The 284,439-nt window shown below is 50.5% G+C and overlaps 4 protein-coding genes and 2 long non-coding RNA genes across 16 annotated transcripts; 1 reads left to right on the top strand and 5 right to left on the bottom strand.

Annotated features, from left to right (window-relative positions):
* Nucleotides 1–6,609: 6,609 nt before the first annotated feature.
* On the bottom strand, nucleotides 6,610–62,211 carry BCAS4 (breast carcinoma amplified sequence 4). 3 transcript variants are annotated; one of them, XM_028125247.1, is made up of 5 exons: nucleotides 62,032–62,211; nucleotides 46,895–46,966; nucleotides 37,414–37,515; nucleotides 32,692–32,826; nucleotides 6,610–7,152 (listed from the first exon to the last, which is right to left on the bottom strand). In XM_028125247.1, exons 1-5 carry the CDS (start codon nucleotides 62,209–62,211, stop codon nucleotides 7,033–7,035), a joined length of 609 nt encoding a protein of 202 aa, XP_027981048.1. In that variant the 3' UTR covers nucleotides 6,610–7,032. The 3 variants fall into 3 exon arrangements, with proteins under 3 accessions (XP_027981048.1, XP_027981049.1, XP_027981047.1); XM_028125246.2 differs by lacking the exon at nucleotides 6,610–7,152 and adding an exon at nucleotides 18,868–19,088; XM_028125248.1 differs by lacking the exon at nucleotides 32,692–32,826.
* Nucleotides 62,212–83,828: 21,617 nt separating this feature from the next.
* On the bottom strand, nucleotides 83,829–99,820 carry PARD6B (par-6 family cell polarity regulator beta). The gene is made up of 3 exons (XM_028125182.2): nucleotides 99,520–99,820; nucleotides 95,009–95,231; nucleotides 83,829–86,806 (listed from the first exon to the last, which is right to left on the bottom strand). The coding sequence occupies exons 1-3, from the start codon at nucleotides 99,583–99,585 to the stop codon at nucleotides 85,983–85,985; spliced, it is 1,113 nt and encodes a 370-aa protein (XP_027980983.1). The 5' UTR covers nucleotides 99,586–99,820; the 3' UTR covers nucleotides 83,829–85,982.
* A 28,111-nt stretch (nucleotides 99,821–127,931) lies between these two features.
* Nucleotides 127,932–202,597, top strand: RIPOR3 (RIPOR family member 3). Of its 5 annotated transcripts, none has more exons than XM_028125199.2 (23): nucleotides 127,932–128,131; nucleotides 171,830–171,950; nucleotides 179,439–179,585; nucleotides 182,689–182,767; nucleotides 184,276–184,299; nucleotides 184,592–184,645; nucleotides 185,309–185,458; nucleotides 185,631–185,694; nucleotides 186,034–186,077; nucleotides 186,274–186,399; nucleotides 186,482–186,627; nucleotides 188,232–188,361; nucleotides 189,739–190,311; nucleotides 192,190–192,320; nucleotides 193,308–193,422; nucleotides 194,078–194,213; nucleotides 194,865–195,026; nucleotides 195,246–195,305; nucleotides 195,643–195,804; nucleotides 196,289–196,491; nucleotides 197,535–197,618; nucleotides 199,056–199,146; nucleotides 199,596–202,597. In XM_028125199.2, the coding sequence occupies exons 2-23, from the start codon at nucleotides 171,841–171,843 to the stop codon at nucleotides 199,697–199,699; spliced, it is 2,895 nt and encodes a 964-aa protein (XP_027981000.2). In that variant the 5' UTR covers nucleotides 127,932–128,131; nucleotides 171,830–171,840; the 3' UTR covers nucleotides 199,700–202,597. The 5 variants fall into 5 exon arrangements, with proteins under 5 accessions (XP_027981000.2, XP_027981002.2, XP_027981004.2 ...); XM_028125200.2 differs by having other exon boundaries at nucleotides 128,048–128,131; nucleotides 186,559–186,627; nucleotides 188,194–188,361; XM_028125201.2 differs by lacking the exon at nucleotides 195,246–195,305.
* Nucleotides 166,447–170,435, bottom strand: LOC114225511 (uncharacterized). Its single transcript, XR_003612582.2, has 3 exons — nucleotides 169,806–170,435; nucleotides 169,166–169,329; nucleotides 166,447–168,826 (listed from the first exon to the last, which is right to left on the bottom strand). It is a non-coding gene; the product is annotated as an uncharacterized LOC114225511 (long non-coding RNA).
* On the bottom strand, nucleotides 170,528–176,823 carry LOC114225512 (uncharacterized). Of its 2 annotated transcripts, none has more exons than XR_015769037.1 (4): nucleotides 176,307–176,823; nucleotides 173,059–173,254; nucleotides 171,787–172,808; nucleotides 170,528–170,868 (listed from the first exon to the last, which is right to left on the bottom strand). It is a non-coding gene; the product is annotated as an uncharacterized LOC114225512 (long non-coding RNA). The 2 variants fall into 2 exon arrangements; XR_003612583.2 differs by lacking the exon at nucleotides 176,307–176,823 and adding an exon at nucleotides 174,263–175,616.
* Nucleotides 201,678–264,721, bottom strand: PTPN1 (protein tyrosine phosphatase non-receptor type 1). 4 transcript variants are annotated; one of them, XM_028125206.2, is made up of 10 exons: nucleotides 264,504–264,721; nucleotides 223,953–224,043; nucleotides 220,874–220,974; nucleotides 217,774–217,872; nucleotides 212,115–212,252; nucleotides 208,814–209,023; nucleotides 208,241–208,402; nucleotides 207,654–207,877; nucleotides 205,043–205,214; nucleotides 201,678–202,538 (listed from the first exon to the last, which is right to left on the bottom strand). In XM_028125206.2, the coding sequence occupies exons 1-10, from the start codon at nucleotides 264,564–264,566 to the stop codon at nucleotides 202,425–202,427; spliced, it is 1,374 nt and encodes a 457-aa protein (XP_027981007.1). In that variant the 5' UTR covers nucleotides 264,567–264,721; the 3' UTR covers nucleotides 201,678–202,424. The 4 variants fall into 4 exon arrangements, with proteins under 4 accessions (XP_027981007.1, XP_027981009.1, XP_087882923.1 ...); XM_028125208.2 differs by having other exon boundaries at nucleotides 223,973–224,043; nucleotides 264,504–264,614; XM_088026797.1 differs by lacking the exon at nucleotides 264,504–264,721 and having other exon boundaries at nucleotides 223,973–224,035.
* Between the last annotated feature and the right edge of the window lie 19,718 nt (nucleotides 264,722–284,439).

Genomic DNA, 284,439 nt, shown 5'->3' with positions numbered 1-284,439 from the left:
GCATTCACCTTCCCGCTCTAGTGAGCAAGAGTCCTGACCTTGGAGCCGACTGGATCATTCCAGAGCTAGTCTCTGTGGCTGGAGGGCTTAGGTCAGAGCTATCTCAGTGAATCCCTGGGAGCTCGGATGACCCTGATCGGCTTAGATCAGTCCGCACCCATCTCTGGAGCTGGGGTGAAATCAGTTCAACACAAACCAGAAACCAACTCAAACCCAATCCCACACCACACTCAGGAAGGTGGGAGGTGGACGTTGAGGTCCCTGCACCCTTCAAAGGAAAGCAAGCTCGTGCAGAATGTAAAACAGAAGAAGGTGTGGTTGCTGCAAGGCAGGTAGCCAATCGCTGAAAATCTCCTGACTGCCAGTCTCCCAAAGCTCCAAGGCTGGGCGCCTGCAGACTGAAATGCCCTGGGGAGTTCTACCGAGGCCCCTCCCCCACCCCCAGGGCTTCTGATGCAGTTGATCGGGCGCCCGGCTGATTCCTCCGTGCCTCCAAGACCCAGAAGCCCTGTTTTAAAGACACACATGAGAGCGTGGCCTTCAACCCAAGCCCTCCCCTGAGTAACACCCTTGCTGCCTGGGGCTTCCTATGTAAGACCATCTGTTCTCCCCATTCAACAAACACTGGTTGGACAGCCTAAGAAGCCCCACCCCACACTCAGAGAGGCGGCCTGTGTGTAGAAACCAATTTTTTTTCTTTATCTCTACAGCCAGTGTGGGGCTCAAACTCACAACCCTGAGATCAAGAATCACATGCTCCACAGATTCAGCCAACCAGACGCCCCCCCCCCTTTTTTTTAAGATTTTATTTATTTATTTGACAGAGAGACAGCGAGAGAGGGAACACAAGCAGGGGGGGTGGGAGAGGGAGAAGCAGGCTTCCCGCCGAGCAGGGAGCCCGATGCGGGGCTCGATCCCAGGACCCTGGGATCATGACCCGAGCCCAAGGCAGACGCTTAACGACTGAGCCACCCAGGTGCCCCCCCCCTTTTTTAAGTAATGGCCACACCCAACGTGGGGCTCGAACTCATGACCCTGAGATCAACAGCCAGACACTCCACTGACTGAGCCAGCCGGTGCCCCTTAGAAACCGATTTCACACGAGCAAGCGAATACCCAAGCATCCCCTGGGTTCATGGTGGGGGACAATGAGGAGACCATGGGCCCCCCAGGTGGCGCTCTGTCTGCGCCCCACCCCAAGGAAGAAACACACAAACCTTGTCCTCCAGCACGCGTCCGGGTCTGTTCCCTCTCCCCTGCCTGGGGCCTGGCTCTCCAGAACAGTGGTGGGGACTGAAGGCCGCGCTCCACTGAGCGGGGAGCAGCCCCCGGGAACCCCAGGAGCAAGTCCTTCCGGTGGGGGGGGCCCACCTGCCGCGCTCAGGCGTGGCTCCCCGGGGGCGCCCTGGGGCCGCCGCCACACCGGCCCCACGTGCAGCCTGCAAGCGCCCTGGCCCCAGGCCCAGCCAGGAGGCAGACGCAGCCTCCACCGCGCCCAGCTGACCATCCCTGAGAAGAACTTGGATGCTTTTGAGGCCACAGCAGGCCCACAGGCCTCACAGAGGAAATTCTGTAAAAGCGCCCCGAGTCAGAATTGCTTTGAGTTCTTCCAAAGCCAAAGACGGCTGTGCTCTTGAGCAAAAGACGAAGCGGGCCAAGCACATCTAGGAGCCTCCCAGAGCCCAGCCGCCTTTGAGCGCCCCTCTGCCACCCCCTGGTATCAGAGCTTCTGCCTGAGCCTCTCTCTACCTCCACTAGGCAGCTTTCTAAGTAACTTCTACACCCAACATGGGGCTTGAACTCACGACCCCAAGATCAAGAGTGGCATGCTTTACCAAATGAGTCAGCCAGGTGCCCCCACCAGGCAGCTCTTTAAGCAATTTTTTCAGCCCTCATTCAAGCTGTGAACCAATTGGAAACAATAAAGCTCTCTGCAGAAGGAGAAAAAAAAAAAATTAAGTGGGATTTTGCTTTAAGATGGGGAGGAAAATGCCCTGCTGCCTCCAGCTTCCTGGGTCAACAAATCATCTCCAGAGAGTTGGTAATCCTATCAGTAAACACCTTTGGGGGTATCTACTCAGCCTCTAACCCTGCTCTTTGAGAACTCCCCTTTATGCCCCAAGAAGGAGAGCTTTTATCACAAATAGATGTTTGATTTTGGCAGATGCTTTGCATCTGTGGAAATGATTGTGTGGTTTTTGACCTTTATTAATACAGTGTGTTACACTGATTGATTTTCAGATGTTAAACCGACCTTGCATTCCTAGGAGAGATCCCACTTGGTCATGGAGTATAATCCATTTTCTACGTTGCTGGATTCAGTCTGCTAGTATTTTGCTGAGAACTTTCGCATCTGTATTCGCGAGGGATACTGGTCGCTAGTTTTCTTAGGTCTTCATCTGACTTGGAATCAGTCACTTCCAAAAGGAGGGCCATGGGAAGCACACACTTCTGTAGTAAGACCGAACCCCCTTGTCCCCAGGGAATTTGGAATCGGGGCACAGAGATGCTTGCGGGCAGGCCAGTTGCTAACTACACATAATGGCCAGGCAGCCGTCGCTTACCCCCAGCTGCATTTCTTCACATACCCCATATCCTTGGAATAAATTCTCCATGGTCTAAGGGCCTCTGGTTCTAAGGCTCTCAAATGCCAAATGCCCACAGGGGCCAGGCAGATAAATAAATTAGCAAAACAGCTGGGGTACAAGAGAAACCTGGAAGAGCACGGCCCTCTAAAGCAACTCGGCTTTAGCTCATCGTTCCCGGCCACAATGTGAGCCCAGTAGTAGTACCTGATGTTCCAGTTTTTGAAGAGAAGCTGGAAATCCAGTTCTTTCTGTGGACTGCCCTCATTTTTAATGGCTGGCAACTGGTTTTGGTTACTTTTTTTGAAGAGGTAAACACCAAAATACCAAAAAGTATAAAAAAAAAAACCTGAAACATGAACAGTCGACTTCTCACCCAAGACAGGGATTCACCGTGCTCGAATTTTCGTGTATCCTTCCATGGAGTGTTAATTCCTTTCTCACACAGATGGTAGGATATTGTGTGCATTTCTCCGCACCTTGGCTTTTTCATATGCTAGTGACATTTCCATACCAGCTCATAAGGAACTCCTAATCCATTTTTACAACTTCATAGGATTCCATCCACCTTTGTGTGTGTGTGTGGACATACTAGAACTGAACCAATCCCATCACTGATGGACATTTAGGTGCCTTCCAGTCTTGGGTTATTTCAACATGTGGAGAATCACCGTTTGCATTTATCATTTCCCTCCTGTGTCTATTGGGAGGCGAGATCCCTAGAGGTAGAATTACTAGGTCCAAAGGCATAAACATTTCCAATTCGGATAGGTACTGCCCACGGGCCTCCACAAGCATGGTACCCCACTAGCAATGCATGAGAACATTTGTTTCAGAACTTCACTGACAGTGTCATCAAAAACATTTCATGTTTGCCAGCCTCACATAGTGAAAAGAGAGGAATTTCGAGATTCTTTCATACTTAACTGGTAGAGATCTTTTCATGTGTTTAAAATGCCTTTTACATTTTCTTTTCTGTGAGATGCCTGTTCATATCCTTTGCCCATTTTTCTACTTTGTCTCTTATTTATTGTAGGAGCTGTTCATATATTAGGGAGATTATCCCTTTGTAAAATGGGCTGCACATAGATCTTCCCCAGTTTATCACTTGTCTTTTTGGTCATTTGTCTTTCGAATTTGCCTAGGATTTCTTGTTTTGTTTGGATTTTTTTTTTTTTTTTTTTGGTTGAGTTTTCGGTTTGTTTTTGCCATTCGGAGGATTTAACTTTTTTATATATAATCAAATGTATCTTTAAGGCTTCTGGATGTTGAATGATTCTCCAATGTTTCTGCCTTCTTATATGAATTCATTTTATACATCTAACTCGTCCTTAATCCATTTGGAATTTTGGAAATGTTCCTGGTGTACAGAGTGAGGTATGGAACTCACTTTATTTTTTCCAGATGGTTACCCAGTTGTCTCAACATGAAAACATTTTTAAACAGTTCAGGGTAAACCACACATTTCTGCCAACGCGTGGGCCACCTTCTTGAAACCTCTTGCTTTGACAGACATGAAGTTCACATCCACTGGGAAAGCAGGGAGGTGGTTGCCTGAAGAAGAGCCTAGCTCTCCTGAAAATCTGCAATGCCCTTTATACCGGCGTCCCACAAAAGAACCTTTTCCTGGGCAGCAAAGTGACCCTGGCCAGGGCTATGGGGCCTGCTCGAGTCAGCAGTCAAGGCTCTCCTTTACCCGACAGGCCGTCAGCTCACCTAGCACAAGGGCAGTGCCTCCAGAACACCAGCAAAGGACCGAGGTCAGAATCGCTGGCAGGGTCTGTGTCCTGGCTTTCCCTCCCCCCCAGGTGTCCCCAAATGTCCCTCAAAGTTCACTGTTTGGCCTCAGGACTCCCAGCAAACTTGGAATGGCCACGAGTCAGCTTTCCCACGGATATTCTCATGCAATCTCTTCCCTCCTCGCTGACCTGGGGGAAAGCAGGTGTCCCTGAAAGGATCCAAGGACAGAGAAACACAGCGAGGGCCAGTGCATGCTTCCATCTGTTCTTACTCCGAAATTTAAGGGCAGTCCCTAAGTCACTCGCTGTTGACGCTCCTGGATGCCACCCATCAACTGAGAAACAGCACAAAAGTTGGCCCGTTTCCGGCCAGGCCAATCACCACAGTAACGCCACCCACTGCAGTGCCCGTTGCCGGCCCTGAGGTCAGCGTTCACACGGGTCCCCTCCTATCATCCACACAAACAGCCCCCCAGTGGGCAGGTGCCCTCGTTCACTGCATTCTCACTGAGAAGGAAGCTGGCCTCAGAGAGGGTAAGCAACTAGCCCAGGGCCACAGGGCTGAGGTGTGCCGGAGATGTTGGCGCCACCCAGGCAGGCTGACCTCAGAGCCTAGGAGCTCTTAGCCACAGTCCTGTGGGTCTCTATTTTAGGACAGTCATGATGCTGTGGCTTGATCACATGACGTTCCCTTTCACCTCCCCCTGGCCCCTGCTTCGGGCCCCGAAAGGGAAAGAGGCCTGGGCGTCGCCAGCGAGCCACATGTACTCGGCCTTTGGGAAACTGGTCTCCTCACCGCTTGTCTGAAAAATGAACTTTCCCTCTCCCTGAGCGGACACAATGGGGCCCAGGGAGTATCTGAGCTTCCTTCAATCAATACGGCACGACCACGAGGATGAACAATCTGCCGCTTACATGTAGCGACAGGCGCCGTGTCAGCCAGGGAAGCCGACACACAGACGGCACCACGTGGGCCCCGCGCTACATGAAGTACAGACGCCCACGACGGCGTCTGCGCGGACAGATGTCAGCGTGCTGGGAGCCTGGGCCGGGGTTTGTGAGAAGTCACTGGACCTTCCACCTAGGTGGACCTTTCTGTATGTAAATTATACCTCGATTTAAATAATGTATACAACGGGCGCCTGGGTGGCTCAGTCGTTAAGCGTCTGCCTTCGCTCAGGTCGTGATCCCACGGTCCTGGGATCGAGCCCCACATCGGGCTCCCTGCTCCGCGGGAAGCCTGCTTCTCCCTCTCCCGCTCCCCCTGCTCATGCTTTCTCTCTCTCTCTCTCTTTCTCTCTCTCAGATAAATAAGTAATCTTTTTGGGCGCCTGGGTGGCTCAGTTGGTTAAGCGACTGCCTTCGGCTCAGGTCATGATCCTGGAGTTCCGGGATCGAGTCCCGCCTCGGGCTCCCTGCTCAGCGGGGAGTCTGCTTCTCCCTCTGACCCTCTTCCCTCTCGTGCTATCTCTCATTCTCTCTCTCTCAAATAAATAAACTCTTAAAAAAAATAAGTAATCTTTTTAAAAAGATCAAAAAAATAAAATACAAGTCTAGTACAAGTTTTTTACTAAAAAAAATAATCTCCACAGGAAAATGCTGGCTTCTCTTGAAACAAGGCGTCCACCTATATCTTTTTTTTTAAGATTTACTTATTGATTTTAGAGAAAGAGAGAGAATGTGAGAGCAGAGGGAGGGGCGGAGGGAGAGAGAGAATTCCAAGCAGGCTCAATCCCATGACCCATGAGATCACGACCTGAACGGAAACCGAGAGTTGGATGCTCAACCAAGTGAGCGACCCAGGAGCCTCTGGCCTGTATCTTTAATTCTAAAAGTGTGTCCTAAAGTTGTCAAGATCCAGCTTTATTCCTTGTTTTTCTACTGCTCTCTCTCGATTCATTATGTTAGATTTCCTTGGAATTCCAGCGCAGGTCTGCAATTCAGTTGTGCGTGTGCGTGTGCGTGTGTGTGTGTTTTCTTGGCTCTGTGAGGAACTCCAAAACAAACAAACAAAAAAACACAAAAAAAACTCACAAAACCCAGAATTATTCATCACCAAGTTGAGAAATCTGGAATTCCAGGACAAGAGCAGGAAACTCATTGGCATGGAATGAAATGAAGGCCAACCCACCTTTGAAGGACCCTGGAAATCCTAATGATCTCTCCATTCTTGCTGGGACTCTAAAGTCCCGGTGAGGGGCTTCCCGATGAGCAGATTCGGAGGGTCAGGCTTGCCTCGGTGGCAGGAGCTCCCTCCGAGAACGCATTTGCACCCAGACCACACGTGACCTCTTGACACCTTTATTGAGATGATTCACAGGCCGGCGGGCACTGGGGTTCGCAGACAAGTCAACCACCGCAGGTGAACCGGGAGCCGTGCGCCTGGGGGCACCGAGCGGGCCCCGCATGATTCCCACGCAGAGCCCTTCACAGAGAGACCGGGAGGGCGGGGTGGGCTGGGGGTGGGGGGGCTCCGAGTCCCGGGGCCTGGAACCACGGAGGCTGCTCGGACCCGCCCGCCCGCGGCCCAGAACCCCGGGCAGGCCCAGCCCCGGCGGGAAGCCCCTGGTCCAGGTGGGCGCTCGGGCCCCGCCCGGCGTGGGCCCCACACGCGTCTCCGAACCGCGTGGCTTCCCGTGCAGCGAGGGAGGGGATTCAAAGCGGAAAGGGACAGCAGCAGGACAGGCCGACCCCGCGGCTGCGGAGGCTCACACGCGCCGGCGCCGGGGGCCGGGGGTGCGCAGAGCGGCCTGGCCGGCGGCCGCGGGGAAGTAGTCCTCCGTCCGGTACAGCGCGGGCAGCTCGAAGGGCAGGGGCGCCGGCGGGTTCTGCAACGACAGAAAGCGAGGTGCCCCGTGAGCCTCTGGAATTCCCTCGCTCTGTGACCCAGGATTTCCAGTCGTAGGAATGACTTCAGCCCGCGGGGAGTGGTGCCCCTGTGACAACGAGGCCACGGTCCTCTGGTGGCACTGCCCGGCAGGGCCAAGGCCACCCCCCTCCCCCCCACGCGAGGGCGTCGGGCCACCAGCGCCGGTCCCCGTCCAGGGCGGAGCGCTGTCGGCGTGGGGACGCACAGGTCTAATAGAGAGGGACCGAGAAGGCAACTGGGGGGCCGGCTGAGCGCTCTTTCACCGGGTCCCCATCGGTGCCGCATCGAGTCGGTGCCATCTGAATGTGTTACTTTTTCCAAAAAAATCAAAAACCATTTTTAAGAAGTGCTCGCTTCTACCTGGTGCGGATCTTTGTTGAGAAGGCTGGGAAGAAGAGATTTGCCATCAAGCATCCCTCCCCAAGCTCCGGTTGCTGAGACCCCTTCTGGGGGAGAAACCAGTTTCACAGAGGACCATGGCAAGCAGGGCTTCTCAAACGTGGCTGCACGGTGCCCGTCCTCCCCCGCCCCGGGAGAGCTAGGAAACGCCTCGGAGCCCCACCGAGCGTCTGAGGACACTGATCAGGGGTGTGGCCCGGCACCGGGGTATTTCGAAATCCTCACATGGTTCTCCTGCAGAGCCACGGCTGATCCCAATGACTATGGCCCTCTGGGAGGAAGGACTAGGCCCTGCCGGGAGATGGGCAGGTATGTGGGGCTCAGGGGTGCAGAGGGACGAGGTCCTTCGGCAGGTCTCCACTCGGCGTCCCTCTCGCCACCCTCCTCTCCCCCCCCCACTCCCTTGACTCCTCTCCCTTGACTGTCCCACCTCCTGGCCCCCTCCGGCTGGGACCCACTCTGAGGGGCCTGCAGGTGCAGGTGCAGATGCCGGGGCAGGGGTGGGGTGGGGGCTCTGGCCCGTGGCCAGCAACGGCTCCCCCAAAGCCCAGCACCTCTGTGTGCCCCGCACCACGCTGCGTGCATACTTGGCTTCCCCAAATACTTGTTTCCCCCAGCGACGCCCTGACCACCATCCCCATGGTGGAGGTGGAGAAACCAAGGCTCAGCGGGGGTGCCTGACCCACGCCCCACGTCCTCCAAGCCTCCGCCCACTCCACCACCAGGCCCTGAGAGCCAGCGCCAGCCAGGGCCCGTCTGCGCACAGGACGGCAGCCCCAGACAACCCGGGCTCGCTGGCGGGAGAGACAAAGGAACCAACAGAACTGCTATGTGAGGGCCAATGGTGGGGAGGTGCAAGGACCTGTGGAAACTGGAGGAGGCCCAACTCCCCCGGGGGGGCGGGTCAGGGGGAGGTTTCCCAGGGCTAGAGCAGGCAGGGCGGGCTTCCAGACTGAGGGAATGGCATGTCACAGTGCTGTGGCGGGGGAGGGAGGGGCACCTGGGGACTCCAGCGGCTCCGTCTGGACTGGGGCCAGGTCACTGTGTGGACAGAGATGAGGCTGTAAACCAGGGCCAGATCACATGGGCTCTCAGAGGCCGTGCTTAAGAGCTTCATCCCAACGGACCAGAGAGCCACTGAAGTCACTAATCGGGGGTGTGTGTGTGGCATTAGGTGTTTTAGAAAGAGCAGAATTGAGGGGAAAGAGGGGAGCAGGGAGGAGGCTGTGGCCAGGATCCCCTAAAGGGAAGCAGCCAGGTTTAGGGTGGGAGTGCACAGATTCTCATGTCTGAGCCCCAAAGCCCTGAACTTTGCCCCACAGAAGGAAACCATCAAAGTATTTCAAGTAAGACAGAATGTGCTCAGGTGTCTGAGGACTACGTACCTCCCTGTGTCACCATCCCACAGCTGGAAAACCAGGATGAGCCATTCATCCTGGAGAAGGGCCAGCCTCCTGAAAGGGCGACAGAACATTCCATCTGTCAACCCTGGGTCAGCCCATTCTTGGCTCAGCCTACCTGGGGGTACTTGGGGCCCAGGCCTACCACCTGCCCCCTTCTTCTAGCACCTTCCTGGGCTGCTCTCTGCCACCATGGATGGGATGCAAGGCCTCCAGTAGCTCCATGACCAGAGCACAACTGAAAAATGAGCCACAAGACACATCCCATAGCCTAAGGGATGCAATCTGTGGGTAGCCCGTAGGCTTAGGATCTCTTCACCCCATTTCTCCTGAAACTTGGTCATTGTAGTAATCTAGAAAATGTAACTTTCAAGCAAATAACGACAGCCTGAAGACCAGTTCCCTGGTCCTGACACATGGGGGTCAAAGAACATTTTGTGATTCTGAAATGACAGGTCCCTTCTGACCCTCAGGTCCCAGACAAGGGAAGGGCCCATGAAGGGCCAGAGTGGTGTCATCCGGACCCCCTTTTCTTTTTGAAATAGTTCCACCATTCAAAAGGCGGTGCCTCTGAATGGGTAAGACACCCCTCCCAGGGACGGGGCTTCTGGTTCCTCCTTCAAGGAGAGAGACTTCCAAAAAAAGGGAGAAAATCAATATAATTAGAACCAAGAAGTCATCCTAAGAGCCTCCTAGTGGCCCTGGACCAAACCCCCGCCAACATCTTAGAGCACGGGGGGGGGGGGGGGGGGGATGTGGGATGGTGACTCACAGCTGGTTGGAGAACTGAGCCTGAAGTCAGCCAGAAAGGGGTGACCTATGATGAGCCAGGGGGCTCCAAATATGGCCTCAAGGGTACACATGCTGCTCTTAGAGAGTGGGCAGGTGTGAGGTGGACACGGGCCTGTCTAGCCACCACCGCCCTCTGGTATCGGCATCCTGATCTTGAAAGATCACTTGTGCCTGTGCCGGACCTGGCCGCCCTCCCCACCCCCTGTGGCTCAGGTGGGGGCTGCGGGGGGTGGGAGGCCTGACCCACCAGAGCTGTGACCCGGGGGCATGGGGGAGGATGGGCCATGACCACCTCTGCCACCACAGTGCAGGCCCTGCCTGGGATTGAAGCCGACACAGGGACGCAGAGCTGGGAGACGGAGTGAGACAAAGTCCTGAGGATATCATTTGAGCGGCCGAAACCATTACTGCCTGAGGTCGGGAGTTGCCCTGGGCCGGCTCCTGTCCATGAGCCCTGGACTTCTCTTGTTTGCTTCAGCCAAGTTGACCTGGGTTGCTGTCACTTGCGACCAGGTGTCCTAAAACAATAAACCCACAGTGCAGCCACTGAGTACTTGCAAACCAGAGCCTTGAATCAGCAGGTAAGGGCTGGTGTGCGAGGCTGAAAAACAGCCAGATGCCCCAGCTGTTGCTGGGAAGAACAGAGCACATCCTGGAAGCCAGGCCCCAGTCACAGGCACGTCAGGACACCATGGAAACCCAGTCCCCCACACCCGTTTTCCCCTGGATTCTCCAGGCAACCTACAAAACTGGAGTCTTCCTTGGGTCTTTGAAGGGGCAGAAGCCAGGCGACAAGGACGCTGGAGTCCACCAGGCCTGTCCAGCTCGAAGCCCAGCCTTTGCCCATCCCCAGACAGGCCCAAGTCTTTGGGGACAGAACAGCAAACCCAAACCCTTGGGAATCTCTGAGGGGACTTCAGAGATCTCTACCTCCCATCCCTCCTTCTACAGATTCCCCTGGGGGTGGGGGGGGGTGGGGCGGGCTGCCAGGTAAGCAAGGAGGAGTGTCCAACTGCAGGCTCCCAGCCCCCAGCCTGCAGGCAGGAATGTTCCACCAGCCTGGGTGGGACTGGTTGGAAGACACGGCAATCTGACCCTGCAGGTGCTGGACTCTGCCACGCGCCCTCTCTCAGAGTCTCCCTTCACTGTCCCCTCTCCCCCTCTGCCCCCAGCCCAGAGCTCGCCTGCCGGCTTACTGCGCTGGGCCTGGTCTGCTCTTCCCTGTCTACCCACATCCGCGCATCCTCACTCCCACCCTGGACACCCGAGTTCTCAAACCTGTAGCCCACACACCAGACGGATGTGCTCCGTCTGCTTCATAATGTCTAAAAAATGGAATTAATTGCAAACATGCAAAAAATCAGGAGATTTCTCATGAACACCAGACTGCCAGCTTCCCTTGGAAAATCAGACGATCTGGCAGCTCCAGGCCCACAGCATCTCGTGGGCTCCAGGTGGCCGAGCTGGGGAGCAGGGATTGCTCTCGTGGGGCTCCAGATCCCTCCCAGCCACTTCGCCATTTCGACGGCCTGCTGCTGCCAGGAGACCCCTCACGGTTGGCCTCCCTGGTCATCTGCGCCACCAGGAAGCTTTCGCACAAGCCCCCACGAGGCCGCCACAGGACTGCGTTCGGGGCGGATCACTGTCTCCTAAGGCGAAGCTCACCCACCTCAGGGTCTTGGCTTTGCCCTGTGCCACCTGCCCACTTGTTTCCAGAAATCCCCACCCCCTCCTTGGAAGTCCTGGCCCGCCTCGTGTCTCCCTCTTGGGAAGCCCTAAGCGCACATCCTGAACCCTGGTCCGCTCTCAGCTCAGGCCAGGGTCTGCAAACTTGCTCTGTGAAGAGCCAGACAGTAAACACGTTAGGCTTTACAAGCCACAGGTCTCTGTCGCAACAACTCAACTCTGCCCTTGAAGGCCCACAGCAGCCACAGATAAATATGCAAACCAGCAGCTCGGCCGTGTGCCAGGAAAACTTCACAGAACAGTGGTAGGCCAGATTTGGACCCCCGGCCATGGTTTGCCCCTGAATGAAATCTGTCTTCCTAAAGAGATCAGGACAAAATTCCTTCCCTGTATCTCCCATATAATGGGCGCTGGGTGATAGGTCACCAGACCCGGGCTGGAGGATTCCGGGCCAGGCCCACTATGCAGACTGTCCCGGCCCGAGTGCTATTTGGTTGGCTGCCCTTGGGCCATCACTCCAGCTCCAGCCCGTCCTACCTCACCCAGCAGGCCATGCAGCAGCCCCACTCCTGGGCTGGCTTCTGAGGTCCACAGGGTCAGCCCCAGATCCTGGTCAACCCCTGGCGGACTGAGGCCCCAGGCTGACCTTGTGCGGGGGAGCTCGGGTGCCCAGAGGCCCACACTCCTCCGCTAGGTCACCAAGCACTCCCAGCTCTCTGGGGCTTGGGAGAGGCTCCCCCCAACTTCAATCACTATACCTACTGTGCCCTAGGCTCAATGCAGTGTGTGTGAGCCTCCCAGCCCTCTCCAAGGTCGGGTTTTCTCTGCCTCTTGAGCCTCACCGGAACTTAGCTGCCCCTCCCCTTGATAGGGCTGCACTTGGCAAGTGGCCTCCAAAGAGCAGAATATGAAAAGGAAAAGGAACTGCTCAGGAGGAACCTGGCGAACACTACCTGAGTCAGGTGGTCAAGGTCAACACCATCAGCGCTACATCTTGTTGACAGCCTTTGCCCTGGATGTGACGAAGGCACTTCACCTCTGCGGTCTTCCTCCCCAAGCCCATGGCCCGGTCTAACCACGAGGAAAACATCAGATCGGCCCTAATAGAGGGGTATTGTACAAAATACCTAACCAATATTCCTCAAAGCTGTCAAGATCATCAAAATCCAGGAAAGTCTGAGAAGCCATCCTAGACCAGAGGCGGCTAAAGAGGCATGAACTAAACAACGTGGTTGGTATCTTGGATGCAATCCTGGAACAGAGAAGGACATTAGGGAAAAACTAGCAGAATCCGAACAAACTGTGGGGTTTTGTTACTAGCAATCCATCGAGGATGGTCCCCCAGCTGGGACAACGCACCACAGTAAATAGGGTCATAACAGTGAGGGAAACCGGGTGAGCGGTCCATGGGATCCCTCTGTATTATCACAGCAACCTGCCTCTAATTCTAAAATTTAAAAAGCATAGCTTGGGGTGCGGGAGTGGGGGGAGAAAAGCAGCAGACAGAAGAAACAGCTCTATCTGCACAGACCGAGCCCCCAGCTTCTCCACAACCACAGTGACCGAGTACTGAGCACTTTCTGAGCACCCAGGTCTGGATGGGCCCTGAAGGTTCACAGCCCATCTGCTCTCACAGCCACTGAGAGAGGCAGGTATCCTTAATCCAATTTTGCAGAAGAGGAAACTGAGGGTCAGAGAGGTACTTGCCCAAGATCAGCCGGTTGGGAAATAGAGCTGGATTGGAAACCAGGTCCACCCAGCCCCAGCCCCGGCCTCCAGCCAGGACCCAGGAAGCCCCGGGGCTGAGCGGGACTGGGGGTGCGCTCTCAGTGCGGGGTTCGGGATGTCCCTTCATTGCTGGCTTTCCAACCTTAGGGACATCAGGAGCTCCCCCCCACCCCCCGCCCCACCTTCCAGCCGACTCAGAGATGGCAAACTGGTAGCCTTTGGTTAGCATCTGGCCCGCAGACATGACTGGTTTGGCTCATGCAAATTTAAACATGAGTTAGCTGCCAACATGGAAGAACTGGGGTGTTTCAAATAAATACGGAGTTCCTATTTCTCCTGAAAGGAGCGATCTGGCCACGCTGGGCCCTGCGTTCCTGTGGGGTGCAGGGAGCTGGCCCCTCTACACAGGGCATGTGCTGCCCGCTTGCCGCCATCCCCGCCCGGCCTGACTCACTCGTCCGCAGGACCTGCCGAGCCCCGTGGGCATCGGAGCCGGCAGTGGACCCAGGCTCACGTCACATCGCTCAGACACGGGGCTCCCGAGGAGCTGGATGGAGAAGGCGTTGCTTCCCGTCCCTGGCCCTGGGCCCCATGGGCTGGGAACCGCCAGCCTGGGGCTCCCGCCAAGCCCAGCGGCTGCCTCCCTTACCCCCTGGCTCCCCTGCGCACAAGAGCCCGGGAGGCAGGCACTGAGACCGTGGAGGACAAGGCAGGCTGGGAGAGGAGAGGGTAGGTCACATGCCCAGGGTCACCCAGCTGGGAAAAGGCCGAGCTAGGAATCAAAGTGGGCTCTCATGAGCTTTGGACCCTGTCCCCTGCCACCACCGGCCCACGGGACCTTCCCCTCGGTCCCAGCCTCCCTGCTCCGTCCCGGCCCAGGGCTTTCTGCACCTCAGGCCACGCCTGGCTATTCTGCCTGCAACGTTGTGTGTCTGCTCCAGGGCCCCAAGTCTTCCAGAATGCTCTGACAGCTGTGAGCAGAGCTCCTCCCATCTCTCTGTAAGCAGCCCCTGCATGTCCAATCCTGCCTGAAGGGCCGGACTGGCCAGGCTCGCCGTGCCTGCACGAAAGCTGTCCCCCTTCCTCTCCGAACGCTCCCACCCAGCTGGGCCACCAGCCCCAACCTCCGCCAGCCCAGGGACCGGAGCAGCTGGGGCAGGCTGCTGAGGCTCTGGTGACAGAGGAACGGGGCTGGGGGCTCCCACAGTGCACGGCCCCTGCCCAGAAGGATCCTAGCATCAGGGACAAGCTGGTGCAGCCTCGCTATGGGTGGATGCTGACCCCAGGCAGCAGCTCTAGAAGGTTCGTGGATCCCCAAGGATTCTGCTTTTAGCTGGAGGAAAAGCGTTAACATGGAAACTAGCAGAGGAGGAGCCCCGGGAAGTCCTGCCAAGATATGGCTACTAAGTCCAAACTCGCACACGGTCTGGGAGGGAAGACAGGACGGCCAGGTGGGAGGAGTCCTATCATGGCCTCCTCCAGAACTAGACCCGGGGCCCCCGCTCCAGACCCATAGTCTGATCTCTCCACCCTTGACCCCGACTCTGCTGTTGCAAGCCGGGCCCCTCCTCCCTCAGGGCCCCTCTTCCCGGAGCCCTGGCTCCCCCTCCAGCTGATGCTTTGCACTGGAGTCCTCCTGTCTGAACTCCGAGGGCCCTGGGCTTTGCTTCTCATGCCATGGCCACTCGTGGAATTGTCTGACTGCCATGTTCTTCCATGTGTATTTTAAAATATTCTGTTTTTTTTTTTTAATTTTATTTATTTGAAAGAGTGAGCGAGCAAGAGAGTGAGCACAAGCAGGGGGAGAGGCAGAAGGAGAAGCGGGCTTCCCACCGAGCAGGGAGCCCGATGCAGGGCTTGATCCCGGGACCCTGGGATCACGACCTGAGCCGAAGGCAGACACTTAACTGACTGAGCCACCCAGGCGCCCCTACGTGTGTATTTTTAATTGAGCACCCGCTATGTTCCAGAAACCCAAATCTGCACAGGTATCACAAAGCCCTTCTACGGATGGGCAAACTGAGGCTTTCAATAGTTATGTGACTCAAAGTGAGGCCCACCCACCGCCCAAACTGGACGCCCGCATCCCCCCCGTCCTCAATCCCTTCTGCTAACTCTTCCCAGATCCCTCTCCCCGTCACCGCTGTCGTCCCATCGCCCCCAGCTGAGGCTCTTGCCCTTAACCCGTTCTCCACATGGCAGCCCGAGGGATTGTCCTAAGAAACAAATCTGATCCTCTGGCCAATACAACACTTAGAAGATAATGCGACCCTTCACCGTCGCCTACAGGCCCTGCCACTGAGGTCACTGACGGGTACTCGTCCGGCCAGACCCAGACCGCAGCTGTGTCCCGCGTGGCCTCCACTGGGCTGAGTGTCTTTACTAGTATTGTTGCTTCTGTTCGGTCGTTTGCATCCTCCTGTTTTTGAATGAAATGCCACTTCGCTCGAAAAGATAGATCTCCAGCTTCTTGTTTAAAAAATCCGGAGCTCTGGTGCACAGAGTGGTGATGACAAGCTGGTGCTGAGCTCTGCCAGCCCCTTTCGGAGGGGACCCGTGCTCTCACCTCAGCCACCTGCCTGGCCCATAGAGCAGGGGTTTGTGACCCCAGAACCCTATGATCCAGCCTGACTCTAAACTCAGTCTGTCACCTCCCAGCACTCATAACCCTCCAGCCTGGAAATCTGTTCCTGGACTTCCCCAGGGTCCGTCTTGACTCGGACCCTTGCACCTGCTCGTCCCCCTCAAGGCTTTGCCCCTAGGGTCTTCTCATGCTGGTGTCTTCCTTCTGACCCTCCTAAGGGGACCCCCCATTTCACCGGTCACCCTCCCTCCCCCACTGCACCACGAAGGAGCGTATCCTGCCTACCTCTTTCCTCAGTCTCCCCACCAGGCTGAGCTCCACGGGGATGGGACCTGTGTCAGTCTTCAGGGCCACAGCCCCAGGGAGGCGAGACTCAGGCGAGAAGTGAATGAACTTGAATGTGCTCAACACCTGAGGCAGAGCAGGAAGGGCCGGCCTCTTGCCAAGTCAGGGCTCAGAAGCCCGAGGACAGTGGTGACAAGCATCATCTCCAGATGGGGACACCTGAAGGGGCCCCGTTCTGGAGTCTCCAGGTGTCTCGAGGCTGGCATCCCTGCCCTGCCAGGTCCGTGCCCCACTACTGGAGACACCAGGTCCTTAAAAATAAAACAGACTCAAAGCAATGTGCTGGCCTGGAGGGGAGCCTGGGGCGGAAAACGGTTGTCTACGAAAATTCTGGTGAAATCCAAGCCAGGCCAGAAGTTGAGTGAATAGGACGGTGTGTTGGTGTTGAGGACGGTGCCTTCGTGCTGGAAGATGACAGTGAAGGAAAGTGATTAAGGGGCCGACCAGAACTCTGTATTGCCTTTATGAGCTTTCTGCAAATCTATAATCATCCAAAAGAGAAACGTCATTGAAAAATAAATAAATAAAGTGCGCCCACAGCAGCATCTGCAAAGCCCTGGGCCAACGACACATATAAGAGCTACTGAATAGTAACACCCACGTCGTGACAATAACAGCTGCTAAACCTTACGTTACTTAAAATCACGGCTCACGACGACCCCGTGCAGAGGTTCTAACTGTAAATCCCACTACACAGATATGGGGACTGAGACTCAGCAGGCTCAGGACCTCAGTCAGGGTGTGACACTTGCAGGTGACAGACAGGGCCGGCCGCATCGGTGTGCCCCCCTCCCCGGGCAGTCACCCGGGCCCTGCTCTCCCTCAGTGCTCTGCTGTCACTACCTGGGAATTCTTAATAAGCTCTAACAAAGGGGACCTGCGAATTCTGCAGCCTGTCCTCGGGTCTCTGGGCTCCCAGGGTAGGTGTTCACGCCTCAGAAGGGTCGCTCACGGGTGGCTCCATGGGGAGCGTGGGGCCAGCACCCTTGGCCGAGGAAACATCACAGGGCAAAGGGTAGTCACCGGAGCAGTGGTGAATTAGAGGGGGGCCATCGGTGGATGGATGTGGGTGGAGCCAGGACTGACCCACTCTCGGCACAGAGCAAGGAAAGGGAGTTTCTTTCCCAGCCCAGAGCATCAAACCAGCCACCCCCTCCCAGGGGTCTGCTCAGTTCAGCAACCGCCTTGTCAGATTCTCCGCGGCCCGACAGGAGGCACGCTTATGCCCAGAGTCCAGCCAGCGGTGGTCCACCTCCAGACGAGTGTCTGTGGCCTCTATCAACAGTTGGCCAAGGTCCCCAGCCGGCTACTGTCATGTGCGAGCCGTACAGTTCTCGCTCTGATGCTGGTTATCAATAGAATCCTTGGAGGTTTTGTTGGCCGGCCTCAAAGGTGGTTGGCTCCACAAAAGAATGTTGAAAATAGCACCAATTAGTTCTGGGAAGCAGAAAGCAAACACAGACTCGATCAACCATTCTGTCAGGGTCCCTAACGTGGGTAGTGGTTCTCCATCAAATAAACAAGCCATTAGGGCAAGAACAGAGGCGTCCACCAGAACCAGCAGCTGTTGAGAAGCCGCCTCCATGCCGGCCCCATGTCCCTGCCCAGCGTGGAGAAAGACTCTTGCCCCCGGGCTGAGCAGCCATCTCCCGAGAGCTGACGGAGCCTGCCTCAGAGTCGCGACAGACTGTCGCCTGTCCCGGGCGTCCAGGCAGCCTTGGGAGCCTCCTCTCAATCCACCCTTTCTTCAGACCCAGCTGCCCTCAGAGCTCCCGTCTGGGCTTACAAACCTCGGCCGGGCTTGCCTCCTCCGAGCAGGCGGCCTGGGCTGCGGCCACTGCATCGATGCCATCCCCGAAGCCCCGGCACTCGCCTTGGGAAGCCCTTTTCCAGGAGCTTGCCCCCCATGCTGTCCCGGTCTGATCAAGACATTTTATCCACTGGGCCCCCTGAGAGTGACAAGGGATGATTTTCAAGGTCTGGAAAATAATATCTGAGAGTGAGAAAAAGAAAGTGGGCTCGAGATGGGCAGAGCAGGAGGTAACTGGAGACAGGGAAAGAGACACAGACAAAGAGGGAGAGCCGGAGGGGGGACAGAGACACACCCGAGAAAGAGGGAGAAGTTGAGGAAACAAGATAGGGGAGACTGAAAAAAAGCAGAAATAGACGGAAGGCAGGAGGGGAAGTGGGAGAAATGGAGAGAGAGGGATGACAGCAGGCAGACAGAAGAGGAGAGGGAAGGATGGGGGCCAGGAAAGGGGTGACTGGGGCAGGTTGGGGACAAGGACCCGGAGGGGAGGAGGTGGGGACAGGAGGGCATTCAGGACCTCTCCAGACCCCAGCCAGGTCACTGAGCCAGGGGCCATGAGAAAACACTGGCCAACCGCCAGCCCCCACCAGCCCCCATCAGCCCCCACCTGCCCCCACCTGCCCCCACCTGCCCCCACCTGCCCCCACCTGCCGGCCCCACCCCTTTGTCAAAGAAATAATATTCCCAAAGGACAGAGGCCGTCTCAGAAGACAGGTTAGTCTTTGTGGAAGGGACTCCATCTCATCTTAGAGGCACTTTGCTCTTTTCCCATGTGGCTCAGGACTCCTGAAAACCCTGGTCTGAACCCTGCATCTCGGAGCCCAGCCAGTGGGGCCCAGCAAAGAGAGAAGGGTAGGGGGATGGAAAGATCCTGAACGCGCTCCCCCTCTCACACCCACCCCAGACACCCAGCCCGGGGGCAGCCCCACCCCACCTGCCGGGACCTCGTCTGTCTGTCTGTCTGTCCAGGGCTGGCCATATTCCTGTGCCTGGTGCACTTCAACGCTGAATCAACTTGCACTCAGTCATCGACCTGGTGCCCCTCTGCCTCCCTGGGTGGCCTCATTCAGCCTCGGGGCCAAAGCCACTGGCTCCATGCTGGACACCTCCACACCTGAACCCCATACTCGCATCTCCAACTGGGGCTCCACCTGCAAACACAAGCACACCGACTCTTGAGTCACATGGCAACTTGGATGAATCTCCAGGGAATGATGCTGAGTGAGAAAAGCCAATCCTGAAAGGTTACCCAGTGTAGGATTCCATTTATAGAACATTTTTGAAATAGCAAAATTTGAGAAACGGAGGGCAGATTAGTGGCTGCCGGGGATGGAGCAGGGGTGAAGGTGGTCATGAAAGGATAGCCAGAGATCCCTGGAATGTTGGAGATGTTTAGCTCTTACAGAACCCATACAACCGTAGAGAACCAACTGTTTCAATGTTAATACCTGGCCAGGATACTGTACTACAGTTTTGCAAAATGTTACCACTGGGGGAAAATGGGCCAACTGTACAAGGGATTTCTCTGTATTATTTCTTAACTGTGTGTGAATCTACAATTTTCTCCATAAGGAATTTCAATTAAACACCGTGCTCCCCGCCCCCCCCCACACACAGAATGGACCCTGTGTCCACAGCCCCACACTGCTCCACCCTGGTCCAGGCCATCAGCAACTCTCCCTGGACCATCCCAGCGGCTCAGAACTCCTAGCTTCCACTTGGACCTACAGGCCAGACGCAGGCCATCTTGAATCCTGTAGACCTGAGTCCCAGCCCTGGGCCCAGGTCTGCTTCCCTCCGCTCCCTCCACCTTCCCCTCCCGCTCCCGAGGGCTGCCTGCTCAGGTCTCACTGCTCCCGCAGCTGCCCAAGACACCTGCACACCCCCTTCCCCACCTCTTTCAGTGCATCCCCTTCTCAGGGAGGCCTTCCCTGACCACCTCCTGCCCTCACCCAACTCCCTGCATGCTTCTTCTTTGCTTTTCTCTGTCCCCTGGGGCACCAGACTGTCAAGCTGCGGGAGGGCAGGAATAGTTTCTGTCCTCCTTGGGTTCTGAGGATCTGAAAGACCGAACAGCTCATACAGGTGGGTGGCTAAGTATGTGCTGAATGAACGAATAAAGAAACGAATGTATGAATGAACAGAAGAACAAAGGGGAGGTCCGTGGAAATTTGGCATCAAAGGAGTTAAGTCTGGCCCAGGGGCTGGGGAAGGAGGGGGTGAAGGGCTGGGGTCTGGAGCAGCCCAGGAGGACTTACAGGGGAATGCGGGGGGGGGGGGGGGGGGGGGGGAAGAGGCCACTGTGTGCCTCAGCACAGGGGGGTGGGGTGGGCGGGGCCAGCTCCAGGAGCAAAAGCCCAGGGCACAGAGAATACCCTGCAGGCCAGCCACGTGCCCACACCCCCAACCCCACACACCCCAACAGTCTTTCAAGAAAACCAGACACAGGGTTTGGGTGGAGGCTGAGCTCACTTTCTGGGGCCTCCTGAGGATCTAGGGGCCAAGTCTAAGGGGCTTCCTATCTAATGTGCCTATTTCCTCCAAAGAGGCTCACTGCTCGGGGAATGAGGATGTGCGTGAAGGCGGGAGTCGTGGGGGGCCGGGGGTCACAGAGGGCCTTGGATTTGCTCTGACACGCTCTCCAAAGCCCCACATGGAGCCGCCAGTGCTGAGAGCTGGTCCCTTCATCCAGCACAGGAAACTTCCCACTCCCACATCCCTCGGACAGCAGTGGTCCCCCTGCCTAGCTGTGCGATCTTGGCCAAGTTACTTACCCTCTCTGTGCCTCTGTTTCCTCACCTGGTAACAGGGCTAATAGTAGTTTCTACTTTGCAGGGTGTTATGCCCATAGAACTGCAAAGTGCTTAGGAAGCACTAAGTGCCCGATGTTGCCGACTATTTCATTACTATTATGGCCCCCTGAATTCATATTCTTTTTAAATACCATCAGTAGCTCAGAAAGAGCCCGAGCGTACAATTTTATAACATTGCGTTTTTAGTGTTAAATGCATTCAGTTTCAAAACATGAACATTTAAACTAAACCACAGTTGTGGGAGCCCGTGCTGGTACTGCTTTCATTTTTAATAACAAGGGGCCTCAAAACTTGTAAGTGTGGGGACATCCCCCAGCCACTAAAAGGCATGGCTCATCTATCAATCAAGGCAGCCAGCTCGCAGTAGATACTCAATAAACACCTGCTGATCAGTGACGAGTTACAGGAGGCCGCACTAGGCACAAACACACTGGCAGCCAGCCCCAGGCGCAGCCCCTGGCCTGTGGATTCCCATTGCTCTCAAACCAATGACTGATGCCATCTGAGCCACTCCTGCCCACCCTTCCCCTGCCTCCCACCACACTCCTCGGGGTATCGCCTGAGGCCTCTGGAGCCAGGTCCAAGCCAGCTAAGAGCTGCCAGTCACAGGAGGGGAAGAGGGGGTGCCGGGGCCACAGTGCTGAGACCCCCAACCCAGGCCCCAGTGGGCACCTCCCCACCAGTGCTCAGCAACATCCAGGCCTGGAAACAGCCCCTCCCTGCTCCGGCTCCTCACTACATTTAAAAGGCAGCATTACCCCCTTCTGACTGAGGTTCCCAGGTTAATTATTAGGACTCTCCAAGTAACGGGAAATTTGGCCTCGACTTTAGGTCTGGCAACAAGACCAGGTGTGATGGTATCAGCCAGAACAGGCACCTGGACGAATTTACTGCTTAATGAGACGTGGTTTATTTTCCCAGAAGAAAGCTGACCATGAACAGAGCCAAGTTCAAGAGCTTCCCAGGCTCCTCAGGCATCACAGGGATCGCACTTCCTCCAGAAGCCCCAACCCCAGCTTCAGGCATCACGCAAGTACCTGCGCTGACGAAGGGCTCACCTGCACGCGTCACATCCCTCAGAACCAGGACGGCCGATGGCAGCTGGCCACCCTCCGTGATGCCAAGCCAGTCCTCCCTCTCCCTTGGCAGCCACTGCCCTGACCTCTCTCTCCTTCTCTGTCATGCGTCGGAGGCATGCAACCCTCTTCAGATTCAGCTGCTAATAGCACCTGTCCGGGAGCGTTACTTCCTGGGGAGACCTGAGCCTAGGCGGGAACCTGGTTTCATCATTCCGTCACCCTTTGGTGCTCAGTTCACAGCTGGTATTACTAGTGGCTCCCACGTCCCCAAGGATACCAGAGCTCTGAGAGGGGCGGTGGGTGTGCACGGCGCAGCCCAGCCAGTGCACGTAGGACCAGATTCAGACCTGGGGGCCCCTCCACTCCACCCCTCTATCTGAGGAGGGAGGGGTCCTGGTGAGACCCCTGAGGGGAGGGAGAGGGAGGGGGGCCGGGGGGCACAGTGAGGCTTTGTGTGGTGTGTGTGACACAAGGAGACACAAGGAGACAGAAGCCCAGAGACACATGGAGAGAGGCATTAGACGGGCAGATGAACGCTTCAGAGATGGGGATCCAGATGGACACAAAGCCTGACAGGGGCTGACCTCCCCACGTGGTGGCCAGCTTGGCCCCCAATGTGTTGACAGCGGTGGGGACTCAGAGGCGGACCCCAGATGCCCCTGGTGCCTGTCCCCCAATGACCCAGCCTCACCTGGGACAAGTCCTCGGCCAGGCGGTGAGCCACAGTCCTGGCATGAGCAAGGGGGAGTCCGGCCCAGGGGCGACAGTGGCTCGGGGAAGAGGGGGCTGCCCCATTCAACTCCCACTGGTGGGATGGGCGGCAGCTCTGTACCAGCTCTTGGGGGTGCAGGTGGAACCCCCAGTCGCTCAAAAGGAAGTTTTTACAAAACGGATCCTAGCAGCCTACACTCAGAGCAGGTGCGGGGTGCCGGCCCCGTGCTGAGTGCTGCACACACGAATCCCGGTCCCCAGAGGCAGTGTGCAACCCTGCAGATGCTCTGGAGCCAGGCAGCTGGGGGCATCTGGGCTGCTTCTCTTCCCTCCTCTGGCTGATTGCAGGCAAGCAGCTCTACCTCTCCCTGCCTCGGTTGACCTTCTACAAAATGGGCCAGTGATGGCTGCCCATCTCACTACAGCAAGCAGGAACTGAGGCCCGAGTTCAGTCCGGGGCACCCAGCACAGCGCCTGCCATGCAGGACGTCCTCACCTGGCTCCCCCACCTAGTGATTTATGGGCCTCAGCACCCAAACAGTGTTCACGTCTGAGCATGTGCCCGACAGGAGTTTGCCAAGTAAAGAGGGAATCCTGCATGCTGAAACCCTCAACCCGATTCCATGAGGTTTGAGCACTGCTCTCCCATTTCATAGAGGGGAAAGGTGAGACCCTGTTCCAAGGCCACAGGGCTGGTGAGCAACTCTGCCAAGGCACAAACCCAGGGCTGTTGGGCTCTAGAACCCGTGCTTTCATGTTTTTAAACTCCTATTTTGGGGGGCGCCAGGGTGGCTCAGTTGGTTAAGCATCTGCCTTCAGCTCTGGTCATGATCCCAGGGTCCTGGGAATTAGGCTCCCTGCTCAGCGGGGAGTCGGCTTCTCCCTCTGCCTCTGCCCCTCCCCCCAGCTCATGCTCTTGTGCCCTCTCTTGCTCTATCTCAAATAAATAAATAATCCTTAAAAAAATAAACTCCTTATTTTGGAAATTTTCCATATTTACCGGAAACACAAGAAAGCAAAGAGGGGACGATGATGAGCCCCACATACCACCGTCCGGTTCTGAGAACCGTCATTCATCTCGGTCAGCGATTCCTAACCCAGGGCAATTTTGCCTCCAGGGACTTTTGCAATTTCTGGACTTTTATGATGGTCATAAATGGAGGCATCTGTTGGGCAGAGAGACCAGGAACGCTGCTAACATCATACGATGTGCAGGACAGCCCCGCAGCAGAGAACGATCTGGCCCCAAGTGTCAGTAGTGCCGAGGTTGTGGAACCCTGGGCTGAACCATGCTTTCAGCTACCCCCGCTCCCAGTACCACAGGAGTTTGGTATACACTTGTGGGGGGGAGCAGTGCATTATAACATGGGAACAGGGAGAGCAGAATCTATGAAGGGTGACCCTGAGGGGGACACTCCCACTCCCTCAGTAACCAGGCATTGACCCCACACCTGGCCAGGCTCCGTAGGAGGCCTGGGAGCCAACAGGTCTCTTGAGATTTCTTTGAGCCTCAGATTTCTTTTCAAAATCAATCGATTTCACATAAAAACCTGCACTCCCAACCTCTCTTTTTTTAAAAGAAGGCCAACGTCAGGCCACTCAGAGCCTTAGTTCCGGGCTGGTGCTGAGGGCACCTGCCTCTGCAGTCCGCAGTCCCTGCCCGGCCCCTGGGCCGCATTTAGGGCCACCTGACCCCAGTGTTTTGACCCCTGGAGCATAAAGAACATGGCGCTCTAGAACCAAAGGAACCAGTCCCTGGTGAAGTCCAAATGTTCTAACTCTCCTGAGCCTCAGTTTCCTCATCTGTATGCGGAAAGGGTAACAGCACTTGTGTAACAGGTGGGCATGAGGACGAACCCAGGTACAGGGCTGGCTCCCGCTGGTCCAAAGAAGAGCCCGGAGCGCTCCGGCTGCTTACCATTAAGTCAAAGATAAGACGGTCCCCACCCTTGAGAAACTCAGTCTGGGGGAACAACAGGTGAAGATCCAGATGACAACCTGAGGTGCTAGGACACCAGGGGATGGACAGGAAATGGGGAGCCCAGAGGAATACTGCCCCAGGGGTACACGGGCAGCTTCCCAGAGGTGGTAACATTCCACTTGGCCTTCAGCAATGAATCAACATCACCAGGCAGGGTGCAGGGAGGGTATCCTAGGCAGGGAGGGGACCAGCATGTGCAAAGGGCACGGTGTCCACCAGCCCCAGGGATGCTGCGGGCACAGCAACGCCAATGGTGGACGCCAAAGCTGATGGTTGCAGCGCTGGAGAGGGCGCACCGCGCACCACCCCCCAGGGAGAAGTTGGAATGCTCCCACATGGGCTTCAACGAGCAGCCCCCGTGAAATAGAAACCCATCCTTGTTGAAAGGAACTTTCTTCTCAGTCACCCTCAAAATCTCAACAAGAATGCAATGCTTTAAAGAAAAAAAAAAAAAAAAAAGAATCTGGTTCGCAAACCAGCCTGCCAGGAGCCCCGGTCCCTCCCCAGCACACATGCCACCAAGTATCTGGAGTCAAATAGATCCATGACCGTGTGAGTATGTAGCTCACGGAGGGCCAGTTTGGTGGGGGGGGGAGGGGGGAGTGGCTAGTGAGTAGGGGGGCTGGGGACCAAGCGCCACTCAGCCCTCCATTGTTGCGTTAATATTTGCCATCTGCTCATGTTGCATTTCCACCGCAAGGGATGATGGGACAGAGGAGAAGAGGCCAGTTCAGGGCCGGGGAGAAGGAGCCTTGGAGTCTCCTCTGCCTTCTTTGTGCTGGTGCCTGGCTCGGCCTCCACCGCTAGATAAAGCCCCAGCCAAGCCATGCCTCCTTCCGGGAGTCACCCCTCCAGGGGGATTGGGCAGACGGAGGGGGAGGCGTCCCCAGCCAGCCAGAGGCTCCCTCCCTCCCTCCCTCCCTTCCTCCTTTCCTCTGCTGGGCTGGGTGGGGAGGGAGCTGGGGGTGCACAGAGCAAGGGAGCTGGAGGGGAGGAGACACTGAGCCTGGCACTGCTGACTCCTAGAGGCTAGCCTGGGCAGGGCTGCTCCGCCCACAGCCTCCATTACCTCCAGGAAAACCCAAGAGGCGGCCCCAGGATGCAGGGGAGAGGGGCAGGCCAGGACACTCATCCCAGCTCTGCACGGCCTGGAGACCGCCTCCTGAGAAATCCGGGGAGGCCATCAAGGGCCATGGAAGCCTGAAGAGCATCCACTGATTAATATTTACTGAACACCTACTACGTGCTCCACCTGGGTGGGAACCTCAAAGGCCCAGAGGCAGGTACCCAGCATGGGCGACTTGGGCCAGATGGTGGCGCGACAGGGATGCTGCTCAGGAGCCCAGACCTCTGTTTTTTTAAGAGAAGACGAGTACAGATGCTTATGTGAAATACGGTTTTTAAATGCTGGCAACTCATTCAGATTAAACACACACACACACACACCCCCAAGCTGGGCAAAGAACATATGATGGTAGGGCAGATTTGACCTAAGGATCTCCCGTGTACGACTGCAACCACTGAGGCTGTGGTCCCGGGCCTTAGAAAGAGCGCAGAGGGAGGGAACAGACACACCGAACAAGGTCAAAGCTGGGTCAAACCCTGGCTTTGCCACTTATGCCCGGTGACCCTGGGCAAGTATATAGACCCCTCTGAACCTCAGGTTCCTCCCCAGTGAACAGGGATAACAACAGCTCCCTCTGGGGTTGTTATGGGAAGCGGAGACAGGGCACAGAAAGCCCTTCGTATATGTGCTCGATAGAACTGCAATCGTTGGAGCCATAGTAGATGCTCACAAAAACTACAGGCCGGTGGTCACGCTGCTACCGAGGGGCTGAAGCGCCCCCACTGCGGCCGGCGCAGAGGGAGAAAGAAGATGCCTCTTCACTCTTCCCTGCCTCCAAAAACCTCGGAGGAGGTATGGGCCATCAGCCTAAAATCCAGAGCTGGGGAGTATGCGAGACACAAGCCACAGGGGCCACAGATTTTTCCCACAGCGCTTACCATTTAGAAACATTCATTGCTGACTTTTGGACACCAGAAGGTTCGTAGAAGACTCTCGAGGTCCAGCTCTGTCTCCAAAATAGGAAAATCGGGTCATACTTGGCCACCACCTCATTTCCAGTGAGGATGCCGGTGAGCTGCCGGACAATCTGTTCCCCCCCCACCTTTTTTTTTTTTTTAAGATTTTTATTTATTTGTCAGAGAGCGAGAGAGAGAGAGAGAGAGAGAGAGAGAGAGAGAGAGAGAGAGAGAACAAGCAGGGGGAGCAGCAGAGGGAGAGGGAGAAGCAGGCTCCTCACTGAGCAGGGAGCCCGATGTGGGACTTGATCCCAGGACCCTGGGATCATGACCTGAGCCGAAGGCAGACACTTAACGACTGAGCCACCCAGGCGCCCCAATCTGCCCCCTTTTGAGGAGGTGTGGGCTCCGCAGTCGCCACAGGTCCCACTAGTCCTCACGGTGTCTCGGCGGCAGACGCGCTCCTGCACGCTGCCAGGCTGCCCACGGGCCTTTGCCGGCCAAGGAGGAGGCCGGGGGGCCGGGCCGGGCTGCAGTCCACCCGGGCAGCCTGGCTCTGTGTGGGTGTCACCACTTGGCCCCGAGTGGTTTTGCCGTTAGCCAAAGAGATTTCCTTGGAAAGCATCATACTCTTATCCACCAGAAAATTAATCAAAATGACACCTCCTGAACAAGAAGTTTTGGCTCGAGGGAAAACAAACCAAACAAATTAGAGAAGCTGCTCTGGCCTCCGGGCATGGGTGCAGGCAGGAAGGCCTGGTCAGCAGGACATGGGGGGGGGGCGGGGGGGGATTGGCCACGGGGCTGTGACGGGGCCTGGGCCAAGGGGACATCTGACATGGTCTACCATGCCATTCCGAGGCCCAAGGCCCCGTGGCTCCCGCTCACACTTCCAGTTCCACACACGCCTAGAAAGATCTCCAGGTGTGAGGGGTCCTCTGTGTTGACCCGGGCCGACAGCCACCTGCTCAGGTGGGGTCTCTGGAACCCCACAAGGCCCAGGGAGGTGAGGATTCCAGTGAGCTCAGGGCACACCGCATGGGACATTTGTAGGCTGAGGACTCTCACTCCTACCAACTGCACCCGGGAGCTTGGAGGGTACCACTCACCCCACTCGGTTCTCACACGACACTGTTCAGGTCTCAACACGGCGCAGCCGACCCTGGATGCCAGCCAAAGCTCAGGGAAGAGAAGGAGCCTGGCGGTTCTCCAAGCGAAACGGACTTACCACGTCACTCCCCTGCTATGAACCCTTCCATGGCTCCCCATTGCCCTCAAAATTGTGTTAAACACCTGTGTGTGGCCCGAGACCCTGCCTAACCTGGCCGTGACCCCATGTCCTCCAACTCTCCCCTTTGTTCACTAGGCCAAGCCACACTGCACATCCTGTCATTGCTCCGCCGCGCGTGCCGTCCCCCATCCCCCCTCAGGGCCTCTGTGCACCCTTTATCCTAACTTCACACTGACTTCCTCATCATCCAGGCCCCAGCTAACCGGGCCCTTCCTCAGAGGCCATCTTTGGCTCCCTCAGAGCAAGCCAGGGTCCCCTTTTGAAATGACTATGTACTGAATTTTCTTAGGATTTGGTCACTGCCTGTATTCTTCCACTAGACACAAGCTTCCTGGGGGAAGAGATCACAGCTCTCTCCCAAGGCAATGGAGGACAGAGTTGAGAAAGCAGGTTCATATCCTGATGCCCAGCTGTGTAACCCTGGGTAAGTTACTTAACCTCTCTGTGCCTTAGTTTGCTCGCCTGTGCAAAGGGGATAAAAGCGGCAGCCCTCCCCCCACCGTCTGGGGCGTTGACCAGCTGCGAACGGTGCGTGCCGCCGCAGGGCTGGCTCTGTGTCACCATCGCCACGATACCTGCGGACCACTGAACGAATGGACAGTCTGTCCTGGGTCACTCCGTTCATTTCCAGGCAAAGCTGGCTTTTCGGATCTGCCGAAGCTCATCAGAACCGTCCTTCGGAGAGTTCTGGAGTCTATCTCTCCTCACCACTATTCCTCGTCACTTTGCATCAAACCCCAAACCCGTTTCCCGTCAAGCTGAGCTTCCCTGGTCGTGCTGCTGCCCGTGAACCAACAGCTGAGCGGCGTGAGGCCCACAGAGGCTAAGGGACCTGCCCACGGACACACAGCTAAAACATGCCGGAGACGGGGCCCAGCTACAGTGAGAGAGAAGTCTAATGCTTAAAGCCTCAAGTTAAAAATCTTGGAACACCGTAAAAAGCAATATAAAAGTATAACGGGAAACTTTTACATGGTACAGCATGGAGAGAGAGACCACTGTCCCATAAATACACATGCATCAGCATTAAACTCATGGCACGGACCACGTACATTCTTGTACCTGGGCACAGAGGGCCGGGGGGTACCAGGCCAGCCCTCATCTCAGCCTGTGGACCGACTGACTGCCTGCTTCTCTGGCAGCTCAGATCAGAGGAAAAGGCCTGGGTTTCAGGGGAGCTCGTGAGGAGGTCGTATATCCTCGGGCTGGCACCCCCAGGCCCTGTGAGGTCAGCTCAGGCCACAACCGGCACCGCCACATGGGCAGGCGCCGGTCCGGGCCCCTGGTGCTGGGCGCAGGGGTGGACGGACTACTTCCTGGCCCTGTTCCTGGGGTGCGGGGAGACCCCGGCCCAGCTGCCCTGCACCCTCCCTGGACCTCCCACCACCTCTGCAAAGTGAGGGAGGAGGGAGGAGGAGGAGGGCAGGAAGGAGGGAAGGGGGGCCGGCCAAGTTAATAAAAACAAGGACCAGTTTTCTCTCCGTGCCCCACCCCCCGCCCTCCCCAGGAACTCCTGCTTCAGCTCATGGGCTAGCAGGAAGGGGGAAAAACATACCCCAAAAGGCCCCTGCCCAGCTCCAGGGGTGAAAGCTGAGGGCCCTCCCTCCTGGGCCCCACAAGGGGGCCCCCAGCCCTCCCCTGACTGTGGAAGGGTCACGGGGGCACAGGGATGGGTGGTGGGCTCTCAGGGGAGCGCTACAGCTCACCCTACAGGGACAAGACCCCTTGCCGGCATTCCCACGGGGCCAAGGGAGCCCGGAAACCCCTGCCCCACCCTTCACTCCATGGGGACCTCGGGGACCCTCGGAGGGAGTCTGAAGAGGGTGGGTAAGGGCAGGAGATGGAATCTGGGGCTGGGGGTGGGGGCTTCGCACTGTTGGAGGGGAGGAAGGCCTATTGTGGACTCACCGAGAGGAACTGGCTGGAGCCAGTGTGGAATCCTGGCTTTGGGGGAATCTACCCCTGCACTCTAGGAGACCCCCCATCTCCCAGATAGTGGTCCCAGGGGCAGAACTAGGCACAGCGAGGGCGCAGGGCCAAGTGGTGCAGTTACCGGCCCTGAACCCAGGCCTCACTCACAGATCTGAATCCCGGCTTCACGATTTTTTGGGTAGACAAGCAATTCGACTCTGTGGTGCCTCAGTTTCCTCCTCTGTAAAATCAGGACAATGACTGGACCTACCTCACAGGGTGGGGATGTCTGGTGCCTGCAGAGTCAGGGCCCCACCACAAGCTGTGACGATCATTATTCTAGAAGGGCTCCTCCAGCTCACACCCTCAGTGCAGGTACAGCCCTGGACATCTTTGGGTCTGCACACACGCGCGTGCACACACTGACGGGCACCACTTGCCCCAGACAAAGCCCTCCTGGGGCCAAGTTTAACATGCTGGGTTGCTGAATGACTCACCACCCCTGGCTGGAATGCACTTCCTGGAACAAGTCACCACAGGTGGGCCTGGGGGGGGCCCTACCTCCTGCAGTCTGGTAGAAATGAGAGAGTGCAGGTCCCAGCATGCCCAGCCACACCCATGTGGGATCCCGCTCCAGGAGTGGGCAGGGGAACCCCAGTTTCAGAGGCCTGCAGGCCTGAGTTCCAAACCCAGCACTGAAACTGGAACCCCAGTTTCAGAGGCCTGCAGGCCTGAGTTCCAAACCCAGCACTGAGCTCAGATACATCTCTCTGTCTCTCAGCTTTAGTAGTCTCTGCCTCTAAATGGGGACACTAGTGCCAACCACATGGGGGCAACTGCAGATCGCAGAAAAAGATTGGAAAGTGCAAAGACCAAGGGCCCAACAGGCCCCCGTGTTAGGAGACCTGCTGGAGGCCATGGGCAGCCAAGGTCCTCTGATTTTCCTCCCGATGTGCTTCTAAACCATCAGCACTGTGTGACTGGTGGTGGGGGGAGGGGGGAGGGTTTCCTGTTTACCAAGGAACGGTCACCATAGCTCAAGGGAGAGGAGGACAGAGAAGCAGCTCCTGACTTCATCATTGTTGGAAGGCAGAGAGATTGCATTTGTCCGGAGATGGGGCGATCCCCGAGGGCTTCTCAGAGGCGGCGGCATTAACTTCGGTTCTGAAGGATCAATAGAAGTTTCGAGACCATGAGATGTGTAAGGCCACTGTCTAGCTGTTACTGGCCTTGGGCAAGGGACTCACCAGGTGGCAGGTAAGTGAGCAGCACATGCCTCGGGCAGGTGTAAGACAAGACGGAGCAACGGGGTCCTGGCAGGGACTGGACAGGGAAGCCCAGTCAGGCATCCCAAGTCACACCGTTGAAATAACATTGCCTGACCAAATAGAACGAGTTCACCAGCTAAATGCTGTCCGTGGGCTGCAAGACCACAACCACCGAAACCTTCCAAACTTCCATTGCGTCTCCTACCAAATAGGAATCATGCTGATGCCCAGCACACATGACTGCTGGGAAAGGTAAATGAGTCCACACACACCAAGTGCCTGGTGTAGCGCCTGGAACACAGTCAACCAAGTGGAGATGCGCGGGCAGGCAGAGGGTTGGAGGAGCAGAGGGGGGACCCCAGGCAGACCCCAAGAACAATGAGAGACCCTGCTGAGGGGCAGGACAGGGCAGCCGGCTAAGCTGTGAAGGGTCCAACCCTGCCTTATCACACCAGGCTGTGTGGCCTCCCACAAGTCCCTTTACCTCCCAGAGCCTCAGTCTCCCCATCTGTAAAGTGGGGGCGATGATAAAGATCCTTCCTCCAGAGATTGGTGTGAGAACAAGGTACCACAGAAACCAGCAGACGGAGCGCTTGGCAACAGACCTGACAGGAACCACTGTTAAATGACCGAACGCAGCCTTGGGCGGGGCCTCTCAGCCTCGGAACGACTCGTGTGCAGAGCTAAAGAATCCTCTGTCGTGGGGGGCTGTCCTGTACATTGCAGAGTGTGTAACAGCACCCCTGCTTTCTTTTTTTAAAAAGACTGATTGATTGATTGATTGATTGATTGATTTGAGAGAGAGTGAGAGTGTGCATATAGGGAGAAGCAGACTCCCTGCTGAGCAGGGAGCCAGACGCAGGACTGGATCCCGGGACCCTGAGATCATGGCCTGAGCTGAAGGCAGACGCTTAACTGACTTGAGCCACCGAGGGGCCCCATCACCCCTGGTCTCTACCCACTAGATGCCAACAGCCCCCCTCACATCCAGCGCACAACCAAAATATCTCGACATTGCCCAGTGTCCCCTGGGCTAGGGGACCAGCAGATAACAAGCAGCAAAGACAGATGTGCCTTAAACATTGAAGGTCTCCACTGCAGAATCAGTCTGGCCTCAGTCTTCCCATCAGCAAAACGGATACAATGATGGTTTCTTTGGGGTTGTAGGGAGGATCCCAGGGAAGCAGCGATGTGGAGGGAAGAGGCCTTTGCAAGTTAAAAAGGGCCACGTGCAGGCTGGCCCTGCACCCTCCCCAGCCCCTCCGGTCGGCTGGAGGCTGACGTGTGCCTTCAGAAGGAGGACCCACCCTGAGTTCTGAATGTCGCCCTGAGCACGTCCTTAGGTGGTATAGGGACAGGACAGGAGGGCAGTGGCTGTCCCTGCTCACTGCGGTAACCCCGGAAGGACCATAGTGCTCAGCATGCAGCAGGCACTCAATAAATGGTGGATGAATAAGCAGGCGGTCACAGCACTGAAGCTCAAAGCTCAGGGCAAGAAGAGGCGCCCAAGGGAGGGACGGAGACACTCCAGCCCCCCTGGGCCAGCAGTCCCTCAGCCGGCCAGCCAGACGCCATTTCCTGTCTGTGGAAGTGAGACATGCCCTTTGAACTCTCACTTCCTGAGCCCCTCTCCCCACTCTGGGGTCTGGGAGGAGGCAGGCGGTGGGGAGATACTCACATTCCTGAAGGAGGGAAGCCCCGCGGAGCCCAGCCACCTCCGCAGAGCCTGCGGGAAGGCCCCGTGGTCCCGCTCGGCCTGAAGCACGTGGGCCTCCAGGAAGGAGACGTGGTGCCCAACCATCTTGACGAAGGCCTGGCGGAGAGAAGGGAGAGCCGGGGATGCCACATCTGCCCTGGACTGGAGCACAGTCCTGGCTGCGCTGCTCCAGCCTGCGGAGAGGGGTTGGCCTCGGTGTGTGCTCCCAGGGAGGTCACACGGGGCCTGCTCAGCAGGGACATCCTCAGACACCCTGACCGTAACAGTAATGGCTCCCCAGGGGGCCTGGCCAGATGTCTCCCGTGTCCTCTCACCTTCTCCCCATGGGGACCCTAGTTTTAGCCTCTATTTTACAGAGGAGGGACACTGAGGCTCAGAGGGGTCGAGTCGCCTGACCAAAGTCATTCAGCCAGCAAGTGGCCGTGAGAGGAGTCAGGTGCATATCCATCAGACTGCAGAGCCTTCTTTATTAAAAATGAGCTCTTTAGAAATTGCCAAAATGCTCACTTTCATGGTTGACGGGGATAGCGGAGAGTCTCAAACTCAGAGGCTGCTAAGGGGCAGGCAGGTGACCAGCAGGTGAAGGAGGGCTGAGTGGAGGCCAGGATGGCCCAGAAAGCTGGGTCCAAGCCTACGGGGGCCACTCCGCTCCAGGCCTCTGATACAAAATTCCCAGGTGCAAAAAAAGAGAGAGAGAGAGAGAGAGAGAGAGAGAGAGAGAGAGAGAGAGAGAGAGGAGAGGGAGAGAATACTCTGGGGTCTCAGACTCTGTGGATTAGAATCCAGGTTCCGTCACTTACTAGTTGTGTGCTTTCTGGCAACTTACTTAATTTCCACAAGCCTCAATTTTCTTACCCATTAGATGATAATAATGATGATACTACTATACTGAATGCAAATAATACCAACCTCGCTAAGCAGTTAAGTGCTTAGCACATATCGACATCGATAAATGTCAGGTATCATTTTGAAAAAAAAAAAACAAACCAACCTGTAGATGTTATGAAAAGTCTCCGGTTTTTATCAATGTTAGCAATACATTCACAATTAAAAAAAAATAACACTGTGTAGGCCCAGAAAAATTCAGCCCACCCATCTGCCTCCTTTTTGCGGTATCTCTTCATGCCTTCTCCTACAGTGAGCACACGTGAGTGCCTGTGTTCATGCATGTACGTGTTCATGCGTGTGTTCGTGTGTGTCTGCGTGCGCATGTATTTAAGTGTGTGCGCATGGTCACGTGTGTGAACGTGTTTGTATGTTGCATGCGTACATGGCTAAGGCCACTGAAGGTGGCGACGCCAGAGCCATATCACAAAAGCCTCACCTCTGTGGACCTGCCTTGTTCCCACAGTGGACTGGAAGAGAGCTTCTCTCACCAGGAAGAGGAAGGAGGACATCTCAGGGCTGCGCCCTACGAGGGAGCCTCCCTTCACTAGAAGGAAGCTCATGGCCACCCCCACCCCCGCCGAGGCCCTACAAGGAGCCCACCATCCCCAGCCCTGCCCTCTCATCCTCCCACACCGGCCTCCCTTGGGTTCCCTGAAAACGCAGGCCCCACTCACCACAGGGCCCTTCCCCCTGCTCTCTCCAGGCCGGGTCCTGCTCTGTCCTTGACGGGGTGCACGCTGCCCATCTCTCAGGCCCTCCACAGACAGGCCTTCCCTCACTGCCTCGTCGACCACAGCCCCCGGCACTGTGGCGACCCCCGGTTTCCCTGTCTTCTTTAGCCCTCCTCAGCCTCCGAACCTCCCGTCTGCTTATTCACAATCCGTCTGCCTCCAGAATGTAGGTCCTAAAAGATGAGGTGCGGAGTCCGTGGTGGTCACGAAGCCAACAGCAGAGCCCGGCCGGCCCGCAGGGGCTCCGCTGGATGGAGGGCGCGGACGCGAGCATGCGAACGAGTGCAGCCCGAGCAAAAAGATGCGGTTGCACCGCTGCCGCCCCAGGATTCTGGCAGGGGCAGAGCTGAAAGGTCCAATGAGCCACACGAGATTTGGGGGGACGGGAGACAAGAGGCCACGGGGCCAGGGAGCTGCCCCCCAGCAGAGGCACATCTGCTTGTGAAATGCAGCAGAGGGTCCCACGGTCTCCGCCCTCCCCGCGCTAGCACCAGTCTGCTGGGGGGACAGCGGGAGGGCCACCTCCTCTGTCGCGCTGGTGGCCGCGCCTTGGGAGTAGGGGGGACTCCTACCTACCTCATCTTTTCTACGATGAAACTGTGCGACTTTTATTACCCAGGAGGGAGGGAAGGAAGACAGGGAGGAGAGAGGAGAGCCCCCTTGTTCCCAAACATACTGGTAAGTACTGACGGGTGTGAACACTTCTGGCAAAAGGCCCCCCACTTCAGACCAGGGCGCTGTCCAGGCAGGAGAGCCAACACTGGGCACTGAGGAGCGGTCAGGAGCAGACGTCCGCCACCCCAGCTCTACCACCACCCAGCTGTGTGGCCGTGGGCAAGTCACCTCACCTCTCCGTGCCTCCCTGCTTCCTCTGCCAAAGGGGACCCAAAGCGGGACCTTCCTCCCGGGGCTGTGGCGGGTGGAGCGCCTTCTTATCAGGAAAGCACTTCGAGTCCCTGGCTCATAGCAGCTGCCCTGTATGGATTCGTTTTTAATACTAAAACTGAGAAAGGCCCAAGTGCCTGCCCGAGTGGTCACCCTGTGGTCCCCAAGCCCCTCCTGGCAGGTGGCACTGACCTGAGGGTGGTCCTGAGCTCCCTGGAAGGGCCCGGGGTCCACAGCCAGCTGGGCAGAGCGGCGAGCAGCCATCCCGGCCAGACTCACCTCTCGGCCTGTGGCAGCAACGACCAGAAGAGTAGTGGTCCTCACCGAGCACCTAAATGTGCCCCCACAGAGGTCCATGTCCTCACTCCCAGAACCTATGAACGTATTACCTTCTAGGGCCAGAGGGACTTTGAGGATGGGATTAAAGATCCTGAAATGGATTATCCAGGTGGGCCCCATGTCATCACAGGGTCCTTGTCAGAGGGAAGCAGGAGGGGCAGAGTAAAAGAGAGTCCGGAAGAAGCTACGCGTGGGGTGGCAGCCATGAGCCGAGGAATGCAGGCAGCCTCTGGAAAGTGGACAAGGCCCGGACCCAGAGGCTCCCCAGAGCCTCCCGAAGGAACCAGCCCTGCTGACAGCTCAATGTTAGCCTGTAAGACACATCTTGGACTTCCAACCTCAGGAGGGTTGTAAGATACAGATCCGTGTTGTGTTAAGCCCCTAAGTCTGTGCCTATTTGTTACGGTTATAGGAATGCTTTGTGGCCGGGTCTCTCCGGCTGGAACACGGCCACGGACAGCCCCGGTCTCTCTCACTGTGAGAGCCCCGCAGCGGCACACAGTAGGCCCTCAGCATTAGCAGACTGACTGCCACGGGAAGGGCTGGGCCAACTCAACGAGGCGAGAACCGGGGCTTCAAATCCTCACATTTTCTTTCCTCTGTCAAACGTGTGGAATAAAATTCAAATGAATCAGCTATTCCAAGGGCAAAGTTTTAATTATACTCCTGCCTCATTCTCTCCTGACAAGAATGTTAACTCTCTGCCTACTCCAGTGTGGACTGCCACGCTCCTTTCCTCCACGGCTCGGAGGGGCTCACATCCCCTCTGTCCAGGCAACCGCGATTAAATGGCAAGCTCCTCCCAGCCTCCCGGGCTCTTCACTGTGTAAGGAGCCAGGACCCCAGGCTGAGGGCCCCAGAAACGATGAAGAGCTTGGGCTCCAGCAGATGCCAGCCGAAGTCCCAGCTTCGAGGCATGAGTGGTGGGACCCCGGGAAAGTGGCTTCCCTCCTTGAGTTTATGCTCCTCCTGTGGGAGATGGGACAGTGAGGTGTCGACATTGTAGTGCAACAAGGACAAAAATGAGATACCCTGGGCTTAGCCTGGGGCCCCCACAAGTAAGATGTGGGTGAAGTAAGTCAACAATGAGGCAACAGGGCATGGTGGGGATTGTGGTAAGCTGCAGGACATGGGCCCCATCTGGGGGGCAGCTGCCATTGGCTCTACAAAAACACAGCCCAGGGCTTGGAAATGTTCTACTTCTCAATTTGGGTCATCCTCATATGGGAGTTGATGTGTGTAAAAATTCACTGAGCCATACACTTACGATGTGTATACTTCATGTATTTATACCTTGAGAAATAAACCTTGGGATTAAAGTATTTAAAGAAATGTGGGCTAAGTGCTGTTAAAGCTTCTGAATTTCCAAAAGCAGCTTAAAAGTCAGATTCTTATAAAAAAAAAAAGTACCCTAATTTTTAAGTGGGGTACTTTATATAAATTCGTGTTTGTCATATTTTTAAAAATACCACGTAAGGGGCGCCTGGGTGGCTCGGTCGGTTAAGTGGCTGCCTTCGGCTCAGGTCATAATACCAGGGTCCTGGGATCGAGCCCCCGCATCAGGCTCCCTGCTCAGTGGGGAGCCTGCTTCTCCCTCTCCCTCTGCCTGCCTCTCTGCCTACTTGTGCTCTCTATCTCTCTGCCAAATAAATAAATAGAATCTTAAAAAAATAATAAAATAAAATACCATGTAAGCGCAGCCCCTCTTTGGCCACCAACCCCCTGCACTGGGTCTAACGCCTGATGTGCTTGAGACCAGACTGGCATTTCAGAAGAGAGGATGAAAGACCCAGAACAAGCCCACGGATCTCGCAAAGAAAGCTCACGATCCCGGACACACCTCTAGCTGGTCCACTTTGGCATAGATGCCACGCATTTCTGTCACTTTGGCCTGAAGGAGCGGGATGCTTTCCTCCAAGATCTGTGAAGTGTCGCTCCTGATCTGCAAGAAACAAAACAGCTCATCAGGCTCTCTGCCCTGGTACCCCAGGCTTCGGCTGGCCTCTCGGGTCGCCCAGGGTCTGCAGAGAACTCGCGGAGAGCCAAGAGGCCGAGCGGCATCCTGCACAGGGATAGCCCACCGCCTCTCGGGCCCCAGACCTACTCAGGTGTTACTTACTGAACCGCCGATTGTTTCCCCCACAAACACCTGACAACACCAGTCCCAAACGAAAGAGCCCCATTTTCCAAACCGCTCAACTGGAGCAAATGGAAAGAAATCAAAACCTCCTCTCTAAACCCAAGCTGAGGTAAGTTTTCACTGCCCTGAAATTAATGATACTAATAAGTCGTTAATAATTACTAACATTCATTAATAATGTGAATGAAAACCACAGCTTTCCTGTATCCGAGCGCGCCCTTCTCTGTCGACACTGGGCTAAGCATCCCCCCCACACAGCATCTCTTTTAAGTTTCCACTGCTTCTGCTTGGAAGGGCTCCAAAAGTGGCTATGACCTTTATGAAGCCACATCCTTCCCTTGGGCACTGAAATCGGACGTCTATGCCTCGATTTTCTTTAAGAGCCAAAGGACCAAGCCTAAGCCCTCGGTGTGTGGGAGACAGAGATTCCATCTCCACGTTAGCATCTCCTTACGGTGCAGAGAGGCGGCGAATGTTGCTCTCAGATGCTAGGGAGCATCGGGACCCCCCGAGGGAGACCTTTCCAATGCTGATTCCCAGGCCCCTCTATGTCTGGGGTCGGCTGGGAATCTGTGTTTTCAGCTAAGCTCCAAAGCCATGCTGGAGTGGGGGTGTGGGGACAGTCACAGAACACCAGTGGGAACACCAGGAGCTGGGCGCAGGGCTCAGCCTGGTGTCTGAGTTCGGGTCTACCCACTGTGAGCTGTGTGACCTTGGGCAAGTCACCGCACTCCTCTGAGCCTGCCTTTGCTTCTTGCTTCCTTGGCATGCAGGTGAGGAATGTCTGGCAGAAGTGTTTGGCACAGCTCCTGACATGGTCCCCAGTGACCACTGCCTCCTGGTGGTGGTCCACTCTCCCTGGGCACCTGGCTCCAAGTCACTGTCCTGGGTACACTCTTGTCTCACGCCCTGGCCCCACAAGGGCACAGACAGGTCCTGAGAGGGTGGCATCTGGCATCATGCTGCCTGGCCTCCGTCTCTGCCCTGACCTCCCCGCGCCTCGGTTTCCTCGTCTATAAGATGGGGACCATACAGTACTTCTCTTGAAAGAATGCTTTGGAGGGAGTAAGGGAGTGTTTGTTGGTTGTTTGTTTTTAAACATTTTTTTTTCCTTAGGTAATCTCTATGCCTGGTATTCACACCTGCTGTATTCACACCTGCTGTATTCATACCCACTGTATTCATGCCTGCTGTGGGATCCCCTCCCCTGGACTTGAACCGGCCCTGGCGATTTGCTTCTAACAGAGACAACTCAGCCAAAAGGAGAGCAGTCAGTCTGGAGACAGGGTTCCAGAGGACTGTCCCCCCAGCTTGCTGGCCTTCTCTCTCTCTCTCTCTCTCTCTCTCTCTCTCTCTCTCTCCGCCCCCCGCTCATGCTCGCTCCCTCTCCCCCCCCATCTTCTTTCTCACTGGGCCTCTCCATCACCAGCCCATGGCCATGGCAGAGAGGCCCGCTAGGGACAGAGGAACTGAGGCACACAACGGCTGGCTTCGCTGGATGCGGTCCTGCCCCAGCTGAAGCAACACCTTGCCGGGGGAACCACAGGGACCACCCAGCGCGGCCGCACGGACGCCTGACCCACAGGCGCTGCCAAGTAGTGAGGACCGAAAGTTTTGGGACAGTGTGTTAACCAACAATAGATAACTAACGCAGTGACAACTCAGCACAAAATTTTAATTTCAAAAATGCCTGCAAAACTATCTGTTTTTCCTCCTTTTTCTGCCTAATACATGAGGCTTCTGGTGGTTCTCCTGGAATTCTGCTCCCATTGTCCTTCAGGGTGTGCCCTGGGTCTCAGAAGCGACCCCATTCCCTGAGTGTCCAAAACCAAACTCTTTCCTCCTGGTCCCCCTCCCTGGTCACGGTGCTGCCATCTCTCTGGGCACCTGGCTCCAAGTCACTGTCCTGGGTACACTCTTGTCTCACACCCTGGCCCCACAAGGGCACAGACAGGTCCTGAGAGGGTGGCATCTGGCATCGTGCTGCCTGGCCTCCGTCTCTGCCCTGACCTCCCCGTGCCTCGGTTTCCTCGTCTATAAGATGGGGACCATACAGTACTTCTCTTGAAAGAATGCTTTGGGGGTTAAACAAGACCACCTCTCACTGGATGGGGCCCGCACATGCACCTCGTGTGGTTCGCAAAGTGTCTTGAGTTTTTTAATGTGACTTAATTTCCAACTTTAAGATTCAAGCAAGGTTCTTAGGAGAATGGCTGATTCTAGAGGTGGGGCAGGGAAAACAAGCCCCTGGAGAATCTTCTAGGTCCAGAACATAAGGGAGTGTTTGTTGGTTGTTTGTTTTTAAACATTTTTTTTCCCTTAGGTAATCTCTATGCCCAGCGTGGGGCTCGAACTCACGACCCTGAGACTGAGAGTTGCCTGCTCCAGCGATGGGGCCAGCCAAGCGCTCTGTAAGGGAGTGTTTACACAGAGGCCAGCCGGAAAGAGCCAAATGGCCGTAGCAGGAATAATCTGGACAACAGAATGCGTAAGGCGATACGGGATCGTAACTCGAAGGACAAGAGCAATCCATGAGAGTCCCTCGGGAAGAGATGACAGGACACAATCTACAGGAAGGGGACCATGGGAGCCAAGTGCCCCTGACATGATGCCACCTCTGTGGATTCTCTCCAGAAACCGCCACCCCCCGTCCCACCACCAGAAAACCATCAGACAAACCCAAGCGGCGGGACCCCCTACAAAATACCTGACCAGAGCTCCGCAAAACTGCCAAGGTCACGAAAAGCCAGGAAAGACTAAAACGTCACAGAGGAGAAGACCAAGTGGACGGGACAACCGAATGCACCGTGGGACCTTGGCCCAGAAAGAGGACATTAGTAGGGAGCCCGCGAAAGGAGAATCAAATGTGGAGCTTAGTGAGCAACACACCGGGCTGGCTTCTCAGTTCCGGCGAAGGTACTGTGGCCACGGCAGACGCTCGCCCCGGGGGGACACCGGCTGAGGGGCGTGGGGGAACCCTCTGTACCGTCCTTGCCCTCTTCCTGTAAATCTAAAACTATTGCAAAACAACACATATAAACATGGCTTTAAAATACTCAAGTGATTAAGTAGGGCTTTACAAGGTGTCTTAAAAGTCAGCCCCTCGGGCAACACTGGGCCTAAGCCTCCCTGGCGCGCGGTAGGCTGGGCTGAGCAGGGGCTGCAGCCTCCAGGTGGGGCATGAGCCCCCTGGTGACACAGTCACCACCCTTCCCTAATGCCTCACCCCCCCCCCCCCCCCGCCCCCTTCACTCAGGTCCAGATCCTGCCTGGCTCCGGTAGGCACCTGCATTTTTGCGGCGACCCCCCCCTCAGGAAAAAGCCCTCGATATTTTCCCTTTCTTCCCCCAAGGCCAAACCTCTAGAGACATACCCATCCCCTCCCCCCAACAAGGCTAAACTGGAGAAATCACCAAGGTTCCGTGACTCAACGAAGAGCAGATAACTCACAGCAGGGTCGGAACACAGTGGATCAAACGCAAATCTTTTCTCTCTGCTAATTTAAAAAAAAAAACAAAAACGAATAGGTTAACAATAAAAAATTATTAAAAATAAATAAGTAAATAAATAAATAAAATCTTTAAACAAACAAAAACAAACAAAAAACTAATGATGTAAAAAAACTAAAAAAAGTAAAAAAATAAAAAAACGAATAGGGTCAGAACAAAGAAAATCAGGAGGCCCTGGTCCTAGTGACCCACACATCGGAGAGAAGGGAAGGCCGCAGAGACGAGAGTCATGGAGCACGCCCTTCCCTTCCTCTAGCTCCGAAGGACACCAAGGAAGAGAGCATCTGGGGCGGGGCAAGAAGGCCCCTCTCTGAAGACTCCTCTCCACTTACTGGAGTTGCGGGCCATGGGAAGCTAGCTATAGTTGCCCGGATGGCAGGCTGCACGTGCGTGGGGGGGAGGTAGAGAGTAATCCTGGGGGTCTGAGAAGGCCCCCAAACCTTTTGGTGGTTCCCCATGAGCTGGGAACTGGAAGGCAGAAAATAAGGGTGGGCGGGGCACAAGGCCAGCACCCCACGAACCTTCGCCCCACGCTGAGAACGGGCCCTGTGAATCAGAAACCATTTTATCTTCAACCTCTCGTGGCTGAGGACAATGCGCAAGGACAGGAAAACGAAATGGAGCCGGCCCAAGGTCACAAGGCTACCAAGTGGCAGATGGAAGGTTCCTATCCAGGTTGGTCTGAGGTCACCGGTGACACCAGAGGTCTGCACGCGTGTTCTGCCAGGCCTTGCAGAGTCAGCCTGCGTCACGTCTGAATAAAAACCAAAGCACACCCACACCAGGTGCCACGATCTGAAACGAAGGATATTTCCCTGAGAAGCCCAGATTTCTAGCTTCTTGTGAAAAAGCAGAGGACCTGGCCGCCCTGAGTCCGTGTCCCCTGTGACAGCAATCGGCTGGAGCTGGGTACCGCTGCCCCCGTTGGTTAACCATAGTCCCTACTACTCCCTAGAGTCTCCCCAGCATGGCATCCGTGGCAGCCCTGGGCAATTCTCTTCTTACAGGGAAGTCAAAGGAAAGCAACACATTTCTTTCCTCACACCCACTTCACACCATCACGTCGCACGCATCTGGGCAAAGAGAGGTCAGTGAAGAATCAGTGCTGGCTGAGCCTCTGCCAGGACGAATGCCCAGCCAGCTTTATTGGCCTGAGGACCTGGCAGACCCTTCCCCAGCCTGGTCACCCACCTCCCCGGAGCTGGCCTCCAGAGCCCAGAAGTCTGGGTAGCGGATGTGGGGGTTATCACTGAGCAAAGACGGCTGTCCCGGATGATTCAGGGCCTCCAGGAAGGAGAGCCAAATGCACTTGACCCAAGAACACACACCAATGCCAAATGCAAGTGCTGGACCAAGGCCAACAAAGAATTTTCTCCATCCATGTGAGCGAAGTAAGAGTCTGCTCCCTGCCAGGGGTGGGGTTCTGAGGGCTCGGACAAGGTGCCCAAACTCCAGAGGGCACTGAGCTGGAGGCCGTACAAATCCCTACTGGTGTCACGACCTTCTGGTGCTTTCATAATGACGAGCCACCATGCATGGGTCACCTCCTACAGAGCCGGCACCCTGCTAAGCAATCATTTTTATTTGAATGTAGGAAATGACAGACGGTGAAGGGCTCGGGCCTTAAGTGGGCAGCTGGATGAATGTGTACGTGTGTCCACATCTGCGTCAACACCACCCCAGCCACCACGTAGAACATCCCATCAGCCCAGAAGGCTCCGGTCACAACCGCCCTCCCAGAGCGAACCACGATCCGGCTTCCACCACTGTGCAATCTGTGTCTGACGGCACTCGTGATGTTCGGGGCACTTTATTCTTTTGCATTCCGGTTGCTTCTGGTTTGGGGCATCGTGAATGAAGCTGCTCCGGAACATTTGTGTACGGGTCTTTGTGGACTCTCATTTTCATCTCTCTTGGGTAACTACCTCACTTTGCAATTGCTGGGGTGTAGGGTCAGTGCATGTGTGACTCTGTAAGAACCTGCCACACTGTTTCCAAAGGCAGCTGTGCCATTTGGCATTTCCGCCAGCACGTGAACAAGTGTTTCTGTTGCTCCACGCTTGTCCACACTTGCTACTGTCGGTCTTTTCATCGGGCTCAGTCTAGAGGACGTAACGAGCACTTCCCCGCCTCATCAAGTCTGCACCCTAACTCTTAGGAGAAGGACACCGTTTGCAGTAGATTAAAGAGGGCCACAAATTCCTTCCATGGACACATGGGGTCTGTGTCCTCTCCCCTTGGATCTGGGTGTGCAGACTGTGGTGACCGGTAACATATGACAGAAGCGACACTGTCAGTTTCCATACCCAACCCTCCAGAGACCTGGCGGCTTCTACTTCCCCTCTGTTGGAATGCTTGCTTCGGGAGGCCAGACGCCACGCTACGGAAGCCAAGCCAGCCCCGAGGAGAGGCCGCATGGGGGAGAAGTTACACCAACCAGTCCCCGGCCGCCCAGCGCTCCCAGCCCAGACGTCAGACAAGGGGGAGAAGGAGCCACCCTGGACATCCCTGCCCCAGTGGGTGGCACGCGGCTCAGATGAACCGTCCCCTCCGGGCCCTGCCCTGGCCCACATAACACACACCTCTACGTTCTGGGGTAGTTTGATGCAGCCATAGACAATCAGGACCATTAGGTCCATTTTACAGAAGAGAAAAGAAAGGTACAGAGAGAGGACATGCTGTGCTCAAGGCCCCCCAGCAGGAAGAGTCAGAGCTCACAGTGGCAGCTACCAGCATTATATCTAAGGTCTAAACAGGAGGCAGGCGCAGGGTCGTGAATTCCAGTCACATAGAGCGATCAAGGACAGGCTGGCCGTGGAGTTAATGCATCAGACAGGAAGCCGGACTCTCGTTTCTCACAGCCTGATTTGATCGGAAATGGAGCGGCTTCTCTCTGGACTGTGTACCAGGGAGCCTGGCCTCTCTCAGACCTCTAACTTGATCAGTGTTTCCAAAGGCCAACGCAGGGACCCAGGGGACAGTGTCCATGGTGTGACATCACCTGCTCCCCAGAGGTCCCCATTCATCCGTAGCTTGGATCTAGCGAGAAAAGGAGGTTCCAAGCCAAGGCTGAGAGCTGGACGCCTCTCTCTGTGCCACGTGCACAGACACACCAGGTAAACTGAGCCTCAGCTGTTGGGGCAGGAGGACTTCCAGAATCTAAACGGCGTCAGCACTGAGCACTGTTGCAGGGGCCACAAAAGCATCGTACCAGACACATTCTCATTTACATACACACTCATGAAATGGTCTTCTCCCCCATGGGAAACCCACTCTGTTCCCTTTCTTGAAACACAGGACCCTCTTGGTCTCGGTTCATTTGCCTGCTTTCAGTAGGGCCCAAAGTACAGAGAAACACACTCTGCCATAAAACACACGCGCACGTGACGGATGTACCTGGCAGGTGGCCCTGGAGTCGGGGAGCCCCCACAGGAGCAGTGGACGGCGACCGCTGGAGAGCTCACGCGCTGTCCACAGTGGGGTGACCACGACACCACTCTGGCCGATGCTGGCCAGGTGGGCCCATGCACCCCAGGGGAGCCAGATCTTTGCTCTTCCAAAAGAAGCCAGAAATCCTGATTTTTTTGCATGACATTCTATAAATGTCAGCAGCAAATTCCTTTTTCTTTTCCTTCCAAAAACATCCAACATATCTGCAGGCGGGACTGGGTCCATGGGTCATGTGCGTGATCTCAGTCTTAAAATCTTTGTATAAATGCATCGCCAGGCTTCTGGTTCGGGGAGGGCCTTGTCAGCACTGCCTGACCCCTTGGACTCCAGGTGACACACACACAGGCTCCCCACCCCGGGAAGCCTTGGCAATTTCTAAGGCAGGGTGGCCGGGCACCTCTCCCCGATCTAGGCTGACTCCTGCCCCAAGCTCTCCCCTCAGGCAGATAATGGGTCTCCTTTTAAGGAGGAGGATGGCTGAACTTGAGAACAGAGTGTCCCTGGGTCACCAGTCCACCCATCTTCCAAATCCGCCCCCTGCCTGTGGGCCCCCAGGGTCCACACTGTGCCCAGCACACCATACCCATGGGTTGGTGCCTCTGTCTGGACGCTCATCCTCCCCAGCGGCTGAATTATTTCTGTTCCTTCTTCAAGCCCCAAATTAATCACCACCTGTTCTGCAAAGCTTTCCCAATTTCCCAGGCAGAATTTAACGCCTCTGCTCTTCATTTTTTTTTTTTTTTAAGCAAATGAAGACTTAGGATCATGGGCCCAGTTCCTTCCAGACCCTCTCTCCCTCTTCAAAACCTTTGCAGTCTCCCTTTGCACATTGAATACACCTTCAGGCTGGTGCTTCAACACTGGATGACAGCCCTGGTCACACACATTGGGCTCCCGCAGCAGGGGGAACGGAGACAAAGCTGACTCTCTTTGCACCCTCAGGCTCACCATGGCGCCCAGTCAGGGAAGGTGCCCAATGGCTGGTGATGAAGAAAGGACTATCCGGGCTGTTCAAAGTCTGTCTCATTCCCAGCTCCCACCTGGACCCACAACCAAACTAGAAAATTGGTTCTCAAGAGAAAAACATATACATGTCCTCTTGGGGACATTTCTGTCTTGTTCACTGTTGTGTCCCCAGCGGATGGCACGAGGTAGGTCTGTTGAATGAGTGGGGATGACACGGTGCCCATCGCTTTGTGCTGCTTCAAGGAGAAATGGGGTGATACGGACATCACACTTCACACCGTGTCTGGCACCAAGTAGGTGTTCAACAAACGTCCAGTCTGCTGTTTGTGTTTTACCCTGGGGCTCTCACAAACACTTCTCCAGACACGTGCTTCACAGGGGCACAAATCTACCCCACTGGGTCCAGCGGGCTTCCTCTGCTCCAGGGAGAGGCAGGGCCTGATCACAATATGGAGCTCTACCCTTTGGGTCTTCGGGCAGAAGCCTTAAACCCAGGCTGCTGGGAGCTTCCAGAAAATTCTATCATGGCTCCTCAGGGCCCCACACCTGGCTGGCTACAGTCCTGGGGACACAAGGATCTAGAAGAGATTTTTTTTTTTTTTTTACAGAATTTGGAGTGGAGACCTTATCTTTTGGGCCTAAGGCACCATCTTCCATCTTCTTCACCCAGCCAAAGGGATTTGATCCAACAGAACAGAGTGGGAGGCAAAAGCTGAGAGAACAAAAGGATTCGGCAAGGAATCTGACGCCCAACCCTGCCTCGGGCTACAGCCCGGGCCAGAGGCTCCTCTAGGCCTTGCAGGCCTGAAGCCTATTTCCTGGCCGTCTCCATGTTTGCCTGGCGGACCGCGCAGAGCCGAGGGAAGTTAAATATAGTCTTAGCATCCCCGCTGAACGGCTCCCCGCATCGGTGCCCGAGAGTGCCACCTGGTGGCCCACTCCGGGCTCCTCGGTGGAATAAGAGCCATGGGGGGGGGATGGGCGTTATCAAGATGGCCGCCTCAGGCAGCCTTGGTGTTGAGAAAGCGCGCGCGTGAGCGCGCGCGCAAGAGAGAAAGAGAAAGAGAGAGAGAGTGAGAGACAGTGTGAGAGAGAGTGTGAGAGAGAGTGTGCGCGTGGTTTCCCCCTCACTGCTGGCCGCTGCCCCATTCCTTCTGGTTGCTAAATCACCACCAAAATGGCTTCCCCAGAAAACTCCAGGAAGGGCCTGGAGTCTGGCCTGGGCCTAAATCCACGCCTCCCAGGCGGACACTCACCATGTCAGTCAGGCTGCAGAACTCTTCCAGCCTGAGGAGCATCCCCTCAATGGTCTCCTCCACCTCCTTCGCCTGAAAAGAGACAATATCCTGGAGATTAGCAAGTGGTTTCCAGGGAGACAAACGCCCTTCACTGGTTTTTTTTTGTGTTTTTTTTTTTAAAGCAAACTAAATCTTAGGATTATCTGCCCAGTTCCCTTCAGACCTCCTTTACCTTTTCAAAACCTCTCCTAGCCTCATTTAAAATCGTGATAAGCTGTCCACGATCTTGACGCCTGTGGACAGAGGCCTGGTTAAAGCCACCATGGCCCATCCACTCCGTGCAGATTTCACAAGCGAGGAGATGAATGAAAACTAGCAGGAAACAGGACAAAGCTATCCTTATCATCCCATTGTTCGGATGAGGAAACTGAGGCTCAGGGGTGAGGTAAACCTGCTCGAGGTCACACAGCTAGCAAGTGGTGGGGCCAGGATTCCCACTGGGCTTGAGTCCATAGCCTCAAAGCTCTTACAAACCGTGAGAAACACCCCCTAACAAACACCACGGAGAGTTAACACAAGATGCGGAAGAGGCAGAAATAGAAACCCATCCTTGTACCAACACATGAAGGACGTACGTGGTTTACCAGAAAGGCCTGGAACCATACAGACCAAACTGCTAATAGTTAGGGGATGTACTTACACTAAATGATCACTCAATCTGAAATTCAAATTGAACTGGGCATCCTGTAGTTTATCTGGCAACCTATTAATGGTGCTTCCTTGGCCCTGGGGAGTAGGAATTGGGGAACAGGGTCTGACAAGGGGGACTCGAGTGCTTTATGTTATCTGAAGGGTTCAAACCTCGAGGTACCAGGGCTGGGCAGTGACGTCATGAGTGACATCAAGGAGTAAAGCAGGCTGCCGGGGCTTTGCGGCGATCTGAGAAGTGCTTGCCCAAATCTAGAACATCTAGCAGCCATCAGTAAACACAGACCCGGGGCTGCCAGAGCCTTCCATTTTTCAAGAGAAGCCAGAAATTGTAATGTTATGGAAAATGTCCCAATTTTTAAATGGTAGCATGGACTCATGTCCTGCCAAGCACGGGCCAAGCCAAACATGACCGTGCAAGGGTCTGCCAGTTTACAACCCCATTTAAATCACTTGTGCAAAAACTAGTTTGAACCTTTTTCTCCCCCCTCTCAAGTATGTACTGTGTGCATGACTTCTAAAATACCCCTTTTTGGTTTGGTTTTGTTTCTGTAATGACCAGGCATCGAGCAAGAAAGTTGCCGAGAACATGAGCCACTTGCTCGGGCTTCCCCAGGCCAGACGGTTCTGCTCCAGGGAGGCAACACCAGACATTTCTGGGCAGGCCTGGTACCTGCGCCCCGATACCTGATGCCTCCGCTTATTGCCTGCTTGTCCGGGACAGAGGGTGATGCCCTCGTTGCTAACACCACAAAATCAACGGCTGTGCAAAAAAAAAAAAAAAAATCTTTCTGGCTGGAGTAAAAATAGTACCGAGTTGCAATTTTAAACTCTGGAACCTTCATCTCGCAGCTGGGACTATTTCTGTGCCTGCACGGGGGAGGCTTGACAAGGAAGGGGACCACAGCGGAGGGAGGACTGAGAGACACACAGGAAGTTCTCTCCGCCCCCCAAAAAGATCACAGGAAAAGAAGCCCTTAATGCGCTAAGGAGAGAAGGAGACAAGAGGCCAGAGAGATGGAAGACAGGAAGGTTGGTCGCTTCCTTCTGCTCGCAGAGGTGGGGGATGAAGCGGGAGAAGGGCACAGATGGGCGGGGGAGGCTCCCCCCCCCCCCCAGAGTGCAGGTGCAGACACCCCAGACCCCAGACCCGGCCGAGGAAGGCAACACCTGCAGAGGGACACGGATGCCCTCGCCCCAGCTGGACAGGCCGCCTCCTTCCCCGGCGGGGCCTGAAGCTCTTTGCTCAGAAGCAGCACATCTCCCCCTACCCTGGCGGGTTCAAGAAGGAGGCTAGTCAGTCCCAGGTTCAAATCCCATCCTCTCTTTTGCCAACCATGGGACCTTCATTCAAGGGTCTGAATTTCAGTCGGCTCCCCTGTGACAGTGTCGCCACACCGGTCTGGCAGGTTGTTAGAAGGTTAACCTCACATAATGAATGCGGTCAAATCAGTGGACAGAGGGCTGACACAGAGTAGGTGCATAATAGGTGGTTGCTTTATGTATCTCTCTCCCTAGATAATAAAAACAATGGCTAATCACTAATAAAGGGATTATTTCATTTGATTCTCACAAGACCTCTACATAGTAGGGGCTATAATTTCCCCCTTTTTATGAATTGAGAAACAGAGGGCCAGAGAGCTTAAGTCACTCGCTCAAGGTCAGCCAGCTAATAAACTCGGAAGCCAGATTTGACCCTGTGCACTCTGAAGAGCTGAAGTTTATAACTACGAAGAGGCTCTTTGGGGGGGGGGGATGTGTCCCCTTTATTGCTGCCTGTCAGCTACAGTCTCCGTCCCCCACCTCCTCCCCCATCCTGGGGCAGGGCCCCAGTGCAGTAGAGAGCCGAGAAAGCACTTGCTGACTGGCCGGCTAAGGAGAAACGAGCCCGGAGACATTCCCAACCAACAGGAAGGAGCTCAGGATTAGCCAACCCATCATGCCCACAAATCATTCACAGGACAATTTTCTCTGAAGATAATCCCCTAAGTGGCCTCAGAAATGAGAGTCCTGCAGGCAGCAGCCCACACACCTTGTTCACCAGCCCATCAGCAAAATGAATGCCCTTGCCCTCCTGTGCACCTCCCTGGGCATAAACTGTCCCCCTCCGAGGGGAAGGCAAATGGCTCTCCTGGAGTGACATTCAGAGCACGGCTGGCCGGTGGGCATTTTTAACACACATGAATCATGGCATCTCCTTTCTTACATCAATCTCCCCAAGTGCCAATCCCAGCTTCCCAGCTGGGCATGCCAGAGAGCCAAAACGGGGCTGGCCCCGGCCCACCAGTGACAGGCACCCAAAACCCCACAAACAGACCCTCCACCATGGGCTTCTCCAATTCAGGAAGGGGAAACCCCATTGTCCGTTGCTCAGTCCAGACACCTGGGCGCATCCTTTTTTTTTTTTTTTTTAAGATTTTATTTATTTATTTGACACAGAGAAAGAGAGAGAGAGAGAGAGAGAGAGAGAGCACAAGCGGGGGAGTGGCAGGCAGGCAGAGGGAGAGGGAGAAGCAGGCTCTCTGCCGAGCAGGGAGCCCGATGCAGGGCTCGATCCCAGGGTCCTGGGATCGTGACCTGAGCCGAAGGCAGCTGCTAAACCGACTGAGCCACCCAGGCGCCCACACCTAGGAGCATCCTTGATGCACCTTCCTTCCTCAGCCCGGCCCATCCAGTGTGTTTGCAAATCCTCTCCGGGCCGCCTTCGGACCATGGCCTGAAGCCCACCGCTTCTGTCCACCCTCCTCGCCGCCACCCTGGCACCGGGCACAGTCCTTGCTCACTGGCCCCTGCTTCTGCTTACTCCTCTGTCGAAACCAAAGCCCTCGTCGGCGGGAAATCTTCCGCCATCCGGGCTCACGGCCACTGGGGCCCCTACAACCGCAAACTGGATGGTGACAAATGCAGCTGAGTGTTGGGAGACCCTGGAACCCTCGCATGCTGCTGGGGGCAGTGTGACCCGGCGCCACTGCTGTGGAACCCAGTCTGGCACTCTTTGAGAAGGTGAAACGCAGTTACCCTATGACCCAGCAACATAGCCCAGGGAACTGGAAACACGATGTTCTTACAAAAACGTGTGCATTATTCATGAGAGCCGAAAAGTGGAACCAACTCAAGGTCCATCAAGTGATGAATGAACAAACAAATTGTGCCGCGTCCACACTATGGAAATACTATGTGGCAGGGGCACCTGAGTGGCTCAGTCAGTGAAGTGTCTGCCTTCAGCTCAGGTCATGATCCCAGGGTCCTGGGATCGAGCCCTGCATCGGGCTCCCTGCTCAGTGGGGAGCCTGCTTCTCCCTCTGCCTCTGCCTGCTGCTCCCTCCGTTTGTGCTTGTGCTCTCTCTCTGTCAAACAAATAAATAAAATCTTAAAAAAAAAAAAGAAAAGAAATATTATGTGGCAATAAAAAGGAATGTCGACCTGATACATGTTAGAGCATGGATAATCCTCGAAAACATGAAGCTGAGTGAAAGAAGCCAGACACAGGGCGCCTGGGTGGCTCAGTTGGTTAAGCGACTGCCTTCGGCTCAGGTCAGGTCATGATCCTGAAGTCCCTGGATCGGGTCCCGCATCGGGCTCCCTGCTCAGCAGGGAGTCTGCTTCTCCCTCTGACCCTCCCCCCTCTCATGAGCTCTCTCTCAAATAAATAAATAAAATCTTAAAAAAAAAAAAAAAGCCAGACACAAAAGGCCAAGTATCACATGATTCCTTTTAGGTGAAATGTTCAGAAGAGGCAAATCCACAGAGACAGAAAAGCAGATCACTGGTTGGGGGGTAATGGGAAGCGGGAGAATGAGGGAAGAAGTGCTAATGGTCATGGGGTTCCTTTCTTGCGGGATGAAAATGCTCCGGAACGAGGTCATGGTGACGTTTGCACAACATGGTGAATGTACTAAAACCCACTGAACTGTATACTTTAAAATGGTAAATGTTTTGTTACATGAATTATAGCTTAATTGGAAAAAAAAAACAGGGCACCTGGGTGGCTCAGTCAGTTAAGCGACTGCCTTCGGCTCAGGTCATGATCCCGGAGTCCTGGGATCGAGTCCCGCATCGGGCTCCCGGCTCAGCGGGGAGCCTGCTTCTCCCTCTGACCCTCCCCCCTCTCATGCTGTTTCTCCCTCTCTCTCTCTCAAATAAATAAATAAAATTAAAAAAAAAAAGAAAAAAAAAACGAAAAAAGTCCTCCCCTGTCCTCCACCTCCCTCAGCAAACACCTAATAGATGCCTCGCCAGCCCCATGCCATCTGGACCCTCCATCTGCTCTCTGACCTCACTGTCCACCGCTCACTCCCCATCAACTACACCAACCACATCCTCACCCCAGGGCCTTTGCACCCGCTGTTCCCATTGTTGACAAAGCTCACTGCACACTTCCGTTCAGCCTTTGCTCAACCGTCTCTCCTCAGTGAGGCCTTCCCCGGCCTTGTAGTCCCCACCACTCCCTGTCCTGCACCAATTTATTTCTCTCTTCAGCCTCCATCACTGTCTAACATCTTATACATTTTGCCTGTTTCGTGTCATCTTCCTCCACCCAAATAAAAGCCCATACAGGGCAGGGGTCTTAGTGCCTTTCATTCACCTTTGCATTCCCAGGGCCTAGAGCAATGCCTGACAGCTAGTAGGTGGCTCATGCTTGCGGAGAAGTCTCTCTGACTCTCTCCCGTCTGCATACGTTTGTGCAATCTGATTCTGCCACCCTGCCCAGGAAGAGGTGGGATCCACTCTTCCCTCCCCCCGAATCTGGCCTGGTCCGTGACTTGCTCTGACCAATAAAACGGCTGCAAGCATGCTTTGTGACATCAAGAGACCTTGCAGCATCTGAGTCACCCTCTCGGAAGACAACGGCCACGTGAATTAGCGTAGGTAATGCTGCTGGGGAGACCACAGGATGAGAGTGGCCGCGTGGAGGCCTGAGGCGCCCCAGCCAGCACCAACTGCCTGACATGAGTGAGGCCATGCTGCATACAGCCAGCGCTCCCGCAGAATGCAGCCCCCCGAGCCCAGCCAGCACTATGGGTGCAGAACCGCTCCGGGGAGCCCCACAGACCTGCAGAATCACGTACCATGATATGGTGGCTGTTTTCAGCCACGAAGACTTGGGGTACTTTGTTACCTGGCAATTGGTAACCAATACAGTGCCCAGAGAACACCTGTTGCAGGAAAGGAGGAAAGAAGGGAGCAGGGAAGAAAGAAAAATGGAGCAAGGGAAGGAGGAAGAAACAAGCCTTCCTGGCGGGGTACAGCCTGAGAACTGCAGCCCAGACTGCGCTCTAGCGCCCCCCCCCCCTTGCATGTTATGCTGTGTGTGGTCTTAACTATACTCTGAAATCTCTGTGCCCTGGTTTCCCATTTGGAAGTTGGGGGAAAACAATCCTCAGACTCTGTCTTGAGATGGAAGCTGAGAAGGGTCAATGAAGTAATTTCTCTGGGTTACTCTGGGTGAGATGCCATACCCATACAAAAGACGGTTGTAACTGGGACCCCACTGCCTTCCAATGTGGTGGACACAGAAGCCAGGCAGGAAATGACTACAAGGGAATGTGCTTTCTGCACACTGCTTATTTTCAGTTTCTCACTTTTGAAAGAGACCTTCTACTTTTCTCTAAGAAACACAGGGCAAACGCAGGAGAGTGAGTGGCAGCTAATACCCAGTTTCCAGGCAGAGAGACAACAGGGAGGGGTGGGGATTGTGGCTAACAGGAGACCCCTTCCCCATCTAAAGAGGGCGGCTGCTCCTTGACCCCAGAGAGTGAACCAGGTGGGAATGTGCCAAACCTGTTTCGTTCAAGACAGACAGTGACCCAGGAATTTATGCAACCTTTCCCAGTTTGAGAATTCAAAACCCCCCAAATTAAAACACCGTATGACAGCCAAACAAACCTGTCTGCAGGCTGAGTGTGGCCTTTAAACCTCTGGCCTGTGTCTTTAAAACACAAGGATATATGGGGCACCTGGGTGGCTCAGTTGGTTGAGCGTCTGACTCTTGGTTTCAGCTCAGGTCATGATCTCAGGGTCGTAGGATCGAGCCCTGCATGGAGCCCTGCATCTCAAAGAGCTCTGCGCTCAGCGGAGAGTCTGCTTCTCTCTCTCCCTCTGCCCTTCCCCCTGCTCGTGCTCTCTCAAATAAATAAGTAAATCTTTAAATAAATAAATAAATAAATAAATAAATAGCAAGCATATATGAATTGTCCAGAATAGCCAAATCGAGAGAGACAGAAAGTAGACCAATGAGGGTCAGAGGGTTTCTTCTGGGGGTAATGACAATGTTCTAAAATTGATTTGGGTTGATGGCTGCACAAAAAGCCATTAAGTTGTACACTTTAACGGTGTGGTATATGTATTATATCGCAACAATGCAGTTTACACACGCACGCACGCACACGCATACACATGCCCTTGAGAACCCTCCTAGGAAAGCACAAGGTCCATTCAGCCAGGCCAGGAAGAGGGCCACTGAAGACCTCTTCTGTTGCAATATTTCAGAGAAGACAGACATTGGATTTTTTATGAGAAAACTCCTCTTTTTTAGAATTTGGCAACTACTTAGCATTTTTCAAATCAAATCACGGTGCCAGCCAGAGGACACCCACCTGCAGCCGCGTCGAGTTCCAGGGCGGGTTTTTCGGCTTCTGCCGACACCACGCCTGCTGCCTGCCCCGCCCCCCCGCCACCCTGGTTTCCTCTGGCCAAGCGGGCCCGGGGTCCCCGAGGACATGACCGACCGGGGCCAAAATGAAGGACCGTGGGGCCTGCCCTCACCCTGGGCACACAAACAGGAATGTCACCTCTTCTCCCAAAGCGGTCATGGGGGCCCCTTCAGATGACAGCAAAGTGAAGGCCTTGTTAATGTCGGCGTCCACTCTTCCACCAGCCCCACAGGAGGCAGAAAGAACAGCCTTGTCTCTGTGTGCAGGATGGAAGGGCCCCCAGGAGCTGGGGCCTGGACGGACCCAACGTGTCCGGAGACAACCCACTTCCCAAAGAGGGACACGGGAACTCCTTCCTCTTGGGCCCCAAAACGGGGCAAACAAGAGTTCCCATCCAGGGGCACCTGGGTGGCTCAGTTGTTGGGCATCTGCCTTCGGCTCAGGTCATGGTCCCAGGGTCCTGGGATCGAGCCCCACATTGGGCTCCCTGCTCCGCGGGAAGCCTGCTTCTCCCTCTCCCGTTCCCCCTGCTTGTGTTCCCTCTCTCGCTGTGTCTCTCTCTGTCAAATAAATAAATAAAACCTTAAAAAAAAAGAGTTCCCATCTAGGCCTTGAGGGACCCTTGACCTCAAGGTTTGAGCCACTCTACTACGCTTGCCCTGACCCTGGTTTCTAAAAGGGTTTATTTGGCAACAGCAACCAAAATTTAAAATGCAGGTACCATTGGACCCAGGAATTCCCCCACGAGGTATTTATCCAACAGACATATTTGCACAAACGCAAAATGATGTGCGGACAGAGCTCCTCTTGCAACAGGTTTTGTGGGAGTGAAGAATCCACGTAACCTAATCACCCATCAGTAGAGAAATGGCTGCCTGCACTGAAATCCAGACAATGAAATTCTGTTGAGCAGCTAAAAATAATCGGGCAGCTCTCTATGTGCTCATATGGGAAGATCTCCAAGACATACTGAGCGAAAGAAGCAGGATACACCAATGGGAGGCTACAGGTGGGGTTGGGGAAGGACCTGTGATGCCTGCGGGAAGGGGACACAGACAGGAACGGCGGTGGCCTCCGCTTGAGCAGCAAGGGGCCGGGGAACTGGGTGGGAGGAAGCTCCCTAGCCACTCCTTGGCCACTTGGACCTTGGAATTTTGTGATGTATGCATACACATTTTATTTTTTATTTTTATTTTATTTTTTTAAAGATTTTATTTATTTGACAGAGAGAGACACAGCGAGAGAGGGAACACAGCAGGGGGAGTGGGAGAGGGAGAAGCAGGCTTCCCCGCTGAGCAGGGAGCCCGATGCGGGGCTCGATCCCAGGACCCTGGGACCATGACCTGAGCCGAAGGCAGACGCTTAATGACTGGGCCACCCAGGCACCCCACGTTTTATTTTTTAAAACAAAAATTTTAAGAGCAAAACGAACTCTAGTTCACTTTAAAAGAACACTGAGGCCACATTTCTGTCACACTTGCACCAAGGAATTAACTCAGAACCCAAGGCAGCTTTAGGCAAACTTGTGGCTCATGTGGACCGTGGGCTCAGCAACCTCGTTTTGCAAACCCAACACTGGAATCTAAGGGTGGCCTCACGTACGCAGGGTAAAGAGTGAACACCGGGTTTCCAGGCCTCCACGAGGCCGTGCTGGTGAGTGAAAACTCACGATCTTCAGCACCAGTGAAGCGCTCGAAGGGGCCAACATCCCCACTGCCCAACACTGTACCGAACAATTTTTGTGCATCAACCCCCACACCTGCTGTCCCTAAAGACAAAAGTATCTCTCACGTATTCTCCCTCCCAGCACCTGGGAAGGTGTCTGCACCCAGCACCTGCAGAATGAGTGAATGAACAATTGCAGCTGATGTGCCCGGCCTACTGACCACGGGCCAGACCCCGCGCCACATGTTGCCTGTGGATTCGCTCATCCAACCCCCCAACTGCCCTATGAGATAAGCCTTTGAGGCGCAGAGGGGCACTGAGCACAGGGCCGAGGTCCGACCCCAGGCCCGGTGGCTTCAGAGCCCGCGCCCCCCCACCACGAGGCCTGGGCAGGAGCAGGATTGGGAGGGGGGGTCCACATAGCCATAAAGGATGTTTCTTTAACTGATATGGACGAAGTCACTCGGTGCTGTGGACAAAGCAGCAGGCAGGACAGGCGGGCTCCCTCGTGGCGCTGCCACTGGAAGCAGGCTGGCCATCAGAATCCCCAGGGGAGTGTTTACCAGCCCAGCCCCCCAGCCCTGGGCCTTGTTCACAGGTGGCCCCCCATAATCAGCAACCACACTGATTTTTCCAACACACCCATCAGTCTAGGTCACTCCAGGCTTAAAACCCTGCTGGAGAGCTTTCAGAATGCCAGTGTCCAGGTTGCACTCATACCAATAAAATTAGACTACCTGGGGTTGGGGGGAGGGGTTGCTGGGGGTGGTACACGTGGCAAGCACCAGAATGATTTTTTTGAAGATCCCCAGATGACTCCAACCTTCCACAAAGTTTGGGTACCATGCCCTATATCAGCGCTCTCGACCTTGGCTATGCCCTGCCCCACCCCTGGAGACTGCTTTGACTTCATCTTCTATTTATAGATGCATGAAATAGGTGTGGGTTTTTTGCTGTTTAAGTTGTTGTATACACCACGCATACCTCCGTGCACCTCGCCTTTCTCCTGGGGAGCCGGGCACTGCCACCCAGAGCTGATTCCCTCCGCAGGATGTTCAGACCCAGGGATGACCCCTTCTACCAGGTAGAAAGACAGGAACTTCCTTCTGAGAGAGGCTGCCCCCTTCAAGTACCCGCCTTGGCTTTGGCCCCTCACACCCCCAAAGGTTCTGATTCAGGGAACGTGGCCAGCTCAGGCCACGCGCCCTTGGACGGCCGCAACTGTGGTTCCCTTGCTCCCGCTCCAGCCTCTGCAAACACATTGCAGCCCTGCAGCCGTGAGGCCAGGCACCTGATCACGGCTTTCCCCTGCTGAGGGCCAGCACCCTAGGATCGAATCCAGAGCCCTCCCCATGGCCCTAGGCCCTGGTCTCACCCTGCCCATTCTCGCCCTTGGCCGCCGAGGTCCACCCACTCCCCATTCCTCACGTTTGCCCCTCAGCCATGCACGTGCTGCTGGAGGTTTGCCTGGTGGTTCCCTCCAACCCTCCCTGTGCGTCTGTCATCGTCCCTCCGCTGTCTCCTTCATGGCACTGAGCACCATTTAATGACTCTGCTTGATCATGACTGTCTGCTCATCTCCCTCACTGCAACACCAGTCCTCGAGGGCAGGCACCCCCTCGGCCTCGCAGGCCTCTCCCTGGTACCCCACCCAGCACAGGGCCTGGCACACAACGGGCTCACCATAAAGATCCGAGGAATAAATGAATACAGAACTACATCTGGAGAAAGGGCATCTGAACATCCCCCACTTGAACTCGGAAAGTAGACCAGCAGGTTACAAGGGCAGGACACGTTGCGGGGGGGGGGGGCATAAGCACATGGTGTTTGCAGGACGGGCGTAATAGAATATCCTTTGCTTTCGCAAAGAAACAGCCTCTTTGATGTCTTTTTTCATGAAACTCCAGGGCATCTTTGGCTAGTTTATGTTTTCCTACTTTAGTCCAAACACATGGTTTGGAGAAGTCGTTCCGTTTTTTCCCCTACGAGATGACAGAAAAATCAAAAGTTCAAGCACCAGGGTAAATGGTAACTGATGCTAGCTTCCATACAGGGAAGACAACAGGGAGGAGGGTGGACTGTGGCAAACGGGGACCCAGACCTACCAGACCGGCTCATGTTCTGTCTTATTTCATTTTTTTAAGTAGACTCTGTGCCCAACGTGGGGCTTGAGCTCATGACCTTGAGATCAAGAGTCACCTGCTCTACTGACTGAGGGGCACCTGGCTGGCTCGGTTGGTGGAGCATGTGACTCTTAACTCGGGGTGGTGAGTTCAAGCCCCACATTGGGCATAGAGCTTACTTAAAAACAAAACAATAGACTGCCTAGTATTTTAAATAAACCAGAAACTCAGTTTTTCATGAGAATCCCCCATTTAAGAAACCCTACATTGACAGAGCTAATCACATCAGAGTGCCGGATTCGGCACTGGGGGCCACCAGTTTGTAACCACTGATCTAGTCCACATGCGGTTAAACGACCCAGGTGTTTTCTCCACCATCATCCTCTGCTCACTCAAGCAGAGACCCTGGGCCTGAGAAAGTGCTGGCTTGACTTCCTTCCATCCAGGCCATGAACCTCACAAGCCTGTCCTGTGTCCCAACAGAGGAACCAAATAGGATTTTGAAAGAGCCTGGCCAGGAATTCACCCGTGGGTGGGTATCAGCGCTCAGCCATTCGGGGGTGCCCTGAGCGACCTGACCCATAAATCAGAGCGCAGCCAAGAGGCAAACGTCTCTCTCTCTCTCTCTCTCTCTCTCTCTCTGCCATCTGGAGACTGCCCTGAAACTCCCCCCTGAAAGAGGAAGTTCAAACCAGAAAAAGAGAGAAAGTAAAACACACAAAAAAACTGGTTGAACAGAATACCCTAAAGGCACCGGAAACAGTAAAACACTCACCTGCCCACGGATGTCGGCATGCTACCTTGCAGCAGCGCCTGGATCCTGGGAGACAGACTGCAGTCCTGGGCACGGCTTCTGCCCTCCTCGCTAGCCACACCTCCCATGGCTCCCCCTCCTACCTGCTCTCCTGTCCCGAAGGGCACCCTGCCTCGTCCTACCCCAGGGCCTCTGCAGGTTTTGTTCCCTCTGCCTGGGTGATTTTTCTCCTCCTAGCCTGGCCAGGTCTCATTCACACTTTAGGGCTCAGCCTAAAATGCTGCCGCCTCAAGGAAGCCCTCCCTGACTGCACCCCAACAAAGTCAGGTCCCTGGGCTTCCTCTTTCTTGCACATTCCTCAGTGGGTACCACTCAGGTCTCCGCTTCCCTGGAGAGACCTTGCCCGCCCCCCGTCTTGCCGTCTCACACTGTTACCCTCTACCACACCACCGCGTCACCATCTAGAGCTTTTGTGTGTGACGTGTCTACGGTCCGACGGTGTCCTGAGAGCAGGGGCCCTGCGTGTTTCACTGCTGTCCCCAGCTCCTGGCACATACGTAGTAGAGGTTCAAGGTGTTGAACGCAGCAGGCCCATTCACTGGGAACCCCCAGGACACCCCTAGGACTGGAGTCGGCTGGTATGAGATCCATTTAAAAACCAGAAGTGGCCCTGGGAGAAGGGCCCAGCTGTCCAGGCCTGTTCCCAAACCAGATCTCCCTTTTCTAGCTCATTGACCCATCTGCAAACAGCCTCAGCACGGGGACCCACTCATGAATTAAACTTTAAGTAGACGTTGCAAGTGACTCTACTCCAGCAGTTTCTGCTTCTTCTGGTAAATAAACATCAGACAGTGCTCTAAGTGGGTTTATTGCTGCACGGTGCTACAGGGAGCTGGGCTCTTCATTACATCCCTCACAAATGAGTGTGAGCGAGCCCGTGTCTGAGTTAAAGAGAGCCCCGAGTGAGAAAATGAAGTTAATACACGCAGCTTCTCTTGAAGGCTGTCCCTAATAGAGACAAAATGAAGCTGAGGTTCAGCCGCTGGGCACAATGACATCTCTCTGCTGAGAGCAAGGGAGAGAAGGAATGAGAAAGACGCTCACGTTCCTTAAACCAGTGAAAAACTGTAGACAGGCTGCCTGGGTGGCTCAGTTGGTTAAGCGACTGCCTTCGGCTCAGGTCATGATCCTGGAGTCCCGGGATCGAGTCCCGCATCAGGCTCCCTGCTCAGCGGGGAGTCTGCTTCTCCCTCTGACCTTCCTCCTTCTCATGCTCTCTCTCTACCATTCTCTCTCTCTCTCAATAAATAAATAAAAATCTTAAAAAAAAAAAAAAAGAAAAACTGTAGACAACCTGAACGCCCGTCCCTGGGGGCAGAGGTCATAAATTATAGTCCCTCCAGCGGATGGCCCTGATTCTGTGAGGGCCTCCGTTTCCTCAGCTATAAAATCGACCTAAAAACCTCCTGACCACTGGGTCACTGGGAATAGGGCTTGGCACACTTGCTAGGACATAGTATGTGCTCAGGAAACAGGAGTAATTATTACTTCTTTGTTGGATACTAGGAAGATAAAGAATGATAGAGACCTGCACTCTCCCACACGGAAGCCACCAGCCTCACAGGACTATTGAACACTTAGAATGTGGCCGGTCCAAACGGAAATGTGTTGTAAGTTCAATATAAAAGCCTGATTTGGGGGTGCCTGGGTGGCTCAGTCCGTTAAGTGTCCAACTCTTGATTTCGGCTCAGGTCATGATCTTGGGATCGTGAGATCAAGCCCCAAGACGGGCTCTGGGCTGGGAGTGGAGTCTACTTAAGATTCTCTCTCCTTCGCCCTCTGCCCTTCCCCCTCCCCATCTCTCTCACTTTCAAAAATAAAAAAATAAAAAGCCTGATTTTGAAAACCTAGTACCAAAAAAAGGTAAAAATCTCGTTAAAATTTTTTTACATTGATTACATGTTAAAATGATTGACATTTTGGAGGCACGGTTACTTTAAGTATGTTGAGACTAATTTCACCTGTTTCTTTTTCCTTTTTTATGTGGCTCCCAGAACATTTCAAATTACGTGAATCGCTCAGATTATATTTCTATTGGACAGCTCTTATGGATACATTCTGACATGAAAATATGTCCATGCTATTTTGTAAAATTGAGATGTAATTCACATATCATAAAATTCACCCTTTAAAAGTGTACAGTCCTGTGGTTTTCAGTATATTCACAAAGTTGTGCAACCATCACCACTAATTCCAGAACATTTTCATCACCCTGAAGAGCCCTGTACCTCATCATCAGCAGTCACTCCCCATTTGTCCATGCTATTTTGAGTGGAAAAAAGCAACTTGCAGAACAGTATTACAGTATCAAGTGGGGTTTTACAAAAAATAACACAGTATTATTAATATATATGCATACCCACGTTTGGAAATGCATTTTTTTAAGTGTCTGTAATGAGGTACACCACATTGTTGGTGATGGTTATCTCTGGGGACTGGAGTTGGAGACGCAGAGAAAGAGAGGGTGCTCACCCTTTATTGGCTGTACTTCCGTCCTGCTTTTGAGATTTAAAAAGAGAATGAGTTGAATTCAAGCCTTAAATAACTCCTGGCGGACTTGGATAAATAACTTTTTTTCACGGCACTGTTAACAGACTGGCTTCAGCTGGAAGATGAAGGGCCTAGTTTCAGATCCACTTTTTATTCTGTGCTTTTAAAATAGCAAGTACGGATAGAGACGAGGTATTTTCCCTCTTAGCAACAGCAGGACCAAGGCCCGGGGCTTCCCCGCACAGACGCAGCCTGCCCGCCTACTCCCGGGCCTCTGGCACCCGGCTCGGAGCGGAGAGGGCTGAGCGCCCGGCCGGGGCAAGACCCGGGGCCGGCCTCCCCAGGGCCCCGCCTGACAAAGGGCAGCAGCTCCGAGCGCGCCTCGCTCCCCCGTCCCCGCTGATGCTGGGGGCCCCGGTCGGGGTGCGACGCGAGTCTGGGTCCCCGGGGGCCTTGTCGGCTGGAGGAGGGAGAGGCGCGACCTGCCGCGTATCTCTGGGTGGCGCCAGGCATCACCTCTCCGCAAAGGAGGCGGCCCTCGGTCCCCTGCGCCGGGTGCGAGAGGATGAGGCGCGGACGCCAAGGGTTCGGGTCCCGGAGCTCCGGAGGCCGCACCCACCCTTTCCTGCCCCGGGGTGCGAGGGCCCAGACCCCCCCAACCCCGAGACCCGGCTTCCCCTACTGCCATCCCCGGTCCCCTACCTCGGCCCCGGGCTCGGGGGTCAGGAAGAGCGCGAGCTCGCGCGCCCCGCTGCGCACGGGCTCCGGCCGGCCGGCGTCCACGAGCAGCATCAGGAGCGCGACGGGGTCCAGCTGGCGGAGGCTGCCGGGGAGCCCGGGGCCGCATCCCGGCCTCGGAGCCCCGCCCCCGACCGGCTGCATGCCCCGTGGCCCGCCTGGAGGAGGCGGGGCAGGTGCGCACCCGGCCACGGCCTCGCGCGCCTCCCCGAGCGCCGGGCCGAGTGGGCAGCGCCACCCAGTGGCGCGCGGCGCTCACTGCGCCCGGCCCTCGCACCACCTGGTAAAGCAAAGCTTCTCAAACTCGCCTGCAGATTGCAATCACCTGGGACCCTTAAACCCTCCAAAGTCCCGCTCACGCACAGTCTCTAGGGTTGGGACCTGGGCACCAGTATTTTCTGAAGTTCGCCTGGTAATTCCAACACACAGCCGAGTTTGAGAACCGCCAGTATAGACCACCCCTTTTCATTGGAATCCGGGCGGAGCCACGGTTCCCAGCCCCCACAGCACTTCAGAATGCCCCGGGGAGCTTTCAAAAGCCCGGAAGCCAGGCCTCACCCCGGCCGATTCAGCCGGAATCCCGGGGGTGGGGCTTGGGCATCAGTAGGTGTTAAAGCTCCGCGGGTGATTCCAGCGTCCAGGATAGAGAACGGCCGTCCAGGGGATCCTTTCGTTTAAAGACCAAAGCGCCCGCCCCCAAGGCCGCCCTAATTCCAGCGTCTTGTTTGCGCCAGGAGGAGAGTCCTGGGAATTAGGGAAACCGGGTGTAGTGGTCCTTTTCCTCCCAGGAGCAGCTTTTAAAATAAACTCCCCAGGGAATTCGTAAATGCTCTAAATTTGACCCACCTCCCCCCCCCATACACACATACCCTGGGAGGCTTGTGTAGACCCAATGAGGAAATCCGAATGAGGAAAATCCTAAAAATGGTGAAGAGGTATAGGGAAGTCTAGAGTTCTAATTCTTCCTATGACGTCTTTTTTTTTTTTTTTTAATGTTGCATTCGTGGAGCAAAATCAGGCTGGGCTTAGGGTTGTAAATAAATATACGCCACGCCCCGCGTTCCTCGCTCCCCTCCCCCGCCCCCCCCCGGCCCCCGGTTAAATCTAAATGTAGAGTTTATCTGACAGCCCTCGGTAGGGGGCGTAAGCACATGCTCGATCCGTCTTGTGGGTGAGCTGTCACCGTACGATTTGTACAATTCCCACTTCCACATCTGCTTCCCGCTCAGTTCTCCATATCTCTGCCCAAACATTCGGGCCCTCAGGTCAGGGTCGCTTTCTGGAAAAATCTTGTCAAAAGATTTGGGCCACAGGTGGTTCGTTAAAGGACTTGATAGGAACTCACGGAACCTGAATTTGGCCGTTCATTACCGTCGTGGTTTTCCTGATGCTCAGAGCCCGCCTCTCATCACACAGACACCCAGGATCCAAGCCCAGACCCTCACCCCTGCAGGTGGGCTGGGACCCTCTCTCAGAAAAGCCCAGAACTGAGTTCAGATGACTTCAACAAACTTCCCCTGGTGGATGAGACTCACTCACAAACATAATGCTAAGAAGAAGGAAAAAAAAAAAAAAAAAGACAAGTTGCAGAAGGCTCCGTAGGGCACGCTGCCATTAACATAAAGTTTTAAAAACATGCAAAACCACACTGTATATTGTGTATGGATGCGGCCATATGGAGTACAAGTGTAAGGCGGCGCCTGGGAACCATGCGGGCCACATTCAGGAAAGCGGTGGGGGGAGGGGATGGAGAGGGCTTACGAACGGGGTTTCGATTATATTTGTAACGTTTTCTCTCTGCTGCTGATGTTTGCTGTCAGAGTTAAACCTACTGAATGCCCAAAATGACTCATTAAAAGCAAGGCAAATAGGGGCGCCTGGGTGGCTGAGTCGGTTAAGCATCTGCCTTTGGCTCAGGTCATGATCCCAGAGTCCCGGGATTGAGTCCCACATTGGGCTCCTTGCTCAGCAGGGAGCCTACTTCTCCCTCTCTCTCCCTCTGCTTGTGCTCTGTCAAATAAATAAGATCTTTTTAAAAATAAATAAATAAATAAAAGCAAGGCAAATAAAAGGCCTGGGATATTATCTAAAAGTGCCGATTGCTCAGACCCCCTTGCCCAGGAGCTAGGGTATCTGGGGAAGTATCTGTGCTCTCACCAGCCTCTCAGGGATTTCTACCCTGGGCTGAGTTGGCTAGCCAACAGTCATTTTGCTGTCAGGATTTTTTTTCTTCCCCCTAAATGTGTGATTATGCCTTAGAAACATTTTGCTAAAAATACAGATGCCCGGAGCCCTCCCCCAACTTTCTGAATCAGAATCTCTGGGGAGCTAGGCATCTGCCTCTTAACAGCTCTACGGTTGATTCTGATGCACGCCAAAGTCTGGGAATGACCCCTATTTAGGGGCTCCCTCTTGCTGTGGGCATTACCCAGGGGACCCCTGTGGGAGGCCACATCAATGGTTTTCAACAAAGGGGACCGACTGTAAAACTCTCCGGGCCTCTCAGTGGTCCTTGGCTGTGCCCCAGCACCCTGTCCCCGGTCCCCAGCTCTTGGGGAGACCCAGGGACAGGCAGCAAGCCTGAGGCCTGGCATGCAGCCTGCCAGGGCCGCACCCTGCCCAAACCAGTTTGAACCAGCTGCAGGGATGGAGCCGTGGCGTGTCCCCACGAGCTCCCTCTGGCGCCCAAGCCCGGCTCAGAGCTGCGCCTCTGGTCTCCTGCTTGGGAGTCCTCCGCGGGTGCAGGCAGCGGGCTCTCTCCCAGCCTGGGTGTGGGGGTGTCAGTGGCTGCCAGGCCGGCAAGGCCCCCTGGAGCCATATTAGGAGTCCCTTAGCTGGGCCCCAGGGTCACACACCCTGCCACCTCCCCCCACCCCCATCCGGCTTCACCTCCAGCTGCAAAATGGTTGCCTGTTTGTGTCTTTTCAAGGTCAATTCTCCCAGTTCAGGCCTCAGGCGTACAAGGTTCTAGATAAGCAATGGTTCCCAAGCTTGGCCACACGTTGGAAACTCCTGGAAAGGTTCCAGAAAATACGGATGCCCAGTCCCCACCCCAGAGATTGTGATTTAATTGGTCTGGGGTGTGGCTTTGGTTTGGGGACATTTAAAAAATCCCCCCCAAGTGACTCTGATCTGTCCTATTCCAGTGCTTGCTTAACTATGGGGTGCTGGTGACCCTAGGGTCCCTCCGTGTCTACAACAGTCCTCGCGGCTACTGTGTCCTGAGGCGCTGTTCACAGAGGTGGCACCACTGAATCTCCACCACACCCTGAGAGGTAGGTGGGCCTTGCTGTGAGCCCATTTTACAGATGAAGAAACTGTGACAGAGAGGTTAAACCGCTTGCCCAACATCATAACTAGTATAAGCAAGATCCAGGATTTAAACTCGGACAATCTGATTCCAGAACCCAACTCCCAACCTGCTTCTCACACCATACTGCCTCCTGCAAGATAACCCCTTTGGGTTCCTGTTGCTGCCTCCCTACTCATAGCCTGGACTGTTAGGAAAGCCTTGCTGCCCTGCCCCTGTGCCAACCCACCCTCTTCACTGCCCTCCCTCTACAGCACATTCTAGCCATCTCCCTTCTTGCTCTTAAACCTTCAGTCGCTCCCCAGTGCCCACCGAGTGAAGTTCAAAGACCACACCCCTGGCCCTGCCTTGCCAATCTGTATTCACTGCTATTCTCTTTGGACCCTAAATGACAAATGGGGTCCCACGGAGCAGGGCCAGGACTCGGGGGAGGCAAGAGAGGCATGTGGAGTACAAACTATAAGGGGATCTCGCTCTCGGGGTCTCCTCACATTCCGTGCCCTGGGTGTCTTGTTTGCCTTACCTGAGTCCCGTCCCTCCCTAGATTCCTTCGTTGAACCTAATCCCCAAGGTTAGGAGGTAGGGCCTGTGGGAGGTGATCGGGTCATGAGACTAGAGCCCTTGTGAATGGGATTAGTGCCCTTATAAAGGAAGCCCCAGAGAGCTCCCCTGCCCCAACCCTTCCACCACATGAGGACACATTGAGAAGTCCACAACCCAGAAGCAGACTCTCACCGGACACTGAATCTGCTCATGCCTTGATCTTTCCAGCCTCTGGAACCACTAGAAGTAACTGTTGTTTATAAGTCACAGTCTGTGGGATTTTGTTAAAGCAGCCTGAATGGACTAAGATGTCTGCAAACGTGTTTGGTGTGGACAACATCATGTTTAAAGATGTGTATTTTCTTAAGATGTATTTATTTATTTTAGAGAGAGCTCGTGGGGGGGAGGGGCAGAGGGAGAGGGAGAGAGAATCTCTGGCCGATTCTGCGCTGAGCACGGAGCCCACGCGGAGCTTGATCTCACCACCCCGAGATCACGACCCGAGCCCAAACCACGAGTTGGGACGCCTAACGCCCCGCGCCACCCCGGCGCTCGGACAGGGTAGTCTTTCACAGTTCATGTGGACATTCAGATTCCTGGCTTCTCCTCCTGAGAAGAGGGGAGAGATCAGGAAACCAAGAGCCTGCACTGGGGCAGGCCAGTACTTGGCCAGTGAAGGAGCTGCCCCAGTCTGCCAGTCTTCCGCGCCCGGCCCCCGTCCCTAACTGACCTGTTGGCCCCTGAAGGTGTCCGAGTTTCGGACCCCGGGGTCCCCTGGACGTGGCCCCCCATCTGCATCCAGCATTTCCAGTCTGCAACACCCTACCTTCCCCGGAGCAGCCTCCGTCAGCCTGCAAGGACCCGTGTTCCGACCCACAAGCAGATGTGCCCCTTGGGCTTGCTTCCAGAGACCTTCCACCTTCTAAACTGTAAATCTGCCCCCAGAGAGCAAGTTCCTGGAGGACAGAGAACATGTTTCATGCAGTTTTTTTTTTTTTTTTCTGTTTCGCTGTGGGGGTCCAGCAGGCTGCCTTTGCACTTTGGAAGACCTCGATAAACACATACATGTAAAATTTGAACTCACTCTCCTGCTTAGCGTCTCTATTGCCCACTAGCAGACTAATTTAGAACACAACCCCTCTTCAAAGAAGCACATGGAAAAACCAGGTTTTGAAATTGTCATTCCAGAGGGGCGGGACACAGCAAGAACACGGTCCCATTCCTTCCCTGCAAAGGAAAGCTTCGAATTCTCTGCAGTCATTCGATAGGGTTTTGTTTGTTTTTTTCTTTTTCCTACCTCTTTCCTTTCCAGAACAGAGCTACACAAAGGGTCTCACAGCCTGGGAGGCAAGGGTCAAGGTTCAAACTGCTCTGTGCATGTCCACATTTAGCTCTACCGCGAGAGCCAGCCTGGATTTGTGAAGCGAGAGGAGAATCACAGGTTTGGAGGAATGAGGGATTCTCCCCCTTCTAGCTACTGAGATGGGGGGTCCCGGGTCATTTTCTGTGGCTCCATCCCCACAGGAGTGGGTGGAAGATGCTGCCAGATGCAAGGAGGTCCAAAGTGCAGGACTTGGGTTACTGAGGCGTGAGCTGAGTGCTTCCGGTGACTTCTCATCTAGAGCTCACAGCCGCCCCGAACATTCCAGCTATTTGAGCTCCACCGGCTGGAGGCTAAAGCTCTAGGGACAGCCGGGTCTCAGGAGGAGAGCTTGGTGGGTTTCAGGATGTTAACACCCAGCACATCCAACATCCCGGGTAGCAACTCTAGGGCGAGCTGAGGCAGCACCCAGTTATCACCCTTGGCATTCCCAGCAAAATGTGTGAATATTCACCTCAAGTGAGCTGAATAAAGGCCTTAAATAAACCTCATGTCGGTTCAGCCCAGGCTTTGCTGGCCAATGAATGTCTGCTGACCTGATGGGGAGGGGAGGGGACTGATGGTTTTTAGAGTTTCCTGGCTTTTGGGCGCCTGGGTGGCTCAGTTGGTTAAGCGACTGCCTTCGGCTCAGGTCATGATCCTGGAGTCCCGGGACCGAGTCCCACATCGGGCTCCCTGCTCAGCGGGGAGTCTGCTTCTCCCTCTGACCCTCCCCGCTCTCATGCTCTCTCTCTCTCATTCTCTCTCTTAAATAAATAAGTAAATCTTTAAAAAAAAAATAGAGTTTCCTGGCTTTCAAAATTACAAAAAAGGAACTGTGGACTCATTTTCCTATTTCACTTTTTTTTTAAAAGATTTTATTCATTTATTTTGACAGAGAGAGACAGCGAGAGAGGGAACACAAGCAGGGGGAGTGGGAGAGGGTTTCACATCTGAGGCTCTGTGGCCCAAGCCCATGCCTGTAAGGGTGAAGCCGAGTCGAGGTTTGGACCCACAGGCTTCCTAGGATCACACATGGAGATGGATCAGAACACATCAGAAGATGTTAGAAAGTTAAGTGCCCTAGCAAAAACAGTATTCTTTACACTATTTGGGACATCTGAATATATTTGCTTTTCTGATTCAGGAATGTGTATCTCTGCACTAGGATTCAAAGGTCCCTTTCTGTGCTTGGAATAGGTGGTGTAGTGTCATGCATGCACTAGGTGCTCCATAAAGGATTTAACTGCTCTATATGAAACCTGCAGTCATTTCAGCAGCAAACAGAAAAGCTGAGAGGGGCCTCAGGTTATAACAATGGCCAAAAATAAACACAACGAAATTTCGGGGGGAAAAAAAGGCATTTCCTTTAATGATGATGGGGGAAACTCTGTCTTCAGCAGTTCAACTGACAAACATAGGGAATTTTAAAATTAACTTGGAGTTTAACTTAAGACAGTGAAATAATTCACCTGCTAAAAGGTAAATGAGAAAGAGGATGCTTTTCTGAAAAATGCAGAGCAAAGAGCTAAAAGCGGAATATTCTCCGCCCGACCCCCCCCCCCCCCCCCGTGGCCGCTGCTGGGTACAGAGGGTAACTTTGAGAGGGAGCAATGCACAGTGGCTAACCGCACAGACTTCAGAGTCAAACTGTCCGGTTTCAAATCCTGGTCCCCACCTAAAAGCTGTGTGACCCCGGCGGCGTTTCTTAACTTCTCTGTGCCTGAGTTTTCTAATCAGTAGAACAGCATGCTACCACTTCCTATTGCTGAAAAGATTCAACGAGCTAATCTATGCAAACTGCTTCAGTGTCTGGAATCCAGCTAACGCTTAATAAATGCTACATTATAAGTGGAATATTGACAAAATAGAGGGTTTCCAAGGGAGGGCAAAGAAAATGGCCAGATAACTAATAGGTGAAACCGCCAAGCAAGGTATTTGTCACCGAGGAGGCACTTGATAAATCTCTGTTGAGACAAACCGAATATAATTAGAGTCCTGTCATGTGATGCCAGTTTGAAGGAGCCGGTGCTGTTTTGCACGCACAAGGCCTGGATTAGCGAAAGGAAGATCACGAGGAAGGAGTCAGTGAATTGGGCCAGAGAGACAAAAAGCCAGAGAAACCCCACCCGCCGGGCTGCGCCGGCCGGGTCTTTGCAAAGCGCTGGAACGCCACTGCGTGAAGGGCGCCCTCTGGTGTTGGCACTGCGCAGCAGCTGAGGGAGGCCGAGTACTAAGCTGGCCCCAAGACTCCTGGCCGCTGGTGTCTGCACCCTGTGTAGCCCCCGCGTGGGCGTGGGATCAGTGGACATGACGGGATATCACCCCTGTGATTAGGCCACTGATTAGTCGGCCTTCAGTTAATCAAAGGAGATGATCCTGGGTGGGCCTGGCCTAATCAGGCGGGTCCTGAAGGGGCGTTTGGAGGTCAGAGATGAGAGAAGTTCCAGGGAGAGACAGCTAGAACAGGAACCCAAGGGGGCCACGGGGCGGGGGGCTGCGGGTGCCCCCAGGAGTCCCGCACTTCGGACCTACACCTGCCGGAACTACAGCCTGTATGCGTTCGGACGCCTCCCCAAGCTGCCGAGAGCCCCGCCGAGTCAAGGACCCGGGTAACCCGTCGTGAGGCCGACTCCCGACCCACGGCGGGTGAGATAACAGATGCATGTTGTTTCAAGCCTCTCAGATTGTGGGAATGTGTTATGTAGCAGGAGGAGACGGGTGCGGGGGCGTGAGGGGTGCCCGGAAGTGAGGGGAGAATTTTCCCAAAGGTGAGGCTTACTAAGTGAGCGGCTGGTTCTCCAAGTAGTGAGTCCCCGCTGATGGGACCATTCAAACCGTCGGGCTGCCACGTCCCTGTCCCTGTCCCTGGCACATAGGGATAGTATAGATGGCGTTTCTGCTGGGGGTAGAAGGTTGACATGGTGGTGGTGTAGACGATGTTTCTGCTTACAACGACATAGGGTCGACGTGCAGATCAGTGCTTGTCAAACTGGAATGTACCAGGTGAATGACACACCCCCTGTGGATTTTGTGAAAGAGCAGATTGTGATCAGGGGTCTGTTCAGTGACCCAGAGACTGCTACTCTTCAAGCGATGTGAACTAGAAGCCCGCAGGATTTCTGATGGTCTCGAAGTGTTTCCTCTTTCAAGCATTTGCCTTTTATTTTCTTTCCAAGGATGTAGTGTGATATCGAGTCCACTAGAATATGAGCTCCAGGAGGACAGGAACCGCGTTTTCTTGTTCCCTGCTATGACCCCACCACCTGCCACAAAGTCCGCCTTGCAGACGGGTGATACCTTTTGAATGAATGAGGTTTGTGAATCACTTTTTAATAGCTTTATTGAACTACAATTTGCATACCATTCAACTTATGTATTTAGAGTGTACAATTCAATGGTATATATACCAAAGTGTATTTACAGAGTTGTGCAACAGTCGATTTTAGGATATTTTTGTCACCCAAAAAAGAAACCCCACACTCCTTAGCGGCCATTGGCCAGTCCTCCCTTCTCTCCCCTTCCCCCCAGCCCGTGGCAACCACCAGTCTGCTTTCTGTCTCTCTGGATTTGTCTCTTCTGGACTTTCCATAGAAATGTAGCATGAAGTATGTGGCCTTTTGTGTCTGAGTGCTTCCAGGTGGCATAATGTCTTCAGATACGCTTCCCGTCGTGGCATATATCCATTCTTCATGCCTTTATGTCCCACTCCATTATATGGATGTTCCACGGGTTGCTTATTCATTCCTCAGTTGATGGCCATTTGGGCTGGCTATGGATGACTTTTTTTTATTTCTTTTCTTTTCTTTTTTTTTATGGATCCCTTTTTAATGGCGCCGACGATTACCACTTTCAGTAGACCATCTCTGTATTCATGTTTTCTTCATTCTCACCTGTTCTTGGCTATTGTTACTCATCAAAATGTCACCATATTAAAGGTGTTTGTTTTTTAAAAAACAAACTTATAAAAGATTTCACACACTTATAAAAGATTGAGAAAGGATGCTGTCTGGTGTTGACCGGAAGACGGAGAAGGACCTGGACTGCCCAGCAGAATATAAACTCAGAACAACTTCCCCGGAGGGAAATCTGAAGATCCGTATAAAATACTCATTTTATAATTTGCGCACAACCCTAGATCCAGAAATTCCAATTGTAAGACCTTTCCTAAGAAACTAATCGTGGTTGTGTGCAAATCCTTGAGGAGTTACAATAAGAGAAAATTAGAAATAATGTACATGGTGACCGACAGGGGAACTGAGAAGATAAATCAGGCAATGTCCTGTAAAAATACAGACCTTGTGTGGCCATAAAAGAGGAGTTGTAGATGAAGATTTAAAGAGGTGAAGAACTGTTCACGATATCTTGAGTAAAAAAAGCAAGTTATAGGACTGTGCAGTTGGATCTCACTTTTGTAAAAAAGAAAACTATGTATGCACACACAACACGATGCTGACAGTGGCTAACTTCAAGGGGTGGTAATGCAGTGATTTTAATTTTCTTCTTCTAGATTTTGCCTGCAGTGAACATAGATTAAACCTGCAATGAGAAAAACAAATGTTTTATTTAAAAAAGTTATACTTGGGGCGCCTGACTGGCTCAGTCAGAGGAGCGTTCAACTCCTGATCTGGGGGTCGTGAGTTCGAGCCCCATGTTGTGTGCAGAGATGACTTAAATAAATAAAGTTTAAATAAAATTAAAAAAAAATAAAGAAGTTATTCTTAACCATGAAATACTGGTGACATTTTTCTAAAAGGAAGCATCGTCATTGAATTATCCTTCTGGAAGGATTATCCAATTAGAAATAGTGACCAAGCTATTTACTAAATAGCTTTATACCAAAACAACCTCCAAAGATAACTAGTTAGAAAATATAATGGTTGTGGTGCGCTTAGGTGCTCAGGATGGCTCAGTCCATTAAGCGTTTGCCTTCGGCTCCGGTCGTGATCCCAGGGTCCTGGGATCAAACCCCATGTTAGATCAATGGGGAGTCTGCTCCTCTCTCTCCTCCCCACTTGTGCTCCCTCTCGATATCTCTGTTTCTCTCTAATAAATAAATAAAATCTTAAAAAAAAAGAAAATATAGTGGTTGCAGTAACTCCTTCCTAAGAGAACAAAGAACACTACGTAGGAAGATACTTAAGAGAAAATGTGCACAAACCTGAAGAAGGAAACTGTGAATCTCTAGTAAGGAATATGGAAGAGGAAGCAAATGAGTGGACAGACACCGTCTTCACCAAAGAGGAGAATCCACATCATAAAGCTGTTCTCCTGTAAAATAATCTACACATTTAACAAAATCCTGATCTAGGCCTGCAGTGGAATTTTTCTTTTGAAATATAAGAAAAAGTTCCCAATGTCCACCTGCGAGAATAAACATATAATATTTTATCGATCCTCAAACACACTTTTCTTTCACATTTTAACATTTTTGAGACCAAGACGCATCTTAGATCGAGTGAACTAAGGTGTCAAAATTAACTAGAAAAGTTTTGAATAAGAGTAATTGAAATTACAAAATTATAATAATTACCCTTCTCGTTCCACGGCTGATCAAGTAGACAGAAATAAGAAGGCAGAAGGATGTAAAAGATCAAAGCCCCCCAAATTTTGCTCACATTTGACATTTAAAATGTGAAAACTTGGGTACAAATGGACAGTTTCCTAGGAAAATATAACTTGGAAAAATACAAAAAAAAATCTAAACAGACCAATTTCCCCAGGGGAAACAGAGATATTTGTCAGAGATTTATGCCCCAAGAGCACCAGGTATAAATGGTTTCAAAAGGGAATCCTACAAGATCTTTAAGGAATAAAAAAATTCCAACATTATTTGAACTTATTGAGAGCACATAAAAATTCCTTTTCCTTCAAATTATCTTCAAAAGTAAGCATAACACTGACGCCAAAGTTGGATAAAAGTTACACAGAAAGGAAATGAAAATTTTCTCTTATGAATATTTATGCAAAAATATTATATTAGGAAACAGAATCCAGTAGCACATTAACAAATAATAATATAGCATAACCCAGTGAAGCTTATTCCAGGAAGACTAGTTAAATGTTAGAAAATCTGTTAGATAATTAATCATATTAATAGATCCAAAGAGAAAACCCATTTTTTTTTAAAGCTGAAAAGACATTTGACAAGATTTGGCATCTTTGTTTGATGAAAACTCACCCCAAAGACCCAAACATACACAAATACACACACACACACACACACACACACACTATAGTAGGAATTGATGGATTTTTTAAAAACTTTTTATTATGGATAATTTCCAACATAAATAAAAGTATTTCAAAAGTAAGAAAAAAGTTCTAAAAATTGCCAGTTCATGGTCAAGCTTGTTTCATCTATACCCACACACGCTTTCTCTCGTGTCCGGAAATACAACGGTTTTCTTTTTTTTTTTTTTTAAAGATTTTATTTATTTGAGAGGGAGAGAATGAGAGAGAGCACGAGAGGGAAGAGGGTCGGAGGGAGAAGCAGACTCCCTGCTGAGCAAGGAGCCTGATGTGGGACTCGATCCCGGGACTCCAGGATCATGACCTGAGCCGAAGGCAGTCGCTTAACCAACTGAGCCACCCAGGCGCCCACAACGGTTTTCTTATATGCAAACAACAACCGGCGAGAAGACACAGTGGAAGATAAAAATACCGAGGAACAAACCTAACCAGTGAGGAGCAAGACGTCATGAGGACAATTGCACGCTCTGGAGGACAGGAGTCTACAACAGAAAATGCTTATCCCATCTTGGCTTGGACAACTCAGGATCCAGAAGATGCCAGTCTCTCTAAATTAACGTGGAGATATCATGCAAACCCAGTGACAATCTCAACAGCTTTTTGTTTCTGCTTTTAACTAGACAAAGTGATTCTCACATTCATATGAAAATCTAATGCGCAAAAAGAGGAAAACCCGGAGGCAGGAGGACCAATGAGGGGGGTGTGGTCGGCAGAATGATCCCCCCAAAGATGTCTGGGTCCTAATCCCCAGAACCTGTGAACGGGTTGTTAACCTGACAAGAGGAAATTAAGGTTGCAGTTGGAAGGTTGCTAATCAGTTGATGTTGATGTGGGGATATTATCCTAGATGACCCAGTAGGGCCCAACCTAACCACCAGGGTCCTGAAGAGTGAAAGGGGGAGGGAGGGGGGTCAGTGTCAGCAGGATGCGCTGTGAGAAATCTGCTGGCTCTGGAAATGAGGCATGTGCGTGGCCTCCAGGAGCTGGAACCTTCCAGAAAGGTCTCCAGAAAGGAACATAGCCCCACCAGCACCTTGATGGTTGCCCCATGAGACCCATTTCAAATTTCTGACCTCCGGAACTATAAAATAATAAACCTGTGTTGTTTTCAGCCACCAAGTTGGTGGTAATTTGTTACAGAAACAATAGGAAACTAAGGCAAGGGACTAGGGCTCCCAAATATTAAAACCTGCAGTAAATCCTCAATAATTAAAATGGTACGGAAATAAAATCTTTAAAAAAAAGAGAAAAATTAGAAGTTTCTGTATGGGGCGCCTGGGTGGCTCAGTTGGTTAAGCGACTGCCTTCGGCTCAGGTCATGATCCTGGAGTCCCGGGATCGAGTCCCGCATCGGGCTCCCTGCTCAGCGGGGAGTCTGCTTCTCCCTCTGACCCTCTTCCCTCTTGTGCTCTCTGTCTCTCATTCTCTCTCTCTCAAATAAATAAATAAAATCTTTAAAAAAAAAAGAAGTTTCTGTATGTCAAAACAACTATGAGCATATTCTGAAATAATATAAGGGCCTTAGAAATATCCTATATCTCCACTTAGTGGGGGTTATATGGATGTATTACATCTGTTGCAAATCATTGAACTGTATGTTCAAAGTACATTTTATTGAAATACATTATACCTCAATGAAGTTGGTTGTTAGGAAAAGTAATATGACCAGCTGGGAAAAATTATTTGTCCCTACCACATATCATAGTCGAAGGGTACTCTCCATCATCTACAAAGGGCTTCTGGAAATTGATAAGAAAAACACCAAATGGGCAAAGTATAAGAACAGATAGTTGCAAGAAAAGTTAATTCAAGAATTTCATAATCCTATGAAAATCTCATTCATAAATAAGATACATTCTTCAACCATCAGATTGGTGAAAATGCACAGGATTAGCAAGGCTCTGGGAAAACCAGGCGCTGATACCCTTTGTTGACTGGAGTATGAATTGACGCATCCCCAAGGAGGACAAACCAGCTGTACCTCTCAAAATTACAAGTGCACGTGCCTTTTCCCTCCGTAATTCCTTTTCTAGGAATTTACCTTATCAATATATTTCCATCTATGCGAAATGACCTATGAGTACAATTATTGATTGCCACGTAGCTGCCGTGGCAAAAGAATTGATATAAATGAAAGGCCCATCATCCCTAGGGGATTGTTTAATATATGAAACTGGTTACATATCATGGAGCTGTAAAAGTGGGTGGGGGTTAAATGCAAGGTGGTATCCCAGATTAGATCCTGGAACAGGAAAACAGACATTCGTGGAAAACTGGTACAGTCCAAATAAAGTCTATTGAAGACCTAACCCCTCACCGGGTGGGGCTCTGAGCCCGTAAGAGTAGTGTATTTAGTGTCCTGATAAGAAGAGATGCCAGAGATGGGGATGACCATTGGGTGAACTGGGGACAAAAAAAGGAGAAAGTGTTTTCACTGTGTACTTTCTAAAGCTTTTTTTGTTGTTTGAGCCACGTGAATTTCTTTACCATTCCAACAATGAATTAGATGAATTACGTAAGAAGTAAAGAATAGTTGGGAGGGAGGAGGGGATTTGCCTTGTAGATGCTAAAGTGTATTTTAAAGCTTCAGGAATCAAAACAGCATGAAATGTTTCCAAAGGAGACAAAGAGATCAGTAAAGCAGAATGATCTGGCCCAAAAAAAGCCCATTCAGAACATTGAAGAAGTGAGTCCATGATCAAGGTGAAATTTCAATTCAGTGAGAAAGTAGGGTCTTATTCGATACATTATGTTAGAATAACTGAAGGAACATTGAAAAACCAGACCTCTTTTTTCACCTGACCATCAGATCACTTTCAAGTGGATTAAATATTTAAATGTTAAAAAAAAAAATCATAAAAGTACTATAACACTTGGGATACAATCTGGGTAAATATTTATATAATTTGAGAGTGAAATTGTAAGAGGAAAGAATAAAGGATTTTACTATAGGAAATAAAAGATTCCTATGCAATAAATACAAAAACCAAGGATAGACACGGTAAGAAGCAAATGACTAATTAGGAAAAAATGAGAGCCAAAACGTTGACTTCCTGAACATAGAAAACACTTGTATATATGAAGAAAAGGCCAGGGGTGCCTGGCTGGCTCAGTCAGTAGAGTACGTGACTCTTGAGCTCAGGGTCATGAGTTCAAGCCCCATGCTGGGCATGGAGCCTACTTAAAAAAAAAAAAAAAAGGCCAGTACCTCAAATTGTTAAATGTCATGCAACGGACCCAAATAAAGAAGATAATAAATGAAACACAAATAAACAATTAAAAAAAAAAACAACCCTTGTCCTAATAATCAAAGATCTGCAAAGTAAAATAACGAAATGCTTTTTTCCCCTACTAAATAGGCAGCGCATAGGGGCTCCTGGGTGGCTCAGTCGTTAAGCATCTGCCTTCGACTCAGGTCAGGATCCCAGGGTCCTGGGATCGAGCCCCGCATCGATACCCGCATCGAGCCCCGCATCGAGTTCCGCGTCCCATCGAGCCCCACATCGCATTGAGCCCCGCATTGAGCCCGCATCGGGCTCCCTGCTCAGCGGGAAGCCTGCTTCTCCCTCTCCCACTCCCCCTGCTTGTGTCCCTCTCGCTGTCTCTCTCTCTGTCAAATAAATAAGTAAAAATCTTTAAAAAAAATAGGCAGTGCATAAAAACAATAAATCCGGTGTTTTGGAGGGGAAAAGACTCACACGTGTACCCTGGGTAAGGATGTAAAGGAGAACAGCCTTTCTGAAAGAAAAGTGGATATTTTCTTGAGACAAATCCTCTCCTTTTCCAAAAAACACGTGTGATTTGACTTGATGATTCCTCTTCTGGGAATTTATCCTAAGGAGATAATCAAACAAAGAACAAAAAGATGTATTTGAAAAGCTGTTCACCACAGCCCTGTTTATAATTGAGAAAAAATGGGGGCACCTGGATGGCTCAGTCTGTTGGGTGGCTGACTCTTGTTTTCGCTCAGGTCATGATCCCAGGGTTCTGGGATCCAGCCTGGTTCTGGCTCCGCGCTCAGTGGGGAGTCTGCTTGTCCCTCTGCCCTCTGCACTTCCCCCTGCGTGCACTCTCCCTTAAATAAATACATAAATAAAATCTTTATAATCAAGAAAAAATGAAAGCAGCTAACGATAGGGAATTGGTTTTACCAAATGATGGATCATCTATACAATGAAATACGATGAAGCCATTATAAATGACGCAGAGCTATTTTGACAAAGCAGAGACATTCACAATATATTGTCCTCTGAAGAAAGCAAACTACAGAATAATTTATATGTTGCTATGATCCTGTTTTTGTCAAAATACATACCAGGTAATATATATATATATATATATATATTGATGTACATATGTACCAAAAAACTTGAGAGGTTATCTCTGAAAACTGGTTTTGGGGGGAGGTGACTTTTTTCTTTTATATATGCACCTTTTTTCTACAATTTCTCCTGAAATCTTCTATCGCTTCGGTGGACACTCGGCTTCCTTAAACAGTCTACGTTTCAGAAGCAAAGTTACATACACAAATACATGTTTCTCCTTCCTGGGTAGGAGAAGCTCTGAGCCCAGAAATGAATATTCAAAAAACACCTTGCCTACAGTTTTTACTTTTGTTTCTGGTTGATGGGAACAACATCTAGGAATGAGTCCTTCAACAAGAAAAATGCAAAAACAATTAGCCTTAGGAAGAAAGGAGTAAAAATAAGCAAAATGTCTATTTGCCAAGGAGACAGTGGTTTGATGTTCTGGGAAGCCCTAATTGAGAGCCAGCCACTGGGCTGGAAATGAGCATCCACTCAGGAATAAATTATGCATGGCCACTGTTAAATATTTCATCCGTCCTTAGCCATTATTTGTCTTTGCATGGCTAAAAGAGGAAAGACAACATAAGCATTATCAGTCCGGCCATTCCTCCTCCATCCTAGAATGGCCACCAACATTCAAACACAAGCCCTTCTAAAGAGGAAAAGCTCTGACCATGATTAAAAGAAGAGATGACTCGGCAGGTCCAACGGGACTGCATGGTGTGGTTAAGGGATGTCAACGTGATCTCACGTCCTGCGTTGTCGTCTCTCCAAACCATGAACGTTCTGCTCAACTTAACATACTGTTTGAAGGGTGAACATTTATGAGCTCTTGGCGGTGGCCATGTGAAGGGGTTTTGTGTTCCTCTGTGTCCACGCAGCCAGTGGAAAGGGACAAGAAAGATTCGAGGGGGTGTCAGGAGCTGATGGAACCCATTCAGCCCTTGGCGATTTGGCCAGCTTCCCCAGCAGTTCTGCCTCCTCTCCTGGCTCTCTCCCTTCACCGTTCCCTCCCTGTCCTCTGGGCCTGGCTGCTTGGCTGCTCGAGGCCCATGCCAGCCCCACTGGGCAAGGGCCCGAGAACTCCAGCCAAGACACCCTGGGGGTGCGGGAAGGACAGCCAGGCCGGCTCCCTAGAAAAACCCTCTGGTGTCGCAACTGAATGGCCAAGGTTTCACCGCTGCCTTCCTCGGGGGTGTGCTGAAAGATTATGACGATCACCATCTGGGGATGAGGCTTATTTGGAAACCCTTCTCAAGTCTTGCCTGGCATTTTGTGTATGTGTGTGCCAGAAGTTTAATTTCACCTTCAGACAGACCAGATGTGTGTGTGTGTGTCTCTGTGTGTGTGCGTGTGTGTGTGTGTGTGTGTGTGTGTGTGGACATGCATCTACCCGATTTAAAATCGAGTCAAAAGTTGTCTGTGTTTTTAAGTCACGAAGGCTTTTGCACATTTTTCTGCTTTACCAGATAGGAACTGAAACAAATGGAGTCAACATTTCTGTGGGTCCGTTCTGTAATCTTCGTGAGTTGTCGCTCCTCGGAGGGACTGACTGGAGATTCTTTCTGACTCCAGTGGATTGGGGGGTTAGTCCCTGGCCCACCCGAGAGGCAGCGTGGTTCGGCATCACTGTTCCCATGCGGCCATCCTCGTTGGCATTACTGGAAGACCCACATTCTCAAGCCCTCTCCAGGCTCCCTGTACCCATGCTCTGCAGGCATTTCCCAAGTTAATGATTTCATTTCTGAATCACTGAGCATACAGAGTTTTGCCTGAGTCACCGCGGGCATGTACCTGAGACAGCAGCTGAAGGCCTCTGGGAATGTTGGAGAAAACCTGATTTGTAACTCACTAGCTCCCATAAATGGAAGGCTAGCCCGGCTGGCAGGGCCGAAGGCTCAGGAACAGAACCCCTGTGTTCTTTAAGAACAGCACCGTGTTTCCTTGGAGTGTAACCTGCTCTTAGAAACAATGGGTGAATGCCATTTCCTTGTGGTTGGCGCGTTGCTGGAGACCAAACGGGCGAGGCATGCTGCACAGATAGAATCAGTGGGTTGCACCACAAGTCAAATTCCGGCCTTTCTCGTCCTTTCTTTCAGCAGATAACCCAGCACAGAAATCCAGCCTGGAGTTTTCAGAGGCTTATTCTCGGCACACCTGTAAGGATCTGTGTGGGGCATTAACTGCATTCGATCACACTGCAGTGCTGCTAAGCAGGACGGAGAGAGAGACAGAGGGAATGAGCGGGATTTCAGAGCTCCCCAGACGTTAACGTGCTCAGGAAGCACTTGGGGGGATCGGGTTGAAATGCCAAGGCTGGGCCCCACCAGCGCAGCTTCTAGTCAGTAGACGTGAGGTGGGCCCGAGCACCTGCGTTTCTAACTCGCGCCCCGGGGATGACGATGATGCTGTTCCAGGGGCCACGCTCTGGAGTCACGATGAACTAGGAGACTGCCTTGGGCCACTCACAACCCCTCTGGGCCTCGGCCAGCGCCCTGAGAAATGGACAGAACCGCTAACATTGGCGGAGTGCTTCTTAACCCTCAGGTACCGTTCCAGACCCTTGGTACACATCACCTTGTTCCCCCCTCACAGGGACCTTCGAGGGAAGGGGGAGACAGCAGAGGGAACAGAGCCGTTGGTAGGTCTGCGGTCGCTGAGGGTTCTGAGACAGGACTGGCGAACGGGCAGCCTGTCTCATGACAGTGTGAAAAATCAGACTGTCTCATGTGAAATTCTGGGTTTCTGGCATCTTCTGCAAAGTTCAACGAGCTGGCGACACTGGGGCCACACATACCCACATGGCAATTACGGAGTGTTACACACACACACACACACACACACACACACACACACACACACACAGACACACACACGTAAAAGGGAACTGTGTTTTACCAGCCCACTGGCGCTGCCCCACCCTGGCCCCTTGGGCATTTGAATTTACCCATTGCTCTAAGACCATGATTCTCTCGTTTCTATATTTCAAAAATAATCAACTTTGAACTTTCTGCCGTTTCAGATTGAAGTTTCTATTGGATTTATGTATTCTTTATATGTTAGATTAATATCAGATTTAAATCAAATCAAAGTAAACAACAGTACCAAAAACACAAGTCTAGATGATGTCATTATTAGATTTAAACTTGTCCTTCAAATTCACAACACTGCCATTAGACCCCAAATAGAATTTCACCTTTACCGTTCCCTTTGATAGAGGACTGCTCTGTCCCCGTTTACCTTCGCAAAGTACTTTATGCTTTTGACTCTCTCCCTTATTAAACCCAGATGCCCAAATACTTTTTTTTTTTAAGGTTCTTTTTATTTATTTGAGAGAAAGAGAGAGATAAAGAGAGCATGGGTGGGCGGGCAGGGAGAGGGAGAAGCAGGCTCCGCACCGAGCAGGGAGCCCGATGTGGGGCTCAATCCCAGGACCCCGGGATCATGACCTGAGCTGAAGGCAGACACTTAACTGACTGAGCCACCCAGGCGCCCCAACCCAAATATTTTATAAACAAAGCTGCAAGGGGTAATCACTGTGCTCACTTCCTGTGGCCTTTCCTCTTTTGTGAGGTGGCAGCACCCTGGTTCCTTCCCTGAGGAACCACCACCACCAACCCAGGTCAGATTTGGGCCCATGACCCAGCCAGGGCCGGTGAAAGTCGGCTCCGAGGCTTTGGTTGTCATCAGTGGGGAGGAGAGGCTCCCTCCCGGGTGAGCTGCTCCTATGATGGAATGTACACTGGAGATACTGGAGGCCACTTTTGCCACGACAAGTGGGTCATTTGCCTGGGAAAAGAGCAGAGGGAAGCAGACCAAGAAATGGAGAGAGATTCTAGCGGGTGCTGTAAAATCCAGTACCCACGAGCTCCATGTGGCTACATGTAAATCACGTGAACCTAAAAATTCAGCTTCTCAGCTGCCCTGGGCACATCTCAAGTATGCAGCAGCCAAGTGTAGGCTAGTGATGACTGGAATGAGCAAATATAGGACATTGCCATCACTGCAGAGTTCTACCGGACAGCACTGCAAGATTGTACCTGTGCCCTAGTTCTAGCCTTGGTTTTTCAGCTATGTAGCCAATAAAGCTTTGTATTTCAGCAACTGGAGTTGGGTTTATTCATAATCCACAGAATCCAAAGGCAGAAGCCTCCAATTAGCACTCTCCAGACATGACCGTGCACATGCTTTAGGTTTCATTGGGGTGTTTTCCTTCCCTGGAGTCGGTGCCAGAAAAAATCCTCCCTGGGTCCAGAAGCGTGGTTAGGCAGATGACACCCAGGAATACTCCTGCCGGTTCACCGTTCCCAACACTTCTTCAGTTAGAAGACAAGCAAAGATACAGAACGGACGGATGTTGGACACAGGTGTCTTTTCTAAGCACCCGTCCGTGTTTATCAGCCTAAGAATAATTAGAAGCATGGACAACTTAGAACGAAAGCAGTTGCCCCCACTAGCGAGTGTTACAGGGCACCTGGCTAGCTCAGTCGGAAGAGCATGAGACTCAATCTGGGGGTCATGAGTTCGAGCTCCATGTCGGGTGGAGATTACTAAAAAAAAAAAAAATCAACTTAAGAAAAAATGTGCGGGGCGTCTGGGTGGCTCACTCGGTTAAGTGTCTGCCTTTGGCTCAGGTTATGATCCCAGGGTCATCCCTGATCAGCGGGGAGCCTGCTTCTCCCTCTGCCCTCTGCCCCCATCCCGTGTTCTCTCCTACTTGCTCTGCTCTCCCAAAAAAAAAAAAAAAAAAATCTTCTTTAAAAAGTGTTTTGGGGAGCCTGAGTGGCTCAGTTAAGGGTCCAACTCTTGATTTTGGCTCAGGTCGTGATCTCGGGGTCGTGGGATCGAGCCCCGCATCAGGCTGTGTGCTCAGCATCGAGTCTGCTTCTTCCTCTCCCTCTGCTCCCCTCTCCCCCTGCTTGCTCTCTCGAGCTAATAAAAACAAACTTAAAAAAAACTTTTTTGAAGTGTTTTTACATCAGCGGTGTTGAAATAAACCAACATGCTGTGCCCCCTGACATGGTACAAGGAAGATCTAACATCATATATGTGGTATTCTTGCCCAAACGCGTTAACTTGAATCTGAACAGATAAACCCCATTGAGGGGTGAATGGAATGTTTTAGTTCCATACCATTGTTTCATGGATCCTGAAACCTAGAGGTAAGTATCAGGTACTGAATGCAACATAATCTGTACCAATCAGTGATGTGAGGAGTTCTATGTGGGTGACGTTGAATTTTTACTCTGAGGATTTTCAATGTTTTTAAACTTGAGGAAGGCATCAGGATTATCCTCCACCCTGGTTGACAGAGTTAGTGCAGAGATCAGCTAAGCCAATGACAGTGATGAATTTGGGATTAGAAATAGCTCAGTAGGAGCGTCTGATCTATCTCAGGGCTTTTCCTTCGTCCAGTATAAACTGAACCCAATCTGTACAGCCAATGCCACACAGGGTGGTAATAAAGAGGACTAAGTGAATTTGAATCTCAGAAGATAAATGGTGCCATTACAAACTACTGTCGTGTTGCAAATCATTTTACTGCAAATGAACTCTGCATGAGTATCACACATAACCTCTCACACGATCAGAATGACTACATTTAAATGCTATCTTCCTGTACATAATCATATGCTCATACAGAGTTGCAGTCAATGCATACAGAATTTGGTGTTTATCTTTTAAAAATTAAAAAGTTAAGGAAGCCAGGATATTGTTATAACTTAGCAATTTTCTTCCTACTCATTTTGTATCATGGGTGATTGGTAAATATTTGTCGGGTGACTTTTCATATACTTGCAAACAAGAAAGTAGCCTTTATACAAGTCTATCTTTATTTGTAAAAAATAATATACAACTAAAGCTAATTTGATTTTTAAAATCGAAGTTCATTTAGTGATAATGTACATTTTATAATAAAATTGTAGTAAAATACTGACATTTGATAGTTTAAACAAAGTATCATTCATGTAAAAATCATGTTGTCACATGTAAAATTTAATTAGAAAATTCATAGTTCACAAACGTACATGTATTTTGTTGATAGCTCATGAGAACATTATCGTAAATTTACTCAAGATACAGAACAAAATTCACAGTTAGGCTTGACATTTAGTACTATAAAATTTTATGCTGAATCCACTGATATTTCTTTTAATAAGGTACACTTGGAATAACTGCGTCAGACTACCAATGAACTGACATTTTATTGTATAACCAAGATCTATTGGTTTTACAATACGTCTAGTAATCAATTATTTCACCAATAATTTAAATGAGAAATCTAGTTTTAACACCACTGACATATACCCTTAGCAGGATAATTAAAATAAAAAGCACTAGCAGCTTTGATGCCCATTTTTATGAGTACATACAAGACAATCTGTACTTTATAGTTAAAATTTGTACAAAAAGTCAAGCCCTGAAGTATTTTTCCCCCAAGAGAAAATTTCGGATGTTAAAACTTTGTTAAAAAAGAGGGAGAGAGAGAGAGGTAGTGCGTGAAAGGATTTTTACTTAAAATGTTGAACCCCTGCACCACTTATAATATAAATGATATTTAACCTACATGTTAACATTTTGCCATCCTAGAGTCAAATCTCTACCTCACAGAAGGTTAAAGCTGGAATGCCATTTAACAAATAGTGGTATAGAAGTGGAAGAACTTGGGTGAATTCAACAAAAAAGTACATTGCATTACATAATGTTGTGCAGTTAATAGTTCAGTGATAATCTGTTTAGTGGTAAAGTGAGCAAAATACGTTAAGTATTCTGAGTCAAGTGACCTTCCTTCAGTCCAAGACTTCTTCATATATCTTTACCATAGAGCGAAAATATCCTTCAAAACGGAGTCACTTAATTCTTCATTGTTTCTATAGCACACAAGTGTTACAAAGGTACCCATTCTAGCCCTACCATAAAATTAATAAATAACTCTGAGAGAAATAGCCATAAGCCACAGGGAACTTATGTGCTTCACGCGATCCTGGGTTTCTATATACAGGCCTACTACAGTGCCCGTGCACGTTGTACAGGGAAATCAGGCGAGGAATGGAAGTCAGCAGCCTTACCCTTCACTTGTTCTAAGTGGATGCATTGGAAAGTAATAAATAGCCTCATAAAATTTATAGCAATAAACTCTACCTGTCCAAGGTGAATACTCTATATTTTTTCATAAAGTGTAGGCAGTGTTCCTAGAAATCCCATTAAGGAAAAACCAAATTACCTCATGTAAAAAAGTGCACAAGTTTGTCCTGTGTGTAAAAATCTCTTAATTTGGGTGCATTTTTTAATCCAAAATGACTCCTACTACTCAAATATAATAGCAGAATATAAAAGCACACCAACAAAACGCAAACCAACAACAAAAGGAATGATTTCCAATGAGATGGGAGTGCGGGTGAGAGATTAAGGGAGTCTCACGCATTACGAACTGATGGAACTGCCTTTTGCAACATTAAGTTACATGCGTATGGAATGAGTCTGTAAATGTGAAAGCTATAGGATGAACAAGCTTTGAACTTGAACAACTGTTACAGTTTCTTAATTCAGGAACATGGTCTCAATGCTTTAGGACACAGGAAGCAACTCCCCAAAACAGGCAATTGATTTCTTAGATATTAGAGGGGAAAAAAAGCATCTGAAAAAATTACCTGTAACAATTAGCAACAGAGGAACATTAAAAAATCAAAATAAAATATAGGGAACATAGGAGCTGAGGTCCCCAAGGTTACCAAAGGACAGATGAGACTTCTTCACATTAGAATTTAAAAAAATATAGTTAAAGGAAAAGCTAACTGGGCTCTGCACAGCAGGTTAAATATGCAACCACTTCGAACAGAAATGATCTGGTCCTCTCATAGCTCTGAGAATGTGCGCTAACATCCAGTTCTTTAGAGACAAAATAGCAAGCGCCATAATTTCATTAGCAAAGGCCCCTTTTAGACTTAAACTCACCTCTGACAAACCGAAGTTTATATTAACAATTATCAAACTACTATTTTAATAACATTTTAAGCTTGCAATATTATTTTTCTCATGCCTACTCCAGGTCACTGGTTCAGAGGTATATATGCTTTAATAAACTAGTCAAATTTACAAGTCCCAATGGCATCCTCACTCCAAAGACATTCAGACAAAGGTTTCATAGTGTTATGATCGTTCCATCTTCTTCTAAGAGTTTTTGATCCGGAGCATGTGTTTCTGTATTTGTGCCACTTGCTACAGGTGCTAAGCTCACTTCATTAGAAGGAATAAAACCGTTCTGTCCAGACTCAAAACTGAGTTCTATTTGTGTTAATGATTCAAGGCTCTCGGTATTAGGAACAGCTTTAGGAATCTGCTGCGGCACTCCGTTATCTTCAATAATAATGTCATCTTCATCACTGTCTTCGTCCTCTGGCTCAAAGCTCGGTTCTACCTGCTGGGGATAGCCCAGGAGGCTGTTATCTGTGGACTGGCCAGAGCTGCCAGAAGTCCGACTGTTCCGAACAACATTATTCCTCTGGTTTGCTGGTCTCACTGTTATAATGAGGTTGCGGCTGTTGGCGATCATCATGTCTGTTACTTGATCAAGACTCTTCCCTGAAACTTCTATGCCATTAACTTCTAAAACTTCATCATTAACAGCTAATAGTCCTGTGCTTTGAGCCAGGCCTCCTGGGACAAGTCTGGATATAAAGATCCCTGGGACCTTCTCTAAGCCATGTGGTGTGACCCTGACACTGGAGCCATCCCGGATGTAGAACCCTAAGGGTTTCTCAGTGCCGTATTTGTAAAGACGAACCCTACGATGTGTTTCTGGGAGAATATCCACGTCTATAATAGAAGACACAGGTCTGAAGTCTTGGGGCATACTAATGACTATATGTGGCTTTTTTCTATGGTTGTCAGGACGCAATACATTGGTTAAAACATTCTTCTTCTTTATTAGTGTGTCTGTACCAAAGGCACTGTAGTCTGCTTCTTCTGTTTAAAAACAAAATAATTATAGAAATTACGTAAAAACACCCATTTTATCTACAGTTGAATCTATACAGAAGAGGTAACTCACATGTATTTGGTACATAAACAATTTAAATATTAGCTTATTCTAATCAGATCAAAATGTAGCGCAGTAATAAGAGCTGCTGTACCAGAAGGAAACCACTAGGTGGCCCTCTCAAGCACACATCGTAAAATCCCAAATGTCGAATCTGGGGAAGCTCAAGGACTATTTAACAACAGTTAAGAGGGGAAAATGAAATTCTGATAAGCTTACACACACATTTTTAAACATCATTTCAAATGAGTTACTTAAAACGTATCTTTCCTTCATTTGTTAAGAAACTCCAGGTTGCCTATTTCTTAACTCAACTCAATGATATAAAATGGGACACTTTTGATTCCCAAGGTAAATCAAGGGAACGAACCTGTACTACAGGCTGGTGAGGCAGATAATGCAATTAAATGAAACAGACAGCATGCATGAAATGATAATGTAAATTAGATGAATGTGTATCTACAACTTAGGAATTCTGGTCTTCTGCGAATGAACATTCTCCCTCAGTTTTCCGGGGGAGTTCTTAATCTTCCATTTCCCCACTTTTGAAAAGACGCTGACGTCTAAGATTTCACTTCTTCCTTCACTGTGTGAAAAACAAAGAAGTGCAGAGGGCCCTTTCTCGGCGGTGGTACCGCAGACAACACGGTAGTGGGAGGACTGGCCAACTGGCGTGCTCAGGCCTCACGTAATGGCACCGCGGGCCATGCTCCGGGCAGTCTTCCTTCCACTATAGGAATCTGTGTGGCCAAATCCCATTGGCCACGGAGCCCTGTTTTTTAAGTAAAAATTTTCTCGTTTTTAAATGCTGACTCCTAATTAAATAACAACAAAAACCAGTTTGGGTCAAACAACAAGCGAGGGTTGCATACACGCTTCCAGCCAGCAATCTATAATCTCTGATGTAAACTAAGGGAAAACAGGGCACCCAAAACCAGATCCACCTTCTGAAATCATACTGCTGAAGGAAAATACCTACAAACAGAACACCTCATTAGAGAATGAGGTTAAAAAAAAAAAAAAGAAAAGAAATGAAATTAACATCAGGTGCAAAACTTGAAATCATGTTTCAAAAATAACAAAAGAGGAGAAACTAAAAAGTCAGAATCTTCAAGGATAAAAATATATTTTCTAAGAACAAAGGAGACAAAACCCCCTCCTCCCTCAAAGAACTGGTTCAAAATCCTAGTCTCTGCTACTGCTCCAGAATAACTACGATGACCATACTGTGATTGTACAGAGTTCAGTTTATATTCTTTTCCTTGACTCTCACACTCTATTAATAGATATTATCATCTTTACTCTATAAAAACCAGGAAATTAAGGGTACAAAATAATGATTAAGAGTACAAAATACAGAGAAAAGACTGGACCTTAATTTTCTTACTAGGCCAATACCTTACACCTTCACAGAATGAGTATTAAGTGTCAGGTGTGTGTCTGAGTACGGAGAACTTTTTCTTCTCGTGCTGCTTCAACATTCTTCAAAAGCTAGTTGCAGAGAAATGTACAAGACTAGGGGTACCTTAATTTTTGGCATTTTTCCCCCTCCTGGGTATAATTCTTTCTTCATTTATAAAGTATGTATATATACCCAGTTCTTACAGAGACAAATTTATTTATAATTTGGCTTTGGAAATTAACTCACTGATACAAGAATCTTTTTTGGCAACATTTGACCAAAAGCCTATCAACGATAGTCTTCTACTGAATGTGTTTTCTCAGAAGTATGTATTTTCCTTTTGAATCAATCAATTAAGAAAACCCACATAAGATTTATAAGGAAAATTCCAGACCATACACACTTGAGAACAAAATTAAGTTGCCTACATGGGAAACCTGACCAAAACAACAACAACAACAACAACAAACCCAAATCTGCATAATTTGGCATCGCATCCAGACTGTTTGAATGCTCTCTGCTAAATTCTCAAAAGCCATATGCCCCAGCACAAAGGCACCTTTGTTCTCCCATCTAGCTAATCAGTTTCCAGCCACTGGGAAAAGAAATATTTTGGCAGAAAGCCAGGGTGCAGAGTGTTAAAGTGTAAAGGTGACTGTCCACAGGGAACTGGGAGTTCACTTTCTACCTGAGTCTGTGTGTCGAAGTCCTAAATTCAGAATAAGGTGAAAAGTTTCCAAACCTGGTTCACAGCAACGTCCCCAGCTGTAAAAACCCAGGCTTATGCAACAGTACATGATATAGGCTTAGACAGCAATCCCTCCCTTATCCCAAGCCTGTCCCTCAGCCACAATCTCGGCTGACTGCAATCAACAAGGATCCACTCGGAATGCCTCTGAGGAGCCAAACTGCTTGTCTCAATTCCTTACAAGCAGAAAGCTCCTGTGTTTTACTTACAGAGGAGCCTCGCAGCCACTCCCTCTGGACCTTACTCTTTCAACAGTTAATTCCGAAAAGCCTGGTTATCTCATTCCTTAACTCACAGACACACGGAGTCGCAAGTCACAGATTCAGAGCAGGGGATAAGGGTCCACTAGTGAGTGGCAGGCACAGACACATGAAGTAAAAGCCTACAGTGTTAAAGCAAATCTGGGGGGGGGGGGAAAGACACCAAAAACCCAACCCTCATAGAAACCCCATCGTCATCCCTGTACAGTAACAAAACAGTAACAGTTCATGGTAGGGTCATCAAGAAAGTTCAAGATTATGACCCATTTGAAGTTCAGCGAGAAGACAGGGAAGAATGAAATAATTTTTGAAATTATTCTATTCAGGGTTGACAACCTTCTCCCCGAAGAGCTGTATGGTAAGTACTCTGGGTACAGCAGGTCATCCAGCCGATAGGTGATACAGAAAGGAACGAGCAGGGCTGTGTTCCAAGAAAACTTTATTTACAAAAACAGCCAGCAAGCCTTGTTTGCAAACCCGTTCTAATCCAAAATGGTTAAATGAACTAAATCTGGCAACTTCAAAGAGGATTAAACATCACCTAAAGCAATATTCAAAGTATGCAAATCCCTTTACTTCCTAATATAAGAAAAACCAACCACCAAACATTTCAGAAGCACTGCAACTGGGCCAGGCCTTGTGTCCTGTGCTGCGGATGCAGTGAAGAGAGATAAGCAGGGTGCTTGCTTTCATGGTGCTTACAGTCTACAAGAGGAGATGGCAATTAACACTTGCAATCAAATTATTACACAAAGGGGCCAAGGAAGCGTGGTGTAGATACACTGCACTGTGGGAGCCTAGCCGCTTGCAGGGTAAGGCAAGGCTTTTCCAGGGGAAGTGAGGTTTGTGCTGACTGGAAAAGAAGCCAGTAGCTAATCAGGTAGAAGGGAGGGAAGAATGTTCCCGGCACAGGATCCAACAAATACAGAGGAGGGCAGGTTGGGGTAGACGAAGAAATCCACTAGGGAGAGAGGGAGGGGAGAGGGGAGGAGGAGCCAAGAGCCTAGTTAGAGGCAGCCAGGGGCCACGCAGACAAACAGGGCCTGGGGGGGTGGGGGTGCTAGGGATTATGGACTTTAGCCTAAGGGCAATGCGAAGAAAACTAAAGATTTGGGTTTTTCTATTAAGCTCACCCTGACTGTAAGCTGGAGAGTGACCCTGAGGGAGATGATTGGGGGTTACTGAGGTCATTCTGGATGGTGCCTGGCCTGGAGAAAAGGCAGTGCTGATGGGGAAACAAATCCAAAAAATAATTAGAACTGTTCCAAGAGGCTGGTGATTGAACAACAGGTATGTGTCACAGGTGACACCCAGGTTTCTGTCGTGAGCGACTGGGTATCATATGCTCTTCTTCAAAATTCAACTGACAATTACGATGCATCTCATAGAGCAGTTTTTTTTTTTTTTTTTAGATTTTATTTATTTGGCAGAGAGAGACACAGCGAGAGAGGGAACACAAGCAGTGGGAGAGGGAGAAGCAGGCTTCCTGTGGAGCAGGGAGCCGGATGTGGGGCTCGATCCAAGAACCCTGGGATCATGACCTGAGCCGAAGGCAGACGCTTAACAACTGAGCCACCCAGGCGCCCCTCTTAGAGCATTTCTAAATCAAACCCGGATTCATTAAAAAGTAATCTTCAAGTACACCTACAAACTAATGTCCACTGCCCAGTTCCAAGGACTGAGGTGCCTGCCGAGTGTCTGGGCCACAGGCCGTGTCTCAAGTACAACAATGTGTAAAGCAAGCAAGGCCCTTCCAGGGTTTCCAACAAACTCTTTCTAATAAATCCAAGATGTGAATGCATTTGTCTGATGTCATACAGAAAGAGATGGTAGGTAACACAACAAGAAGTTGTGGTGCGGGTATTCTGATCAGATCTGGTGAGGAGTCCGTGCACCTCCACGGATCCCAGACTTGGCTGCCCTTCACGACTGGCTGGGAAGCCTCTAAACTCCAAGAGGGGATGGGGGTTGGCAAAAGATCTGGGAATCCTCTTTGTGAACCTAACTTTTCAGATAGCAGGGATTTTGTTTTCTTTGGTTTCTGCTTCTGTGATAATAGCCCTTGAGTATGGGGTTTTTCTTCTAACAATAAATTACTGTAAGACATAAAACCTTTCAAGATATGCAATGATACAATCTTTGAGTTCACACTATATAATTTATGCATTCAACTGTGAACTTTCACTTCAAAGAAACTTCTATTAGACGTATCAGATTTTTAAAAGACCATAAGATTTTAAAATTTAAAATGATTTTAAAGTTTTGTTTTTTTTAAAATCACTTGGTACCATATAAGATTAATTGCTGCCCTGATTCCTAAACTGGAATCAACAAGCCAAGAAAACAAAGTGTATTGTAATTAAACAGTAAAATGTTACTATAATGTCATGCTTTATATTACTTTCCTGAATTTAACGTCCACTAAAGTTTACCTAAAATCAGCTTTCTGCTCAAGCATCAGTTGAGCTTTAAAAGTATCACTGTGAATCACAGGGCACCACGTAAGTCTGTTAAGAGAGACAATAAACAAGATAACTCATACTTACATAAGGTAATTCCAGGGCTGATAAAGGTGGAAGGGTCAAAGGGCTTTGGCTAGGGTGGTCCAAAGAGACCCCTTCTGAGGAAGTTATTTCTGTGTGATAAGATCTGAAGGATGAGGAGGGAGCTGGGGGGAGGATCGAGAAGAAAGACAGCAACATTTTCCAAGTCTGAAGACAGAAAGCAAGCCAGCGTGGTAGACTGTGATGAGGGAGTGGGGGAACAGAGAAGGATGGGGTTGTGAAGTCCAAAGCAGGAAGGATTTTATTCTGGATCGGGGGGGGGGGGCATTAAACAGCAATGACCTGACCAGCTTACTTTTACGCTTTCCTTAAGTCATATTTGTATTACATTTATATTTTTATTTTTTTATAAAAGATTTTACTTATTTGTTAGAGAGCGAGAGAGCGTGGGCGAGAGAGAGTGAGCAAGGGTACAAGCAGGGGGAGCTGCAGGCAGAGGGAAAAGCAGGCTCCCTGATGAGCAAGGAGCCTGATGCGGGACTCGATCCCAGGGTACTGGGATCATGACCTGAGCCGAAGGCAGATGCTTAATCGACTGAGCCACCCAGGCGTCCCTATTTTTATTTTTTTAAAAGATTTTAGGGCACCTAGATGGCTCAGTCGGTTAAGCATCTGCCTTCCGCTCAGGTCATGATCCTAGTTTCTTGAGACTGAGCCCCAAGTTAGGCTCCCTGCGAGCAGGGAGTCTGCTGCTCCCTCTCCCTGCCTCGTGCTCTCTCTCATAAATAAAATCTTAAAGAAAAGCAGGGGAAGGAGCAGAGGGAGAGGGAAAAGCAGACTCCCTGCTGAGCAGGGAGCCCAACGTGGGACTCGATCCCAGGACCCCAAGATCATGACCCAAGCCAAGGCAGATGCTCAACTGACTGAGCCACCCAGGCGCCTATATTTTTATATATATTTTTAAAGATTTTATTCACTTATTTGAGAGAAAGACACACACACACACACACACACACACACACACACACACGCACGCGGGGGGGGGGGGGAAGGGCAGAGGGAGAGGGAGAAGCAGGTTCCCTGCTGAGCAGGGAGCCCTTTGTGGGCTTGATCCCAGGGCCCCGAGATCATGACCTGAGCTGAAGGCAGACGTTTAACCGACAGCCACCCAGGTGCCCCTACATTTGTATTTGTAAAAACAGAAATGTTCTGTTGAATGTACTGCCTATTTCTAAATAAAACTTTTTTTTTTAAGATAGGGGGAGGGGCAGGGGAGAGAGAATCCTAAGCAGGCTCACCACGCCCTGTGCGGAGCTGACCCAGGGCTAGGGCCTGATCTCACAACCGTGAGGTCATGACCTGAACAAAAACCAAGAATTGGACACTTAACTGAACCACCCAGGTACCCCTTTCTAAATCAAATTCTAAGGGCTGTTTACTATATTGGATATTTATTTTCTAGGACATAGAAAACTTCTGTTCACATATAAACATATTCAAAAGCAAAGAACAGAATATAACCACCCTTAACAGATGTGAGGGTTAATCCCACAATCATGAAGTGTTATAACGCCAGTAATAAATAAAAACATGTAGTGGTATAATCAACTTCTATCATCTAACAAAAAAGATAATCCAACAACAGTAGTTTAAAAATAGTCACTCCACACTTGAATACACATTCCAAACAGCAACAAAGTTTTTAATGAAAATTACAACTGCTAAGAAAGGCCTACTCATCAATAATTATTGATATTATATGCTTAAAGTGACAAGTTCCACATGAATGCTTTGTCTTCTCTCCTCTACCAATGTTCTTTTGTCTCCAAAAGTCTGTACACAGCTTCCCAAGGGTCCATCCCTGGTCTTCATCCCTACGAGGTCTCCTCCAGAGAATTTCTCAACTATTCACTATTCCACAGACTTTCAATCTTCTCTGACTGGGCCTCTAGATTTTGATCCAAAGTTCCTGTCTACCATTTCTAATTTCCTAGGTGGCATGGTTAAAACTCACCAGCCAAATATCCTAAAACCAAACCCATTTTCTTTCCAAGCTAATGTCCCTCTTCCAAATTCTGCTTGTTTATGGCACTGTCCCAGCCATCAGACTCGAACCCAGAAAGTTGTTCTCTGTTGGAGTCCCTCTTCAACTCCCCACCATCCAGAGGGGAGCACAGTGAGTCTCAAATATCAGATATGCCCTCTCTATCTAACACTGCCACTTTCGTCACCTGCCTCCTCCACTGGGGCAGCTTCCCCTCACCGCCGGGTCCTGGCCCTCTCCTCTAAGACCACTGCTCACTCCAACTCATCCCCAACAGCCAAATTAATCTCCCCAGATTAACACTCTCATTGTACCACACCACTGTTACGTACCTATGAAATCCACCTCAGGGGTCTCTGGGAAAATCAATTTGTGTGTTTCTAAGTATTCTATGAATAATCAAGTGATATGGACATGTTACCCTTGGAGGTTTATTTTTGTTGGTGGACTTTAGTTCCTCCAAACCCAGAAAAGCAAAGCTATATAATCAGTGGAATTTCAAAGCTCTGGGAGTGGTCTAAGGTTTATCAACCGACTGGAAATAAAGTTTCACCTTCAAGGGTAATCCCTACCCACTCTCAAAATTGCTTTTTGGGTTGGTTTATAAATGTAGTTAAGGCTTTCATTATCCCACCAATACTGAGCTTGCTGCCCTCATGCTGGCTTTCTAAACCTCTTCATTTACCAAAGACAAAGAAATAAATGGCACACATTAGGCCCATGTGCAGACAGGCAACACGGAGGAGGCCACAAAGTTTAAAAAAAAAAAAAAGTTTTAAAATTCAAAACACATTTGAAAATGCTTGCCATATAGGATGGTTATTTCAAATGTTCTTTTGCAAGACTAATATCAGTGTTTAAATTCCTCCACAATAATGACTTGCTATCTAATCTTCCAGATAATTAACTATTTTTATTTCTGTGAAACATTCTAAATAAGTTAACTCTCCTTCAGGTAGTTATTAAGTAGTAAATATGGCACTTGAAAGTCAGTTGCCACCAAAAAAACGAGAATCTTAGTCTCTGATTCCAAAGTCACAGTCTTTCTGTCCTATATTTCTGATGGACAAAACTCTATTCAGCAAAGTGAGGATTCAATGCATAATCTTAGCAATGAGGAAAATAAACTACTTTTATTTCTAAAACAATTTTTCCACATAGTAGTACTTACCCTTTTTTTGTATAAAAATCCTAAGCAGTGGATTGGCCGTTGAAACAGCTTTGTGGTAATTATCATCATTATTTATAGGGAGTAAGTCTCCATGGATGTCTGCATAGCCTACTAAAACGTCAACATTGGGTATCTTATGAACATGTTGCAATAATCCATAGAACTCCTCAAATTTTCCAGGTTTTGATCTTTCCAGGGAAAACCGACGAAATTCAGCTCCAAACTACAAATACAATGAACATATTAATTAAAAACAAAACAAAAGTAACAGGACCCAATCTGAAAATGCACTCCACAGGAAAATTAACAGGCGTAGTACTTCCCTTAATAAAAAAGACAGTTGCAGTGACACAGTCTATTGTCGGAAATCTCATTATCGGAGATAAAACAGCGTAAGAGAGACACAGGAATGTGCCTTCTCACTGCTACATCTCGGAAGGGCATTCCCTTCAAGGGATGCAGGCTCCACTCAATCCCTGGGGTTCCCAGGCCTCACTGGGGACTGCCCTGCAGTGACTCAGCTCAAACCCTGTCTGGAGCCCAGATCCTGACAGCAGTCCTCTGCCACCTCAGGCCATGGGGTAAAAAAGATGTGCCCAAGTCTTTATTTTGGCCAACAGCAAAAAGCACCTGAGTTTCTTCCCCCATAAAAGGAATTATGATTTCACAGAAGTGGCAAGAATTAATAGCAACATATAAAAAAGGGACTCTGAGCTTCTTTGCATTAAGGCACACTACAAATGGGAGGTAGATCATCTAAGAAATAGGTCTAGAGATAAGGAGCATCTTCCCTATGAATGCTGGAAAACAGCTTTGTTAATACATTAAAATATACATCCTACAACCATCCAATTAATGCAAGAAGTGTTTGTGTGCTTGGCACAGTGCCTGAGCCCTACAGACGGAAAGGCTCAGGCCCACAGCAGGAGCTCACCCATGAGTAGGTGAAGAGGACAAAGACATCAGAGAGGCATTAAGGGGCCACAGAAACACCTCTATCATGCCCCATTCTGATTCCTCCTCTAGAATCACACCTCTGCTCTCCAAATGTCAGATTATTAAAGTGGCACTCAGGACTGGCTTCATCTGGTCCCTGATAAACAGGATCTATGACTTACTATGGGCCCAGCGTGGCATTTCCTCCAGGTGGAAACCTAGGTAAGGTTAATCAACCTTCCTCAGAAAGTGTCCCAGCCACATTTAGGAAATGCTACAAAACTATAATCACATTCTTAGGAATCACTGTGAGACCAGATATTAAAGACTCAGTTCAGTCCTCCGGTTGATTTTTTTTTTTAATTTTAAACAAATGTTTGCCCAATGTGCTCAACCACTGAACTCATTTTTCCTCTAAATATCTACTATTAACAAGAAATACTAATGTATTCTAATGTAATACTAACACAGCCTTAAGCATCAAGCAGACAAAGTCCCCACCAGAGTAATTTGAGCAGGTTACAAATGTGTCAGTTTCTCTTCCCAAGGACCTACGAATATCTGGAGTCACTGCATCTGTTACACAGCAGAAGTTCATCTGCCTTACTGATACCCACACTACTCATCAGTATTAAATTAAAAATTCACTAAAACCACCTCAATAGGAGTTTCCCGTAACCCATTCCTGAAACATAAACAACAACACTTGTCAAGAATATAAGGTGACTCATACCTAAAACTCTCAAAAAAGTTTAGTCACACCTTCACGTTTCAAAGTAAATAAAAACTCGGCAACACCCTTCACATCAGAGCTAATCTTATGATGTTATCAAAAGTCACAGCTTCTCCTCCATGTTCTTCATTCTGGTATCACAACCTGAAGCTCCTAGTGCTTGGATTCCCGCCAGGGTTTACCACTTCTCCAGGTATGTCAATCAGAGTACCATCTAACACTGGAACATTTTAGGGCTCCAACGTGACTGCTAAAGCTTTTGGGTGAAAATCCTTTGCTCAACATGTTTTTCTCTTCCTTAAGTGTTATGATAAAAACAATGAAAAACTGTGTGGCCTCACAGCAGATGTGCCCTTTTGCAAATGTTAGCAGAAAACAAAATCAAACAAGAGAAACTGTTATGCTTCTTGCAGAAAAACAATAGGATTAAGAGAACGTTTTACTACACGTGAAGAAAAATACTAAGAGATAAAACTAAGACCCAGTCAACAACTATTCACTACGTGAACCATTTATAACTCTTACGAAGGCCAGTTTAGTTGTCTTGGGCACCCAGGATGTGTCCGTTCTCCCAGGATCTGCTGGTACATTCAAGAAACCGCAAAGTTAATTTTACTACTGTAATGCCCATGAATAATAATTAGAAAATGTACAGCCCAAAGACTGTTCCAAGGTTATTAAAGGATACCACCTTCATTATTAAGAACTTTCCCAGCTCTGCTCAGATAATACAGCTGACCCTGTTTTCTATGCAGAAGAAAAAGAGATCCTGAAATGTGGATCTGCATTATCACCTGCTTGTGGTTACAACCTCTTGACCATCAGTTTTGTAAAAAGCTGTGATATTTCCAAGGCAGCTGACAAAGGGAAATATTGTTTGAAACATCTGTCCAAGTACTTTTTAAATGATAAAGATGACAAGTGTTTTCTTTAATCCACTAAAAATAAATGTTGTCAACAATATCTATTTAAAACACAAGGGTGTCACAGACACAAAAAACAGTACCTAATATTGGGTCTATTCACCAACATCGAGAACAGAGGAACCACACTTCCTTCAGTGCAGGTTCTCAGAATGCCTTGATTCTATTTACAACTGCAGCACGGCAGCTCAAATATATAACATGTAGTATCAGCTGACAGAAGAGAAGGGGCAGAAAGCCTGAAATTCCAGTCCCAGAGTGCTCGAGGTTTCTAGTTCAGGAGATAAATTACTGTTTGACTGTATTTAACAGCGCACCTAGAATCTCTACGCATGTTTTCCTATGATGACTTAAAGACTTGCTACCAAGATTAGGGCCACAAACTGAATTTTAAGATTATGCAATATCCTAAGTGTTTTTCTTTTCTTAACCTCAACCCCCACAGACGCAAACTAGATTTATGACAGAGATGCCTGAGAAAGTTCAACCACTGGGCACAGAACCACTACCGCCGCTATACCGCTCGAGGGAAAACCCTGTATATTTGGAGTCATCTTAACCCTCAGCTCAAGCACATCTCTTCCGTCTGCTCTGGCAGTTCCATGGAGGACACAGGGAAGAGCACATTCCTTAAATTGCTACAATTACAATTCTATTCTTATTAAAACAGAACGGCTTCTGTGGAACTACTCCCTACCCTGATGCGAAGTCACAAACCATTTAAATGATGCTTCCCAAAATGAATGTAGATATTCCTGAGCCGAAGACCTCAGCTACAGCAGCTTACAGAACTTTGCTTATCAAGTCTAGATAATAAAGCCATTCCACCCACAGGCTCCAGGGAGCTCTCCTTACTCTACTTCACTCAAAACCACTCCCTGATTTGGATTTGCCCTAAATAGTCTTATATTCAATGATGTTTCATCATTTTTGAAGTTGATATGCTCGTACTGTTCTCCCATTCTTGCATGTGTTTTGGTTTTCTTAACTATGTTAAGTGTTCTCAAAAACAGTTTTATTCTATAGAGTCTAGACGTTATTCTGTAAGAAGGCTTCCAGGTTTTGTCATAAAAGCAGAGCCTGGCGAGCCCTTTCTGATCCCTCCATTTTCCAGAGAAGCAAATTAGATCTAAACTCCTTTGGCTCTTCAACTCACGAAATGCTTGCTGAAAATGTTGCCGTGGTTGCCGATCACCTTCAAATTCCACTCAAAACCCCCTTCCGAAAACATTCTTTACCTAATCCCTATAGACTACCCTGCTCAGGGAGCCTTGCAATTTAGGAATTCCGCGGATACGGCCAGAATTCGGCAGACTGGCATACCGTCGGTGAAGAAGGAAAACACTTGACGTGAAAAGGTAGCACGATGGAATGAAAAGAGCATCCAGCCTCAAACTGTAAAGGGCTACTCAAACGAAGGGTGATAGTGTTAATTTTACAGATTAAACGCATACCAAAGTTAGTGCCGAAGAAATCCCCAGCAGGAAGCAAAGCTAACTTTAAAAGGGCTCTTTAGTGCACTGGCCTCTCCCTTTCACCACTCGATGCACCCTTGAACCACAGAAAGGGGTAACATTTTGTGACCACGCGTGTTCCAAATACCTTTTACTCATAGACCAGGAGCTAGAATTTCCCCCAAAGCTTTCGTACCACACTGCGCTCAGACACCTCCCATCCCTGAACAGCAATGAAGATTCAAGGAGATTAAGTGCTCCACTGGTCTTCCCACCTGGGCCAGGAACAAACACAAGGCCCCTCCTTCGCCCCCTTCTCGGCCAGTTTACTATCCACCGCCTCCTGTCTCCAAACCCCACTGCCGAACCCCCCCGCCGCGTTGCAGACACCCGGGCAGCCCCCCGGCCTCCCCCAGGCCCGGCCCCCAGCAGCCGGCCGCTCCGCCCAGCACCGGCCCCGCGCACCTTGCTCTTCACTTCCATGGTGCCCAGGCAGCCGCTGCCCGCCCCGTGCCGGTGGCTGCGGTTCATGCTGAGGCCGGGCCCCGCAGCGGCCTCCTCCGGCCGGGCCGCCCCTTGGGAGCGCAGGGAGCGAGTGCGCCGCCGGCGGGTTGGAGACGCGGCTGCAGCCCGGGCGCCTCCTCACAGGCACCTGCAGAGGGGCTCGGCCGGGGCTCGGGGTTCCGCGCAGAGCTCCGCTCGGCTGACTCCTCACGCAGCGGGACCGAGGGTCGGACTGGCTGCGCGGCGGGCGGGGACGCGACTCCCTCCCTCCGGGCCTCGGCGGCGGCCGCGACGGCGGAGGAGGAGGAGGGGGCGGAGCAGAAGCGACAGGCGCCGCAATCTCGCTCTCGGCCGCCTCCCCCGCAAGCCCGCGCGCGCGCACCCGAGCCGGGGGGGAGCCGCGGCGCGCGCGCGCGCTCACCTGCAGCCTCCGCCGAAGCCTCGGCGGCTCGCGCCCCGCCCCACCCAATAGGAAGCGCGCACCTGCGCCAGCGTCGCCAACCAATCGATACACGCTTCGCGAAGCGCGTGGGCGGATCGCCTTCTCAAAAATCCCGCCCACCGCCGTGCGATTGGCTCCGCGCTGCGAGGGAGGGGTGGGATCACCTGAAGCCTTGGGCCCCCTCCCTGGATCTAGCAGGAGAGCTGGAAAGCGCATGCGCGGGCTCTGGTGTTTCCGCCTTGGAAAGGCCGGCCGGAAGCGCGAGCGCACCTGGAGAGGAGCTGGGGCGGGTGCCTTTTGCGCAAGCGCAGGCACGCGCCTGACGGCCCGTCCCGGCGAGAACGCGCCCGGCTGGGGTTGGATCGCGCAGTCCCGCTGGTCGTAGAAGCGCGGTGGTTATGTTCGGTTCCCGGCGCCCCCCACCCCACGTTCACTTTGGGGTGCTGCAGCGTGCAGCAACGCCCCTCCACCACCCAGTTGGGTCGTTTAGGCGTCCGGCTGCAACTCTGTTTGCAAAATAAAAGTTTTCCCGCCTCTGCAGCAGTTACTAGGGGAGAACATCAGGGCTCTTCAGGCTCGGTTTTGTCCGTGGAGATTTTTCTGCAATCCGTCAGGTCCTGGGAGGTCGAGAGGGCGCCGCAAGTGGGGAGGGAAAGTGAGCTGAGGCCCAGGATGGCTCCCCTCAGCTCCGGCTTCCCTGAGGACTTCTAGACCGGCCCGCCCGGGCTTTCTTTCTTCTTTGCTTATTTTGTATTTATTTTTAACCTCTGGAGTCTTCCTCTCCCTCCTCTAGCCATTTCTTGGCTGATTGCTGTTTCCACCAACAGCAGCCTCTGGATAACGTTCTCCGAGTGTAGTGATAAGAGTTGTGTCCTTGATTTATCAAGACTGAGCCCTTTGCTCTAAATGCCCCAGAGTCAGGTTTCTCCTAACGGGGAAGCTGTTTAGCATTGGCCATGCCGGGGTTGGGGGGGTGGAGTGGGGAGGAGACCCTCAAGTCCCCCCACCCACCTAGAAGGACCCTCTTGACCCCTCCTCTGAGCTGACCTGGGTTTGAGGGGGCTGGAGGGATGTCTGAGATGGCCGGGAGGAATTGGTTAGGGCGCTTCATTCCACCTGAATCCTCAGAGCCTTCCTTCCCCTCATCCGCCTACCTCAAATCCCTCCTGACGCCTTGTACATCCTTCCCAGCACTTGTGCGACAAGTTTCAGTTTTGTCATTTTTTTGGAGTCATCTGCCCTCCACCCTAGAACGAAAGCACTGAGGACGCAGGGACTACAACTCACTTCTGAGCGGGTAGCGTGGTACCTGACTCCTAGCAGGTACTCAGATACGGCTTTGCCCGGTGCTCGTGCTGAGGGAGTGTGGTTTCTTCATGTTAACTTTGCCCGACCTGGGCTCAAACGTGAGAAGTCCATCTTTCCCCGGGGTGGGTGGGTGGAGGGAGGGTTTCAGTTCACTAAGTGTTTGTGGGGGAATTTAAGGTTTTTCTGGCCATTTTGGGTGGAAGTACAGATGGAAAGGACTCCATCCCAAGCTGAATAAGGCTGTGGCCTCCACCCCCTGTTCAAAAGCGCCTGCTATGTGACTCAAGCTCTGCTGGACATGAAGTGTGGTGTTGTGATGGGGTAGCTCCACAGTTTGGTCTCAAGACCACTTAAGGCCCTTAAAAATTATGGAGGGCCCCCAAGTATTTTGTTTATGTGTTGTCTTTTAACATTCAGTGTAGGAGAATTAAAACTGAGAATGTTTTTTCCTTGTTTTTGTCTTTTTTTAAAATTTTTTTATTGTTATGTTAATCACCATACATTACATCATTAGTTTTTGATGTAGTGTTCCATGATTCATTGTTGGTGTGTAACACCCAGTGCTCCACGCAGAACGTGCCCTCCTTGATACCCATCACCGGGCTAGCCCATCCCCCCACCCCCTCCCCTCTAGAACCCTCAGTTTGTTTTTCAGAGTCCATTGTCTCTCATGGTTCGTCTCCCCCTCCGATTTCCCCCCCTTCATTCTTCCTGCTATCTTTTTTTTTTCTTAACATATATTGCATTATTTCAAACTGAGAATGTTTAAACACAAGAACACACAAGCACACATTCCAGGAGTCATCAGGGTGACTTCATCACATGTCATGCCCCTTCTGGAAAACACCACTGGATACCTGTGAGACAACGAGGGTGAGAAGAACAAGTGACATGTCAATACTGTGAAATGGTTTTAGCTTTGAGAATCCCCTCAAAAGGTCTCAGGGACACCCAGGGCCCCCACTTGAAGAACCGCTGAGGAGAAAACATGTCACAGCCTTTGGGAATCTTTATTCTCAGCGGTGACCCTCCACTCCCCAACTGCCGGGGCCATGCCCTGGAAGCCGGGGCCCCGGTTCAGTGGGAGCAAGTATGGTGTGGTTGAGCTTTATTACTGTTATCCATACCAGGCCCTTTTCAAGAGGAAGTGCATGGGTGCCAACATACCTGCGTGGGCCCTGCATTCCTGGAGGTATTGTCATGTCCTCTCTCCCCTCCTCCGGGTGTGGTATCCCTCTTGGACTTTCCTTTCTAGAAGGGAGGGCCAGGCCGGAGCTTCCTGGATCTCCTGAGTGGAATTTGCCCTGAGCCCTGCGTCACAGGTGCGCCTGAGCTGGGTAAGGAAGGAATGTGGAAAATAGTTTGAATTTGATAAAGGTGTTGTGGGGGAGGGGAACCTTTTCATTCAGAGAGCTGTCGTGGCCTCAGGTTTGTTGGAAGGGCCTGAATCTCAGCCGTGCTTGAGAAGCAGGAAGCCCAGAGCCACCCCAGAGGAGGGTTTATATTTCTGTTTCTTTAGTTCCCAGGCTGAACCCTAATCTCATTTCTCTCAGTCATCCCTCCCCACCCCCAAATCCTCAAGCCAAAGCTGATCAAGGCCTTAGTGTGGAATGAAAAGCTAGTCCTATGCCCGGGAGAATTAGTCCCCCGGGCCTCAGTGAGATAAGGAAGGTGAGTATGACACGGACTCGATAAATTATAGGTTCTCAAAATCATTAGTTGGGAATGGGCTACCACTGATTATCACACCCACACACTGTCAGGTTCTTCCAGCCTGTTTCCACCCTCTGAAAAAGCCAGTGAGGGTTACCTCTGTGCTGCATCCCCCTTTCCAATGCTTCTGTCTTCAAGTTCTACAACTTAACATGACTGTTACGTTCATTTGGAATCCATCTTGTGAGGTGGAAAGGGACTGTAATTTTCCACGATTAGTTTTATTGATTCATGTCTTATACAATAATACCTCTTTCTTTCCTTCCCCCTCGAACTTGTAGAAAGAAAAAAAAAGAGGTGCCAAGAAGTCATATATACTGGTGGCGAGATTTTATTCAAGATGTTTCTCTTGCCAGCTCTTTTTCTCCATGATTGCTCAAGTTCCAGTTTTGATGGAGCTGGTTAATAATTCTTTGAGAAAGAGTTGAAGTGTATATTTATGAATCTCAGACTACTCACCAAAGCATTTTAAGCAGAGGTGGAATTAAGTCACATGACCGGTTTTCTGGTTAATATCTTATAACACTTTGGTACTTTGTGTGGGGGAGGGGTGGGAGCGCTCAAAGCTCAGAAACTAATGAATTATCTCCTGTAGCTTTTAAAAAGCTAGATGCCCTTTAGGTAACGGCCCACCTTCGTGGGGTGGGGGGCAGTATGTGCCAGGCACAGTGCAGGAGCCCTACCCTGGAGAAGTTTGCCCTCTGACCTCTTCCCTCTCTAGGACTCAATTTCTCCATCTGTGAATGCAGGAGCCGGATGAGCTCATCTCCACAACCCTTTCCAGCTCTTAGCATTCTATGGTTCCCCAGGGATAATGGAGATTGATCATTATTTCAACATTACCAGGGATGAACTAGAATGAAAAGGGTAATCTTTCCATCAGGCTCAACAGAACGGCTGCAGTCATCTGCTTAAAATATTCCAGTTCCTAGGAGGTGTTGATGAAGATGATGATAATTCACATTTATGAGGGTCCTACCTGGTTCCACGCACTGTGCCGAGTGCTTTTCCGTGGATTAGCTTACTTACTTTTAAGTGACATGGAAGAGTCTTATGTTTGAAAACACTCAGATCTTAATTTTTTTCAAGTGATAGATGTTAACTTGAGCCCTTGCTCTGCTCCTCACTGGGTGGGTGACCTTGACCTTGTTCGTTTAACCGCTCAGAGAGCCTCAGATTCCTCTTCTATGAGATGAGACTGAAGTGGCCACCTCATCACATTGTTGCAGGGGTCAGATGAGAAACAGTGCATGAAGCCGCTCTGCCAACCATCAAGTGCAATATGCATACTAGTGGTTATTATTTAGCAAGTAGTACTGCCTACCAAAGCCTTTGGCGGAATTTCAAGAAGTCCCTTGAAATAAAACAGAAATGTGTAATAAACCAATCTTCTTGTCTTCACACAGGGTGGCCTTGTAATGGACATCGCCTAGCTGAGATGCAGCCCAGAGTAGTTACGAACGTGACTCTCAGGTGCCTACATGCAAATCCTGCCTCTGCTATTTCCTAGCTGCGTGACCTCAGGCAAGCTCTTAACCTGAGCTTCCATTTCATCATCTGTAAAATGAGGATAGTAAGAGAGTTGATCGTCTTCATTCGTGTACAAAGCATTCAGGAAAGGGCCCAGCACAGAGTCAGGACTTTGTAAATGTTACCTATTATTGTCATGATTGATAATTATTTTTATTACCTACTGCCATAACAGAATTTGTTAACGTAGTATTTAAAGGCTCGACTATGTCTTTAACACTTTTTTTAGCATGGAGATAAAGGATAAAAAGTGAAGACAGGATTTCTACCATCTAGCATTTCACAGTTCGCATCTAGATTGGTTTGGCAAATATCCTTGAGCCCCTACCATGGATCACGCAAGGAAACAGAAATCTGAATACAATTGAGTTCTTGCTTCCAAGGACCCCACGTCCAGCTGAGATGTCAGAGCCAGGGAGAGATGTCTTCAGGAAGTACTACCCACTGTAGTTAAGGGTGGTGGTGGGTTGTTGGGAGTTAACCATCCAGAGATCACGTTTGACTCTACCACCAACCACCTGTGGAACGCATCTTAATCTCTCTCCAGACAACTTACTTTGGGGGTAAACTGGAGATGTAATAATACCTATCCTCATTGAATTAATAAATATTTATTGTCTACTATGTGCCAGGTGCTATTCTAGATAGTACACAGACAGTAGTAAAGAAAGCATGACAACATCCCTGCCCTCCTGGAGCTGACATTCCACAGGGTAGAGACTGAATACACAAATTAATCAAATGTATAGTCTGTTAGTGATATGAGTCATGGAATAAAAAAAAGCAGGTAGGGGAGATGGGGAGGCCTGGGGGGTAGGACAAGGCATGGAAGGAGAAAGAAAATTCAACATAGAGTGGCAGGGGTGGCCTCTCAGGGAAGCTGGAGGTGAGAAAGTGATCCTCCTGCATCTCTGTGTGTTGGGGTAGGGGGGGGGGCCTGAAGGGGGAAGGCTTCCTTCCAGGCAGGGGCTCAGCACGAGTGTGAGGATTAAAGACGATAAAGCTCACTCTGTGCCTGGCACACGGCAAGTACTCAGAAGACACCAGCTGCTATTTTGAGCCATTACTCAGTGCTGAGGCTGCGGTATGAAAGGGGAGGGGGTGGGAATAGAAAAGAGAGAATGACTAAGTCAGCCTGGGGAGGCGGTCTGGAGTGTTTCACAGTGAAGTGACTCTGGTTAGCGCTAGGGCAGAAGAATGAGTAGGAGTTTGCTAGAGGCATGGCAGGGTGTGTGTGTTGGGGGGGGGGAGGCATTCCAGGGAAAGGGAGCTTTGCAGCAGAGGTGTGGGGGCGGGGAAAGAACATGGTGTGTTCCCTAAGCCATCGTGTGGGGCGTGGGTGTGCCGGGTGGGGGGCTCTCTCTGGAGGTGGGGGCTGGAGAAGTAAGTGGAAACCAGAGCTTGAAGGGCCTCAGATGCCTTCGTGACGAGTTTATGCTTTCTCCAGTTGGGTGCTGGGAGACTCCTCAAATGTTTACAACTGGGCAATGAAAGGATCAGATTTGTATTTTCATAAGCTCTACGGGGGAGGGAGGCACTGGGGGCAGCAAATTAATGAGTGTTGCGGGGAAGGGTGTAATTAAAAGGCAAAATGAATGGTATGGCTTATGGGACACAGGGAGGAGGCAAGACATCCATCCATCCATTCATCCACTCATTCAGCTCATGTTTAGCGAGGTCCAGCTCTGTGCCCAGCACAGGCGAGATGCTGGGGTTGCACTGGGGACCAAGACCATCTCTCTCCATGAGGCAGACAGATGATAAGTGAACCCAACTTGGAAGGGGGAAGGGGAGTGTCCCAAACACAGCTGTTTATGGCCCAGGCAGGTAAGGGAAGGGAGTGAGAGGCTGGGTGGGGCCTGCACAGGACTCCTGTTCCAGGCCAGGGCTCACCTCCCACCTGGGTGGCTGTGGGAGAACGCCGGCTTTGTAGTGGCAGGTCTGGCTGGACATTTTTATGTGATACTTCCTGATTTTTAAATGTTGGCAATTGATCAAACAGAGTGTGGTGACTGAGTATAAGTGGAGTGTGTGTGTGTGAGAGAGTGTGTGTGTGCGCGCGCGTGCGCGTTCTACTTAGGATAGGTTGTAGGAAAAGCGCTGAGGACATGATATTTAAGTATTATAAGGTATTGGTGGTGGGGAGAGAGAAGAGCTTGTGCCAAGGATCCAGGCAGGGAAAAACGCAGTGTGTTTGGGGAATTAAAGGAAAGCCCATGCCTGGAACTTCGAGACCGAAGGAGAATGTTTCCAAAAGAGGCTGAGTGCGAGAGGTAGGCAGGGCCAGGCCATGCTGGGTCTTTGCAGGCCGGGGTGTGGGGTTTGGTTTTTATTCCAAGTTCACTGAAAGGCTGTCTCTGAGTCATCAGAGACAACTTTAAGGTCTGTGGCATCATTCAGATTCTGGATTCTAGATTTAGAAGAAGGAGGAAAGGAAGAGCAGTTCTAGGGAGGAAAATGGCAAGACCAGGGTGGTTCTCAAAGTACGTAAGCATCTTTGGGCAGAGGATGAGCAAACTGAAGGACTGCAAGGCAGGCAGCACAGTGGGATGAAGTCCGAGGCCCTGGAAAACCTGGGGAAGTGACGTTCGAATAGGAGGTTGGTGGCATGGTATGGAAATCACTGAACCAAGATCCTTGGTCTCTTCTGGATTTCCTCTTGTGGGCCAGAGTGCCCCAAATGTGCCTGAGGTTAAGAATCATTTTGGGTGCTCATTAAAAACGCAGATTCCAAGGCTCCCCTTCTACAAGCCCATTTCTGGAGGTCTGGAACTGGGCCAGGGAACCTGTAATTTTAACCATCATCTGTGGGATTCTCACCCTCAGATAAGTTTGGGAAGTGCTGATGTAGGCGCGCTGGGCATCATGGGTGTCTCTGACCTGGGAGTCAGAAGCTGGTATTTTCAGACAGACATGAGGAGAGACAGAGAGCAGGCAGGGAGAGCAGTGAAGAGGCCCTTGCATTTGTCAGGATGCAAGACTGTGAAGGTCTGGACTTGGGTCATGAAGGGGGTTGTCCTTGGTTTCTTAGGGCCGCTGTAACAAAGTGCCACCAACCAGGGGGCTTAAACTGACAGAAATCTGTCCTCTCATGATCCTGGAGGCCAGAAGTCTGAAATCAAGGTGTCGCCAAGATTGGTTCCTTTTGGAGGCTGTGAGGGAGAAGGTTCCAGGCCTCTCTCCTTAGCTTCTGGGGGTTGCCGGCCATCACGGGCATTCCTTGCATGTGGACACGTCAGTCTGGCATCACACGGCATTTTCTCTATTTTAACCTTCAAGTTAGATGCTGCCTGAAGGTTGAGGAGATAAAGAGGGAAAAGACCACAAGATTTGTTGAAGCTGTTTGCCTGGCATATAGTAGGTTCTCTGGAAGCTTGTTCTGTGAACAGCGAGAAACACTTCCTGAGGGCTTTGGGGGTGTCAGATCAGTGGCATTGTAGGGATAAGGCCCCTACAGAGTGGACAATAAATAAACGAGGACCATGGCCACCAAAGGCAAGGAGGTAGCTGTGAATAATAGCAGCTAAGACTACGGAGCAGTAAAATGTGCAGAGACTGTTCCTAAAGCATTTACGCTTAGGGTGGGTTTGCCTGGGCCTTTCCCAGTTGTATCCCTGAGCGTTCTGGGACAATCCTTCACTGTCTGGCAAACCCACTTTTGACTTCACAAAAATATATGGATTCAGGTACTGTTATCACTTGCATTTTCCAGGAGGAAACTGAGGCACAGACACATTAAGCAACTTGCCCAGGGCCACACAATAACGGTAGAGCTGGTGCCCAAGCCCAAGTAGTCAGGTTCCAGGGCTCTCGCCCTTCTGTTGCCTTTTATAGGGTCAAGTGAATTTCAGTTGTCGGTTTAAAAAGATTTCTCCCTGGGGCGCCTGGGTGGCTCAGATAGTAAGCGTCTGCCTTCGGTTCAGGTCAGGGTCCCAGGGTCCTGGGATCGAGCCCCACATCAGGCTCCCCACTCAGCGGGGAGTCTGCTTCTCCCTCTCCCACTCCCCCTGCTTGTGCGCCTGCTCTCGCTGTCTCTTTCTCTGTCAAATAAATAAATAAAATCTAAAAAAAAAAAAAAAAGATTTCTTCCTTTACAAAATACATAGTTTTGTTTGGACACAGAAAGCATGCTTATGTCGTTTTCTCCTTTTGCCCTGAGACAATCCAACAGGTAAGAAGTCAGTTAAGAGTCAGGTTGCAAGACTTGTTGCCTTCTAGGAGCCTTCTAGAAACATGATAGCCTCCAGGGGATCTGCCCCACAGCCCCGGCATCTGATCAGAATTCCTCATGGAATTTTTTTCAGCAGAGAGAGGGTGGTTCACTATGGAGAGGAGTTTCCAAAATGAAAACAAACCAACAAACAACCCAACTTGTGAGTGGAGATCCAGTAACTTAGCCTTATTAAATTCAACATTAAGGAGAAGAAAACGAAATCATTTATAGAAACCTTCCTTTTCCCCCCTCAGGAGACATTTAAGGACCGAACTTTTTTTTTTTTTTTTAATTTAAGGGCATGCCACCACATCTTTGTAAAATCATACCAATGAGGAAGGCTTGAGAACAACAAAGCCAGCCAAAGCCAATGCTCTGATGCCCACGATCTCATGCTTTGTCTTGGGAAACACAGAAGAAAGCAAGACCCAGGAAGCCAAGAGGGCGAGAGGTGGGTGATGATGGGGAGCACAAGAGGGGAGTCTGGTTCAGTTCCTTGACCCCAGCTGCCTCGAGCTGGCCCAGCTGGGATAGGGGACCTCACCTCTTCAAGTGCTGTCTGAGTAGCTACCTCAGAGGTTGTACCAAGAATCCCACCAGATTACAAATGTGTCACTGAACGCTACTTCTGGCACATGCCACATGTTGAATTAATGGTACCTGTCACTGCTCAAGACTCCTTTGGGCTTCCACTTTGGTCTGTGATTAGAAAGAGCCCTGAGCTAGCATGTGTGGAAGGCTCACGCTGCGTCAGGCCTGAGCTAAGTGTGCTACACACATTCTCCTATTTACTCCTCACATGAACTCGGGTCCTGTTATCATTCCATTTGCAGATCTGGGGGACTGAGGATAAATGGCCTAATGATTCACACACAGGGGAAGGGCTTAGGACTCAGGTCCATTCTGACCCTGCTTTCTATGGCACAGCTTTACAGGGATGCTTAAAAACAAAAAGAGCAGTCATTTTTCTCGTTTCCGGTCTCTCTAAGTATTAGGAAGATCTATTTGCCTCTGCAAAGCGCCTCTGGGAAATTTCAAAATGGAGCAAAGGTAGGCCCAGCCGCCTTCCGGAGTGGCAAGTTTTTGCCTGTGTTCTGAGGCAAAACCTTTCAGGCTGAAGTTGTTTCCCTCACGGATGAACCTGGACCCCAGGGTGGGACCCTGCCCGGGTGGGACCCTGCCCCCTCCTCACTTTCTTCACCCTGAGGTAAATGGTCCGAAAGCTTCCTCTTAAACAGTAGTGCTTCAAATAAGTGCTTTGTGCGCGGGGCCTGTGTTTCCTGTTCCTTGTTCAGGCTGGTAAGGAGAATGTTTATCTTAGTCTGCTAACTTCGTCTGATTTTGTAATCATGAGCAGTGAGTGTTGCTTTTTATTTGTCTGTGGCCCTTGCCTCACTTTTCCCTGGTGGGCATCTCCACGACTTGGGGGAAAAGGTCTCTCAGCTCCATCTTTAAGATCAGGAGAGTGAGCATTTAGTGATGCTCCTATCAAGTCTGGCCGTGACCCTGAAGTCCTAAGCTCTCACCCTTTGCATGGCCCTGAATGCGAAACCAAGGTGCTGGGCATTTTCCGCCCCCACTGTGCCTTACTCTTGCTCATTCACACAGTCAGCCATTCAGCGATGCGCTCGTTCAGACTCCAAACGTGGAGTGCCTGCCGCGGTGTGGATGACTCTTTACTCTCCAGCCTCCCGGTGCTTCTCGGCGATCCCCCCGAAGCACCAGTTTTTAAAGAATTTTCCAGTCATCACAGATGCATATTTTTGTAAAATATAATAAAAAATGAATGGCCAGGAAAAAATGAAATTTAAAAATCCCAAGGACCTATCAAATGCAAGCCGTGATTTTTTAGCTAAGGTTCAGCAGAGGCCCCACTTTGAACAGCACTGTGCTGGAACCCGCGCTTACAATACAGCGTGCTAAGTGTCCCCATAGAGATGAGCTCCCAAAAGATAGGAACAGAAATAGGTTTGTAGGAATCCAAAGGAGGCAATACTGTGTGTAGTAGAAATAGCTTTGAAAAACCAGTTTGGGGCCTCCATTTCCCACCTGCCAAATAGTCCACCCCACAGGCTGGTGGGTGTAGCTGATGCATAAAGCACTAGACATACCGAATCCGAGGAACACTGCAAATCTCAAATCATCAGGTTCGTTTGGTAGTTCAAGAACTCCAAACTGCTTAGATGAGATTCATATAGATTTACCTTATATTACTCTACACGTTAAAATATTTTAAAGTAATTTTTATTATAAAAGTAAAACATTCTGGGGGCACCTGGGCGGCTCAGTCGTTAGGTGTCTACCTTCGAATCAGGTCATGATCCCAGGGTCCTGGGATCCAGCCTCACATCGGGCTCCCTTTCCACGGGGAAACCTGCTTCTCCCTCTCCCACTCCCCCTGCTTGTGTTCCCTCTCTCGCTGTCTCTTTGTCAAAAAATAAATAAAACCTTAAAAAAAAAAAGTAAAACATTCTGTAGAAGACTTTCCCCTTCACCTTTCCTTCTTTATATTCATTATACAAATACAGCAATGTGTGCATACCATACATGTTTTTTATTGGACAAATCTTGTTTCACTCGAGTATATCATGGTGGGGGCGCAAGGGTGGCTCAGTGGGTCAAGCATCTAACTCTTGATTTCAGCTCAGGTCATGATCTCAGGGTCATAAGATTCAAGCCCGGCGTCAGGCTCTGTGCTGGGCATGGAGCCTGCTTAAGATTTTCTCTCTCCCTCTCCCTCTGCCTCACGTGCACTAAGAAAAAAAAAATACACCATAGTGATGCTTCCACTTTACTACTTACATTCCTTCTTCATTCGTTTCTCCAGGCTACATTGCTCTCCAAGGTATGCTGTAACTTATCTAGACAGTCTCGTGATGGTGGACATTCAAGTCATCATTACTCAGTGTTTCAGTGAACATCCTGTGCATCTGTCTTGTGCAGTTCTGTGTGTATTCCTCTAGTCATATTCCAAGAAATCAGTGGGTGTGCACATTTAAATGTGCAGGTACTGCCAAAGCTGTCTTCCTGAGGGATGGTGCCAGTCATCAGCAGAGTTGAAAGTTGGAAAATGCGCTGTTGAACTTAACGCCTCTTTTTGCTGATCAACAGGCGGAACGGGGGAAGAACTGGATGGAAGTCACATGTGAGTTCAAGACACAGCCAAAAACACGGCCTCCTGACTCTGTCCGGGGAGCTCCTTGTGTTTTTATCAACTTCTAGCAGCGCTATGGTCATTTACCTTGACTGGTCTCGTGCCCTGCCCAGAACCAGGAGTAAAGGCTTTGAATGAGCATATTCGTGTCACCTTTCAACCTCGGTCCTTAGCCGTGTCTTAAGCTGCTTAAGAAAGGGACTCTGACTTGGGTGCCTTGGCAGTCCCTTTGGGGGAGAACATCTGGTCCCTTTTGACCAAGTCATTCTTGTCACGTCCAGGGACAGCTGAGTCTAGTGAGTGAAGCATGGAACATGGCCTCCAAACTTAGTTCCACTCCGACTGGGATTTGGGGTGTGGTGCTCAGCGTCTCTGTGCCTCAGTGTCCCCACCTTGGAAACAGGAGCCTCTCACAGAACGATCGTGAAAGTAAAACGGTAATTGTATGGGAAGGGTTGGGAGGCCCTTGGGATGTTTGTTTACCTTCTCTTATGGAGTTTAAGGACTGGGATGTGGGGCTGAGTCTCCAACAGAGGGCAGTCTGAGCTGGAAGCATGGTTCTTCACACTGAGGAGCATCTGTAAGACGCTCCCTGGTGCTAATTTGTTCTCAGAGTTGAGATTTAATTGAGGTCAGAGTCATTTGCTCTTATCGCTGGTGAGCTGCTCTGAAGAGGTGATTTAAGGACAAGAAGTGGCCACATCCCAAAATTCCTCGGACACTCCCTGCTCTCATTTCTCTCTGAACTCTTCATCTTCTAAATATTATCATCTGTCTTCACTTCTCTATCTTCAGCGCGCTCCATTTCCGTTCGTGGCATCACTGCCTCTCTGGTCTTCCAGGACTGTAACTCTACTGTGAACCCTGGACCCCTCACTCCCCATATGCACGCAGCTGCCTCATCCAGGACGAGCAGCAAGTCGTGCCCTGGTCCTTCCCTGTGGCCTGGCAGCAGCACACCCAGGGCAGACCTTCCTGACAGCCGGCCAGCACGAAGCACCACATCCAGGCAGGTCTGGGAAGGCTCAGTCGGAGCTTTGGGCCTGGAGTAATCTGATCTCCTGCTCCAGAGCGGAGCCGGCTGCCTGGGTGACATGCCTCCCCCTCCTTCACAGGACACCAGGGCTCTCCCATGCCTGGCCCAACCCTCTACTCTCCCTTCCCACTGTAATGGTGGCCCTTTAGGGAGAGGTGACTGTGCAAAGCCAAGGCCTTCACAGGTCTGATGTCATATACTTCTCAGGAGATGACAGATAGGAACCGTTAGTGTCTCCTGCTTCTGGATGGGGAAACTGAGAGCTGGCTGAGTGCAGTGACTTGCTTACAGTCATGCAGCTGGGAAGCGGTGACACTGCGATCTGATGCCCAATGTGTCTTAACTGTTTCCCAAACAGCGGCCCTCAACCCGCCTAGGGGTGTGTTAAGAGGGTCCCATGAAATGTCAAAAACGCTAATGGCTTCTGTCTCAGTTTCTATTTTAAAAAGATAAGTAACTGGGGCGCCTGGGTGGCTCAGTCGTTAAGCGTCTGCCTTCGGCTCAGGTCATGATCCCGCGGTCCTGGGATGGAGCCCTACATCGGGCTCCCTGCTCTGCGGGAGGCCTGCTTCTCCCTCTCCCACTCCCCCTGCTTGTGTTCCCTCTCGCTGTGTCTCTCTGTCAAATAAAAAAATAAAATCTTTAAAAAAAAAATGAGTAATTATGTTTGGGTTTCCCTTAAAAAAAACAGTCGGCGTGGGAGCCTCCACTTGCCCAGTGAGCACAGAAGCGATGAGCGTGTGCGTGGCCCAACCTCCTGCTGGGTCTCGGATGCTGGGTCTCGGGGGGCACCAGCACCATGTGGTTGTGCGGTATTAACCGGTCTTCACTCTTTTTTTTTTTTTTTTAAGATTTTATTTATTTATTTGAGAGAGAGAGAGAATGAGAGATAGAGAGCACAAGAGGGAAGAGGGTCAGAGGGAGAAGCAGACTCCCCGCCGAGCAGGGAGCCCGATGTGGGACTCGATCCCGGGACTCCAGGATCATGACCTGAGCCGAAGGCAGTCGCTTAAACAACTGAGCCACCCAGGCGCCCAACCGGTCTTCACTCTTACACCTATCTTGCTTCATTTCCACCACAGCTAAACACTGCCATTGTCGTGTGACTAGTTCACGAGGGTCCTGTGTCACTGAAAAATCCACATTACAAAGAAAAACATAGCGATGATTCTCTCCGTGCCTGTACTCTTGTCAAATAAAAATCTGGAATGATCTCTTCTCACTTCTTAGAAACAGACACAAAAATTGAGAAAATAAACTTTTAGAAGAAACAAATGCCAGGAATCCAAGAGAAGTAAGACTTATAAAAGGTGGCAGTTAGTTCAGTGGTCCCTTTGCTAAGAAAGAGGCTCCCTGAAGCCAGGGACTGTGTCTACTTTTACCGTCCGTAACCAGTGCCTGGCACACAGGAGACGCTCGGGAAATGTTTGTTGAATGAATGAACGTCAATGATACGGTCTGACACAGGATCAATGTCGATTTTTGGACTTGGCCCTCTAGGAAGGATGACCAAGGATGACTAAGTGATGACCAAGATTTTCTGCCCTCTGTGGTTTGTGGCCCTCTCCCATCCTCATCTCAATGGATCCTTCCCTCCCCTCATGCTGTGGCCGGGGAAGGTCAGGAGAGGGGAAATGTGGTGCTGGGGGTCCCACAGGAGAAGGTTCAGATTCCACATCTGCCGAGTGAGGCTGTGACTGGCCCCCATTTCTAAAGGCTGAGACCCCCAGGCCTGGGGCTCGGACCTCTTCTATGACTCCTTCTCCAGGTTACAGTCTTCAACGTCATGGCTTTAAACACCACCTACGTGCTGATGGCCGTCACACTATCTCGGGCCCCAATCTCTCCTCTGAACCCAGACATACATTAACTTGCCTACTCGGCCCCCTCATTATTTCTACCTACTAGACATCTCTCACTTAATGCAGTCCAAACTGAACCCCTGATCTCTCCACCCACAGTCTCATCAAGCTTTTTCCATCCATGCGTTGTCGCTTCCAGGAGACTACTGCCGGAGTCATCCTTGACGCCTCTGCTTCTCTCACACCCACATCCGATCCGATTGGCTTGACCTCCAAAATATCTCCAGAATCCAACTCCTTCTCACCGCTTCCACGTCTTCTACCCTGGACCAAGTCACTGCCATCTCTTGTGTGCCCTGTTGCAGAGGCCTCCTCCCTGGTTTCTCTCCTATTCCTTCCCCTCTCCAGTCTAACCCCGACTCCAAGCCAGAAGGCTCCTAGTGAAACCTAAGTGAGAGATCAGGTCCCTCCTCTGGTTGGAGCCCTCTGAAAGCTCTTATCTCACTTAGAGTCAATGCAAACCCCTTTCAATAGCCAACAGTCTCTATCTTTCCTGCTTTCCCTAACCTTACCTACCACCACCCTTCCCCTCACTCGGGGCCTTTGAGGTTCCCTTTGGCACTCCCGTACTGCTCCAGCTCTGCTTCCAGGAAGAAAGGATGAAATTCTGGACATACTTACCTGCCTTCTTTATTATTTGCATCCCCTGTGACAACGTGAGCTCCACATAGGCACGGACCTTGTTTTTCCCACTTGATTTCCAGAAACTAGAACTGTTCTGGCCCAGAGCAGTGCCCACGAGTAAATGAGGGTGATCAATCAAAATCTATGTACGGCTGACCCTTGAACAGCTCAGGAGTTGGGAGCCGTGGCCCGACCCAGTTGAAAATCCATGGATAGCTCTGACTCTCAAAAACTGAGCTACAAATAACCTCCCGTTGACTGGAAGCCTTACCGATAACATAAACAGTAAATTAACACAATAGCAACAGTAGATTTTCACATGTTATATGTATTATATATTGTATTCTCACAATGAAATAAGCTAGAGAAAAGAAACTGGTATTAAGAAAATCATGAAGAGGAGAAATACATTTGTAGTACTGTGCTGCATTTATCGAAAAAAATCCACGTAAAAGTGGACCCACACATGTTGGACCTCCATGTTGCTGAAGGGCCAGCTCCAGTTCTAAGAGGCAGTGACCATCTTAGACTGAACCCAAGGCCAGTGCACCTCTACTCACTCCGGTGAAGGGTGAGCCAGCATGACAGCACAGGGGATGTCACCCAAACACAACAGGTGCGGTATATTACCTGAGGCTGGATCAAGATGCAGACAGGCTCTACAGAGATTATGACCAGTGGCCCCCTCTTGAGACTGAGGTTAGCCAGGGTGATTTTGGAGCTTTGCGCCTTACCTGGAACAGGAAACAGGAGGTAAGCAGTTAACGGCTATCCATCGTGAATCAGGTGCCGGCACACTGCTAATCTCTCCTCACCCGAGTGCCCTGGTTAAATCCTCACACAACCCCGTGGCTGGCCACGCTTCCTAGCACTATTTCAAGATGAAGAAACGGAGGCCTGTGGGAGTTAAGCAACTTGACCATAATCGCTCAATTAACCATCTCTCCTGGACATTCTGTTTCACAGGGTTTGGGGTGATGCCCTTAAACCTGCCTTTTCTATGATTTTATTTTTTTAATTTTTATTTTTTTAAATATTTTATTGATTTATTTGAGAGCAAGACAGAGAGAGAGAAAGAGAGTGTGTGCATGAGTGGGACAGGGTAGAGGGAGAGGGAGAAGCAGACTCCCCGCTGAGCGCAGAGCCCGATGTGGGACTCAATCCCAGGACCCCGGGATCATGACCTGAGCCAAAGGCAGACGCTTTAACCGAATGAGCCACCCAGGCGCCTCTAAAGACTTTAAGTAATCTCTACACCCAACATGGGGCTCGAACTCACAACCCTTAGGTCAAGGGTTGCACACTCTACCGACCAAGCCAGCCAGGCGCCCCAAACCTGCTTTTCTATAAAGCACCAGTGGCTGTTTTTGTCCTGAGGCAAGTGGGGAAACACTGAACTTTCTGGAAATGTGCAGACCAACTTTGGAAGTCAGTTCTGCTGTTCTTAGGGCTGTCACAAAGTCCTAGGGTCACTCCTGCCCCCAGACAGGCTCCCTCCGGCTGTCCCAGATGGAAGGCAAGCTGGTGGCATGTGCTGGGTGTTTTTCCCAGTTCTTTCCTCCCCTTCAGAAGCCCCATTTGCCTCCAAGTCAGCTGGTTTGCACCGGCTCTTAAGTTTTGGTAACTGTATCTTTTATCTCTGTCACCTCCGTCCTGCCTCACCTCCTTCCCTTTGAAAATATTTCAAGACTTTATCCATGCCTGTTAAACCATAAGGTAAAAATTCAAGTACCTTAAAAAAAAAATGCATGACACACAAGAAACGATTATATCTCAACAACTGGAATCCAAACAGAATGAAACAAATCCATACTTGTTTTTGGTACTGACTGCTCAAAGCAAAGCCAGGGAGTCTAAGTGGCAGAAAGAATACACGTCTCCTGTTTACTATTGGGCAGCTGTGACCGGCCCTCTGATAGAGCGTCCCTGGGGTAGGGTTTCCCTGACGCTTAAACACCCTACCTCCCTGCATCTAGGTGTCTGCAGTCCTCGAGTATCTCCGGTGCAGCCGTGGATCACATTTTCCCAACAATAAGCACAATTTCTCCCTTAAGGAAACTTGTTACCAAGAGGTTCGAGGGACTGGAATGTGTAATACAAAACAGACATGCAAAGACGACTGAGTTTTACGGCTCAAGAAGAGAAAGAATGACTTTATTGACTATAAAATAAAGTCCACATGCTACAAGTTGGCCTGAACCCACCTTGGGCAACTTTTATTTTTTCAAATAGATCTGAGATGGAAAAAATCTGCCAGCCCCTTCATGGCACGGAGGGGCCCGAGGGATAAGGCACTGCTTGAACCTCAGTCTCTTGGGAAGAGGTGCTAAGGCCTCCCCAGGGAAGTTGGGGGATGTGGGAGGACACACTCTGCTGGCCAGTATTTCCGTGCTTTTGGTTGCGCCCTGGATAGCTGTACCATGTTCGGCAGAATTAGGACTTAAGTCATTGTCTCTATTAGGAGATCAAGCTCGGTTGAAGGAGATGCGTATGGCTGTCGGGCTGACATGGAGCAGACTCGTGATAACAGATTTTTGTGTCAGCTTGATGGGATAAGGGATGCCCAGAGAGCTGGTAAAACATTATTTCTGAGTGTGCCTGTGAGGATGTTTCTGGAAGAGATGAGCATCTGAATCAAACCGAGTGAAGAAGGTTACCCTCACCAGCGCAGGTGGGCACCATCCAGTCTGTTGAGGTCCTGAACAGAACAGTAAGGCAAAGGAAGTGCAAATGTGTTCTTGCTGGAGTTGGGACATCCATCTATCCCGACCTCAGACATGGCCTCCCCTGGTTCTCAGCCCCAGACTCGGACTGAATTATACCACTGGCTTTCCTGGTCCTCCAGCTTACAGAGGGCAGGCTATGGGACTTCTGGGCCTCCGTGCTCTCACGCGTCAGTTCCTATACTAAATCTCCTCCTATATGTACATCCTATTGGTTCTGTTTTTCTAGAGAACCCGAATACATTCCCATCATTTTTGTTTCCCTTCCTGCTTGGCCAAATGGAACCACAGTAAACCTTTGCTCATTTGCTTCCTTCTTCCGAGCATACCCCGTGAATATTTGGATGCCCTAAACCAACACTGCAGAGTTCCGCTCAGATGCCTCCTCTTCCAAAACATCCTCCCGGAAGCCACCATCAGAGGCTGCTTCTCCCAGCCTGTCTGTGCCTGTGCCAGGGGCCCCCACAAACTGCTTTCGGCGTGGCTGTCCTCCACCAGCTCGCTCCAGCCTGAAGCCGGGTGCCGGTCCACACACTAGCTCGTCCTTGCCCTCCGAAGCCATCCCTTGTACCCATCTCCAGGCCACTCGTCACGGAGATCTTTCTCAAATGCAAACCTATGCTGCACATTGGTGCCCAAAGCCTTCTGCAGCTCCCATGAGTCTGAGGCTGAAGATAAAAACTCCGTGTGGGCCACAGCGCCCTGCATGGCGTGGCCCTGTCTAGCTCTTCAGCTTCATCTTTGTGTTTTGCCTGAAATGTGACTCAAAGGCCATAAAATTCACCCTTTTAAAGTATACAATTTAGGGGGCGTCTGGCTGGCTCAGTTGGTAGAGCATGTGACTTTTTTTTTAAAAGATTTTATTTGATTTTTTAAAAAAAATGTTCACCACGTTCACAATTTTATCACGAATCAGTATTTTTTTTTAAAGATTTTATTTATTTATTCATGAGAGACAGAGAGAGAGAGAGGGAGAAGCAGGCTCCCCGCTGAGCAGGGAGCCCGAATCGGGACTCAATCCCAGGACCCTGGGATCATGACCTGAGCCGAAGGCAGACGCTTAACCATCTGAGCCACCCAGGCGCCCGATTTTATTTATTTGAAAGAAAGCACGAGTGATCTGAGGGGCAGAGGGAGAAGCAGACTCCCTGCTGAGCAGGGAGCCCGATGCGGGACTCGATCCCAGGGCTCTGGGATCACGACCTGAGCCGCAGGCAGACGCTTCACTGATGGAGCCACCCAGGTGCCCCGATGCCTGTGGTTCCAAGCTTATCAGACCTAAGGCCTCTTTGTCAACCCTGAAATGAAATAGACACTGCCTATGTACTTCTCGAACTGTAAGAGAAAGGTGAGTAGAGAGTAATTTATGATAAAATCATCTGTAGGATACTGCTGGAAGTCCTAGTGAAGTCTCCAGGGCTTGAGCTTCCAGGTGGAAAGATGACAGCTACACAGGCAGGTGGGTCTAGGTGTGGGATGCGGACCCCCCACACGCCTCAAGCGCGCTGAGTCTAACTGCTGCCGGAGCTGTTCTTCCAGAGTAGCAACCAATGTGAATTCCCAGGCAAAGGTCAGTCAGTCTTCTCTCAATTTACACGGTCATAGCATTCCAGGAAAGGTCAATATATATAAAAACCATGAGGAAAACACTCTGTGTTTGTATGTAAAACAAAGTTGGGCTCCAGGTTGACCTAACTAACCCAGCGAACCTTCCAGACTTCCTCTTACCAGGTGAATTCTCTTTCCGGGCACCCCGTGCTGCTTCTTCACGGCACTGGACGCCATTTGTGGTCATACGTTCACATGCCTTCTTTTTTATTTATTTTTTTAAAGATTTATTTATTTGAGAGAGAGGGAGTGCGTGAGCAGGGGAAGGGGCAGAGGAAGAGGTTATCTAGGCAGACTCCCCGCTGAGCATGGAGCCCAACGCTGGGCTCAGTCTCATCACCCATGAGATCAGGACCTGAGCCAAAACCAAGAGTGGGATGCTTAACTGTCTGAGCCACCCGGGCGCCCCTGTCTTCCTTTTATTTAAGTCCCTGTCCCCCACTAGACACAGACCCCACGAGGTCTAGATTTGTGACCTTCCCATCTTTGGATTCCCAGTCCTGAACGTGGTGGCGCCTGGTACTTGGGACATTTCCTGAATGAATTCCTGTCTAACAGTGTTCTTGTCCACTTCCTCTCTTGTCCCGGGAGTTCTTAGAGTACTGTGCCAAATTCATCTGCGTCGCCAGTGCTGACGATGGTTCCTTTTTCATATGGAAAACAACGGTCAAATATTTAATAAGTGAACAGAAGTGAAATTACCATTGGGCTACCAGCGTCTTCATAAATGGGCTAAGGACACATTTTGACACATGCTTCCACAAATCCAAACTGCTGTGCTAGAGACATGGTTGTATGGGAATACTCTTTACAGCTGTGGTTTCAGCAGAGAACCTTCATTTTCACCGTTACCAATGACCTCCGCTCTAGCTGCTGTGGAGCAACCGACCCCAAAACTTAGGAGCTTAAAGCAATGATGAGTTGGTCATTTCTCACCATTCTGTGGGGTGGCAGTCTGGGCAGCAGGGCGGCTGGCCTTCTTGGGCTCACTGGTGGGGCTCCAGTCATCCAACAACTCGACTGGGGCTGGAGGGTCCAAGGCAGCCTACCCCACACACCTAGCAGCAGTCCGGCTGTCAGCGGAGGTGCTGCGGTTCACTTCCACATGGACACTTGGTCTTCTAGGGGGCTAGCCCAGGCCTCTCCGCTATCTGTGGTCTTGAAATTCGAAACAAGTGAAAGTAAAGGCAGAAACTCCCGGGTGAAGGCCTGGTTCCAAAGCTGGCAGACCACCACTTCCACCTCATTCTGTCAAAGCAAGTCACAGTGCCACCCAGATTCAAGTGGGTGGAGACACGGGTTTTCAGGAGCCGATCAACACCCTGCAAAGAGCAGGGAACTCAGGGAGGACACTCACTAGTGGCCCTTATTGTCATGGCCCGCCACAGCCATCTTCCCTGGAGCATACTCTTCTCCTTCCTGGTTCTGGAATCTGAAGGGCAGCACTGGCTCTTTCCTTTGATGGAGGTGCTCTGGCACCCGGGGTCTCCCCTTGGGACTTGGCATCTCCTTCTCTGGCCCTGGAGGTGCAGAAGGTAGAGGAGATGAGGTTGGATGTGTTCTTGTTTAGATTTTGTGTGGTTTAATTTGGGGAGCAGGACCTCATTTTTGCTTTGGTTAAGTCCTCATATCATTTTATTTTCTTGCCATTTGCCTTGTTTCTCTTCCAACTCAATGGCAATAAAAAATTGAGTTAATGGAGCATTCTGGCTAGGGGTTCTGTAGACTTTACTAGAGAAGTACCTAAGAGTTGAGAGCACTGATTCTGGAGCAAGAGCCCCTGAGTGTGAATCCCGGCTCTATGACTTGCTGTGGGACCTTGGGGAAATGACTTCACCTTCCTATGCCTCAGTTTCCTCCTCCCTAACCCGGGGATCATGAGGCCAAGGGTGAGGCTGTTGTAGGGATAGAGCAGGTGCAGAGCAGAACAGCTGGGAAAGTGCCAGATCAGGACCCTTGCCCACAGGTCAGGTAGTCTGCAGCTTCTGCCATAGATGGGCTTATTTTTGGGGGGGGGAGCTTGGGGAGGCAGAGGAAGGTGGTGGCTTAACTAAAAAGCAGTCTGTAGTCTCTGGTAGTATGTCCGTGAAACAGCAAAGCCAACATGTGCATGCCTCCTGCTCATAACTGTGTCTTATTCTAGCCCTATTACGAGGTATTTGTGCTTTCGGTATAAATTATAAATCTAAACACATGCAGGGTTTGTTTTTCCCCCAAAGCAGATTCCAACCAGCATGAAACCAGCCAACCCAAATAAATTGTGCACTTAAGTCCATTGTTTCCAGCAACATGTAAACTGTTGGGTTGTAGAGAATGGCTTTGAAGAGGGCGCCCCATTAGTGTTCCTAGCATCAGGGTTCAATTTAGGCAGTGCATATTTGAAGAGTTTACTAGAAGTTTGTGGCAAAGAAAGACATGCATGCTCGGGGAGGGGGGCAAAGGGCTCTTATCAAATTGTACAGGATGCATTTAGGCGGTGTTGTCATAAAAGCACAAAATAAAGCAACAGCCCTGAACTCAAGGAGACTCGCAGAATTCCTGAGCTGGGGAAGTCATTCTGGGAATGCAAAGATCGCTTTCAATGTTATGTTTGTAAGGAAATGACAGTCACCAAGTGGAGAATGTCAGGTCCTCAGAGAAACCCTGTGGGCACTCACGTGCAGAGAACTATTTACTTAACTGGAGCTGGTTCTGAAAATATTTGACTCTGGAGGGTCCCAAAGGGAGTGCGGAGGGTGGCTGGGATTTTCCCTCAGGTCAGGACTCGGCTTTTGCTAATCCCCCCAGCTGATAAAGCTCCAATCTTCAGGGCAAATTCATTCCTCTGCTGAACCAAGGTTTATGGCCCTGGCAGATGCCAGAGCAGGAACCGGTCGTTCGAAAGGTTTTCCCAGCAAAACAGAGCCTTCTTCTATCTGATGGACTGGTAGCTTGCCACAGTGGAGCAGAGGTGCCTGGGGTGAGGCTCTGGGTGAAGATGAGGGTGGAGGAGAGGCCTGCGAATGAACGGTCCGGGCATTTATCTCCAGGAAGAATCCAGCAACGTGACATTCTCAGCAGCGCTAAAGGTTGACAGAGCTGACAGAGGAGAGAAGTTTTGACAGCGCTACCAGGACTATGATGGATTTTACCAAGTAGGCTAAGTTTGGGGGTTTGTTCTTTCCATTAAGCTTGCACCCCCACTTCCCAAGTGGGAGGTTCTTTCACCACTCCAGACTTTGTGACTTTGTCCCCGCTGTCTTGTAGGGTGCTGGGGCATTAATGGCAGTAATGAGTCCAAAAAGCCAGGAGTGAGGCCACCTGGTCCCCAGTCTGGCTTCTCCACGAGAAGTGGACAAATGAGTGAATTCAGCCCTTAATTACCGAGCACCTACTCTGCTCTGGGCACTAAATGTGCAACGGCACTAGGGTTGTCCTGGTCAGGATGGACCAGGTGGAGGGGAAGGCTGAGAAAACAGGTACTCTCATGGGATGGCACGACGATGACGATGATGACACGGATATTTAACAGGAGCCAGACAGGGTCTGCAGACTTTCCATGTAATGTCTCGTGCTTCTCAAGTTTCACACACATGCGAATCACTTTGAGATCCTGGTAAAATGCAGGATCTGGTTTGGGAGGTCGGGGGTGGGATCCGGGACTCTACTGACAAGCTCCAGTCAGCTGGTCCCCAGGCTTCACAGTAAGAAGGAAGGTATTATTTCATCCAATGCTCAGAACATACCACTGAGGCACTATAGTTATTCCCCATTTTACAGACAGGGAAATGGAAGCCTGGAGAGGTCAACTCTTGTGACTTGCCCAAGGTCACAGAGCTGGGAACAGAGGAGCCAGGACCGGACTCCAGGGCCTGTGTGCTTACCCAGCTCTGCCATGGTAAGGCAGTGGGGGTGGCGCCAAGAGGGGCACAGTGCCCGGAGGAGGGGCTCAGAGAAAGCTCTGGGAGAATGTGCCTCTTGGTTGGGTGCCAACAGGCTAAGGGTTAAGGTATTAGCCAGGTGAGAGCCAAGGAGGGTGGTGAGAGAAGCCTGAGGGGAGAGAGTACCCAGCTAGGTGGCTGGGGAACCCGCAGGGCCTGGCACAGTAAGGGCACTCAGGCTGTTTATTCAGCAGAGCAGGAGAGGGGCAGAGACCAGGGCTCTGCAGGGCACGAAGGCTGCCCTTTCTGGCCTTACCCTGAGGCCCCGAGAAGGAAGGTTCTCTGGAAAGATCGCATAACCTTTCTGTTTACTCATCCTTCCCTGACACACCTCCTTGGGGCATCCCCTTCATTCTCAAAGGCACTGCCCCGCCCAGCACTCACTACCTGGGCTGCAATGAGCACTTGGCACAGTGGGTCTCTGTTTACACATCTGTCTCCTGCGAGTACATTTCCTGCCTATCCCTCTCTGTCCCCAAAATACCCAGCCTGGCACGTGGGTGACAACACCTGCCCTGCTTCCATCATGAGGATGCTGTGAGGGGGGCGTGGGTGGACATGGAGAAAAGAGTCCAAAAGAACTGGATATGCCGCACCGTCTGGAAGGCGTGTGCCCGGCGAGGCTGTCGCGTGGGTTTTGGGACAGTGGGTAGTGGGGTCTCCCTGCCAGGCCCCCTCTTTGCCTAGGGTCCCCCAAATGCCCGCAACTCAGGCACCACTGTGACAACTCTGGCCATATTCACCCCCAGGGGCTCCCATGTACTTAGGATTTTCCTGTACGCTGATTTCCTTTTTCCCCTACCTTCACTGTGACAGATTTCCAACCTGCACAGAAGTTGAGCGAAGAGCATCAAGAACACCTGTACGCTCCTCCCCGAGATCTACTACGTGTCAACGTTGTTCCCACACTCCGTCTGCCTTCTCCATTTCTCTCCGGGCCTACATGTTAAAAAAAAGTAGCGCGGGCTGATTTTTCTCTGGGTTCATTAAAAATATTTAAATAAACCTTGGGGCGCCTGGGTGGCTCAGTCAGTTAAGCATCTGCCTTCAGCTCAGGTCATGATCCCAGGGTCCTGGGATCGAGTCCCGCGTTGGGCTCCCTGCTCTGCGGGGAGTCTGCTTCTCCCTCTCCCTGCCGCTCCCCATTTGTGCTCACTCACATTCTCTCTCTGACCAATAAATAAATAAAATCTTAAAAAAATATTTAAGTAAACTTTAACATTTAGCCTAGTTTTAGATTCAGGAAAAAGCCAGAGAGAAAAGTACAGGGAAGTCTTTTGCACCCTACACGCGACCTCCTGCATTACTGTGGTACATCTGTTCCAACGAATGAACCAGTGTGAATATGAATACGTTGCTGTGAACTCTACTCCACGTCCTCCTAGGATTTTGTGCACTCTCCCCTTACCTGGTGGACTCATTATTAAACTTTAAAAGATTCAAAATAGGAAACTGTCCACGGAAAAGCATCGTCACTTGCCAAACACTGTTCTAGCTAGACGCCGTTGGTTGCTGAGCGACCGAAGCCTGAGGCCTGCTTTTTCTTCATTAAAAAGAGAGATTAGTAAATGTTGGAGAGGCAGTCAAGTCAGGCGGGCACAAAGCTGAGCCTTCCTCACAGGAGCTTCAGCGTTCTGTCCGGCCCAGGCCCTACAGCCATCTTGGGCTCCGCCCCAGTGGGAGCCCCGTGCACCGTCTCCCTGGGCCACGCGCTCTGGAAAGCCCACGTCTGAGGCTGTGGGGCACGCTGGACGATGGAACCTGTCTTCTGTACCGTAGCTCCCCTCACTCAGCTCCCGAAGCCACTAGGCGTGTGACAAGGTGAAGAATTCCATCAGTAGCACGAGAGGGGCACCGCATGCCTGTCGTGTCCCTGAGATGTGGTCCCTCGTGTCCTCAGTGATGGGGAAGGGGACTGTCTAAACTGCTCAGTAGCGCTCTCTCCGTAAGGCCTGGACTTGTTCACATTCAACACTGGTGAGTGTTTCAAAATGGTTTTCATGTTTTCCTAAGTTACAGTAGGTGACGTTTCCTGAAACCAAGTCGGCACTTTTTAATGCTTTCCTTTCTAATATATACCTGCCATCCTCATTTTCAGGAGACCTAAGCCCCCCGAGGGAGTCACTGAGACAGCTCTCCTGCTCTTGAGGAATTCACTCTGTGACAAGTCACTGCTGGCTCAGGGGTCCCACATCTAACTGGAGGTGATCACACCTGAGTGTCTGCAGAATTGCTGGGTTCACTCCTCAGCACGGCTATTGCATTCTCTGTGGATGTACTGGAGAATTCTCGGAGTTAGTCCAAGGGGGCACGTGCTGGGATGAAATTTTCTCTGCACCCAGGTGCGGAGGAGGAGGAAGCTGCTTAGGACACAGGTAATAGATGAATCCATTTTCACTTTTCTTTTTTTTTTTTTTAAGATTTTATTTATTTATTTGACAGAGAGAGACACAGCGAGAGAGGGAACACAAGCAGGGGGAGTGGGAGAGGGAGAAGCAGGCTTCCCGCAGAGCAGGGAGCCCGATGTGGGGCTCCACCCCAGGACCCTGGGATCATGACCTGAGCCGAAGGCAGCCGCTAAACCGACTGAGCCACCCAGGCGCCCCCATTTTCACTTTTCAAAATGAAACTGTTACAGGTAAGAGCACCATCCTTAAACCATTTTGCCTCCCTTTTTCCCAGAGCTAATGACCCAGTTTGGGTCATCTTTTTCAGGCTTGACACGTGTTTCTACAGTATCTCATTCTTTGTGTGTGTACACGGGAGGGTTAATCAGGATTATATCAATCAGGATTATATCAAATATATCATTTTGACCCCCTTCTCACTCAATAATATGTCTTGGAGACCCACAGCTTTTGTTACCTACCGACTCAGCTCATTCTTTTTAAACTGCTACCTGGTAAGCCACAGCATGACCCTTCCGCATTCTGTGTAATCAGTCATTGTTTGATGGATGTTTACATTATTTTCAATTGTTTCCTATGATAAATTTTTTTTTTTTTTTTTTTTTAGCAAACCTCTGCGTACATGCCTCCTCAGGCACACGCATAAGTTATGTCCTGGGTGGGTGGCGTATATGCTCATTTCTGGTTTCCAAAGGTCTTGCCAAATTACCCGTCAGAGTATGTGTGTTGCTCAGTGTCAGTTGCTATTCTTTGGGGCTGTTTATTCCTGGTTTCTTGTCTGCGGTGGCTGCAGGGTGGAAGGGAGCCAAGGGAGAGAGAAATTCATCTCTAGGTGTTACAGGCTGGTTGGCTCCACAGGGCCAGGCCTCTCTGTGGTGCTGGTCAATGGGGGCTTTGTTCCCAGGGCCATCCCTGAGCAGAATCCGAAAGCTGATGTGCCAAGGTGACAAAGGGAGCCATTCGCATGTTGTGCCTGGACCCCACCCCCTTACTGAGACACCGTCAAGTTTGTAGGAGTCGCACAGACAAATGTAATAGGGGCGGTGGGGGAGTTGTGGGGAAAGCCTGAGAACATTAGGTTGTAAAAAAAGGAACAAAGCAGTAAAAGAAGCTGACCACTAACTCTAAAGATGTAAAGGGAAAATGCCAAGCTAATCCGCACCCCAGGAGAAGTGGGAGGTGCAGAGGGGACAACGGGGGCTCGGGGGCGGGGGGGGGGGACCAGGACCATAGGAAGAGGTGTGTGGAGGATCAGATCCAGACAGACGTAGGGCGAGAGGGAAAAGAGGAGGAGAAGGAGAAGGAGCGAGGAGGGGACATGAAAGTGGCAAGGTAAGAGAGGACGTGGGGGCGGAGGAGGGAGGGCAAGGCTGTGTCCCTGTCTGTTTGTGATTAGCACACAGCCCGGCGCAGAATGGAGTAAACAGAAACTTCCAGGCGTCCCCACACCCCCCTCTGAGGCGAAGCAGAAATCAGATGCTCCGTGATTAATCGTAGAGAGTTCAGGACACGACCACAAGCGCTGTGCGGACTTGAAATTAGCTGCCTTTTCCCGTCCCCTTGCCAAGATGGGAGTGGGGGGTGGGACGTGAAGGGGTGGGGGCCCCGCCTGCTGGGGGCCAGCATGGAATTCTCCCTGGCAGAGCTCAGTGACACTGACGGGCAATCGGCCGCGTCCAGAGAAGCAGGCAGCATCCGGGGAGAGTGGGCCGGCCGGGGGGGCCCCAGGCGGGCTTCCTGGAACCCCGGCTCCACGGCCGCCTGCACCCGGACACAGGCCAGATAAGAGGCCGGCTGCACTATCAGAGCCCGGCAGTGCGCTGTCCCCCAGCCCTCGGCACCGCAAGGAAGGCCGGGGGACAGTGGGCTCCTTGTGAGCAACCTCCCGAGTGGCTAGTCTGGACGGGCTTCCCGGAGTCCCAGCTCGACTCCTGCCGCGGATGGGAGCCTCCGCTCACCTCGGCGACCGAGAAAGCCAGGCTGCCTGGAGGAGGAGGTGTGCTCCGGCCTGAACGCCGGTACCTGCTCGCTGGTGAGTGAGGCTGGTGTGGGGACCAGACGCTAGAGGGAGGTGAGGTGTGAGGAAGCCAGCCCTTGCACATACTCCACCCTGGAGCTCGCCCCGAGAGGGGAGCCAGCGAGGGGGCCAGATGGGACTGCAGGGGCTTGCTGTGTGGCCTTGGGCGAGTTCTCTCCCCTCCCTGGGCCTCCGTTTGTCCATCTCTGCAATGGAGTGGGAGTGGCTGGAACAACTGCTCTTTAAGGGTCTTTTACTGTGACTGGGTTTCTTGTGTATCTGCCATATGCCAGAAGCTGTGCGAGGCATTTATGAAGCTCTAGCTCAGGGAATCCCCACAAGCCACCGGTGGGGCAAGTATTACCCTCCTGGTACACTGAGCAAACAGAGGCTCAGAGAAGTGAAGTGACTCGCCCAGGGTCACACAGCTGGTCAGTGGCAGAGATCAGAATCCGATCTCTGCCTTTCTGATTGACTTGCCCTAAACTGTCCACTTCCAGGAGTCTGTATTCTGTTCTGATGCCGTGATCTCCCCAGGAAGCAGGGGTGCAGGAGGGTGTCGGGGGAAGGATTACCTGTGGGAGGCAGGCAGAGAGGTCAGAGAGAGGCAGCCACAGGCTGGGCAGCCTTCAGCTCTGGACAGGCGGGGGCACGTGTCCCGGGCAGGGGCTCCTGGCTGGAATGGAGTGCCCAATGCCTTGTGCTGGGCTCACCACCCTGTTGTAGGAGGCTCCTGGGGACGGGAGAAGGGAGTGAACATTAGGCAGGGGTGGAGAGAGCTGGGCGTGGGGAGAGTGGCACATGCCTCTACTAGGTTTTGTTCCAATTTTATTTTGCTTTTCCAAAAATCTGCTTCAAATCATTCTGGGCCCCCACTGCTCCTCTGGATGCAACAGAATTGTGAAACACATACAGAGCTTTGCACACGCCTCCCCCGGGGGGGAATCACGCATTAATATTATCGGAGGCTATTTGCATATACAGCCTCACAGCTTTGGCTGCGCCAGAGATAAGCTGCCGATCGAGTCCGTGAGTGTCTGCCCGGCACTGAGGAGGATGCACGTTACATTTGAGGGCCCGGGAAAAACACAGCAGGGCTGAGGCAGGTGGGAAATCCCTTGGTGCTAGGCATCTGGGCAGGGTTGGAGATCCCAGCACCCAGATGTGGCCTCCTCTTTTCTCTCCTCTTGGAAAATTCCACCCTGTAGCAGCTCTGTACTGACTCAGGCCTCCCTTCCTTCTGGGGATTGGCTCAGGCCCTCTGCCTTGGGCTTGAGTCAAGACCTGAGTGGGGGTCCTGGCACCACCCAGTCCCGGGCACACCGGGACGACTGGTCATCCTACCCACTTCTGCCCTTGATTTTTCTTGTAACCTTGACCAAGTCACCTCCCATCTCTGGGTCTCTGTTCCCTCATCTATAAAGTGAAGGGATTATTTTAGGAAATCTCTGAAATCTCTTTGCAACTTTTAAAATTCCGAGAGCCTGCTTGGAGGGCACGTAAGTTCTCAATAAGCTTAGAGAAGATAAAGATCTCCCATGAGCCCTGCCGCCAGGGAAGGCGCCAGAGGAGGTGGGCATGAAGGTGGGCTTGAAGAAGGGACTGAGGGCCTCCTTACTGACATCAGCGATCCCAGGCCTTTGGGCCTGTGAGCTTCCGAGGAGCCGAACGGACTGCTTTCATGGGGAGTGATTTAGCCCAGATGCGTGCTGGCTAGGAAGCCCTTACCTACTCTGCATCAGAAGCTCAGAACCCCCCTGCCAGGGCCCCCAGTTCTTTCTGGGGAGCAGGGAAGGGGTAACTCACATGTGCCCACCAACTGGGCTCCTGCCCTGTTGGTCTTCTCCTGCCCCCTCCTGCCTCTGCCCACACGAGATTCTCATAGCACCCCCACCCCCCACCCTCTGTGTGCCTGAGCTGCTCTGGGTTCGGGGCAGAGATGGAGGGACTGGCTTCCTCCCCAACCCATGACACTCTTTGCCACACGGTCCCTACACTGTGGTGTGCGGGAGCCAGCTTGTCCCGGCTCTTGAAAGCCAATGGTCAGACTGTCAGAAAGGTAGTGAACGAGTTGCTAAACAGAGCCATTATTAAAAATTATATTTCACAGACTTATAATTAAATCAGTGATGTTACAAAGGTAATAAGTACCGACTGCTCCTCCCTTTCCACGTCTGAGAGGACATTTTGCTGCTCTGGATGCTCCCGAGGTTACTTTCGTCTGTGCTGTCCAGTGGAAGCACACTCGATAGTCCGCTGTTGCGCATCTCTCCCCAAGTCCACGTGACGGGACCCCAGGTTGGTGGCCTGGGAAATCGGCCCCAATGGGAGTCCTTAAACCACGGGAACCGGTAACAGGATGACTCAGGGCTCGATTTATTGTTTTGCTGACTGACTAGACTTGAGGGAGGAGGTAGGAAAAGCGAACGATGCAGAGCATGCATAGAAGTGTGTCCCCTGTGGCTGTCCCATTGTGAATAGCCCCAAAGTGAAGGCACTTGCTCGCTTCATTGACAAACTACCCTTTGTTGTATCACTTCTGTCTGACTCCTTAAGGTAAAAGAAAATACCCCCCAGCCTTGGGCTGCCCTCACTCATCACCGGAAGCGTAGGCTGACTACAGATACAAGGGTTGGGGGCAAAAATCAACAGACCCCTTCCGTGTGACTCAGTTGAGTATATATGAAACTTACAAGGGGGTATTGTAAATTTTATTTTTATTTGTAAATTGTGTGCTGTACATCCTTTACACCAGTACAGTTTATAATAAACCTAACTGTGCGTCTACGTGCATATATCCATATGTACACGTGTGTGCATGCACACGCATACGTGCACACAGATGCACACGCTCTCTCTCTCCTGGAGCACTGACTGCTAACGGCCCCACAGCACATATGCTTGTGCCCAGGGTCTCAGAAATCCTGGCATGGACCATCCTTAGCCCTCACCCAAAGGGAGTCAAACTCTAGGCACTGAGCCTGGACACAAATATTTCAGCTTCCTCCTCTTGCCTAAAACCCACCAACAGCTCAACTCCTCACTCCTGTTCTGAGCAATGGAAAGGATGCAGAGACTAGGCTGGGTAGGAGGTGGCATCTACACAGGCCGCATCCGGGCCCCAGTGCAGGTGGCTGTGGCCCGGGTTTCCTCACTGTCTTCCCAGGCTCTGCATGCAGGGACATTTCTGGTGACCCATTAGGGGCAGCTCCCTGTTAATTCCATCCACTTAAGGCCTTGCTCCTGCCGTAGTTTATTTTCATGTGCAGAGCACGACTCTCTAATAGAAACGGCATATTGGAACAAGTAGAAGTAACAGCTAAGCCAAACCTATAGGAAAGTTAAGACAACTTTCTATTTTTAGAAACCCTGGGAGCCAGGTGGGCCCTTTCCAGATTCTCCCAAGCCAGCGAATGGCCGAGGAAAGTATTTCTCATTCCTGAGTTCCGTCTCTTACAGTCGAGGCCAAGGAGGAGGCCCAGGTGGGGACACTGGCTCAGAGGAGCATGGCTATGATGGAGAATGGAGCCATGCTCACAGCACTTTTAAAAATAATTACAAATAGGTTTTATAATTATTTCATTTTGTGTGCTCGGAAGGGTGATCCTGAGTTTCAGTCTCAGCGGCTCCCACCTCAGACAACCACTGTTAAGAGTCAGGTATCTATTCTTCCAGACCATTCATTCACTCTTTTTTGCATCTTTCTTTTCTTGTAGTTTTAGTTTTCAAAATCGGGCTCATTCTGTACATTCTATTCTGCATCTTCCTGTTTCCACTTGATAATACATCCTGAGTGTTCATCCACGTTAGCTCATGGAGACCTACAACATTCCTTTCAATGCCTGCATATCAGAAGTCCCAGGAGGTTGGAAGAAGGGATCTATTTTGATAACCGTATCTCTACTTTCTAACCAGGTCTCAAATTTTCTTGACCCCAAGACACACAAGTAAAACCAAGCTGCTTCCACTTTTCAGTACAAAGAAATTCTACTGGCTTTCCCTTCAACCTGTAACTGGAAACTGACCGCTTCCTGTCCCCTCCCCTGCCCTCACCCTGGTCCCTGGTCCAGGAGGCCATTTCTCTCTGAGTTGTTATAGTTGTCTCCTCATTGGTGTCTGCTTCCCTTGCCTCTCTAATGGTGTGTTCTCTGCAGCCAGCAGGGTCCTGTTAAAATGAAATCAGATCCTGTCCCTCCTCTGCTCAGAACATGCTCCTGCCCCCTCCAGTCCCGGGCCCACCTCACCTAGAGTAAAAGGCCAAGTCCTCACCATGCCCACAAGGCCCTGCAGGATCTGGACCTCATCTCCCCTGCTCTCCCCCTTGCCACACCTGCTTCTCAATTGTGCCAGGCACAGTCCTGCCTCAGGACCTTTGCACGTGCTTTCCCCTCTGCCTGGAACACTCCTTCTCCAGATCTCCACATGGTTCATTTCTTACCATTTACCGTCATCTAGCATACTATATATTTTTTTCTTAAATATCTCCTACTGGAATGTGAGTTTCCTGAGGGTGTGTATATATATATATATATATATATGGTTTTTTTTTTTTTGGCCTGTTTTGCTCAGTGTTATATTCCATAGTAGGCATTCAATAAACTTGTAGAACTACCTGGCTTGCTATATTGCCAAGAGTGACAAGGCAGTCAGACCTCCTGGGAGAACCATGCATTAAGGTCACTAGGAATCTCTAGGCACATACTACATTTCATTTACGAATACCACATTTCAACACCCTTGCCAACTCACGCAGTGGCTGTTCATCTGCATAACAGTGAGAGGCATTGGAACCAGACACCATCAGATGCTCTGTCAAACCAGCCCAGGCCCAGATTCCAGACTGCTCACATGGCTCTGCATTCACCCCTCTTCTCTGTCTCAGGTGGGCTTGGAGGGCCGGTAAACACCATCTCCCGTGCAGGAGTTCAGATACACCGTGAGTCAGGCAGGTTATGGGATCTGTTGTGGGGTTCTGCTACGGCCAGGTGGCTGTTACTGTGCTGTCCCTTGAACTGGATCCGCCACACCGGCTCCACCATGCTCCTCTGAGGAGCATGCCCGACCCTGCCTTCCAAACGAGTGAGGGAAGACCCTGCAGATGCAAGCATGTGGGGGAGGGCAGACACGTGCCTTGCAAACGCACCACTGGACGCCCTCCCACCCCGCTCCACCAGGGACTGGCCAGTCCTATGGCCCTATGCAGAGGGAAGGGCCGAAGGCCTTGCTCACTTGCCCAGCAGTCCCCGTTAGACCCCTGGTCCCCAAATCCTGGTCCAGAGACCTTCCTCCAGACTTAGAAAATAGACTTCAGGTAGAAGTGAATTAATCATAACCTCCTCAGGACACACTGGAAGAGACTCCTGAATGGCCCCATTCAACCTTCCATCTAGCAGTCTCACCACATTTATTTATAAAACAAAAACCCTCAGAGAGCCACCCCCCAGCCCAGGAACTAGAACTTTGACAACTATCTATACCTACTTACATGCTCCTTCCCACCGCAGTAGCTATGATCTTGAATTTTGTGTTTATCTTTCAATGGCTTATTTCTTTTTAGGGTTTTTTGTTGTTGTTGTTGTTGTTGTTTTTTAGAGAGACAGAGAGAGAGCATGCGTGCATGTGGGAGAAGGGCAGAGGGAGGGGGGAGAGAGAGAATCCCAGACTCCCCACTGAGCACGGAGCCCAACATAGGGCTTGATCTCACGACCCTGAGATCATGACCTGGGCCAAAATCAGGAGTTGGGACTTAACTGATGGAGCCACCCAGGCACCCCTTTCTATGGCTCTTTAAGAAACCGTGGTAAAAGATACATAAAACTTACCATTTTACCCATTTTCAAGAATACAATTCGGTGGCATCAAGTACATTCTAAACGTTGTGCAACTGTCCTCACCATCCACTTGCAGAACTTTTTCATCATCCCGACTTCCCTTGTTTTAAGAAAAAAATATTTATGCCCAAACAATAGATTATTGACTTTTACTTATTTTTGTTTTTTTTAATAGTCCCTTACAATTCTTTTTATTTCTGAAGCATCTGTTTTAATGTCTCTTTTTTCTTTTTTTTTTAAAGATTTTATTTATTTATTTGAGAGAGAGAATGAGATAGAGCATGAGAGGGGGGAGAGTCAGAGCGAGAAGCAGACTCCCCGCTGAGCAGGGAGCCCGATGCGGGACCCGATCCCGGGACTCCAGGATCATGACCTGAGCCGAAGGCAGTCGCTCAACCAACTGAGCCACCCAGGCGCCCGACTTTCACTTATTTTGAACTTTATAAAAAGATCTATGTTGTCTTGTGCCACTTTTGTTTTCATAAAGCATTTATCACTAAAATTCATGCCCGTGGTTGCACACGGCTCCTTGCTTCCTCATCTTCCACTGCTATACGCCATCGCGTGGCGAACCACGACGTTTCCCACGTCTAGAGGTGTCCGGGTTGTCTCCCTCCTATGCGCTTGCTATCATAAGCAGTACTGCTCTGGGCATCCTTGCACCTGTCCTAGTACACACATGCTGGGGTGCGTCTCCCGTGTCCACCCAGAAGCAGGACTGCAGGGTTGTGGGCATATGAAATCTCGTCCCAAACTATTTTCCACTGTGGCTCTGCCAATTCACATGCACCCTCGACCATGTGGCATTTGTCTGATGGCTTACTTTCTGCCACTTGAATGAGTGCAATTTCCCCTGGATCTCCACCACCACCTCCATGAACAGGCCTGGCTGCCACTTACTGTGTATCTCCAGGTCTAAGTATAGCCAAAAGCCTTGAGCGGGCCGCGGGTTCGTGACGTCTCCCACCTTTGTGGCAGAGCTGCTCCTGGAGGGGAACCGAGCCTGACCGCCACACTACAGGAAGGAACACGTGGAGAGGGAATTCGAGCCCTTGCCCTTGTTGCACTAATACCTCCCTCCTCCCCTCCCCCTGCCTTTACTTAGTCTGGTTCTCACCACGTGTGGGAGAGAGTGATGGCGGCGGGGAGGGGGGAGGTGGGTAGGGACAAATTCTCACTCACGACAGGTACTATTGCTCACACTCTACGTGTATTGCTGTTGATCCATTCAATCCTCAGATCACAAACGGAGGTGCTCTTATAGGCCCCACTTCGCAGATATGGAAACTGAGGAGCAGAGAGGTTAAGTAACTTTTTTTTAAAAAAAGATTTTATTTATTTGAGAGAGAGGGAGAGAGGAGGGGCAGAGGGAGAAAGAATCTGAAGCAGATTTCACACTGAGCGCACCACCGAATGTGGGGCTCGATCCCGTAACCACAAGATCACGACCTGAGCCAAAACCAAGAGGCGGACGCTTAACCGACAGAGCCACGCAGGTGCCCCGAGAGGTTAAGTAACTTGCCTGAAATCCCACAGGTAGTAAATGGCAGAGATGGGGTTGAATCCGGTTTGTCTGGCTCCCTCCAGAGGTTATGCCCCTCTTCGTAGAGCCTAGGAGTTGAATGTCACAAAGTCTTCAATCCTACAGACCTCGGTTCATATCCTGGATCCCCGACTACCAGGCTGTGTGACTCCTCTGGGCAGGTTACTTCGATCTCTCTGCACCTCTAAAATCGCAAGAGCTCTCTTTCCTAGAAGCTTCCTTAGATATTCTTTTTTTGTGCCTTCTTGTTTCTTGTTGGGTTGTAGGTCTCTTCCTCAGATTTCCCTGGAATACGTTCTTTGGCTTATACCCGCCAGGGCTCATCCCTGGAGCTGAGAGGGGATGAAGTCCCCGCAAACCAGTGTCTGGGGATCGGGGCACGGGGGATCCCAAAGCCAATTGCTGTTTCTAGGAGGAGGGAAGTGGTGCTGGGCAGCAGGAGAGCAAATGTCCACTTCAGGCTGGGCTGCTCTGGGCCACTGACCTTTGTGACCATCCTGTTGCAAAACAGGCCGAGCGGGCCGAGCGGAAGCCCGTGCGGGCTGCCTTCTGGCCTTGCCCGTGGGAGGCAGACGGCTGTGCGCGGGCAGTCACGCTCAGCATGTCTGGAATACCTATTCCCCAAATTCCCAGGGATAAAGCATGTGTATACTTTTTTGGGGGGGGAAAGAATTCCATTTCTGTTGCCAATTAGTTCTGCTTGAGAACAGCTTTTTTCAACACCAACACGTTGGCCGCCCAGCCTTGAGTTCTGTTGATTAGCTCCAAAGTGGGGAAAAAAGTAATTTCTTTCCTTCCTTCCTCCACCCCCAACCGTGAAACCCGGCTGTCCGTGATGAAAGGGGTCCTGCGGATCGTTTAGTTTTCCTTGTCATGACTCCAGGAAAGGCTATAAAGATAATCAGTGGGCCCCACTGGCCGTAATTGACTGTAGAGAGCAGTTGGCTACCACAGCGTCTGAGTTACCAGAATGTGTTGCAGACGCAGGAGGCTTCAGTCAAGCTCCCCTGATTACACCTGCTCCCCTGGGCCAGAGCTGCCGGAAAGTGCTGGAGGTTATCTGAGCGTTTCTCTTCTTTCCCAGGTTTCGGGGAGCTCCTGGAGTAGAGACCCCTGGCTAGATGGAGGAGCAGGGAGGCAGAAGGTGGGGTGGTTCTGATGTGCCCTGCCTGGCACCAAGCCCCAGCTCCATCGGGTATGGCCAAGAGCCTTGGGCCAGGGACCTGACCTCCAGGTGCCTCTGTTTCCTCATTTTAAAGTGATGATAATGGTCCCTCCTCTGGGACTGATGTAGGATCAAATGAGTCAATGCACGTGGGAGAGGCTCAAATCCTTCATAAACGTCAGCTTTTATTACTCAAAACCCTCTCACTCTTCCCCCCCCCCCGTTGACACCCGAGTCATATGTGTTCGTGCCAAAGTACCTTGACCTAGTCCCCTGCTGATGGACTCGAGGTCAGTTCCAATCTTTTGTGATCGCAAATAATGCTGCCTTGAATAGCCTGTGGCTCTGTGTACTCACCCCTCCCCTAAGGTATGTGACCCCCACGATAACCTTGGCTCTGGACTTCGTTCTTGGGGCCTGCAGAATGAGAGATGTGCGGGTGAAGGGTCAGCCCTGGCCTGGCATGCGGACAGGCCGGTGGGAGGTGGGGTCAGGCCCTCCCCAAGCCAAGAGGGACAGATTCCTCCCGAGGCCCTCAGGGGGGTGAGGCGCCAAGCGATGAGTTTCAAAAGGTTGGAGCGGGGGCCATCCAGCTCCCAGGTTCCTGGCAAATGTACTGAGGTGGGTCTGGGGAGAGGGAATGTGCACCATGCAGGCTCTGCCCATCCTCTGCAAGCCTCTTCCTCCTGGAAGCCTCCTGGGATCTGGACTCCAGACAGTGCAGACTGACTCTGCACTGATTTAGCACCAGTGGTATCCAGCTCTCTTTTCGGAGGCAAAATGCACGGTGCTTGAGAATCTCAGATGTGGAAGAAGGCTGGATTTGGTCCTAACTTCTCAGCACTCCCACCCCTGGAACCCCTGCCCTTCTGTGTCCTCCTCTCTCTGGGTGCGATAATGATCATAGTGATGGCAACAACTTCTCAGGAAGGTCTTGGGAGGTCGCAGTGACGTAACACACTGTAACACTATGAAGTGTCTGACACCATGTCAGGCGTGAGAAATACAAGCTTGTGTTAGGAATGTCTCGCTACGGGCAGGTCTGGGTCTCACCGCACTGGGCTGTGGGTCCTTGCAGGCAGAACATCTCATTTGGAGCAGAGTCTAAAGGGAGTCCAAACTCTGTGTGGCCTTGAGAGAGTCGTACTCCCTCTGAACTGAGTTTTCTCTCAAAAATGGGGTTCTGATGACATTATCTGGCGGATGTGTCGTGAGGATTAAGAGAGGCAAAGCACGCGAGGCTCTGGATCTATGAATGTTCAGTACGCGGTGGCGACTGCCGACGTTGTTCATCAGTAGTTAAGAACAGTTGTAAATAGCCTCCTAGAAACCGGCACAGCATCGTGCATGCAGTTGGTGCTTAGTGACTACATATGGACTGAGTGTCAGGGTCAAGTCTGCTTGTTATAAAGTGGGGTCTGGGAGAAGCCCTGTTAGAGGGGCTCTTTTCTTGTGTCGTCGACCCCTTTGGGCGAACAGAGGAAAGAGCCCCGTAAGACCGTACCTGCATTTATGACATCTGCTCTACTTTGTGAGCTGAGGCATCAGGCATCATGACCCCCATTTTACAAATAAGAAATCCAGGGCCCAGAGAAAGGGGAGCTTCACCGGCCCCCCACAGCATGCACACAGCAGTACTTGCTTGTCCCGACTCTGCGCAGTGGTCTTCACCCTGACCCTCCGCCCCGTGCCGGAAATGGACCTTGGGGGCAAGATATGGTGACCCTCTGTGGCCAAGGCCCTTGCACATTTCTGACATTTTTGTGTCCTAGGACAAAGGGTGAACAAACTCACATGAACTGTTCGTGTTTCCTGGTAGAAAAACACTCCTGACCCAGGGTGGGGGAGCTTTGCTGTTGGACTAACGGCGATGTGCGGTTTTGCCTCTATTCTGGCCCTCTCTGCCCTACCCTAACGACTCAGCAGCAGTGATCGTAGCAAATCCAGATTGTGAAATCCAGGGGTAAACTTAGGAATTGTTTGTGGGTGCTGAATGGGCCAGACGGCTCCCTGGACCAGGAGTGCTGGCCCCGGGGCCCGGACTCAGGTGCCTCTGCCCTTGCCCTGAGCAGGTTAACAAATGAATAAGCAGGTATTTGCTGCCTTCATATGGCCTTCTTCCTCCTCTAAGGACACCAGTCATTGGATTTAGGGCCACCCCAATCCAGTGTGACCTCATCTTAACTAGTTCTGTCAGTAAAGACTCTATTTCCAAATAAGGTCACATTCCGAGTCTCTGGGTAGACGTGAATTTTGGGGGCCCACCGCACCCAGGAACAGTAGTTATTCCTGCCGCGTCTCTTCCCGCAGACTGCAGCAGCACCAGCGATGTGCCGGGCACTCTTCTGTGCTCTTTTCATTCCTCCCCTGCTGAGCCCTCTCTACAACCTTGTGAAGCAAGTTCTAGGATCATGTCTGTTTGAGGCCAGAGCAGTGAGCTGACTTGCATAAGGTCACACAGCTGGTAAACAGCACATCTGGGAGCAAGGCTTTTCTCTCTGACTCCAAAGCCAGCGAGGTTTTGAGACCCTCCAATCCCATTCCAAGGGCTTGGAGTCATCGTGCTTTCTTTCCCAGAATCCCAGCCACGTGAGCTATGCCGTCTCCTGGCCCACACCTCCCTCCACTCTCTCCAGACACATCTCCCCCAAAGAGGCTATAAAAAGACGGGGAGGGGTTGCGGGGCGGGGGGGTTGGGCCTTGTTTTCACAGTGGCAAACACCGAGCTGTGTTCTGCCTGGGGTCACTGGTGCCCGGCTCTCCTGTGGGCAGGAAGCTTGCGACCCTCACGTGCGTAAGAGCACACCAGACGTATACATTTCATCCTTGACATCTGGTAACATTTTAGGAGTCCTGACTTGGGCTTACAAATTGAAAAATGGTCCGTTAAGGTGTGATTTATTCGTCATCGGGACAATGCTATTGAATGCTCGCAAAGTGATTCACTCTGTCGGGTCCACAAACCCCGACTCCTTGGGCCAGGCCTGGCGAAGGCCTTTGCAGGCAGGATGAAGCTGTTTCTCTGACAGCCAGGGGAGAGGGGCCTGGTGGGGCCGGAATGGGGCCTGACAGAGACAAACGAGTGTGCTGCCAGATGATGTATGGCAGTTTACCTTTTAACACGCCTGTGTCGCAGCCATGGAAATAACTTGTTTTGGCTAATGGGAGACGTGTGCAATCAGGAGTCTCTCAAAGCCACGAGCGCAGAGCCATGAGGAAGGATTCTAATTTCCAGCAACTGGGGCTTTGGGGCCAGGAAATAGCTGCTCTGTCAGCACAGAGAGCCAGGAGCCTTCTCCTAGCCAGTGAGCAAGTTGGAGGCCCCTGGGCAGATCAGGGGCTCTGCAAGAACAGAGCTAGCCTGCAGAACTTTGCCCCCGACCCCCGGGGGGTGGGGTGGGGATGGCAGATGTTAAGAGCTGTGAGAGTGGCTAGCAAGTGTGTAGGAGCCAGCCACATCACAGAGAGCACTGCCCTAAAGCCAGGCCTGCCTGGGTTCAAATCCTGCCTCCCCCACTGACCAGCCAGGCCTTAGACAGCCCCGCTGTAAAACAGGGATTATTAACAGAACCTACCCTGGGGGCGTACGGGGATTTCCTGCGCTAGTGGCACAGAGAGAGTTCTCAAGAATGCTAATCATCGTTATCATGATGATACGGCAGGGTGGCAGGGCGTTGCTGGGGTACAGAGAAGAGCCAATCAGGACAAGAGAGAAGCAGCGCTGTGCCTTCTGGCTGTGGGTCTAGGGGCAGGCTCCTAACTTGCTGCATGCACACAGTGCAAGGAGGTTTCTCCCAGTCCCTAACGCTCAGGGCAATTGGGAGACCAGTGCCAATGTTGGCTGTCACCCAGCTTGGCTAGCCCGTGTGCCCAGAATCCAAGAAGTGAGATTAGCTTGAGTGGGGAGGACCCAGGAGGAGGGCTGGGGTTACCATGAGCCACGACCTGCTACAGGTGGGCTGCACATGGGCTGGCAACCAGTGTGCATGCCTGTGGACATCAGGGGTCTGATTCACGTCCCCAGCTCAGCAGTGAAAAGAGGATAGACAACGGCCATGTGGTCCCTGTGCCCCTTCTGCCCAAGTGGCTCCAACCCAAATGAGATGGGGGATGGATGTGCACATCTCTGGGTCCTTAACACTGAGGTGGTAGTTAAGAGATGGGCAGCACAGCGGGTCCAGCTCAGGTTTGGGGATCCCACATCTGCCATCCCCCCCAAGTGGGGGGGGGGGGCAAAGCCCTGCAGGCTAGCTTGGACATGCATCCAAGTCGAAAGTCTGTTCTGACTTGGAGTCAGGCATCTGTTACCATGTGAAGGCTGAAGCCTGACCCCTGCCCTCTATCCCTGTCTCCCCCAGGACTGACTGCCCAGGAGCTGTGGCCAGTTCCTGGTACTCACGCCAGCTGGCTGCGGCTCTCCCACGAGGGTCAGTTTCTAGAGCTATCAGATGCTGTGGCTGCAGGCTTGTTTGTCTCCATGGCAACAAGCCTGGCCAGTTTTTGGACAACAGCAACCCCTTGGGGAACCTAATCCATGAAGAAGGGATGGCAGAACCCAGTGTAGGGATGGCAGGGTGGAGGGCAAATGATGCTGGGCGCCCTGACCACAGGTAGCTCTGAGCATTGGTCTTTTAATTTTTAAGTAATTTCTATACCCAATGTGGGGCCTGAACTTACAACCCCGAGATCAAGAGCTGCATGGTCCACGGACTGAGCCAGCCAGGTACCCCTGAGCAATGGTGCTTTAGAACCCCAGGAGAAACTCACTGGGACAAAGTAAGGGTAGAGGTGGGGCTTCGCTTTGGTGAGGGACCTTCCTGGGGGTTCTGGCTGGGCACTTGGCTACCCAGTGAGGACTCTCTGCAGCCTCACTTTGCCCTAACCCTCGAGCTTCATTTCCTGATTCTGTAATCTTACTGCTCCAGCCAGTTGTCCCATTCATTCATTTGTTCATTCTCTTGGTCCTCACAATGAACCCAGAAAGTGGGGGTGCAATTATTATGTCCCTTTCTAGATCAAGGAACACATATAAAGTAGCTGGGTCGGGGCACAGAGCTAACGAGGGGCTGGATTCGTTATCCATCGCTGCATGACACATGTCCCCACAACTCAGTGCCTTAAAACAACACATGTCTATGATCTTACAGTTTCCGCAGGTCAGGTTGCAGGCGCGGCGGCCGGGTCCTCTGCTTCTGGCTCCGTCACTGGCGCGTCAAGGTGTCCGTGGGGCTCTACGCGTCTCAAGGTTCAGGGGTAGGATCCGCTTCCCGTTCGTTCAGTGGTATGGGCAGGATTCACGTCTTGGGGTGGTGGCCCTCCGTTCCCAGCCACGGGGCCTTCTCCAGCATGGCAGGTGCCTTCTGCAAAGTCAGCCCGCCCGGAAGGTGCATGCGTGCGGGAGCATGTGCGCATGCGCCGGCGCGCGGGCGTGCACGTATGTGCGTGGGCGCGCGCGCGTGCGCGTATGTGCGTGGGCGCGCGCGCGTGCGCACAGGTGCCTACTGTGCGGGTGTGCATGCGTGCCGGTGCATGGGGCCGCGCTTAAGTCACCGGTGGTGGAGGTGGCGTCACATCACTTTTGCCACTTTCTCTCCATTAAAGCAAGTCAGTGGGTCCTGAAGAGGAGAGCGAAGGCCAGGCGGCGGCACCCCTGTCTGCCCCCCTCCCTGAAGGAAGCCGGGAAGAGTTCCTCCTCCTCCTCCCCAGTCCCAGATACGCGCCGCCTGTCCGCCACCGCTCAGTCAGGGTTGAATGGTGCCCTCACTTTTTCAGGGGGTGTTTGTGGGGGGCCTAGCGCATTTCGGACAAGTGCGGTTCCGCCCCCAGCGGCTCCGTGCTGGTGACAGACCTTGAGGCTCCATCTTTATCCGCAGCATTACGTGCCTCTGCAGAAAAAAAAAAAAAAATGTCTTTTCATTATTTCCTCTAACCTAGCGGAGATTTCTCACAAACCCTAGTCCCAAGGCAACAAGGAAGAACACTAGATTTAGTCTAATCTGGTTAATTTAATCTGACCCAGTACTTTAGGTCTTTCAGGTGATGTCTTTAGGTAATGTTCGGTCTCAGGTTTCCTTCTGCTCCATCCTCAGCCCCCTCCAAGGTGGCATGGGGTCTGGAGTCCCGGAGGCTTCCTGGTGGAGGGAGTCGGGGATTCTAGCCACGTCTGTTGCCCGGGATCACTACAAGCCTTTCTGGCACTTGGGACTAAAGCTGGCGGCTGGAAGAACACATGCTCTGGGCCCAGAGCCCTGCCTGGCTGACTTGTCTCTTCCCTGGCTCAGAGCCCTTGCCTCCACTGCATCTGGACCCTGCTGGGGCTGTCCACCATCCTAACAGTGTCCCCTCTATGAAAAGGGACATTCTGGGTCCCATCCCAGCCATGGGAGGACCCCGTGTAGTCAGGGAAAGTACAACATTGGGGAAGGCTCCCTTCCTTTCAACCTGGGGCATTTGCCTGGTCCCCCCAACTTGAAATGATGGGCAGTGGACTCAGTGTAGCTTCCCCTTTGAGTCCCCAGAGGGTCAGTGCAAATCCCTGCCTTAGGAGCTGGCTCTACTTGTATTAAACAAACAAACAAAAAAACCTATAAGAAATAAATAATAAAATAAAATAGAAGTAGCTGATACTTAGATTGCTTGTAAATACCAGAATTTACACTAAGCACTTCACACACTAACTCATTAAACATTCACAGCAACTCTGTGAGGAAGTACTCAGTCCCATTTTACGGATGAGGAGACCGAGGCACAGAGATGTGCAATAATAATATGCTCCCGGTCAGAGAGTTCTTAAGTGGCAGAGCTGGAGTTTGAACCCAGGTAACCCTGCATCCCTACTCTGCATCACCACCCTCCTCTATGTCCCTGTACTCTCTGGGCTGAAGCCAAGAGAGGGGCCGGAGGATGTCCTCCCTTCTTCTATGCATGCTCTCCTCCTGCCCTAGACAGCAAGCCTGGGGGCATGGGTGAAGGGAGACCTCTATTTTCTTGGGAAAGTACTACACCTTTGCTATGTTCGTTGGTACCTAAAGGACTTAAAAAGAAATGTTTTCTTACAGTGGTGGCTTTTTAAGTCTACTGTCTTGTGGCAAAATCTGTTTTGATTAAGAGGAACTGAATATTGCCACGATCGTGCTCTTTGTTCCTCTGTATGAATGCACATGGTCCCCAGGCAGATGGATATCTGAGGACCAAGGGGAAGGGCTGTTTACCCAGAGAGGCATAGAGGAAAGCAGTCATATTCTTCACACTATTACTTGTTACAGAAATTATCACACACTCAATTAGAGTCGTGGTAAATGTACTGAAGGAGAAACATTTAGAGCAGTGAGTATATAACAATTGGCTTCATCTGTTCAGGTGCTGTGACAAAGTACTATGGACTCGGTGGTCAGAGCCTTCTGTCACAGCTCAGTCCCTGTCGGCAAACTCTGGGACCTGGGCAGAGGGCCAGCCTCAGATTCCCCACCTGAGGAAGAAAGAGCCATCCCTCACCTCTGAAAGGATGAAGCAGGTAGATCTCTGGAGGGTGACCAGGCATGCTGACAAGACATGCTGTCAGGATCCCCCAGGGCCGAATGATGCAGAAGTTCCGAGATTGCTTGCTCTCAATCTCTCTCTCTCCTCCAACCTCCTTCATTCCTGCCCTGATCTAAGCCTATCTAAGTGAGAAAACCACGAATACTGATACTGTAACTACCACGGACTATGTCAGGCTGTGCAAGCATTAGAATATTGAATTCTCAGAAGCAGCCCAACACAGTGGGTGGTATTATCATCTGCATTTTAGGGAAAGCTGAGGCTCAGAGAGGTGAAGCAACTTGTCCATGATGACACAGCAAGAATGTGGCAGCCTAGGTTTTGTCCTCAGGTCCATCTGACATCAAAGACTTCACTAGGCTTCCCTTGCTGCTGTGCCTTTCAGGTTCCTGAAAGAAGGGGTGGGGAGAGAAAAGAATTTGCCCCAGAAAAAAAATTTCAAGAGCCAGACTCTAGAAATGCTTGTTAGTTCCCTGTCGTGGTCCCTGCCTTCCCCTCACTGTGGAGGAGCCAGGCCAGGAAGCTGAGCTGCGTGAGGATATGCGAAAACTTGCAGAGAAAACCATTCTGAAATGTTCTAGAACAGGCAGTGAAGTTTCCTCTGGGGACAGGTGGAGAGGTTCCAGTCCATTTAACTGGAGGAGACTGGGTGGGGCGGAGGGATGTTAATGTTGCTAGTTGATGGTTCATGTTCTCTCCCGAGGGTATTTATGATTTATGCCCAGGTTTTTAAACAAAATTCAACCAAGTTAGATTCAGTGTCCCAGGAAGCTAAGGAGAAAGCATTCGTGCAAATGACGTTTTGAGGGGGATGAAAAGATATTCCAGACAACTTGTCCCCTTTTAGACTCTACTTGTCCAAAGCAGGGTCTGTCTTATCACAGGGACCCCTTGCAGGTGTTTCCCAGGTCTCTGCACTTGAAGAAACTGGCATCTTTTCTCTGCATTCTCGGCCTCTTGCCTTGGTTGGATCAAATGGGATCAAAAACAAAGCCCCAGATGTTCTCACTGTCATATTAGCCAAACCCTTTTTTGGTCCTCATTTTGGGGCCTGCCTGGGAAGAAGAAAGAATCTGTGTGTTAGGACTCTGTGAATTATAAGTAACAAAAGCCCGATTCATACTGTGTAAGCAAAACAGAGAATGCATTGGCTCCTGTAACTTAAAAATCTAGAATTAGATTTAGTGTCAGGTAGGGCTGGATCCAGTGGGGTGGGTGGGAGTAGGGAATCACTGGGCTGATTTTCAGTGACCTGACCTGGTGGAGATCCCCGTGGCCGAACCTGTCATGGTGGCTATAAGGATGTGGGAATCTGAATGGGCCTCCGTGGTGGGCACTGAAAAGGGGTAAGGGAGCATTCACCACGAGAAGCCTGTGGTGCTGTTAGAATAAAGGTCAAATCAACAGAGAGATCTTCTTAAGTTTTGTGTGATCCTATGAGACCTTAAGACTCTGAGCCATTTCAAGCTTTGAGGAACCTTACAGAGCACCTGGGTTGGGGTGGTAACTATGTGACACCAAATATTCCATCCTTCCGATCCTTCAGTTCATGGAAGACATTGCTAATCGACCACAACACCGTTTCCTAGGGAGCCCGAATACAGCCTCAGAATCCATCTCAACACTACACCAGAAGCAACCTGTGTCCACCAGTTGGTGTTAGAACATGAACCAAGACCGATCTGCAGTTTGTCTTCTCAGCCCATGGAGATAAGAAAACAGAAGGTCTGAGGGTTGGCTCGCCCAGTGTCATGCGGGAACTCAGTGACCAGCCCTCCTGATGCTTGGGCAGCCTCCTTTCCTGTGGCATTCTCCCGATTCTAGCATAGAGAGGAGCTCTGTCCCTTAGTGGAGATTTCCACTCCAGACAGCTGCGGCACATGGAAAACAAACAGACTTGAGGTCAGAGGAAAGGCAGAGAGCTTAGCTGCTGACCTGTCTCGCTGAGTGCTGTCTGGAGCTGAGTGCAGCACCGGGGGGGCAGTGAGGCAGGGCGAGGCACGGGGAACCCACCGGTCCATCCACAGACATCTAAGTGGGCTTTTGAAGGCCCTACCTTAAATGCAATAAACCCGGGTAACGTGCTCTACTAGCCTCACATTCTCAAATGGGGGTGATGCTGAAGTTACTCCCTTCTGGGGATGGGAGCGGGGTTGCCTTGGAGGAGAGGACACATATTTGGCAACCACTCTAGGAAAGCCAGAAAATAGAGAGAAAGCCCTGACATAGCTATTACTTGCCCAGCTCAGCCGCACCCAATCAGAGGAAGAACAGAGGTGCCCCGAACCAGCTGATGATTCGACTAGAGGAAGGTAAGCAGTGTCCTGACCCCGAGAAGCCTATTGTGACATATATAATACATGGACTTAATGATTGTAGTGGGCTGACATGGGGCTCGCGGTGCGCCTCTCGCAGAGCCAAGAGCTTTGCATCGATTGATTCAAATCCACATGACAATCCCATAAAGTAGGTGGAGTTATGCCCCAGGAACAGATGTCGAACTGGAGGCTTGGAGGGAGGGGATACACGAGTAAGGGCAGAGCCGGGCTTGAGGTCAGGTCTGCCTGAGCCCCATTCGGACGAGCTGCACTCCAAGGTCAAGCAGCCATCGTGAAAAGGAACAGAACAGAGTATGCGAGTCATTGGCGAACCATTAAGCACATCGTTCCCCACAGCAGCATCGTGCAAGGTGCTGGGTAGAAACAGAGAAGCACGTGGGATCCCTGCCCTCGGATCATTCCCAGAAAGGATGGGGTGTGCACTTGGGAGAATGTCACCATGGAGGCTGGTAGCAGAAATAAATGCCTGTCATGACTCCCTCTGTTGAGCTCATGGCCCACAACCAGGTGCAGTCCACAGTCTAGAAACTTCTGGGCTACAACAAGCCCCCCGATGTACAGGTGAGAAAACTGAGGCTCAAATAAGGAATTGACATCCCCCCATGTCACACAGCCAGTGTACAGGGGGGGCCAGGACTCTAATCCATACTGGGTCCCGGTGCCGCTGACCCCTCTGGGGGCCCAAGAAAACCAGTAGGAACCGAATGGAGGAAGTGGCAGGGCATCTGAGAGGGGGATCCTGGGTGGACTCTGGACGGAGGCCCCGATGCCTAAGCCGTTCCCCCAGGTGGGGGCTGCCGTGATTATGGCAGCACCTGTGACGTCCCTTACCTGGGCTTAAAGCCAGCCCAGTGCCTGCCTGGTCCTCGAGAAGCGCCCAGTTTCACAGATGGGGCCCCAATTATGATTGCTTCTTTCCTTTCGGAAATTTAATTTTAATTTCTCTGGCTTTCCCCTTGTTCGCGGGGTCTGGTCCTCATCAAGGCAGCCTGTCTGACGACAAAAGCAGATGCTCCCAGGTAGGCTGGACACACCCACGCCTCCGGTGGGTCTGGCAGAGGCCGGAGGGGAGTCAAGTTCGTGGCTAATCCTCTTCCTCATCAGCAGTCAGCTCCTAGGAACCCCCGAGGGAGGCTCTGGAGGGGCTGCTGATTGCAGAACCAGCTGGAGGGAAAATGCGCCGGCAAGTGTGGCCACAGCCAAAGCCTGCAGTCGCCAGAGCTTTGCTGCGGTGAATTGGAAATGGTGCCACACTCGGAGCCATCAGACCCCGGTGCAGATCCCAGGGCCACAACTCACTGCTAAGCCCCTTTGCCTCGACGAGACTCAGCTTATCCCCAGCAGTGCCTTTAGCCCTGGATCTACTTGTCCCTACTGTTGGCTAACTTCACTGTGGACAACAGCTGTGCTGGGGGGGCCCAAGTGAAACGGAAGACATATTTCTGCCCCAGCCCCAGGCTGCCCCTTCTCTCCCAGGCCCCTGACCTGCCCTCAGCCTCAGGAGTTCCCGGCTTCACCCTTTGTCCAGGACCATCAGAGAGATTCTGAATACAGTAGTTCTGAGACTGAGAAGGGGTCGTAGTGAGGACAGCATGTCCCTGCAGCAAAATTCTAACCTCCTGGCCCTTCCTCCAAGTTTTTCAGGCCAGAGAAGGGGAACTCATCACTTGGGACGTGCAGGGACACTGCTTTGAATCCTAAACTCTGCCGAAGGCCTTCTGCCTGCCTGGTTCTGCTTTGGTGTGGTCTGTTGGGTTCTATGTCATAAATCTACTCTGACAATTTCAGGTAAAAATGGGACACATTGGGAGGTAATAGAGATGTTCCTTTTGGTCATAAAAAAAAATAAATAAAAATTTAGAAAACCCCAGTAAACCTAACAAAAGTAATTTGAAGAAAGATTTTCTTGCCTCATGTAATGGAAAAGTCAGCGGTAGGGTGGGTTTCAGATAAAGTTTGATCCAGCCACTCAACATTTTGACTGGGAGCCAGAGTGCCACAGTGCCTACCCCTTTTCTACATATATCTGTGTGCTTATGCCCCCAGAACGTCCACCCTCACCCCAAATATCCATGACCTTTCAGCTCAAGTATCTGCACCAACTGGAATGCTCTTCTTCTTTTTTTTTTTTTAAAGATTTTATTTATTTATTTGAGAGAGAGAGAATGAGAGATAGAGAGCACAAGAGGGAAGAGGGTCAGAGAGAGAAGCAGACTCCCTGCTGAGCAGGGATCCTGATGTGGGACTCGATCCTGGGACTCCAGGATCATGACCTGAGCCGAAGGCAGTCGCTTAACCAACTGAGCCACCCAGGTGCCCCCTGGAATGCTCTCCGATGTCTCTTGGTTCACCTTCCTGCAGGAGGGAATCTGATGTCCAGGTTCATCCTTTTGGGCCAGGCACCAGAAGTCTTATGTTTTTGGCCAGTGAGTGAATGGTCTCTCCAGGGTCCAGTGTCCAAGGCTTGTTCGGATAGCAGTGGCCAGACCACAAGGGTCACACGTCTATTCCACCTCAGTAGAGGCCAGGTGTCCGAGAAGGGGTCATGGACCAGTCAGGCACCCCAATACCTCCCAGAGAAGTGGAGACTCAGCCCCTGCAAATTCCTCCTGGGGCTGGAGACTAGCCAAAGAGTCTCATTTTGTTCTTAATTAATAACTTCAGGAAAACTTTAAGGTTGGTTCTGGTGAGATTTTTTTTTTTTTGCCTCGCTATTTCCTGAGGCTCTGTTTCTGGTTCATTCAGGAGGAGAAATTCAGACTCAGGCTCTGACGTGTCCCCACTGTCAGCAAGTCCCAGGTCACCCTTGGAGGGTCACTGACAGGAGGCAGGGTGGCTTCTCCAAACAAATCTGCATTATTTTATTACTTTCGTACCAGGAAAGAGGCTTGATCTTCAAAACAGTGCACTCACGTCACCGATTAGGCTGGAAGAACTTGTTCGGCCAAAGTTAGAACCCACAAGAAGGTCAGAGAATATATTTAGAACTGAACTCTGAACCTCGAGGGCCAGTCAGGCACTGCTAACTGCCTGTCACCTTGAGTTGGGTTGGTTCCTCCAACTCCTGTGTCCACAGAATTCTTACAGCATAACATGGGCCTGAAGAATAAGACCTGGCACCTAGGCCTGGCTCTACTGCTTATAAGCTGTGTAACTCTAGGAATGTGTTTAACCTCTCTGGGCCTTCCTTTCATTATCTTTTGAAGAATGGGGGGAGGTGGTGAATAAAAACATCTACCTTACAGGATGTTAGGAAGATTGATTAAGACTTTTCTGTTCTGGTAAAATATACATAACATAAAATTTACCACCTTAACCATTTTTAAGACTATGGTTCAGTGGCATTAAGCACATTCCCATTGCTGGGCAGCCATCACCACCATCCACCTCCAGAACTTTTTCATTTCCCCCAACTGAAACTCTGTCCCCATTAAACACTAATTCCTCAATCCCCCGCCACCAAGCCCTGGCTCCCACCATTTCTTTCTTTCTTTCCTTTCTTTCTTCCTTCCTTTCAAGATTTATTTATTTATTTATTTGAGAGAGAGAGAGCTCGGTCACTCAAGTAGGGGGAGGAGCAGAGGGAGAGAGAGAATGCTCTAGGGACCTCATATAGGACTCATATCATAATTGTCCTTTTATGACTGGCCTCCCTTACTTTGCATCATGTCCCCAGGATTCATTCATGTTGTAGCCTGTGTCAGAATTCCCTTCCTTTTTAAGGCCGAACAGTATTCCATTGTACGGAGAGACCACCTTGTATCTGTTCCTCCGTTGATGGACACTTGGGTTGCTTCCACCTTTTGACTATTGTGAGTAATGCTGCTGGGAACATGGGCGCATAAATATCTGTTCAAGTTTGGGTATACACCAGAAGTGTGATTAAAATATTTTATGGAGAGCCCTTAGCCCATGCTTGGCATATAGTAAACAGTCAGCAGTGTAGCTAATAAAACGAGTGTTAGGAAAATAGTAGGTGAAATTTTTTAAAATGCAAATTAAAGAATGGGATGTCAAATTAGCCGTGACTAACAAAGTAATATTCCTCAATGCAGTTGGGGTATAGTGAGATGTGTAATAATGTATAAAAATTATATACATTCCTCCTATAAAATAGGTACCACTTGTGGATCATTTACTATGTGCCACAAACGCTGCTAAGCTCTGTATATATTTTCTCTCATTTACTCCTCCCAACAACCTAAAGGGGTGGGTCTATTATTTCTCCGTCTTACAGATGGGAAAACAGAGGTGCCAAGTGGTAACACAGCTCTTCAGGTCTCACAGCCAGTAAGTGTCAGAGCTGGGATTCAAACCCAGGCCCCCTCGGCTCCAAGAGTAGAAAAGCAATGGAAAAAATTGCTCTAAAAGGCCGATCATGGCCCCTAGGAAAGATGGGAGTACTTACTTTCCACCTCGCATTGGTCTGTATTTTTTCCCCAAACCAGGAAAAAAAGAGCGTATTAAAAAAAAAAAAAAAACCAACAACAACAAAGGAAAGAAAGAAACAGCTGCCTTTTGCAAGCAGGCATCTTTGATGATAAAACATCCATGTCTTGTGTCTCATGCCACGAACTCAGTTTGTGTCCATTTTTTTCCAGTTGAAAAAGAGCAGAGTGTCCTGGCTGTGTCTTCTGGCTGATCGCTTAATAATCATGGACACACACACGCTCACACAGACACACACGCACGCACAGCCCAACACAGGAGAGAGACAAACCCAGCAGTAGTCAAAACTCTGCTAGATCGATGCAGACTGTTGCAGGCACAGCTTTCCAAAAAAGCAGAGCTCAGTGAAATAAATATTTTTCCTGTGAGAAGAGGCTTAAGTCGGCGATCTTAACAACCCCCCAATTCCTTCCAGATCCACTCCGAGTCGCTGGCGTCAGGGCGCCCATCTTGATGTACTTAGGATCACTTAGTAACAGCAGCGTGTCTGTGTGTCTGGCTGGCTTCTCCCATGTGGCAGTGTGCCATGGGGTGCTGGCCAGGGCGGGCAAGAAGGAGTTTGTCTCTGGAGGATGCTCCCCCCATGCTTCCTGAGCTCCCACAATTTCTTGGGGTCCCTAACTTGCTTCTCCTGGGAGACTAGCACTATTTGCTCTCAACCGGAAGCCTAAGAATTCAGCCTCTTTTCTTGGCAAAGGCTCCGTTCTTTGGGTCCTGGAGACAGACTGCAGGAAGAATTAGGAATCAAGGCCTTCGGAAACGTATACACATGAAGAAGTATGGGTTATCTCAAAAACTGGAAGCTTCATGACGCAGGCAAAATTTCGTTGATTGATTGATTCATTCACTCACTGGATTGCACACTCAATAATCATTTATTGGGTCACCTCCCAAGGGTTAAGATTTGGTACGAAGCTAGCGTAAGACAGTAAGACAGTACGAAGTCGCCGGAAGCACAAGATCCATTCAGTCATCCATGCATTCATTCATTCATTCAGCAGGTATTTACCGAGTGCCTCTCAGGTACCAGGCCTTCTCCTGGGAGGGCTGGTCCGCTAGGGCATGCATGCTAGCTGGAGGGACAGACTGGAGACAGGGAAAATGGAGTGAGTAGGATATCTGCCGGTGTGAAATGCTAAAGAGAAAAATAAAACAGAGATGGGGAATTGGGAAAATGGGGGGGGGGCAGGCTGGTCCCACTTAGACGAGGGGCCAGGAAAAGCCTCACAAGGAGGTGATATTTAAGTCCCAAGCTGGGGCGCCTGGGTGGCTCAGTTGTTTGGGCGGCTGCCTTCGGCTCAGGTCATGATCCTGGAGTTCCGGGATCGAGTCCCGCATCGGGCTCCCTGCTCAGCGGGGAGTCTGCTTCTCCCTCTGACCCTCACCCCTCTCATGTGCTCTCTCTCTCTCTCTCTCTCATTCTCTCTCTCAAATAAATAAATAAAATCTTAAAAAAAAAAAATTAAGTCCCAAGCTGCAGGAGAGGAGGGAAGATGATTCAGGGGGCAGGCATTAATAACAGTGACTCACGGACCATGTAAGTCCCGTTTCAATGATCTCTCAGTCCCGATTATGCCAGCGAGAGTCTTTTTGTTGTTAGTACGTCTTTAATGCCTCGCTAAGACCTACTGATCTCCCTACCTTGAAAGAACGGGCTTAGCAGGCAATGGGCCTATCTGCACCTGGACATGGCTTTGTGTTCAATACGACCATTTCGCAGTTCCTGCTTATGTTCTTATCGATGGCAAATGATGCTGGCTCTTCATTTACGGTCATGGGTAAACTGTCCTTTCAAAATATGCTTACTTTTTGAAAGGCGAGGTGATTTACAGAAAAGTATTCAGTAACTTGTAACACAGGTGGTACTCCGGTACGGCGAAGTGGGGAAGTCGGGAAGGCGATAAACACATGAAGTTTGGGACGCACTACAAGAGGACAAGACCCTTCTCCTCAAGCTGCTCGGAGCCTGGCTCAGGAAGTGAAGGATGGTGCTCCCCGGGGCGAGGGTGGATCAGGGCCAGGGGCTCAGAAGAGGGGCTGCTGGGGGCATGCCCGAAGGCAAGGGCAAGCTCGGACCTGCCCACAAACGACACGCAGGGTGTTGCAGGGAACGGCAGGAACATTGTGCTCCAAGCTAGAGCCGGTGGAAAGAGCAGGAAAATCAGCCGGCTGGCATGTGAATTAGGGAGCAGAGTTGCTGGAGGAGGCAGACCCTTGGGAAACCACCCCCAATTTACCTAGTCCAGTGACTAAGCCTAACACGAATTCTAAAACATCCCTTCATTGAGCACTGCTCTCTTGTGTCTTCTTAGGCCATCTCAGCAGACCCACGAGGTAGTGCTGTTACCGCCCCATTCTACAGATGGGGAACTTGGGGCTCGGGCCACATCACCTGCACAAGGTCATCCAGCTCGTGAGAAGGCAGCAAGACTTTTTTTCAACCTATTTTTTTTTAAATGGAGATATAACTCCATAAAATTCACACTTTTATTTTTTTATTATTATTTTAAAAGATTTTATTTATTTATTCGAGAGAGTGAGAGAGTGCACATGAGCAGGGAGGAGGGGCAGAAGGAGAGGGAGAAGCAGGCTTCCCGCTGAGCAGGGGGCCCAATGCGGGGCTCGATCCCAGGACCCTGGGATCACGACCTGAGCCAAAGGCAGACGCTTAACGCCTGAGCCAGCCAGATGCTCCTAAAACTCACACTTTTAAAGTGTACAGTTAAGCATATTCACAAAGTTGTGCCACCATTGCTACCACCTAATTCCAGAACATTTCCACTGCCCCCCAAAAAGCCCCATCCCCATGAGCAGTCACTGCCCCCAGCCTCTGGCAACCACTCATCTGTGTTCTGTCTCTGTGGGTTCGCCTATTCTGAACATTCCATAGAAATGGAATCATATACTATGTGGCCTTCTGTGTTTGGCTTCTTTCACTCAGCATCGTGTTTTCAAGATTCATCTATGGTGTTACATATATGACTGCTTCATTTCTTTATATGGCCGAATGCTATCCTGTTGTGTGGATACACCACGTTTCACGATCCACTCGTCGCCTGATGAATACTTGGGGAGTTTTGGCTTCTTGGCTACAGAGAATAACGCTGCTAGGAACGTTCGCGTGCAGGTCTTGTGTGGACATGTGTTTTCATTTCTCCCAGGTGCATGTCGAGGAGTGAAAATTGCCCCGCCGACTCGTAATTCTGCTGAACCGCTAGAGGAAGGGCCAAACTGTCTTCCAAAGTGGCCACCCGTGCTCCGTCCCGGCCAGCAGGGCCCGAGGCTCCCATCTCTCCACATCCTCGCTGGTGCTTGTTGTCCGTGCCTTAGAGGAGGGCCATCCTAGTGGGGGTGATATGGCACCTCGTTGTGGATTTGACTTGCTGGGGGAAGCAGTCAAGGGGCGTTTAATTTGAGATGTGCGGTCTCCACCGCCTGGTGTTGCCAAACTGGGGTCCGAGGGAACAGAGAGGCGGGACGACTGATGGGCGTGTGGATGTGTGGGTGGGTGGCCAGGGCCTGGGACCACTCTGAGGTTGGGGGAGAACCACAGGGGCAGGCGGGGGGGCTGTGGGGTTCCCGAGACTGGGAGAACTTGGGCATGCAGTAGGGTTGGCGAGGACACGTGCCAGTGATAGAACTAGGAGACTGGACCCCTCCCCCATCTCCCTGGGTCCAGGGTTAGCCTCTTCCAAGGATAAGGCCTTGGCCTCTGGCTTCCTTTATTTGTATTTTTATTTAAATTTTTTATTTTGTATTTTTTAATTTGAATTCAATTAATTATCATATAGTGTATTAGTAGTTTCCAAGATAGAGGTCAGTGATTCATCAGTCTCAGATAACACCCCGTGCTCATCACATCACACGCCCTCCTTAATGTCCACCCCCCAGTTACCCCATCCCTCTGACACCTCCCCTCCAGCAACCCTCGCTTTGTTTCCTATGATTAAGAGTCTCTTACGGTTTGTCTCCCTCTCTGATTTCATCTCGTTTTATTTTTCCCTCCCTTCCCCTATGCTCCTCTTGTTTTGTTTCTTAAATTCCACATATGAGTGAAATCATATAATTCTTTCTCTGATTTACTTATTTTGCTTAGCATAATACTCTCTAGTTCCATCCAGGTCATTGCAAATGGCAAGATTTCTTTCTTTCTTTCTTCCTTCCTTCCTTCCTTCCTCCCTCCCTCCCTCCCTCCCTTCCTTCCTTTTTCTTTCTTTCTTTCTTTCTTTCTTTCTTTCTTTCTTTCTCTTTCTTTCTTTCTTTCTTTCTTTCTTTCTTTCTTTCTTTCTTTCTCTTTCTTCCTTCCTTCCTTCCTTCCTTCCTTCTTTCCTTCTTTCTTTCTTTCCTTCTTTCTTTTTCTTTCCTTCTTTCTTTCTTTCTTTCTTTCTTTCTTTCTTTCTTTCTCTTCTTTCTTTCTTTCCTTCTTTCTTTCTTTCTTTCTCTTTCTTTCTTTCTTTCTTTTTTGATGGCTGAGTAATATTCCGTTGTATATATAGACCACATCTTCTTTATCCATTCATCTGTTGATGGACATCTGGGCTCTTTCCATAGTTTGGCTATTGTGGACATTGCTGCTGTAAACACTGGGGTGCAGGTGCTCGGGCTTCCTTTAGACAGAATGAGACCAAAGCTGAGCGGCAGAATTGGTCCTTAGAAAAGCCTGGACAAAGGGGGTCTTGACGATGGAAATTTACCTGGGCTCTCTGCCGGCTAAGGATGTTATGCAGTCCCACCTACTGTCTCCAAAAGTTGTGACTTTCAGGGTCCTGATTCCCCAAGGGTCCTGTAACTCCCAGGACACCGGGTCAGGGCTCATTCCCATGTCCTTTGTGTGGGGGACAGGGCTCTGAAGACCACAGGTGCACTGTTGTTAGCTATCAGCTGATGTCTAATCGTTAACACGTACGATGCTCCTCTTTCTTGAGCATTTACTCCGCGTCCTTACGACATACTCTGCTCGGATGCTTCACACACATTTACTTTCCATCCCCATTTTACATAGGAGCACACAGGTTCCGAGGAGGTGAGGGAGGTGGTGTGGCCAACATCACGTAGCCAGTGAGGTGTATGGTCAGGATTTGAACCTCGTCTCCAACCCCTGGGCGCACGGGGAGCCTTCCATTTTAAGGCTTGCTCGACGGAGTATGTTGGTTTTGTGCTGCTCTGTAACAGATTGCTATAAACCCAGCTGCGTAGCACAATCCCCATTTATGAGCTCCCAGTGCTGGAGGGCAGAAGTTGGTGTGACTGGGGTCTCTCCTGAGGGCATTATAAGGCTTGATTCAAGGTATCCATCAGGCTGAGTTCTCATCCAGAGGGTCTGGGGACAAATCCACTTCCAGGATCACTCCTGTGGGGGTCATTTGGCTCCAGGTGGCTATAGGACTGAGGTCCCTGCTTCCTGCCTAGCTGCCAGGTGGAGCCACTTTCAGCTTCTAGAGGCCCTCCATAGTCCTTGCCACACGGCCCCCCATCTTCAAAGCCATCAATGGAGACTCTCCCTCACACGGAATCCCTCTCCTACTTCAAGCCTCTTTGGACTGGAAGAGCCAGTCCTGTTTAAGGGCTCACCTGATCAGGTCAGGCCCATCCAGGATAGTCTCCCTTCTGCCACAGAAAGTGACACAATCACGGGAGGCATACCCCCTTGTATTCGCAGGTTCCACCCCCACTCCAAGGAGAAAGATCAGTGGTCACTGGGGTCATCTTAATGTTCTGCCTGCGCACAGAAGATCTCAGGTTTTAATAACAAAGATCATGATAGCTACAGTAATACTGGTACATGCTTTCATCAGTTAAAGCTTCATGGTTTTCAGGCTGGAACCCCGCTGGAGCCCAGCAGCCATGCGGTGGGATAAGTGCTTTATCCCCTTTATCTGGGTAGAAGAACACCTACCTAGCCCAGCAAAGGCAGAAGTCCAGATTTCTGACCCCCCCCAGCCCAGGGCTCTCGGCGCCCACAGGACCCCTGCCTCCCCTTAGAACCCTCAGACCTCATCACCATCCTTGGAAGGGGTGAAGCATCATTTCCAGCCAGCCCAGGCTTCGGGGAGCGCCTCCCTGTCAACGCGCCACACTGGGGCATCGAAACTCCAGCTTTTACAGGAATTGCCACTGGGCTGGGCAGACCTCACCTCATTTAGCGGGAACAACCAATAAAGTCTGAGGGGCGCAGAATCAAAACAGCATGTGCTCAGGAAGGGCCCAGCTTGGCAGCGGCCCAGCCTCACCACGGGGGAGGCAGTTTGGCCGAGGCTGTGGTGCACAGGCCAAAAGCGGGGGGGCCACCCGCTCCGGGGGGGGGGAGGGGCAATGTGTCAGGTAGCAGTCACCACTGTCCTGTGTCAGCGGGCACCAGGCATTTGGATGCTCCCCAGTGTCAGCCCCCCGGATGCTCACATCTTCTAGACTTCCAGTGGCGTACCCGCCTTTAATCTGTAAACCAAGGCCCGAGACCCCAGTGAGAAATCCAGGACCGTGGCCCCCACGATCCCTAAGGATTCTTGAGGGTTTTAACATTTCTTCTGGATACCTTTGTGCTGACCTGTTAGTTTTTAAAAAATCTCTGCTCTTCTGAAATTGCTGTCTTTTTTCCTTGTATCCCTTTCCCTGTATGCTTGGACACTGCTCCGATTCTTTTATTTTTCCTAAGTATGGCTGACACAAGCCTGCTGGGAGATTGGACTCTAGAGCTATGTGTCGTGAGCCCGTGTGAAAGAATCTGGCTGATTTGAGCTGAAGGGGGGGGGGGGTCTCCCGGAAGGTCACTGGGGGCGCGCACGGGCCTGGAAATGGACCTGAATCAAGAGCTCCACAACCCAACGTGGGCTCACAGCAGACATTCCGGTCAGGGCCCCACTGAGCCAGGATGAGTGAAATTCAGTGTGCTCCTTCTGTCTGCCTGCCCCCGCTTTCCTTTTCCAGGGAGGCTGTGTCTGCTTCGCCTGGTGTGGCTCTCGTGCCTGTCCTTACTGAGGGGCTCCTGGGCCAGGCCCGGCAGACCTACAGCAGATGAGCAAGAACTAAGTCCTCAAAAGGAAAATGGGTGTCATCAGGAAGAGAGAAAGTCTACAGAATTGGGGGTAACGGGAAGCCGGGGGAGCACACTTGAAAGTAAATTTAAGAATCCCAATCCTAAAGTTTCATTGCCTGGAGAATTTCATGTGCTGTCCCCTCCCATCCCCCAAAGCCCTCTCCTTCTCCAGCTGTCAGTCATCAGCAAGCACATTTCTGTGCTTCCTTATACTGAACTAGCGTCTTTTCTCCCACCCACCAATGCTTGCGGCCCACCTTGACACACCCAGAATCTCCTTAAACTGCTGGATTAAACCGTGTTTTCTGCCTGTTATAGGTTGAATCCCTCAAAAGATCTGTCGAAGTCCGATCCCCTTGCCCCTGTGCATGTGATCTTATTCGGAAATAGGGTCTTTGCAGATGTCATCAAGTTAAGACGAGGTCACTAGGGTGGGCCCTAGTCCAGTGATGGTGTCCTTATAACGAGAAGGCAACACCTTGTGAAGACAGAGACCACGGGGACGAGGCCGCGTGACCCCCACAGGCAGAGATGGGAGAGGGGCAACTGCCAGCCAAGAGGCACCGAGGACTGACAGCCACCACTAGAAGCTGGGAGAGGCGAGGAGGGACCCTTTCCCAGAACTTTTAGAGGGGACATGGCCCTGCTGACACCTTGATTGATTTTGGACATCTAGCTTCCAGAAGTGTGCGACGATACATTTCTGTTGCTTTAAGCAACCTGGTTTATGGTATACTTTGCTACAGCAGCCCCAGAAAGCTGATACACTTCCTCAGGTCTCTAACCTTGGGGCGCAAAGCAGTAGACAAAGCTACACATTACAGTTTGGTTTTTCCTTTTAACAAAGAGAAAAAAAAAAAAGAAAGCACGGTCTTGCGACTGTAAAGCAAGTCACAGAAGGCAACGTCAATGATCTCTATTTTACAGATGGAGAAACTGAGGCTGAGGATAAGTGACTTGTCTAAGTCACAGAGCTAGGAAGAGGCCAAGTCTGGACTTGGACTAGGTTTTTTTTGGCCTCGAGGCTTGCACTCCTCACCCTCCCTATGAATCCGTGGACGTGTAGCTCACAGATTACCGCAGAGCCCCCCACATCCTCGTTCCCAGAGGTCCCTTCCCTTATTACATGAGCTCAGAACTGAGTACTAGCCTCGTCCGTATGGGAACCACCTGTTCCCACCACATCTTCTGTAACATGAGCCTCTGCAAAGCAAGCCCTCTTTCCCTGGTGATTTTCATTACAAAATTGGAGATGCATTCCCACCAAACTCATCTCCCAGTAGGCCAAGTAAGAATGTTTGGCAAAGAAGGAATTAATTGATAAACAGCTTGTAGTACATAAACTCCAGAGTCGGCCTGGAGTGTTTTGCAACACTTTTTGGAAACTCCAGGATCACAGTTCCAGCACCAACTGTTTATCTCAGGCTGTTAAGCCACACACATATCCTGCATGCCTGGGAATCCAGGGGCTTCACTCTGAACATCCAGAATGGAGCCCCTCTTCTGCGTGGGCATTTGCAGTGGCTGGTAGAGCAGGGCTGCAATACCTGGGGAGACCAGTAGGGGTCTTCTTCCAACGGGAAATGGATTGCAGGCTGAAGATTCTGGAAATTCAAGACTTTGGGTTCTAGAAAATAAAGCTATTCCTTTGGGAGGAAACCAACTCTCCTTACCATGTGGGTTAGCCATCTGACATAGAGTCACTCAGTCCTAAGGGTGGGGCAAGAAAAGTTGTAAAAATATCTGACTTTTCCCACCCCGCCCCTGTTCCAGGGAGACACAAGAGCTGGGGTCGGGGTGCCTGGGACAGCCTCTGTCTCTGCAGTTGGCACCAGGAGGGAAAGGCAACTGCACATCACATGTCGAAAGAAAAACCGAAACAGCAGGCTGGCTTGATTTGTCTCTTGTAAATTGTTTACCTTGGGATGACCAGATGGCTCATCTCTGGGTGAACCTTTGACCATTTCCAGTGCCGTTAACAGGCTCCATCAGCAAACAGCCCCCCTCGACCAGCCCATATGCCTGTGCAGGAGTCCCAGGGCCGGCGGGCGGGGGACCTCGGGCATTCCAGGAGGCTGACCCTGCACCACCGGGCCATGGATCCTCGTCCAGACTCAGGGGCCGGGTTAGGCAACTGTGGGGTGTTGGACGGTATGGTGCATGAACAACTTTGGTGGGTGAGGTTGAAGTGTTAATAGCCGCTGGGCTCCCCAGTTACAGCCCTAGCCCCTCACCCACCCGGGGTCCCCCAGTGAGGTCCCTGTTTAGCCTATCTCCTCGCGTCTCACTACTCAAGTGCTCAAAATGTGTTTGAATGTCAGTATTTCCCTCCTGCCCACCTCTGCACCCGCCCCGGCCCCCTGGCTGGGCGAGTGTGGTGAAACCGCTTGCCCTCTCTGAGGCGCAACATTACGCTGTAAACAGGGTGAGGGGCTGACACTTCTTCCCGTCCTGCCTTCCAGGCTGGCTGAGAATGGGTGCAAATGGGACGGACTGTGTGAAGACTTTGCAAGTCCTCCCCCGCCCCCCGCCTTTACTAGAACAAGATCCAGTTGTGATTCCATTTTTCGGGTGAGAAAGGGGCACAGCAGGCGCTCTCGCCGTCCTGGGCAGTGGGTAGGGAGCTCTTGACCGTCCCTATCTGGGCTCCATCCCGAGGCACCCCGGAACGAGGCGTCTCTTCAGAGCCTTGTGGGTACAGTTCCAGGGGTGAGATTTTAGTTCTAGGTGCGTCTAGAAGCTGCAAGCCTGGGGAGGGGTGTCAGAAACCCGATGGACGTTTTCAAATGCTATTCTGGTTTCCAGGTTGGGGCAGAGGGCCAGGTGGAGGCAGAGAGACCCGTGAAGACCAGAGAGGTGAGCGGGGCTTGGCCCTGGGGGAGGGAGATGCAAAGGAGGGGACTGATTCAGGGTGTTTCTGAGAAGCAGAGCAGACCTTGCGATCTCTTGGCCAAGACCCTCTACAGAGGAGGGAGATGCTCTTGCGGACTTTACAGCCTGGCTGGGAAGACGAAATTCTCACCCAGGGAGCTAGATTTCAGTGGTCTACAGAGTAGAAACTTAATCTTAGAGGTGCAGGAAGCAGGTTCCAAACTCTTTAAACACAGAAGGGTAATGTTGACAGATCTGGTCACATAAATATTTGGAACTTCTGTTACACGCACGCACACACTCACACACACACACACACACATCATTAAGAACAAGACAAAAGGGGAGTGAGGGGCTGGGAGAAAACGAGAAGTCACTGAGAGAAAGCGACGTGGCTGGGACAAAAGATTATGAACTGACAAGTCTCAGAAGAGGAGACTCTAAAGATAATGAGCCTGCAGAATACTCTCCATCTCATGAGGATTCAGGGAAAGGAGGGTGAAAAAGCCCACTTGCCCATACCCCACAGAACAACATGGCCGTGAGGTGGGAGGAAGAAGGGATCCAACCCGCCAAGAGCCAAGAAGAGGAGAATCTGAACAGTGCTCAGTGAGAGCCTGGGGGTAGGGGTGGCTCCAAGGCCCAGTGACATCAGCAAAGTCCCTGCCAATTCCAGAAAGCAGGCAGTGAAGGCCTGTGGTTAAGAGGCCGAATTGGAAGCCAGGCTGCCTGGGCTGGAACTTCTAGATCCTAAGGGCCAGAACAGGACAAAGTGGGCCGTACAGCACCACCTTTTGGTGAGGCTCAAAAGAGCGTATTCAGGTCAAGCACAAGGACCCCCGACCCGGCGCTCTGGGCCCCTGCGTCTCAGCCAGGCTGGCCAGGCTGGTGAGGCTGAGGAGAGTGGAGGATGCCCCCAGCAGGGGGAGGGAGGCCCGATGGGCTTGCTCAGTCTGTGTAGGAAAGGTGTGGGTGGGGAAGGAGCAGGAGAGGGGGTCTGTGGGTGAGAGTAACAGCATTGTTCTGGAGGAAGACACATTCAAGGGAGGGCTAGCAGAGGGCAAAGGGCAGGGTCCCTGATGACCTTCTTGAGCCCCCAGCACCTTGGCTTTCAAGGGACTCTTCCTCCAAAAGAAATATTAAATCATGCATGTTACGACTGAATTGGTATAAGGATGGATAAATTATATTAAAAAATACATGCTATTAATATGTACATGGTAACACATATACGATATCATATAATAAAACATTCTGTTCAACCTACAAGTTCATTTCTTATCTTCTGATGTTAAAAGTAATCCAACCATTTCCGGGGGGGCCCCGCGCACGAGCCTCCCCCCGCTGCCCCCGCCCCCCATGACGTCGGCCCAGGGAAGGGCGCCCCAGCCGCTCTCTGGGAATGACATTCTGGCTCAGGCCCCTGCCCGGTTAGGAGAGGCTGCTCTGAGGTCCAGTGGTGTAGGGGAGCAGGGGGGACTGTCTGTGTCCCTGATTGTGGAGAATTCGAGCAGTTCATCCAGTGCGGAGTGGCGGGCTGAGGCAGCCCACGGGTTTGAATCCAAATCCTGCCTGTGTTAAGTGGACCCAAACCAGTGTGTGTTCATCAGGGGTCAGGGTCTTTTGGATAAAATGAGTAGGCTGCCTTTGGGTGTCTCTCAGCTGCCAGGCGAGGGTCGCAAAGAAGGTGGGTCTCATGCAGAGCCCCGATGTTACAGCAAGTGCCCCGAGGCGGCCACCAAGCTCTCCTCAGCTCCAGCCCTTACTCTCAGGCCCCAGGCCCTTGTCCACATCCTGGCTGGTGTGACGGTGGGAGCGTGCAGGGGCCCGCGTGGGGGGTGGGGGTGGCAGAGGCCGCGGCCCCAGGGCCCCTTCTGAAGCTGTTGGGCTGCTGGGCCACCCCCCCCCCCCGCCACCCCAGGATTCCCACACCCCATTCATGCGGGGGTGAAAAGCCTCAAATATTTGTAGCCAACGGAATAGAGTCTCTTCACCTCCACTACCTGCAGCCATGGAAATGATCCCTAACGCCCACAATGCTAAATCATGAACCCTCGAGCGCAGAGTGGAAGTGCAGCCTTTGACCCAGTGGTTCCCACTGGACGCGATTCTGCCTCCCAGGGGACACACGGCCGTGTCTGCAGACACCCTCGGTTGTCACACTGTAGGGGGCCAGGCTCCGGCTACCCAGCGGCAAGAAACACACAGGATGACCCCCACGGCAAAGAATGATCTGGCCCAAAGTGTCAGCGGTGCTGAGGCTGAGACCCTCCCACACCTGCTGTGTGCGGTGAGGGCTTCTGGGTAGGGTCCCACACATGTTGCTTGGTCACGGCCAGGGTGTGGGTGAGGTGTGCACACACCGGAGGCACACTGCCCACACACGTGTTTGGGGGTGAATTATTGATGATATGATGCTGCCCCTTGCAAGTTCCGGCCACTTCAGCTCTACAAGCCTCAGTTTCCCAGTCTGCAAAATGGGGGTGGTAGCAGTGCCCACCTCAGAGGGGTGCTGTGGGGAGATGCTGTGTCCAGCTCTCAGCCCAGTATCCAGGATACAGTAAGGGGTGCCGCTCAGTGGGCCCAGAGTGCTGCGGAGGCCAGACTTCTGGGTACCAGGGATGAAATGAGTTAATTCTTAGAACAGGGCCTGAGCACACAGTAAGTGTTCTCAAACTGCTGGTTTTCATTAGCAACATCACTGCTCTAGGTTTTCGACATCAAACAGAGGTGCTTGGCCAGGAACAGTGACCCCTGCTTGGCCTCACCCCCACCTGCCAATGAGGTCAGCGCCAGGAGGGGTCTGTCTACACCATCCCTCCATCTCAGGTCCTCCTGGCCAGCCTCTTTTCTTTTCTTTTCTTTTCTTTTCTTTTCTTCCTTCCTACCTGAGCCGAAAGCAGGTGCTTAACTGACGGACCCACCCAGGCACCCCTCAGCCAGCCTGTTTCCAGAGCTGGCCCTCCAGCCGCAGACCAGCATGGAGGCAGCATTTGAGAGGGGATTCAGCTGCCCCTCTGGTGCTTCCCAGAGGACCAGCTTGTGTCCCCTCCATCTCTGTTACCTCGCATCCAGGCCCTGTCTTTCCCAGCCACGCGCTCCCAGCTGCACACACACTCTCACCCCCGCGGTGGCCCCAGGAGGCTCCTTCCCCAAAGAGTGTGTCCTCCAGGTGCCCCGGGCCGCACCGGGTGATGGGAGCATGTTCAATGGTGATCAGATCGGTGAGGGGGCCATTTAAATCCAAACACCCTCTGGATATTTCACAGAAATTCATGAGTCATCTTTATCTCGTAAAAGCCCAGTGGAGTTAGCCGGGAGTGTAGATAATATTTGTGGGCCTTTAAAAAAGAAGTTTTCCTCCCTCCCTCTCTCTCTCTTTCTCTCTCTCTGTCTCTCTTTCTTGGAAAGTTTCTCCTTTGACCCCAGGTTCATCCTGAAAAGCAACATCCTCTAGGTCAGAGGGTATGTAGTCAGCCCTGCTGCTTAATCACTATGTAACCAAGGACATGGTAACCATGATTTCTGTTTTCTTCAAATTAACATTTTTTTCCCTAATTATGAGGGAATGCATGTCCATTGCAAAACATTGGTAAGGTATCGTCTCAAAAATAAAACTGAGACCATGTCGTGTATAGTTTACCTCTTGGTCTTTTTGCTCAAGATCTTACTTTGAACATCTTATATTTTCCCGTGTCATTATTCCTCAAAATCATATTCCCAACTCTTACGGCCACGTATATTTCCTCTGTGTGGCTGAGCCATTTGGGCTACTGAACCTCTCCCTTGCGCTTGGCCATCTGTGGCCTCACCTAGGGTTCTCATCTGTGAAACGGTCACGGATGCGCTGTGAAGCCCGAGGAGACGGCCCACCTGTCCACCTATGTGACTGGTCCCTTTGAGCCTCCGGGCCTGAGTTGGAGCGGGTCATGGACATCTTACAGGACTGCCCCGGGCAGGAAGGTCACAGGAGGCTGTAGACTGTGTGATAAACTGAGGGAAGGGACCCTCTTGGATCCTGGAGTCTGACTCCCATGCCTGGTCTTGAACCATCAGTAAGTTTCCATTTGCCTTGCAGCCCTGGGACAATGAACTCTGGGGGGACAGTTAGGGCTCCCTGAGGAGCTGCTTGCTCTTCTCTTCTACTGGAAACCAGTACTGTCTGCTCATCTGGCTCTCCATCAGGCCATCTGCAGAGATACACCTGGGTTTCCCACTGCCCCTTCCCCCTGGCTCCTGGTCCTATTTCCATGGTAGGACCCAGAAATGTGGGCTGCCAAGAAGCTGGGCTCCTACCTGCTCTACTGAAACCAACTGTCCTTCAAATCCATTACTCTTCATTTAAATATGCTATCGTTAAAAAAAAACAAACAAACCCACTTTATGTCATACAGAAGACAGTTTGCTCTAAATAGGAGGTTATCTTAAAAGAAATTCAACAAGAGACCTGAATAAATCTGAGCTCCTCCCTCTCCAGCCCATCACCCTGTGCCTGGGGCCAGCTCTGTGCTCGGCTGAACAGGGGGGTGACAAGGGTCAGACTGCCGGGGAGCCAGGACAGAAAGGGGACTAAGGCAAGTGAGTCACGGTGTCTACCGTGCATCCCTCACTTGGCCCAGAGTGGCCTGCGCTTGGGGGACCCTGAACCCTAGCCCAGTGCTCCCACTTTATAGACAGGGAGACAGAGGCTCAGAGGGAAGGGGACTTATTCGAGATCACGTGCAGACCCCCTGGGCCTGCTTCACTGGCTCAGGAGAGGTGAGCAGATTCCTAGCAGCAGGCAGAGAGGCATCTGGAAGCATCCGGTAGGAGCGGGGCCCACTGGGCTGAGCGGAGAGAAGGGGAGCCCAAGTGGGCAGGTGTCAGAGCTAACGTGGCCTCTGTCCGCTGTGGGCTGGCTATGGGGTTTTCCCTCTCAGCGGACTATCAAATGTCTAGGTCTTGTTTGTGGGGGAAGCGAGGGGTGGGTGGGTCAGGGATTGATTGCGGAGGGCAAAAACCCTGCTCAAGCCGGTATAGGATGTTCAGGGTGTCTGAGTTTTCCAATAAATGGTGGTCTGTGCTAGCCCAGGAGACACAGACCTTGGGCCAAAGGAGTAGAGGTCTCCCCAGTGTGACTGCCCCCAACCCCTGGATGGAGGTGCCGTGTTTGAGGGCCTGCATGCAGTAAGCACTCGTTCATCATCTACTGAGACACAGCATTGTCCGGCAAGGTGTGCTGTGGGGCATACTGAGTAAGTGAATGAACTCAGAGGGTGCCATTACCAGAGCCAGACGGTGCTGGAGGCCTGTCCTGCCTAATTCTCCCAGATGCAGCTTAAACCCCCACCCCCACAAAGGTTTGGTCCGCACTAGCCCCTCCATACTCTAGCCACACGCACTGAACTAAGTTCATCTAATTGACCCTATCTTTTGCCTCTGAGCCTTTGCACATGCTGTTCCTGACACCTGGCAGATTCTTCCAGCCCATCCTCTCTCTCTGCCAATTCTCCCTCCTTTAGATTTCTTTCTTTTCTTTTTTTTTTTTTTTTACGATTTTATTTATTTTATTTTGACAGAGAGAGACACAGCGAGAGAGGGAACACAAGCAGGGGGAGCGGGAGAGGGAGAAGCAGGCTTCCCGCGGAGCAGGGAGCCTGACGTGGGGCTCGATCCCAGGACCCCGGGATCATGACCTGAGCCGAAGGCAGACGCTTAATGACTGAGCCACCCAGGCGCCCCCCTCCTTTAGATTTCAACATATCGCTTCCCCCAAGGGGTCTCCCCAGTCACTCTCCTTTGGCTGGGTCAGGGGTCCTTGTCAGCTCTCCAGGCCTCTCGTTCCCCGTTATGGTCCAGCCTCATTTCTTCATGTCCTAATTCCTGTCTCCCGCTGGACTAGTTCACAGCCGTATGCCCGGTGCCTGCATTCAGTAAGCATTCAATACATGTATGTTGAAGGAACAAATCAAGCGAAGGAATCCTAGGCACAGTTCTGAAGAGACGTCCTTCAATTGTTCATTTATTCAAGCAGTCACTTATGAACCAGTACTTCTGGGGGGCCCCCTAGTTGGTGAGGTCCTGGACAGACAGCTGTGAGCAACACCAAAAAGTCCCTGCCCCGTGGAGCTGGGAGTCGTGGAAGGGGGCCGCACAACTACCAAGCAGACTGATGAGACAATTTGGGATGGCGAGGAGTTGCCCAAAGGATCTGAAACAGGGCGAGCGGGGGAGGGCCTCTCTGAGGAGGTGACCTTTTTGCTGGGACCTAAAAGCTGGGAGGGAGCATCAGGGGAGACCTGCAGGAAGATCATGCCACGGAGGGAGAGGCCACGGCCTAGAGGTGGCTGCAGCCGTGGAGCTGGGGACTGTGCTGGCAGGGGGAGGAATGTGGACTCTTCCAGCCCTTCCGCTCACCGCTGGGCCACCCGGGCCAGTCAGGTGACCACTCTGGGAGAGCTCACGGTGAAATGAGGGAGTTGGCCTCCATCGGGCACAGACAGTCTGGTTCCCAGAGCGGCCTCCTCCGGCCGCCCATCCGTCTTAGGTATAAACTCAACATTCCTCACCCTGGGCTATTTTGCCATTTCCTTTCATGCTAAACCAAACGGTCTATTTTGGAAACTCCTATAAGCAAACAAAGCCCTGCCTGGCATTTGAGCGGATATAAAAGAGCCCTAAGTGAGGGACTCAGGCATAAAAGCCACCCAGCCCTGAGAGCCCACGCCGTTAAATTTAGAAGCATCACCTCCAAATGAGGTGAAATTGTAGGTTCCCTGGGCTGGCGGGTGGCGGCTGGCCAGCGGTGAGCTGGACGGATTTAGCGGAGTGGGCTCGGGCTCCCTCCAGCCGCGCCTCGGGGGCGGAGGCCCAGGACGCCCGGGGCCAGTGTCTGGGGAGCAGCCGACTGGGTGACAAGCCCCTCCAGCTGTCGTGCCCCGGCCGCACTCACCAGCTGTGTCCGAGCCATCCGCCTAAGTGAGCGCTGCTCGGGGTGCCTGGCCAGAGAGAGGCAGCGAGGGACGTGCGGGGAAGACGCAGTCCTGTCTGCCATCAAAGGTTTGGGACCTGCATGACTTCTGTGCCTCTCTCCTCTGCCCAGGGGCCCAGCGAGGTCTCTGGCTTGTCTCTCATGCCCTGCAGAGGGCCAGCTGTCTGGAGCTGGCCTGAGCCTCCTGAGTGTCCCTCGCCGGGGACCTCCTAGACCTGCCCACAACCTAGTGGCGAAAAGGGTGAATGCCGGCCGCCGTGGGGGAGGGGGAGGAGTGGGGTCTCCAAGGTGCCCGGTCTCTGTTCTGAGGGGTCGGTGCCCCACTGAATCCCTGATTCAACATCAGGACTATGAGCCTTGGTCAGAAGTGACCAACATTCATGGGGGCTTGTCCGGAGCGACCCGCTGGAGGCTCCTGAGATTCCAGGGGGCCTCAGCCTGGCCATCCCAGCCCCGGTCCACAAGAGGGGAGATCCTTTTGCAGTAAGAAACCCAACTGGGTGACATTGCAGAGGTCAACTGGTCAACCACCAGGATTAGCCCCCATCAGAGCCTTGGGAGAGGGCTGCCGGTCCCACTTTTGGAGCAGCTGAGCTGACTGGGAGCTGATGCTGGTCCCAAGAGGCCCACGGGGACTTGGGCTCCCACACCCTGAAGCCCGCAGGGGATGGCGCTCGATGTTTCTTGACCACCCCCAGCTCACTGCTGGCTATGTTTCTAGCTTGGCAGGTCCCTTTCATGACCTGCTTCCATTCTGGGGCCCCCTTCTCTCCCCTTCAGCGTGGGTCTAGCTCAGGGGTGGGAGCATGTCCTCAGCTCAGCCCCTGGGGGGCAGGAGTAGCCTAGCACGAAGCGGCCAGGCTTTTAAGGCCTGGGTCATGCTCAGGTCTGAATCCCAGCGCTGGCATCTCCTACCTGTGTGACCTTGGATGAGTCCTTTCCTCGCCTCTCTGAGCCTCGATTTCTTTATCTGTAAAATGGGGATATGAGGGGTACTTACTTCATATAATCTTGGGAGAATTAAATGAGATCTGACGCCCTTAGAGCAGATAGCAGGCAGAGTGCTGGCCACCCAGGGGTCATTGAGCGCGAGCTGCAGCTCTTGTAAGTCCCGTTGCATGAGAACGTAGCCATGCTGGTCATTTACGTAATGTCTGTGGCTACTTTTGCTCTAGAACAAGAGAGCTGAGTAGTTGTGGCAAAGAGTATATGGCCTGCAAAGCCAAAAACTTTAGTATCTGGTCCTTTACAGAAAATGTTTGTCCGCCCTTGCCTTGGCGTCTGTCCAGCACTTAGTGGAAATTCCTACCCTTATCCTTCTGCTGATCTGGCACCAGGGGGGCGCAGCCTGGTCCAGGGGGGCCAGCAGCCCCAGCCTGTCAGGCCTTGTTCTCTGGGCCCATGAGGTTGTGCTGTGAATCTTCCAAGCACCAGGGAACACTCCAGCCCCGCCGGCAAGTTGCTCTCTGTCCACTGGGGGAGACAGGGAAGTCACCATTCGCCGTCCACTGTAGCTAGTGGAGCAGGGAGGGTTGGGGAAGGGCTTTCCAGCCCCCCAGCCCCTGGGCTGGTGCCAGAGTGTTCGCCCCAACCAGTGACCTTGGCGATCTCCCTCCCTGCTCCCCCCCCCCTCATTCCCTTGCCCTGCTTGGCTGGGGGGCTCTCAAGAATTTGAGAAGGTTCCCAGTGCCACCCTGAGCTCGTACTGATAGTCGTGGGGCAATGGTATGCTGATAAATGTTTAACAACCTGCAGGGGGCGGGGAACCCCCAAAACCGAATCTGTAGCACCTGCCAACAGCCAGGGTGCAAATATTCCTGCCGTGGCTGATTTCAAGCTACCAATGGACGCTTGTGAGTTGGCCCAGGCTGACAGCAGCCCAGCCCAGGTGGGGACAGTGGGGACCTCCCTGTGGGGCTGGGGCATCTCCTAGAGGGGGGACGCCTGACCGCGCACAGGAAGGAGCGGTGGCATCCACAAGCCGTCACATTCAGCTTCCAAATGTGTCTCTGCCGCTTCCACGCTGGCTTCCTGGGCCAGTCTCGTCCCCTCTCTGGGCCTCAGTTCCTCGTCTGTCAGCGTAGGTCAGCAACAGCTCCTACACCTCAGGGGTTGTGGAGATTTAATAAGATAATTTCCATAAGGCGTTTCGCGCAGGGTCGGCCTCACAACGAGCGCTGGGTAGATAACGGCTCCCAACAGGGCTGGTGTTCACAGACCCACAAACAGCATGTGACGGTCCCGGGCGCTGGGGCTTGCCACACAGTGGGTGCTCAGCAAACGCTCGCCAGCTTGCCCGCCCCGCCAGGGCTGGAGGGCGCTCACCGGGCTCATCTGCGTCTGCGGTCACCTCCAGAGCTGCAGCCCCGGTCAGCCAACCACACTGAGACAACCGACTCTTCCCGAGCATCCCCTTCGCATTGTGTGCCCTCCGCACCTTGTCTCCCGGGTCCTTTTCCGACTTCCCGCTCTGCAGCTGTGACCACTGAGGCCCAGAGCCTCAGTGAGTGGCACACAGCTGGGATTTGAGCTCGGGCCTGGGTTTTTGTTTGTTTGTTTGTTTCCAGCGCTCGCCTACGTACAGCACACACGGGGTGGGTGGGAAGACGTATGGGGGGAGGAGGAGGCCCGTGGAGGCCGCAAAGATCTGCCAGGGGGGCTTTGGGGCCTATGGCAGGGGCTGACCACATGCAAAATGCAGGATGGGACACTGGACAGATGTGGCTCGAAAGGGAACGTTATTCCAGGGGGAGAGGCCCCAGTATAAGCCAAGGCCTGGCCGCTGGACTCAGCTGGCCGGGGAAGGGATGTTGGGATGCAGGTCGAGGGAGGTGGTGCCTGGAGCTTGTTTATGGGTGTAGCTTGGGCAGTAGGGTCCCCGGAATCCTTGGACTGACTCCACACTGGCTGAGGAGCAGGGTATGAAACTGTAGCTGCAGAGATTTAGGTTAGATACGGAGAATTTCCGCTCACTGGGTGCTGGAAGACACTGGGCAACATTCCCAAGGGAACCTAGAGGTGGTTTGGAAAAAAGACAAGACAGCCAGGGTTCTAGGCCGGCCTCACTGCTGCCTGGGTCAGAGACGGGGCAATGGAGCCGGGGGTTCTGGAGGCCTGGGATGCCTGCAGCCTGGCCTCCTGGGAGCTGGGCTTTGTCAACCCCTGCTCAAAACCCTCTCGTGGCTCCCAATCACCCTGGCCCAACTGCAAGGCCAAGCCGTTCCCTGGGGTTACCACGGCCCCCCCATGACCTGCACTCGGCTGGCCTCTCCAGCCTCGCCTGGAGTCACGCCCCAACCCACTGTACTGCTTTGTTTCTGGAAGACACCATGTCCTCTGCACCCCCAGGCCTTTGCCCATGCTGTTCCCCCTGCCTCAGATACCCTTCCCTCCCCTCCCCTTCGTCTCAGTCTTTCCTTCTCAGTACTTGGTCCCCTCCTCCATGGCGAGGTCAGGTACCCCCTGGGCTCCCCTGTCACTTTGCTAGAGACTTCCTACTCTAACTGGTAGCTCATCAGCCTCCCTGCCAGACTGGGAGCCCTGGAGGTAAGGGCTTTGCCTGTGTTGCTCAGTGCCTGTCTCCAGCACTGTGTTTGGCACAGAGCACTCAGTGAGGGTTTGTGGAAGGGGAGGTGAGGGTTACGGGCAGAGAGGAGTAGCAGCTGAGAGGGCGGCGGGTTTCAGGAGGAGCAGACTCCCCCCTGCTGGACAGCTCAGTATTGCTCAGGCATTAAGGACCTGAGCGCAGAGTAGGGAGACCTGGGTTCGAATCTCGCTCCTCCCACTGGCCCCAGGCAGGTTCCCTAACCTCACTGAGCCTCAGTTCTCTCCTCCGTCAGCTGGGGACAGGACCAGCCACCCCCTCTCTGCGGCTTTTGTAAGGACCTTGGGGGCCGTGGTGGAGGGGGGCCAGCCGCGGGCAGCACTCACCAGGTGGCCGTGCGAGGCTGACTCTCCTGTCCTCTCCCCGTAGAGGTGACGGCCATGTCGGTGAGGCTGCGGTTCCTGTCCTCTGGGGACGCGGGGGCCGTGGGGGTCGTGGGCCGGAGCGCCTCCTTCGCGGGCTTCAGCAGCGCGCAGAGCCGGAGGATCGCGTAAGTTCTGCCCCGGTGGAGGGTGCGGGGCTGGTTGGTCTTCTGCCGCCTGTGACCCCGAGGCTCGCTCTCCTGGCAGGCCTGCAGCCCAGCACCGTGCGCGTGCGCGCGTACGTACGTGTGTGACACCGGTGCTGGGAGAAACCTGTAATTTCCTTGAGACCCGAATGGGTATCATCTCAGTTGGTCCTGTAAGTCCGCTCTGCCTGAGCTTATCAGGCCCACCTGGCAGATCAGAAAGCAGGCTGAGAGAGGTGGAGCTGCTCACCCAAGGTCACACAGCAAGCCGGGTTCAGAACTGGAACTTAGTCTCCTGGGGGCGGGGTTAGGATGGAATGTTCTTCCTGTTTGACAGGATGGGACGCGGGGCCACCTATCCCAGCTCTGTGACCTGGGGCCGGTGACTTCACCCCTGAGTCTCGGTTTCCTCATCTGAAATGGGGATCATGAGTGTCCCTCCCCCACAGAGCTGTCATGAGAGTACAATGGGGTGACACATAGCAAGCAGCCAACACATGCTGGTACACGGCAGGGGCTTGAGGGGAATTTTCAAAGGAAGAGGAGCAGCCTCTGCAGAGATGGGCCTGGGGTCAGTCTGGACCCTCCAGACACGAGTTCGTGGCTCTCCATGTGTTCCCTCTAGCTGCAGGTAATCCCCAGGAGAAAGGTTCATTTCCACTCCTGGGGCCGCCACCTGGTCCTGGGCTTCCTATCAGGCACCGTGCAAGCCTCGGGGTGCTGTCTGCCGGCTAGCAGGCCTGTGGGGCCATCCTTCAGGCATCCCGAGGGACCCAAATATCTGCCTGTCCGAGCCAATGTGGTAACAGGCAGGACTCCCAGCCAAGCGGGGCTCCGAACCTGGTTGGTCAGGGAGTCAGTCAACAACCAAATCTCATCATAGCCCTCTCCTGCCTGCAGCCCTCCACAGGTTCCCATCCACCCAGACTACAATCCAGTCCCATCGCGTGGCCTAACAAACGGCTCCCCGTGATCCGGCTGGCCACCCTCCTTTTAAATCCTCTGCTTTTGCCACATTGACCTCTCTCCCCTCCAGGCCTTAGTGCAGGCAGTGCCCTCCACCTGGGCCCCTCTTCCCACTCCTGTTTACCTGGCCAGCTGCTGCTTAATCTCCTTTGAGCCTTGGCTTCACTGCCATGTCCTGGAGTGGACCACCTGAGCCCCAGACTATGGCTCCTCCCTGGGGTTCCACAGCTGCCCTCTCCATCCCCAGTGATGCCTGGCCCCTGAGGTCAGGCTCTCTCGGACGCCCACTCATCTCTCGGCTGCTCAGTTCCAGCACGTGCCTGGTGGGGGAGAGGCGTCTCAGGGCCAAAATCCTGGAGTGTCCCAGTTGGACGCACCCTTAGGAATCCCTAATTCATTACACAAATATTTATGGAGCACCTACTTGGCCCAGGCCGGCTTCCAGGCTCTGGGGACAGACCCAGGGCCTGCCCTCCTGTCAGGGCAGCGAACAAGAAGCCAACCGTAATCAGGATGGATTCAGCAGGTGGCAAATGCGGTGAGTGAATTAAAACAGGGGGCTGTGGGAGGGCAGCAGGGGTCTCAGAGGAGGCTCTCAATGAGGCAGTGGCACGTTTAAGGCCAGAGAGAAAAGTTGCCTATTTTGTGCAGACAGTGGGCGAGGCTGGGGAAGTCTTTCAGGTGGAGGAGGCTGCCAGCGCAAAGGTCCTGAGGTGCGGATGAGCTTTGAGGCACAGAAAGTGGGTGTGTGGCTGTCTTGTGGGATAGGAGGAGAGAGGGAAGTCTGCAGGGCCTTGTGGGAGACAGTGAGGACATCTTTAGTGCAAGGGGAGCCTCCGAAAGGGCTGAAGCACCAGAAATGGAAATTCCCAGAGGGAGAGAGTGCCCAGGGCCCCCCCCCCCCACCAACTCCCAGCCTCCAAGAGGAGAAAGTGTGGATGCCACTGTGTGGAAGGCATACAGTAGGCACTCCATAAGTGCTGCTGAGAGGGGCTATGTAAACGGGCCAGGGAATGATGACGTTCCTTGATGGAACCACTCCCCAGCAGCCTCTGCTGGGCTCCATCGGGGCCCCCACCCCATGGGGTCTGTAATCAGGGCTGCTAAGGACAGTTGTGCGGGTCACCCAGCCGAGGGGGTCATCCAGCCATGTAACCCTCCCAAGGTGTGGGCCCTGGTGTGCAGCCGGTCCACCTGGCGGGGGCCTTTCTCTAATTCACCCAGAATTAGTGGGGACTTCGTTCCTGCAGTATCGGGCGGGTGGGGGGGCTGTTCCACAGACCCTGCAGCCAAGTCCAGCTGCACGAGTGTGCCACGTGTGTGCTCACCAGGGCCCCGTGCTCAGATGTAATGCTCTGCCGTTGCCATCTCGAAATCCTTAATGTGTTTTGAAATCAAAGTCCCCTCATTTTCTTTTGCACTGGGTCTCTTGAATTCTGTGCCTGGTCCTGCCTGCATCTCTCCTCCCGCTGGGCCTTTGGGGGCCTCTGGATTTCCTGCATCCATCGGAATGTTCCCGCAGGCCCCAGTCCGGAGCTCTGCCCAGATAATGTCCCAAGGTGGGCCCCTAGCCTCTTGCTGCTCCGTTCCGGGATTTCTTGGGTCAGCACTCTGGGTGGGAAGAGGCCAGAGGGGATTGGACCCTGTCCCACGAGGCCTCATTGGCCATCAGCAAGGACAAGATCACGTCCGGCAAAGTCTGCATCTTGGTTCGAGAAAGATGACCCTGATGGCCGGACCTCTCCTGGGGGCTCCTCCTGGAGAATCTCCCGCTCGGGGAATTCTGGAGACCTCCCAGCCTGGGTGGGTTCTGAGGTCCCTGAGTGACCACCATCTGGCCTCAGTCTCTTCGGCCCACCTTGTCCACGGGTGAGGAAGAAGCTGCCCACCAGGACAGGGAAGCAGCACATCTATTTTTAACTTCCTGTCTCCGTCCAACTCCCAGGAGTCTGGACCCTTGGCTCTGTGGCTGGACAGCCTAGATTGGGTTTCAGACCTAACCTTCTGGCCTTATTTCTCAGGTAGTCCAACCAGGCTGAAGCACAGCCGCACTGCCGAGGCAGGCAGGCAAAAACAACCTCAGAGAGGAGAGCAGGAAATCGAGGCTCCCTGATGGTTTTTGTCCTTAAACCCCACTCCTGTCCTGGCACCTGAAACCCCCTAGACTCTGGCCGTGGCTTTCTATTCCATAACCAAAGAATTCACTTGAGGAAGTGATCTATCTGGTGGGGAAATTTTACACTAAGGTGTGAATGATTGCTGTTATAAGGCCATATCGAATACATATATTACGTAGTATAATACAAGGCCATATGTAATAAGGTGGGGAGAGGAAGAAGAGGGCCAGGCCGATGCTCTTCCGTTCTGCCCCCATTCACAGGCGTGGCTGCTCTTAACCCCCTCCTGCCACTCCTCAGCCAGGTCAGCTCTCCCCCAGGCTGTCAGGAGGGCACCCTCTGAGCTAGAAGCCACCGTCCTAGCCACCTCGGGCATTCCTCTGTTGGGATGGCTGGGACACGTGGGGGTGAAAACTGAGCAGGAGCCTTTGATTTTCAAGGAGAGGAGCCTGGAGAAAGAGGAGCAGTTAGGGGTGCAGCCACGTGTAGGGACGGGCTAGCCCACGCGAGCCTTGAACCTTGGCGTGTGCCCTGTGCGTGTTACACATCCTCCCCGCCCACCCAGTGCCACCAGACGTGGGGGGAAAGGTTAGCTTACACCGTCGGCGCACTGGGTCCTGGACTGAAATGTGTGCAGTTGGTCCCATAATTGCCCCATGGCCGCCACGAGCCCCGCCTGCCTCCAGATCCCGCACCTGCAATAGCCGGGCACCAAAGTGTGTGCCGACGACCCCAGGCAGAAGGACCGTCCCGGTGGCCTCATGTGAGGGCAGGGGCCCCTGGGTGACACACGTGCCCATCTGGCATGCCAGAAGCTGTTTAACATTGACTGAGTCCTCCCCGAGCTGGTAGAACATCCGCCCCCGGAGGCTGCTCCCTCCCCCGCCCCTGTGTCCCTGGGCCAGACCCGCAGCCTGATTTCGCCACCCGAAGGATACAGCACCGCCTCACCTGGCTGAGCCAGCACTCGGGGCCCCGCGCCTGCCCACTGGAACCTCAGACAAGAGCCCTGAACTCAGAGCCTCCCCGGGAGCCAGGCCCAGCTGCAGCAGTGAGGGTAAGGAAGTCTCCAGGTAGATGGCGGCGGGGCCCGGCCAAGGGCACCCACCTCCTGGGGACTGTGGACCCCCGGGAGCTGGCAGGTGAGCAGGGCTCCTGCAGCCCCACTTCAAAGTCGCTTGCCTACCCCGCCTGCCTCCCCGCCTGCCTCCCCGCCTGCCCGCCGGCCAGGGCCCCTAGCCGGTCTGAAACCCACCTCCCTGAAGCCTGCAGCCCCGCGCGTCTCTGCCAGTCCGGGGATGTCAGCTTTGTGGAGGGCCTGTTCCAAGAGGTGGGTGATGTGGCCTCAGGCAGGGCGAGGGAGGAGGGAGCAGAGCCCCCTCGAGGGCCTCCCAAAGTGTACCTTGACATATAACGTACGAATAACAGCAAAAGCAGGTAAGGGATGAGCAGTGCTGATGGACCAGGCTTTGTGCCCAGTGCTGATTGGAGGGGCCTTCCCTGTTCACCCCCATGTAAACTTAGCATCCTGCTTTTATTTTTGCCCTTGGCACTAAGAACTATCTGATGTTTATTGTCTTATTTAACTCCGACAGGTATACAGCACTTACCCTTTGCCGGGCACTACTCAAAGCCCTTTCCATTTGTTAACTCACGCAACTCTCATGTAGCAGCCCTTTCCCTGGTGCCCACTTTACAGAAGAGAAAACTGAGTCACAGAGAGGTTCAATAACTTAGCCAGGGTCACACAGCTTGTAAGTGGGGTTTCCATAGAGACCCTGGCATCTAGCTCCAGAGCCCGTGCTGGCCGTCCCGTGCTTCCCCCCCACCCCCACCCCTACCCCTACCCCAGCTGGCCTGGCAGCTCACAAGGACATGGGCTTTGTCTGTTTTGGTCACTGTTTTACCTCCAGCCCCTAGAGTGCTGCTTGGTGTGCAGTTAGTGCTCAGTAAACATCTGTTGAATGAATGACTGTCTCATGACTGCGTCATGGGGTCCGTCCTTTTTACAAATCGGGAAACTGAGGCTCCGGTACGTTAAGTACCTGTGACTTCGGGCTGGGATTGGAACATGGGTGGCTGACCAGGAGCTTGTGTCTCAGGACACAGTACAGGCTCCCAGGTTGGCAAGGCCCCCGATCCTCCCAGATCCTTCCTTGCTGCAGTATCCAGGCAGGGCCTGGCATCTCTGTTGCGAGCATGTTGGTTTGTGATGTGGCTGCGCAGCCGTGGCGAGGAGCCCAGCCGGAGGGGTGGCCGGGATGGCTCCTCTCTCTCAAGTCAACAGCAGGTGTCTGTGTGTGTGTGTGTGTGTGTGTGTGTGTGTGTGTGTGTGTGGACAGTGCAGGGTCTGGCTGGGCTGGATCTACAGCCTGGCTGCCCGCTGAGCCTCCTGGGGTGCCAGGGAGCTCCTCTCAGACCTGCTGAGGGAGCCGAAGCTGTGTCCTGCTTGCCCCCTGCCAGGCTCTCCAGACCCCAATCCTCCTCTCCTCCCTGGCTCACTCTGTCCCCCGACTCGGAACACCCTTCTAGGGTTGACCCCTTGTCCTGCTCTTCCTTTGAGGTCCAGCTGAGCACCTTGGGTTCCCGGACATCTCTGCTCTCTAGTCCCCGCGTCATGCTGTATTTCCCTCGTCCTGTTCAGCTCACTCTTTACTGAGCACCTACCGTTTTCCAGGCTGTGGGTGCAGGGAATGAAGGGTTAGCACGTGCTGATTGTAACACTAGCAAACACGTATCAAGCACGGACGGCTTCCATTGTGCCAAATGTCAGACCTGATGTCTAACAGAATTCTCAGCACCTCTCTCTGATTTAGGGTCTGTTGTTTTCCCATTTAACAGAGAAGTAACTGGGGCTCGGTTTGTGCATTAGTGTAGAGGCGAAGTTCCTTTGACAAAGAAACTCCCCCAATTACAGGCACTTAAATAAGACTGATTTTTCTCCTCTGCACCCCTCCCCGCCTCCGACTTTGTGCATACTCCCCCCACCTTTCTCTCTCCCTCTCCTCCTCCCCCTCCCCCGCACCTCTCTCTTCTCTCTCTTCTCCCTTCCCCCCACCCCCGAACTTAGAAAGGCTAGCGGCTCCTTTAAGAAACTGACCCAGATGTTACTTTGAGTGTCATTTCCGCCCTTGTTTCTTCTGTGAGAAGGGAGTCGTGAAGCCGCACCTGTTGCAGGGGCATCTGGGAAACAGTGTCTTTAGAGACTGAGCCTTTAGAGGATGCGCTGAAGCCCACCTGGTGGTGAGTGTGTCAGCCGCCCTGCTCTTGCACCTACCGGACAAGGCATAGGATCAGAGGGCTCTAGAAGGGGCTCAGACGCCAATGAAGCCAGCCCCCGTACTGGGACGAGGGGACCCTCACCCTCTACGACTGCAGTCACTCCTGAAACGTGGGTGTATCCCTCAAGGGCTGAGAGACAGCTGTCACTGCTAGGAGACATCAGTTCTTAGGATCATTCAGTCCACGCCCCCAACTCCAATAGGCTTAAGCAAAAGGGAGAACCAGCTGGCTCCTGTAACTGAAATTCCATGGGCAGGGCTGGCTTCAGGCATAGCTAGATCCAGGAACTCATCGTTGTGTGGATTTGGCCTGCCTCCACCCACTTCTCCCTGCGCTGGTTTCATTCTTCTGACACGATGCAAAGGACGTGGCAGGCAGTTCCATGTGTAGGTTCCCCCAGAATGGCAATGCCAGAAGAAAGAACTCTTTTCCTGCCTGTGACTTTGGAACCAAAATCCAGTCAGGGTTACTGGCCAGATTTGTGTCCCATGCCTCTCCCTGAGGCAGGGGAGTGGAGTCTGTGGACTAACCCAGGCCTGGGACATATGTTTGCCTCAGAATGCCTGTGTATGCGTATGCGTGTGCGTGTGCGTGCGTGCGTGCGTGTGTGTGTGTGTGTGGTGATTTGTCAGGCTACCTCCCTCCAAACAACATGCATAAAGAGCAGAGCTGGGAAGGTGCCCCAGAGGACAACTGAGGTGCTATTTCCAGACAGAGGGGCATGGATCCTGGGCAGACAAAGCCAACAGGTGCCCGGGGTTCGATCTGGCCTCCGGTCTTGTTTGCCCGTATAGACAGAGCACACTGAGCAGAAAGCTTTGGCCTTTGGGCTGCTTGAATGTACTTCTCACTGTGTTAATTTCTCATGTCAGGTTCTTCTTCATCGTTTTTTAATCTTCAAATGCAAGCCCTCATTTTGCAGATGAGGAAACTGAGGCCCGGAGGGTCTTGGCAACTTGCCTGAGACCACACGGCTTGGTGGCGATGGGGTGGGACTCAGCCCGGCCTCCTGACAGCCTGGGGTTTGACCATTGATCCCAAAGTGCCTGCCCCCGGGGAGGGCTTTGGCCAAGATCCCTGCTCTGACCCTCCTTCCTCCTCACAGAAAGTCCATCCATGGGAACTCGGTGAGGTCTCGAATGCCTGCAAAATCCTCCAAGATGTACGGCACGCTGCGGAAGGGGTCTGTCTGCCCGGACCCCAAGCCGCAGCAAGTGAAGAAGATCTTTGAAGCACTCAAGAGAGGCCTCAAGTAAGGACCCCATTTGTTGCCCTTAAAATGCTCGTCCTCCGTTCTGGCCTGCTTCTCCTCTCGGCCGGTCCCTGAAGACCGTGGCTGGGTCTCGTCTGCGAGAGGCCCCACAGGGAGCTAGCTCCTGCTTATTCATTTCGCCCACAAGCATGTCCTGGGGGCAGCCCCACGCTCGGGCCTGTCCTTGGGCGCTAGGGACACAGTGCAGGCTGCCGGAGGACCCTGGTCTCATGGCGCTTATGGCGTGGAGGGGACACAGCGCTGAGGGGGTGACACGGTCAATAACGTAACTCCCACCGGCCTTAGTGCAGTGAAGGTGACGGCGGGGCAGCGCCCGGAAGCCCATCACACAGGGTGACCGGGGAGACTCCCCGAGGAGATCCGGCTGGTCGTGCTGGCCTCTGGGAGATAAGTGTCCCAGGCAGAGGGAAGAGCACAGGCAAAGGCCCCGAGGTAGGAGCGTGTAGGACAGGTGGCCAGGGTGGCTGGGTCTGAGTGAAGGAGAGCTGGACTGGGTAGCTGGGCAGAGGCCAGGATGGGAAGATTCAGTCACTCACTCCAGATCTTTTGATTGAGGGCTTATGAAGCGCTAGGCACAGGGTGTGGGAGTGAGCAACACACAGAAATCCCTGCCCCCGTGGAGCTTCCTAATGGGAGACAGACAGACAATAAACAACATACAGAGTGAGTCAGGTGGTGGTAAATAAATCAGGGTAAGAAGGCGTGGGGCTGATTTTAAATAAGGGGTTTTAAAGAAGTTCTCATTAAGAAGGTGACATTTGAGCAAAAGCCTGAAGGGGTGAAGGAGTGAGCCCAGCAGATAATGGAAAAAGAACATTCTAGGCCAAGGAAGCCACACATGCAAAGGCCCTGGGGCAGGAGCATGATTAGAGGATTAGGGGCGGAGTGAGCAGACCAGCTTGGGAGCCAAGAGAGGGAGGGGTGAGGAGGTCTGGGGGACAATGGGGACCAGATGATATGGGTCCTTGTGAACACATGGTATTCACTCTGGGGGAGCTGGGAGCCATGGAGCGTTCCACCTGGGGGAAGGATGATCCGAGTTTGGTTTTAATGAGATCCTTCTGGCTGTATGTGGAGAATGGACTGCGGGGGGCCAGGGCAGAAGGGGGGGAGGCCGGTGAGAAGGTGGCTGCAAGGGCCCAGGTGGGAGGTGATGGTGGATTTGGCCAGGTGGCAGCTGGGTGGTCAGGGGACAGGGTCAGTTTCAGGATACGTTTTGACAGCGAGACAGACAGGATTTATTGAGGGAGGGGTTGGGGGCGAAGAGGAAGATGAAAGGAGGGAGTCAGGGCACACACCTGAGGTTCACGGAAGAGGTCAGGACTCTGGCTTAAGCTCAGTGTTGCCCCATGAGTAAGCCGCATGGAGGGAGGGGCCCCTACCAGTAGCCCCTCCGTGTCCCTCAACCCCAGACACCCAGTTCAGGGGGCCTCCTCGCTCCCAGCAGGCACCTTGCTGCAGTCCCAGCCCCGTCCCCACCCACCCCTTCTGCACCTGCCGCCCCCACTCTGTTCAAGTCTCTCCCATGGCTCTCGCCCACCCTTGGGAGGGCATTCAGGGTCCTTTCTGACCTTCCACCTTTCTAGACTTTTCTTCTATTATTCACTCCCCATCCTCACTGGTACCCCGAATGTGCCATCTTCCTTTATACGCCTGCACCTTGGCTCTTGCTGAGCGGCTCCTCGGCAGTGGGGAGCATCCGCAGGCTGCCATTCGGCCACGGCCCTAGTTCAGCACACATGCACACCTTCTGAATCGGACGCTGTTCCTTCCTGCTGGGATGCCTGTCCTGCCCTCCGCCTCTTGTGATCCTGCTCTTTGTTCCTCACTAATTAATACCAATGACAGCAGCAGCTATAGCTCGTTCGGGGCTTTACACACATCGCATCCTTGAATCCCTGAAGAATGTTGTCAGAGAATCTCCTAACCGCCTCCTCTCCTCGGTAGAGGAAACTGAGTCCCAAGGATGGGAAGCAACTTGTCCAGGGTCCCCACAGCCAGGAAGCAGGAAGTGGGGCTCCAGGGCTGGTGCCCACCTGCCCCCTGTTCCCCTCCCCCCGCCCCGTACCGGGGTTAAGGGTAAATGTTACCGCCCCCACTTGCCACGTCCCGACTCCCCACCCAGGGGGCATCCATCGCCTTCCGCCCGTGATGCACACTGCACGTCTGGCCCAGCGCTGGCGCAGAGTGGGAGCGGGGGGCGTGTGCCTGGAGCCTGTCTTCAAGGGGCTCATCTCCCAGGACTGCCTCTGGATTCCTATAAGGACCACACATTTGGGACTCGTCTGGGCTCACTCAATAGCATCCCCTTCTTCCTGGAGAGCCCAACCCCTAAGTGAGCAATGGCCTGGCAGATGGTGGTGTAAGTGGGCCCAGAGAGGGTGAGTCCCCTTCCTGGGTGGTCCAGTAAATCTATGATGAAGCAGGATGGGCCCTCACCCCTGCCCCCCAAGTCCAGACCTCAGGTTTCATGTCTAAGGCTCTTTGGCTGGAAAAGATCATGAAATGTCCCCTCCAGGCCCACAGCTTTCTCTGTGCTTCCCAGAATGGGTCTTCCGGCCCCTCTCTGGTCCTTGGTCCTAAACATGCTGACACCAGGATGGCCTGCCTTTGTCGGTGAGGGGGGTGTGCTCTTGCTGACCTCCCCATGGGCTGGGGCGAAAAGAGTGGCCTCTGGAGGCCACTGCCTGGTTTCAGATCTGGGTTCAGCCTCTTCCCTGCTGTGACTCTGGGCTGAGTTTCCTTGCCCATTTTGAGGGTCAGTTTGCCCAGCTCTAAAATGGGTATAATAACCGTGGAACCTGTTTGTGTGGCTGTTTTGTGAACTGATGGAGAGATTTCTCATCTTGCACAGCCCTGGGCACACAGCCCGCAGCGTGTGGGGTCTGGGGGCTGAGCGAGCCGGGGCCAGACTGCCGGTGGGTGGGATGGCTCTGCCGTCTGGCCGCTGAGCGGGCCGAGAACCACCGCCGTTCCTGCTGTGGCAGCTGTGGCCGCCTCTGCTCCAGAACACTGGTCCCCTGGCCGTTTCTTTCCGTCTTCTTGTTCCTTGGCAAACCCCTCTTCCTCGTTCTCCTCACAGGGAGTATCTGTGCATCCAGCAGGCCGAGCTGGATTACCTGTCAGGTCGCCACAAGGACACCCGCAGGAATTCGAGGCTGGTGAGACCTCTCCCTGTCCCTCCCCGCCTGAGCAGCCTTGGTGGGGTGCGCCTGCCTCGCACGCGGGATAAAGCTCAGTCTCGCGGCTCAGAGGCCTAAGGAATAGACTGTCTTTATTTTCCGATGATCCCAACTCACTTGGCCCCTGAGGGATTTAACCTCACAGGTGGTTAGGAAGCTTCCACTCTCCCTCCCCCTCCTCCCCGCCTCAAGGTCCAGCAGTCCACCTCCACTCACTCTCTGGCTCTAGAAGTAACTGTAAGCTAGGCAAGTGTATAAAGGCTCCTCCATTCTAGCTGTTCCCATTTCATGGGCGGGCACACTGAGGCAAGGAAAGGCGTGGCCACGCTGGGGACCTGGGGTCCTGCCTCACTGGACACTGCTGCTTCTCAGCTTCCTGCGCAGTTACTTTTCCTCCCAAAGCCTTGAGAACTTTCCTATTTCTCTATAGCTTACATGGAGTCTTAATTTCATAAGCGCACACATACAGTTTCTCGTAAATGCCTACGTGGGAAAACACACACTTTTGGGGGGATTTAACCCACCTTTCCTTTTGCTTGACACCCCTTCCTCCCCAGTCTTCGGTGTCCCACCCTGTTTAACCCCTGAGGACAGTCTAGGATTTCTCTTTCCATATTTTTCTCCCTGATCACATAGTCACATAAACACATGAACGCGTAGAGAAGATTTTGGTCAACAGTTGTCTTACAAAGATGAAGTCGCAACTTACCCACTGTCCCGAGTCTTGCTTTCTCTCTCTAGTGAATCTCTGACCTTGTGGAAAATCCTCCCGGGTCAGGCAGGGTGATGTAAGCTTAAAAGAGGGCCTGTTTGGAAATAGAGTTTATCTGCATGTGGCCGCGGCCACACTGACGTGTTGTGTGCCGCTGTGTGCAGACCACATGGCAGAGACCACGCGGCCCCCAAGGCCAGAAGTATTCACCATCTGGCCCTTTATGCGAAGATCTGCTCAGTTGATAGGTTCTTTCTGTTGGCCACCCCCTGGACCCTGGTGTGGCTGGATCGATCTGGATTTGCATTTCCCCAAGGCTGAACCCCCGCCCCGGGGTGGGGGTGCCCTCCCTCAGTTCTTCTGGCCATGGCCGAAATCACCCCTTAAACAATCAGACCGCAATGGTCCCCATTTTGTCAAAGGCTTACTGTGTCCTTTACTCTTCATGGCAACCGTATGGGGTGGGTGCTATGTGCTATGGCCACCCCATTTTACATGAGGACATGGAGGCTCAGAGACGTTGAGTAACTGGCCTGGTACACACAGCTGGGAAATAGAGCCAGGCCGAGACCTGCATCACCCAAAGCGTGTGTGTTTATCACTCTTCCCCCGGGCTCTGGACAGGCCACTGATGACTGTAGGCCGCAGAGGTGGGAGTGCGCGCTGGCCTTCTGTCATCTGAATTCAGGTGCCCCTGCGGTGTAGCCTCATGGGTCTTGGCGGGGCACCTGGAGCCCTAACATCCTGTCCTTCCCCCTATTTTTCTCCCCCACAGGCTTTCTATTATGACCTGGACAAGGTGAGCGAGACTTTCTGTCTACAGGGCTGTGAGCAAGGTGGGCCAGGCCTGGGCCCATGTTGTTGCTCCCATTTCGTCCCTTGGGCCATCCTGCAGGACGGATACCTGGGTTTCCTCCCTATTTTACAAATGGGGAAGTAGGTTCGATGATGAGCCTTCCTCGAGGATGGTGAGGGGCGGGCCTGGCTTCGAGCCCAGTTCTGTGTGTTAGGACCTGGGTCGGGGGCAGGGGCTGGGGGCTGGGGGGTGGCCCAGGCTACTTTTAAAGCACCTCCTCTTTTTCCGGGAGAAGCAAATGCGCTCTGTGGAAAGGCACATCCGGAAGATGGAGTTTCACATCAGCAAGGTCAGCCTGCCTCCTGGAGGTCACAGGGTGGGGCTGGGGCTTGCCGGACCTCCACTGGGTTGGCAGGGGAGAGTCTGAGGAGGAGCAGGGACTCCAGGGGCTTGGCCCTGAGACGGGAGTCGGGGAGGGGGATGCCGCTGGGCTCCCCAGGAGTGTGGGGTTTAGATGGAAAGACCCCATGCCCCATCTTATAGGGCGAGAAGGCTGAGTCCAACCATCCCATTGTAGAGATGGGAGAGTAGAGGCCCAGAGAGGGCCAAGGATGGGCCCAAGGTCACACAGAGAGTCCTTTAAGCTTCACACACTCTCCCAGCTCTTCCATATGCCCTTGCTTTGCTCTCTTGGGGGTCCAGTGGTGGGCAGGGTGTCACAAACCCACCTCCCCCGTTTTACACCAAAAGTCGGGCATGGGGGAGGGGAAGTGATGCATTTACCCATCCAGGTCATTGGTTTTTACTGTGCGCTCCCAGGCGCTGGGGACACAGAGTGGATGAGCAATGTGGTCCCTGCCCCCGGGCCTCACATTCCCGGGGCAGGGGACCCAGAACGGCTAGCCCAATAGCGCAGGGCTGCGTGGCGTCTGGGAGGGTGAGCCAGGTCGGCAGGCCTGGGGCCCTGCGCCTCGGCACGGACAGCGCCCAGCAGCCCGTGCGCCCTCCGCAGGTGGATGAACTCTACGAGGGCTACTGCATCCAGTGCCGCCTGCGAGATGGTGCCTCCAACATGCAGAGGGCCTTCTCCAGGTGCCCGCCCAGCCGCGCCTCCCGAGAGAGCCTGCAGGAGCTGGGCCGCAGCCTGCAGGAGTGCACCGAGGTGGGTGCAGAGGGCAGCCTGTGGCGGGGGGGGGGGCGCGGTGGCGCTGGACCCCGAGGAAGCATCCCTCTCTGCCCCCGGGCCTCTGGCTGCCAGGATCTGCGTGCCCCCCTCCTCCCACCTCAGCTGGCCCAGGGCTGGGCAGTGAGCCACCTTGTGTGGGGCTTTGCAGGACATGTGGCTCATCGAGGGGGTCCTGGAGGTTCACCTGGGAGAGTTCCACATCAGGATGAAAGGTAACAGAGCTGAGAGCGAGTGGGCAGGAGCCAGTTTGGGTGGGGGCTCAGGCCTTCTTGGGGGCCCTGGGACTTCTGCTGAGGGTGGGGGTTTGGTCAGAATCCCAGGGGTCCAGGCAAAACTTTGGGTTTCCACTCATGGGACTCGTGACCCCAGCCGAGTCCCGTCCCCGGAGTTGGACGTGAGGGCCCAGTCCTGTCACTGTCCATCCTGATGGTTTACCCCTCCCTGAAGCGGATGCCCACACTTGGGCAGGGGATCCCCCAGTGAGGGCCTGAGGTCCATGGGGCAGGGGCAGAGCAGGCCAGAGAGGAGATGAGCCCGTCTCTGTGTTCCAGGCTTGGTGGGCTACGCACGCCTCTGTCCCGGAGACCAGTATGAGGTATGGCCACCTCCACTGTCAGGCCTCAGGGTTCCCCACCAGACCTTTGGGGGTTGGGAGCTGCTGGGACCCAGGGTCCCGGCTGGGTTTCTGTCTCCACCCCCGCCTGGCCAGCAGGGAGGGCCCCCAGGCAGGGGGCAAGGGGGAGTGCCTACCTGGGGCAGCTGGCCTATCCCTTCTTGGGCCGTGCCCACAGGTGCTCATGCGCCTGGGCCGCCAGCGCTGGAAGCTGAAGGGCCGGATCGAGTCAGACGACAGCCAGACCTGGGAGGGGGAGGAGAAGGCCTTCATCCCCGCCCTGCGCGAGAACTTCGAGATCAAGGTGGGTGGGGCCCGGGGGGCGGGGCCGGGGTGCCCAGGGGCTCAGCGCAGACACCGTCCACAACTCCCACCGTCCCCCCCAGGTGACAGAGCTGAGGGGCCTGAGTTCACTGACGGTGGGCACAGTGTCGTGCGACATCACTGACTTCTTCACGACCAGTCCGCAGGTGATCGTGGTGGACATCACAGAGCTGGGCACCATCAAGCTGCAGCTGGAGGTGCTGTGGAAGTGAGTAGGGGCCAGCCGCCTTCTGGGGCTCTGAGGCCCCTCCCCAAGGCCAGCCCCAAACTCCCACCCACAGGGACTCCCGCCCAGAGCTGAGAGGCGAGGGGGCCTCCCTGGCTCCCCCTGGTGGTCTGACCACACCCTAGCACCCACCAGTGCGCGTCCTGCCCTCATTCAGCCCCACAGACGGGCGCGAGCCCAGACTTCTTTGTAGCCTCTGCCCACCCCACTTTCCCCGCCCCCCTGAGTTCTCATTCCTGTCTTACAACTAGAGACCCGTGCTGGCCAGGACCCTTTCCAGGGGCCTCCTGGGCTGGGTTCCATGGAGGAGCCTTGCTTCTGCCCAGGAGGGCTCTCCTTACTGCTCCCACCACCTCATTCCCTGCTGGCCCCTGCCGTCTAGCAGCCACTTAGCCCCTCTGGACCACAGACCCCTTGGGTGGGGGACACTCGTGAAAACAACCCCTGCCCGGGGTGGGGGATCTCCATCAGGCATTGCAAGGGGGGACGGGGAGTACCCGCTTGGGGCAGCTGACTCATCAACTTCTTGGGTCATTCCGCGAATGCTGGTGGTCTCCGCAGGCTTTGTGTTTGCTCTTCCTCCATATGAAACCTAGTGTTTCGAGAGAATTCTCTTCCCTTTACTTCCCAAGGCAGGTGCAGCAGGAACTAAGGGCTGAGGCCTGCTTCCTCCATTCTGGTGCTTGCTCCGACTGGTTGGGGCCAGTCTCTCTGGTTTCTTCTTCCTGGGGTGGGCGTCCGAGCCTGGGGTCACTGGATGCTGCTTTCTCCCCAGTGAGCTGGGCGAATTGGGGCGAGTGAGCACCCCCAGCCTCAGTGTCTTCATCTGTCTAGTGGGGGCTGAGCACACTTCTTCTGCAGGAGGCTCCTCAAGTCTATAGGGTGGTGGGCAGCCCAGCACCGTCCAATTGGAGGCCACGCAAATCCAAGGCCGCAAGCATCCTGCTGGCTGCAGCTGCCCTAGGCAGGCAGGGAAGGCTTCCCAGGGGGGTGCCTGCAGCGTCTGGGCCCCACACAGCAAGAGCCAGGCCTTTAAGCGAAGGAGAGCGAGCAGGTTTCTGTGAGGCGGGGAGGTTACCCAGACTTCCTGGCTCCCTGGGCAGGCTCAGGGAGGGCCCAGCTTGAGCCCCACACCCCCTGTATTTCACACGTTCACTTTGGATTCCCAGCCTTACCTATGACCAGGACCGACAGAGGTCCTTTGATAGATAATGGCGTCCCCTTTACAGATGAGGACGAGAGGGATGGTGACATCGTTGACCCAGAAAATGGCAGAACTGAGTGTCCACTGCGCTTCTGCTGAGCTTCTGAGGGGACCTCTAAAGGGGGTGCCATTCACATGAGTGGTGGCCGATGGTCGCCCCTGGCCATCTGGCTCAGGGCCCTCAGGGTGGTGGGAGTCTGAGACGTTCCCAAGGGGGTTGCGAATATGCACCTCGAGTCCCCAGGCTCTGTGCCTGTGACCCCAGGTCAGGCCAGGCCCCCCGCCAAGCCTCCATCCCTCTTATAAGTCCCCCGGGTCTGGTCTGTGCTCCTATGTCCTCCCAGGCGGTGATGGCACCCTGCCCTTCTGCTCTCTCCTCCAGCCCGTTTGATACTGAGAGCCTCCTGATGTCACCCAGCCCCACAGGCAAGTTCTCCATGGGCAGCAGGAAGGGCTCCTTGTACAACTGGACACCCCCAAGCACTCCCAGCTTCCGAGAGAGGTATTACCTGGTGAGTGAGCCTCCCCAGGGCAGGGATGCTGCGGTCACGCTGGGATTTCAGATGGGGGCAGCTCCCCCGGGGGCCAGCATGTGGGGCTGGGCCGAGCAGCCTGGTGCCTGGCGCCTCCGGAGGTAGCAAGCTCTGGACCCAGCCTCCCTTGTTTTGGGGACATCCTGGGTAGTTTCCGGTGCTTTTTCTTCCTCGCTGTCAGCCCTCCATTCTGGGGGCCTCTGGGCTTGGTTCCAGGTTTGGCTGGTTCTCCTGGAAACCTGGAGTGGGGTTCTCTGGATGGTTCTACCACCCCCGCCATAACCTTGGCCTCCGATTTACTTGTTTTACAATTAGATTTAATGTATGATTCTAGTAGGTAATACCTTGACATAGCGCACAGTAAAACCTCTCTTTCCTGTGACCTCCAGAGATCTGGGTCCCTTCCTTAGTGCCAACTATTGTTGTCAACTACTTCCATATTCTGGCCATGGTGGGCCCGGCATGCTTCAGTTAAAAAAAAAATATATATCACATCTGGTCCAGAGTATGGACTCTGGAACTAGACAGGCAGGCGTCAAATTCTGTTTATGCCTCTCACCTGCTGTGTGACCTCGGGCAAGTCACTCAACCTCTCTGGACGTCAATTTCTGTATCAGAGAGCTGCGACCAACAGCACCACTCTGGTGGGGGTTTGCAAGGATTAAACGAGTTAATACATGAGAAGTGCTTGGGAGAAGGCCTGACAAGAATAGCTGGTGCTGTGGGAACAGCAGTTGTCAGTGGTCTGCCTAAGGGGGGTGGGGGAGGGCCGCAGCAGAGGGGGCAAGGGCTCGCCCATTCACATCACTCATTCAGAACTCTGGGCCAGGCTCTGTTCTAGGCCAGGTGAGGACGGTGCCCTCGGGGAGCACTGCACTGCCTGCCCAAGGGGCTAGGGACCGTGGGAACAAAGCCAGGAAGGGGCAGGGGACTGCCGGAGCAAGGTGGGCCTTGCTCCTTAAAATAGGGTGTGCAGGGGAAGGTCCCCAGAAAAGGTGCCATTTGACTGAGGGCCTGAGGGGACAAGGGCACGACCACAAAGACCTAGGGGGAAGAACGTTCCAGGAAGAGAGGAGAGTCACCGCAAAGCCCTTGGCCAGGAAGGCGCCCAGCCTGGAGGCCAACAGCTTGGTGGCCCCAGGGGCTGGCAAGGAGTGAGTCCGAAGGACGATGGGGGTCAGGACAGACAGGCTGCAGGGTCCTGTCAGCACCTCCAGGCCGCCGGCCACCTTGGGCCTCAGTCATGTCCACAGGGTGGGTGTGCAGCGCGAGTGTTTAGGGAGGGAAGCGCCGCCGGGGGCCTCACCGTGGTCCCAGGTGCGGCAGTAAAGGATGCTCCTGTGTCCCCCTCCCCAGTCTGTCCTGCAGCAGCCAGCGCGGCAGGCTCTGCTGCTGGGGGGGCCGAGGGCCACTTCCATCCTCAGCTACCTATCTGACAATGACCTTCGGGGCCCTGGCCTGCGGAGCCAGAGCCAGGAGCTGCCCGAGATGGACTCCTTCAGCTCCGAGGACCCCCGAGACACGGAGACCAGCACATCGGCATCCACCTCAGACGTGGGGTTCCTGCCCCTGGCCATTGGCCCCAACGCCTCCATTGAAGAGGAGGCCCAGGAGGACGCCCAGCCCCTGGGCCTCCTGCCAGAGACGGACCACCTGGCGGAAGGCTCCTTTGTGGAGCAGCCTGGCTGGAGGAATTTGGGAATAGAGGGCCCCGACCTGCCACGGGGCTCCCCACTCCACAACCATCCAGCCCCGGGTAGCCAGAAAGACGACAATGAAGGAGAAACCAAGGACAGAGTGGATGGGCCTGAGGTGACCCTTGAGAGGCCCCTGCAAGAGGTCCTGGATTTACTGAGGTCCGTGGACCCGGCCCAGCCGCAGCTGCGGGAGCTGGAGTACCAGGTTCTCGGCTTCAGGGACCGGCTGAAGGTAGGTTTATTCATCAAGGGGCGGCAGCCCTGCTTTACCAGTGCCTAACAAGGGGGAGTAGTCTCAGGGGCCAGCCGGCCTGGGCCAGCATCCTGGGCAATGTCTTCCCTCGGGGCCTCAGTCTGCACATCTGTCAAGTGGGGAGAACAAAGGTCCTCGGTGGCCCGGAGGAGGACTATAAAAGGAAGTCGGGGATCACAGTAGATAACCTGCTCCACGTCTGGCCAAGAATCCGGCCCCATCTGGCATCTTCTGACCCGGGCAGGTTGGGGCTGGAGCTGGGTGTTCCATTCCCAAACCTGGGGTGTGTTCGGGGTCAGAGCGGGTGCCACAAAAGGCCCCGCGCAGCCGCACACCCTCCCCTGAACCTGCTTCTCGGCAGGGCCTGTGGCAAGGGCCGTCCTCGGTGGCTCTCAGCGGTGCTGGCCTGGGCAGATTATTCAGTTTTTCCAATTACATAATTTTAAATGTATGGGCAATAAAACGTGTAACACGAGCACCTACGTACACATCGGTTAATTTATGAAAGCACCGTCTTTGGTGTAGGACACACTGGGACTGAAGGAGTTTAACGGCTCTCTTCAGAAATTATTTGGGGGGATTTCGAGATTTAGAATGGGCCCAGCTACAGTGCTGAGGGGCCTAGTGCTCCTGAGCGCAGGGAGGCCGTCACAGGCCTGGGAAGACGCACGTGTGAGCTCAGCCTCGCTCTGGCGGGAGTTAGTGCTGTGGGGGCTTGAGCTCAGTGTTAGTGCAACGTCGGTGGAAGTTCAACACTGTGTCTTCACACCGAAACACACGTTAAGACAAGGTTCTGTGCTGACAGGCTGATGAAAATGTTGTGACCGGAGGCTCACGGTCTCTGCGCTTCTCCTAGGAGTGATGTTTGGTACACCGCGAATTAGGAGAACCGACTGTGCGCGTGTGTGTACACGCATATACACCCACACCCAAGGAAGAGAGACCCCCCCGCCACATTTTGTTTTTCTATCAGGAGAGGGGATCTCTGCAACTAGCCTTGTTATTCTCGTTAGTCAAAGTTTTCTCTGTGGGCTCCACCTTTGGGAGCCTCGTTCTGGCTCTCAAGGCAGGATCTGGGAGCACTCTGTGTGGGACGAGGCCTGGGCGTGCCGGGGATGGGGACACAGCAAGCCCTGGAGTCCCGCCATGAATCGAGAGGAGACCACCATCTCCCGCAGTGGGTTTCGAAGCGCCGAGGAAGGGACCTGCCTTTGAGAGCTGTGGCACCAACACTCTCTCCCCACCCCCGCCAGTCAGGGGGTGGCTCAAACGTCCCTTCCTTCCGCCTTTCCCTGAGAGAAGAGACACGTGAGATCTAGAGGCTCACCTGGCAGCCTATGAGCCTCCTGAAGAGGTTCTGACCCACGCCATCTTTTTCAAAATAATTTGGAATTGGTGGCCAATATTTAAGAACTGGCAGCTTCCCCCAAGTCTAGGTTTCCGGGTTTTTTTTGTTTTTTTTTTTTTTTAAGAAAATGGACCGATCTGGCAACCCTGGCCCCCCACATTCCCGAGTGGCAGGTGTCAGCGGGGGCAGAGCAGGAGCCTGGCCCTCTCGGGGGGAGGACGCACGTTCTGCTCCCCACCTGCCCCACTCACTCACTCCTGTCTCTCGCCCTGTCCCTGTGGGCTCTGTGAGCCAGGTGACGCTTTTCAGATCTGCGTCCCTTGTGCTCCCCAGCCATACCTCGTCACAGGCTATTTGGGAGGGGCCTCGGGCAGGGCAGTGCCCCCGTGCCCATCCTTGAATTGGGGGATCGCACTTGGGCAGCTGAGGCTCGCAGCCCTGCTGATGGACGGTGCCCACGAGCCCCTGTCCTCAGGGTCTGCCCTAAGGGCTCACCGCTCCATCCACAGCCTCGCGGAGCCCGCCAGGAGCACGCCTCTGCCGAGAGCCTGATGGAGTGCATCCTGGAGAGCTTTGCCTTCCTCAACGCTGACCTCGCCCCACAGGACCTGTCCCTGTTTGGGGGCTGCCAGGGTCCCCGGTAAGTGCACTCCCCTCCCAGCGCTGACCCCGGGGACCAGCCTCAGTTCCACGCTTCCTGTCGGCCTCCTGGCCGATGCCTTCCCTCGCCCTGGGCCCAACTTGTACCTCTCTTGTTTCTCTGTCGTGCCCCCGCCCCCGCATGCCCACTGCCTGGCGCAGAGCAGAGCTGTGCTGACCACTGAGTCAATGACCGTCCCCCAGCATGGTGCTGAGCTCTGAGCAATGGGCTGTTTGGTGTTTATCTTTAAAAAATGACGATAAGGTACATGGTAGAGCCTCTGTACTCTGCCTCCCGTACGGGCAGCAGTGAGCAGTGACCCATGCTCCCTGGTCTTCTGCACAATTCGCCCTGACCTCTGACACCAACTTCTTCTCAGCTCAGCAGCCCCCACCTGCCCCGCTCACGCCTTGCTCCTGTACCAAATCTCAGCAGCACCAAAGAGGATACACAGTAAACTTTGTCTCCTCCTCTCACGATCCCATGGGGAGGGGGTGGCACTCCACCTGCCATCGCAGTGTCACAGTGTCCTCAGGCCTTGGGCTCAGCTCCTACCATGAAGCCAACATGGTGCCAGGCCGGCTGGCTGGCAGGGTTGCACTTACCCCTCACTGCCCCGAGCTTGGTACTCCTGTCCCCCCTTTACAGATGAGTACACTGAGGCCGGGGGGGGGGGGCAGGCCGGTCCAGAGACACAGAGCTAAGGATTAGTTTGAGCTTCTGACTTCAGGTCGCCCACCCTGGAAGGTGTCCCCAGCTCCCCCGTCTCCAGGGCCCACGCCAGGCCAGCACCTGTTTTGAGTTGTTGCCGGCTTTTGCTGCTTTTCCTTTTCTCTTAGTTTTCTCCTTGGTCTAACTCTATCTCCCTGGGACGTGGAGTGGGCCTCCCTGACCAGAGCTCTGCAAGGAGGGAGGGTTTCTTCTACCGTTGGAGGGAGCCAGGCTGCTAACTGGAATGGTCACCCGGTTCTTCTCAATCCAACTCAGGAAGGACAGGACCCCGCCCCCGCGGAAAGCGTCATCTGGGGAGCTCACAGCCGGCACCCCGGAGCTGGACAGGCTGCTCACGGTCCACCTCCACGTCTGCAAAGCTCTGCTGCAGGTGGCTAAGGGATGGGGGTGGGGGGCGCTTGCTGGGAAACCGGGTTGGGGGTCCTCTTTGCAAAGAACTGATCTTGATCGTGGGGGGGAGCATGGTGCAAGGAAGAGAGACACCCCTCCCCCTCCCCCCCCCCCCCCCACCGAGAGCCAGTGAGACAGAGGAGGTTCCTCTGTGGAAGGTTCAGGCCCGGGTGAATAGCCACGTGGCTCTTACGCATCCCAAGTGCTGAACCAAAAGCAGTGGCCGCGGCTCCTTCGGCTGCAGGCGCCAGAGCTCCAATCCAAGCTGGCTCAACCAGAAGGAACTTTCTGGCTCACAGAATTGAAAGGCCCAGGGGTAGGCTTCGGGACCAGCTGGATCCAGGGGTTCAAATATCATCGTAACCGGGTCTCTCTTGGCTCTGCTTTCCTGCGTTGGCTGGCTTCACCTTCAGGCAGGCTCGCCCTTTCTGGTGGCAGAGGTCACCCCTGCCAGTCACAGCCTGCATCCCACCATCTCTGCCACCTTGGTGAATCAGGAATCCCCGGATGACAGCCAGAGAGCTACCGTCAAGATAGAAAGGATGGGCAGGGGGGAGGTGGGAGCTGCAGTCGTGATCACTGACCTCAGGGGCCATGTTCTGTGCTAACCTGGGGCATCACGCGCTGCTTTCCAGAAACTGGCCTCTCCTAATCTGTCGAGGATGGTCCAGGAGTGCCTTCTGCAAGAAGCTGCGCAGCAAAAGCAGGTTCTGGAGATGCTTTCTGTGCTTGATTTTGAGAAGGTCAGCAAGGCAACATCCATTGAAGAAAGTAAGTAAGTGCCCGCCACCCACGGGCGGCTCCTGTGAATGGCGTGAAGCGATGGGCTTCGAAGCCCAGGGGAGCCTCGTCTTCCCTCCTGATGTCCAAAGCTCCCTGGAGCCCAGGGGGGACGTGCTGGGGTGGCGACTGGGCTGTGCTCTGACACTCAGACTCTCTTGCGTGCCACCTTGGAGTCGGCGGCACACACCCTTCTGTCAGCGGCGCGACTCTGGGCAAATGATTCCCCTCTCCGGGCCTCAGCTTCCCCATCCGTATAAAGGGGAGGCCGCGGGAGAGTGTTCAGTGAGGTAATCCCCAGGCCACATTCGAGGCGCAGAGCGTGCACGCAAACATGAACAGTACCTGTGACCCCAGCCCTGCCCGCCCCCCGTGGAACCTCCCCGTGTCCATGAGGAGAGGCTAGAGGCAGCAGCTGTCCCCGCGCTGTGGGGGCTGTGGGGAGGGGCCCGGGGAAGGCAGTCACAGCTGAAGCTGCTGGTCCTCGTGGGTCGCGACTGGGAGGTGGGAAGGGAAGCTGCATGAAGTCCGGTCACCCCTCACCTCCCTGACCTCTGAGGCCTTAGAGCAGGAGGAAATCCTTGGGCCGCCTCCTTGCCGGCCCTTCCCCACCACCAGTGGGGTCCTGACCCGGGCTTTCAGTCGTCCCGCAGGCCGCTCGGAGGAAGGGGTGCCTGAAGCTGTGGAGAGGGTGCACGGAGCCCGGCAGGGTCCTGTCCTGCCCCGCCACGACGCTGCTGAACCAGCTCAAGAGAACGTTCCTGCACAGGGTCCGAGGGAAGTACCCGGGACAGCTGGAAATAGGTACCCCCGCCCCCTACGAGCAACGCTGTGCTGAGTCCCCGCCCCCCCCCCCCCCCGCCCGGGGCCTGGTTCTAGCCCTGCCTGCACCCCTGTGTCTTCATGGCACCGAGGGACGGCGTCTCTCAACCTGCCCCCGAGCCACCTCCTCTCACGGGGGACGGGAAGGAGTCTGTGGACCCCCGAGGCCGCCGCCGTTAGCCGACTGGCACATTTCTGCAGATGGACTGCGCAGCTCCCACCAGAACCTTAAAGGGGTTCAGAAAGAACGTTTATGGGAAGGTAGGCAGGAGAACAGTGTCTTCCAATGTTGGCTGGACTCTTCCTCAGAACGCAGAGCATCTCCCCTGCAGGGGCTCTGGAACTTGGGCCGCCCTGACCGGCACCTGGCTGCTACTCGGCCTGCGTGTTCCCAGGCGCCCGCGAGGCCTGGCCCGGCTCAGGGCAGGGGAGGCACCCCAGGAACGCCTGACTCGAGGCCTGCAGACCCCAGCTACCGCACGCTCCTCCTGTCAGGCCGAGGAGGCCCAGGGAGGGGCACCGACCCCTGCCGCACCTGGCGGGGGAGCGCCGAGGGGCCTGGTCTGTCTCCTCACGGCCTTCTCCCGTGTTTTGCCAGCGTGCAGGAGGCTCCTGGAGCAGGTGGTCAGCTGTGGCGGGCTGCTGCCCGGAGCCGGGCCTCCCGAGGAACAGACGGTCACCTGGTTCCAGTTCCACAGCTACCTGCAGAGGCAGAGCGTCTCTGACCTGGACAAGCATTTTGCCCAGCTCACCAAGGAAGGTAGGGGCTGGGAGGGTGCCGGCCTCCCAGCAAAAGGTCGTGAGAAGGGAGGACCATCCGTCCGCGGAGCCCTCTGTCCCGGCTCTCTGCAAGCCGGTTTCTCAGAGCCACTGCATGTTTCCCCTCCGCCTGTTCTCCGGAGAACCCAGGTTTGAGGAGATGGCGCGGTCAGCCCACATAGGGGGGTGAGCTCCAAGGGAAGGTTTTACAGAGCACAGAGTGGAGGTCAGAGCTGGGTACGAGCGGGACGCGTGGCCAGCCAGCGTCCTCGAAGTAGGGGCTGAGGGGTTCTTAATCTTCAGGGTGTATGTGATCCCTTGCTAGAAAGCCTTCCTAGAGGTTCCAGGAGGCCCCTGTGAAACCAATCCAGACTGAGGCTTGGTGATCACATGGGCCTGCGCTGGGCTTTGCTTCCCCGTGGCTCCTGGCAGCGGCCAAACGGACCTGCAGCCATACCGCCGACTGGTCCACTTGTGTCTTCCAGTGACACTCGTCGAGGAGCTGCAGTGTGCGGGGCAGGGCAAGACGGTCCGGAAGCTGCAGGGGAAGCGGCTGGGCCAGCTCCAGCCCCTGCCCCAGACACTAAGGGCCTGGGCACTGCTCCAACTGGATGGGACCCCACGAGTGTGCAGGGCAGCTAGTGTTCACCTGGCTGGCGCAGCCAGGAACAAGAACTTTCGGGAAAAGGTATGGCGTGAGGACGGGAGGCGGCAGCCCCCTGGCTATGTGTGTGTGAGTTGCGGGGAGGTTGGCTTTCTCTCTCAGAAAAGTACTCCAAAGGAGTGAGTGATGCTGTGAAGGGGGCGGCATTCGCTGCAAGATGTTTTGGTTTTTCAAAGATTTTGGTGTTTTAAGTAATCTCTATACCCGATCTAACTTACAACCCCGAGATCAAGGGTCGCATGCTTTACCGATGGAGCTGGCCAGGTGCCCCGAGACGTTCTGCTTTAGTTAGGCATGCGCCAGTGGCGTGAGCGCAGCCCTTTCTCCCGCCGTGGCCCTGGGCGACACCGGCCCTGCGGAGGTATCCGGGCTGGACTGGGCTGGGGCTGCCAGGCCAGCACCCGAGGATCCCACAGAACCTCACGCCACCGCCCGACCCCCTCGTTCCTCTCGGTGCTTCCGACACAACATATTCTACCCATTTGGTCTGAGATGTCGCTGGCATTTAGAATGAACGGGGCAAGACCGAGGCCTTCCAAAGGTCTCTTGGGCCACCCCATGGCCAGGTGCATTCTCACATGCTTCCTAAATGAAACCTGTGCCATTTTGGGAAGCCCGTGGCAGCGCTCTTCTGGCTGAGGTGGCCGAGGGGACGGGGCCATCGCTGTGACTGGGAAAGGGAGCCGAAGGGAAGAGATGCTTTGTCCTCGGGCCTCACGCAGCAGCTCTGCTTTCGGCCTACAAGGCCGCCTCCTTCTGTACGCCCAATTCTTCGGTTGGCCCCGGCCAGACATCTGATTTCTCTGATGTCACATTTTATCTCGATTTGGGAACTATTATTAGACAAAAAGAGCATTCTTCATTTTGATTACCATCAGCCCAGGGACCAGTGTTTTTAGAGATAAACCAAATATGCAGCAGACACCCCAAGACTGGGTACACCTGGCCCGAAGATGAATAGATCAGGGCCCGGATTCTCGTTTAGAGAAATATAAGCAGGGCTCAACTTATAGCCAGCATCGGGAGGACTGGCCAGCTCCCCCCCTCACAGAAACCTCATTCCCCAGGCTTTGCTTTTCTACACCAACGCTCTGACTGAGAACGATGCCAAACTCCAGCAGGCCGCATGTGTGGCACTAAAACACCTCAGGGTGAGTCTAACCTGTCCTCACTGGGGGCAGGGAGAAGCCCAAAGTTAGTTCATGTCAAAGTTATTCCACTGGGACCCCCCTCCCCAAAAATTACCACCAGCACAAAAAACAAAACAAAACAAAACAAAAAACTCAAAAAACAAAAACTCCTAAAGAACAAAAAACAGCCCCTGAAGAGCAGATGTCAGCTCCACCCACAGAGGCCCCTCGATAGCAGTCAAGGAGCATTTGCTCTGACTCTGCCTGAACAAGCAGGTGGCCCCAGGGACTCACTTCTGAGGCCTTGGACTCCTATGTTGTAATATCCTCAAACAATTTCTAAAAACACCATCAGCTCATTGTAGGGGAAAAAAAGGCGTAAAATACAGAAATGTAGAAGTTATCCATCATCCTAATAACTTAGCAGAAAGTACTGTTGGCATTTTGCTGTATTTCTTTTGTTTGTGGCTGTGGGGGGGGGCATTTAAAATCGTTGATCGTGCTAAATACAACTTAAAAGCAGTGAGTGAAACAGGAACTCTTAGTGGCAGGCTGGCAGCGCTTTCCAAGTCTCGAAGAGGCCGTCTTAAGTTAACGGACTCCCCCACTCTCGTGTGGTAGAAAATTGAGGTTCATCATCCATTTTTTTTTATTATAAATCGTGTCATTATGAGCATCTTTGTGCACCAAGCCTTTAAAAAAAATATATGGAGTTCTGAATGATCTCCTTAGGCTGAACGCTCCGAAACATGACTCCAGGCCAGAGAATATGAAACTTTTGGAGCCTCTAGATACAGCTCAGCCACTTACATTCGCAAAAGCAGATGGGAGAGGATGTCCATCTTGCCTCCTCCTCACCTGCATCTGGAACTCTCATTTTAGAAAAACCATTGCCAATCTGCTGGATGAAAACTAGATTAAACTCACTCACCCCATTCATTCTGGAAAGAACCATAGAGAAATTCTAAGAGGACCACCTGGTTATAATCAACCAACCAGTAAGGGGGTAGGGGTGGGTGCCCTGTGGAGGAGGCTGAAGGCGCTCTGGTCCTTGGCCCTGGAGGAGAGGACCAGGGTCAGCTGTGCCCAGACCTGGGCTCTGACCGATGCTCTCGGTCTGACCAGGAGGGGATGGTCAGGAGAGCAGGGAGGAGGTAGGAAGGTCCCGAGGGAAGCAGGTCTTCCCATTTTCAAGACAGGCCTTCTAGAAGGTATCCATAAAGCTCTGCCAATGGCCTGGCTCACGGGCAGGTGTCACGATGGAAAAGGTCAAGCACTTCCAATGGCACTCCTGATGAACTTGAGGCCACATAAGAAACCTGTTAAGCCTTCAGAAAAGGAAGGGGCTGAGGTCCCGAAGTCCATGCCAGGGCTGGTGTCTTGCAGAGCTTATAAAACTGGATTCCACCTGCTACTTAGAATGTTCCCTAATGGATCCTTCCCCCCACCCCCCAACAGGGCATCGAAAGCATCGATCAGATCGCCAGCCTGTGCCAGTCTGACCTGGAGGCCGTGAGAACAACAGCCCGGGAGGCCACGCTGTCGTTCGGTAAAGTACAGCATCAAACGCCTGGACCTGGTGCAGTGGGGTGCCCCGAGGACCTCCGGGAGGTGGTGCCAGAGAGGCCACCGGCCAGCACACAGGCTGGGCGCTGTTGGTGACCCATTTAACCGCATTTGGCCAAGACAGGTCTCCTTCATGGTTGAGGTGGCAAGAAGTGCTTCATTTCCCTCTTAAGCTTCAGTTTATGATCCTGGGGAACGAACACCAGATGCAAGGCAGGGATACAGTTCGGCAGATTCTGTCTTGAATGTAGCAGCAAGGCACTGGGTCCGTGCGAGGGGCCGGCAGGAGCTCCCCCAATGCTCCCTGCCTCTGCCCCTCACAGCAGCACCCCAGACCCATGCGTCAGTCAGCACTAAGGCCACCTTTGCTCCCCAGAGCAGGCACACCGAGGCGGGGGGACAATCCAGTGACAGATCACCTTCATATTTCAGGTGAGGAAGGACGCTTAGCCTTTGAGAAGATGGACAAACTCTACTTGGAACAAAGAGAAGAGGCCTTTTGCCAGGAGGCGGATGTTGAAATCACGGTATTTTAAGCCTCGGCCGATGAGTTCCAATGTGGCATCTTTGTCTTCGCTCCTGCCCCGCCCTGACACAGGGGCTGAGTTTGGGGTGGGGGAACGATCTGTGCTCCCCGCTAAGTGTGAGCTGGCCCGAGCTGCTTCCTCCGTCTCCAGACCAGTTACAAAGGCCAGGGGCACAAATGAGGCCTTTTCGTACCAGAGCAGAAGGGGCCGCACAGCACTTTGAGGGCTGTAGGACTTCAATCACACGATCAGCTTTTGCTTCGGAGAATCTGACCTTCCCCAGCCAGCGGCACTACCAAGGGGCCACGGGCCAGGCCAGATGAGGTCTGCAGCGAAAAGCTCCAAGAGGAACGCACGGCACTTGGGGTCTCCCTGCGGGTTCTCGTTCCGTAAGGACTGGGAGTGAGCTGGCAAGCGGGCTGACTGCTCTTGCTGAGGAGGACGCCGTGGGTTATGTCGGCAGCAGCAAGCCGTCCCCTCGGCAAGCTGGGGGCGGTGGGAAGGCACGCAGCCAGGGTTTCACGATTCAGGCTCTTAACCCGAGCTACGGCCCAAATGCCACCGCAGAGCCTGCTGACCACGGACCTTATTCCCCCGGCCGAGGAACCCTACTTGTCATGTCAGGAAGAGCGTTCACTTTGACCTCACTCATCAACATGGAATGAAACTTCTGAAGCAAGTCAACATAAGGCCTACTAAATAAACTGCTTCGGAAGTCATAAGCTGGTTTGAAAAAAGATTTCACTGAAGGAACATGTTTAAAGAAAGAAAATTCATTTCCTATTTAAATCTATTAAAAAACCTCCAACACGCCCCAAACTGTTTTTGTGTGGAGCTGTAGAGGCAGCCTGGGGTATGAACGCGACACCTGACAAAGGCGCTGGGGACTCTGTGACCGAAACCTTCTCATGTAAACTTCCTGTATATATTCTGTGCTTTTTGGGTGAACTTAGTATTTATTTGCCTTGTCCCCTAAATTTGATTTTTCTGAAATTTCGATTAAAACGATTTTTATGGGTGTTTCCCCTTACCTGAAAAAAGTAGAGAGCAGTGGTTGTTTCCCCAAACCCCCCGGGGAAGGAAAGAGTGTCCCCTCCCAGCCCGAAGGCGGGCTCCCCCACACGCGGCTCTAACGGAGGGCAGCCCCGTGCTGGCGGAAGGCTCCCCGAGTGCCCACTCCCACAGATACCAAGCAGCACGGCCCCTCCTTGTCTAGCCCTTGGCCTCATCTGATTTCTGCACCAAAGTTCCGAGTTCAGCGATTTTTTTCCCCCCCACACTGGCATTCTACCTCTTCGTGAAAGCTTAGATGCCATTTTTGTATCTGAAACCAAGACTGAAGTGACAGTGGGTGTGACACCACCGTCCTGTGGCCACATGACCACAGCCCGTGTTTACTCCCCAGTTCTGCGGATCCTGCCAGGAGGCCCAGCGGCCAGTCATACCACCCTGGAAGATATAAGGGAATTTTTTGTACTGTTTTTGCAACATTTTATAAATCTGAAATTATTTCAGAGCAAAAAGTCAACCGATCACCTTAGAGAAGATTAACGGCGTACAAGGAAGGGAAAACTAGGTGACTTTTTTTTATCCCATCCTTTCTCCGTCCAGCGTGGCTCAACAGAGGTACTGAGAAGTGGTGACCGTGGGTCTCACGGGCAGCCGGCCAGGGACACATTCTGAGCAGTCCTCTAAGTAACTTGAGTAGGTTTGCTAAGGCCGCCCAGGGCCCTGGACGTCCAGAAGGTGGGTTCTGTCGTCATCCAAGAAGCTGGGTTGAGGCCGGAAGTGTCAGTAAACTGACCGGGAAGGGAACGGTCCCCCAGCGCAAAGGCAAGCACAACCCCAGGAGGCCGCAGTAACCCTTGGCCGCCTGACCGACAGGACCTGCTTCTCGGTGGTGGTGGCGGCAAGAAACAGGAGGTACCCGTCCTTTAGGCCCATTAAACAAAGGCATGGGAGGCACCCCAAATCCATGTTCTTTAGAAAAAAAAAATTTTATTGTTGCAACTAAAATGCAAACCCATCATTTATATGGCAAGTTGGAAATCTGTACAGTTTGACAGTTCTGTGAGGTCACAGAAGACCCTGAGACGCGCCCCCCACCCCCCCGTCATGCATCCGTGTATACACACACCTGAAAAGGTATTCTACCAAAACACCTCACTTTTTTTGTGTGTTTTTATTTTTGTAAAAATGGTTTATTCCATGGCCATTATAAAAAATAATGACCTGATGAGTAAATATCGGCTTAAGGCATAGAGCAGAGCAGCTCACTACTTCTCTAACATACGTGTAACAAGATGGAGAGCCATCTGTTTTCCAAGGATAGGAGGTTAAACCAGTATACCCATCCCGAAAGGCTACTATATACACGCACCCGAACTACCACGTACATATACAGGACTTCAGAAAACAAACAAACAAACAAGCCCAACTCAAAAATGCTTACAGCCTGGCACCTCAGCCTCATCCACACCTCACCAAGGCTCTGCGGAGCGATGCCTCAGACGTTCCCACCACAGAATTTCTCTGCACGGGCTTCTAACACGTGAAAGGCAAAATGTGAAAATGCTGGCAAAAGAGCAGCTCGTGAGCTACAGCTGCCTTGTTTTTTGTTTTGTTTTTCTTGTTAAAAAAGCCACTTAACGTGGAGGTCTCAAGTTCCCTTGCAGGAAGAGTCGTGAGCACCATCAGTCCCCAGGATTCAAGGGCGGGGGCAGACGTGGCTCTCTCAGCAAGGCCCCCGGAACGGGGCGACGGCAGGTGGACTCCGAGGGACTGTCACCCAGATTGCTTCAGGACGTGTGGCTGGTTTCCAACAGTTGCCTTGGTTCCAAATCACCGTCTGCTCGAGAGGAGTGTGAACCTCTGAACGTGGAGGCTGATCCCCAAGGTGTTGGGTGGGGCGGGGGGGGGAACCCTGCTTGCCTAAGTGTCCAGAGCGTGAGGTGTGACTATGGCTTCCCATACCCTTGGAATGTCTGAGTTACAGTGCGACCCGGCTGGACAAGGCCAGGCCGGGTCTCACCAGGAAGTCACCAGAGTGTCATGCCAGGAATTCGGCAAATATCTCTTACTGGAAAACATCACTCCATTGCTGAATGGCGATGATTTTAGCAAGTCTTAGGAACCACAGCCACGGAATGATCAGATCATGCAAAGGTAGATTGGACTTGTACATGGGGCACATTAATAAGCAGAGAGCGAAGTATTTCAAGCACGTGGTATTTGATGGGGACACAAGACGACCGTACATGCATTCTAATACACACAGGGAAAGCAGTGATTGAGAACAAGATTCTACCAGATAACCGGGAGGGGGTAACTGGGACAAAGTAATCTCACGTCATGTATCTTAAATATCCAAATGTTCAGTATATATTATCCCATGTTCTATAAACATATGCCAAACCTCTGCTCACCTTACCCACAATGTCACGAAATAACAACTGCTTACAACCGTCCTCCTTCCTAGTACTGGTCTGACGCAGCAGGCTCATGGCAAAGTCTTACGTTCCCAGCACTACCTGAGGGTTTATTATTGTCCTTTTTGATAAAGCCCTTGATGCAAGGCTGACATCAAAAATTTTTAATACATTATTGGTTTAATAAAATGCTAGTGCACTATGGACGCCTTTGGGGAAAAAAACAAAAACAAAAAAATAAATATGGAGTGGAGAGGCTCACTGCACACAGTCTCTGTTGGAGGTCCAGGGGGAGGACACCGTGTGCTGCCCACCCGGGATGTGCTGGGCCACACCAAGAGGGAGCGTGCGGCAAGGCGAGCCTCGCGACTTGCGCAGGCCACCGGCACCGGACTCTCCTTTGCTCTCCTCAAAAAATGGGTTGTGGATTTGGTACTCGAAGGAAAGAGAGGGGCAATAAAGTCAAAAGGAGTAAGAACCAACAGCCCGGGGCAGGTGGTTTTAGTGCAGAACAAACGTCCGTCCAGGTCACGGCTGGCTACGCTGTCCTCGGCCCTCCCCTCCCACGACATGCCTGCTAGGCGGGCACGGGCTCTGCCAGCAGAGGCGGGCAGTGGGGTGGGTCAGACTATGTGCTGCTGCTGAACAGGAACTGGAATGAAACCGAACATTTTCAGATGAACCCAGCCCCCCCACCGCAGAGCCGCAGACTCACGCACTAGCCCCACCCCCGCCCCCCTCCGGCCCCCAGCCCCTCCGGCCTCCAGCAAAGGGGGTTTCCTTTCTCTTTTACAAGAGCCCCCCTCCCCAAAAATCACCCCGAAGGAAAACCTTGTTTACATGTTGTTAAACCATCCGATGTACTCAAAGATGGTCGCTTGGAAAGAGATAAAATATTTAAAAATTTTTAAGAAGTCCTGTGAGGTGATTTCCATGACCAGAGTTTTGAGGCTAACCCTCCCTCTTCCCCTCACTTTAACAGCAACACACTTCTCACGTGTGGACTTCTACTGAAACAGCATTTATATTCCAAAGAAAGTGGAAATTTTTCCTTCTGGACCTCAATGGCAGGGGTGAGAAGCTGGTGGCCACCCTGCCGTGACCTTGGGCCCTGAGGCAGGGGCCTTGAGGAACCCCATTTGAGGAGGTGGGGGGATGAGGGCGGGGCCTGACCCAGAAAGCTGGAAGGAGAAGGGACCGATGGAGAAATGAGCAACGGGAAACCGGTGGGGACACCCTGAGCAAAAGCAGAAGCTGGGCTTTGTTTTCTAGAGCTGGCCTTCTGTTGTTTCTCTTCTAAAAACGGGAAAGCTCGCAGGCACTGTCCGAGCTCAGTACGCGCACAGCAGAGGAAGCGACTGAGCAAGACCGCGCCCTAAACCCTTAAACCCTCTTCTCCAAAGGAGTTTACATTCGTAAAAGCATGGGAATCTTTCCCTGGGAAATCAAATATAAACTGTGTATCTGGTGACACCACCTAAGGGTACAAGAAAGTTTCATAAGTGCCTAGTCTTTTTTCCAGAAATAATAAAAGCTGCTTTTTATAAAGGTTAAAAACAACAATGTGTTGTAATTCTATTATTTTTTTTCAAAAACAAATAACAATAACCAAAAAAAAAAGAGAGAGAGAGAGAGAGAGAGAGACACATATTTGGCATTTTCTCTACTTACTCCTGAATAGGTTAAGGCCCTGAGATTAGACTCTCGTATAGTCTTGGGACCACAGGGCTCCTTAAAACCCCAGTGCATCAATCCTCAATTCTCTCTCGTTAGCCCTTCACAGTTCCAGACTTTAAAAACTTTTGCTCTGTTTCTTCTGAGACTGGCTCAGATCCTTCCACAGCACTGAATGCTAACGCCGGGCTGTCGGCCAGTGCTTTCTGTACACGTGGTCCTGCCAGCACATCCGTCAGTGAAAACATACCCTGTAGCAGAGGTACGCGCCGGCCGTGAGGACCGTGGCCATGCACATGTTGACCAGGAAGGGCTTCCAGGGAGTCAGCGCCTGGTCCTGCTCCTCCTTGGGTGGCGAGGGCTCCCCCTGGGCAGGACCTGCCCCCACGGCCCGCCTTCTGACTTCAGTGTCTGGACTCGTGCTGCGGGGTTGGAAGGACAGAGACGGGTTACGCCTTCTGGGGAAGACGGCGGCGAGGCCGCTACGACTGTGGCTGGACTCCCAGGAGAAAACGAGCCACCTGTAAACAGACCTCGGCCGTACGGACATTGCCCTGAAGCCCACCTGTCGGACCTTCCCTCCCGCCCCACCCCAGCGAGGCCCAGGAGGCCCCCACAGCCAGGGTATGGTTCTGGAGACTCTCGTGGCCTCGCTGGTGATGGAGGGTGGGTAAGACTCTGCTGAGAAATACAGGCGCTGGGGCAAAGGTAGGTGCTACTTTGTCCTGGGGTTTGCTTGGAGAACGTTCCCCTTCAGATCGGGGAAGGCAATGGTGTGGCCCACAAGCTACCACTCCCTCCCCGGGCCCCCTACACAAGAGCCTTTGCTGCTGCTGACGGGAGGACATCACGCACGCCCTCTGTCCCTCAGCCCGCCCTGTCCCAGGCTCGAGGCCCCAGCATCAGTCCGATCCCGCCAGCAGGACAGCTTCTCAGGCCTCCTGCGTACAGCAGACTGGCTGCCCTCCTGGTGGCGGGCCGGAGCGCCCCCGCGGAGACCATGTGCACTGTGTTCTCATTCCAGGCCTGTCTCAGGAGAGGCTGAGGCCCTTCCTCTCCAGCCCCCCCCACCGCCGCTGCCCTTGCCTCCCTCAGAGGCCCTGACCACAGGATGTCCTGCTTCTCCTATGCATCTCCACAGCCTTCCTACCCCAGCAGCACCTCGTGTGGTGGGCAGGACCACCCTGAGGCATCCCCCCCCTGCCCCCACCCCGGGAGACAGGAGGAAGTGGCACAAAGCACCTGCTTTTCGGCAGCCTGCCGTGAGGCCCAGGCTACAGGGCTGAGACCCGTGTGCATGTGGGCCCCCACTGGTGTCCAGAGGCACAACTCCACTGTTTCCTGGAACTCTCTGGCTTTTAGCTTCCCCAATCCACACCACCCTCCTCACCACCTTCGCACACACACTGAAAAGCACCCCTCTCTCCACCGCGGTCTTAGCGAATATAGAACAGAACACATGACGGACTGGACACCAGTCACATACCAGCTCTCACCTCTCTCACCCTCAACTCTTGGCAGGCCCTCAGATGGAGCACGCTGGCTCGCCCTGCGAACATGACCAGAGGCCCCGGGAAGCTAGGCGTGTCTCCCTGGGGGACTGTCACTGAGCTGCTGCCGAGCACACCACCTGGCACGTGCTCTGGGAGGCCCCACTGGACAAGTCTCTCTCAAGCCCTAGAACCAGATGTAATGTTGCTGTGATAGGGACCCAGTTGCATGAATGGCCCTGGTGACTTAAGTGCATGGGTCGGGACTGGGGCCTGGCACTCAGCATTCGGCAAGGTGCCCACGTAAGGTTCTGATGATCAGTGTAGCCAGAGGACCACTCAGGCACACACCATGTATAACCTGCTTTCTTGAGTATTACAATTCCACTGTCCAGCCACATTCACGCATTCCCGATCCTATCCTTTAACAGCTCCAAAATATCCCAGGGTAGGGAGAAAGCATGATTTACCCAATCCCTAGATATGTAACCGGCTCATCTCTAATTTTTCACCATTCCAAATGATGCCTCAATGAATACCTCTACCTACAGATCTCTTTGGACACCCGTTTGCAAAGTGTTGCAAACCAAATTTCTAGATGTGTACAAATGCCGGGTCAAAGCACGCGCTCATCCAGGAGGCAGGAACCAAGGACACTGTCTCCACAGGCTTGGGCTCAGGCTCCCTCCCATTCATTCTTCATGCTTCCACACCTCATGCAGGCAGCCTTCCTTGAGCACCCCGGGAAGGCAGAGTCTCTCTTCTCGCAGGCTGACCACCGCAGTGTGCACTTCCAGCCCCTTCCTGCCCACAGGCTCTCACCCATATTCCACTGTCCCTGTCCCAACAAGATGGTCTAGAACGCAGACCAGGGGCCATGTTCTAGTGAACTCAGTATTGCACATGCATCAATATGTGCTCAATAATCTTTGCTAAATGGCATTAAGTTAATCAAGACTGCACGAAAAGGTTAAATTCCCAGAAGGACCATTCTGGGGGCTGAAAGTGCATGGTCTAACCTGGACAGCATGTTTCAGGACTGGCTGGAAGCCAGGGGCAGGGCATGGTCATCTCTCGGCGGGACTCGGTTACATGAATCCCTGATTCCAACGGGCACCACAAGGTGGTGCTAGAACCCCACTGAAGGAGGTCCCTTGGGGGTGGGTGGGGGGGGGGGCAACCTGTGGCCGCCTCAGATGCCCCTGGCTGTAGGAGGATGATGGTGATGGTCCAGGGGTCCCATTCCCCAAAGACACAGAGGCAATGCTTGCCAAGAGGAGGCCGTGTCCTCAGGGTTTCAACAGTAACGTGTTTCTGGATCAGAAGGTCAGTCCCCCTCACCACCAAAAGGCCAGGCCCCCCTGGCCTTACCTTTCCAAGCCGCAAGGGACATTTAAGGGGGCTCCGGTTTCCTCCTTGATGGAGAAGGCTTCTTTATCCTCCCCAGTTTCGTCCTTCACCCACTGGTGGTTGGGGAAGAATTCCTTGCACTTCCCATTATGTGGCTCCAGGATTCGTTTGGGGGGCCGGGGAGGAGGGGGGACGTGTTCGGGTGGGGGCTCCAGGTCCTCATGGGAGAGCTCCTTCCATTGCTCCTAGGGAAAGGGGCAAGAGAAAGTCCCATTAGGACTCACAGTGGGCTGATCTGTCAGGAAATCTGCTCCCCTTTAAAGTGAGTAGAGGTGAGGGGCTCTCTCTGCTTCCTGAGGCTACAGACACGTATACTTGGAGGATGAAATCTTTTGAGAACAAAGTCTATTCTCCCTATCAATGTTCTCTACGTCAGCACATCCAAGGCAGAAATTGGATCACAACTTTCTAGCTATTTAGTACACGAAGGATAGCTGTTTCTTCTGACACATGACAGAGTATTTGAACTTTTACAACTGACAGCCTCCTTCTTCATAGACAAAAATTCAAAATCAACACACCTGGATGCAGGCAGAAGCAAGGCTTACCTGCACTGAAGCGTCTCCCATGATGAATTTGGCACCTTCGATCACAGCTAGGTAAGAGAAACGGAGCTGGTCTGCTGTCTGGATCAGTCCCATCCGAAACTTCCTCATTTCTAATAGAACTTTCTTGATGTCGACAGAAGAAGGGTCTTTCCTCTTGTCCATCTGAAAGCCAGAGAGGAGACACCATTCAGCCAGCCCCACTCCCAAGTACAATGTGATTTTCAATGTTCTGGAAGAGTCCTCCAGTTTCTACTTGGGAAAAATCACAGTGGGGAGACAGAATTCTAGCAAATATGTGAAAATGCAGCAAAATCGGGACCACTAGAGCACAGGGGAAAGAGTACGAGAAAGGAATTCTTTGGGTCTTCCTGACGCCACATTCCACTTAAGAACATCCCTCTGAACAAAGCTACTTAGCTTAGAGCTACTTTCACAGGAGGAAAATTGTTAAAAATTGAAGATCTTGGCTAGTTTACTGCAGAGACGATGACAGAGAAACTGGGGGCAGGCCATGGGAGGGGGGCGCTAAAATGGGCTTCCTTCTCCTCCCGGGGCCTCCAGGGGCCTCCTTACCAGCAAGAGGCAGGTGTCAGCCAGACAGAAGGTCCCCGACCTGCCGATGCCGGCACTGCAGTGCACCACGACAGGGCCGTGCTCTGTGCTCAGTGACCCCGACTCACGAACTTTAAAAAGAAAGTTCAGGAATGAAGCTGGCGATTCGGGGACTCCAAAGTCAGGCCACGTGGTATAGTGGAAATGTAAGATCTCTCGAGTTTCTTGAGACTGAAAGAAAGAAAGAAAGAAAGAAAAAAAAAAAAAAACCCCAACAACTCATGATGATTCTAAGAGAATCATCTGTACAGAAATCACTGCTTCCAAGCAAAGCACCAAGTGTACCCCCCCATCTAACTCGAAGAACAGCTTCCCTTCTCAGAGTTCTTTCCGTCTACTCACCCAGCCAAGAAACACCAAGCACTGGGGTGCCCGACACTGGACCCGGAGGCTGCTCCCGCCTCGACTTCCCCCTTCCTTTAGCGTGGAAACGTTCTCGCCTGCATCTCTCCTCCGGTGCCCCATCCCCTCTGCTGTCTTCATGGTTACAAGTGATTTCTCCCCATCCCACAAGTCACAATGATGCCGTGTGGGCGCCCACGACAATCCTGTCCTAAAGCACCGTAAGGTTTCCCATGAACGAGTAAAACGCGTAACTGCACGTGTGTGGCACCAGCTCTGGGTAACTCAGGGCCTTACAAGACTATCTGGAAGTCTCAGAGGATTGTCATTTTAGAGAAAAAACCACCTCAGTCTCCAAAGACTGGTAGCTGTCAGGTGCGGCTCGATATGCAGCTGAAGAGAAGGGAGTCAACGCCAGCCCCGCCGGCCCTGCGGCGTCCCAGCGCTGGACTCAGCAGCATCCTGAATTCGCACATCGACCCCGCAAGGCCTGTATTCCCATATTCCCATTTTCTCGGCTAGGAAACTGAGGCTCGGAGGCCAACCCTCCATGAAGTGAGGAAACAGGAGTCAAAATCTAAGTTTGCTTGACTCCAGAGCCCATGTTCAGAGCCTGCTGCAGAAACTTCTGAGATGAGGGCTCTGGCCCTTGTCCCCAACTGTTTCTCCCCCTGGCCCCGTCTGCTCCCAGTGGAACAGAATGAAGAATGGCCTCTGGTGCCATTTCCAGTTCTGCTCCTTCCTCTGAACCTATGAAGAGTCCAGAGGCCTGCTTACCAACAATGCCTCCCATCGCTTAGCAAAATGTCCACAACGTGCCTACCATGTGCCAGCCAACGTGCCTGGCAGCATAAGGTAAAGACACTGCCCTTGCCCTCCCAGAGCTTACAGCTTTAGTTCTAACAACCTCCCTGGGCCCAGGGTGATGAAAACTTGCCGAAGAGCCTACGATAAACACCAACGACTTAACACCAGCAAAGAATACACGTACGGAACCCTGCACCAGCTCTGACACACGGGTACCCTTCTGCAGAACTGGAAGAATCTGCAGATGACATTAGGATCATTTATAGAACCACCCGGGGCAATGCCATTTTTTCCTCCCTAGAAAATGGTCTCCTTGTATGGCTTAAAATGAGAAATGCCCTTTCTCTTTTTCAGGGAAAGAAAAACACTTAAAAATAGATTTTTAAAATGAAGTAAGAAGAAAATATACCAAAAGCAAGTTCCTTCTTTAATCATTAAAAAGGTGTAGATCATCTCCTGTTGACACCCTCCCTCACAGCTGCCCACCTCTTTCTCAAGGAATTTGTTCTAAATCTCTGCTTGAAGAGATACACCTCTGAGAAAAGAATTTTTAAAGAACAAAGTCTGTTAGAGCAAACAGACCTTCGCAACATCAAAACCTCCACGCTGCGGCAGGTGATCCGCCATGCAAACAGCACGAACCCCTTCTGCTCCATCTGAATTCCATTTCCCCTCAACAAACGGGAGAAATTTTCTCAAAGTTTACCAGAAGTCCCTCTGAATGTCAGGCCTGAAAATTTTAAAAAGCATGAAAAAGAACGTCTATGACATAATCCTCCAGGCACATTCCACCACGCTGCCAACATTATTCCTGAAAATCCTCCATCAAGCCCTCCATAAATCACAGCCTCGGAGGCTGGGTGTGGGGCTGCCGCAGGCTCGGGCTGCAGAACGCTCGCATGGAGAAGAGTCGGCGCGGGCTCAGCTGCACCACTACATTCCACAAAAAGCCACGCAAAGCCACGCAAAGCCACGCGACTTACTTTCCTCTGCTTCGTGGTAACCGGCACTAAGTTCTAGATCTTACTTCAGTGAGGAATTCAACAACAGGAGTCATGTGGACTGGAAAGCAGTCAGCTGAAAACTAACACGTGAGCAGAACTCAGGGGCAGCCCCCCAGCAAGCCCCCACCCAAGTCTGCACTGCTCCCGCCTTCCCTCCAGTCTGGGTGGGGACTGCCCTGGATAATCCGGTCACTTCAACCCCACAGAACCTGCTAACCCTTCCCGGCACGTGCTCTGAGCCTGTTGTTGCTCTAACATTTCGCTATATTCCCTTCTGAATCCTTACAAAAGCCCCATCTGAAAGCGGAGGAAACTGAGACGCGGTGAGATGTGGTGCCCCTCCCCAAAGTCTGACAGTCTGACATGGTGGGGCCAGGAATCCAGCCCAGGGAGTGGGCCAGAAGGGAGTGGCGACCGCCATGGACAACGTCGTCCCCAGGAGCTGCCGGGAGCTCCCTCCTGCTGCCAGCTCTGGCATAGGGTCCTTCGGGTGATGGCACCTGGTGAATTATTTCGAATCCCCAAGGGCAGGGTCTTCTGTGGTACTGCTTCTTAGAGCACTGTGCCTTGCTTGACCTGTTCCAAGACCATCTTCCAATGAGAGCTAGCAGCTGGTGTTAGTTCTTCCCATGACAAATAAGCCCAAGACCTCACTTAGAAAACGTATACAGACTATGACCTTGGGAGTCATTCCCAGAAGGGCCCTTCTTCCCTCACTTCAAGCTAAAGAGACTGTGGACAAGGAAAGAGGCAGCGGCTGCTATGTAATCTGCGGCCACCACTGCAGTCCCTCTGTAGTTGCAAAGACAGGAACAGAGAGAAGTTTTAGGTGAGAAAGTCCCTTTTCCCTGGAAACCGTGATGAACTAGTGTTACAGTTCAGGGAGAGAGTTCTGTGGAGGAGGGAACTGAGGACACCCCTGGACACCCCCGCCCCGCCCCCAGCTCCCCTGGTATATAAGCGGGTAAGCTCTGCTTTCAACAGGGCTAAGACCACACCTTGCTCAGAGTGTACAAAACTCGGAAAAACTGGCACTAGGTAATATCACCCAAGTAGAAAGACCTCTCAAGCAGCGGTCGTGGGAAGGATGAAGTACATGTCATACTCACTGTAAGGTTTTCCAATTCTAGCTGCCGTACTGTGTAATACGACTTAATATCTTCAGAGATCAAGGTTAATTTCAAATTTGTGTCTTCAAAGATCATTTCTTTTTCTTCTTTTTGTGGCCAGTACTGCGCACATTTTAACTAGGAGAGAAAATGATGAATTATTATAAGCAACGGACTGTTTTTCCCATGAAGAGAGGTATGGAGTACCTTCTATGAGCTTCAGGACAATCCAAAGGAAAACCAGGGGTTTTCTGACCTGGGAAGTCACCATCAGCAATAACCTACTTGCCTCTTGGGGAGATGGGGGGAGGGGGTTAAGACAGAGGGCTAGTTGGGCAGAGAGGGCTCAGACCTCCAAACACAGCTGCTCCCCAAACAAGGAGCTGCTTCAGGGGTCTGGCCCTTCTGGACCATCTACGAGGTGAAGAAAGACTGTACCAAAGCTTTAGTCTCTCACAGACTACTTTGTGTAGCCATTTCAAAGATTACCAAGAACCGGATCAGTGCTGCTGGCACAATGCGGACCTCTTACCCCAGGGGAACAGAACCCAGTCTAGAAGAGACTGTGGGACACTGTGAAAACGCTGAAGGGCTGTAACTGAATGTTTAGAGAAGGCGTGGAGAGGGGCTCCTCCAAGGCTTGGGGTCACCTGCTGCCCCATCCCACCCTTTCATTCTGGTTTGGCTCAGTTCCAAAAAATCCTTTTGATTTTCTACTTTAATGATTTCAGGAACTATTTGATGGTCTTCATTTAAGTACAGCTCATTAACTTTTTCTTCAAAGCAAGCAAACTCCCAAAGATTTGGTTTCACTTAGAGTTTAAGAAAGAAAATTTGACTCAAACTTAGTGGCATACTTTGAGTCAAGTTTCTATACCAGATCTTTCTGTTTGGTGATGAACATTTTGGACCAAAACAGCAGGTAGATGGGGGCTAAGCTGTAAGGTCTACAAACCAGAGGGTCAGACAATGTGCCTAGACAGAGGGAACCCCAAAGACATTATGATTTCCATCACATGAAATTATCGAACTAGCTCTTTGGGAAATGGTATAAATTCAAGCCCACTGCAACTGAACACGCACTGGCCCACCAGCACCCTCTCTGAGGCACAGGACAAGCTGCCTGAAATGCCACAGTAGGTGAAGGGAGCCCCTCCAGGCCCAGCCTCTTTCTGTTAGAAGAGACGGTTGGTGCAGATCAGTGACAAGGGGGCGTAACAGCAGTCAACACTATGGATGTGCTGTGGGAATCCAGAAGAGGCAAAAGTTCCAGGCTGGCTGAGGTTACAGGCAAGCGATCAGAGAAAACCCTATGGAAGGAGTGGCCTCTGTCATGATCCCAGGGTCCTGAGATCGAGCTCCACGCATCAGGTGGGGAGTCTGCTTCTCCCTCTCCCTCTGCTCTCCCTCACCGCGTGCTCTCTCTCTCTCTCTCAAATAAATAAAACCTTAAGAAAAAAAAAAAAGATGTGGCCTCTGACAGAGGCATGCTCGGAGGGATGACGAGGATTTCCCAGTGACTGCCCAGAAGCCAGTCTCAGAGGAGCAGCAGGGAGCAGGGCCAAGGGAAGACCAGACCACGGCGACTCTGGTGGCAGGCCCAGAACCTGGTGTCACCTGGGCAGTGAAGAACCAGGAGGCTCCTGAGCAGAGTGAAGACAGAATCAGGAAGGCCCACCAGTCCTGCCCTAATGAAGCTGCACGCTACCCAAAAAACAAGAGAAAAAGAAGAAACAAACCAAGAAACACCAGACTGGGATGCCGACATAGCATCAGACATCATGGTCCTGAAACAGAAGGCCAACAGGGCCTGGACCGGGCCTGTTTGAAAGACCGGGCCAGTTTCACCCACATTCCCTCCTCACACCAATGAGGAGTTGCCAAAGATGAACCCCTGGAACAGGACCAACCTGTCAGCATCAAAGCAATTCTGCCCCTCGGAACCCGAAAGCATCAATGACATGGCGAGGTCCCCTCCTGAGCCAGAGGGGGTGGGGCAGCTGGAAGGGAGACTTGAGTAGAGGCTTCAAGGATGCACTTTTCCTCCAGTAATCAGACCCGTGCAATTCCTGAAGACCCCAGAGGCAGACAGACTGCCCTGGTGGGTTCCACGGCACGTGTGCTGGAGCGTGCCCCCAACGCCCTGAGCGGAGAAGCAGAAACGCAGGACGGCTGGGTGCTACCAAAGAAGAGGCCAGTGCTTTCGGGTCTCACGGGCAGGGAAGAAGAGTCTTTGACATCTCACCTCCACACAGCAAACACTTTCAAAACCGAATATAAAGCCCAGTAAGTCTCCGTGATCTGGGTAAAGACCAAGACTCTGGAACTCCACTAGTGCGCAACTCTGGCGCACACTAAGTGTCAATCCAGCAGTATTTATTTTTTAAGAGCTCTCAGGCATCCACAGTAACATGCCGTGCTCTGCTTGCTGTCATTTCCTGTAGACATTTCTGTTTTAACACACAAAATACAACAAAACAATAAGCTTAAGAGCACTACTTGTTGCTATTCTATTAAACTGATCCATCCCACCCTGAGAAGGAGATTTATTTTATTAGAAAGCAGTTCTTCACCAGAATTCAAATTGTGCCACATCCTGGGTCAGCAGCAAATGGTGGCGCCGACGTGCTGGGTGTCTGCCACAGCCGCCCTTCCCACCTCGAAGCTCGATGTGAGAGAGAGGCCTTGGGGCCTTCCAAAACAGCGAGGCAATCTTCAGAAAAATCCATGAATGTCACCTGGGGTGACCCTGTGATGCAGGATTTGGCTTTCCCAAGGAACGATGAACCAGACAGCTGACTAAGCAAATGGGTGAACCCTGACGTTCCCACGACACAAATCCAGAGCCTCACCATGCACAAAAGTACTGAAGTCAAACAGCACCTTTAGTCAGGGGTTTGGGAGAGAGATACAGGCGATGTTTCTGGTTAAACATCGCCTTGTTTATTTCTGCTGCCTAAACAACAATCCCCGCCCTTACACACCAACACACTCTTCATGGACATGTCTCAACTCAATCTTTAACTCGAACCCGCAAGAACTTGGGCTACTTGGATGAGCCCCGTCTAACACACATAATCATTTTCTGCACCACTGTTTTCCAGGAAGCACATGGTCCCAAAAGAGTAACAGGCAGGTCTGCCAAAAATAAGAGGGGCACATCCTATACTATTCAGAGAAGGAAGGAAACCAGAAAACAAATATGCACTGCATGGAAACGCTCTGCAAGCTGGTTCTTACCATGGGCTGTATGCATAGTTTGTAATTAGATCAGCTGGGCAAATAAGACACCACGACTTCTTAGAATTTTCCCCAGTCAGCTCTAATGGGGATGACAATGGTGATGCCGAATTGAAATTGCTGATCCCAAGAAACTTTAAGAATCTCAAACCACTCGCTGCTTTCCACGCCAGTGCGCATGCCTGAATGACCCTGAGCAGGAAGAGTAGTTACACAGGAAAACAGAGACTACTGTCACATGATCACAGTAAACTACATGAAAACCAACTAGCCAGGTTTCCCTTTTTTTTTTTTTTTTTAAATGGCCAAGGGGAAAAGCTGTCCATTTACAGTCAGCCTTGGATGGGACACAACCAAGAGCAGGCCTGGGGGCCAGCATGCAGCTATAGGGTCAGGACAGCACCCTCGCTAGACTGGGCCAACGGCAAAGGGGTTTCACGCAAATTCAGTAACACTCAAGTAAAAAGGAAATGCTACCATACCCGATGATTTCTGAATAAATGACTCAATTTAAAATTCCCAAACCCTCCACACCATCTACAACAGTGCTTCTCAACGGGGGCAATTTTATGTCCCAGGGGACCCTGGACAACGTCTGGAGACATTTTTGATGGCCACACGTGGGGGTGGGTGTGTTAGCGGCCCCCTGTGGGCAGCGCCGAGGCTCCGAGACCCCAATCGCTCACCAGTGCCGAACATGTGCACAGGCCACCATGTCTGTCTCACTTTCCCTTGCAGAGTGTGTGTGCTGTGGGAACCTAAAGCTTGTTTCTTTATTCAAAATTGCTGACAAGAGTGGTGACGGGTGGAATCGCATTTGTAACTTCACATTTTACTAATCAAGCCACTGAAGCAGAAATCATCAAAACCCACTTTCACTGAAAAAATTTTCTCAGAAGCATTATTTCATTCTTTGAACACTCAGGTAAGCTCTTCATCTGTTATTATCAAGCAAAGAAAAGCTTTAAGAAAAGGGGGCTGAGGCAAAACCCATGATTTTAAACTTGTGCTGTTGTAAGAGGACCATCTGCCGTGACTAAGACTGCTGCTGGGGGCGCGCGGAGGGGGGGGGCTTTGCGGTGAGTGCTTCCTGTTTCACTACGGGCGTTTCCTTTGATGTGTTACTTCTCTGCACTTGCATTTGTTCCCTCCAGGGCCATGACTGTGCTTTCTCTGGAGGGGCGGCTTCTCTGGAGCCTGCGTGCTGTCCTGGCCAGCCCAGTCCGAGGCGGCCAGGCCAGCTGCAACAGCAGTGGCTTGGCTGAGCCCGAGCGTCGTGCCAGCACCTGGCAAGGCCCGGGCACACGCAGTTCTCTGTGCCTGGGCTGTCCGCTCCTCCTGATGTCCACATTCCTCAGCCCATCCCAGGGCCTCCCCCGCTCTGAGGCTGGAGAGCCCCGAGTGTGCTGGCCGTGGCGGGAGAGGAGGGAAGGAGCCAGGGTAGCAGGGGTGTGGCGTCTATTCGCTCCGTTTCTGCCACACTGTGCCCTGCACACCACGTCGCCTTCCCTGGGAGACAGGCCTCCAACAGGCAATCTGCAGAGTGAGGGGGTGGAGGGAGCACGGGCGGTGGCTGATGCGAGGGAAGCACCTGGAGATACCTGCCAGAGAGCTGGGGCTGGGCAGGGACTCAGATTCTGTTAGGCCAGAGAACCTGGCAAGAAACTAACAGCAGAAGTGTGTTCTGGCTGGAGTCTGGAGATGGAGGTGGGAAGTCGGGGTCCAAGTTAACTTGGTCCTGTAGCCACATTATGCACATCCCCGGAGGCTGTGGGGGTCACACAAGGGTTTTCGGCTCGGAAGAGGTGTGGTGACACTTGGGTTTCAAAAGACCGTTCTGGAAACCGGGGGCAGGGTACCCGGAAGAGAGCAAGTGGAGAGGCCACGGCGGCAACCGCAGGGACAGATGCGCGGAGGGCACTGCCTGCATCATCACGCACCTCCAGCTCACAAGCTATCCTGGGGGCTGTTTAGAGAGCTGCAGAGAACTTGGGAGAAACGCTAACACAAATCCTGCTGGAAACACACAGGCAGACAGCATCCATGTTAAAGAGGCGGCCGGGAGCCAGGCGTCTGCGTATTTGACAGAGGCGAATCCCGAATGCGGCCGCTGCCACAGCTCCCTAATGGAACAGCAGAACACACACGGGCACTCCGGAGAGGGACCGACTCGGGGGGGGGGGGGGGCGGGCGGAGGTCCAGGGCAACTGGACTTTCCCCCTCTTTTTAATTCATTTGCTTTTCTGACTATAAACTTGTTATTTATATAATGCTTCTTTAAATTTTTCTAATAAAGAAGATATCACGTAAAAGAAATATAAAAGCAATGTAAAGAAATAAACTCAGACAAAAATGTCAACTTCACGGACTGGGATACACATGGATGGTGAGGTAAACAGGAGATAAATCCATGACTTACCGATCCTTTCTCCATCACTCTGTTGAGCATGACAACGCCCCTGCTTTTCTGCTCCCACACCATCTCCCAAAAGTGACCACACGTGTTAGGCAAAGGGCCCTGCAAATACACAATCCACAAAGTGTATACCATTTTACACACCGACACGCTCCAATGCGAGCACACCACTGGCGGTTGGCAGACGACAGTGCCCTGTGGCAGAGTGGTGGCTGGGGCTGGGGCTGGGGCTGGGACAGGGACCGCCCTCCTCCCCGCCTAGTGGTCAGTAACCTCAGTTCTCTTTTCCGCCACGCGGTGAAAGGTTATTTCTGCCTCGCAGGGCTGGTTCGGGGCTGACCCACAGAGGAGAGAAAAGGCTGATTCTGCTCTCTGGTGTGAGATGACTGGCAGAGGGGCTCCACCGAGGTCCCTCTGGAGTGTGGGTGGAATGTGGAACAAAGCTAGTGGGTGCAGGCAAGAGGCAGTATGGGGAAGCAATCGGCAGCGACACTTCCGGCGGCTAGAGTCTCAGCTCCAATCACTTATCATCCATGTGACCTTGGACAAGTCACTTCACATCTCCATGCCTCAGTTTCTCCACCCATTGCTCTCGACTCATCACAGTCCTTATTCACATGGTTGTGAAAGTTAACTACGTTCACAAATGTAAAGGCCTTACTTACCGCAGCACCTGAAACATAGTAAACGGCCAGTAAAGCGTTAGCTGTTATTCCTATTAATAATGATGGACCTGACCATGGACTGCCTTCATCCTGGGATCGAGGAACATAAGAGATGTAGACACAAATGATCAGTAGGGTGGCCCAAGGGGTCCAGTGTGGGCACCAGGACACGGTGGGCTGCCTGCCAACCCAGCAATGGGCACAGATGTTTTCTGGACACAAGAAAACGAATGCCTCTGGTATGTGTCAAGTTGTCAGTGCTGCCTGGAAGGGACATCACCTCGCCCCTCCATGACAGAGCGTGTCACCTCCTCCAGCCAACACCAGGTCTACAATGGTTTCTAGTCTCACCTTGTCTCACCCAAACTCTCCCGATTCTTTGCAGCCGTTCCCTTCAGGTCCCACCACACTTTCCCTGACCATGTGAGCCCTCAGCGCCCACACACTTCCCTGAACTCCGCTCCCTCCTGCTGCCTAAACCGGGCACATCCACGCTCCACACAGAGCCTCAGACAACAGCGCTCAGATGCATAACCCTCTCCAGCCAATTAACAGAAAAATGGCTCCTAGAAGACAGGGGTCCCGGGGCCTCCTGGCTGGCCACCTGGGTCTTTCATCCTGCAGCTTGGGCACGAGGACCAAGTCTCACAGCTGTGGCTCTTACCAGTTACCAGCCTGTCACCGTCCCCACTCCCCATCACCCTTGTTTAGGATGGGTTTCAGGGATGAAAAATCATACAAGATCCGAACGGAGAACTCAGCCAACGATTCACTGTGGAAGTGACAGAGGGCACCTTTGACATCATTCTCTACACTTCCATACCACTGCCTTAAAAAAAAAAAAAAAAAAAAGACTACAGATTTGTATTATTTGCATAATGAACACTGAAAATTTAAAAAATGGGCAGGGTTTTCTTGGTTTTGTGGCTTGGAAAATATGTCACTCCTACTGTCTAGAGGTACAACTCTGGGGTCAGGTTACTTCGATCCCTTTTACAAATCCCAGGGCAAAGGGTGACCGTGCAGGCAGCTAGACGGTACAACCTGGCAAAACAGAGAGACCTTCTGCTGTGCCAAGTAACTGCTGGGGCATGGGGGTGGGGAGGATGGTGGTATACAGTTTCCATGGTGATATCCTAGCGCTCCACTTGACTTTATACCCCTACCCGTCTTTACTTTGGACTTCTTAACCCCACACCAAAGCTGAATGGCTAAAATCAGGAAGTAAGAAACTTGACTTCTTCTAAAAAGAGAAGTTACCAAGAAGCTGCTTTTCCCTCAACCTCTTCCCGCCAGCCTGCCACTACAAGGATCTCCTTCCTTGTCACCCTACCCCAACCACCCCGGAGGTGCTGGGAAGACCACAGCCTGAGGTCTGGTAAAAGGCCTGCCCCCTACACATATACCAAGCACTTCCTCAATGGCCCCGGGACTGAGCACGGTGTGGCTGATATTCCATACACTGGGAGGCACGTGGGCTGATGCTCCTCATGGACAGAGGAACTGGGACATGACAAGACCGGGCAGCAAAAAAGGGCCATGGCAACTATGCTCTGATCCAGCTCCCTGCCCCAAGGCAGCCTTCGTTCATATGCCCTCTGGCTTCACTGTCATTTTAACCTCCCAGTATTAAAGAGAAGTACGATGTTCAAAATCACCCTATACACCAAAGCCATACAGAACACTGATGAATGGATATGGAATGAGAAAGCAAAAACTACGACTAAAAAGAGAGAGAAACTTCACGTGTTTAGAGCAACTTACAGGTAACAGACTAAGACTTGAGAAAACGAATTAAAAAGAAACTTCTCTATCCTCTTTCCCTGATACCCATGGTCTTGGGGTCATACGCGAGTAAGTGTTTCACAAGAATGTCAAGTATTAAATCATTTTTGTGATTTTTTATCCCACAAAGATGCCAAAAGCCAATGGGAATTGTAAATGATTTTGCATGCTTGTCCACACAATCTAAGGATGCTTTTTTTCTGGGCCTAAGAATGAAGACCATGCCAAGGAATTCTGAGCGGACACCTGGATGAAGATTACTGGTCTACTGCTAACCCTCTTCGATTCCCGTGAGCAGCCTTGATGCTCTGAAGTGAACACTTACGGAATCAACACAGGTGCGGGCCCTTCTCTTGCCACGGCCCTGCTGCCTCTGGCAGTGGGCCCACAGGCAATTCTGGCATTTCATGCTGTTTTCTATAAGCCCAGCAGCGGTGTACTTCCCAGAAAAGATATGTGTTACAACCAAACAGAGTTTCTGAAGGAAGATTTTTTTTCCTTCCTCGTTGCTTTTTTTGGATTGTGTACAACCTGGCCTTCTAAAGGATGTGACAGATTTTATTTGAAGTATAGATGACAGTACTCTGAAATTCTTAAGTTGACATCAAGTAAGGCAAAAACCCATCAAAGAAAATCTTGGACAATCCAATTACCTGGGTAAGAATGTAACTCCTCTGGGCTTCTTCCATCTTTATCAAACTAGCATTGATGTAGTCATTCTCTTCTTGATGCAGTTTAATCCGACTATGGTCAACTGAAAGGCAAGCCAGAACTCAGATGTTAGTCCTGGATGACCAAAGTGTCCACACAGGCAGTGCACCCCATGGGGAAAGCAAAAAAGGTGAGTCGGTGGCATTAAGGGCATTCACACTGGCTGAGGCCATGTTGTTTTAACTGAGATTAGTCATCAATATGAGGAGGACTTAGTATTTTCAGAAAGGTTTCTGGTAGTGTTTGAAATTTAATGCTAAACAGCAACAGAGACAAACTACACTAAAACATGGGTTCTGTTCTAATTGGACAATCTATTCTGAGGTCTTATCTTCCTACACTTATCACTGCCCCACAACTCAGGAGGCTGTGAGGAGGGGGTGCCAAGGGATCTGTTCTTGGATGCCTAATACATACTTTCATAAGGTAAAAAAATACAGTGGATTCAATCTTTAAAGGGGAAAAAAATCCACCAAAAGTTTCACCCAGTCCCTAGAGCTCTAGTTGGTACAATGAGCCACAGTAGGTGGGATTTATGATCATATCTCATATGGTTTGAAGATGAAATGACGTAAATATATAGTGGTGTGGGAAGGGTTACCTTGAATTCCTTTATATAAAGTTTTTTCTTTTTTTTTTTAAGTTTCGAGTATAATACACTTAAATGATTCTAATCTATGAACAGAATTCAATTAGAATTGAATTCTCGTATTTCAAATTCAGGAACTGTCATGATCAAAGACATTTAAAAGATAATTAACCGGAAAAAATAAACTGAATCCAAAACACCGGAAGTACATTAAATGTAACTTTCAGAATAGTTTTTAAAAATAAACTCTCATTTGGGAGGTCTGCCCCAGGTTACTGAAAGTGCATAGCCACTTTTTTTCCCTTTTACCATGACTCGGTCACAAAAGCAGTGGTTCCCTGAGGGCTACTTTCCTTATCCCGCTAGTGTAGCTAACAAGAGGAGGTAGGTATTTTTATTTCCGGTACAACACAAGGGAGGATGAACTTGGGTGACCACTCGTGAACACTATCTTCTCTCCCCTAGCCCAACGGGAAAGGAGAAGTTAATGGGGACACACGGTTTAGGGCTTTTTGTTCTAAAAGATTTCAAGGAAATGTTTTTAAAAATTAGTCACCATTTGGAATAATGTTTCTCATCACAGAGGATTAATACAAATTGAAATACTTGGGTAATATTTAAGTCATGGAGATAGATCTCAAAACAGATGACGAGCCCACATAACCCTTCGGTGGGTTATATGAATGGGTTCAAACAGTAACTGGGTGACCTTGGCCAAACAACTCCTCCTCTGAGCACTGGGCTTTTTCATTGGCCAAATGGAAGACCAACAAAAGATCACTTTCTACCCTGAATCATTCTCCCCATGTCCTCCATGACCTTAAGAGCAAATTATCTGTCCTGCTGGACAGTGGAGTTGGGGGAAAACAAGAGAAACAGGAGTGAGAATGGGGTGAAAAGGTCTGGGAGTTGTTTCCTGCGAAGAATATTTTAATGATCTTCCCGCCCTCTGTAAAACTGGCTCATAAAACCACTTAGATGAGCACAGATGAGAAATGTAGAAAAGAAATATTAAGAGGACATCACGGTCTAGTGCAGAGTAAGGACGGCAAGGGGCTCTCTTGGCTCCACATGAACGATGCCAACAGTGTTTTCTTTGATGTTCAGAGTTGCTGGTTGGGACTCCACAACAGAATCACCGGAGGGGAACTTCGTTTTTTGTTTTTTGTTTTTTTTTTTAATAAAACCTGCTAGGTGCCACAGCCTAGACGTGCTGAATCAAGAGTGTCGGGTGTCGGGGCACAATCATGTGCCGCTTGATGACCTAGCTCTACACTTCAAATGTGCCTGGTGTGAGCCTTCAATTAACAACCATCCCAACCACTGGGCTAAGTGGCCTGTGTCATTTTATTGCACCTTCACGCCATCCTGAGATCTGCGTGGCCCCTGCTTTACTGAAGATGAGAGAACAGATCCATCAGCTGTAAGCAGCAGGCTGGTACACAGCCGGGTGGGGAACCATGGCAGCACTCAGAGGCAGACTGCCCGGCACCAACCTAGGTCCATTCCGTGCCCCTCCCAGAAACCTGGTGCTGCACAGCTTAGGGCAGGAGGCACTGCCGGCTCTTCCGCCGAGAGCGCGGGGGGCCGTGTGACCTAGCAGGCCTGTGGGAGGCGCCCGTGGGATGGAGGACTACTGCGTCCCTGGCAGACGGAAGAGACTGCCACGGGAGACGGGCAGCCACAACCCTCTCCGAGGGCAGGGTCTAAAATCCCTGGAGGTGAGTCAGAAAGTTCTCTGTGGCCTAGAGGAGATGGCAAAGTCCATGCTCTCTACTCAGCTCCAGTTTTTCTTGCTTTACACCAATTCCAACACCTTTAGTTCTCGACTCTCAGCAGATTCAGAGCCAGTCACTCAGAAGGCAGAGGCGGCTGTCAGAGGCCAGCAGGCAAGCTGAGAGATAATGGCAAGAAAGAGCTAGAAGAATGAGGATGGCGGTGGGAGGGTAGGGTGCATGGGGTTGGGACTCACAGGCAGAGCAGTCTTTAGCAGGCGGGAGCGCCACCTCCCTTCCTTAGTGCCTGTGCCGGGCACCATCACAGTTCAGTACAATGCTCGGGGGCTAATACTACTGTTGCTGAATCATCCAGAAAAGGTTATAGTATGCCTACTATACTCTGCTTCGGCTGGGAGGAAAATGATTCATCATAAAAATAGTCAAAGCTCGAAAAAGTGCTTTGAACTTAGCTGAATTTTCCAGAAACTGAAATCTTATTCCTTCTACAATCGTGGAAAAAACAAACCATTACTCTAAGTCTCTGATGCCTGGATTACAGCAAACAGCCAAGTCATAAAGCGGTACTGCCATGGCTTGATTACGAAAGCCCGGGGCACCGGGGTCCCGCCGGAGAGGCCCTGCCGCTGAGGGGGCGCCGCCGCGCGCGCACCCAGTGGGAGCAGTGAGACTGGTAATGGCGATGTGAATACTTACAGGGACTGACATCTCTGTACCTGTTTCGGTTTTTGTTCTTAGGAAGCTTGGCCACTCTACATGGGAAGTCACTGGCTTCGTGTCGGATATCCTATAAAAAAAAAAAAAAAAAAAAAAGGATAGAGTTCTCTTTCGAAATCCCTGGCATCAGGAAGCCATGCAGACGTTTAACCAAGCGTGGGCTATGTGCCAGGCACTGAGAGGACCCGGGACAGAAACACACGTCCAGGAGAACTAGGCAGTGTGGGGAGCGCAAGGTGATCATTCAGAGGCACATACAAGGTCCGGAAGGGAAAACAGATAGAGGACAGCTACACCTGCAATGGGAGGGTGGCGTGGGGCCGGGAGCTAGAAATACGGGGAAGAGGGCAGCGAGACCGAAAGGGGTGGCGGGGTCCGTGGCTCAGGGACACCCAGCACCGCACCGGCGAGCGCACACGTCTTCTGCAAGCGGCAGTGAGTGGGCTGGCGGGGGCAGTGACAGCCGGCTGCAGCACACACGTGGGCCGGCCAGAGCCGTGGAGAGCCTGGAACGCCACAAGCCCGGGAGCTCCCTCTGTAACCTTGTATAAAGTCACAGTTATTGAGAGCAGATAAAATGCACTTTTATGCCAACAACTGTTCAACTCCTGCTTTCCGAGGAGACGGTCGACAAATCCCATTACACCAAACTGTCAGAAAGAGGAAGTGCCTGGGTTAACAGAAGACCCAAATCATGCCTCCTGCTAGACTGATCACAGGCATCTACTTTTGCTCTTCTAAAACACCACGATAATCCCATTTAAAAATCTTTTCTTTTTAATTTGTATTTTATTCTTATTAAAAGATAAACCCATATGACAATGTGAGCATACTGAGTGCCACTAAGGTATACACCTAAAATGGTTACAGTGGTAAATTTTATTATGTGTATTTTATTACAATTAAAAAAAAAAAAGACAAACTCACAAGAGAGGGCAGAACAGGAGAAGGTAGCAGCAACAGGATTTTGGAAGCTGGCCATCTTATTAGTAGTTGGCAGGTCTGAGAAAGCTCAATTACAAGCCGGCAGTGGAGAAAGCAAAGCACCAGTCCATTTCCACCACAGAATCCTGCAGAAACTCGGGAAATGCTGCTTCTGGATGGAAGGGTGGGACTCACTGCAGGGGACGGGGCTGGAGCTGTCTGAGAAGCAGCGGATCTCCCCACCGCCCCCCTTCCATGCTGCTGGGTGCTGCTGGGTGACTGTCACCCTGTACCACAGAACTCTGGAGAATCATTTTCTGCAGAACAGAAATCAGGAGACAGTGCTTTCTATGTGATCTGAGCAGACAAGAGCAAAGACCAGAAGATACTACCACCAGGGCTCACAACCAATAGCCCAGCTAAAGGGCTCATGGCCAGATCAGTGCTGATGAGACCCTTCCACCCTCTCAGAGCTCTCAATCTGCCTTGTGAGCTTCATCACGCACAGAAAACCACTGATTCTAAGATGTGAGAAGAATGCCTCTAGTATAAAAGAGATTTACAAGAAAAATGAAACAGGAAAAAAGTCCCTTGGAAGAAATAAACTACACAGAAGAGAAAGCTTTAAAAAATATATTGTTAATATACTCAGTGAGATAAAAAAAAAATTATATTGTATCTATGAATTAAGAACAAAATGTTAGGTAAAGGTAGAAGCAATCCTCCCAGAAAGTAAAGTACCCCCTATCCCCCAAAACCCACAATAGAAAATCAGGCAAAACAAAATACAAGGAAAGAAAACATTAAAAAAACAAAAATAGTTCAAGGAAATCTTCCAGACCCTCAAATGTTCAAATGATAAAAACAGACCTACGTTAAGGCACATTAATATGTGATTCCAGAATCTTTCAAAGAAAATATTCTGGGGGCACCTGGATGGCTCAGTCGGTTGAGCATCAGACTCTTGGTTTTGACTCAGGGCATGATCTCAGGGTAGTGAGATCAAGCCCTGCGTTGGACTCCGTGCTCCGCAGGGAGTGTGCTGGAGATTCTCTCTCTGCCCCCTCCCCATCACACACGCACATGCACTCTTTCTAAAATGAATAAATAAATCTTTCTATAAAAAAAAAAGAAAAGAAAATATTCTGTAAGTTCTTAGAAAGAAAAAATAGTTCATGTTCAAAGGATAAAGTCATCAGAATGGCTTCAGACTTTTCGAGAACGCTGAAAGCTAGACAGCAATGGAGCAATGTTTTTAGAATCTGAAGCAAGAGGATCTCTAGCCTAGAATTCTATACCCAGCCCAATTATGACCAAGTGAGAAGGGGCAGTAAGTTAACTAAATTAACATTGCAGAGAGGCAAAGCCTCAAACACTTGACCACACCCACGCTCCCATCCTCAGCAATCCACTGGAGCATATCTTCCACCCGAGGGAAGAAATAAACCAAGAAAGAGAAAAATGTAAGATATAGTAAGGTAAAAACAACAACAACAACAACAACAACAAAAAACCTGACACAAGAGCAAAGACAAAGGCAACTTCCCCTGAAACTGTGGAGGGAAGAGCTCCCAGGATGACAAGTATGTACCAGACCTGGAAGCAAGAGGGCCAGACTGGAGCAGTAGGCCTCAACAGATGGATGTATCAGTGACATGCCTTTGTGCACCATACCGACCATGACTGAACGAAACCACCAGAGGGAGATAAGGAAAAGACCTGAAATCCAAGAAACAGGGAATCCGGTCAAGAAAAACATAGGAAGTTTCAGGATGATAGCTATGTTTGTCAGGCCTATAGACCAAGCAACCCAGACAGAAGGACAATGGAGGTCTCCAGAATGAAAACTGAAACAAAGAAATTACCTGAAATTGCTCTGATACTCCAGCCACGACCCACATGTGGCTCCTGAGGGCACAGGTGGCCAGTCTGAAAAGAGGTGCTGTGTAAGTGTAGAAATGCATATCAGGTTGTGACAACAGTACTAAGAAACGAAATATTTTCAGTAGTATTTGTTGAAATAACATTTTGAACATACTGGGCTAAATAAACTACTATTGATCTCATCTGCTTCTTTTTCCCTTTTTCCTGTGGCCACTAGGAAAGGTGAAATCATACAGGCAGGGTGCACTGCATTCCTCCCGGCCAGTGCTGACTGACCTTGTGGAAAACTGCCCAAGAGGTTCCAAGAGGTATGGGAAGAATTAGCAACAGGCAGAAAGAAGCCTTTGCAGATGAAAGTATACAAGGCAACTATTAACTATGGGAAAACTTTAGAAAGGAAACTAGGGTACGACACCATCTGACGATGTGCATACGCAAACAATGTAAATGATGGATGTTGTTTTAACCGAAAGGTATTAACAGATTGGGAGAAGGGAAGGGGAAGCTAAGGGGAGGAAAAGCAACAAGGATGGCTGTTCAAGGAAATGAAATCCTCCACCTGCGTAAAGGTCTAAGTTAATGAATTAGAAAAGAAACATTCTCCTTAGAAATATGGAGATCTATGCAAGTGAGAATGAGCAGCTCAAAGAATTGAAAATGGCCGTGAGCCAAGAGGCTGTGGCAATGGGCTGAGGTATGGACAGCACAGCACCGGCTTGTACCTTCAGCCCATCGTGGTCCTCCTTCACTGCTCAAACCACGTGCAGATTCGACAGGAAGTTTTAAAAATTGCCACATTCTGCTAATTCTACTTACTTTAAAAAACTGCAAAATGGCAGGGAGGCCTTTTTGACTCACACTAGAGGTGGGCTAATAACTTAAAAGCATGTTTATAGATGATAAACCTATCTGAGATAAGCAAAATAATCCAGCATAACACACTCATCACGTCATCTGTGGAAGAGAGTAAGCTTTCAGGGAAATGCTATACAACACAGAAAAATCACTTGAAGGAATAAAAATCTAAGTCTTAAATCTGTTGTTCTATTTGACTGGAAGCACTTAGCAACAAATACGAATTCTGCCTTGGGAGGGGAAACAATCCGGTCAGTCCAGCTGGTGTGATTGAAGAGAAGGAAGAGATCTTCGATATGGTTAAACCACTGAACCAACAAATATTCGCTCTGAGGAAAGAAGGGCCAAAGTATCAGTAACTGTAGGCAACTGATTTTATTCAGCCAAAGGATTATATTAATATGTACTTTTTGTCACACACCCCCCCCAAAAGACAGAAAGGTAAAGAAAGTAAAACTTGGAGATGTCATTTACTAAAGATATTTAGAAAGTAAGAGGTATTCACATAATACTTTTTAAAAATTGATTTTAAAATTAAGGTAAACTCACAGAGTAAAATGCACTGATCTTACATGCAATAAGCTTTCCTAACCAACTTTAACCTACAAATATTTAAATATACCCATTTAAGTGTTTCTCTACGTTACACTGGGCTTGACGTGGGGTTTGATCTCATGACCCTGAGATCTTGACCCCAGAAGAAATCAAGAGTTGGATGCCTAACCGACTGAACCACCCAGGTGCCCCTATCCTGCCCCTACTCATTTAACGAGGTGACAGATTATCTCCCAGTGAATACTGAATACAAAGGGCTTACATACTTACAAAGCTCTGACAAAAGAATGAATTAGGGCCCAGGGTGAATTCATTTCTGTACACATTCAGGAAAGCTCATTATCCATTATTCAAATACCTCCCAAATCCAATTAGGCCAAGTAAAACTTGGGTGAAAAGCTGACCATTTTTTGAGATGTCTTTTTTTTTTTTTTTTTTTTAGAACACGCACAGGCATAAAAGCCAGTCCAGCCTTGCAGAAATATTTTCATGTTTATAGCAAGCACATCATTAAGTTAAGCATAGCAATTTTGGTTTTAACAGCCTTTTCTCTTCAGTCCCACAATGGGGTCAATGTCCCTTATTGGCTCCGTGGTAAATTGCATTAGTCATTTAAACTGTTCCACACATGACGAGGTAGCTAGCATGGCACCTGTCACAGCTGCGAGTCTGACAGAAGTGCCTGGGTCCTTGCCTCTCCATCCCTCCTAGCATAGGCCCAGGCCCAGGCCCAGAGGAGGACACAACCAGATTCTGTTGACGAATTCACAAATGGTCCCAAAGGCTCCCCCAAAACTCAAGAGTCTTTACCTCTATACCAAATGCTTTATTTCGTGGGATAGAAATGCTCCTGAAAGGGAGGGAGTGTGTTTAAGCAAAATGTCTGATCCGATCCTATTTTCTCAATTATCTGTTACAGAATGGAAGTTACTGGAATAATAATATCATTATGATTCTGCTTTGCAATTGGGACAGAGTCTCATGACAAGATAGTACCAAAATAGCTATTAATATATGGATTCAAAGCAGAAGGGGTTATTTTTTAATGGTTCTGACAGCGTCTGTTCTACAAGTCTAAAGAAAGAAAAAACTCCAGTGGTACTCTGCATTCGCCAGGACCGAGGTGAACTACAAAGTCCCTTCACACCTTTGACATCTACACTTCCCCCAGCCCCCATTCTACAAAGGGTGGCCTAATATGTTTGTTCGAGCTGTTACCTAGTACTTTATGGAGGTCCTCGCTTGCAGAAATGGACATAGCAAGCTAGATTGAAGGGAAGTGCTGAAGTACAGTAAAGGCCGTAATTTAAAATGCAATAAGCGAGCATACAGGGGTGTACATTTCCTGGAACTCTTGGGGCAGTTGCCAGCTGAACAGGGAGATATATATAGAAGTGGGGGGAGGGAGAGCTAGCCTAAAATTTTAAAAACCAAATCCTCAAAGTAAGGTGTAGACCAAATTTTGTTAGTTATAAATCTCATTTTAAAGGTGAACATTAAGTTTCTGTACAATAAAATATAGTATTTCTGTATACACTCTAAAAAATAGAAAATTATCCAAGTCAGAGGTTAAATGCCTTCCAAACTGAAAGCAATACTGTGTCCTTTATATATGGAAATTAGTGGAACAATATCATTTACTTTAAAAGCCTTAGGAAAATATTTTTATTTTACTCCTACCTTTATATGATCGACTTGCAAGAAATCATATACTCAATACTGTTAAACTTTAAGATAAACTACAATGTTGAGATAATAAAGAGCGAGCTCAAAATTTAGCTAACCAACACCAAGTCTGTTTGGGTTTAAGTTTTAAAATGACCGTATACTGAATTTAAAAAAAAAGATGCTAAAAAGTAAACCAAGCACCTAAGAATCTTCTGTGGTAGCTGAAAGAGAGACAGGGAAAGGAGGGAAAACTGGTCAGCATTTAAAAGGCTGCCAGATGTACAATCATCTTCCCTGCCAGAGTCTGAAAAAGTGCTGAGTCTTTTTGTACACTGGTCCTGGGCGAGGTTAAGATAAGGGAGTTACAAATCACTAACAGAACAAGTATGCCCATGTGGGAAATGACATGGAAAAAAGCATAATCAAATTGCTTTACATATTCCTCACAAGTAAGGGGAGGCGGGCTGGGGGGGTATGGAATGCCCTTCACAACGTCGGCAAGGGCAACATCTGGTGGAGACGGTGGAGGCGATTCCATGCTCTGATGTACGCCCTCCTCTCGGAACACAGAAAACAATGGTCCATTAAATATAGAGAAAAGCACAAAGGCATAGCTCAGCTCAAAACCAGAATGAGAATGAATGCAAAGGAAACAAAAGCCCTCCCACTCAAAATGGCCTGTAAACACAGTACCCAAAACACAGCAGATGACTAGTTCTGAAAAAGATAACCAACGGATCGTCTAGGAAATAAGTCTATTCCACATGAAATGTATTATACACCCTGTCAGGCACTTTCAAGATAAATATATTCAAGATCACGGATAAACGAAGGAAACCTTTTTTAAAAAGATGTTATGAATAAAAACAGGGAGAAATGAAACCAGAATAAGTAGACAGGAAAGAACAAATGAGAAATCTTGGAAATTTAAAAACAAAAACAAGACACAAAACCTCAACAGAGAGGATAAATGCTAGATTGAACATAAAGGAGGAGTAAATTGAAAGTTAGGAGGGAGGAACAGAGCTTGAGAAGTAGGACACGGAGGAGAGAGGCCACAACACACACCCAAACAGTCAGTACCCAGACACATCAGGATAAGGGTTAAGCTGCAAAATATTAAGGATAAAAATCTTCAAAACAATTTATAGTATCTTTCAGAAGCTTAATAGAGCTTTAACATTATCACTCAATTTTTAACAACCCTAAGGTTACACAGCCATTTAAAGTAAAGAACTCTTAAAAATATAGAAAGGGACCACTGTCATTGATAACCCCAAATCATTTACAAGAACAAAGCCACTTTATGTATTTGTAGTTAATAGCTATTTTTGATTCCCTAAGGTCTTATGCAGTTTCAGAACTGAAAAATTATGTTCCAGCTGCAATAATAGGACTTATTTAGAAATGGAGGATCTGACCTTTAAGAAAACTTTGTGATTGGTGAAAGCATATCAATACGGTCTTCTAACTCCTAAAAAACTTTGATGCAGATAAAATTAATTTGGACACAGCATTCTGAGTTCACTAGAGTAAGCTACTACAATCTTAAATTATTTGTAGGCTAAGTAGAACGATTAACAAAGAGGTATGAAAACTGCTTTTTCAAGTGTCGCTGATTCTAAACCTTATTTTTACAGTCCTTAGTAGTGTATGTTTTTTCTAAAAAATCACTTATGTTTTCTGTTAAATGTCACGACTTTCACCTTGGGCAGAAATCAATAGGCAGAAAATGAATCAGACTTACAGTAATTGATGTCAATAAAGCACACTGGAACCAGTGTCTTTTTAAATGCTGAGAATCACAAAGCCATTCCTGTAAGAGCACAGTCTCAAAAGCGGAATCCACTTTCGCTTCTGTTTTGTTTATCTTCTGCTTTCCATAAGGACAGTTTAGGTACTTCAGGCCCCGGGGTGCTGGCACTTGGCCCGAGGACAGTGGTGCAGCTGACTAAGGACACAAGTAGTCGGGGGGCATGAGAGTGCAAGGCTTACACCTTCCCTTGGAGGGAAAGGGACTGCCAACCACCAGCTTCCTCCCTCCACAGTTAATTCCCCTCAGCCCGGAGGTCACAGGGAGGGACCTTACGAACCCACACGATATTCCCACACCCACACCGATGGTCCCTCTGAAATTCCTGAGAGCCATGCTTATAAAACGGATATGGTACTTCTGTGGATAATTTAGGAGGGTAAATGGGAGGAAGACACAATGTCCAAATGAAAGTAGCTTTGGTTAAGAATTTCTTAAACACTGAGAGAACAGTACAAGATCCTGGTGCCTTAACCAAGGCTTTTTTTGCATTATTATCATCGAACAAATAAATTTTCTAAATACTTTCTAAGTGTAACATGGTTTTCTATACACCACTTAGGGGATCAGGGATGAAGAAGGAAGACATTATCAATGCCCCCAAAGCATTATGAAGTGATTAGTTCTTCAGTGAGGCCACAAAAATAAAGTGATAATTTAGGGGAGAGAGGAAGCAGGTGACCAAGCTCTTCAACATAGCTTTCCAAAGAACTCCGTATAGGGATTAAGGAAGCGGGGCTTAGATGCAATATACGAGCCCCTTCAACTGAGCACTGACCACGTGGCAGGCACTAAGGATAGGAGCATGAGAGGCAGAAGTCCTGCCATCACCGAACTTCGCCAAGTTCGTCGTCCACTGGGGACGATGGCCAGATAAACCGGATGCGACCTTCCGAGCTAGGTGCGGTCACATGTAACTCCTATGAACACATCCACAACCATCCCTCTGGGTTACACAGCATTAACAATAAAACAGATTAAGGCCCACAAGCAAGGGGACATTCTACCTATGCCCCCGGGACCCCACCATCCGGGTCTGCTCACTCTTGGAAAGGCAGAGTGAGTGGTTCAAAACCCCCAACTTCTACGGGGCCTCTTGATACTGTCTCCATAGTTCTGCCTTTTCCAGAAATGTCATGTAGTTGGAATGATATCATATGTAGCCTCTGTCCACGTTTTTCTATTAGGTTGTCTTTTTCTTAATAATATGCAGTGCTCCTTATGTACTCTGGGTACAATGTCCCTTGGTGGTCATATATACTGCAAATAACTTCCTCTGCATCAGTTGGTTTTTGCTGTGTAACAAACCACCCCAAAACACAGGGCTTACAACAACGGCTTATCTGCTGGAAACCACCTTTCCAATTTATTTGTTGTACATTTAAAAACTTTTATGGGGCGCCTGGGTGGCTCAGTTGGTTAAGCAACTGCTTTCGGCCCAGGTCATGATCCTGGAGTCCCGGGATCGAGTCCCACATCAGGCTCCCTGCTCGGCGGGGAGTCTGCTTCTCCCTCTGACCCTCTTCCCTCTCGTGCTCTCTATCTCTCATTCTCTCTCTCTCAAATAAATAAATAAAATCTAAAAAAAAAAAAAAACCAAAAAACTTTTATGTATGGGAAACTAAATCTTAAGTGTGGGAGGATGATCATGAAACTGTCAATGCGGTAACAGTGGAGCGGCTACTGCCAGCTGACAGGGTGATGAGTGGTTCTGTATTTTCTATCGCTTTCCAGTATTTCCTACAGGGAACATGCATTGCCTGTGTAATTAAAAGTTTAAAAGTAGTTTTTAAATTTGTATGCATTCCAAACTATTGACCTTTTCCTGTGCAATTTCCTCTACTGCTCCTAGCAGTAGAGTCTTTCTTCCTCAATATGGTAATACCACTTTTTTAAAAAAAACATTTACTCTTAATCTATCTGGAGTTTATTTTCCTGCTACAATTTTCAACTATGCCCATCATTGGCCATTAAGCCTCACACCGTGCTTCTGGTTCAATCAGTTTACCAGTCCCACCACACTCAGTGCAATCTTTGTGCTTGTGTATTACAGCAGCTCAAACTGTGTATTACAGGCAGCTCCTCCTCCCTCTCCCTAAGTTGAAATAGTAACAAAATGCAGCTGCATCTGATAATTCTGATTTCAGAATGAACAAATCACTATTTTTCAGAGATAGATGAACCTTTACAATTAGGTAGAGTTGTTTTTTAAGAAGATGATGCAGCCCAGACTCATTTTTTGCAACTATTTAGCAAATTTTAAAAATCAACAGGAACACAAGAGATTAAATATGGGGAATTTTAAAAACCCACAATAGTAGTTCTGTAGTTAAAATGAATACTGTTACTTTATTCTTCTGTAAGGAAAGAAGGGGCAGGATGGGATGGCTCCAACACATAAATCTCCGTATTTTTCTAGTATGTATTACTATGCATATAAACTTGTAGCAAAATAAAATAACTAAAAACATTAAATTATTTCTAGTCACCATGTTCATAAGCAGTTCTGTTTAAAAAAAAAAAAAGGTAAAGCATTGTTCACCATGTCAACTCCCTGACTTCTAACTTTGGGCAAAGCAAATTTTACTTTATTATTAAGTCTATTTAATTAAAAAGCAACTTTTAGATAATATTCAGGTAGCAGTTTCTCAACAAATTAAATTAGTACATTTCCCACCTTGTCAACATATTTAGTGAGATGAGATTTTTTGGAGGTTCTCTCCCTTCCTACTCTCCACTCATAAGCCCTGGGCTTTTGGTCTTCTGCCTTCTTTGAGCTGAATACATGAAAAGCACATTCTCTACACAATGGAAAGAGGCAGTAAACCTTTGCTAATAACATACGATCAATTTTTAGAAGCTTTTTAAGGCTAGTACATGCCAAATCCTTCCTCAAGAGACTCTGCTCAATGTCTCAATGCCACACTAAAACTAAAGAGGAACCAAAATCCATATACATAGTGCTATACACAAACTGGAGTCACTATTGTTACATAAATAACTGAAGCTACTGGAGATGTAATATCCTTTAAAGATATTACAATTAGCTAGATATTCTTCCTCCCAAGGCTCACTAAATGACTAGGAGGAAAATTAATCCCAAGGGCCAAATGGATCAAACATTTTACAAAAATCAGGATAAAGAACTTTAGAAGCACTAAATCCAAGGACTTTTTTTTTTTTTTAAGATTTTATTTATTTGAGAGAGAGACACAGTGAGAGGGAGTGAGCACGAGCGGGGTGAGGGGCAGAGGGAGAAGCAGACTCCATGTCGAGCAGGGAGCCCGACGCGGGACTCGATCCCAGGAGCATGGGATCATGACCTGAGCCGAAGGCAGCCGCTTAACCGACTGAGCCACCCAGCTGCCCAATCCAGGGACATTTTTATGTAACAGCAATACATAAACTAAAAAAAAAAAAAAAAATCACTAAGCAGAATGTTTGTTTTCCTACTGTGCTGAAAAGCAATCTTCACAAGAATATTCAGGGCGAACAGTATAAAATTTCCCTAAGATATTCATTAGAAGACAGGATAGTTAAAAAGCCAGAACTGTAAAGTTCTTTAAAGGTTTTGCCACCCAAATATATTCCTTAAAGCAAACTCTTCCACAAGATGCCAAAAGTCGAGTTTTGACAATGACCTTCAGAATCAAAACCACCATATATCATTGTACTTGGAGCCAATTTTTGCTCTTGCATTTCAAGTTGTGCCAAGTGTCGATGAGGCAGGTAGTTAGGTCGTGGTCCCCGTCCTCAGTGAGTTCCCATTTAGCGGGGGAAGACCACCTGTGGCCACAAACAAATACTGCAGGAAGTACTGAACACAGGGGAAATCTGTTCCGCTGAAAAACGGGAAAGGCACCAAGGTTAGCTAGTACAGGTGGGAAGAGTAAACTTGGGAGTACCTAACTGCAAAGCAGACACTTCTGTTACAGAGGAAAGAGATCTTCCTGGCCCCGCTGACCAGCTGCTTCTCCTTGCAGACTTTGACTGGCGTCAACTGGAGGAAATAAATCAGACAGCTATGTCCAAGCTGTTTGCCCAGCCTGTCCCGGCACTGCTGCTTGAAAGGAAACCTTGGCACAGAGGCATGGGGTACAGAAGGGATGGCCATTCTTCCTCCAGGCAACCTGGGAAGCCTGCTGCTTGGGCCACTGACTAAGCCCCTGTCATCACAGCAAGGTCAGAAAGGTCAGAAAGAAGAGTGGGCCCGCACCCCACTACAGTGGCCTGTGCCTCATGTCAGTGTGCCCAGACTCCTAGGGATGCCCAGGGCACGAAGAACACTTCCTAAACTTCCTACCTCCATTCAACAGGGCTGGACAGGTTTTCTGGAAGAGATGAGAGATTAGTCTCCCCTGCTCAAGAGCAGACACTCACCAGGTCTAGCTTGTTAGGCAGCGCAACCCAATTCCTGCAGTAGGGCCCTCAGTAAGGATTTACTAGAGGAGTGTGCTAAACAGGTCAGAAAGAAGTAAGGGAGAGCTATGAATCTGGAATTAAGAGGATGACAATGGATACAAAATGACTGCAATAACAAAGTACTGATGACCCAACTAACTTTGAGAATTCTGTTCTCTCTGACCTCCTCAATACAAGGCTCATGGGTGATTTTCCAGTAATGAGTAATTTCCTGGCTAGGATACCCAGGGAATGGCTGGGTGTGAGAGAAACATTTCTTGGAAGGATGTGCCTCTTCCCCCCACCCCCACCCCTTCCCCTGCAGGCAGAGCCATTTTCTGCTGTGATACATTCCTGGAGAAGGTAAGGTAACATTCCATCCCAATGTACACCCTCCCTACAAATCTGGGATGGAGCAGGCCAATGGCTGGGATAGCAGGAAGGATCTTACATGGAGCTGCCAAGCCAGGCGGAGGAGGGACTCAGTTTAGTACAAAGCACTCCCAAATTATGACATACTGGGACTCTCTGCAAACAATATTCAGGCAGGAATGGCAAGCACGGTCTTGCTAGCTCCTTGTGCCCAGCAGGGCTTGCCATGATGATCAGCTCCCGAGAAGCTGGACTCTGACTGTACTTCCAGGCTGATGGGCACCTCAGTCCGGACCCTGGAGGCTATCATCTCCTTTCCTTGATCTTTCACCTTCCTCTCCAAGGCCAAAGTAGAAGTGCTTCTGGCTTCCCCGATCCCAGAGTATTCAAGTTTTTTCTTCTTTGAAATAAGTATTTGTTATGGCGCTAGGATTTACTTCAAAACAAATCAGAGCTAGGAGGGGTTCATGGGGTAGGGTGTGGGGAGTTCAGATGAAAGGAGATGGGCTCTAAGTTTATAATTTTGAAACTAGGTGACAGATATATAAGGGCTCATTATACTAATCTAATTCTATATGTTTGAAAGTTTTCTGGAAGGAGATTCTAAAAGCTCAGTTTTTCAAAGTAAGGGGACGATATAATGAGATGTCGGTTTTTGAGCGATTACTCTGGTTTTAGGATTGGGAAGGTGGCAGCAGCAATGGCAGTTTTCCCTTCCTCCCAAGTTCCTCCACATAAGGAAACAGAGCAACATTTCTGTTGCTGACTCAGGATAGAAAGGATAGAAAACTGACTCAGACAACAACTAAAACAAAACCAGGGACAAGGCACCTGTATGATCCTGAAAGTATAAGGACTTGGGGACAAGCCACTCACTGAGACCCACGTGGCATCAGCATTTGTGTGGGAGGAAGGTGAATCAAGACCACAGGTGATTCTGACAACTCTGAGATCGGAAGAACCCCCCCAATCAGCAGCAGGTGCTCACTGCCAAGTGAGATGGCCAATCTGTGTTCTAAGCCGAACCGCAGATTCTGCAGGCTCCAGATCACGGGCAAGGCCAGGCTCTTCCGCCACCCAACGTGCTGGGGCATTCCGGGCCCTATAAAATCTCAACAACTGAGCAAAGAAAGGCCCTCCTAGGACAAAGCCCTGCACTGAGGAGAAACTTCTAGGAGCAGAACAAATTGAGCAAACACGGGCAATAGGGGGCTAAGGAGAGGGGAGGCTGCAATGAAGTTAGTCTGATGGCAGAAACAGGGGAAGCCCATCTTAGAAAGTACAAGGTCATTTTAAAATAACTTCACAAACACATCTGAAGAGGGAGCCGGAGAGCACTAAGCTAGACTATCTATCTGACCCACCCCTTCTTCCTAAAACTACAAGGAAACTGTCCACTTAAAAATGATGCGAAGACAAGGAGCAGTTGAGTTCCACACAGCATTATTCTATGAAAGACAGTAAGGGACACAGCAGTATCTCTACAGGAAATAAAAGCCAGATAGAAAGATGACCACGACAGATGAAAACTCATCTGACTAGCAACCAGAAATTAAGAAAATGGCAGAAGCTATGGAAGAACAATATAGACAAGAATGAGACATCAAGAATCAAGGTCACTGGAAAAAAAGAATGATCTGAAAAGAGAAGTAAAAGAAATAAGGAAAGAACTAAAAATAAAAGGAAAATATATTTTCAGAAATGAAGACAAAACGAGGATCATGAGTGCAAATAAACATGTTAATGCCTTTTAGAAGCAAAATAAGGGGGAGTTAAAAAATTTTTTAAAGAAATAAACAGAAATAGGTTCCTTGTACTATCAATTGTAATTTTTTGAAATCCTATTAATCCTATTTAATTTTTTTTTAATTAAAAAGACTTCTTTAGAGGGTACACGTGGGAGAGGGAGAGAGAATCTCAAGCAGACTCTGTGTGGCTCGAGGCAGGGCTCGATCTCACAACCTTGAGATTATGACCTGAGCCAAAACCAAGAGTCAAACACTTAACCGACTACACTGCCCAGGTGCCCCAGAGTTAAATTTTAAAATTTTTGAGAGAAAGTGAAAGAAACAGATGACAGGCAAAGAAGATCAAACACAGACATAACAGGCTGAGTCCCTGAAAAAGGAAACCAAAGCAATGTAAGAAAAGAAATACTGAAAACTCTTAAATCAAGACATTACTAAGGTTAAAAAAAAAAAAAAAAGAAAAGGTCTGAAACTCTTCACTGAAAGATACATTGATTTTTGGAGGAGAATGACTGAAAATGGCAACCACAGCATGGTTTAATAAATGATCAGACTTTGAAATAAAAGGATAAAAAAATCCTTTGAGAATCTAGCAAAAAGACCCAGTAACTTTTAAGGGAAACATAATTAGGATGTCAAACATCCACAGCAATGCTTTGTACCAGAAGATAATGGAGTAACGTATTTAAATTACTTAAGGGAAAAAAAAATGTGATCCAAAGATTTTTATATTCAGGCAAATTGGCCTTCAAATTTAAAGGCTGTTAAGAACATGCACCATCAATTCAAAGAATATTGTTCCATAATCTTTCCTGAGAAATCTGGTAGAGAGTGAGCATCAGGCAACCAAAATGACAAGGGAGATTCTGGGAAGAATGGGAAGTCAGCTTTAGTATTTACTAGTAGATTTAAGACACAAGGATGGTGGTAAGGAGACCATGCACTGTGTAATAATGTAGAGTACAACTATCAAAAGGGAGTATGGGAGGCAGAACGGAGGAAAGAGTTTTTAATCTTGCTGATGGGTTCTATGGATATCTATGACTGAGAATCTTCAAGTATCAACTGAGAGTAGCTCAAATAAGATCCTGGGGAAGAAGGAAGGGAACAGGAATAAATGGCTACTAGGTAACGTCAGTGCGGCTCAAAGAAGGCCATCACAGTAACAGCCAAACATGGAGGGCAATAAGGGAACACGATAAAGCAGAAGGAATCATTAGAAAATATAAACATTCTTAAACACCAAAAGACTTAACCATCTATAAAGTTCCTTCTCAAAAATTATAAAAATAACGTGGCCAGAGCAGAGAATACAAAGATGTAACAAAAATCTTAATCAAGGTTAACAGTCTAGTCAGTGTCCACTCCTCCAAACTTTTCTCCAAACACATGCAAACATAAATCATGAACGCTTACTGCTTGCTTTTACACAAACAGGCTCACACTATACATGTTATCCTATAATATAATCTCGTAATCCAGCCATCTAACCTGCCTTCATTTAGTTTTTAAACTGGATTTTCTAAGTATTCAATCACATTAGCAAATACACTAAATCTGCCTCTCCCAATACTTTCACAATAATTTAATTTTCTTATCTTATTACTTTACCTAGAACCTCCAAAATAATGTTCAATGAAAGCTGGATTAAGTTAAAATAACTTCAGCATTTTACAAGTTAGGTTTGAGATATAAGTTCGCCTATTTAAGTAGCTTCTTTCTATTCCTATGTTTTACATTTTACTTTATAGTTACATTTTAATTGTTAAGAGCTGCTAAGTAAGGCCACTTAGAATTGAACAGTTATTTTTTTATCAGGGAGAGTCTAACCTCCACAGATGCTATTCTGGACAGAAAGAGCTCCCTGCCTTCTCTCACTGTCCAAACTCTAACCTCACAATCATACCTAACTAGTTTTTCTCTTTGGGCCTTTTCCATTTGCTTGGATAAAGTCCCTTGACAGTTATCTCCTGCTTTTAATTTTTCTCCAGCCGACTATCTGCTCGATGTGCTTTGGAGCTATCTCATGCAACTGGACAGCAGCATCAACCACCCTGGCTTCTCTCCTGCTCTCTTCATGATTTCTGAACTCAGTCACTCTAAAACAACTTCCTTTTCACACATCTACTGTTTCTTTCCTTTTTATGTGCCCAAATTGAAAACTTCTCATTTAGAAAATCCAAGCAAGACTGAAAAACCAGATCACATATGAAAACCGTATGACCACTGAAAATCAACTGCCCACGTGTGTAACAACCAGGGTGGTGCATATCTTCTTGGTTATCTGTCCCACAGAGTGGTAGTCATGGAATAGTCAGATGATCTGTTATCACCTGAGAATATTCATTCAAGAGTAAGAGCAAAGATCTCAAAGCCTCCTTTGTTACTGGTACTTCCCCTGTATGTTTACTCTTCTACTTACTCTGCTTTTTTTTAAATTACAGGCAACTTGACATTTTTATCACTGTCAGGCCTTTTTCAGACATTGTTAATACTTCAGTCCATTCTGAATGGCACTAAGTGGTTCTCTCTTGGTTAGAAACAATCCAGAGTATCTTTCAGCAGCCAGGTCAGAAACTATAAACTAGCTAAACGGTCTATAAACAACCAGTAGACTGGTAAAGTACATTCAGACTGACAATTCTGTTTTCAATCTATTTCTCTTACAGGTAGGTAGCTGCTTTCTTAAACAGGTTTAGAGAAAACACATAGGGGCATGACAGGGATATATGATTAGGGGAAGGGATGCTTCTTCAGGGCAGAATGAAAAAAAAACCCTATAATTAAAGCATCAAAAATAGTATTACTAATACAAGAGTCTATGGAAAACAAACAATACAAATGAATACAAGTAAAACTGAGGAAATCTGAATAAGATGGGCAAATTATATCAATGTCACAATCCTGGTTGTGATACTGTACTACTTTTGCATAATGTTACCATGGGGGGCACTGGACAAAGTGTACAATGGATTTCTGTATTACCTCTTGCAACCGCTTATGAATTTACAATTATCGCCATAAAAATTTCAATTAAAAATATAATTGACAGGAGCGCATCGCTGGCTCAGTCAGTAGAACATGTGACTCTTGATCTCAGGATTATAAGTTCAAGTGCCATGTTGGGTGTAGAGATCCCTTAAAAATAAAATATTAGAGGGGCACTTGGATGGCTCCAGTCGATTAAGTATCTGCCTTCAGCTCAGGTCATGATCTCGGGGTCCTGGGATCCAGCCTCACATCAGGTTCCCTGCTCAGCAGAGAATCTGCTTCTCCCACTTCCTCTGTCCTCCCTCCCATTTGTGCGTGCTTGCTCACTCTCTCTAAATAAATAAAAAAAACTTTAAAAAAATAAAATCTTAGGGGCACCTGGGTAGCTAAGCTGGTTGAGCATCCAACTCTTGATTTCAGCTCAGGTCATGATCTCAGGGCAGTGAGATTAAGCCCCAAGTCAGGCTCCATGCTCAGAGGGGAGCCTGCTTAGGATTCTCTCTCCCTCTCCCTTTGCCCCTCCCCCCATGCGCACACTTTCTCTCGCTTGTGCTTGCAGGCTCTCTCTAAAATAAATAAATCTTTAAAAAAAATAAAATCCTAAAAAAATGATTGGCAGAATACAGACAAAACGTTTATAGTACTTACATTGTATAGTGACAGGGACAAAGCAAATTTTTATTCTTTGTTTTCACTTTACAATGAAATACAGTATAAATTAGAAATATAAGAATTCTTAAAAAGGTTGAAAGGATATAATCAAGACTTTGGACATTTAAAAAATATTTTATAAAATCTCAAGGAATAGGAGGAAAATAAATACAAGACTGTTCAACAAACCACAGGATTCTACTATAAAGCAAATCCCTAACTTTTTTTTTTTTTTTAAGATTTTATTTATTTATTTGACAGAGAGAGAGACAGCGAGAGCAGGAACACAAGCAGGGGGAGTGGGAGAGGGAGAAACAGGCCTCCCGCGGAGCAAGGAGCCCGACGTGGGACTCGATCCCAGGACCCTGAGATCATGACCTGAGCCGAAGGCAGACGCTTAACGACTGAGCCACCCAGGCGCCCGCAAATCCCTAACTTTTAAGATCTGTATAATCAAAGGGGAAGTACTACTTTCTATCAATAAATAAACTTCCAGGAGTCATTATCTCAAGAGGTGATATACTCTAGAGACCAATACTCTGGCCACGCATGCATTCCCTGTGTTCCTCAAAACTGCTAAGCCACTTCTAACCCAAAGGCTCACCCACCTTTTCCTTCAGGCCTCGTTTACCCATTCAGTGACCTGTTCAAACCAGCTTAAGACCCAATCTTCAACACTTTCCACTTTTTTTTTTTTTAAAGATTTTATTTATTTATTTGACACAGAGAGAGAGAGACCCATAGCGAGAACAGGAGCACAAGCAGGGGGGGTGGGAGAGGGAAAAGCAGGCTTCCCGCTGAGCAGGGAGCCCGATGCGGGGCTCGATCCCACGACCCCGGGATCATGACCTGAGCTGAAGGCAGACGCTTAATGACTGAGCCACCCAGGCGCCCCATCCTGGCACCTCTTATGTTTCTCTCACAGCACTTCCACCACTTTGTGCGATGGTTTCATGCTGTCTCCTTCCTAGGACCATGAAAAAGACCACAGGTTTATGTTCCTGATCACTCCTGTCCTTGTCAGTGCCTAGCACACTGCCTGGCACCTGCAGGTGCCCAATAAACTTGTGATGAATTACATGCCGGCATGATTTATATGAATTTATAGATGGCCGTCATAATGGTTTATAGGGAAAATTAGAGGATTCTTCTGTTCAAGAATAATTGTTAGGTAAATTACTCTTAAGTGCTGAGTCCTTCATATGGTTCATTTCATTCCACAAACATTTCTGAAGGATTTACAGAAGTATCCAATCCTATACAGCAACTAAATTCTATAGTTAGCAAGAAGCAAAACCACATGCAATTAACATTAACCTTGGAAAAAATACCTTCAACTGCCAACATAGAAGCCTCAGATATTTTAAAGCCCAGATCTTAACCTCTTTTGTTTCTCTTTCAACTAGAGCCTCCCTTTCCCTACAGAGGATATTAAGGTGTGGTCTGCCAGGACAATGCAGTATTTAAAGGAATGTCTTATCTGTTTGGGGTGGGGGCAGGGAGGATGACACCATGTCCAGTTTAACTAAGGAAGGTTCAATGTGTGTGCAATGCAAGTCCATAAGGCAATGCTGGGCCAGACACTACGTACTTTAGGTACTGAGGACACAAAAGATGTGAATACACGATCCCATATTCTCAGAGGGTTCGCATGCCAGCTAAGAAGAAATTAAATATACATAAGGAATAAAAATATTACTTCATATAAAATGCTAAGTATTAAAAAGGAATAGCATGCTGCAAAAAAAAACACTATTTGGCATATCAGAACCTGATGGATGTTCTTTCCAGTGGCTTTTTTTTTTTTTTAAAGATTTTACTTATTTATTTGACAGAGAGAGAGACACAGCGAGAGAGGGAACACAAGCGGGGGAAATGGGAGAGGGAGAAGCAGGCCTCCCGCGGAACTGGGAGCCCGATGCGGGGCTCGATCCCAGGACCCCGGGATCATGACCTGAGCTGAAGGCAGACGCCCAACGACTGAGCCACCCAGGCGCCCCTCCAGTGGCTTTCTTTCTGTAACCAAATCCTGATTTCCCCCAAGGCAGAGGATTCCGACTAGGGCCAAGAGAGCGAAGCAGCTGAAGGCAACTGTAAAAGGCCAGAGACCAGGAGGGCCTGGGTGCCATCACGGGAAGAGATCAGGAGGAAAGGGAAGCAGTTCAGACATACATCCAAGAATGAAGGTGGAGGACTTGGCCATCAGTTGGATGTAAAAGTAATCAGAGAATTGAAGATTAGGTTTTTGAGTTAGTGCCACTAAGGATAGATTTGTAAATGTAAGTATCCACTGATTTTATAATCACCCAATGGATTTCTCAAAGCAGAAAAAAAATAATTCTTAGTGGTTAAAAAAAAATCAAGCTTACAAGACAAGATAAAGCAGTGGTCTACATCACAAAACACATCCTCAAAAAGCATGCGAAAATCTACAGAAACCTATTTAATATAAAAAGAACGTATTAGAAAAGATCTAAAATCTTTTGGGTAGCCCACTGCTGATCCCACTTTAAAAGAATGCAGCATATTTGCACAGGTTAAAAAAAAAAAAAGACAAGCGCTTGAATAATTTTCTGGCAAATTACACATTTTTCAGACGAAATGCTAGTAAATTACAGAGAGAAAAATCTAAAGTCTCATTTGGATAAGACTTGCTAAAAAGCAAGACCCATTGTGACAGCTTCTATAAACCAGACAATCGCCCCCCCGCCCCAACTCTCTACTGTGCCCATGATTAAGGGGAAAAAAACACCAGAAACTTCCATCACACTATGCCAGAATGTACTTGTGGAACAATCTGTAGTTCTGGGGAGCCGCCACGTTCCTCCTTCAGCTCCACCTGACCCATCTTCTTGATTACAGTGATGCCAGACGGAACCTTTCCGAAGCAGTACATCAAACCCTCCTTTCCGGGTGTGCATTGCATGGTGTCCCTTTCTGCTCGGAAGGGAAATCCATCAAGTCAGAGACAAAAAGCTGGGTATGAATAAGCAGAGAAGCTCCAGCTCTGCAGTCTCCACCAACCAGTTTAAAAGTGTGAGCTGCTGAAAGAGGAATGAACGCTCAGGCCTCCTCTCTCCATCAGCTAACAGCCCAATGTCCGAGCATTCTGGTAGTGTTTGGTGGAGGACAAAAATGAGGTACAGGTTGAACTGTGTGTTCGGGGAGAGGGATGTAGTATCTGCAGGAGAGGAGAGGCCTGGAGCAGACGCTTTCCCCCAACACTGCCAGGGCCAGGCCCTGCTGCGCCATTCAGCCCTCCCAGGTCCCGTCTGCTAGACTGCCTGGTGCTGCCAGTCCTTGCCCAAAAAGACAGACTGTCTTTGTACCATGTGAAACAGGAGTCAGGCCATAAGAGACCACAGTCAAGACCTACCCTAAAGTTTAGCCTGTCTCCTGGCAGAAGACATCTTGGTCTCTGAAATACTGCAGCGGACAGTTTTAGAGGGGGTAACTAGGAAGTGCACCATATCATGTCACGGACTGTCATGGAAAGGTCTTCTCTGAAAACGAATCAGAAATCAGAACTGCAACCAAGGGAGGCGATGTTAATTATAAAAGCTGTTATTTTCTGCAATGGGATATACAATAGAGGAGAAGATTGAAATTCATTTGGTTTATAAAGTTTAGTCATCCGGGATTCCATAATTTCTCACAGCAAAAATAACATGTGATAACTCTGCCGCAACATTTAATTTAGAAAACCTCAAAAAGACTATACATTTCTTCCAAAAGCAGGAGACGGACAGGGTATTTGGTTATAGACCAGAGGCAAAGCCCCTGTTCAGAAGCAACAAAATGGCAACCAAGGAAAAAACAGGCCAATGCCTGGGGATCCCAGAGGAAAGCAAAAAGGGGGTAAGGAAGAGAGAGCCAGGCTTAAGAAGAGTCCCTAGAAGCTGTCATTGCTCTCCAGCCCCAGAAACTCTGGCCTAACCGTGTTCCTCTCAGCTCTTTATCTATCCCCTGCATCCCTGAATCCAGCCTGCCTCCAAAATCCACAGGACTCCATACTTACATGGAAGCAGGAGCAAAATCACGTTGAGCGCCAGTGTCGCATGGGAAGGGGAGATATTAATCCATACCCATACCCGCCCTCCCCACATACACACACATACATATTACCCCCTAGATGGAATCCGGAATGGTTCTTATTTGTAAAATCACTATTACTGTGTAACACTAATCATTATCACATACAGTAATTCTAGGGGGACAGTACCTATCGTATTAATAGGAATATTTCAGGTGTACTGATTAAAAAGGTTCCATGGGTGAGCTTGGAACTTAATCACTATTTATAACACTGATTCTATAGAAAACTATGTTCAAAGTGCCAGACAACCAACTTTCAAACTTTTGAAGCAGACACATTTGTGTATTAGGGACTGTCTGTACTTTCATGCTTGGTTACCATTTTGACTCTATGCCAGACAGAAACATCCATCTGAACATAGTTCTTGTGAACTGATCCAAATAGGATTTAAGGGGATGCTCTGGATGATAATAAATGTTGAGGTCCTCCATGAAACAGAAGACTGGCTATGGCTTTTATCCAGGCCTGTCGATTTAAAAAGGACTATATGGGGATATTAAAAAAACAAAAAGCAAAACTCATGAACACAAAATTTTGCCACAAACAGACCCTGTTCTGGCCCATAGACGTATTGTCGTTAAAGTCTGCCAGCTGTTTATTAACACCCCTCCCAGCATGCTTGAGCCTGTGCTTGCTTCTACCATCCATCCTCCTCAATGCACCCTCAATGCAGAGGCAGCGAGCAACAACAGATGCATCAGACACAAGAGGCAGTTTATTGCTAGTTCGCAGGCAGTCAAACGTCACGAGGTACACAGGAGCAAACCCACAGAGTTTGGTTACCATGTTTATAGCCAACACCACATGCCCTGTATCCTTATAGGGAAGCGGCCTCAAGATCCAACATGTCGGTAATTGCTAGTGGTGGTTGTGGTAGCCATGGCGGGGGTGGGGGTGCGGTGAGGAGGGGAAGCAAAGAAGGGGGGAAATAAGACAAAGAGTACGATTGTGGGTGGGGACCCAGTGACACACAGACTGCAACATGGGGACTGAATAAGTATGCTTAAACCCAACACACTGGAACACAAATGCTTATTGCTTCCCACACAATCTTCTACACGTTTTATAAGACTCCTACCAACAACCCTGTCTTTAAAGCTGTTTCTACTCTGTTCTTAACTGTTCTACCCCTGACCCTTCAACCTTGTTTGCAGGCATTTTTAGGTTTAAAAAATCTCGGTAAATAGGGGCAAATGGCTGGCTCAGTCGGTAGAGCATGGGACTCTTGATCTCAGGGTCAAGCCCCATGCTGGGTGTGGAGATTACTTAAAAACAAACAAACTCAGTAACTTAACATGGAGGATTCAGATCTGCTGCTCTAATTGACATAAGCAGAATGAAGGCAGGCAAGTGCTATAATCTAATAGGAAATCTCTATTCCATTTCAGACTCAGTTACTCTGATGAAAGGCAATCCTGGGGCTCCAGGAAAGTCACACATCTGGAGGATGTGGCGGAAAGGCCGCTGGACCAGGAAGAGCAGGATTCCCTTCGGGTCAGAGGTCTGCTCTATGACCATTTAATCACGCCGGGGGCGGGGGGGGGGGGGGGGCGGGTGTTGGGTCTCAGTTCACTTGAAGAACAATCCTCGCCCCAAGTCGTTCACCATAATGACAGTTTTAAAATAGGTGCTCTGCAAAAAGTGCTCTGCAAATTATAAAAGTGCTTCTATTCTAAATTTGATTACATTCACATAAAAATTCCAGTTTAAAAGAAAACCCTAAAAAAAAAAAAAATCAAATAAAGTAAGAAGCCAAAGCAACCCTAAGTATCCCTTCTTCACCAAACTAGATGTGTCATTCCGCTCCAAGCTATAAAGCCGAGCTTGCCCAGGCAAGAAACAAGGCTTTCACATTTATTTTTATTCCTCTCCTCCTCTTCTCCATTCAAATAATACCGCTTATTTCATAAGATCCAGAAGAGGGAAAGGTTAAGATCCACAAATAATAGAATAATCTTCAGGGCTGAACCAGGGATAATATGTTAAGAAAAAAGTGAAAGACAAAAATAGTGTCTTCGTTTCAGATGCAAATGCTTCACCTGCCCAGAATTTTTTTTGCTCGGAACTTTCTGGCAAGATCCAAATCTCAGGAAATTCCAAACAAGTGAAACTCTAAAGGCAATTTACTTAGGAAAAAGGATCTAACTTTAGAGACCCAAGCACACAGCCCCCATTCTTGCCTAGTTCTTTACTTTTACAGAGTTGCACCAAACCAACCACAAAATCATATGCTAACAAGAGCTTTGCTTCCTGCAAGTTGACAACTCTCTGGTTTTTAATAAATGCCTCTATTTCCTGTCAGCATTGGTCAGTCCCAGCTACCAAGCCTATGAAGTTTGAGCGAGGGAGACTTTCATACCACGGCTGTCTCTCATACTTGGCCAGCATGCTGGAACACAACAGCTAATAAGCCACAGGGAAATTGCCCCTCCAGATTGGCATGGTCTGTGCATGGCACAGAGACCGGGCGAGCTGAGGAAGACAAGGACAGATAACAGATGAGACTTTGTTCCGCTAAGTGTCGTATGTGTATATGTGTATATATATGCATATATATACACATGTGTGTATATGTGTATATATATGCATATATACACATGTGTGTATATGTGTGTATGTGTGTGTGCATATACACACATGTATGTATATATATGCATAAACATATCTGGGTGTAGGCCCCCCAATGAAATTAAATCCAAGGACGTACAAGGCACTCTGAGGGAGACACCCAGAATTATACATGGTTGTCCCTCAGAAGGGGTTTCTAATCTTACCGGGGGAGGAAGGGTATGTCAGACAGAAAATTAATATAAAACATACAGAGAAAACAAAGTGTGTGCTAAATCGATGGTGGGTCAGTAACACATGGTTTCCACAATACTATAAACTCAATGCTTCCCTATCAAGCAGTTCATGAACCTTTTTTTTTGGGGGGGGAGGCTAAGGGGGAGGGAGAGAGAGAATCGCAAGCAGACTCCCCCGTGAGCGTGAAGCTCGACACGGGACTCGATCTCACAACCCTGAGATCATGCCCTGAGCCCAAGTCAAGAGCCAGACCCTTAACCAACTAAGCCACCTAGGCACCCCAATTCATGAACATTCTAAATAGCACAGCTCATCTATTCATTCAGGAATGACTTATTGGGCACTGTTTATCTGCCAGGTACTATAAATGGGTACTAAGAGATACAAATGACTAAGACAAAAGCAGTCTTGACTCTTTTAAGACTTGACAGATGACTTGGAAATTGGCTGGTAAACAGGCAATTAAAGAACAGTAGATATGATTACAGTACAACCACACAACATGCTATGAAAAGGGAAATATGGGGGTCATGGGAAGACCTATAAGAGGTACCTAACTTGGATCTGGGGAAAGGGGAAATCAGAGAAAGCCTCCTAAAAGAGGATGCCTAAGATGTGACTGAAAGGAAGAACTAGAATTAGCAAGGTAGAACGTTCTAGGCAGAGGAAACAATACATGTAAAGGCTCTGTGAGAGACAGAGAGCATTACCATTTCAGGAACTAAAAGTGTTTTGAAAGCCACACCAGAGCGCAAGAATGTGTACGTGCATGCTCTGAATTCAAGGGCCATTACTACTTCCTGAGCGAATAACTGAGACAGCCCCGGAAGAAACAAAGAGTCAGATGAAAAGGGGCAGTGTGGGCAGACCCCTGAGGAACTTCCCCAGTAGAGGATCAGAGAAGAAGCCCAAGAGGGAGACCGAGGACTAGCTAGAGAAACAGAAGCTATAAAAAGAAAGAAAAAGGAAAAAAGAGCAAGTTAAAGAAATAGGGGTTAGAGAAAATTGAAGCAGCAAACAGAGGTCAGCCATGTTAAACGGTACTATGATAAGGATGCAAAGAATCCGTTGGATTAGCAACAAGGAAGCTAATAGTGACCTTCTCAAGAATTATTTTAGTGGCTTGGTAGGGTGGAGCCTAACTTCCCTGAGCCAAAGTGACTGGAAGGTGAACAATGGACACCGTGACCTATTTCTTTCAAACACTTCAACTGGAGAAGGAAACTAAAGAACAGTGGCTGGACGGACAGTCACAGCTGGAGGAAGCCTGAGAATGGTTTACCGGTCCAAGTAAGATGACAATAGAGAGGGAGGGTGAAGGACACATGCCTACAGGGTCACTAACCTGTTAGGGCAAGATGCCTTGAACAGGTGAGAGAGGCAGGGGTCAAGAGCACAGACCTAAGGGTTGCTCCAGACAGGAACGAAGGGTCCCTTCTTGTGAGAGAAATGAGGTAGGAAGGATGGCAGCTGAGTTTCAGATCTGACAGCCAGGGGTTGGGGGCAGACAGATCTAGGCTGAAGACTGGATTTCTAGTGGCTCACCCTGCAAGACTGGGAGATTCTCTCCACTTAGAAGATCTTCTCCCCTTAGCACTTAGGGGCCTGGGCGCAGGGAGAGAAAGGCTGGTCCAGGGCTAGAGCTGGTCACGTAAGCCGATAGCAGGCAGATGGGCAAAAGGGCTAGGAATGTTGGCGAGACAGCATTTCAAGAGTCATGACCACTGTGTAAGAAGGGGAGAGAGGACCTGGGGCTGGGAAAGGAGCAGCCGGAAATCTGAATGAGGAGAAAACCCAGAGATGGGGAAGTAACTGAGTGAGGGGAGTGTGGAAGCACAGGAGGCTGTGATTGCAGAGCACAGGATCTGAGTCTGAGATGTCTAAGGGAGAGAAGATCGCAAGGACCAAGGCTTGCCTATGGGAGGGAGGTAGCAAAAAGAGAGGGGCATGCAATTTCCAGGGATGAGGTGGGGATGCTGGGCGGCCCGCCCAAATGAACACTGACATGGCCCAGGGGCGACAGCAGCCTTGGAACAGAAGACCCTGTTGTGAGTCCGGTAAATGAAGGGGAGGAGGCAGGGATGCCGGGGCGGGGGGGGGGGGGGGGGGCGGCGCAAGTAATTAAACACTTCCCCAGTATGGCAATGTATTGACTAGGAGGAAAGCTTGACTGACTCCTAGGATTAAGATACACACACTCCCTACATCTCCCCTCCAACCCCAAGTGTTTTCACTTTCCTTAGCAAATCAATGAACCAGGGGTCTTATCCAGAGTCTGGACTTCTATAAAGAATGCCTTTTTATAATTATTTCTTATTCACTTTCACCTTAAAAATGGTACTTACCCTGCCACTCCCTGCAATATTTTGGCCATTTAATGGCTATGTTTTAGTGATGCTGTTGACAGGCTTGTGAACTATTCTTTTTCTACTCCGCACATCTACTTCTGCTATGTTCTACAGACATGGATATGATTTCAAAATAAAACCAGAACACACGCACACACACACACACACACACACGCACACATGGGCGCGCACGCGCATGCTTAATCAACCCGCTCACCATTAAAGGAGAAATAGTCAAAATGTCTTTTTTTCTTAGTCATCTATTGGTAAAGAAAACTCTCCTTTTCAAATATTTAATTAGTAATCAATGACTATTTTTTATCACATGCAGGACAACTTCTGCACGTAAACTTCACAGCTAGAATCAGAAGAAGGGAAAAGGGAAGAAGGTCTGCAGATACCAATTTTGACCCCTTCTGTACAGCAAGGAAGGCACAGTAAGCATGTGAATGAGAAACAGGCAGTAACCAGTAAATCCCTCAGAATTTCTCAGATGAACGTGTTTGTGTCTAAACTTAAGCAATCGTAGTCTCAGAATTTGTAATCATATCCAAAGCGTTTAAATGCCTAAAAGTTAAAGCCTATTACTAAGCCATTTAAAAGTAGGATAATTATCAGCAAATTTAAGTTATTTTATAAGGTACTTGACTTGAAATAATCACTCAAAGCCATCCGTGTACCAAAAACTGCTAATAAACAGACCACATAATGGGAAAAGTCAGCCAACATCATTAAAAATATCCTTTAAAATTCACAATGAATAATTGAGACCTTCATTCTCATAGTGTCAGCTGCAAATCAGGGGTCTAACCACCTATTTTCAATTTACTCTTAGCGAGTCAGGCTTATACTTAAAGTATTTGGCCTATTAAAATATATAATAATTCTGTTAGTTGTACGGACTGAAGAGGATCTGCATAAACTCTTTATACCAAAGTTACCAACCATTGCAGTGAATACTGCATTTACTTGCCTACTAAGTGCAGCACGCTGTTGGCGCTCTCGGGCTGTAAGCTGATGGCACACAAACCTCCTCCTGAAGACATCTACACAGATGACCCCACTGCATGGGGGCATGCAGTCAATGCCATGATGTAACCTCCACTATGCCATCCTATTAGAAGGGTTCCAAGGCCATTAGTGCAGTCAAGGTAAGACGTAATGGCACAGGAAACAGAAAAGAAGGGAGAAAGAAACTATGTATGGGAGGGTACACAATGCACTTGAATTGTGTGCTACGGATGGAAGAAGGGTTAAAACTGAAGAGAAAGAAAGTTAAGTATGTTCCCATGCTTTCAAACACAGGTAATGTCACACTTAATATAAAGGGCAAGGAGGAGCATGCCCAGATTAGGGGTCTGGAGAACATACGGGGCTCACGGCTGCTTGCTCTTGGGATCTCCACTTAGACATTACTTTTATAGGCTATCCTTACCTGACAGCTCCTCCATCTGTTTTTCCTGCTCTCAATGCCAATTAATTACTTCTGAGTATGCCCTGGGCCCAGGCCTGTGACAGTTCTTACCACTCTGAACTGGGACTGTCTCCATTCAGCCCCTTTGCTGGCTGGACTATGAAGCTTCTAAGGGTGAGGACCAAGTGTGTCTTGTTCGCCACTTATCCTCACTGTCTAGTGAGGCCCTAGCACCCAGGAGCTGTTCATGTATTTGTTGAGTGACTGAATGAATGGACTCTGGCTGCAAGAAGCTTACACTTTAGAACAGAGAGGAAATGAGGGTGGATGAAAAGCTTCATGGAGAGATTGGGTCTTTAGGTTGATTTTCATTTCACATATACAAAAAAAGTATAAAATGGCTAATGTCATCCCGTCACGATTTAGGGGTACTAAAACACTGAGCTGGTTTTGGGATCCCCTTTTGGGATTCAGCTTTGGGGGGAAAAGTACAAAACTTAGAACAAAGACCTTGATGACATGACTAATAATGGTAAAGAATCTTCCCTGTCTATTGTTTGTTCTAATTTGTCATATACAACATACCTCTATGGGATAATAGATGCAAGAAGGATCAAAGAAAAAGAATGACCTACAATATAACATGTCCTTCTGCTCCTGAACAGGGATAGAGACCTTAACAACACACACTCTTTATAACCTATTTATTTTACTTGTATCATGGCTACCATTTATTTCATTCCTTGACAGAGTAAGGTAAAGAAGCCATCTAATCATGAGTTCAGACACACATGACAAATAGTATCATCCCTAACCAAGTCACAAAACGAGTCATTAAAACACTACTTCTTTGGCTTCTCAATGCAAGCATATTCTTTTTATCAAGTCCCAATTTAATTTCCATGTTGGTCATCAAAAATAGTTCGTGGAAATAGCTGAACATGGGACAAAAATACACTTACATTCAGGCGCCCACGGTGGAAAAAAATGGTGGCAGCTTCCAACTTCCTCAAAATAGCAGAAGGGGGCTAAAAGATGAAGAGGGAAAGGGGGAAGGGCAGGAAGAGGCACCTGGTTCAAGATTTCATCCTGGATTTTAATGTCAAGGGCATTCTCCTAGGCATTTTCACACTAGCCACCAAACTTTATCTCTGGCTAGTCTTCCCTTGCTTTGATCTTCCCTAATGACAGTATACCAGCTACTTAGCAAGGCTAAACATCTTTTTTAAATCATCTTAATTCTAATACTAGTATCAAATGCCAAGGAAAAAAAAACCCAACTTGGACTAGAAGCTGCAAACTCAAGAGCATCCAAGGGCTGGGTGGTTCGTGTAAGGGAGGGTAGCGTGACCCGCTGTGGAGCTGTGCTAAACTGAAGAACACACACGTGTCCATCCGGCAGGAGTGGTGCCCCTCAGCCCAGCAGACCATTGCCAAGGTAGGCTCAGACAGGATAGTCCTCAGACTTTTCTCAAGAGAAGACCAGAAATCCAGATTTGTATGTGACTTCTCCTGATTCAGAAACAATGACAAAAATTTAAACTCTTCTTAAAAAACAAACAAACAAAAACAAACAAACAAAAACACTGTGCGGACCCGGCAAAATAGGTCTGCGGGTGGCCAGTTTGACCTCTTGGGTAGATGACAGAAAACTGGGTAAAGGTCTCAATCTACAAACTCTCCATGTCCTAATAAATCAGGAGACTTCGCACAATTCTTGTCTCCCTCTGCAGCCGTGCACCGGTGTGAGCATGGCCACAATGCTGCTGTCAAGTTGGATTCATGACACAGGAGATCTCAAGCAGAGAAGAACACCAAGGCTCTGACACCTAATTGTCCTCCTAAAACATTTCCTGCTTATTAAAGACCAACTTATGATGCATAATACACAGTAGTGCATGTAAAGCCCTTTGCACAGTGCCTGGAGCACAGAAACAGAACTCAATAAATGTTAGCTGTTTAAAGGGTTCTATTACGAATGAGGGTAGAACATGGATCAGATTGTGCATTTCTCCCTTGAATGGGAGGTACTAGTCCAATTACAAAAGCCAGTAATCCTTTTTAGACATAAAAAGGATTTCTAAGAAAAGTTTCCTTAGGAAACGACATTCATCAATATGGTACGCAGTAACTTTATAAAAACTGATTTACACTCTCACTGGGCATTGTAATTATTTTTAAGGACATAATAACGGATTTTTAAAGTTTTAAGTTGAGTAAAGATCCATCTCACTTTTAGATAAGGGGGAATCGCATAACATATAAAGCTACCAAATCCAGCAAGAGTAGGACACGAAGCCCCAAGTTTTCCAGAAAAGCTGCCCCATTCTCCTGGCTCCTTGTGCGACTCTGCAGTTGTAGAATGTTAGCTTTGGGTCATGCTGTAAGGCGATCTCGTCTAATCACCACATTTTACACATCCTGCATGTAACTCTTTCAAGGTCCCACAACAGTCGAAGGCCAACCTAGAGCCCAAACCCAGCCGTCTTTTTCCATTACCTCACAAATCCCTGGGGAGAGGTCTGTTCAGGGTGGTTGGTTAAGGGTGGTAGCAGGGCAGCCTGGGACTAAAGCTTGGAAACACAATTGCCCTATGTGAACTTAATCAGCACTGGGGACAGATTTAAGGCCCAGCCTTTGGGAGCAAAAGGCCCTATCGACCGAGGACACAGGGTGGGGAAGGTTTCTGATACACAGCCAACCAAAGCCTCGCTTCAGTAGTACATCTCAGGGTCAATCATGCTCTTTTAAAAATCCTCTAATATTAACTGTGCCCTTTTAGCCACCAGCTTGGAGCAAGAGTTCCAAACCTCTATGAAAGAATCTAATTCACTCACTGGAAAAGTAGAGATGTCGCTAAGCAAAGGAATTAATGATTTAAAAGAATGTTACTATGCTTCAAACTGTCCAACTTCCAAAGTACTGAGAAAGTATTTTGTGAAATGCAGGCCACTGGAGAATATAGATTGTGTCCTACATTCAAAATCTGTCTTTCTAGAAAGCATGTTTTAATGTCAAAGGATATAAAGCAAGCTGTGAACAGGAGACTAAAATTAGCTCAAACCACAAATAACCTAACATACTTATCACTTCCTTATGATCAACCTACAAAAATCAACATTAAAGGAAGGCATTTACAAAACTAAGGGTGTGATGCCCATTTGTGCCTTTAACTTCAGCTGTATCCTTTCTTCCTTCTAAAACAGACCTGACATGTAAACATTCCCCAAAAATGACATTTAATAATTTGAAGACAAGTAGGAGGGGAACATTTAGAGCTAAGTTTTGCCCTGTAAATAAAACAGCATGTACCGTGCAGTTCTTAAGTGGTTAGAATGGTAACCACCTCCTCAAACTGAAGATAGGAAATTTTAGAGGACGGACCACACCCATCTCCAGCTGCACTTCGCACCAAGAAGTAGGGACACACTAGACTCCTACTTCAACCCAAAGCTTGCCTCCATCTCCTAAAACCATTTATTTCCTACTTTCAAAAACAACATCTTCCAACAAACAAAGTCTGTTGGGAAACACAAAAGTTTCTGGTCATCAAGTAGTGGAGCAAGTTGCAAAAGGAAGCTCAGCTGACAAATACATGTTCATTAAGAAAAAAAAACACAACAAAAAAACAACTAGGTTTGTTAAACTTTTACAGTGATTCTCTCTGCATGATGAATATGTTTTGGTTAAGTTTTCTGGAAAGAACACAAGCTCACAAAAGACAGAAACAAGTGGTTAAGGAAAGGTGTGGTAGAACCTGCCAACAACCTCTGTGCGCTCAATACTGTCCTTACTCGAACGCTCAGAAGCATTCTTCCTAGCAGGCAGAAAAATAAGGGAAAGCAGCAGACCTGGGTGCTGTGGCAAGAACAGATGAAATCAAATACCGCTTACGACACTAGTATTTGCAGGGTATGCTAAGAAAAACTGTTAGTGGGAATGTGAAGGAATATTTAATATACTTCGATAGAAATGGTACCATCATGGGTACATAAAGGATCCGTTAAATCACAGGGATGTGGCTTCTCAAGGACTGTTCAAAAGACATGACCAGCTACCCTAGCGTAGCTAAATCACCGGGTGCACGGGGGACTGCTCCAGAAATGTAGCTTTGAGCCTGTAAACCTGATGCAGCTTAATGCAACTTCCTGACCTTGCACCATTCCACTGCACCACTTCACCCCACCCCGGAGGAGGATGACCCAAAGACCCTGGCAACGGGGAGGTGGTATCCAGGTCGTGGAGAACAATAACGGCAACGCTCCTAGCTGCTCCTGACTCTAAGACGCTGTAAAATACAGTCCCAATCAGAGGAAAAACAAAGCAAAACAACAACAGAGAAACACAAAGCAAAATACCCTCCCCCCCAAAGAAGACCGCGAAGTATCTTCTTAGAGGCACCTTCTCTCCCTGCAAAAGTGAGCCACACAAGTATTTATGACCTAGTGAAGGCACTTCTTTCCTTAGCCCTTGCAGAAGCAAACTTAGCCCTATTTGAATAATGAAGCAGGACAAAATCTAAAAGAGATAAATATAACAGTGACAAATGTTTAACCATCAAGGGAATTTAAAGCTGATTTACCACATTACATTAAATGCAGCTTGCCTATTTGTTCTCTTGAGTGAAGTTATATTCAGAAGTGATTTCATCCACAGGCATTTTTAAGTAACCTCTTGTTCTTAAGAGAACTCCAACTGTTTGGAATAATTACTTGATGTTCGCTTTCCTGTAAGCAATTCACCACAGTGTATAATTTTCTGAGTAATCAGTACTCATCAGAATAAAAACTAGCAAAGCTGTTCAGTGAAACTTAGTGTGGCAATTTTAAAATGAGATTCCTCAAAAGGAAGAGATGCACCAATAAGAAGCCCATTAGGTACGAGAAAGAGTCAGGGGAAAAACATTTCATGAGAATAACAGATCAGGAAGACTTCTTCCTTCTCCGGTCACTAACTAATACATTTAAAAAACACAGTTTTGGAAACCTAGCTGTGCTATGCTCATCTTATCTCTGGCAGTGGTGTCGCTCGCCCACAAAAGCCACAAACACAGCCGAGGTTTTTCCTTCTTTGTCTGTAAAAGAAAACATGCCCCACTTAGTCTTTGGGAAGCCTTGGCAAGTAAGAGAGAAGAAGCCTAGGACCCAAGTCCACTTGGGCCCAAAGGTTTACTTCAACAAGCGGTAACCCCTCAGTCAGGGCCCAAAGGTTTACTTCAACAAGCGGTAACCCCTCAGTCAGGAACCTGAATTTCCCAGCACGGTACCAGATTCCGAGTAGGAAGCAATGGGTGACGTGGAAAACAAACCGCCTTGCTAGAATCATAAGCATTCAGAACTGCAAACTGAATCATGTCACATTTTTTTTTTAAAGACCAAAAATCATTTATTAATAGTCGTTATTTCGTCTGCAGTGTGACTTGTACCACATTCCATCAATGGATATGGGGGAGTAGACTTTTCTTTGGCTATTTATTTCAGCAGAAAAAAAATCTTCCACGTGAAATGGTCTTGTTTCCAGTTTTCAGACATTCAAAATTTATAAACTGTTAGTAAGATACCCGTGATTATGTCACACTGCCTAGCTAAAAGGGCAGTAGCCAGTGAACTATGAAGTCCACTTCTACAAAGTATTATTTCTAAAATGCTGGAGACTTAGGTACTTTCTTCTCAAACATGGCAGCTGTGTAAACTATCATACTATTCAAATGAAGTTTAGACCAGATGTAGGTTTCTTTCTAAAATTACATCATAAAGGGCAGCTACCCTTCGGGTACCTAGCTGGGGTTGAATCTTTCGTAAATTCTCAAGAATCAGTTCCTCTATCTTTTACAGGAAAAACCACCCAATTGCTACTTAGAGAAAAACTGCAAGCAGATTGCCTGTCAGTGCTACTCATTTTCCCACATTACTAAATCAAATGAACCATACTGATTAAAAATGTTTAATACTTCTTGGGAAAAAAAGACTCAATTCTTTTGAATCATTAACTATACTCACAAAACTCATATAAATTTTTGAGCCTAACTGTACTCACCGACACCCACACCTTACAAAACTGAGTAACCACTGCAGTGTTTACAGGGATGACCTCGGGAACGTTAAATTCTCTTTGTGAGTACATTAAAGACTTTTATTACTTGACGTGAACCCAGTGATCAGTTAGGCCAGGATCACTTCTACAAAGGCAGGGACTGAAGAAGAAAGTTAGCACCGTTAGTAACAGAGCTGGGACCAAAATAAAAGCAAAAGATTCAACTACCCTCCTGGCCCGAAGGGTGGTCTGATAAAGACCAAAAAACATTTGCCTTTACCATTCATACTTCGGGGGACAGGGAATCACAGACTTGTAAGGGTTTTTACTTTGTGGAGAACCATAATCAGAAATATTTTACAAACCAACCACATGCAAAGCCCTTTTAGAAGGCACATGAGAACAAGTCAAGAGTGACGAGGAAGAGTAATTCAGTAATTCTTAGAGCACCCCCAATTTTCCTCTTAAGTTCATCTCAGTCCAAGCACAAATTTGTTATTAAATTAAATGTAAAGTTCCTACAAAACAAACTGGTGGCATCAGCTTCTAGTAGGTAAGAAGTCCAGCCTTTCCTCCAAGCCACCAGGGCAGGTGGTATTAGATTGCCTCAGTAGGCCATACCTTAAAATGTGGTGATTTTCTACAAGAGTGACCTCTCCTATCAGTACTAATGCAGGCTAATCTAATTGTTTCTCCCGTTCCCTCCCCACCTAGAATGGGAGTTGGGAAACAGGTCTTGTTCGTCTTTACACTGCCAGGGCCTGGCAGCGTCCTGCCAACCAATTTTATCCCAACATTTCTTAGGCACTCTGTGCCAGGTGCAGAGGACACCAAGATGAATGAAAAGAAGGAAAAGCTGACCTCAACAGCTTGGACTCCAGAGGATACAGGCCCTGATGGAAAGAAACAGTGCCTTTAAGAGCAGGGCTTTAGATGAGATAGGTATGAAGCTGTCTGGAAACACACACACAGAGGAGAGAGCAAAATCCAAGGCGAGGAGGCACACACTCGAGCTGGGAGACGCAAGCTAGATTGTGGGAAAGGCTGCCTGGACAGAGTGTTAAGCCAAGACATAGAAGAGTGAAAGCTAAGGATGATGTGCGGGGGACACTGTACCTTCTAGTGTGGCTAGAATAGAATGTACATGGGAGGGGATGGCTGGAACCTGGCTGCCATGCTAAGGAGTTTGGACCTTGCAGATACTACAAAGGCACTAGAAGTAGTTCAACAGAGTGCCAGTCTCAGGTCTGTTTTTTAACACAATTATTCGAGGGATAATGTCAAAAATATACACGGTGGGTGGGGGAAGATGTGAAGAAGCTGTGAAGGGACCATATTAATTCGTTACCAGTTTCCCTCGTTTCTGTGGTGTGAAACTAAAAATGACAAGTGTCTCATAAGGAAGATTTGAGAACCTAGACCCCTGCAGGGGTAGAAAGGATGCCAGGGTGGCCAATCAATGAAATGTGGTATAGAGGGAATCAAGGACTATCCCCAGCATTCATGGATATTCAAAACATGCACGTCAAATGACTGGTACCAAACTATACTGTCCTGGAAGCAATGACCCAGCTAGACTTCCCATTTTCCCCCCAGAACATGGGCAGTAGGAAGAAACACGCCCAGCCTATTTGTCAGTATTGGCTGGTGACAAATGAACAAACCGACAAAGTAACAAAAATGAACAAATTAACATAAACACTAGGGAGGAATACCAGCTTGCACAAAATATGCAAGGCTCAAAGGGTAGGTTTACAAAAAAGTACCTGCTTAATAAAACCATGGCATAGGACAAAAATTGCCGAAAGGATTCTGCAATCTAAAGATCAGAAAGTAGGGCGCCTGGGTGGCTCGGTTGGGCGACTGCCTTCGGCTCAGGTCATGATCCTGGAGTCCCGGGATCGAGTCCCACATCGGGCTCCCTGCTCAGCGGGGAGTCTGCTTCTCCCTCTGACCCTCCCTCCTCTCATGCTCTCTCTCTCTCTCTCATTCTCTCTCTCAAATAAATAAATAAAATCTTTTTAAAAAAAAATAAAGATCAGAAAGTAGACAACTCAAGAAGGGGGTTGGGGGAGAAAAAGAAAAGGCACAATTATTTCAGCAGTTTATAGTCTGAAAAACCCTTACAGGGCATTTTAAAAAATGTGTTTCTATTATGAAATTCAGTATACATTCAATTACATTATTCAATACCAGGTATTTTTATAGGTCTGGGGGAGCCACTCATGCTAAAATGAAACACAGTGAGGAGGCTGTGGAGCCCAAAGGTAGATCAACTGGTTAACTGAAAATCGTCAGCATCACCATGATTCCCTGGCTGGCTTTTGAGAGACATCTGATACAGTTTACATACTTCCAAAAGTACCAAAGTATACCTATAAATATGCCAGGGATGCCAAGACATAATAATAGCAAAATGTCCTCCCCTCCCACTATTTCTACTTGTGCTCCCAGTTAATTTGAGTCCAGACAATTAGAGAGGTCTTCCCACCATTTCCAAAATGGTGATCAGACACCTAAATTTAGTTCACTCAAACCAGGGCTACACAAGAACATTTAGATCTAATGGGTCACTCAAGATGACTAGGACTTCCCAATCTCTCCATGTCATTTCCGTTTGTCTTTTTTTAAGTGAAGTGAGTCATAGTGTATAGATATTTCTCCTCTGCACAAAATACAGTTTTTCTCTGAAGAGAATGGTATTGATATAAAAATTACTAGGACATTTTAATATTCATCTGCTTGGACTGTGACAATAGAAGCTGTATATGGCAGGAAGGAATTTGAGTGAACTATGGTTATAACATGGTTTTAACCCAGTCAGGCATTCGATCATATTTCATAATAAAAGCAGCTATAAAAACAAATGTCAATTGGAAGAGTGGCCCACTTTACAAAGCCTGCCTCTAACATGGAATAAATCTTGACTTCAAGTCATGAGCTATTGTTGCAATCTCCTTTATCTGAAACAATCACATCATTCACACTGAAAAATAGCGAACAGAGAGAGAATCAAAGAACTGGAGATGAGACAAACAGCAAAACACCTGACCCAAACTTGAAGCTACAAACGGAGGGCAGCTCGTTAGCTATTTTCATTCATTCCGGCCCTCTCCTCTCCCATTCTGGCTCTGAAAACCAATCCCTTTCCCCGTATCTACGATCTCTTTCCTCTTCTGGACAGTCAGACCAACTCAAACTCCAGGCTCACTATTCCACTTTTCAAAATAGGCACACAATCGCTTAAATGACAGATAACAATTTTTAAAACCATCTATCTACATATGCTATCAAAGCTGACTGTTTATATATCTAAATGCTGATTAGTATCTATGCGATTAACAATTAAAAACACAGTTATGCTCATTTTATCAGGTTGAGATAGCACAGAATCTTTGCCCGAAACATTTGTTTCCTAAGCCACCACATTCCTCGGCATTCAAAGTCTACTTCACCCTTTGTTCCTCTCCCAATTGTTTCCAAGTTTTTGCATCTGTTTGCTTTAGTTAGGAAAGAAGTATAGTGAGAAATAACTGCACTGCCTCATTTACAAAATTTTAAGCCAAAATTACACATTATTTTTCTAATCACAATAGACTACACAAGCTCAAAATGACTTTGTTAGAAGGCTGCCCTCACTGTGACATGCTATAAAATATTAATTTTTTTACTTCTACTTTCTGCCAACGATGAACACATTTCTTTGAATTCTTGAAAAATAATGGTTTTGGTAAACTGACACGCACTTTGGGAAATTTGCCACTTTAGACTCAAGGTCATTTGAACTCTACATTTTTAAAAATGCCACAGTTGCCCAATGAAGAGCCACTTTCAAATTCAAAAAGGAGAGGAGATTCTGATTTCAACTTTAGAAAAGAAAAATATCTGTACGGTAGGTGAGAAAGCCTGTAGTCTAAAATAAAAAGAAACCACCTCCAGGAATGTGCAGTCCACTAAGAAGCTGGGGAAATCTCAACACACTGCAATGTGACTAACTCCTGGCGTTCAAATGTGGTAGATACACCTAAGAACGATGAGGGAAACCAACATGCTTCATGCTGGTGGCGTGTGCAACACAGTTTTAACAATGCTTGGGTGATGGATTTCCCACTCTGCCCTAAAACGGTAAGAAATAAAATTCAACCAAGAACTGTGGTTTTTTTTTTTCCCAAGAACTTTTTAGAATATGAATTTGTTGTTGCCAGCTTAGTTTCAGTACAAAAGATTTTCCCCAATGCTTCCTAGAAGCCATCTACACTTGTGATGGGGTATATTCTAATCAATACTTCGAACCAACAATTTTTTCATTTAAAGCCACTTGAGACTCTACTGCATTAGATTTGATGCAGAAAATTTGTCTACACATTCTCCAAGTTACTAGTGGAATTCAGTCAATGACCTCAGAGATGAGACAGAATACAAATTTCATATATTGATTCAGCATACTTATACAGATTACAGTGGTTGCAAATATTAGTCTATCAGAAGTTAATATCCATTACAGTCCTAGTAAGAAGAATCCTGTCAAATAAGCTTGATGCAAATCCACATGAAGCCAGGCCTGCCAAAAAAAGGCTTTTGTTAGTCAAGCATACCAAAGAACTGCTTAAAGCTTTTTTCCTTTTTAAGTGGAGCTCAAAATAGACTTTAATACTACCAGCTGATGGATCTCACAATTTGCCTTTTGAGACTATAAGCTGAAAACAGAATAAAATGCATTCTCCCGTTACACAAGTAACAAAAATCTCCCTATTCTGTCCATCGCCTATTTAAAATACCGACTGTGGTTTTGGTTAATCCTCTCACAACCCCCGCAATGACATTTAATCAGAAGCTCGTATTTTCTTTAGAGAATTTAGCTGCTTATGAAAGCAGACCTTTTCGTGTTGTTAAGCTGATGCTGCCGATAGGTGAGAAATCCTACTTTTCTAACTTTTTTATTTATGAACCACGTAACCCACAAGGATATGAAGACTGGGAGGACCCGATTATCTCAGCCAGGACAAAAAAAGATAAGATGCTCACTGGGGAAAGAAGCTATTTTAGAGAGGGCAAAAACGTTAACCTTCCCTGTCTCCTGCCTGAAAGGGTAATATTTTGGACCCAGAAGAGTGAGTATTGCAGGTCTTCTGGCTGAAAAGCGCCTTGGCCTGATCATCTCAGGGCTTGCCGCTGCTCCTCATTCAGCGAAGAGCAAAAGTCTCTTCCTCTGACAGATCCTCCCTGATCCCCCTTGAGGTGGCCCACCTTCCAGGCAGTGACTCTACCCCGTTATGGTGTTTTGTTTTCTTCACAGCATTTGTCACAATCTGAAATGATTTGCTCATGGGTTTGACTGTCCTATTCGACTCTAAGCTCCGCGAGAAATAGGGTCTTGTCTGTCTTGTTCTGCAAACATTACTCCCAGCGCCAGGCCCAGCTTGGAAAAGGCAGGCCAATTCATGTTCACTAAATGAATGAACAGGAAGAGGGAAGAGGACTGTCATCCTTGGGACTTGACACACACTAAGACGAGGGGAAAGGAAATGTGAAGGAGGGAGGGGGGAGTAACCCTTTCCCCCAGGGAGACAAAGGAAGAAAGTCTGAGGTGGTCCAGTCTAGAAAAGGAAGTAGTGGGGGTGTTCCATTAACCCCAGGGGACAAAGAGTGGATAAGCAAGGGGGCGGGGTCAGGGTGCGAGGGATTCGCGCTGAGACCACCGATGGGCGGCCTCCAGGCTTGAGGGGTCACCGGGCTGGAGGATATAAGGTGGGTGGGGGATCAAAGGGGTTTGAAAGGCCCCGGAGAGACGCAGGCCCACCCGGGGGACAAAGAGAGAGGAGACCGGCCTCTGCCGCCGTCGGATCGAATCCTCACGCAGCAGGGCCGAGGCGGAGAGCGAGACCCAGAGGGAGGACCGGGCCCGGGGGTCTGAGGGGAAGGTTCACGCGGCCTAAGCTAGGGGCCCGCCGCGCTACGGGGCGCTACCCCACCTGGTAAATGGCCGCCCAGCTCCCGGCCTTGTCGATCTGCTCGAACTCCTTTTCCATCTCCATGACGGGCCAGGGCGGCTGCTGCGCCTCCTCCTGGGCCCACCGCACCGCCTGCTGCTCTAGGCCGCGCCGCGCTCTCAGCTCTGAGTCCCGCTGCAAGCCTCGACTCCCGCCGCTACTGCCGCCCTAGCAGCCGCTGCTTCTTCATGTCAACCCGGCAGCCGGAAGTACGCACCGCGCTACCGCGGGCTCCGCCCCCTCGTGAGAGAACCAATCAGCATTCGAAAATGTCGGCAAGCACTTCCGCGGGGCGGAGCCGGGGGGAGGTGCTGGGGGAAGTGGCCTCAGCCCCGCGAGACGTCCGGCAGCGTGCTCTCCCTCCCTCCTCCCGCCTGGGGGATCTGGGCTTGGGCGTGGCCCACGCCGGTTGCCTAGGCGACCCTGGGAGCCCCGCCCACGGAGCGTGGGTTTGCAAGGACCCTGTGGATCTTGGGTTCAAGCCTCGCCGCGGCCCGTTGAGTCACAGAGTGACCTTGAAGTAACCATGCATCTGTCCTTCAGCGCCAGGATCCTGGCCTCAGTGCTGCAAGCTGGAGTATGGGCCGAGGGCTGCATGTCTTCCCCTCAGGCCAAATGTCCGCCCCTTTTTCGAGGGTACTGCCCTTGTCTGAAATGCAAGATTTCTGTTTGAGGTCTCCTATCCTGGGCACTGCAGGAATGAATGGATTGGGGTCTTGGAATGATTTTCAGTATTTCTCAAAGTAGCAAGGAAATCCTGCTCAGACTGGACTCAGTGGAGCAAAAATTACGCGGTACGTTCATGTATTGAATAATGCCGATTTCTAGAAGCACCCTAAAAGGATTCAGATACCAGGAATCTGTATTTTTCACCAGCAACTCCAGCTACTATACCTGTGGTCCTTAGAGCACATATGAGAAAGGCAGGTCAGGTTGCCTTCCCATGGGTTCTACTTTAAGCCATTCATTTCCGGGCCTGGCACATTATATGGAGATTGTGAACTCCATGGGGTCAGAGGACCTAGAGAACTGAATCATCCTCTTCATTGTTCCCATCCCAGGCCTGCCCAGAGAAGCTGCCTGATGTCACTGGTTGAATTCTAGCTCATTTCTTGAGTGCTTGTGGCAGGCACTGTGCCTAGCACTCCAAGTACATACTCTCATCTAATTTCTACAACAACCCTACAATATAGGCACTATTATTATTCCCATTTTATAGATGAGGAAACTGAGGTGCACAGAGGCAAAATCACTTGTCCTTAGTAGCATTGCACATTGGCACAGAAGCCAAGATTCTCACCAAGTCTCCAGGGGAGTGCTTACTTTGGAGCCAGACTGCCTAGGTCCAGATTCCAGCTCTACTAAATGCTAGCACTGCAACTTTGAGCAAATTATCTAATCTCTCTCTGCTTTTGTTTCCTCCTTTGTAAAATGAGGAAAACAAAGGTACCCACCTCACAGAGGTGGTGTGAAGCCTGAATGATTATATATTGCTATAGATCTTGCTTTTAGTGTAGTGAGTGGATCAACACATATTAGCCAGCATATTATATACTTACAAATAATAGCAAATAAGGAGGTAAATGAGTGATTATTGAATAAATACAACTGGTTTGATAGCCAATGTCTTTATTTTTTTTAAGATTTTATTTGTTTATCAGAGAGAGAGAGAGAGCAAGAGCACAAGCGGTGGGGGGGGGGAGGCAGGTAACAGGCAGAGGGAGAAGCAGGATCCCTGCTGAGCAGGGAGCTCAATGTGGGACTCCATCCCAGAACCCTAGGATCATGACCTCAGCCAAAGGCAGACACTCAACCGACTGAGCCACCCAAGTGTCCTAGCCAATGTTTTTAGAAACAGTATTCCGTGGGGGAAATTAACAGAAGATGGCCATTCTGGTGAAAAGTTTGGAAACGCCTACACTTGGAAGCTGCCTAATTTAAGTCTTAGCCATTTAGGTGACTCTCCTGTCTCCTGAACTCTTCCTGCCCTTATTTCTTTGAGTGCTAGTTTGTCTGGAACTCACAGGACTGAGAACTCCTTGGAGGAACAGAGAACAGGGCTGGTTCATTCCTGTCCTCCTGAACTGAGCTAAGTAAATAAATCAAATATCTATCTGTAGCCCAGGTGGCCTGCATGCCTGCAGGGAGTGCCACTCAGTGACTGGAATGGCCTCAGAGTGGTTCCAAAGTTACGCACAGGTTCTTGGGGGCTGCAGGAGGCGGCTAACGCAAGGTCCGAGTTTGGGCTGTTTCATGGTTGCATTAATTTCCTAGAGCTGCCGTGTAACAAATGATCACCAATTTGGTGGCTTAAAACAACAGAAATTTATGTTCAAACAGTTGTGGAGGCCAGAAGTCTGAAATCAAGGTGCAGCAGGGCCGTGCTCCTTCCGAAGGCTCTAGTCTAGGGGAGAATCTTCCTTGCCTCTTGCAGCTCCCGGTGGCAGCAATCATTCCATGGCTTGTGGGGTATCACTCCAGTCTCTGTGTTCATCATTACCTGGTTTTCTTCTCTGTATCTTCTCTTCTTCTGTGTGTCTAATCTCCCTCTGCCTCACTCTTATGAGGATACCTGTCACTGGATTTAGGACCTACCCTAAACCAGGATGATTTGGCAATCCCAAGTAATCCAAGATGATCTCATTTTAAGATCCTTAAATTAATTACATCTGCAAAGCCCCTTTTTCTGGAAAAGATCATATTCTAGATTCTGGGGGTTAGGACTTGGACACATTTTTGGGGGGAGGCCCCAATCAACCTATTAACCGTGGCAGAGGGTGAAACTGGTCACAAACATTGACCCTGAATGAAATCCCTAATTTCGGGTATCTGCTAATCCCGTTATATCCATTCGTCACATAGCAGTAGAGCTTTTAATATTTGGATCATGAAACTCTAATACATAAAACCCTCCAATAGTTTCCCATCCTTCTTAGAATGAACCCCAAATAAATCCTAACCCTGGCCCATAAGACCCAGGCAACCTGACTCCTGCCCACCTCCCCAGCCTCTCCCCTCTTCTCATACTCCCTTCCAGACCGGTCTTTAATACATCGAACTAGTTTCCACCTCAGGACCTTTGTACCAGCTGTAACTTCTGCCTGGACCACACTTCTTGCAGATCTTCTCACCCTTCAGGTCTCAGGTCAAATGTCACGTCTGTAGACAGTTTTTTTCTGACACAGAACAGAGCTTGTTTTGTGCACCATGGCATTCACCTCTGTCTAAAATTCCCGTTTATTTATTTGTTGGCTTGCTTCCCTCTCCTGCCCACCCCCCCCCCCATAATGTCGTATGGGGGTAGGGACCTTGATTTTCTGTCTGTGTCCCAAGCATCTGATATTGGGTCGGGAGGAGGGACCCAAGGTCTTCTGTGGCTCTCTGCAGCTTGCTTTTCATCTGTAAAGCTCTGCCAGTTCCTGCCAAGGCCTGGCCGGGAACCAGCCAAGCCCTGCAATCCCTCAGAGATTTGATGGTGATGATTGGGACTCTTTTAGTGATGACTGTTTAGAAAATAAACAAATGACCATGTGTCATGATAGCTAAAATCTTTTCCCGGCAGGCATGCCTGAGGAATGGGTTCATGCAATTTATTGGGCCTTTCCTTCATGGATTTAGCTAATGAAGGAAATCAATGACCCATTAAACTTTTTAAAAAGTGCTGAAGAGCTGTCAGTGGAGAAGGATGGCTGTTTACCAAGCCTCCAACAGATCATCTGCTCCTAACTTAGCTGTGTCAGCAAGTTTCCTGGTAAAAACTGTCCTGGGCATTTTTCTGGGAGATAGCCCAGGTTAAGAGCTTGGGATCCGGAGTGAGACCAAACTGGTCTCTGATGAAATGTCACTTCCTCAGAGAAGCCCTCTCTGATGCCTTCTAATAAACAGTATCCCAACACTCTATTCCTTTTCCCTCTTAGCACTTACCAGGCATTTAAGGACTTATTTTCTCTCGTCTGTTAACATGGGGTATTATGGTCTATATTTGTTTTATGTGTCTGTCATCCAGCTCCACCACTAAATATAAACATCATAAAAGAAAAGAGACTAAGTTGATTTGGTTCAATGCTGTCTTCCTTGAGTGACAGGTCATTGCCACACGAGCACCGGAGTCCTCAGAAGGTTCCAGGAACCAAGATGACAGGGCTTCTTTCTACCTCACAGACTCAGAGTTCGGGGTCATCCAGCTCGCTTTGTCCACTAATGAGGAGACACAGCCAGGAAAGGAAGTGGCACTGTCATCTGAGAATCACACATGCCCTCCTAACATAGTTTAGCACCTCGACTGGATGGATGGCTGGTTTGGGGTCAGCCAAACACCTCCCTGAGACGGAATAACTAACTGGGGACGAAGCCAAGGCCCACAGCGCTGGAGACTGAGTGCATAGCGTTTCAGTCTCCAGCCGGGGACTGCACTGTGGTCTTGCATTTTATACTTCCCAACAGCTCTGCAAGCCTCGCATTACCCCATTTCACAGATGAGGAAATGGCTGTTCAGAGAGCAAAAAGAGGTAAAATCAGTGAATACCCAATACGGAATGCTGGCTTGGACACAGCTGATAAGAAGCTTTTAAATCTTGCATCTGCTGCTTACTTGCTTTCAGGCCTTGGGCAAGTTGCTTAACCCCCTGGTGTCAGCCTGGATGCTTTCCAGTGAGAAAAACCCAACTGAAAGTGGCTTTCACAGAATGGGGAATTTACTGGCTCATGAAACTGGGAAGTCCAAAAGTGGCTTGCTTCAGGCATTGCCCTATCCAGAAGCTCAAACAATACCGTCAAGACTCTCTCCAGCTCTCTTATCTGCTGCCCGCTGTGTTAACTTCAGGCTCAGATAGGCTCTCCCCCTGAGGTTGCCAGGATGGCCCCAGCGGCTCCAGGCTCACATCCTGCCAGCCCAGCAACCCCAATGGAAAGAGTGCTTCTTTTCCCTGGTGGTCTCAGCGCAAGTCCTGGCCTTGAATCTCATTGGTCAATTGAGTCACACATCTCCACACCAATCTCTCTGTCCAAGAGAAATATTGGCAAATGAAGAAACTGAGGCCCAGAGAGGTCAACTTCTTAACCAAGGTCACACAGCTATAAGTAGCAAAGTGGGATTTAAATATGAGCAGTCTGGTTTTAGCACCTGTGCTCTTGGCCATGATGCTCCACGGTCTCTCCAAGAACTCCCATGAGCACTAAACAAATAATCACCATGAAAAGATCAGAATAGTGATAATTGTCACTTACACTGACACGGTGGAGCCTGCATTATTTTCCCCCATTTGAACTGAGGCACAGAAAGGTTAAGGAACTTGCAGATGGTCACACTGCTAAGAAAGGATGGAGCCAGGATTTGAACCCAGTTTAGCTCTAGTTGCTGCCCCCAGTTTTGACATTCTGTCCATAGATACAAGTTCTGCACTGTTTCAGAATTCTGAGCAAAGTTTGCAGTCCAGAAGCTCCTCACTCACATCCTTACTGGACTCTCCCACCTCTCCACCCCCAGAAAATATTTTAGACTACTCCAAGCCATTAAAAATAAAAACAAAAATAAATCCATAAATCTAATCTGGAGCTGCCTATCTTGAAGGATGGCTGCCTGGGTGGGAGGAGTGGAGGGGGGTGGGGGGGTGGAAAAAGTGCTCAGGGGAAACTAGGGGAATCACGTGTGTTCTGAGAAAGGAGGGTCAGAGGCACGGGGGAAGGTTCCAGAAGGGAAGTTAAACTGGAGGATGGAAACTAGACCAGACCCCATGCTTTCAGCAAAGGAGGAGTCCGGGAGGGTTTCCAGAGGCCACTGCAACTTCTCCTACCCTTTAGTTTAGAGGGTTGGAGGTGGGGGGGACACTTTCATTGCACACGCAGTGATTCTGGGTAGGGGTTCTGGAATCCAGCTGACTTGGGCTTGTGTGCCCTTGGACAAGTCCTCCGCCCTCTGAGGTCCTCGGCTTTCAGTCTTCTTCCTTCAAGGCAGGGATGTGATGGTCAGACGGAAGGGTGTCCAGTTCAGTCTCTAGTTCATGGCAAGGAATTAATACCCATGGCTGTTGTCATTCTGACTGTGTAGGTCACTGAGTGGAAAAAGCAGGCTGCCACAGGCTTCCAGACGTTTCCATAGTATATGTTGTAAGCTGCTGTCTACCATCTCTAATTTTTGTCCTGCCTGTGGCGGTGAGCAGGGCCAGCTTTGCGGGCATGCGTGCAATCTGTGCATATCCTTATGAAGATTTTGAACTTCTTGGTAATTTTTGAACAAGGGACCCTGTGTGTTCATTTTGAATTGGGCCTTGCAAATTATGTAGCTAGTCCTAGAGGTGAGATCTCGATTTTCAAATTCTTGAAGTTGGGCTAGAAGCCATTTCTGTCTTTGAAAATGGAAATGGTCTCTCCCCTTTATTCTGGGAGGAACCACTGCTCTTGGGGGGAAGTCCTAAAACACTGGCATTGTCCAGATACAATGATTCCCCATACTGGATTGTATACTATTGTTTAGTAACAGAAATTAGAATAGCTACGTGTATTGGGTGTTAACTGTGGGCCAGGTTCTGTGCTAAGCTAGCATTTTTACCTCCATCATCTCTCTAGATCTTCCCAACAAACCTGTGAGTGGGGCTGTCATTAACCTAATTTCAAGATGAGGAAACAGAATGGTTATGTAACTTGTCCACTGTCACAGAGCCGTGTTGGCATAATGAGTCGAGTGGGTCTTTACGTTCTAAGCTTACATTTAGATAGAAATGTTCTGGGAAACCTTGGGAGAGATGTATGTCTTTTTGATCAAGTATTGCTCTAGTAGTTTTTGTATTTGAAAATGGAAATAGCCGATCATTTGAGACCCGACTGTGTAGAGAAGGAGACCCTGACCCAAACTTTTCTTCTTTTTTGCTGGAGGCAGACATGTGGAGAGGACCCACACTTGGAGTGACCGCAGGCAGAGGGACCGAGACCAGGGGGAATGTGCTTACAACTCTGATGCTGTCCTCACCTGGGCTGTGGGGACCACACAGTGGATGGAGCTCCCCCACTGCCCATATCTGGGGTAGGTAAGGAAGAGGAGGGTTCAAAATTCTAGAGAGAAAGGGTCAGGAAGCCTCCCGCCAGGAGAGGTAGGCTGGCTCCCACAACATGGTGGCAGGCTGGAGAGAAAGGACGGTAAAGACCAGCATGAGAGAAAGAATGATCCAGGTACCTGGGCTCAAGGAGCTATTTGTTTACAGATTCATTTTGCTTGTTCTTTTTCTGCATTGTAATTCCACCTGTTATTGCCAAGGCTTTAATAAAATTTCATCCCCTTCTATGGACTCATCTGAGCTTTGGGGTCAGATATTAATTGCCACCAACATAAAATCTCCTCTTTTTTTCATAGAAATAGGATTGCCGCCAGGCAAATGGCTGCCCAGCCAAAGACTACATTTCCCAGCTTCCCTTGCAGCTAGATATGCCATGTGACTACATGCTGGCCAATAAGACAGGGATGGAAGTGATGCGCTCTACTTCTAAATCACACCCTCCAAGACTCAGGGGGTGCTGGGGGTGGGGGACGGGGGATGTTCTTTCTTTCACATTTTCCTCCATCCTGCTGCCTGCAATGTGGACATAGTGGGCTCCAACTTGAACTGTGCATTCAAGGGCAACAATGCAAGGGAAACAAGAGAACAAGATAGAGGGAGCCTGGGACCCTGACTCTGAGGAGCTGCCCCATCCTCCCCAAACTGATCACACACAGATTGTTACATGAGAGAGACATAAAAAAAGGGCTGCTATTCAGCTGATATGCATAGATCTGGTCATCCTGGTTGCTTACAGGCATCGTTCTGATTGTTAGAAATGAACTGCTTTGTTGAAGCCGATGTTAGTGGTGGTCTTAGTTATGATAATTGAGCCTATATTCCAATGAACCCAGCCATGATCTCAGGGGCTGTTAAGGAAGAGGGCAGGCTACTGCTGCCAGGTCAAGACGGTGTTGGGGACAGGAGCAGCATCCTGGTGCAGGCAATTAAAAACTGGCAGTGGAGGGCAGTGGAAGTCCTGAGAGAGATGGCTCACTATGGTTGCTAAGCAGCCCCAAGGACAGTCCATGGGACATGTAAACATCCTGCCAGAGATTCTGAGTAATATCCTGCAGAAAGAACCTGATAAAAATTTGGTCTTCTTATAGTCATGGGGTCCTCCCGGAAATTTGGGGTATAGCTGGAGTTATAAACAGTGCCCAGCTGATGTTAATTCCCTTCTGAGGCAGATGCTTTTGGTTGTCTATCTACCCACCATTCCTTTTCCCTTTCCCCTTCTTCTTGGTTGACAGAGCCCACCCGTTATAACAGAGGCTGAAAAAGTGAGATGTTCCTTTTAGAAGCCACCTTTGCAGTCCAAGCATGGCTATATGACTCTATCCCAGCCATGGATATGAGGCAAAGTCTGCCCAGGAGCTTCTGGGAAAGGCTTTTTCTTCTCATAAGAGAGACACATGAGAGGAAGTGTGCCTTTTCTTTGCCAGGCTAAGGCTGGAGGAACAGAGAGATAGACAGCACCTGGGTCCTTGGCAACATCGTTGGGTTGTTAAACTGTCCCTGGAACCACCTAGTTCTAGATGTCTTTGTAAAGACCATAAATGGTTTTGTTGTTAAAGCCACTTTGGGTTGGCTTTTTTTGTTACTCTCAGCCCAAAACATGCTAGCTGATCCACTGCCTTTGGCTTCTTTCTCTACTTTCCTCCAGCCCTATGGGTCTCAAGTTGAACCACATGCCTTCTCCAGAGCACCAGTTGCTTTGGAAGTCAAGATCTCTTGGAAACCACCTGCGTCAGCTTGTCACCACTGTCCTAAATAAGAAACTCCCTGTCACTCTTTACTTCTTTATTTCAGGAGTGAGATCTGTATCTAATGGGGTGACAGCAGAACTTCAGCCTTTGTGCAAACCTCATTTTGGCACGGATCGATCCTCTAGGATTGGTCCCATCAGGTCACCTCTCAGCTGACTAGGAGCCCCTCACAGGCATGGACTGTGTAGTATTCATCCAGGCACATCTCCAGGGTAGCTCAGGACCTGGGCGAAAGGAGGTGCTCCCTGAATCCTTGTTGAATGAATACATGAAAGAATGAAGCATCTAAACCCAATGTTATCACCTCCCTAAACAGAGCCGATTTCCCTCCTCACTGTCCTCCTACGCTACTCTAGGACAAGCCAGTTCTGGCAGAAATAGAGCCAGGAAGAAAAAGTCAACCCAACTCTCCTTGCAAAGCAGCTTCTAATCCTTCCCTTAAAATGCCTTTAACCCACTCGCTGTCAGCCTCCATTCTGGCTCAGCACCAAGCCAGCTCTGACCCAGGTCTTCTCAAAGAAGGGAAAAAGGGAGGAGGGAGAGAAGGATGGAAACTGTATTTAAGACACTTCCAGGGCGCCTGGGTGGCTCAGTTGGTTAAGCGACTGCCTTCGGCTCAGGTCATGATCCTGGAGTCCCGGGATCGAGTCCCGCATCGGGCTCCCTGCTCAGCGGGGAGTCTGCTTCTCCCTCTGACCCTCTTCCCTCTCGTGCTCTCTGTCTCTCATTCTCTCTCTCTCAAATAAATAAATAAGATCTTTAAAAAAAAAAAAGACACTTCCAGAAACATGGAAGAAGTAAAGATAGAAGAAATCCAGAGTGGGCCTTCTCTCCACTTGGAGTTCTAAGTGCTAACATTGGGGGCAGGACATTTTTATTTTTCTCAGTTCTTTTTCTATCACAAAAGGAATACACATTTGATGAAGAGATCTTGGAATGTGCATGTGAAAGAGAGAACACTCACTTCTTTGTCTCACTGCTTATGATGCTCGCTGTGCTAACATTCTGTGCGTGTGTTTTCACCTTTCTTGAGTTCTCCACCTCTTCCTCTCTACCTCCATCTCCCCCTACCTCAACCCCTCTCCTCTCTTCTACTCTGTCTGTCTGTCTGTCTCCAGGTCTCTGATTCTTTCTCTCTTTCTCTCTCAAACTTAACTGTTTCCAAGTTCTTCGCCCTTCAGAGGGAGGTCATTCCTCCCGTTAAGAACCCATCCATGTGGTCTAATTTCCATCTCACGAGACAGCTGGAAATCAAGTCGCCTTCCCTCCACAGTGCTTTCTAGAAACCCAAATACAGTGTCCTCTATGAACTCTGGTTGTCACCACCTCTCCTTGCTGTAAGTTGTTGCTTCAGTCTCCTCTCCAGCTCCCTCTTGCTCTTCACAGGTCAGCGCAGAATGCTTTCGGCTGCAAGGAACATTTGATCTGACTAATGGCAGCTTGAGCAGGTCAGAGTTTATTTTCTGCACAGAAGAAGTCTGGGGAGAGGTGTTCTCTTGTCATGCTGATGACCTGCCCGCATTTCCTTAGCACACGGTGTTCACACCTGCAGCTCTCTGGCTGAAAGTATTCTCTGGCCATGGGAGTACACTCAGCTCCCTGTAGGGCCTGGCCAAGAGTGTTGGGGAGTTTGTGTCTTCAGAAGCAGCCCTCAATCAGTAACAAATGCAAGTTGGTAAGTACCCCAGTTCCTTGTCCCTTGGGGAGGGCAACTCAGAGGCGTGTTCTGCAAACTCTCCCAGCGGTTCCCAATGAGAGGGACCCCCACTTGCCCACAGTGGTGACCTGACCTGCTCATGAATGCCCCTTCACTTCCCCATCTCACTTCCCCACTCCTGAACGGATGCCTCCTGAGATCGCCTCTTGAGTAATTTACTTGCATTCAAATCCTTGCCTCAGAATTGGCTTCTGGAGGAACTCAGCCTAAGACAGCACACTTTTGGCTTTTCCTTTTGTCTAACTCAAAGGCTTCAAACAGAAGTAACTCTCTGACCGCTGTGACTCCACAAAGTTCTAGCATCTTTCAAATAGCACTGCATCCCAACTTCTAGTCCTCAAGACGTCAAAAATATTGGGTTTCCATCCAGGGGCCTCTATTATACCTGCTTTGTACCAGGTACTTTGCATACACAATAAAGTGATGTTAGGAGCCCTCTGGCCCTCTGAATCACTCAGCCAAGTTCAGAGGTCATCCAGCAGTTGGGGACAGCCACCTTTCCTTTCAATAAAATGGCATCCCATCCCATTCCTACCTTGCACCGCCCCGTCCCCTCAGCTCCAAGTCTGTAGAGCCATGAGTCTAGCCCGAACTGAGTGATGGAAGGGAGGGAGGGTATAAAAGACATCTGAATCGAATCTGAGATTGAAATTATTTCAAGTACCTTTTCACTGAAATATAATACATATAGAGAAAAGTAAAGGTGTTGTAAGTACAGAGCTGAAAGAGTTTCCACAAACTGAACATACTCATATATCCTGCATCCAGATGAAGATACAGAACTCTACCGGGCCCCTAGAAAGCCACCTTGTACCTCTTTTCATCACTTCCCCAGTTCAAGGCCTACCATCACCCTGACATCTAACACCCTGGATTAGTTTGGCCCGTTTTTGAACTTTACATAAATGGAATCATGCAGTGTACACACTTTCGTTTCTGCCTTCTTTAGCTCAACATCATAGCTCACGAGATTCATCTGTGTTGGGGGGAGTTGTGGCTCACTTGTTGAGACTAACATTTTAACTTGAGTTTTAAATTTTGAAAGCTGAAATGAGACAGCTTTGGTAACAAAAATAGCCTGACAAGGAATGGCAGAAAGGTAGGTTGAGGAACCCCGCCCCTAAAGAGCTGCATGATTTGGGGGAAATGACCTAACTTCTTGTTTCTCTGTTCCTATAAAATGGGAATAATATGGGTTCCTACCTCCTAAGGTCATGAGGATTTAGTGAGCCAACATATCTGAGGTGTTTAGGGCTGTGCCTGGTACGTAGGGAGCACTCTGTGAGGACTTACTACTACTACCACCGTTACTCAATGATTTTTATTATTACCCAGAGGGGAAAGGGAGGTTTCAACAGAGGATATTTGGCCGTAGTTATTATAAAAATAAAAACAATTTCATAGTTACATCTCAACGAGTTGAGACATATCACTAAACCGGTTAGACATGTGTCATCTCAGTTAAAGTGCACATCAACCTTGAGAAGCTAATATGATAATGCTCATTTGACAGATGAGAGGCAACTCCCTCAGGGTCACCCACTGGGTGCGTGGCGGAGCCAGGGTCTCTCTGACCATGGAATCCTGTTCTTCTCTTTGTCCCCTGCTGGCTCTAGCCATCTTCAGGATGTTTGCTGGGGTGACTTCGCTGGGCTGCCTTTGGCATGACCACACCCCTCCCCCCCCACCCCATGCAGTGTTTTCTTTAGAACTTACCAGACTGTTTTCTGTGCTGATTTTCCCATCCACCTGACCACAGGAGGCTCAGTCGTTCTTGTAGGTTTCAAGAAATTTGTGAATTACCAGGTGAGTCAGTCATACTCAGCAAACACGTCCTAAGGTAGCTCCACTGTGGCAGTATGGTGGCTGGGAATGTGGCGGGGCGGTGGGGGGGGGGTGTTGGCTGAAATTAGTCAACGGAGGTAATAGAATTCTCCCACTACAAATCATGAAATTGGTTCTAACCAACAGGAACAGAAGAGGAACTTGTTAGAAGGACACAAGGCACTTTATAGAAATAGAAAGAACTTTCTAGAGAGAAAGCTCCAGAAGCAAGTTTGAAAAGGACTGGAAACAGGATGCCCCGGAGGGTCTTGGCTGCATAAACTGGCTAGTGTTCTCTTCAGCTCTGATGATGTGTCACTTAGCATGTTTTGGCTGCAAGTAACAGAAAACTCAGCTCAAACTGGCTTAAGCAGTAAGGGAGTTGGTTGGTAGGGCAATTCCAGGGTGGGTTGACTCAGAGGTTTAAGAATGTACTTGAGAACCCAGGTTCTCTTTCTTTCTTCCTCTACCATCCACGTATTAGCTTCATTTGAAAGCTTGTTCCCTCTATGGCTGTCAGTAGTAATCAAGCTATAACATTGTTAACCCCCAATAAGGGATGAAAGAGAGAAAGAGGCTTCCCTTGGCTCTCTCTCTCTCTCTCTCTCTCTCTCTCTCTTTTTTTCTAAAGATTTATTTATTCGAGAGAGAGTGTGTGAGCAGGGGAGAGGGGAAGAGGTGCAGAGGGAGAAGGCGAGAGAGAATCTCAAGCAGACTCAAGCAGAGTGAGGAGCCCAACACAGGGCTCGATCCCACCACCCTGAGATCGTGACCTGAGCCAAAATCAAGAGTTGGAGGCTTAACCAACTGAGCCACCCAGGCACCGCCCCTCTGCCCCCCCACCCCCCCTCCCCCGCCAGCTCTCTCTTAAGAGTAAGGAGGCATTTCTGCCAGATGCCTCCCAGAGATCTGTCCAGGTATCTCAGTGGGCCCAACTGGCTTGGGCCTGTTCACTCCCGAACCAATCATCAGGAAGAGGCACAGGGGTGATTCTTGGCTCCCAGAGGACATTTGGTAATGTTGGGAGACATTTTCAGGTATCACAACTAAGGAAGTGTTAGTGGCATCTCATGGGTGGAAGTCAGGGATGCAGATAAATATCTTACAATGCCCAGGACAGCCCCGCCCCCTCTTCACACACTACAGAAAATGATTTGTTCCAAATGTCAACGTGCAGAGGTTGGGAAACCCTGGGTTAGACTAATCACGCCCGCCCTGTACCTGAGGCATAATCGCTGGTGGGGAGGCACCGACAGTGTCCATTGCAAACTTTTTTCCAGAAATTTTTTGTCACTCCATTTGAGATTAAAATTTCATAGAGGTTTTGTTTGTTGTGGCCTGGGTCACTTGCCCATTCATAGGCTAATAGCGAGCAAGGCTCCCGTGGTTGACCACTAGTTCCCCCACAGGAAGACTGGGATCCTAAGACAGGAAGTGGGAAGGGATGTTAAACAAGCAAAAAAGCCCACCTCAATTTCTCAAAGAATCTTTAGCTCTTGATGCTCCTGGAGGGGACAAGTTTCAGGTCTTATCTGGAACCCCACAAAACTGTGATGCATTTTCTCAGTGGTACTCCTCTCAAAGAAGAATATAGGAGTGGGAAAGCATGTAACATCCTGGGATGATATGGGGTAGGGGTGGGTAGAGGAAGAGTGAAATATACATTAAACTTGACCTCAAAGATGGCTATCGTCAAGTTTTCTTGAGATATGGGGTCTACTCTTCCACCCCCTTGAATCTGGCCAACAGGAACAGAAGAATCTGCACTGGCCTTGACCTGGGTCTGTTTTGACAAATAAAACATGTTAGAACAGATGCTGGGCCATTTCAGGGCCCCCTGTCTTATATAGCCCTGAGCCTTCTTTTCTGTGGAAGAAGTCCAGGCTACTCCAAGGAGAGAGCACTGAGACACCATCTTGGATGTCCAGCCCAAGTCAAGATGGCGTCAACCCCAGTTGCCATCAGCCTGCAATGTCATGAGAGACCCCAAGTGAGAACCACTCAGCTGAGCCCCATCAACCCACAGAAGTATAAGTGATAACAATAAATTGTTGTTTTCAAGCCACTGAGTATTGAGGTGCTTTGCCATGCATCGACTGAGAGCCAAAACAATATATAAATGCATATAAATATAAAATAAATACATACATCAAGATTTTTCTATTTTAATATTCACTAATATTAGATCAGAAAATGCCGTGCTGTTGGCTTTGAAGTTGGAGGATGTGCCATGAGCCAAGGGATTCAGCTGGGCTATAGTAGCTGGAGAAGGCAAGGGAATAGATTCTCTCTGAGAGCCTCTAGAAGGAATCTGTTCTGCCAACACCTGGATTCTAGCTCCATGAGACACATTTTTTAGGACTTCCAACCTCCAGAACTATAAGATAATAATTCTGTGTTGCTTTAAGCCGCTAAAGCTCTACGAATTTGTTATAGCAGGCATAGGAAACTAGGGTATCACCGTACTGAGCATCTTACACGTGGTGTCTACGGAATTCTCCCGACCAAGGCAGGTCTGATACCATCTCTACTTTAGAATCGAGGAAGCTCGTTTTCAGAGGGATGAAGGGACTTCCTCAGGCCCCACAGCTATTAAAATGGCAGGGCCAGGGACACATGTTGGCCCTGCCGTTTATGGTTATGCTTACAAATACCACTAGTGTAGGATTTATGTGGACTTATGTAAACATACAGACATTGGTCTATGCCTCTGCCACGTTGCCATCTTTTTTTAGTTGTTTGTTCCAGGGTTAACACTGTGACCACTGTGGAAGTCCCCACCAGCCATAAGATGAAAACTGCACTTTTGAAATTACAAGGGTCACTGACTCATTAGTCTTTGTTGTTATTGGCACCAGAGCATCTCATTTAAAAAGACGAAATTTGCATGGGGTTCGGGTGGGCCAAATGCACACCTGAGCTGGAATTCCAGCACTCTGCCACTTATCTGCCATGCTACCAACAGCGAGTCCCGTTCCCTGTCTGAACCCGTTTTCTCGTCTGTGAAATGGGAATTATACAAACATGACTCCGTGTGCTAACGGATGACAAGTGCCCTGCGCTTTGTAAATGTTGGTTTTGTACCTTTCCCCCTTTTCCTCCCTTGTCTTGAGTTTCCCCAGCCAGCATCAGGGCTCATTGTCGTCCCCTTCAGCCCACCATGGAGGACTGCCTGTGGTTTGGTGGATTGTTCTCTATATGCCTATGGCTTCCTACCCCCGGCATCTGCATTGCTGCCTAGGGCCTGTGTGCTGGGGTGCACTCAGCAGGTCACAGGGGAAGTGCCTGAGAGTTGATGATGCCAGCCAGAACCTTCCACCATTGAGAGATGGGTGTTGTTCTTAAGTGTCCCGGCTCCCCCGCTCCTGCATGAGACAATTCTGAAGAGTACTCCGCATCAGCTCCCAGAGGTCCCCATTGGGACTGGGCCCCCAGGTGCCCATAAAGGGAACCAGCTCATTGACATCCTCTTCCGTGGGGGTCCTCCCATCCCCATCTCACTTCCCCACCCCTTCTTTGTTCTTCCTGACATTGTCTCCCGGATGCACACCCTTGCATCTGGGGAGTAGCAGTTGCTCTCTGCAGTCTTTAGGTTTTACCATTTGCCCAACTTCCATCTCCCCACTTTCCAGTTGCTAGCATCTGCATTGTTCTGCATGAGTTTGAGCTTGTTTTCCCTCTGGTTGTCGGAGTCAAGCAGGCTAGAAGTGCTGGAGAATTCATGCTCCCTCCCCCCCGCCCCAGCAGCCATCACCCAATGCAAGGGAGGAGGTGCTGTAGGGATCTCCCAGTTCCCTGGTCGCTCAGGTAGGATAACTCTGAGGCAGGTAACTGTTGTACTCCCGGGGTAGTAACTGTCTTGATAACTTGCTTGATTTCAGTTGCCCTCCCCTCCCTGGCTCACTTTCCTCTTCCCCATTGGTGTGTCTTTGGCCTTCCAAATAAATTATTTGTCCTGGAATCTTTGTCTCAGGGTCTGCCTCTGGGGAAACCCCAACTACGATACAAGCTCTGCTATTGGGCGTTTCCAAACTAAGATATGGATTGGATCCCACCCTAGTCTTGCTTTCAATCTCCCTCAAAGAACACGGTGGCGCAAGGTGCTCTTCAACGAAACGAAACAGCATTGCTGTGGTAGGTAACTGCATTTGGAGCCAAAGCTGGTGACTCTTATTCCCTGGCTGGAGGGACTTCATCTTTCCTGTGGCATTAACAAGCCTCACGCCCTACCCTTGGGTACATTATTGCCCCTGTATGGCCCGCGAACTCCTTTGTTGCATTTCACAAAGTTATGGAAACACAAAGGATGCTCTGTTGGTAGCTTTGGAAATGCCCCTTGGGTCTTTAGCCCGAGGCATCTCTTGCAACTATTTATTAAGCTCCTTTCTGCGGATAGTCACACACATTTGAATGTTGGCAGGGAAGAACCTGTCTGGCTCAATACTTTTATTTGCAAAAAAAAAACAAAAAAACAAAAAAACCCACAAAAAACAAACCAGCAGAGTGTCTGATAGGAGATCGCGCAGCAACTACCCCCGACCATCACACTTTCTGTTATTTTCTAAATTCTCCTTCTTTCCTACTGGTGAGTATGAAGCCTGTTTGCTAGTTGGGGCTCTCCAGCATCTACTGCATTCCGTTCTGTGCCAAGCACCCCAGGGTGCAACCACCCATCCGATCCCTAAATTTTCTGGGTTGCGGCGACGCCCATGTGATTTAGCACCAGCCAATCAGAGCAGCTGAAGTACAATGGCCATCACGATTGGTGCAGGGAAGGGCCTGCAGTACATCCGTGCAAGCCGAGCTCTTCCCAGGATTTGTTTGGTGGCTACCGGGAGGCAGCTCTCTCTTGCTCCCCTCGTGAGCTTAGAGTGGTTGGCAGGCTGACAAGTGAGCTTGACTTACTGAACATCTCAAGTCCAGAAGAGCTATTTTTTTTTCTTCACGAAACACTGCCCCCTACTGTGTTATGTTGCATCTCCCAGGAGAGCTGATTCCTTAACAGTATTTTATTTTATTTATTTTTAAGTAGGCTCCACACCCAGCATGGGGCCTGAACCCACGACCCCGAGATGGTGACCTGAGCCGAGATCAAGAGCCTGATGCTCAACCAACTGAGCCACCCAGACTCCTTAATGGTATTTTTGAACAGAGTCTGTAACTTTCCCATCACTTCTGCTTGTTTTAAAAAGCTCAGCCTAAAATAGTTCCCAAATCTGAGCAAATCCCTGATTTAAATCTTGTCCTGCTCAGGATATCAGTTCAGCTGCTGTAATAAAAGCCAAAATAACTGGCTTGAACAAAATAAAAGTTTAGTCCTTTCTCATGGAACAGTCCAAGTGTCTGGTAAGCCATGGTGGTTCTACCTTGTCTGGGATTCAGATTCTTGCTATCTTGTTGCTTAGCACCCTCAACATGTGACTTCCACTCTGTGGTCTAAAAAGGCCGCGGGAGCTCCTGCCATCATATCCATATTCCTTCTTATGAGTGAGAAGGGAGAGGGAGAGGGCACTTCTGTGCCTTCCAACTGCACAACCCAGAAGCTTGCAGTCACTTGAGTAGGGGATGCAAGCCCTGGTCTCCAGCCTCCTCCAAACCGTCCACTCTCTTCCATGACCTGTGTGGACAGCATCAAAGGGCTCTCCTGCCTGCTGCTTCTGGTTGGGTTTGACCAATGAGAGACACTGGCAGGAGATGGGAAGAAGGAAGCAGAGTAGATCTGGGTATTTATTCCCCAGCTGTCCTGTTGGGCACCAGGGGCTACTGTGTCCCTCAACCGAAGGTCACACACAGGTCCTTCAGAGCGCCTCTCCATAGGGCTTCTTCTCTCCAGATCTGGCAACCTTTTCCTTCTTTGCCCCTTCAAGCCTAGGTGAGAACACCTCCACTGTTTCTATCTAGGGGCTGGAGAGCCCCCAGTTACCACCTGGTGGTAACATGCCCTCCGCTACTAGTCTTGGGGTGTTGCGGCATCCCCGCAGGTTCCCTACACCCCAGCCACACTTTATAAAGTTTGTTCCTAAACTTCTACTCCTGCTGGGACCCTGGCTGATGTGAGTCCTCTTAACAATCCCAAGCAATAAATGCCTTTACCATCATCCCAAGGCTACAAATGAGACACTGAGGGGCTGAGATTAAGTGAGCTGTCTAAGTCACAGAGCCAGTCAATGGTGACACCAGTGTTTGAACCAAGGCAGCCTGACTCCAGAAACCACATCCTTCACCACTTCCTGAGACTTGGCTTCTTGGAAATGTGAGAAGGACTGGGTTGTGAATTAGCCCTCAGGTCATCATGAACCTGCTAAGGGTCTCTGTTCCTCATATTTTTGGTGAAGGGCTTCAGCCAGTCCGGGAGCTGCAAACCCAGAGGCCTGCAGGGGTCAAAAAGTGACATCAGCAGGGAAGTGGGCTGGGTCATTGCCACAAAGAAATATGCTTTCGCCTTTTTTACTTTCAACATTCGGCCCTCTCCTCTACCTTCCCTTTCCCCGCTAGCATAGGAAACCAGGCACAGAGATAAATCACTTAGGTACTGCGCTTGGCTGACAGTAACAGAGACTTGACTCCAGGGGCTTAAACAAATTAGAGATGCATTTCTCTTACATAAAACCAGTCTGGACGTCAGCATTCTAAGGGGGCAGGGAGGGTAGCTCCATGATGTTGTCAGGGGTTCCATTCCTTTCCATCTTTAGCACAGAGCTTCCCTCCTTGAGGTCACAAAATGGCTACTTGAGCTCCAGCCACGTTTGCAATTATAGGGAAAATGAAGGAGAATGGTCAGACACCAAAGGCCTTTCTTAAAAGTCCCACCATCATCTTCAATTTACAACACACAGGACCACTCAACTGCAGCACTATGGACGGACATTCTGGACTGAATAATTACCCCTTGCGGGAGACGGTCCCATGCCTCGTAGGATGTTTAGCAGCATCCCTGCCTCCACCCACTAGATGTCAGTAGCACTCCCCTCCCCAGTTCTGACCACCAACAACAGTCCCGAATTGAGAAGCATGAGGGCCCTCACAGATTCCAGAGGAGCTGGGAAATGTGACTTTTGAATATATCGCCACCCCCAATAGTGTAGGACTTTCTGTTAGTAAGAAAGAAGTGGAGATTAGATACTTGGATGGCAAATAACTGTCTTTGCTCCAAGAGAACTTGTTCACTTTCCTCTTATTTCTACTAAAAGAGAAATGGTGACCTAAGAGTGATGATCGACAGCTTTGGTGTCAGGGGTGATAGAGAAGGGTGGGGACTGTGGCAAACTGAGAACAAAGGCCCCAAATAAAGAGGCTGTTTCGCAGCTTTGTTACTGAAAGGGAGTGTGGGACCAGAGTCACTAGAGCTTCTGAGTTTTTTCTAGAAAAGCTGGACGTCCAGAGTTTTAGATGCAAGTTCCCATTTGTAGATACTGGCAGCCAGTTCAGTTTTTTTTTAAAGGTGAAAGACCCAATTTAATTCATGGAATCAGAGCCACCGGGTAGTGGTGGGGGGGTGGGGAGGTCGGCCTGGTGAAATCTTAGGTTTGCGGGCATTACAAGTCTTGTATCTCTTTCCATATACAAGTAATCAAAACATG

Source organism: Eumetopias jubatus, unplaced genomic scaffold (assembly GCF_037043125.1).
Source record: "Eumetopias jubatus isolate StellerSeaLion01/CBP00866 unplaced genomic scaffold, mEumJub1_p1.0 scaffold_9, whole genome shotgun sequence".
Classification (NCBI taxonomy): Eukaryota; Metazoa; Chordata; class Mammalia; order Carnivora; family Otariidae; genus Eumetopias; species Eumetopias jubatus.
The sequence above is the reverse complement of the archived record's forward strand: the minus strand, read 5'-3'. Positions and strand labels throughout refer to the sequence as shown.

What these genes read in the sequence shown, in the direction of transcription:
- RIPOR3 (XM_028125199.2), top strand. Translation starts at nt 171,841, where the DNA reads ATGTCGGTGAGGCTGCGGTTCCTGTCCTCTGGGGACGCGGGGGCCGTG. An exon ending in GCACTCAAGAGAGGCCTCAA is followed by an intron (nt 179,586 to 182,688) that starts GTAAGGACCCCA and finishes TTCTCCTCACAG; the next exon opens with GGAGTATCTGTGCATCCAGC. An exon ending in GCTTCAGGGACCGGCTGAAG is followed by an intron (nt 190,312 to 192,189) that starts GTAGGTTTATTC and finishes CTCCATCCACAG; the next exon opens with CCTCGCGGAGCCCGCCAGGA.
- PTPN1 (XM_028125206.2), bottom strand. Translation starts at nt 264,566, where the DNA reads ATGGAGATGGAAAAGGAGTTCGAGCAGATCGACAAGGCCGGGAGCTGG. An exon ending in GTACAGAGATGTCAGTCCCT is followed by an intron (nt 220,975 to 223,952) that starts GTAAGTATTCAC and finishes CTTGCCTTTCAG; the next exon opens with TTGACCATAGTCGGATTAAA. An exon ending in GTCCCTTGCGGCTTGGAAAG is followed by an intron (nt 205,215 to 207,653) that starts GTAAGGCCAGGG and finishes CCAACCCCGCAG; the next exon opens with CACGAGTCCAGACACTGAAG.
- BCAS4 (XM_028125246.2), bottom strand. Translation starts at nt 62,211, where the DNA reads ATGCAGCCGGTCGGGGGCGGGGCTCCGAGGCCGGGATGCGGCCCCGGG. An exon ending in CCCCCGAGCCCGGGGCCGAG is followed by an intron (nt 46,967 to 62,031) that starts GTAGGGGACCGG and finishes GTCTCTTTTCAG; the next exon opens with GCGAAGGAGGTGGAGGAGAC. An exon ending in GGCTTCCCTCCTTCAGGAAT is followed by an intron (nt 19,089 to 32,691) that starts GTGAGTATCTCC and finishes TTGTGTTTGCAG; the next exon opens with GTGGAGCCCCAGTTGGAGAT.
- PARD6B (XM_028125182.2), bottom strand. Translation starts at nt 99,585, where the DNA reads ATGAACCGCAGCCACCGGCACGGGGCGGGCAGCGGCTGCCTGGGCACC. An exon ending in CCATGGAAGTGAAGAGCAAG is followed by an intron (nt 95,232 to 99,519) that starts GTGCGCGGGGCC and finishes TTGTATTTGTAG; the next exon opens with TTTGGAGCTGAATTTCGTCG. An exon ending in GATTTTTATACAAAAAAAGG is followed by an intron (nt 86,807 to 95,008) that starts GTAAGTACTACT and finishes GTTTTTAAACAG; the next exon opens with AAGAAGCAGACTACAGTGCC.